Genomic DNA, 231,739 nt, shown 5'->3' on the forward strand with positions numbered 1-231,739 from the left:
CTCCTTGTCCATACTTAGGGAAAATAGTTTAGATTAAGCAGATTGGGTGGTATAGAAATACTCAGTAAGGAGTAAAAATATGTTTACTTCTTTATGTGTGTGTACATATATATATTTTTTTAGAACTGCAAGTCTATATTCTAACCTAAGCACGATGTATTCCAGGACTAGGCAACTCATTCAACTAATGAGGTTAAGGAATGCCACCATCACATCCAGACACCTTTGGTTCCTGTTACAACCAGCTACATACCAAGTTTAGTCAACCTTTGCCTACATATGGGTTGAGGGTCTGGATAGTAATGAAATGCCGAACTTGCTCCATATTTTTGTCCCAGAAAATTGCATCATTGTTATATAATTGTAGTCTGCAGGCCTGATTCACATGAACTGTCCCAGCAGCAGTCACTGAATTTTAGAACAGATTGCATAGCAAGGACAGAAATGTATTTAAAAGAGTTAATTTCCTCTATTCCCTGAAGGCTTCACAGCTTCACCTCTATGAAGGTTACTACTTAGTAGGACAAGTTACAAATCCATGTGTAGTCTGGGAAGTGCCAGTATTTTGATTATTCTCAGTATGACTGTGGCCCCAGGAGTCAGAGCACACTGATATGAGCAACTATAAAAAGGAGCTCTAAAGCTTGCTGCATACCACTGCAGCTGCCTGGAGAATCAACATTACTCATAGAAATCTTTGCAGAAGGCTTTTTGCACTCAGCTGCCATCCCCCAGCTGCATCAGAAAAGAAGGCTCAAGGCTGTAAGTGGCAATGCTGGAAACAGCAGGGAAAGAAATTATATGTTAGTGCCCTCAGTGTGAAAAACAGGACAAAATTATATGTCAAAATTATATGGAAATATTACTTGAACATTATCAGGAAGGGTTCCTAAGACAGGGACAAAGATGTCCTTAGGAAAAAAAATAAGTAACTATCACAGACCCACAGACCAGTAACCCAATGATGTAGAACTGAGTAAATCAAAAAAACAGGTTCATAGTGGCTAGTTACTTGATGAAATCTAACTTAAGTCAGGCTGCAAATCTGTAAAAAGTGTTTATTATTTCAACTGACAAAATTAAGTATTTCTAGATAACTTCGTTCTGTTTGTTTTGTTTTTTTTTTTTATCTTCTTGAATGATCATGAGGGAGATGCTGAAAGCACTTTAAATTCATACTGATGATTACTTTCCTGGCTGCGTGATTACAAGGCTTATAACCAAACTTTGAAATCTCTCAGGGAGAGATGGTAGACAAAATTGGAGATTATTAACTCCTTCTTACTTCTCTCATCTGCTTTCTTGTCCCTATTTGTGAAGGTATTGTGCCTAGCAAATCCTCCGCTCCAAGATCTACTGACTAGGGATGGGGTTAAACTTAGATGCTCTCTCTCTGTCTACTATAATTGTACATTTAGTCCTAGTTGGGAAATCTGAAGGCAAACCTTCTGCTGGTCTTCAGTTGCCTCTGCATAAGGACTCTTGCAAGGACACTCATTTCAGTTGTCTCAAGCATTATTCTATTCCATAAGGAGCTGGCAGAGCTATCATTACAGGTATTTAAATTAAATCCTTGCATATAAATATGAAGTGTTGGCTGTGAAGAACGTTATCTATTTCTCTTAATTATCTCCATGCAGTTGAGCATTTCTATAAAAGTAATGCATTAAGGAAACAAAATCCTTAAACTAATGACAGTTGTGTAAAAAGAAGAGAGTATAGCTACTCATTCAGGAAGAGACATCCATTTCTCACATAGAATAAGGCAGGATTTTTCCAGGAGCACAGATAATCTTAAACTTCTGCAACTAAATACTATTTCATAATGCATGGATACAAGTGTACTGAATTTAGGTCAGACAACAAAATCCCTTTCTGTAAGTTTCCAGCTTTAGAGCACTGAACTCTGCAAAGGTTATACATTCCCAGGGAGGTTGTTCTTCACCGTAGCTTTCTGCATGTTTGTGTCCTATGCATTTTTCAAACTCACAGGTTGAAAGGAACATAAAAAGTTTTGTGGAAGCTGAAACTTGGGTTTGACAGCACAAGCATCTTGAAGCTTCTTTGAATTGCAAGGTTATAGCAACAACCATCTGTACAGATATGCCTCAGTGTTTACATGAGAACAAGATATCAGCTGAAGTATCATGTTTTTAAGTTCTTTGAAAAGGTAAGAAGTTTTGACTGCAACATCTAGGATCAAATTATGACTTCTCTCTGGTTTACTTTGTCAGATTACAGATTATATCACATGGCTAATACTGGAGGAAAAATTCAGTTCTCATTTTGTGTTAATTTGCAGATAAATGTTATCATTACCAAATACATTGTCAAAATTGTAATAATTTAATTTAAATTTACCTTTCTTTTTTTGTTTGTTTGTTTATTTCAGGTATTGTTTTTTGTTTGTTTGTTTCAGGTGTTCTTTTTTGTCTTAAAGTAATCAAATTTAGGAGGAATGCATAGCATTGAAAACTATAAGCAACATTTTGGTATTTCTGTGGTTTGCTGCATAAGTGGCTACAAAAGTAATATGTTCTCAGCCAGCTGTTTGATTGTTTTCCATTGAAAGTGTATCTCTTATGTCAACAATACACTAGGTTGTTTTTTTTCAATGGAGAAATTGTGGTTTAGCTATGTTCAAACTTAGAAAGTAATAGAATTTAGGTTGCTGTTATTATCTAGTGAACTGTAGCAATCACTCTGTATGACAGTGTTGCACATGTGCATCGCTTCTGAAACAGGTACCTTCTATTTCTGTATTTTCATATTTCCCCACAACATATTTTTTCAATAATTTTCTTCTCAGAAAATCTGATAGTATGATTTTTTGGAACCACAGAATCACAGAATGCCAGGAGCTGGCAGGGGACCTCCAGAGATCATCGAGTCCAGCTCCCCTGCAAAGCAGTACCATTTAGGGTAGGTCACACAGGAATGCTTTCATTCATCCTTTTACATGATGTGTCGTCACTACCAGTCCTCCAAGAGCAACTGATGAACTTCTGACCATAGTCAAGTAAGCTTTATAATAATTGTTATCTTTCCTGATCTATGTGAAGTCATTTCTTCATATGGTTGCAAAAGCCCTAGTGTCTTCTTATTAGATATCGATGGAAAATTGTTGATGGAAAATTGACCATAGTCATAATGTACAAATCAACTCACCACAGTAATACTTTGAACAGACATTAGACCATTGCAGTTTTGCTTACCATAGATGTGCCTTCTAGGAGCCCTGATGCTCTGCCTCACTCAGTTGCAATTTAGCCCATGATATCTACATTTTATGAAACCCCTTAGCATTCCAAAGAGTCGGTATCTAATCCCATCTGTGATTCTCTCAACTATGCTGTTCTGGAAATATCTCTCAGACACAGGTTTTTGCATTTTGATGGCTGCGTAAGTGCCCTGTATACAGTTTGCTGAGAATTACGGACTTAGAGTATTTAAAGGTTCTTTATACAGATTAGTTAGTGTGAATTAAACAACTTTCAACAAAGGAAGTGTGGATTCAAACCCACAAAAGACACTGGGGTGAAGGGAGGAAGGGGCTAAGTGTTTGCCACATTTCTCGTAAAAATTTTCAGTTCTTTGTTTCAGACTGACCCAGCCTCTATGGTTCTAACAGCCACATCTGTGTAGGCCCAGAGCATACCAATCATTCAAGGAGAGGACATGATTCTCCTCCAGTTTTAAAAGCTCTCACTCCAAGGCTTGGAACATCAGAGGGTTGCTGTGCTGGGAGAAATGATGCTGGGAAGCTCTAGTACTACTTCTAGCCAGAAATATCCAGTCTCTACCTGAAGGCACCAGCTGGCTTTCACAAAATATGTTACACATGGCTGTTGTGTCTCTCATGTGGTATTTCTTTGACTGTGTTCTAAAAAAATCCAGAGACTAGGATTGATATGTTAAAGCAGGACAGGTTTTAAACGTGAAGGTATAGCCACAGTTTTACTTCACGTTTGAGTAGTCAGGGAAAGCAAACAGGAAAGAGCGCCAAGTAGAGAGAAAGCAAGTTCAGCCTTCCATCAAGTAGACAAAACACTGGTGCACTGAATATTGTGCAGCACAGCACAAAGTTTTCCCTCCGCACATCACAGGATCAAATGAAGTTCACAGCAAATTTGCAAGTCTAGCACATGTATGCAAGCTGAAAAACCAATGGTCTACTGTGAAGAAGTTGGATGACTTTCTAAGAACTTCGTTAGTCCCACCCTGTGCTTCAGAAAAGAAAAAAGTGTTTCCACAAAGCAGACTCTTCTAGTGAGGACTTATGCTTTCGAAGTGCATTGCCAGTATTCATCAGCATGATTGGGACTTACTCTGTGTGGCTCTTTTTATAGCAGTGGTGACATTTTAGACTTACTTCTAGATGTGGTTACTGTTCACAGTGTAGTTTCTAGTATGAAACAAATGCCAGATTATCAAGGTGTTGTATTTCCCATAGCAATGATAGTGTGTCATCACCATTCGTATTCCCAATGGAGAAAGCTAGCACTGATCTTTGCAGTCAAACTTTCATGGTGATAATAAATGGTACTTAAAAACCTCAGAGTTGCTGTCAAGGGTCTCACAAAGAAGAAACCCGAATGAAGGAAGAGACAGCTCTGATGGACTGTTTTGTGGTAAGAAGTAACAAATTAAGTAACACTGACATAAGAATCAATGGCTGGTTTTAGCTTTTCAGTGGTCTGATTTTCCACAAGAGCACCCTTCAGTATCTTTTATAAATTCATCCTCCTGTGCATAACTGGCTTTTGCAACTTGCACTTTGCTGACCCACACAACTATCTTCAGATGTTGGCCTTTAGTGTTTCTCACTAACAACTTTTGAAAACCAGTGCGGTAACATCAAATAATATTTGAGAAATTTGATGATTGCTAAGAGCAGAGCTGTGGATGGTGAAATGTTGGTGACATGCGATATGCATACCTTGCCACTTCTGGTTTTGAACTTGCCTTTAATTCAACTAGAAACCAAGTTTGAGCAACATCTGAGATCTCCTCCCTGAACATACATATTTTAATACAGTAATTAAGAGGACCATCTGTACTAACTAACAAATATGGGTAAAAATAATTTAGAAGAAAATGAGGAAAAATCCATATCTGATGAGTGTGAGAAGAGGTGAAGCAGGACACCACAGAGAATCACTGCATCAGAGTTTTTGCAGCTTTGATTTGAACATGGCCATTTTTAGAGGAACCCTTTGTGCATACCAACAACACTAATGACTGCCAGCAGAGACAGCCACCTGCCGAGAGCCAGTAGCATCGTGTGCAGCTCTGAGAATTTAGCTAAAACACATTTTTGCCAAGGAGGCAATAAGAAATAATTACATATATAATTATAAAGGAGGCAGTAATTAAATAATTATTGTTTCTGTCAAATTGAATTATGCTTCTTTTTAACCTCTCTTTTCCTTTGGGTTTCTACTTTTTTAAATAAAACTGTGTGGAACAAAGGCCTAACAGAGTAGGGTCTGAGATGTTTTCATGGACAGAATTAGCCTGAGATAAATAAAAGATGTGAAGCCAACCCAAGAGCAATAGTGGTTCAGAGAAGAGAATAGTAGTTCAGGGAAAATTAGGCTGCATATGAGATCTGGCTGCCTAGGGAGGATGAGAAATTACAACTATTAACATTTAAATTTGATACAGGAGTCTAAGAAGAGGAGGGTCAGAGCACCACTTCTCCAGGTATATCCCCTACTGGAAAAGTCAAAGGCAGTCCTGGGAGGTGAGCTTGTGCTGCAAAGTGTGAAGTGGAAGCAGTTTAATTGCTTGATTTCTGATCAGTCACCTCTTACCCTTGTAGAATAATTTTACAGCCTTTAGTTCTCACTATTTAATGGAGTGACTGTCTTTTCTACAAAACTGATTTGTGTGTGTGTGCTATAGATGGTAGCTGTGATTCCCCATTGCCTTCTTTTTACTGTTATTCTGTGGTGCTTCTAATATTTTGGCAAGCAAGGCAATCCCTACCAAGAGACTTGTCTCCCTCGTTACTTAATCCTGAGAACAGCAGAGAGCAAACCTTTGTAAGCTCTAGTAGGGGATATGCAAGTACATTTGACATATAAACCTGCATTCAGCTGTCAGAGGGGTATCCTGAACTGACCCAAAATAAGGAAGCTATTGCAGGGCAATATTCTTTTTGCCTTTACCAAGGGTGGGGTTCTTATTGATGTTTACTATCAGTAAGCTGTTCCCTCACAGACCAACCCATGATGCTGAAAGATAATATTCATAGGTGATAAAGCAGCCACTTTTAAAAAGCTTCAGACTAGCTGCAGGGGCTGGGGAATGCAAGCTGAATGGCAAGCAGTGTGTGTAGGAGTGGGGGGCAGAGAGAGCACTTTGATCTATGCCTGCAGCAGAAAAACAGCTGAAGAAATCGCTGTGCAGATACTATCAGGGAATGTCAAAAGGGCCTTGAAGCAAATCATGGAGGATTTCATTGCTGATCCCAGCAAAACACCCTACTAGACCTTTACAACTCTATAAAATGCACAGAGTGAACCAGATCCTCACAATAAGCTGGGGCTCTGGATAGGCAGAGCCACTTTGCTCTTGAGTTGTGCTCAAGGCAGCTACTGAGCCCATTACTGCTGACACACCATCCAAACCCTTTGCTCTGAAGTGGCAGAACTGCAGAAATTTTGGGGGGTCCTTTAAAATGAATTCTGTGAGGTGGAAGGAACCAGTGCTCTTGCTGGAGAGAGATTGCCAAGGGTGCAGTCTTCACAGAATCACAGAATTATTGAGGCTGAAACAGACCTCTGGGATCATCAGCTCCAGCCTATGACCTAACACCACCACACTGACTAGACCATGTCACTAAGTGGCACATCCAGTCCTTCCTTAAACACCTCCAGGGACAGTGACTCCACCACCTCCTTGGGCAGTCCATTCTAGTGTCTAATTACCCTTTCCATGAGGAAGATCCTCTCAGACCCTCACAACCACATTATTTAAGTGACAGCAGTAATCTGGGAGAGCAGTTGAATAATTTCTATCCTGTAAGACACAAAAGTATGCTCTGTGCCAAGTGGTAATGGGCCTTTAAGGCACCAGTGCTCTTGTACACCTAAGACACTGTGGCAGCTTCACTCTCAGCTGAGCCTGGGAAAGGCAGAGGTAATGGCACAGAACATTTTGCAGTAAGGTGAGGAGGTTTAGTCAGCCAAAAATGCTGGTGTTTTTCAGCCAAAAAAATGTTGTGCATGTAAAGGGAATGTCCTCAGGCTAGTGAAATATGCTAGTGAGGTATTGCCTCTTCTCCCTACATGGACCACAAACTGTTATGAAGTCAAAGACAAGCAAGTAAGACCTAGAAATAAAGTCTCTGGGTTGTTGGAGGGATGAGGTACTAAGTGCTGCTCTTTGCCAGCAACATGTTCTTCTGAGCATAAACCATCAGGTTTTCTTCTTTATTACCATTCGGCCTTTGCTGTGAATTTCTCTTTTCCTGGTACTGCAGGAGACTTCCACCCTTTTCTGTACTCCACAGCTGCTTGCCAGCTCAGAGAGCATCCCTGCAGCAGCACCCAAGAAGCTCCAGTCATGGTAGCAGCCCTGCTGCACTGGGTGCTGGGGGTGTGGAGGAAAAGCCCTAGGCAAAGAGCCTTGTGTATGTGTCCAGGCTCTCGCAGACCATACCTGTTCCCTGTGGGTGAGTGGAGCACAGCGGTGGCAGTGGGAAGGGAAGCTGGTATTTACAGGAGGTTTTGAATCTGTGCTGCACTACAACATGCAGCTCATCTGCTCTTGAAACTTGCAGAGGCAAAGACAATGGCAGAGTTTGGGCCTGCTGTAAATATAACAGGCCTGGCCTGTTTGCTGTGCATTTATGGCCTGATAGCTGAGACAGCACCCTTCTGCAATGCCGGAAATGTCAGAGGGGATGCTGCTACCTGCTTGGCAGCAATACTAGAAGCAGTAGAGCCTGCAGAGGACTATACCTTCCTCCAAGCCCTCCTGCACCTCGCCTGCCCCCTCCAGCCTCCTCTTGCAGCTGGGATGGTAGCAGATGGAAAACCCGCAAGCTATCCAAGGAGAAGTGGGTAGGTCGGTGGAGAACATTGCCCCCGCCAATGTTTTAGTTATCGGGGTGTGAAATTGTCTCCAAAGTAGGTATTTGCAGACAGAATGCAGTACGGGTGTGCATTTGTGTAACTGATCACCACATTGAAAAAGTGTTTTTTGAATGGCTGTGAGTGTTTTCTTTAACAAAATAACACTAAAGCTCCAGAGTGTTACTATGTTACTGAAAAACTTTATTTTAGGGGTTTCCCCAGGAATTAATGAGCAGCTGCATGTTGGAGAAACATTCCTACTCATGCGTCTCCCAGTATGGCTCAGAAATTTTTATTGAAAAATAGATGGAAATTTTGACCCACAGAGCAGGTTTGCTGTTTCTTGGAAACACGTGATTCACATTCCTACTTTGTTCTGTAGCCCTTGGACAGAACACAAATGTGAGGGGAAAGGTAGGAAAGTGGAAAGGAAGAGAGGAAAGCCAGCAATAGGAAACACATGTATCACAGGATAAACTTAGAGGAGTTTCCATGTGGCCAGTCAGGGAAAAACATGTGTTCCTGTGTCTTTTTTAAAAAGTACTCTTTTCAATGTCCTAGTTTTTGCTTTTCTGAAGTATTTGGTTTTTTGTTTTGTTTTTGTCAATTGCTGAAGGAGTTTAAAACACATATAAATTTTGAAAAACAGATATGGAAACCTTGTTTTTTCTAGAAGTATGTGATGATTTAGTGGGGCCTAAACTCAAAATTTTTTAGTTCTTTGGAGAATTTGACTCATGGTGAGAAGCAGAGGGATCAGTAATGCTGCAAGTTACTGCTTGCGACCCAGTCTTAGATGTTGCTGTGGGTCTTTTGGAGTCGATATGAGTGTCTCTTAATTCGTGTCCAAGTATTACTAAAGACTGTAAGAGGAACACAAAAATGATAGAGGGATCATGACCTTAATTTTACATCCTGGAAGAGCAGCCTTGATGTTGTGTGTGGACTGCAGCTGCTGCTGAAATGGGTGATGAAGTTCCCTATTTCCATTGCAAATAATAATGTTTAATGGTAAGCCATTTTCTCATGCCTAGTGAACAGCTGGTCATAAAAACAGAATGAAGCTGTTAGGGAGGGTGAAGAGTTAAATCTTAGCTGTCACCTTCAGAAGGTGTTTCTTTTTCAGATTCCCATAACCACCGAGGGCTTTTCCCTATCTTGTCAGCAAACGGCCACATCTCAACATGGCAAAATCGCCATCTGCAGGCCAGGAAGATAACTTACAACAACCGAGGAGCAAAACAACCTCAAAAGCTCAGGGATACCTTGCTTATGGCGTTCTTAGGGATTTCACAGGATCACAGGATGTTAGGGGCTGGAAGGGACCTATGGAGATCATCGAGTCCAACCCCCCTGCCAGAGCAGGACCATAGAATCTAGTGCAGGTCACACAGGAACGCATCCACATGGGTCTTGAAAGTCTCCACAGAAGGAGACTCCTCAGCCTCTCTGGGGAGCCTGTTCCAGTGCTCTGTGACCCTTACAGTGAAGAAGTTGTTCCTCATGTTGAGGTGGAACTTACTGTGCTGTAGTTTACATCCATTGCCCCTTGTCCTATCACGGGGCACAAGTGAGAGGAGGCTGTCCCCTCCCTCTTGACACCCAGCCCTCATGCTTGCATTCATTTAAGTACCAGTTAGCAAAAGAATATCACCCTTTGAGTATTACCCCAAAGAAGTCTGTGTCTGGAGCTTAATCCTATCTCAGCAGATTGTTAAAAAAAAAAAAAAAAGAAAAAAAAGAAAAAGAGGAGAGGAGGAGGAGGAAAGGAGGAGGAGAGAAAAAAATAGGGGGAAAATATTTAAAAGGAAAAACAGAAAAAAAAAGAAAATAAAAAAGAGAAAGAAAAGAAAAAAGATTTAAATAAAAAGAAAAAATATTTTGTTTTCTCTTGCAGTGGGCTTATTCAGCCCTTGCTAGCAGTCCTCTCATGCCTAGTCTCAGTTGCAAGGAGGCAGCATGCTACAGGGCTTCTGCATTCTTTGGCTTCCCAGTCCTTTCCTTAATACCCTCCACCTGCTACTAGAAATAGGCACCAATTTCCTCATGAAATATAGTTTTGATAGAAACATACTATTTCTCAAGCATATCTTTTCCATGGGAATGTTTAATTGCAAAAGATACTAAACCACCACATTTCTTTGTCATGCTGGATGAACATTACTGCAGTGCATCTTTTGATTTGAAATAAATTTTATGGAGAAAATTTACCCTATTTCAGTGTCTGTCTTGTTGTGCTCATGAATCACAGCTGTATCCAACTGACAGTAAAAAGTCGAAACCTAAAGAAATGTTTGGGATTTATAGTATTGTTTCCGTTCAGCCATTAAGAAAACCAAGAGGAAACCGAGGCAACATTAGTTTCACCCCATTTTGAACACAAGCTGTCTCAAAGCTACTAAAAGGAAAGCACATAACAGCCCTACCTTTACTAGCCCTGTAAGCCATGCCCTAAACACCATTGTGAGGCATGCAAATGAGAAACAGCAGAGCCTTGTTACTGCTACGCTTCCTGCCCATAATTTGGCCACGCTGGTCCCAGCAACTATGAGCAAGACGCAAGCCTGTTTGATATGACCCCCTCTAGCTCTTATCAGAGGTTTGAATATGGTCTTTTATCACCTGGAGCTTCTGCTGAATGGAGCTGCTCTACTGAGACAAGGTTACAAGGAGGGTAGCCACTAGGCAACGGGCTGCCCAGTGAACCTGTCACTGCTGGCTGACTTAATGTGCTCTTACAACCTTTTCTCAGTCACAGAACACTCAGAGGGGAATGTCAACAATCTTCATGGAGGCTGTCATGGTCTCATGGCCTTCAGAAGTGAAGCTGAACTGTTCACCAGCCCTTGGGAAATGGATACTTACCATAGGGTTGCACCTGCAATTGACAGCTGAGTTTTCACTCAAACAGAGATTTCTAAAGGAGAAAGCGTAAAGACCTCATTTTGCATTTCTGTTTGCCTAAAGCTGGGTGCCAGTAGTGTATGCTGGAGAGCACTAGCCACCTATTTAGAAAAGACATTAAAAAAATTAGTTTAATGTGAACCAACTTGTTAATATAAGGCTAAGCCTCAGTGTTAGCTTGTTTGAAAGGGTGCACCCGAAGACTGTGCCTGTGCTGCATGTCTGCTTCCAGGCAAATTCTGAAAATGAGGGATGGAAGTTAATAAAAAAAAATAATAAATATAATCATTAGTCTGAATTTTCACACTTCACATTCAGGTGAGCTCTTGTTTGCAGTCAGATGGGTGGTGCATGCATACACTTTTGCAAACTATCATGACCCAAATAACTTACTTATCATGTGCACAAAGACATGCACCATGGTGAGAGGAAAAGTTGTTCAATCCCTTCTTTCTGTGCAAATGGAAAAACAAGGCATAGAAAGAAGCTGATTCTTTTGATATCAGACTTACTGTACGGGGAGCAGAAATAAAGACTTGCACTTTCATTGTATTTTCTTAGGAATAGCTTGTGCTTAAAGTGCTTGCTTCCATGCAGTACTTCTACAGGCCCATTTCTTCTAATTCTCAGTGACATTCAGCTTCATACTGGCTCCTGCAGTGAATTGCACTTTGCATGCACCCTTTGTGGGTTTTTCAAACATGAGTTGTACAAGCCAGTGAAGAGAAATGCCAGAGGAACATCAGAAGGCCCCAAGCAGCTGCTATCATTGGTTTGGGCAATAACAGAGGAGTTGCAACTCAGCAAAATACACAGCTGAAAAAAACATTGCCGGTGCATGAGATAGCTCTGATGACCTGTGTGCTCACAGGGGTTGTCTTCCACAGTAACTCTACCCACTCTCCACCATACTTCTGCCCAGTTCATCTCACCTACACATGTCCTCTGGAGAATTAGTGCTGAAAGAGTCGAAGGGAAGGAGCAATGGCACTGATTTTGGAAGGGGAATGAGGTGCACAGGACAACAGATAATGTGAGTGGGCAGCCTCTGTCCTGGCTTCCCTGTGCTACTTGTGTTCAGGTGGTGGGTCCAGGCTGTGTACTTGCCAGACCGACCTCAGCCACAGCTGTAATTGGAACTCCTTGCTGCCTGTAGAGCATGTCCTCTGTTTTACAGGTGAGATACATGGACAGATTAAGTGCTGACAATTTTACAGACAGTTTGTGACAAAAAGAAACAGAAATGAACTTGACTCCCCATTCGAATGGGGTAGGAGTAAACCCTGAAGATCCTTTTCTTCTCTTTACCAGTGTTTGAGGGAGAAAAGAAAGGCCCAGATGAGAGAAAAGGGCTGAGCTGCTCCCGAGGGTTTGCTCCTCACAGGCTAGCCCCAGTTTTGCCTGGCTGCTCCAGCCAAGCAGCAGGCAGATCTGGGGTGCTCCTTGTGGGTCATCTTGGACCACTCTGTGGGTAGCTGTATTTCCACATTCAAAGGTTCAATTTCACTCGAGTTTCATGTTCATCAGGCAATCTCAACATTAATGCTGGTTTGCTTAAAGGCTGTATATGAATAGTAGCAGTCCAAGGCCTTTCTGCAGCTGTAACAATAATGTGGTCAGCAAGTTACTGGTTTCTTCTGCCAGCCTCAGATCACAAATAGCCAAACCTGATCAAGCCCTATGGTGGCACCAGGTTTGTTTCAAGTGTGCATTTAATCACTCCCATCACTGAGCAATAACAAGACAGGAGGTTGGAACAGGCTACCCAAGGTGGTGGTGGAGTTGCCATCCCTGGAGGTGTTCAAGAAGCACATACGTGTGGCACTTCAGGGTATAGATTAGTGATCATGGTGGTTAGCCTAGGATTGGGCTTGATTTTAAAGGCCTTTTCCAACCTTAATAATTCTATAATTCTAAATTGTGTCATCATCCCTTGCTGGGCACCCCTGCTTTGGACAATGTGGGAGGAGAAGTCAGGTCCCACCAACCTGCTTCTTGGCCCATCACTGCTCCTATTTTGGTGTCTGAAATCACCTCCCTGGCATGCTGCCTGCTCTTTGCCTGTGCCCGAGGAGCCAGTGGGAACATGGCAGCTGGGACCGCACTGCAAGAAATGGAGCTTGTTGTACTCTTTTTAAAACCACGACGTTTGCATAATTAATGCTCCATGTTTTCTACCTATTCCCAGCTGTCCCAAGAAACACATCATGTGTCAGCTCTCTTAGGCATAGGGAAAACAGTTTGCATGCTGATGAGATACTTACAGGTGCTGTTTGTCTTTGTTTCTCATGCTCCTTCCTTGATAATGACAGAATGATTACAAGATTGGTATTTTGTATGTTTTTATTATTTTCATCTTCTTGACACAGAAGTAGGACTCAGTGGTACAAATAAGTAATTCATCTAAGAAGGAAAACAGTTTTATTAAGAAATCTGTATGGTAGGACAATGGTACAGTCTTTCTTGTTACATGATGTGTGTAACATAAATGGGTTAATAATGAAGATGTCTTTGGGCCATTTCTGTTTGTCTGCAATAGGTTTCCCAAAGCCTGCAGAAAGTTAGAGATACATTAGAGATACATTTGGTGGGATCTTGTTTGGATGCTTGGATCACTGCTGCCCACACTCTTCCTATTCTTCAGAAGAATGAAAGATCTCAGTAACTGGGGCTAGCAACTCAGAGCTGCCTTTGCGTAGTCCATTGTATTGTTATGAATCCTGTGGAGCACAAGCATGTAACTCTGATGAGTGGAACTTGCTAAACACGCTTGTTTCTTGGTAAGAACAGGTGTGTTTGCAGTTTTCAAGAGTTTTCTTCCTCTGATTCCTTCTAGAAGCCTCAAGAAGCATGGTGATGGGGAGGACTTATTTTTAGGCTGCATCTCAATCATATCAAAACTCTCTCACCTCACTGCAAGGGTCAGAGTGGCTTGCTCAGTGTCTGCTGTGGTGCAGGCCAAAAAGGTGTGCAGTCTTCAGAAAGTGGTTGCAATTCCTCAGGGTAAGAACAACCTGCACTGACTACATTCAGCTACGGGGCTGCAGCCATCTGGCTGATCCCTGCACACTAATTGTTTTTTTCACAGGTGCTTTTTTTGTAGATGCAGGGGCAAGTAGGTGCCCATGAAATTCTTCTCTGCTTCAGAAATCTATGTGAATTTTTTAAGAAGGGGCTTTGGTTGCCTAACATGAGGCATCTTATGAAGCAGCTTGATTTTCAGACAGCACTTCTTCAGAAAATCGGATCCTTTGATAAGGTATCTCATGTTGGCTATTTGGAGTCACTAGCCATTTTCAAAAACACAGGCCTCAGCAGCTGTTTGGTGACCTTTTGAGGTACTTCAGTGCATTATAGGTTTTTATGGCTTTATTATCTCAGGAGATTTTCCCTCTGGCAGTACATTTCTGCTGTTGCATGACACACATCATTGTAAGCCTGCTGCAGTGCTTGCTTGCTTGCCAAGTGAAAATCCCACCATCTTACAAAGTTGTTCTTGCACCTGCAGCTCAGTGACATACAAGCAACTGAAGAGAGGTTAAAGACAAACCAAATACAGTACCAGGAGGTGTGTAGCAGTTCCCAAACCTGTTTCAGGTCCTTCAGGTTGTAAGAGGTAAAATACTGACCTGCTGCTTCTGTGGATATTCAGTATACAAAAAGTCTTGGCAGGAAAGTGGATACCCAGCAAGATGAGAAAAATATCTCATTCTGTAAAAAAGAGATGCTCATGGAAAAGAAAAAGAGAAAAAAAAGCTTGGAGGATGTGATGCATTTTCAAATCACATAGTGAGTAAAGTAGTTAAAATTGTTTCTGCTAGTAGCTGATAATATCCCAGTGGTTATTCCTCAAGTAACAGAGATTTCCTTTAGTGTTCCAGAGCAACCTCCCACCCCAACAGCTATAAAAATCCCCAGTTATTACTTGCCAGGGTTCCCTGATCACACAGACAAACTCCTTTTGGATGGTGTGCAGTCCTTACTGGCACAGGAATAAGAGAAGAAATGGTTCCCTAGATTTCCCCACTCTTCCTACCACTATTCCCACTTTCTCCTCTGTGCTAGTCATTGCTCGCATGCAATTTGCTTTACAAATTCAACCATTAGGTGGAGCGGTTCTACCGCCAGCAGCCGGGCGATGTCGGGGCCGAGAGGGATGCTGAATAATCCCTGTACGCCGGGATCTGCTGGCCGCAGGGGGACATGAAAAACCTAAAATACGTGTGTGTGTGTGAAAGCTGCTGTTTTGCTCTTTAGTGCTTTCTTCTATTACCAGCTCCATCGACATCCAAAAAAGTACAATGGCAAAAACCAGAGACAAATCATACAATTTAAGGTCTTGGTCTCTGGTTTTTGGTGGTGGGTTTTTTTGGTTGGTTGGTTGGTTTTGGTTTTGTTGTTGCTTTGTTCTGTTTTTTTTGGCTTGATTTTTGTCATGTGTGATGTATTAAAGATTGCCAGAGGAACAACTTTATACAATGATGATAAATTACTAAGTTACTTCATAGTTCAAAGCCAGAAGTGTGCATTCATTAATTTTTTGTTTGTTTGTTTCATTCAAATATTTTGGAATCAAACACCTCTGTTTCTTCCTGATTTCGATATCTGGAGTAAAACAGTGACACATTTCCTAACTTTGATTTGGAGTCATTCCTCATGGTACAGCACTGGCCTGAGTTCTTCCACTGGCTAAACCTTCTCAGGGCTTGGGCTCTACTTGCTGAGCACATCTAGCTATGGTTTACTTGCTTGCTTTCAACTTAAAACAAATACAACCCCCCCCAAACAAGTCAGCAAGCAGGACCTCTTAATTACAGTTCCAGAGAAACCATGCTCATCCATCATGGCTTAGCAGCCCTTTTTGAGATGGGGACAGAGGAAGCTCTCAGCCCTTCCACTGGGCCCTTTGAGCTCTTTCAGAGCCTGAAGCCCCAGAAACACAGGAATCCCATTTGCTTCATGAATCTTTTGGGAAAAGTGGTGGTCTCTTTACCAAGCTGGCACTCTAGGGCCTGAGGTTGTCCCACTCAGCCCAAATCATCTCATTTGAGGGCTGCATCAATGTAGGAGACAGGGAAGGTGAGGCATATTCCAAGAGTAGTTAGCCTAGAGCTGAGTTTGAGGACCAAAGGTAGAGGTTTGCAGTCAAAAATGCAGGAGGATGAATGGAGCTGTTAGAGATGATCTGGTGTTTGACAGTGGGAAGGAGACTGTACTGTCACTCCAGTGTGCAGAGGTTTTCAGGTCTGTACTTGGTTACCTAAATTGCACCAAACCAATACTTTTGTGAAGCTCATCTGAGAGGTGTCCTGGTGAAAGTGAAGTGCTAGGGATGATTTTTACTGTGGCCTAATTAGACAGGACACAAAAATTCTTAAAGACTGCTGCTGGAAGCCTGTCTGTCTTCACTGCTTACCCTGACCTCTACCCCATCACTTAACACTGAACCCCTCCTAGATATGCTTCTTCAGATAGGACTCTTCAGGTGCCCCAGGTGACACCTCCTCTATTCAGGCTTTCAAAAACTTCTGGAATGCTACACCATGGAGAATCCAAAGCAATGGACTATGCCCAGGGAAATTATATTGTCATTCATTTTGCCCAGTCCTCTTTAAAAAATCTTTATGACATGCTAATTCCATAAGAATTTCAAATTTCAAACTACGTTGCCACTGAGGGGTAACTGCTAAAAAGCCTTTCTATCTAAGCTTTGTTTTATCTTTATTTTCAATGTGCCTGGCCTGATTTTAATTGTCTGTCTATCTATAGCTAAGGCTTTAAGGAAGCATCACTAAAACTGGTAAAATACAATCTTGCTATATTTAGTGAGGGCCAAGGACCTTGATTACTGTTTGCCTTGAAAGATGTGTTATAGTAAAGCAGAGGACCATACTATGGTGGAGGTACATAAGTATACAGAATTGTACCCACCATGCAAAACTATAAAAGCCAAGAGATGTGCCAGTAGATACATAAAAAATGCCTGTTACCTAGTCAAAGTAAAATAGCAGTCTGGCAGGGCTCCCTTCACTGCCTCTCCTGTGACAGGTCGGGAGATGTGCTTAAAGGAGAGCAGAGGCACAAGACCTCTCCTCCTGGGGTAAAGGAGGCCAGGAAGGACTCCTGGGCACTGGGAACAAAATTTTATTTTTTATCGTGTATCTCCCTTGGGCAAGGATGTCATCAAAGTTCAAGCCTCACCATTTGCACGCCCTCTGGCACAACTGATGTAGATCTGTGTATTTCTTTCTGAAATATCCATTTCTGGCATTTCTTTGCTTATCACTAGTACTAAATTTCCTGCCAGCATTGTCTAAACTTCCTGCCAGCATTGTCTGGAATGGCTTGGTTTGGTCTGTTGACTGCAAAACACGCTGGTCTTCTACTGCTCTTCTAGCCATTGTCACTGTAATTTGTATGGCCTTGCTCTCTTCTTTCCTGAAATAAAACTTGGTGGTTTGCTTAAATAAGGCATTAGCCTTAAGGATGCACTCAGTGCAAATCTATGTCATATTTTAAATGCACTTCAGGAAGGAATGTTCAATGGACTTGGATGGATGATTTGTGTTTTACCAGCAGAGATTAAGGCATGCAGCAACCTAAAAGTTAACCCACAAGATAACTCTGCCTGACTTGTCCTCAAAATAGGGTGGTGCATCTGAGTCTTCGAGTGCTGTATCTTTGTTGAGAAAAGCAGACATTGAAAGTATGAACGAGAAGAGTTGGAAGCCTCCTGTTATGCACTGACTAGCTCTCTTGGGGAGTACTTTCTTAATATCTGACAGACTTCTCCTGTACTGGCAGGAGAAGTCAGCTGAAAGAGAATTTGCTGTTCAAGTCTGGTGCAACAGCTTTATGTCATAGAACTTTTCTCAAATGGGAAATGAAATCATGGACAATCAGAAGTAAATTAGGGTTTAGATTTAGTACAAAGTGGCCTTCATGGCTGCAGCTCATAACAGCTCAGTGGGTGAAACACACTGCACAGAAGGGCAGTCTCGTACCTTTAACAGATGCTATTTAGCCTCTGTTTTGAGTACCAGTGTGATATACATATGTGATTTTAATTTTATGAGCCTCCAGAAGCCAGAAACCCTAATTCTCGGCATGTTGTGAAGGGATAGAAATCAAACTCTAAACTTCTTCATCAGTCAGGGGACACGATGTCCAAGTCCCCGATTCCTCCCAGCAGTGCCCCCAGCCAGTCCACCCAATTGTCACTAATGTAACTCATGCACATTGTGCTGGCAAATGGGTTTGATCTCAGCTTACTGCCTGCCTGGTCTTGTCCTCATTCCCTTGCTGGCAGTGGGGCAAGGCTAACTGCCAGCTTGTGCTGGAGGAAGGGCCAGCCTTCAGCTGCACAGAAGGTGGTTGTGGAAAGTGTCTTAAAACTTGAAGGGAAGCCACTGCCATGGGGAAGCAGGACCTCACTTGTGCAAACTCTTTCTCTTTCTGGATAGCTCTACAACTTCCTGAAGGAGGGTCCTTAGGATGTGCCTTTAGGGTTCCTCCACAGTAAATTTATCCTGAATGCATGGTTACACCACCAAGATAAACTGGTGTCAGGGAGAGGGGTTCTGTAATGTTTGTCACAGCTTTGTTATGATACCCAAGGCAGCAACCCTACCCTCACTTCTCCAAAGCAATGTTTGTCTCATTAAACTTTTCACAGAAGCTGCTGTTACTGTAAACATGAAAATTCATATTCCATTCACAGGATTCAGTGACTCAAACTGCTTATTATTGCTCTGTTTCACATTACATTGTACAATAAACACTTCCTAAGACTTCTTCTGTGAACTGGGCTGTGATGGTTTAAAACTGTCTTTTTAATTTTCCTTTGCAAAGTTCAAGTAGAGAAAGAGAAGCAATGTAAATAAGTCACTCTTGTGTGTAAGAAAGCAAAATAATGATTGTTCTAAACACTTCATTGGATAGATAGAAATGTTTAAGAACCACTACTCAAAACACAGTTGGGGCAGTCGGAGTCTGAGCTCTTGGCTTCCTTGCTGGGCTGTCTGGCTGCTGCTGCTTCTTCTCTTCTGGCTGAAGATAACACACTGACCTTGGCAAGCTAAGTTAACAGCCTCTCTGCTTCTTAACTTCTCTGCTTTCTGCCGGGGGGGGCCTGGGGGAGGGAGGCCCCTGGGAGAGAGGCCCCTTGGGAAAGTCCCATTTGGGGGGAAGCAAAGGGAGCTTGGTTGTGCTTTTCTGTTGATTGTACATATTTCTAAATGTTGTGAATTTTGTATATTTGTACATATCCATTGTACTTCATCATAGATTGTAGATTTGCTTTTAAATACAGCTCTCATTTGCTTCCAGACTGAGATAGCCTGGTTATTGTTGGGGGGGGGGGGCGGGATTTCACCTCCCAAACTGATACATGGGCACCTGCCTCATTTCTGTGTGCTGTAGGATTCTAAGTGGGACAGATGTCCCAGGAATACTTGAATCACCCTGGCAAGCTGTTGAGTCTCTCTGGCTTACATTGTCCTCCAGAGAGGTCCTGAAGGCCTTTCAGTATGCAGCTTTTCTGAGCTCTGACATTTATTGCACACTCATCTGCAGTGATTAAGAAGCCCTTGAAATGGTGTGTCCTTACAACAATAATGTATACAGTGTATGGCCAAAGTGCAAATAGTTGCAGAGATGAAATCACTGTTTCTCCAGTATTAATATTTATGAGGCTGGACATTTGCATTTGCAGTAAATCCTCTTCTAGCATCAATGTCTTTATGTTTTTTCTGCAGATAAATGAAACATTCCCCTCCTTCCCTTACTAATGCTGCTAACAGCATCACTCAGGGCAGCAATAGAGCAACAGTTCCTGTTAATCTGTGAAAAGACAGAGTCTAGAACAAAAGGGTCTTTTTTTTTTTAACTTAATTAAAGCTGACACTGCCTTACCCACCATTCCTGCAAGAAGTACTAGTAGAGTTTCATTAGATTAAGTAAATACAAATAGAGTTCACCCTGAACAGTCGCCTTTGTTACAAACAAAACCAATTAGTTATCAAGGAGAGTCTGGAGCAGGACTGAATTCACACCCATCTCAAAGCCCTTCTCATATTTAATTTATAAACTGGTGATTAATTCAGTGATTAGCTAATTCACTTGCAGTGATTAATTTAATTCATGTCTTTAGGCTAATGTTTAAGAAAGGAAAAAGGCCCAGCTCAGATAGATGCACATCAATGTCCTTGTGATTAAAAAATGATAATATTAATGCTCTGAAGAGTAAAGGGGGGGGGAAAAAAAGATTGAAAAAGTCAGTGGCATGATCAGTTGTAAGTTCTTGCTTAAGCTGTAGCCATATTTTTCAGCTGTGATGTTTAAATGTGTCAGTTACCCTAATGATCAAAGGTTTGAAAGGTGAATCTAAGGGTCTTTCACTGTAGCTTTCCACTGTGTATTTTGAGATTGATGCTGCTTTAGAGCAGTCCTCCAGTTCTGCTTTTTTCACACTTGTTTTGCCAGCTGCCTGCCACGTCCCCTCCCCTTCAGCAGCATCATTTTTACACCTCACCAAATTCTTTGATGAGAGGGCTTGGTACTTCTTAAATCCAGGCTGCTTTTTTCTATTTCTAGCAGGTTTTTCCTCATCTTTTGATGCAACATGAAGTGGAGACGACCTGGGGGATTTCTCTGCATTAGACAAACTGGTCTCTTTTGGGATAACATTGCTTTCACAATTTACACCATCACCTGGCAATAGTGGCTGATAGTTCTTTAAACTGCCTGCAGAGCCTTTCTTTCCTGAGCCATCATTTCTGTGCTTCTCTGATTGAGCTGAAGAGCGTAGCTGATGTTTCTCTGTTCTCTCAGGTCCGTTCTTCTTTTCTGGACTGTCAGTTTTAGACATATTTTTTTCATCAAGTGGTGGTGATTGCTTCTTTTTGGCTGTGGTGTTTTTGTCTTGAGATTTCATCAGCGAAACTGAAGGTGGGGACTGGTACATACCCAAACCTGGATCTTTGCTTTTATCTTTTGCATCACTTGCATCAGGCTTTGTAAAACTTCCAGACAGAGTTTGGGTTTTATCTCCTTCTGGAGTACTTTTCTCAGGCTTTGGTGATTTATTTGAAGCAGGTAACTGAGGGTACCCAGAACACTGGTGTTTATCATCCTCTTTTACAGCCTTTGCTTCAGGTGACCTGATGTTCTCCGCTGCTGGTGTCTTTTGCTTTCTATCTCCTGATGTATTTTTTTCTTGAAAGTTCTCCACTTTTTTTGAAGAGGGTAACATCTTGGGATTTGAATCTCCATCTTTTTCTTTCACATTATCAGTATCATGCTTCTTAAAACCTGGAGAGGCTGATATTTCTTGCTTTTGTTCTGGAGTATTTTTTTCTTGAGGCTTAACTAATGTTTCTGACGATACTGATCGGTACTTCTTGAAACTTGGAAATTTGTTCCTCCCTTTTGCAGCATTCATATCAGGCATCACAAAATCTTCATGTCTTGTTTCCTGCTTGTCTCCTCCTTGAGTGTTTTCCTCACACTTTGCTGATTTTCTTGAAGAAGGTAGTTGGTACTTCCCAGAATGTTGGTGCTCATTATGCTCTTTTACAGACTTTGTTTCAGGTGATCTGGTGTCCTTTTCTGCTGGTGTCTTTTGCTTCCTTCCTCCTAAAAGACTTCTTTCTTGAGACTTCATGTTTGAAGAAAGTGATTGGAGCTTCTCAGAGGTATGTTGAGTCTTCTTTTTGGCCAGCTTAGTTTCAGGCTTTACAAAGTCACCCGGTGACATCTTGTTTTCCATCACCAATAGATCTGATAATGTTGTTTGATTTTCATGATTACACAAAGTATTCTCCTCTGCTTCACAACCCTTTTTATGTTGCACTGGCTCATTTTTCAAATTCTGAGAGATACTTTCCTCATCAGTAGACCTGTTCTCCTGCCTTAATGTATTTCTTGGTGGCACTGAATAATCCTTGAGGTTTGACTTGATGTTTTTTACCTCTGCACTGTCATGTGCATGTTTCATTGGTTCATTTAACAAAGACAGCTGGTGCTTCTCATTACTGCAACAGATGGTTTCATCTACTGTCATGTCGTGTTCATGTTTCACAAAATCTCTTGAAGATGTTAGATGATTCAAACTCTGCTCAGAATTTTTCGCTCCTTGAAAGCTGGTATCATCCTCTGATAAAAGCAGCTGGGGTGTTTGAGGTCTGTGAGCATTAGTCTCATTCAAAGGATTGTTTTCACCATCCACTTTATCACTTGGTGTGAATAACTGTTCTTCTTCAGATTTATGCAGGACTTTTCTCTCTTCTCTCTCTCCTGTCTCCACCCTATCACTCTCATGAGTCATGTCATCACCTGATGACAATTCCTTATCATTTTTATGTTTGGAGACATTATTTCTATCTTCCACATGCTGCTTCTGGTCTGACACCAATTTGGTTGGTGATGGAAACAGGTTCTCTTCCAGCATATCACTGGTATCATCTGAAGTTGGTGTTTGGTTCTTCTCCAAGGGTAATAAGGGCATTCTTACTAGACTGGTTTTATTTTCATGATTTCCAGGCTCCTTGGTTGAAAGTGAAAGACAATTGTCAAAACCCTGACATGCATTTGTCTCTTCAGCTGAAGAGCTTTCATTTTCTGTTGCATGATTTAAAGATAGAACTTGGTTCTCAAAATCACATACAGTTTTCTTCTCCATCATTGTGTCATTTCCACAGTTTGTCAGCTCATCTGAAGAGAGTGGTGAATGCTTCTCACAGCCATGCCTGGCATGCTCATCTCCCATACCATCATCTCCTTGTCTTATCAGATCCATAGGTGGAAGGTCTGGGGGATTTTCAAGAGTGTGATGGATTCTTTGTTCTGCAATCCCACTCATTGGTGTTGGTAAAAGGGTTGATGAGAGTGACTGCCATGCCTCAGCATCAGGCAAGGATATTTCATCTGCGGTAGCCTCTTCATGGTCAATGAAAGATTTGGATGTCTTGTGACAGGTGTCTGGGTCAGTTAAGGTACTTCTGTGTGGGTCATGATTGTTTGCATGATGCATGTTTTCATCTGATGAAAATAATTTGTCCTCCCCAAAGTCTTCTGCAATGTAGGAACTGTGCTTCACAAGGTCATCTGGCAAAGGGCTTTGTGTCTTTTCCAAATGAGAAGAGCTATTCTCTTCTGCAGCATCAGACTTCTGCTTCTGGCTTAAATTTAAGGACACCATGGGTTTGGTCTGATTTCCATCTGGATTTGACATGTCTGCATCGGAATTACCAAAGTTACTTTGTAGGCTGGGCATTTGGGGAGGCTGTGGCTGCTTGGTTTTAGATTCGTTTTGCATTTGGTTGTTGGGTGTTTTATTCTCCTCTTCCTTTTTAATTGGGACATCACTATCATTTTTGCTAGAAGGAGAAAATATTTTGGCTTCACTGTGATATTTTTCTCCTTCTTTGAATTCCTCAGAATATCTGCCTCTTAAACCTGCTGCCTCTTTTTGGGCTGTTGGAGGCCTTTTGTCAGAAGCTGGTGTTAGGTGAGATAGCTGTTGATCCCCTATCGGAGGCTTGGCTTCACGAGATGTTTGAACTCCTGGAGAGTGAAATGGAAGAATGTTTTCCAGTGCTTTCTGCTCTGGAAAACATTTTTGGCCTGCAAAGAAAGGATCCTCTTCTGGCTCCATGAGCTCTGTGTCAGCTTCCTCTGAACTGCAGAAGTACATAGTTATTTCAGGAATCTCACCTGCTTCAGTGTGCTGAGGTCTTTGTTGATGGGATCCTTCAATTGTGCTAGAGTAAGGCAAGTTAGAAGGTGGGCTGTCCTCCTTAACATGTTGCACACCATTGGTAATCTCCAACAGTGAAGATGTGTCAGGCCCAGTTGGTATGTTATTGTGGTCATGGTATAGACTACACTCAGATGAGGGAGGACTGCAGTCTGAAAGAGCTTTGTTTTTAGGGCTAGTTCCTTGCTTTGTGGGATCTATATTAGCCTCAGTGCAGTTCTTTGCATCAGACATGGTCTTGGGTGCCACTGATGACTTTTCTTTGTCCTCCCTGTCCTGTGCTGCATCTGCTGTTGTTTTGTTCTCACCAAGCTCTATGTTGGACCACTCCTTTTCCTTCAGTGGTGTGTCATGACCAAAAGGCTGCTTTGTGGCATTATTTTTCGACCAGCTCCAAGGATGGTTAATTTTGGTAGCGATGCTGAGTCTGGGCATTGGTACTGTGGAGCACACTAAATACTGTGACTCTGGACTGTTTATACCAGTGGCTGTCACTGCTGCCGTGCGCAGCACTCTGACCTCTGGCTTGCGAATAGTTCTTCTGTTTGGGAGGTTTTTAGTCTTTTTCTCTCCTTTGCTCAAGAGCGATGCTTTCACCTCTGCAGCTGAGCAGAGAGTGCTTTGTTCAAATTTCTCCTTCAGTTTGGACAGGACCGAACTCTTGTTGACTATTTTTGGCAAACCACTGCTTGGTCCCTTTGTTTTCCAACTTGGAGTCTTCTCCTTGGCTTCCTTTTCTTCAGCAGCTAAAAATTTCTTCAGGATGTTCTTCACTGTGTTCTTCCCACTAGTGCAGATCCACCTGGCCCTCTCATTGGCTGTTGTGTCTGCATCCTCCTCTGCTGCTTTCCCATCTCCTTTCCTGTCTCTGCTTCTGTCCAGTTTGCTCAGCCACAGCTTATCTTTAATGACCAGTTTGCCAACTTCTCTTCTTTTCTTGGTGTATGGCTCACGATTGTTGTTTAGGAATCTGGACCGCAGGAGCTGAAATCTGGTTGGATACTGGCCCCTGTTTGGAACTGGACATGGCTGGGTATAACTCACCTTGTTTTCTTTACCTTCTGCCCATTTTGTCCTCTTTCTGCTGAGCTGTGGATCACCATCTGCAAGCTCGGTGACATAGAGCAGCAGGCTGCTGAGGACAGCAAAAGCCCCTTGCTCTGTTGCCATCCTATTGAGCTTCTTCTTCAGCACCAAAGGGTCTACCAGCATCTTATCATCTCCACAAAAGTGTGTGCTTTTTGTGCTGTATAAAAGAAAACACGAATGTTCTTTTCAAGTTATCAACATTGCCGCTACCTCCTTATTTTGCTTTAATGGCATGCTGCCACACATAAAACAGGGAGGAAAAAATATTTTGACTTAGAACTTCTCAGGAGAGTTTTTGTTAGTGGCCTGTTAAAAAACATGCAAAGTGCTTTACAAGCTTTGTGAGCTGTGGTCTAGCAGAAGCACATGGGGCTTCACACAGTCCCACACGGCATTGTTGTCTCTTTCTTCTGTGTTTTTCAGCCAGCAGAAGCACTTAGAGAAGCAGGCAATGCTAGTGGGGGTGACTGCATCTCCTCTGTGGCACTCCTCACTCACTTACTATTAACATATCCTAACACAAGGGCAAGATCAAAGGTGTGTCCTTCTCCTGATAGGTAAAGTGTAGGCAATGACAAATATGATGAGAACGCAAGTATCAGGAAAACATGGTTCTGCCTCTGGGATATAAAACCAGACTCAAACCATTAAAACAAAATATTACAGTTGAGGAACACAGATCTGCCACTGATAGTTTTTGTTGTTGGTACAGGTAAGAAGTCAGTAGGTACTTTCCCAAAATTGAAGAAACACCATAGGATTTGCATTATTAGCTTTTGATAGCATTCAAATCCTGCATCAGGACTATACTCTCAAATCTGTCTTGTGAAGGGTTGTACCAGAGTAGCAAGCCTGGCAATGTTCCTTGGTTATGACCCACTTTAATCTGAAGAAGATTGGTATGTTGGACATCCACTTGAGTTTGAAGAATCAGGCCTTTGGACAGCTGGGGATTTAGACAATGCTTTAATTGGTGTGGATCAGTTACTAAATAAAATACTGAACTCAATGCAAAAGCTGGAATGTGAAGCCCATAACAATACTTGGGGCTGGGAGGGAAAACAAGAGGTATCGTCTTTCTGATACCATGAGAAGCTGGAAGGATACTTCACTGTGCAGTGAAATAACTACACGCAGAGAATGTAGCCTGCATACAGTGAGGGAATTAAATTTTCATGAGAAGTGGAATAAAAATTTATTTAAATCAAGCCCACATGGAAAATTAAGAGACTGCAAGGAGGCTCATCCTTTAGGGAGCCTCAGCCTGGAAAGTTTGGGTAAACCCAGCTGTGCCCTAACAGCTGGTACCCCACAGACTCTGAAAGAAATTGGACCCAGGCCCTCACTGCAGTATTATGGAGACTGTTTGCAGAGTGGGGGTCTGGTCCTTATTCAGTCAGGTCGTGACATTTGGATTCTACTTGGCTGCATTTCAAGTGCACATATTGAAAATTATATCCCTCAGCAGTGGGACGAAATTGTCATGTTAAATGGAAGAAGGTCTATTTATAATGACTTGTAGATATTTTTAAAGGACAATAAAAGAAAAAAGTGTGACAACTGGCCCGTGCCTAATGTGACAAACAATGCTTTGTAGGGTTTGATTGGGAATAACCACATTTCAGCACAGCACAAGTGCACACTCCCACGTATATTGTGCAGTAACCTCTGCTCTCTCCCTACTAAACTGACCACAGACTAGGAGGCAAGGCTCCCATGTTACAGCAAGATTCGCTTTTGTCACAACTATGGGAATTTTCAGAATAAAGACAAAAAAGAGAATTCAGTATATAACAGGCTAAAAATATCCTAGTTCATTCTCCTTCCTGTAGCTAATCTGTTGACATTTTGACTGAAAATTTGTTGTGGCAGAAGACCTGACTACTCCTCGCTAAGAAGTACCTAAGGTATTCAGAAACACATGTGGAGCCACCAACCACCATGATTTAGGTTCATCTTTGCTCTCTCACAAACAGCAGTGGAAACAGGTGCCCTGCTTACCTCTCCCTTCTGGACCACAGTAAAATAGGGACCTGTCTGGCTTTCAGTGAGGTGGTCATAGCCAAACTACTACTGCTTGTGAAGCAAAGAAGATCAGGCCCTTTCTTAAGGAATATTCACAGTAGTTAATCACTCACGACCTATAGAGTTCAGACAGCTTCTTTAACTGATATTACTGGTGAGCCCCACTCAGGGCTTTTGTTTGTTTGTTTGTTTTTTGCATTGGAGCATAGCATACTTAGAGGATGCCATCTGAAATGCAGCAGTTGTGGGAATACTGCATTGCCTTAAGTACCAAGACATGTTGTATGGATTGAGTGTTTGATCCATATTCACCAGCAAGCAGAAGAAAATGAACAAACTGCTATGGTACCTATTTAGAGTATCTTTAGTTCTTCCAAGATGACCTCACCTGCAAACCAGCATCATGACCATGTAAATCAGAAATGCATTCTGTGCAAGAGGTGTGGTGTAATTAAACTAATTACTGAGAACACCATGGAAACGTGGGTAGTGATATGTCTGTGTTGTCTCCCTGTTTGGAAGACATGCTTTCTGCTTGGTCAAAGTCAGAGGGTGTCTGAGGTTTAGGAGCATGACCGTAATTTTCAATAGGCAAATTATCCCCAATATTTCTTCACCAAATTTCATCCTGCTGTTCTTAAACTGTGTACACATTCAAAGTAGTGATAGTCACCTCTACATCAGCTACAGACAGTGAACTCTAGCTCCACCTGTGGTTGGGAGGAACGGGCAGGAACCCCACATGCACCCAGGAACCCTACACCAGCAGAAGTCACTTCCCAGGGATGTGAGGTATGCCAGATGATAAAGCAAATCCTTGGGCTTCTCCCTGATGCTGTGAAGTGATCTAACATGGACTTTAGCCTCTATGCCTCTCTCTTCCCATGGAGACACTTTAATGTGCATGATGTTTCCTCAATGTGCTGCTAGTTTCTGGAAGTGCTACTGCATGGTTTAAAGTGTCTAGAGCAGAAAGCACTTGCATCTCTGAAGGAGACAAGACCACCTTCAAAATTCCTGTCTTCTTGGCCCATGAATAAGTAAAGATACACAGGACAGGCAGCTTAGTTATTTATTTATGGGTTCTTTGGCGACACTTATCATGGCAGCATTGGAGTGGCAACAGCCTGATATGCTAACGGGCAGCAGTGCAACCCTATCCCACCGGCTGACCATTCCAGAAAGACCTCTGCAGCAGATAGACACTGCTGTGTTGCAGAGGAAAGGAGAGCTGATGTGCCACTGTGGAGGGAGAGGAGCCTACGCTTTCCCCCAGTCCTGTCTGCACCCTCCTGCACCAATGCCCTCCTGCCTTTCTACTCTTTTAGGGGCTTGGAGCCTGCTGAGTAGTGGGGGGGGGAGGGGGATGGAGGGGTGGCATCCCATGGTATTTGCTAAAAGCATGCATCTGGAGGTGTTTCTGGTGTACTCTTTCTGATGTGGAGATAAGTAAGCCCTGTCTTTTGACCTTGAATTACATGTTAAATATCCAACCACCGTTTTGCACACTCTGGCAGCCTGAAGGACTGGCTGCTCTGGGGGCAACGCTCAGAACAGGAGCAAGGGCAGGAGGGTCCCAAGCACTACAGAGACTTCATCAAAAGATGGGAAAAAAATGGGAAATGCTATCCAAGAAGCTGACAGAGATTGACATACTGCTGTGACTTACTTTTGGCTGGCTTTGGGGAAATGACCACGAGATAGAACATGTGAGGTGCTGCATCCTGTAGGCCCTCTCATCCCTGGACACCTTGTCACTGCCCAGCTCTGTGTGGTACTTGGCCCCACAATCTGCCTCTAGATAAAGAAGGCAACTGGGAGCAGCTCAGTCTGCCCAGGGTGATGCATGGGCCTTTATAGTGTGTTCAGTGAAGTGATGGCCATCATTCATCTTGACGGGTACAGAAATTGTGCTTTCTAGGTTTAGTCTTTGAGAATCACCTTTAAATGAGATTCTCTTATTTGTCTCTGAAACAAAATGTGTTTATTGCCAGGCTGGGTAGAAGGTAAAGTGGGTTACAAATGCTCCTCATTCTTTTGTGTGATTATTTTTCTAAAGGAAGAGGAAAAGCCAAAGTACTAGAGAAAATCCTACCTTATGTAGGATATGTTCTTTCCTCTTCTCTATTGCTGAATTTATTACAGGTATGCTAGAGGCATCCTAAACTAGAAGGAATGTTTTTTAAAAGTCTTGGTGTTCTCTTAAATCAAAAGCTACTGACACAAATACTCCTTTGGTTTAACATACCTCCAAAGCAAACATGAAAGCACCTTGCCAAGCTGCCAAGAGAAAACATGCTAAAACAACAGCGTGTGAAGTAGCCCATAGTATGGAAAACCTTTTCATAAGGGTATTGTCATGCAGGCTGCTACTCATAACAACAGGGATCACCTGCTCCTTCTTCTGCCACATAACATCCCAGTGACGATTCCAGCAATTGCTTGCATGGAAAAAGGAGTAGGAAAGTACTTATGTATTTTTAGCTATCTTTTTAAAACGCAGATCAGCAGCTGGAGAAAGACAGGAGAAACCAACACCATGTAGGCAATCAGTCACAGTGGAGTTTAGGATATAGACCTGTCTCTGAACTTCTGAGGTAAAACACAAGGTTAAACACTGGGGACAAATTCTGCACTTGCTTCTTCCATGTCATTTCATTGAAGATTCCAGACTTGTGCCTGTGCTGCTGAGGAGGCATCAGAATCTCCTTCACTGGGCTTTAGTTTGTCTAATGTATGCAACTTTTAACTGAATCATAATTTGTTGGTGTTGAAAAAATATAGAAAAAGAAAGAATTTAAAAGAAAAAACAGAGATAGAAAAAGGAAATTAAAAAGAAAGAAAAAAATGAAGGGAGAGGAGAGGAGAGGAGAGGAGAGGAGAGGAGAGGAGAGGAGAGGAGAGGAGAGGAGAGGAGAGGAGAGGAGAGGAGAGGAGAGGAGAGGAGAGGAGAGGAGAGGAGAGGAGAGGAGAGGAGAGGAGAGGAGAGGAGAGGAGAGGAGAGGAGAGGAGAGGAGAGGAGAGGAGAGGAGAGGAGAGGGAAAAAGGGGAAAGAGGGGAAAAAGGAATAAAGGGAAAAAAAAGAAAAAGGACAAGGAAAAGGAAAAAAAAGTAAAGCAGTTGTGACTGTTTTCCTCTTGAAGTTTTTGTGGTGCTCAGACTTGTGAAATGTATCACAGCCTGACTGCTGACCTACTACAACTGCTTGAAGACCTCGGCCAAAAATTCTGATATCGATACAGCAACATATAATCTGCTAGATCTAAAAATAAAGAATGATGCTTAGAAAGCAGTGTAAGATCAATTTATTTACAAATATTTCAGCCAGTTATTTTTTTTAAAAAAAGCTTTTGTTCTGAAAACTGAAGAAGAATTAAAACATAATTCAGAAAATTTAGACACTGACGCTGTGCTGTTATTTGAGAGTATTTTTAGTGTTGGCTTTTCCTTTTCTGGAAGCTTCTAATGTAACAATACCTTGCACCACAGCGCTGATGCGGGGATCAGTGGTTCATTAAAAGCTAATCTGTATGACATTACGTTTACAAGTGTCACAGACACATTAGTTTTGAGAATAAGGAGGAGCACAGTGGTGAAAGGATTGTAAAATACACAGAGCATATCCCCATAAGTGGCTACTACCATTAGTTCTGCAGAAAAGCATTAGTTCTGAAAATTAATTTCATATATAATTGCTGGTCACAGATGTTTAGAAAGTGGTATTATAGCAAGTTAGACTGAAATCAGTCAAAAGAGGTTTTATTTGTTCTTTTTGATTTGAGATTATCTCACTGGTTTAAGCAGCAGTCTTTATACTCAGAAATCCTTACATCTGTAAAAAATCCCACAAAGACCATAAATATCTAAACAATCTTGAATAATTCAGCTATCTTTGCTTGCACACAATCTACATACAACCTTTTTAGACTAACTCTTGGCTAGTTCCTTTGCTACAGACATCAGTGAGTTATCTACAGGGTTCAATATAGTCTTTATAGAAAGAGAAAATGGCAGAAACTGCTTTACTTTTCCTCCATGGATAGTCGATAAAGATTCTCGCCCAAGTACTCGAGCCTCTCCCGTTGTTCCAGGTCCTGGTACAAGCCTTTGGGGACCTTGCTCAGGCCATAAACCAAGCCATACAGGCAACCAGCGATAGACCCAGTAGCTGCGCTTTCACCTGCAAGTTTAAGCACAGTTGCAATGGCCTCTCAGCGTCACCTTTGCATACACCAAACCAAAACCTTTGCATACAACCAAAAACTTCGCTGTGCAGAGGAGGAAACATTAATGGTATGGGCATGTTGGGTCAGTCCCAATACATTGTCCTGCCTCTAGCAGTGTGGGTGAGGATGAATGTCCCAGGAAGAGAATGATGGACACCAAGGCATGCACATAGTGATGCCTCTGGGCTAGGTGTTTATTTGGTTTGTTGAAAATCCACTCCAACACAACAGTGCTTGCAAGCAGCTAGCTATTGCCAGGGAAAAAGAAGGAAGATTAATTGCAGGGATCCTTGATAGTGTCCCTTCCTTCCTCAAAGCACAGCATGGCACTTCATATGCTTTAAAATATCTAGCCATGGTGATTAGCATCAATGCCCCATGCAGCGCACACAGGTGCATGCCTGCTGGGCTTGCCACTGTGTTGGGGCAGCTGAGCAGCCCAGAGCCTCAGTGAAGGGCTCAAACCAGGTAGGGCGGGAGCAGGTGACTCAGGGCTGGGGGCTTTCTCCCTGCAGCTATACTGTGCCTCTCAAAAACCCAGCAGGATGCCAATGCTAACAAGAGAGTTGTCTCTTGCAAGCCTGTAAAAGTAATTAATTGTGTGCCTGTAAGAGCTAGATTTATCTGCCTGCTACTTGATTAGGTGCTGTATTATTTTTTTACCCCTTACTTGGTTTCAGTAGGTGCAGCTAAAAGGTTGCTTTGCCAAAGGCACTAGTGTTTCAGCAAGAACATATATCAGCCCTTTACAAATCATATAGAATCATAGAATGTTTGGGGTTGGAAGAGAACTTTAAAGATCATCTAGTCCAACCTCCCTGAAATAACCAGTGACATCTTTAACTGGAGCAGGATGCTCAGAGCCCTGTCCAACCTGTCATTGAATATTTCCAGCAATGGGACAACTATCACCTATCTGGGCAACGTATGCCAGTGTTTTCCCACCTTCACTGCAAAAAATAGTTCTTCCTTATATCTAGTCTACATCTACCCTCCTTTATTTCAAAGCTGTTATGCCTTGTCCTGTCACAACAGACCCTGCTAAAAATCCTGTCTCCATCTTCCTTATAGCCCTCCTTTAAGTACCAAAAGGCCACAATAAAGTCTCCCTGGAGCCCATGGTTCTCCAGGCAGAGCAACTCCAACTCTCTCAGCCTTTCATCATAGGAAAGGTGTTCCACCCCCCAAATATCTTTGTGACCGTCCTCTGAACCCGCACCAATAGGTCCATGTCTGCTGCGGAGGACTCCAGTACAAAGCTGCACTGGATTTTCTTCTCCTGCACCTCCAGTGAAACCGTAGACTGGCCAAAAGTGGCAGCCAACAGCTGGCGTTTCTCTCTCCTATCCTAAGTGATGGAGCAGAGGGTGGGAGGCACAGGGGATCCTCACCTCCATGGAACATGGAGCGATTGCAGAGCTCTGTCCAGTCCCCACCGCAGCCCAGCAAGGCATCGTAGGCAATCATGGGTGCATCATGGCCCCGTCTCCCACCTCTGCCTTCGGAGCTCCACCTCCTGTATGTCTGCAGAAGAGACGTGGTGTCAGAGTAGGGTATTGGAAATGGGGACATGGGGTACACAGCTTCACCAGGGTGGCTTCTCCCCTGCTAGGTGGGAGTAGCTCATCTTGCAGGGCAGGGGTGGTAGGCAGCTGCACTGCCTGCACTGCTGCCTGTGGCGTGGGATGATCCAGCACAACGGCAGCCACTGCAGCCTAGGTGATGCCCGAGGTGCAGATAGAAACCTGTACCCCAACTTAAAGGGTGCAAGTTGATTTATGCAAGCCAAGAATGCCAAAAAGTAGGGTAAGACAGATTTGAAACCTAGAAATCTATTATTATTTTAAAAATTAGGGTTGGTAAGGACTTACTTTGTCAGTCCTTTTGTCAAACACATTCTCAACTTCCCTTGTTGTGATAAATTTTGCAAATGTTTTTGCATGGGATGTGAAAAAGTTCTGACTCAGTAATTTCTTCAGGGGCTCAGTTTGAAACTGTGTTAATTTAAGACCCCTTCTCTGACTTTTTCTTGCCAAGGCTTTTCTTTCCTCTTCTTGTTGAACAAAAGGGAAAAAAATTTGCAAATGTAAGAAACATTTCTCCCGCAGGAGAAGAAGGAGAGAAAAAAACAAACCCAAAACTACAGTGAGGTTTGCAAATTAGTTTTTCTCTAGAAGAAGGACCTCCAAAACTCATTTTTTCCTATCCCAAATCCCCAAATTAGTACTGATAAATTTATAGGGAAAAAAATAAATAATCTCCCTTTAGGGAAAATTGGCAGCTTTATTTCCTAAAGTTTAAGTTACATGATGGTAAGTTCAGTTGTTGCTGGCTCTTGGCTCCTGCAACATGTATGAAAGGTTTGCATTTCTGTCTACTCACTTTCACTTCAGTTGTTACGTACTTGGTTGTGGTTTATCTGCATACACATCAAAAGAGACAGTGTTGGACTACAGCTTCACTTTGCTGCTTTCTGGGTTTTGTGGCTTTTTTTTTTTTTTTTCCCTCCCAATGTAGAGAGCATATTTATCTCTTCATGCTTTCCTTCGCCACATGCAAACTTTCCAGCCTTACTGCTGCAGTTTGGGTCCTGGTTAGGTGGTGCTGACACATGTAATAATACCAAAGGCAAGAGAACCAAGCGTGGAGTTGCTGTTCTGAGTGCACAGGCTAGTAGCTCCGTGTCACTCCACTTAGTCCTTAAGATAAGGAATGTTCTTCAGACATCTTATATCATCTCACCTTGCTGAAATAACTTTATATTAGGGATAGCTGTCCTCAGGACTGAGCCTGTGGGGAGTTAACTGCACCAAAGCAGCACTTCTCAAGCTTTTCAAAAGTGCAACTTCATTTTGACTCCTGCCCCTTGTGCAGCCCTGCCATGTGGCACCAGCCCAGCTTCCCTAGGGCAGGCGGGCAGGCAGGCAGGCATGGAGTGCATGGACAGGGCTGTCACATGCACTCCTTCCTACTGAAGGCACTGAGCTGCTGTCAAACCCTGGAGGTAATTCACACATCCCCTCCTTGCTGTAAACCCCTGTAGTCAGTAATTATAACTGCCTCTGACTTCCTCACCCTCCAGGAGCTGAACTGCTGCTGGCTACGATTCTCTTTCCATCCATTTTATTTCTCTTTCTGTGTCCTTTCACACTGCTGGTTTAAGCAGCTCCATCTTAGGGGCATGAGATCCTCAGAGCCTAATTGACCTGGATGATTTTCCTCTCTCATTTTGTTGCACACCATGTCCATCATGGGAAAGTGAGCAGGACAAGTGATTTGTTTGCAGAAGGAAGATTGATCCCATGTGCAGTGCAATTTCTGCCTATTTGTTGTGTATCTAACATGTTCTAAACATGAAACACTGAAAAATATACATTCAAGAGGGGTTAATTTGTCTTTTATTCCCACATTTCTCTGCTCTACAAGTTCGAGCTGTATAACTGCTTTACAAAAGCAGTCTTTGCTGCTTAGCATTTTGAGGTGCTTTTTTTTTTTTTATCCTGAGAGGGAAATTGCCCTTGCAACATACTCAGATCAATCTAAGCCATGTTTGAGGGCTCCACTTTCATATCTCGGGGGTGACCTCATTGCTGCCTACAACTACCTGAAGGAAGGTTGTAGCCAGAAGGGGGTTGGTCTCTTCTCCCAGGCAACCAGCACCAGAACAAGAGGACACAGTCTCAAGCTGCGCCAGGGGAGGTTTAGGCTGGAGGTGAGGAGAAAGTTCTTCACAGAGAGAGTTGTTAGACGTTGGAATGTGCTGCCCAGGGAGGTGGTGGAGTCACCATCCCTGGAGGTGTTCAAGAGGGGACTGGACGTGGCACTTGGTGACATGGTTTAGTGGTCATGAGGTCTTGGGTGCCAGGTTGGACTTTGATGATCCTTGAGGTCTTTTCCAACCTTATCGATTCTGTGACTCTGTGCTCTCCTGCAGCTGGTATGTGCCCACAGAAAGGTGTGCCTGCTTGAATGGGAACATGCGTGCAGTGACCACTTGGCAAGAGTGGTGCCGCATATTGGTGCTTTAATTGCCCGTGGAAAGACAATCAGCTATACCTCCAGATAACTGGCCAGTTAGTTTGGAGGGAGTGCAAAGGGAAGCATTGCTGGGAAAAAGGCAAGCAAGATGTTTGCCTTCCCCTCATTTATTCTTTCTGTGACTCATATGCATGCTCAGCTTATCAGCAAATGAAGCCTTAACTTCTGTCAGGCTGTAATCTCTGGCTGGCAGTGGAGTCTGAGGGTCAATCAACATTTTCCTTTCTTGTGCATGAAAATGAATAGCTCAACAGGCCTCACCAGTTAGGCTTGGGCAATGCAGGCAAATTTTGTTTCTGCATTAGGAATCCATGTGGGTCTTTCTTGAAATGCTCATGGGAAAATACTGTTGGGTTTAATGTCTCCTAAAGCTCTGTTAAGACACTGGTGGAACTGGAAGGAACACAAAACTAGTAACAAATTCATGGCACTAAATTAATAAAATAAAACTGGAAGCACATCTATTCTTTATGTTTAGAGTGAGCAATTTCTTATTATCAACAGTCAATCTATCTTTTGGCACCTTTTGCTGCATAGATGAGCACCTAAAAATACAGAAAGTGAATTCTCAGAATAGAACTGTGCTTTAATAGTCTGGAAAAAAAGGTTTGATTTATGGGGAAAGGTGTTAAGAACCACATACTTATTGCTTAGCTGCTAAGTGGAGACCTTTGAAAGGTGCCAGCACATAATGGAAAGCTGTACACGCCAGGGAAGAAGATACATTATTTCTCTCGAGTTAAACAGATATAACCAGAAGTCATAAGGCAAAGGAAAGATCATGCATGCTGTAAAATAGTATCCTGTGGGACGTGGTGAAACACCATCTCTTGAGACACTTAAAACTAGCTTAGGCACAGCCTGTGTTGGCAAAGAATTGCTTAGGACAGCTGTCTTCTGTTCAAAGGACCATAACCAAGTCCAGACCCTGGCACCCAGTGAGATTTCTGTGGGACCCAGGCCACAGCTCCATACAGCTTTAACGAGAACCCTCGATGGGACGCTTGCATTTTCCACTCTTTAATATCTTTGTCTTATGTTTTCTACCTGCTTAGGCATCAACATATCTGACCATTAAGATCACCTCTCTGCCCTGTTCCCTCCCATTGCAGCAATCCCAGGACCAGTGACAACTGCTTTTTCACTCTAACACATAACCAAGCCAAGGATGGGATGTGTTTTTTTTCTTTCTTGAAATTTTAGGGAAAAAAGACTTCCTGACTCCTCTGGGACTGGAAACAGTTGAAAAGTATTGGCGTGCCCCATTGAAAACACCTCTTTGTTCAGAGCCTTTCAAGTACTCTCTGAAGCTCCAGTTACCTTTTCTCTCTCTTCTGCATCATAGTTGTCCGGAAAAACAGGTTTATTCTGATTTTCCTCATTGATTTCTCTCTCCTCCAAATAAAACTGCCACTTGGCTTCGAAGTAAAACCAGTGCTCTTGGTATTCTGAATGCAAAAAGAAGTTACTGATATAATATTTCATCTTGGCAACATTTTCAACTCTACTTTAATAGATTTTAAGGAAAACTGCAGTAGTGACTGATCTGAAAAGGTAGGTATTTTACAATACATGTACATTATACAGACCTATGTACTACATAGGCATTTTAATATGGAATGGAATATCTAATTGGAAACATAAGATGTGAAAGAAGAAAATATTTTCAGAATATCGTGCTATTTTTATGGTATGTTAAAATTAAATTAGGAACAATCAAGATGAGATTTTTAAAGAACTTACAGAGAACACTCCAAGGAAAACGTAAGAGCCAACAAAAAGAGAGAGAAAAAAATGCAATCCTATGCCAATTTTTATATTGCTTTACTATGATTAAAGAATGTCTAAAAATGCTTACAGGTTCTAAAAACAAATTGCTTCCCACCTTGGTTATCAGTTTTTAATCATATAATTTCTCCAATATTTCTGTTCTGTTTTCACAGTATTTCTGTGTGATCTTTCAGGAAAAAGCAGATAAGAAATGACAAAATTTCCAACTTTATATAATGTATTACAGATCAAATGTAACAAAAGGGATAAATAGCACACACACCTGCTATCCATGCCCATAGATATAAGCCTTTTTTTATAACCATGTCTTTCTCCTTTTTCTGTCACTTTGGAAAGATCATCTCTAATCATGCTTGGCATAGTGTATGCAAATAATCTTATTAGATTCAGTTCATTTCAAGCTAGCACTCTGGTTCAACCCTTTTGGCATCCTGTGATTCTGTGATTTTTTTAAAGAAAGCCTTAAAAAGGTGCATAGAGATCCTGCTTGGTGACAGAGCACGTACACAACCAAACTGTTTCTCTGAAGCATCCTTCAGAGAACCTGATTTTGTTTCTTTTCCTAAAATGTCATACAGGTGACCCTCTTGGACAAGCCATATATTTAAAACAGGTCAACACTGTGTAAAAACATCCAAGCTGCCTTGTAGGACCTTATACTTCACTAGGTTGCCAGTTCCCCAGCCCCAGACAAGGATGAGATTTCAACCAAGTGGCACTATACCCCTGGGAATGCCCAGCTGCCCTTTCACTGTATTTATGACCCAGTTTTGCCTGATTATATGGAAACCACTCACCAGAACCCTACCAAAAAAAAAAAAAAAGGAACATTCAGAAAAACAGAGTAAAACAGCACTCACAGCCATCAGACCAAGGCGAGTGTCTTGAAGGGAAAAAAATGTCACAGAAAATGTAGTTGGCTGAAATAAACTACTGAAACTCACACCAGCAGCTAGTTAAAAGACTGCTTTTAGGCCCTGATAGATTTATTTCTTTGTGGATTTTGTATTTTTTTCCTATTTATTTCCCCCATGACCATAAAAGCCTCAAAAACTAACGTTTACTACGTAGCTCCTCAAAAAAACAAGGAGATGTGTTTATTCCAATGCACAGATTCAGAATTGAAGGGATCAAGCAGTTGCAGGAGATTCCACACTGCCAGCTCTGGAGAGGCTCTGCCCTGTCCCTTGAGCCCAGTGTGAGACGATGATCACATTCAGGTCGATGGGACTCTGGCAAGTAATTGCCACTGAATGTCAGAGCTGGGAGCGCAATCAAGCCCTCTGCAACTGAACACTGTGTTTGTTATCCACGGGGGATAATACAGCTAAAAAACATTTTTCTAAAACTGGAGGTCTCTCTTTGGCAGGATTTCTTTGCAGTGCATCTCACCAGCCAAGGAGCTTAGTGTTAATGCAGGAGACTTTTCCCGCTACCAAAATAGGATGAGGCTCAACAATACGGGCACTAGCCAGAGAGCGTGCCTCTAGAGCCCAACATGCATAGCTCCACGTTGAGGGGTTCTGCTAGGGTGGAGTGACAAGGACCTGCTGCAAAGTCACTCGAAGAGAAGCTCTCTCACACTAATCCTGCACCTGCTCCTCATAGATCTCAGCTAAAAAAATCCTGGTGTACAATGAGGTGCAAACGAAAATGTGGGGTCTCTCAGAAAGGCCCCCTGGTTTTCCTTTCAGATTTACAGCTTTCCTTCCCAGTTAAATCTTAATTTCTGTGTGCTCTTGGATAAAATTTTCCATTTAATTCAATCTTTTCCAACAGCTGTCCCTTGAGTTTGACAGAAAAATCTCTCTCCTTGATTTTTTAGTGTAATGATATTCAGCTGTCTGTGGCAGGTCTCACCATTACAAACACATCACTCCCTGGCAGGAGAGGACTAAAATACCTTTCCCTCAAGGATCACTTATATTAGTAAAGTAGCAATATCGAGTTCAGCACTGGCATTAAGCTCGTTTGTTTCAAAACAAGCTACAACGGGTTGTATCTTAAATATTTGTTCAAAAAAGCAACAATTCAAAGCTGAATGTGTGGTCAGAAGCTAAGTCTTCGTCAAGAGGCACCTTCAGGTGAGCTTTTCCTGGCAAAATAAAGAATGCCAGCGGGTTTTCTTATGACTGTTCTACTTGATGGAAGAGACCTGAATAATTCATATCACAGCAGTCAGTTTGCCTAATAACCTGCTAAATACAAGTTCTTCCCTGCCCCCTGCCCAACAAGCTGAAAATAAAACTATGCATTAGGGCATTATTATTGGTATTTCTCTTTGTATTTTTGCTACCAATATACCATGAACAGAGGGCTGAAGAGGGTGGCACTACCTGCGAAGAGTTTGCAGTCTGAGTAGAGAAAACAAGAGGACAGCCTGTGGGGAGGGCAGAGGGGTGAAAGACGTAAAATGGAGAGCTTGGGGAATGATGTTTCTTCAGTGCCTTTCTAGCTGAGCAGTTTTAAGAAAGTAACTCTTGATTCAGACATGTTACCTGCCATGTGGCGAATGGTCTTCTTGCAGTATTCTTCAGCCATTGGCACAACCTTCATCATCTCTCTTCCCCACTGAACAAGGGGTTTCCCTTGTATTGCATACGCCACAAAGAGAGCTGTGCATAGGGAGCCTAGAAAACCTGGAATTCATAGATAGCAATGATTACCAACGCCCACCGTGCTTGTACCATCCTTGTCACGTCCCTTGTAGGATTGAGTGGAATGGGTCATGGCTGCAGGGTAGGTTAACACATAACCCATCTCTGCCTCTTTGCAGGCTGCATTGTGACTTGTTGAGATTCTTGGCTAAAGTATGGTGCCCATTGGTTTACAACTTGTTTTACATAGAAGGGAGCTTCTTGTCTTAGTGGTGTAACATGACAGAAACTGAGGTAAGTGTCAAAAATAAACATAATCCACTAATGTCACACTGAAAATCTTCTAATTGAAGTCACATGAAATAATTGACTTGCACAAAGTGATTCAATTACAAGCCATGTCACCTTGTTTACAGAGTCATCCAGCCCAAGGGCTGTGTTCATTAGATCTAACACTATTTCTGGCTCGTTTTATTCTAAGGAGACAACAAGTCCATGTCTTGGACAATTCCTTCTTTCCTCTAATGGGACAAGCCCATGTCCCTTTACTGGAAACAGGCAATTGTCCAAGCAAGGTATGCTCTCTGACTGTCTTCCACTTCACATACAAATATACTTAAGATGAACTTTCCATTAACAAGAGGTCAAAGCTTCCATGATACCAGAATCAGAGGTGCTTGTTTCTCATATTTGATTGTGCTCTTGGCATTCTGTGAAAGGCAGCAAGACCAATCCACTACAACATGCAAAAGAAGGTTAAGAAAACCACTCAGCCCCAGGTGATCAAAATATTGACGTGATTGCTTCTCTCAGTGCATGGGTCCAAAAGCGTTCACTCATGCATAGAGGCAAGCACGAACTTCATGTTTTGCTGAAGGTAAAACCAAGTTTTTTAGGAGTTTACAAGTCCAGATGAGAAAATCACTCATTCTTTCTTCTGTAAGATGTGCAATACTGAGTCAGACCACAGGCACATGCAACCCAGGATCCAATAGATGCTTTCAGAAAGAATAAACCATCAGGTAGAGCCAGCTCAAAGGGTCCCACTCAGATAGACAGCATCTAACCCAGCTGCTGTAAAGATCCTTTAATGTCACATTCAGCATGAGCCTAATAGTTCTGTCTCCTCTGCTCCCTAGAGCCTCTGGACTAACTTAGAGGAAATTTTAATTACTTAACTTGATTACTTTTAACAGCAACAGCCCTTCTTGTCCACTTGCCTGATCGTTTTTGAGTTCAGGTGTATCTGTGAACTCTACAGCTGCCCAAAGGAGAGAGGTCTGCGGCTTAGCTATGCACAGCACAGTGAAGTATTTCCTTTGTCTGCTTGTTTTAGTCCTGATTGATGTGTCAGTTGGATTTTCCTTGTCTTTCAGTTAAGGCAATGTCAACCAACACCTCCCTTTCACCTTTCAGGTGGCCCTTTCACTCCTCTCTTCTTTTCTACCTTGCCACCTTTCCTCTTTTCCTAGCTGAAAACTCCTTCTGGATAGAATTCATCCTTGTATGGAAGGTGTTTGATGATTTGAATACTCCTTGCTGCCATTTTCTGACTCTGGGAAGTAACTTCTGAGGGGGGGAGATCCAGAACTGCAGTCAGTCTTATTGCTATTAATGGACCATAGACTTCATATATTAGCTTAATAATGTTTTCTGCTTTGCTTTGAATTCTTTCCCTCTAATTTTGTGCCATTGTGATGGCTTTTCTGATTGCTTCAGAGGCACTGAGTGTGTTTAACATCTCACCATTAATTATGGCTTTATTCATTGCTATTTAAAAGAGACAGAGTGCATATACACTTACAAAGCATAACATTATCAGAGTGACAGACCATTCAGAACAACATTAAATCTACTTGTTTATTACTTGTTTAGGAAATGTTTCAGATTGTGTCCAGATACTTGAAGGTAGATTTTATAGCTTTCTGCCTTGACTTACGGTGCCTGGATATGACAAAATCGTTCAAGAGAAAAATGTTTTATCCTCTGAACCATAACCTTGCATGATGAAAGTGAGTCATCTGGATGTATATGAATCCTAAGATTTAAGCAGGGCATGTGACACAAATGTGCTTTGGACAAGACAGATTGTGATTAGTTCTTGGGATTTTAGGAGAGAAACCTCCCAGTCTCAGACTGCCTTCTTCACAATATATAAGAAAATACACAAGCCTCTGCAAGCAATATGTAGAGGTATATACTTTCTAAGCAAAATTCAAACCAAGGCTGTGGAGTTTGAAGAGCAGAAGCATAATTCCCAAGAGAGTCTCTGCAGAAACGAGAAGCAGCCTTAGAGATTTCAGCAGGCTGATACGTCAGCAGACATTACCTGTAGGATGATTGTGAGTCATTCGTCCACATTCAATGCTCACTTCAATAAGTGACTCCAGCCTCTCTGGCTTCCAGTATCGCATCCCTAAACACATGGCTTTTGTAGATGCTCCAAATCCAGAACCTAAAATAGAAAGACAACACCAGGCATTTAAAAGGAGACTAAAGACACAGAAATATGTTGATAAAAAGTGAAACAAGCACATTTTATCAATTCAACTCATGTGTGGGAATTCCTCAGTTAATGGGAAATGAGCATGCAAGGTGAGATACAACTTTTGAGAGTTTCATGTGAGGAATTTGGCTTCCACGCAGTCATTCTAGTTTTGCAGGCATATTCCAATATTTTCAAGTGCTATGAAGAACACAGTGGGTTCAGAGAGCTGTGTGCTCTCTTGTTCACAACACTTGTTCAATCCAAACTCTCAGGCTATCCTTACTCATTCTGGGCTGACACAGCTGTTTTGCTTGCTCCAGCTGTCAGCACTAGAAACAGAAGTTTGAGAAACAGATACTCTTTTGCTATGTCCTTACTTTAGTAGTCTCAGTGCTCAAAGCACACCATTAAAACACTTCCTATGAGCATCTTTCATCCTAGAGAGTCCTGCTACTAGCTGTAGTTCACAACATAGTTTCTGCTACATAGAGAAATAATGTATCCAAAAAGGAACTAAAGAACGGTGGAGCAAAATCCTCCAAAGTTAGGCAGTGTCAGAACGGAGGTTTCTTGTGCTTGTGAGTGTGCTCATTATGGTGAAGCCTGGATTTACTGAGCTGGATCTTGGGAATTTCTGCTTCACACAGCACAGAGCTTATTTATTGAACAGCTAATTTAGCACTTTTAATCCTCGGTATCGAGTGCATGATCCCAGGTTTTCAACTTTTTAAAATGTAATTGAATGGAGAGTTAAATTTACTAATGAGTTTTTCTGCAGTACTTATCCACAATAATATCAGAATCCCACAGAAGGTTTAATGAGCTTATCTTCACAAGGCACCAGTGAGGTGATTATCTCCTCTTAGCAGTGGGTGAGCCAATGCCCAAAAAAGCATTAACTCATTGCAGGCACCCACCCTGAGATAGATAGGTATTGATTTCTCAAAGTACTTGGCATTTTCCAGCACTGTCTTTGCTCAATCACACTTCTTGGTGACCTTGGGTAAAGCTAAGAGCAGTCAGCATTTCTCCACTATGTCCCTGGAAGATAAGGGGCATATTTATGCCACCTAATTTTAGCCTCTGTGGAACCTGCATTAGGAGCACAGTCTCCCTGTCTTTCCCAGTCTAGCAGCATGGGGGAAGGTTATATCTCTGTACAATAGTGCAGTAGAAACAATTCATGGGCCAGAGTGAATTGAAGCAGCAGATGCCAAGGTGCCAGAGTCAGGGGTTTTATTATGTATCTTGAGAAGATCCCTCAGTTGCTCCCCTGAGCTGTGCCTAATGTGGGCCCAGAGCATCAGAGGCTCCCTTGGAGCCATCTGTTGTCATCCCAAGTGGCTGCAGCTCAGGTGTCTTAAGATCATGAATTAGATCAAAGCATTCTATGGAAGGTGGCAGGAATATTTACTTCAAACTAAACTGAAGCCTGAGTCAGTGTCTCTAGATGCAACACAGATCAACTAGTATCTGAATTTCTCTCTTGAGAGAAGACCTCTTCTCCCTGGACAACAGTTATCATCCTGGTTAGGGCATTTAATCAAGTTAGCTGAAGATATTTCTCTCCTTCCTCATTGGAATCTAATGTGCAAAATTTTTGTGCAATAACTCTTCCAGAAAAGGCCAAGTACCTGATAAACGTGACAAGAAAGGCTTTTGCAAAATAACATTTTATTCCCTGCAAGCTTAGAGCCTTCCTGATAACAGTGAAAAGGGCCTTTCCCAGAACACTTACGACCCCTGCTCCTGAGGAAAAGGCTGGATACATATCTTGCAAGCCATGTGTTTGCTCCTTGTCTCACACATGCTGTAGTTGTAGTGCTTGGTTACTAAGGAGTCAGGAGCAGATAAAACTGACTACCCCACAAGTCACATAGAAACCACAAGGAAGGGTCAGAAAATAAACCCAGCCTTCCAGAGAAACAGTCAAATTAACTGGGAGAAAATATCTCCTCCGGCTCACAAGACCAGACTCTTCATTAAACCATCTGCTGCCATAAACCAAAATCTTCTTCATTCTGCAGTCTTGGTTCCTCCAAAGGACACAAAGGGTATTGCATTACACAAAGCTACTCTATTAGTATAACCAGACCAGAGGATGCACTGCAGTAATCTGACTGCTGGTCTGAAGGAGCTTGTCTGCAGCTTCGTTGTATTCCTCCAGTCTAGGAAATTATATTAAAAACTTCTGCAGCATCGGACAAGCAAACCCGATAACAAGAATTTCCATCACATGGATAACGTTACGCCTGGGCAAGGCTTCAACAGATTAGCAGCTGTTAGCTCCCCTGTCTTAGTGTCTACCATTTGAATCAATGAGGTAAGAGATGAGACTAGTCCATGCAACGTGTAGGAACGTAAGTACTGTCATCCACTCTCAGAGCAAAGGCTGACCTAACTTATCATGTCAGACAGTGGTCAATGGGGAAGATACTTAAGGTGATGCTGCCCCTTTGTGTTAACAAAGCTGCTGAGAATTTGTCTCCTTGATCCAGGAGGCAATTGGCTAATCATCTTTCTGCTTAATAACCCTTGAAGGAATTCCCTTTGGTGAATTTGCCTAGCTCTTTTGCGAACTCACATGAATTGTAGCATTTGCAAGTGGGCATTGGAAAGTAGTTGTGCAGTTTAATTAGGTGTTGCATGAAGAAGTCCTTCCTTTTGCTTGCTTTGAACTCACGATTTGCCAATTTCATTTGAAGTCCCAATTTCTCGTGCTGCTGAAGGAGACTGTTTTCTCTGCTCCTACTCATATTCTCCAAACTATCTATCACTCTACAGCTCTCTATCAGACTGTCTCAGACATCATAACCAATGGAAGTGGTTTTTTACTAATCCAACCATCCTTTCTTTCTAGCCCTCTTACATTCTTCTGGGGATAGGGAGACTCCAGATTATGTACAGTAATCAAGAAACAGCAGCTACAGATTTATACAGCACTGTAAATACGTTTTGTTGTCTGTTCTCTTCTCAGTCATTTCTAATAGTCTGTTTGCTTTCTGGCTCTTACTGAGCACCAAACCAACATTCTTGTGGAACTGCTGTAGTTTCCCAATCCCTTTTCTGAATGATAAGTGAACCAGCAGCAGCTACTATGCATATAAAATTATGTATGCATATGACTTTTCACTTACCTGCTGGTTCTGCTACTGTGCCACACAATTATTCATCATTGTGAGCATCTTCCACAATTATGCACAATACTATCTTTGACTTGGCTGACCCACTATGCCTTTGCATTTCCAGGTAGTTTGTGGGTGTGTTGAATAATAGAGGCCCAACATGGGCACTTCCTTCTCTATGGAGAAGACAGACTGCAATCTCCTGCTCTTCATTTACTGTCTTTTAACCTGTTCCCTGTGCTCAGGTGAACCTTTTTGCCATCGTGTAGCACCATTACTTAGTGCCTTTGGTGAGGGACCTTGTTGAGAGCCTTTTGGCTCTCATCTTCCCAGTGTGTTCTTTTCCCTCTTGTTTCTTGGCTACTTCATGAGTCTTCTAATAGAATACTGAGGTGTGACTTCTTGTCACAAAAGCTGTGTTGACACTTTCCTATTACACCATTTTCATTCATGCATTCTCTTTTACCATGTAATACCTCAGTGTGCTCTTCTTCACTCTACCTCTCTAGAATAGTAAAGATCAGCTTACTGGCTCCTAAGCCCTGATGAGGATGTCTGTTTTGTAACTGCAGACTGTTCTGCATGCGAACTTGTAGCCTGGCACCTTTATTTCCCATCTGGCCATGGCTTATCCTTGTCTTAATTTTTGTTCTCCAAATTTATGCATTTAACTCATACTTTTTCCTCATGCTCCTCTGCCAGTGCCACTGTTCTCAAGTGCTACTAGGAAGCTCAGCAGCTGCTCCACTAGCTACAGATAAAAATCTGCTTTGGTGGTGTAGCCTCAGTCTGAAATAAACAAACAATACAGGTAGAACCAAGCTGCCATTTGACTGGCTTTTCCTAGTGGCTCTGAAGGCTCATCTCTAGTTCAAGGGGTACCACCTTTTTCAGATGTTGGCTCCAGCTCTTAAACAGTAGCAATCTTTTTCTGAACAATTTGTGGTTTTGGCAACGGGACAAAATATTTCTGTCATGTCTCAGAAACAGCAGACACATCTGCAGCAAAACTTTAAGCAAATGCTTACAGACAAACAGAGGCAAACACTCAATGGTGAAAATTTTAGCCTTGAGCTTATTAATGTCATAAACTGGAAAAAAAGCTCTTAAAATGGAAGGCATTAGACAGCCTTGGGCAGGTCTTCTGGTGGTCACGGGAATCTCACCATCCTTTAAAATAATCTGGGTACCCCTGCAATGAGTGTGGCAACGAACATGACATGAGGTAGCAGAGAGACACAAGGGACAGTCTGACTTAAGAACCCAGTGTGCTAGCTACTTCCACAAGAACTTGAATAGAGGATCATCACGTAAGCAATGCAAAATTACCTAAGCTAAGATTTCACTGGTCCATGACAGGTGGCACACAAATTCTTCCTGGAAGTAAAATAAGAGGAAACGACCACTGGAAACCAGCATTTTGGTTCCAGCTCATCCAACTGTTAGGAATTCAGTGTTCATGGAATGTTTTTGCTTCAAGAAGAAATTTGTGAAAATGCAATTTTAAAATGTATTGTGTCCATAGCAGTGTCAGGACTCATTCTAGGCTGAACATCTCCACCTCAGGTCACTCGCTGATTTGCTCTCAGGGTGAAAAAAAAAAAAAAGGTTTCTTGAGATGTTCAGGATGTTATTTGTCAGACCAGATGGAGAAGGTGGGCTTTAGCTGCAGTCTCAAGGCAGGAACTCGTTTTAGCTCCTTATAGCCCAGAGTATACCAAATCCAGATGGTTCATCATGGAAAGCTTGGGAGGAGGAAGGTTAAAAGAAGAGATGTAGTTCCAACATAGCAACAAGCCAGGGAGCAGCTGGAGGTGTTGATTGCTGCTCAGGGACTGCAGCAGTTTCCACAATTATTTTGATCAAATTTTACTCCCTGTCAGTCAGAAAACATATGACAGGTGCCAAAGGGGCACTTTCTCAGATCTGCCTGGCTACTAGCAGGATGAACAGAATACACCAGGAAGGGAACCTTTTCCCTCCCAGCAGCTGTTATGAGGGGTGGAGGCATGCTTTTTGTGTCAGAGCAAACTGACTGCAGAAGCCCAGAAATAGCCATGGCATTGTGCCACTGGGTCTTTGCCATGTTGTTGCATCAATATGCAGTGCAGTTGAGCAGCACAGATATGTACTGCAGTGGTGGAGCATCACATCAACACAGTGCAACACCTGTGTGAGTTGCCATCATCCTGTGGTTGTCTACATCTACCTCCTCTGATGATGCGGTGTCTCTACAGGCTTTCAATGTTAATGCTCTGTATGGGTATGCGTGTATAGGTGTGCACATATCTGCCTGCATGTTATTTATCTTGAAGTAGAAATTTAATCATAAAATGAAAGGACCATAAAAAGAAAGAGAGGATCATGGACAGGGAAAAAGGGCTAGAAATATTAGGGATTATCAGCAAAAATCATAGCTGTTAGCAGGGCATCCATTTGGAGAAAAGTGATCGCTTTCCCTACAGTCAATGTATTGGTGCTTAGAGCAATTTTCAGACTTTTTTTTTAATGGTTCTGCCATTGCTGAAAAGATCCAAGGCTACAAATATTTAAATGAAAAATGGCAGAAAAATATGTCTTAAAATAACCATTAAACTCAAGGACAAAGGTCTGGACCCCAAGGCACAGAGCCAAGGACAAAGTCTCTTTAAATAGATGTTAAAGAGGGAGGGGTTCATTTATGAGAGGACATAGTGCCCTACAGAATAAATTCCTGGCAGATCTCTCACCACCCCCAGGCAAATATGGAAACATTTCAGGGGTAGTAGCCTTTGATGTCAGGGGGAAAAAGGAAACAACTTCCATATAGCCACCAACACTGAGAGCATGCAGTCTATAACTGGGAAGTGGTACCATACCCTTTTCATTGAATGGTGTGTGCCAAGCAAGAAGGTAGTTGTCTGGTTTTAATTCCCTGCAGCCTTCGATGGTAGCAGGGTCTGGACGCCTCCCCGAGAGCTTGTCAATAGCATCCACGTAGCGTTTTACCAGCTCCCGATACAGGTCTTCTAAACACCAGTAATCTGCTCAGAGGAGGGAAGAGAAGGTTGCTAGTTGAAGCAGAAGAGTGAAAGAGCGCTGAAAATAAACAAGCTCACTGTGCCTTTAAAGAATTATTCTATTTCCACTTCCAACACATTGAGTCATGTTTCTGGTGTCACTGTCAACACGTTTTTTAACACAATGAGAGCAGGATGGAGGGTGGGTGAACAGTCTCATCCCTTGGTTCCCATATTTTCCTGCTTTCTTTTCCATTTACAGTTCTCTTAATTGGAAAGATAGAGACATTCTGTTCATCACCAGTAGCTGCTCAGGGACCTTATTTAGACTCCGATGTGAAGTATTTACAGACATTTCTAACTGCAAAGCAAATGTGTTGCTGCTGCAGGGACTGGGTGTGAACATAAAGCCAGCTGTGCTTGGCTCAGCCAGTGCCTTTGTGGTCATCTGCAGACACTAATCTAATTAAAAAATTAAAGCCCATTTGAAAAAATTACTACTGGACCATCAAAATGAGATATGTAGGATTAAATGTAAAGGCAATTAAGTGACCTTGTCTTTTGATCTATACTTATTTTGTCTAAAATCCGTAGTTCTTTCGCACAGAGATCCCCAATATCTTATGTCAGTGCAGTAACCAGAACATCAAGCTTTTATAAAAATTATTATAAAGATCAATAAGAGTAACAAATCCCTACAGTCTGTAGCATTTCCAGCAGATGAGTTTATTTCTGGAATAAGTTCACTACCAGTGTTTATTGTTTACTTTTACCAAGGCCTGCAGTCTTGCCTAAGGAGGAACTTCCTCCTGTTAAACACACACTGTTTCTTCAGCATTGCTGGTTCTCTTCACTACTGTTGCTTGTTGTTGAGCTTGAAGAACCTGTCCTTGGTTCTTCCACTGGTTTCTGTGGTAGTTGTGGAATCAGTAGGAATTCAGTCTCATTATTTTTCTGTTTATATCTTTTATGTGTACTTAGAGAAACCCTGTTTAACACTTCCTTTGGTGTACAGATTGAATGACACAGCAAGAGAAGTTCTTTTAAATTATACTCATTTCATCAAAGATGGGTGATTTCTTGAAATCTACAGGAGAGGTTTAAGTTAAGAGAAAGTTTGGAACTCTATAAACCAGAGACACTCTAAAGTACCAGTTATGCAGATAGGTGAATAAAGACGACGCAGGGTAAAACTAAGATTCCCCTTCTTCACATAAAAAAGCACCCTATCTGTTACACTGGCCATCCCACATAAAGTCCTAAAGGAACAAGATACTTTCAAGCTGCCAACTCTTTCCAGATTTAGGAATCAGGTGTCAGTTTATTTGGATGGGAGCCAGGTGCAGCATTTGTACCCAGCAGCTTCTGCAGAAACCTTGTTTGTAGAGCCAGAGCGAGTCCCTGTGGTCCAGCATCTCTGGGCTACCCAAGCTCACCGTGGTTCCCTCACTTGCAGCCAGGCTGCTCTCTCAGCCATCAAGTCAATAGGACAGGTTCTTTATTTAGAAGTAAACCCTTACATTTTCTAACACCTCTGTTTAAGTCAGAGAGGAAAAATCTTTCCTTGTTGCAAGGACCGTTCCCCTGTTTTTGATGATGCTGTTCTCATTCCTCCTTTATGGGTCAGATTCCTGCTGGAAGTAGGCAGTTTGTTTATTTTTCATTGTCAGATCAACCTTTAAGTCTGTTCACACGGTGGATTTAGGGCACACCGGCTCAGTCTGCAAAGTGCCTGCAGTTCCCTCTGCTTCTGGTCATTGAGCAGCTGACATCATCTACCTGGACTTATGCAAAAAAACACATGAGGCTGTCCCACATGACATTCTTGATTCTTAATTGCAGAGACATGGATTTGTTGGATGAACCACTTGGTGGATAGGGAATTGGCTGGACATTCACCCTCAAAGAGCTGTGGCCAATGCTCAACGTCTGAGTAGAGAGAAGTTCCTCAAGGATCAACACTGGGACCGATGCAGTTTAACATCTTTATCAGCAACTTGTATAGTGGGATTGACTGCACCTTCAGCAAGTTTGCCAGCGACACCAAGCTGTGTGGTGCAACTGACACACTGCAGGGAAGGGACGCCATTCAGAGGGACCTTGACACGTTTGAGAGGAAGGCAAATGCCAAGTACAAAGTCCTATACCTGGGTTGAGGCAATCCCAAGCACAAGTATAGGCTGGGCAATGAGTGGATTGAGAGTGGCCCTGCAGAAAAGGACTTGAGGGTATCATCAGTCCAGAAAGCCAATTGCATCCTGGGCTGCATCAGAAGAATTGTAGCCAGCAGGACAAGTGAGGTGATTCTCTTCCTCTACTCTGTTCTCATGAGAGCCCACCTGGAGTATTCAGCTGTGGGGCCCCCAACATAAAGAAGACACAGACCTGCTCTAGCAGGTCCAGAGGAAGGCCACAAATATGACCAAGGGGCTGGAGCACCTCCCTTTTGAGGACAGGCTGAGAGCTGGGGTTCTTCAGCCTGGAGAAGAGGAGGTCCCAGAAAGACCTTACAGCAGCCTTTCAGTACTTAAGGCCAAAGAAATGAGAGTGTAGGATAAACACAGCCAATGAGAATGATATCTGAGATTTTTTCTCTTTAGAGCCACAGTGCTCCTGCTATATTTAAGAAATAAGATTTATTATTTTACTGTTAGTCTGACTGGCTTGAGTACCCAGGAGTTATGGTTTTACAGACTTCAATAAGTGAGCAAACATATGATATATATTTAATCATAGCCTATACTCAGAAATATGTTAGTCATCTTTTTTCTTAATAGAGTGACATCTTGCCTTTATCTTTAGTGTATTAGCTACCCCTTAAACCTTTGGTTAGCTAATAGCCAAGTATGAAGTGTCCAACACACTCTTCAACTGATCTCCACACACTAAATTTAGAGCAGACTGAAAGCAGGCAGATAAAGCAGTGAAACAGGAGCACAAGGGAAATTTCATTGACGTGATGAATACTCAGCTACATCATGAACTTCTGCTACTGTTATTTATCCAGCATTAAACACTTACAGAAAAAAATCAGGAATGTTTTTACAGAAAGAAAAAAAAAAAGGATTCATTTTAAAGAAGCAAAATACTGCTGAATGGTCACTGTGTTCTGGGGTGCTTTGTTGGTGATTTTGACAGTGCCAAACAGCTATAGTTCGATGGGGAAGGTATCAATACAAATATCATTTCATCTTAAAAAGAACTCATTCCTATTCTAAGAAAAAACAAATGTTCTCTCTCAAATTATTGTGATTTTAGAGAACGTATGTTAATAACTTCCACTATTCTGATAGACTTTTAAATAAAAATAGTATGCTAGAATATTTTTTTGGACAGAAGGCTCCTTAAAAAGCAAATCGTTCCTTTTCTGGTCTTTCAGGTGCAATCCTTTGTCTGAGGCACTGGAAAGAGCACTAGTGATTTTAGTCTGAAAGCTGACTTTACTCCAGCCTGGACTTGTGGACACAAATATGTTAAAAATGCACTTAGAAGAGCTCTTACCTTTTAGAGAAGAATCTCTAGTGGCTATATTATTCCCTAACATATGCCAGCATGCAGATAATTCACTTATCAATTATTTTTGTTATGCTGGACATGCAGCATTTTAGTCTTTAACTTTGACCGAGTGTATAAACCTAGCGAAAAAAATAGGGAGAGTCCCTCCACACTCAGGAAATCAAAACTCCCCACAGTGGTCACAGAATTATGCTCATGGAGGAGACAGACCAATGCATATTATCATTCACATAAGCAGCATTTCTGACACCCTTTCTCATGACTTCTCCAGAACTAAGAAATGCAGCAGCTCATCAGTTTTGTTCCTTTCCAGACTGCATTTGCTAGTCTGATCGTACCTACCTGTGATGACAGCCTCTGCCGTAGCCATGTGCATGAAGGTGTTGTCACTTACTGGCCACTTGTCAGAAGAGAGTACCAGGTTCTCCAGGCCTCCAATTTCTTTCAGCTCCTGTTGGATTTTTGCACCTAAGGCATTGTTTTCTTTGGAGAAATTGCGATAACCGAGAGCATCCCCTACTGCAGCCAGCACAAGTGCAGCCTTAAATTTATCCATCCCTGAGATACTTTCCACTCTCTTTTTGTCCAAGACAGCCACCAAATCTCAGTCTTCCTTTGTTCCTTTGCCTCCAGCTCAGCTCCTCTGACACTTTATATCAGCCATTGTGTCACACCAAGAGCACTCTCTATAAGGCAAGGACTTCCTTTTCTGGCTCTGCAGATGCCATCTCTTGTCCGGGACCCAAAGGACAGGAAATATTTCATAACCCAGGGACTTTGCAAGGGCTTTGTTCAATGAATTTACAAGAGTGGACCCACAAAGCAAAGCGCAAAAGCCTTGTTTCTGTAACCCAGTGTAAAGCAAGCCAGGAAATCGTTAGTCCTCTCCAGCTTAAGTAACTCTACACCTAGAAAAAACAGATGTCTCCACAGGGATGTTTATTTATTTAATGACTTGTAAATTAATATATTTTCTTAACCCTTTATGCTATGTTGGATTCAGTCTTCCTTTTAGAGAAAGCCTCTGATACAGCAAGTTTCCAAACTCTGTAAGCACTAGAATGGAGGGTTAGGCAGTAAGAAATCTAGTCAAATGCAGATGACCTCTCCCATTTCTAATTTTGCTTCATGATGATATTTTGTTGACAGCTTTCTTGCTCTGTTCCACCTATTACAAGAATGTTTTGCTAATTCTCTGCACCCTTGAATAAACACTGAGCAGAACAACAACTTCAGTCCTATGCCTCTTACTCCCTGGCAAAGAGTGACTTTTTCCTAAGGCTGAGCTCAGGTGCAGTCCACATTTGGACTCTGAAAGGAAACTATTTTGAAAGATGCATTTAAATGGCATCCTGTGAGCCTAGAAAAGTTTATGTATGAAGAAAATTCAGTATGAACTGAGTTTTATTGATACTTGTGCAATTATTTACTTTATTCTGTTGTTGCAGTTTTATTCTGTGCTTCTGCCATGCAATGCAAGAAGGGGCTTTGTAGTGCAGCAGCCTTTTAAACATATTTTATCCATAAACACATCTATGTGTAGGCTCAACAATTTCCTTCTTGGTTTGCCGAGACTGTCTCGAATCATGGTTTTGAGTCACCATCCAGGCAGTCCTAAAGACTCATGAATTACTACTACTTTGCAGACAGAAATTCAAATGTAACTATAAACATAGGTAGATAAACAGAAAGCTTTGATGGGCTTGACTGTAATCTTGATAAATTGATAAGCAGAATCCAGAGTGATAAGCAGACAGAGTTATTTTTATGTGCAGAATTATCACTGTATTTCACAAGAAACCTTACTTTTAGAACTCAGGCAGGCATTGCCAACCCTGTCTACATTACAAGATGCAAAAGTAGTGAAAGTAGCCTCTTTGAGTACTCTCTTGTTTTACAGATTAGGACTTGAGTAACAGAAGTGCTTAGTATTAAGAAGAGGACACTGAGAGTGTCTTCAGTACTAGGAAGGAACAACTCTGCACTGAAAAAATAAAGGCAAAGAAAAAAATAGGGCAGTTATACCTCAGGATACCAGGAACATTACATGGTATCTGGAGGAGATGCAGGACCAAGCATTCTACAGCAGGGCCATGGCCAGCCTGCTGTAGGGATGGCTTGCCATGACCAGTGAAGAAATCAGCCCCTCTGCCCTGTGAGGCTATGGGAAGGGGCATTACCTCCCACAACAAGGCATTGAAGCAACACAGAGATAATCTTAGAGTCACGCCTGCACTTTCAGAGTTACTTCAAGTTCTGAATGTCTGAAAGTGAACACTTAAAATGGAAAACCAAAGCCAAACAGCTTACAAAAAACACATCTGAAAAAAAAGCACTGATGTTGATGTCTTCATTACAGGTCCATGCACCTTTTTGTGGCACTTCTTCTCTACTCCGAAAGAGCAATTATGATTTGGAAGCAAGTGGCAATTTGAACTCTCAAGGCAAGGACAGAAAGAAAGCACCTGCTGAAGCGTCGCCAAGAGCTTGTAAGGGCCTCATCGGATGGAAGGCTCCTTCGTCAAAATGCTTAAAGCTATTCTTAGTTTTCCATTTATCTCACCCTTTCTGAATATGGCTGCCAGTTGCACTGCCCTTTTGCCTCCTGTGAACTTTACCCTGTTGCATGCACACTTGGCTGCCTATAACACAGGCCAAATTAGGAAATTTCAGAGAGGTTCTGGTTTTAAACTCTGCAAATCAGAACTTAATTTTTGTCTAATTTGTCAGTTGTACCTGATCTTCTTCTCGTGTGGAACTCCCAGACAGTATGAACATTTTTGGCAGAGCCAGGCTAGGCATACAGATATTTACCCCTAATCCCCTGAAAGGAGACAATTATTTGTAAAACATCTTTGAACCACAGCCAAAATACAGCAACTCCATTAAGAGGGACAAGTATTCACTTACTCACAACTGACAACAACAACAAAAACCCAACAAATAAAGCTGGCAGAAAATGTTTGGTAAATGTTAAATCAGATAGATGAAGCTTTGGTGTCCTCTCACTAGTGTACATGACTGCTCTAGATGGGGAGAATTCAGGAAAACAGGAATGGGAAGGCAGGACAGGGAAAAGACTTGACTGTGGTGGTGGCAACATAATATTGCTTTAGCCCAACTGTGTTTGAAACCCTATGTGAGAACATGAAAGCATGCCTTCAGCACACGTGGCTCCACCTGCCACCTCCCTCCAAGGGGAAGCCAATCAATGATCTCCAATGCCCAGGAGAAGGCTCTTGAACTACACCTGCACTTCTGTCTTTTATCAATAAATGAACTGGCCACAGGAACATAGGCTGAGACTGCTGTCACCACAGGCCCTCCAGCATTTTAAAGAGAAGCCCTGATGCCATGTACTTCACCCATGAGTGAATGAATGATGCTTCTGCCATTCAAAGAGACTGAACGGAGAAACGCTCTTGATTCCGAGTTCACCCACCCAAAGCATGCAGAGCCAGACTGTGTAAAAATAGTGTTGATACTAAGCGGGTATCAGACCCACTCAAAGCTGCACTTTTGCCACTACTGAAGGGTTTGGCTTTGGCAATGGCATCATTCCTTTAACAATACCGATTACAAAACATATTCACTGAGCATCAGGAAATAGACTATTTTTAATCAATTCTTTAATAGTGGAAATTACTCATTTTCATAAAGCTTTACACTACTGCCTTAAAAGAAAACCATGCCTTTAACACCACATCATGGACTTCTTGCTGCTTCATCCTCCTGACAGAAAGCATGTGTCAGGATATGAAGCCTGCTGGGTTTGCGTAACAGCAAACAGGTGTTTCACTGCTTATAGAAGACACAACAAAAATCACAGGGGAACTTAGCAAGTTTATGTACTAACAAGTATCCTGCTATTACACTGAATAAAAATTTGAATGCCTTTAAGCTTCCCCAGGCCTCTCTCATTAAGAGGTAAAAGTTGCACCTACTTGTTTGAAACACAGAATTTTCTGCACATGGATGCAGAGGTAACTGCAGTTGCAGACTTCTGTCAACAGTTTATGACCAAGAAGCCTCTTTTAGAGGTGTGCCATCCTCAACTCGTTCTACCCAGCACACTGTACATAGTGCAAAGATCAGAAAACATGTTTTGTTGAATATTAAAAAAATAAATAAAAATTCACATGGTTGTAAACATGTACACATTTTTCCTTTCAGAAGGGCTGTGCCTTTTGGCATGCCAAATGCTGGCTGACAGCAGCTGAGTGAAGCTGCTGGTGCTGACACTTGAAAGGAAAATAGCTTGCCATGGTTCAAGTATCAGCATCAGCAGTTTTGCTCTTGTTGAAGACAGACTCCTGTGATACTGAAGCAGCCAGTGGCTGGTGAAACCACTGGAGAGTGATGCTAGCTGGGAGAGTAGAGAGGACAACTTACTTATTTTGATTTAGACTTTCAGAAATGAACTGAAGGCAGTTGAATACATACCTCTGAAGGTCTCTGCACAGGCCTCTGAACATATTGCTTCTTCTACAGAGCTCAGAGCCTAGTACTGAGCCAGACTAGCCCCTGCAGTTATACCGCTTGTTGCCAGTACAAACTCATGGTACAAACGGCAAGGTTTGGGTGCTAGCAGGTGCTTGTAGTGGATGCCTCACTGCAGCTGAACACAGCAAGCTTTTAAAAAGCTTAAAGTGAGCAGAGATGAGCAAAACAGACATTTATTACAACTGCTCAGAAATTAATGAGTTACATCCTTGTCCTCTTCTGATTGATGCAATGACATAACGCAGTCATGAATTAACAAGAAAAGGAAAGAAAACCCATCAGCCTCTGCAAGGCTTCCAAAGGAAAGAGCTGACAAAAACCATGGAGACATTTTGCATGACCGACTTCAATACTTTATGTCAACAGTCCATTTATTCTTTTTTTCATTGCCACAAAATTTACACACATTCAGCTTACTCAGCAGCAAATCTCTCAGGTGCACCAAACGAGCAGATTCCTGCAGGTTTGCTCTCCTTGACATGACATACATGACAAATTACATTTAAATTTAGAATTGGCCAGTACAAATCCTATGGCTCAGTTTCAAACACTGTAGGATGTAAAATCAAACAACCTGGCACTGAGTTTAAAAATACATACAGCATATTTAAGACATAATACTGTATGCACTGAACAACTTGAAGACATCTGTACCATTTATGATTATAAATTTATCAGCCTAGGTGTTACCACTGCATCAGCTTACCTAAAAAGTGAGTCTCAGAGTGCCCTGTAATGTGGAACTGTGGACAGCAGCAAATAATTAAAATACACAAGGAACCTCAGGAACTCATAATTTGAAAGCAGTTTATTTGCATTTAACCTTATGATTGTTCAAGTGTGAAGGTGCTACTTCATGCTATTATTTACGGGAATGTAAAATGCATATGTGGTTTCAAATGGATAGAAAACTTAGGAAGAGCAAAAGGGAAAAGTGTACTATGCCTATGATGCTGGCTGATAAAGAGCAACTCACATCTTGAGAGTAATTTGCCCAGTCTTCCTCTGTTGGAAGATGTCTTCCATGAAGGATCCTCACTAGGAATGAGACTTAAGATAAACTGAGTAAGTGCATACACATAAGGAAACTGAACACTGTGGTAAGCATCTTCCTTCTTCCTTAGATTAACAAGGCAAGAAACCTCAACTCATGGGCATTTTTTATGCTCTATTTATTTTAAAAGGTAGAAGGTTCATCAGGTTGATTTGAAGGAGTCCTCAGCATGAATAGATGTTTCACAAGCTCTAGAGCTATAAAACTATTCAGTTACATCACAGATTAAATTACTTTTCGCCAGTTATATTAGAGCTACATATTTTAAGTGGCAATTGTGGGGGAAAGAAAAAAAAAAGGCATTCCACTGCTTTTGACTGGATAAACACAGCTGATGTTATGAGATGTTAAATTCTCCCAACTCCACATGAAAGATACAGAAATGGCTCATTTTGGGAAGGAAAAGCAGGCAAATCAAATGCATTAAAAAGAGGACAATGCTGTTTTTAAATCTCTGTTGAATTCTGCAGAATACATGGATGTATGCACACAAACACTCTTCTAAAAAGCCAGAAATTACTAATTTGTTTTATTACTCCTTAACTCTACAGATCAGAGAGGGGCAGCTGGGGACCAGGACAGTGACACCTAGTGGCGGCCATGGAAGACCCCGCAGCTCTAGAGACTGCTGCGGGTAAAAAGACTACCAATAAATCACTCCTAGGGCGTTTGTACCTTGCCTGCTACGTTCTTAACTGAACATGTGCTGATTTGTTCACATATGTCCTAACCCTGCTTGTTAAAAGTCACACAAAACTGAAATTCTCTCAGGCAGAAGAATGAAGGTGATCCTTCTGTACATAGCACCTGCATTTGCTCTTCTCAGCCACATTGAGACAAATGAAAGTTGACTGCTTATATTGAACTCTAAATATTAGAGTTTAAGAGAATATTGTAAGCTTTCATACCCTCACATCTATGAAATTAAATAGTATGCTGTCATGTAATACTTGACTGATCTGATGTGATCCAGATACAAATTTTATCTAAAATAGTGCATTAAGCTCTTCCATCTATTCAGCTCTGACTACAGAAAATATATTAATCATAGCTGTACATACTCTTTCAAAAATCTTCAACAATCCTTTACAGTGGCTATGACAAACTCATTCTGATGAGGTAGCATTTAAAAGAGCCCTGTGTGAAGACAGGTTTAGTAATTTCTGATAAAAATATTTTTTGTGCTTAACCATGTGAAGACTGTTGAGAAAGGAGACTGACCTCTGTACACTTCATAATCAATGGCTGGTGAAAGGGGGGAAGAAATGACAGCAGAAGTTTAGATTTGGTGAAAAGCAGTCCAATTCTATTAGCCTTAAGATCAATAATACTACACTAACTTATTATTTTTCCCTTAAATAAAAACTGAATGCATGGTACACCCAGAGGCATGAATGGCAATTATGATCAATATAAAGTCTCCTTACTATTTTTCCAAAGTAAAAGCCAGCTGGTTAAGTCTTTAGCTTATTTGCACTTCCTTTCTGTTGGACATGTCAGGAATTGCATTCACAACCATGCTGCATTTAGCTAGAATTTATGATATGTTCCAGGCTACAGATAAAACTAAATGTTATATTCCATTCCACCAGACCATTATTTTAAATAAATAAAACACTTAACTGAATTATGATAAATCAAACACAAATTACAAAAGCATCTTTGGTTGTCTACTTAAAAACGATTAAAAAAAAAAACAACCCAAAACCAAAACCAATCTGTAGTTGCAGCACAGCACAGAGCAGGAGCCCTTCCTCAGTAATGCTACTGTTACAAGTCCAAGTACTCCAAGAATAATGAGGAAGTTCAACTCACTGAAAGAAAACAAAAGGCTGGATGTAATAAATCTATACATCCAGGACTTCAACATAAAAATTTAAAATTCTGACAAGTGAAAAAAGCCAAAATTACGTTTTTTTTGTTCTGTTACAATTCTGTATCAGGACAGATCCATGGAACCAACTTTCATAAAAATACAACATACTGCATAAGTTTAATTTAGGGATTTAATTTATATACCACAAATACTGCTTTTATTTTAAGTACAATATAATACAGCTTTATTTATGTAACTGCTGGTGTTCACTTTGGATCATGAACTGAATGGCATGCTGTGCTGTCAAAACTTTGATAACATGGCCTCTAGTTACACTTCTCCAAAGTATAAAATCATGCAAAATCTACAGCCTATACGATACAACCAGTATAATAATTGCAGCCAGTAGCCTACAAACAGCCTGGACTATCTTCTGAGTTTGTTCTTGAGGTGTCCACAAGCCAGCCATGATTTTCTTTAGGCAAAAAAGGAAGAATTTCAGTATTCTCTCCACAGTCTCATCACGACCGCTGAAACCAGCAATGCTGTACAAAGTTATCAGTCAAGAAATCTTCGTTACCTAATGCAGTTCAGAGTGCACGTTTAGTCCACACTGACAAGTCGAGGGTTAGGAAGATTTACGTTTTCCTCCTGTGACTACTGGTCGTGCATATTCCACAAAATCATCTATAAGAACAGGCCACGCTCCTAAAGAGAAGTCAAGCAATTCAGAAATTGATGTGCTGTTATCAGCAATAAGCTGGTGTAGTCTCTGAATACAAAAGATCTGAAGGTCCCTTTGACATTTCTGCCTTAGTCTAGCTTAAACATACATGGCATGATAAACACTTGAAAAACCTACCTAACTAATAAATAAAACATTTTAATCTCTTGTAGCAACAGTTCTTAGTACAAATAAAATATATTTAAAGCATAAAAATCCATACTACAAAGTTTATAAACATTAGGTGATAGCAAACCCCTGGCTTTCCCATTAGAGCCATTCACAACTTGGGAATTTTTCTCTACTCCATCACTTCAAAACAGAGTTTGCAGGATTAGTAACAAAGTGTAAATTGCTTTTAGGTTAGTAAAAACAATGACATGTAGGCATTCTTGCAAGTAGAAAAACAATGTACTTCTTTGCAGTTAACAACACTTGTTACAAAAAAAAAACAAACCCACAAACAAGTTTAACTGATGCTCTTGCAGTACAGTGGGTTCAAATAGTACCTGCCATATCATGGCCTACCAGAATCTTTACCTCTCTTTACACATTACAGCAAACTAGTTAACCCTCTTACTATTACTGTTTTGTATAACACTATATATGCAGCTACATCTCTGTGGGTACACATATTAAGACAGAAAGTAGCAGCACATTTTGTTTGCTTATAGCAATGATTTAATTCTGCTTTCTCACTACCTTAAGGTGTTCAAGTACTACTTACCTTCTTCATCATAGTTGGACATATCATCCGCAATCATATTTCCGAAGTCTAACAAAAGATTCCAAGTATCTTTTGGAATCGATCTTTTATGATGTTCCTACAAAGCAGGAAAAATGGTACAAATGGTTCAAACCAAACTGTTTTCAAATTTCACAGTATATATATTGACATAGACAAACCCAGACATTTTACAAATATTTCTCCCTTTATTTGTTTTTTTTTTTTTTTAAGAATAAAGTTCTAGGCTTTCAAAAAGAAAGCTACAAAATAAATTTCAACTAAAGAAGACAAAAAAAGTGCAAGAAGCTTTTGCTAGTTGCTTTATTTCTTCCATTCTGCATTTAGGGTGGGTGTTCCTAACTTGTTATGAAAAAGAATAAAACAAACATACTTTATAATTTTGCTTTATGTCATCCATTCCAGGCTCTGAAACTGTATGCACATGGATTATCGTTCTGTCATATTAACTTGGGCTCTTTTTCCCCCTCACACCTTTTTACTGATGCTTACCCAGTCTCTCTTTCAACTTGTTGGCTATAGGTGCCACTCCCAGACTGCCCTTCCAGATCCCTCACATCTCAGCCTCTCTTCCACTATTCTCTCCTTCACTATCACACACTACCTGCATTTGCTTCACTTGTGCAGAGTCTCAGTTTTCCCAGCCTGTCCTATTCTCTGTTACCAACCTCCCCTGTCTGATTTCAAATACACTCTTTCCGCATCACCCCACTCACAAGTACTAGCTGCAGCCCTGGCCAGTTAGAACAGCTCCCAAAAAAACCTTCCTTCCTAGTCAGCATTCTCTCAGCTGTTAAAGTTAGCACTCTCAAGGAGACAGAATGTATGGTGAAGTACAACTGCTAAGTAGTTGTGAGCTGTGGCAATCAAGTCAGACCATCCACACTTCCCTTTATCTGTTGGTATTTCTGTAGTAACTGAGGATAGCAAGTGATTAACAGGGAATTAAATTTAAACGCCTGGCTTTGGTTTGCTGGAAAAAGTTGCCAATGCGTAAAATAAACCTTGCTTGGTGAAGGACTGAGGGTTTTTGTGGGGTGGGTTTGGTTGGTAGGGATTTTTAAGCAGGAATACTCTTAAGCGTGTCTCTCCAAACTGCATTTCAAAAATCTGGATCGAAATGAGGTTGACATCCAAAACGACAGCAAACATGCCCTCTCACTCAAGCTAAAGACAGTATATTGACTGCAAAAAATATGGCGAGCAAATATAACTTCTGGAAAAGTTTCATTTAAGCAAACGAAACACCAACAAAATAGCCCCCTCTATAGAGTCCTGAATTACTTCTTTCTTGGTAGATTTTTAAAATGTTCAGCCTATTTCTTCTGAAATAAATATTCAGTTAAATATTTGTAACAAAGAAAGACACTTGATACCAGATCATCTGGATTATTCTTAAAGTAGAACTGTCTGTTGTAACAGACTTGGTCACATTTCCAAATGGGAGGAAAAAAAAAAAACCCCGAACAAAAAAGACTTCTCTTCAGTTACATCTACAGTTCTGAATGTGAATGCACTGAAGTATATTAATGCAGGTAAAACATGAAATGCTTTCACAAGTTCATTTGATGAAAGTGGTATGCTATTCAGCAAGTAAAATTAATGTATTGTCCTAAAGTTTAGAAAGAATTTCAGAAGATATTTCAAAAAGTATATCTACTTCCCCTCTTAAGCACTGGAGACTGTGGGACAAAAATGCAGAAATACCTTTTAAGACTACTAAACTACAGATAAAAAGATAAATTCAGAAAAAATGAATCAAGATAAATTATGTATTGTATAGCATTATATAAGGGTGGGGTTTTCTTCCAAGTAGGTAGAAATGCAAATGTAGAAACATGAATGAATGAATTAGGATTTAATATTTTGAAGTTTCTACAGTTTAATTTATCCATCTTTACTGCACTGCCCAAAGAATTGCACAGGTAATAGAAAACTGTCAAGATCAGCTCACAACTATTATCTCAAAATGATTACTCAGACAAGAAGTTTCACTAAGAAAATAAAAGCCTCTCGGGTTAAGTCAGTCATAACAGAATTGACATTTAAAAAAGACTGAGTTTGTGCATTAATAGCACAAAAGGCAGAGTATGGTAAAATACATGGTTGACAACAATCACAGCTGTCTTGAGAATAAAGACAACACAGGTTCAATCTACAATCATGTCTTCCTTTTGTACAGAAGCTTTCATAAGTAGGAGGATACAGGATCAAGCAACCAGAATGCTCTGATGGTTTGCTACATCTTTTTTGCTTTGTTCTCAATTAGAAAATTATACAGAGAAGATTTAGTTTGACTTGATGTAAGATTATTTCATATCAGTTTTCAAAAAGGAAAAATAATTGTAAAGGAAGTAGTCAGGCACTCTGTTTTTTGCTATATGGTAAGCACACAGCATACAAACCAGACTACTGTGGACTAATAGTCAAGAAGGAACACAGTATGCACTTACCAACAAAAATTTATTCCAAAGATCTAGAAATTTAAATCTTCCTGACAAGACTAAATTCCAGTATGCAATTGCCATTTCTAGATCTGCAAGAGACAAAGCAACACAAATATTACAGCACATTGTAGGCAATAAAACTCTTATAGTTAAACAATTAATGAGTAACATTCATCATCTGTGAACATTCGTAACCATCACTACAAAAACAACAAACTATTTTCTACTCTAACCCAAAAGGCAGAAGACAAGCCATAACAGTATGAAGTGCATATTGAACATTGCAGTCCTAAACACCAGACTGCTAACTTTGATCTACAGAAACAGAACAAAATAGTTATCAAATACTGTCTACAAAAAAAACCTTCAACACAACAACAACAAAAAACCCCAACAATGCACAAACACAGCAAATATTGATAGAAATCCATACATACAAATCTGCAGGTGCCAATTCCTATATATTTATCACATTTTAGACACTTGGATTTAAAGCGAATTTAAGGACACAGTTTAAGAAAATAGTAAGAAAGATTTGTTTCAGGTATAATAATTCTGGAATCGTTCAACAGACCAACACCTACACCCAAAACTGAAAACAGAAGTCCAAGGAAGCAACCCTTTATTCTGCACAATGTCCTGCGAGCTCAGGTTGTGCATGCCAACAGGAGGATGCAGCACTGCAATGCATTCAAGTACAAAAGTAGGAGCAGCATTAGAGGCAGCTTGGGGGCAGAAAGGATGTTTTCTTGAAGACCTCTTTTCATTCTCAGTAACTATCTAATTGCTTCTGTGCTTGGTCCCACAGGTAATGACACTAAATGTACAGATACTGCTGTACAACCACAAAATAAAGCATAGTATTCTTAAACCACAAAAATATTTCAGTTTTCAGTGTAAAGTAAGAATAAAAAAAAAAAATCTGAAACTTGATGGAAGGTGTTGTCATAGTGGATAAGATGGAAGCTTGACCTCCACCTACAAGACGGGAGCAGGATGTTTGAAATTGCCCATATCACACCACAGACCAAAGAACACTGCCACCTGAAAACATGATTCAAATCTGAAAGAGATGTCCTGGATTTTAACATAGCCAGTTCCCTAGAGTCTTTGTCACAGAAGGCTGAGGTGCAGACAAAGAGCAATAATTAAGACATGATTAAGACATATTGCACATTAAGTGCTATACACCTATGTCTAGGTATACAGAGACAGTGCTGTCAGTGTTTGTTATACTATGATCAGAGTGCTTTTCAGTACAAACTTGCTTTATGCCCTAACAAACTTCTATCAGTCCTTCCTGTCTTTGCCATCATGCTCACTTTTCAAAGAAAATAAGTAGAAGAGAGTAGTTAATAGAATTTATTTGCTGTTTAAATCGAAAGGTTAGTTACTTATATCTTATCTCAAATGAAAACCAAAAGAAATGGAAAAGGAGAAATCTGAAAAATCTTAAGGATTCCTAAGCTTCAAAGTGGAATGATGGGCTTTGCTCCCATTCACTCAGGCTGCTTTAAGGAAACTCAACCTTTTCAAGCCAGTCTTGCAAATTTATCATGTGACAATCTTAAGCAAACTGCAATTTGAAGAAAAAAATCCCCACTTTAACAACAGAAGAGTTTTTATACTTTTGATGGAAATCCTTCTTCGAAAAAGAAAGAACATACAGGCAAGGAAACTAAGATGGCTAAAGGTACCACAAAAAAGTTAAAAAGGAAAGAAGAGGTCATGCTTCCTTCATTTACTTGGGTATGTGTCAAATGTAGTATTATGGTAAGGTGAGCTTGATTATTGCAAAATTGTATTTAACATAATGTGTGGGAACTACTGTCTTAGTTAAGATGATACTTGAGAGACAACACGTGGGCAAATCAATTCTCCTGCACAAAGATACAAGAATTATTTGCTATGATGTACAACAAAAGCACAGCCTGCTGAGGACACGGCGCGGAAGCATCTGAAACCTTGGTCCACATTGGAACTGCTTTCCCCATGGAACACATGGAGAGAGGTCTTAATCTTGGTTAAAATTACGTCAAGTGGGGGGAAAAAAAAAAATCTTCCTCATCTGGATCTTTACAAACACACAAATTCGTGAACTAACAGAAGAGATTAGAACAAAAAGGACTAGATGGGACTATCACTTTTGGTAATGGTGTCACTTTATGCAATCTTGAAGTATTTGAGAAAACCAGGCCTTCAGGTGTGCTACACTCTTTTGTTTGAAGATAATTCCTGGAAGGTAGATAATAAAAAGATTTTTCTGCTTTGAAGACCTCATTGCACAGTTCCATTCTACATTAGGATGCTGAGAGCAGTATCAGTGAACAGTAATGCTGTGGAGTACAATCAGTGCGGCACTTAAAGTTATTAAAAAAAAAAAAGTCTGATGCCATGGAAGTTCTGCATCCCCACAGGAAGATATTTTTGCAAGGCATGGATTTTTAAGGCAGTTTTAGGAATACCTGTTTCAATGCTGCATAGATATGAAGTCATCACTACAAATGAAAATCAAATACAAAAATACTGGCTTTGTAACACAAGTACACTTCACACATTATAGACTAATAAGGCAAGTTTTAGAAACAGAAAGCAAAAGACAGATGCACGAATCTCTGGAAACTAAAGCCTAAGCAAGGATCAGTTTAGAAAAGACTTAACTGCAACCATCTATGTTCGTATCCAAACCATATCCCAAAACTGCTGAAGAGTTAATATTTAAAGAGCATCATAAAAATATCACATCATATACTGTACATTATACAGCATCTCTTCACCCTAAAATATTTTCAGTGTCACAATCTCACAGCTCCTTCAGTAGAATGGCTTCACAGTCTCAAGTTTCTGCATACACTGAAACAAAACTTCAGTATCTAGATATTCAACTTTCTGGATAGCTAATCTAGTTGTGGCTACATACAGCATCCTAAATGCTTTCTGTAGTAAAACCCTAACAATTCAGTCACCTAAAAAATGACCCAAATTACTACTACAAAATTATTAAAACTGGAATTACTAAGAACATTTTAAAAACAAGTTCAAGAAAGACAGAAAGGTTAGTACAAAAAGAGTCTTAATTTTGCTAAATAGTGTTTATTATAGCAAACATGTTTTAGTATATTTTAAAAGTTTTTACACTTTGAATTATTTAAACAATCAGCTTCATCAAAATCAGAAATAAAGCATTTTGTATGCAGAATGATGTGTTCTGAAACATCAAATCCCTAACTCTATCTTTGAAAGAACTTCAGTCTCTTCTACCCTGATTGAACAGAAAGCTTGAAGTGACAACGAATTAGCACAATTAATGCAGAAGGAGAGATACACTATCAGTTATACAGCTTGTGTCTACTTTACAGATTTGATCAAATGATTATCTTGCTAACAACAACAAAAAATTAATCATTGTTAGATTCTAGCATGTATAATAAAAAAATCAAATTAGTTTTCTCATCCCTTTGCTATGATTTTGGTCAAGGGCAATGAAGTCACTGCACACAAGTAATCAAGGAAGTGAGAAAACAAAGATAAATCAACAGATAGCAAGAAATTGGCTGGAGAGTAGGATTTATGAGCAATAAGAAATGAAGCTCATTTAGATCTGCTGTGGCAAACCAGCACTCTGGAGCTGCAGCACTCATTTCTCTGTCAGAGTTTTGGCGGGTGGGAGTAGGTGAGGAGAAGTATTACATTGGCTTCCTAATTATATTTTAATGTCTTTACAATATTTATATTTAGTATTAGACACTTGATTTAAACCTCCCTAGTTAGCATAGTAACTAAGTTCTGTACATGATAATGTTAGAGTCTACCATGCTTTAGAGCTTGGAAACAAATAATTTAATCTTTTGAGATTAACTGATTGTCCCAGTATTGCTACCTTCTTTCTTTGCTGATGCTTAATGTTCTTATAAAGTAGCAAAGCTTTATAGTATTTATATGTTATTTCTATGAGAGAGTTTGGGCAGCTTCTTTTGTCAACACTCAATGAGTTTCATTCAGAGTGCTCTCTGAAACTCCATGGGCAGCATTTTTATTTTTTTTCCCCCAAAAATACTATGATGCATCAGCCTTAGCCAGTCCACGTACAAACACAAACCAACAAACTAGTAAAGAATGTAACAAAGCTTGCAGGAGGAAAAGTTACTGTCATTAGAGCAGTTAATAAGGATGGGGGAAAAAAACCAAGAAGAGTAATGTTTTAGAAATAAAAATTTTAGAGCCAAAAGTCCCTTATTTGAGGGTCTCTCTCCCCAGTGCTTTAACCAGAACTTAGCTATGAAAACAAATGAGTAGCCAAACTCAGCAGTTCCCAACACAGCATTAAAAAACAACCAACCAAACACACACTCCTCCATAGAAAAACAACAAACCAAAACCAAACTGAAATCCCCACAACAATCTGGACAGTGTAAGACAGAAATCTATTTTATCATTTTATTGTCTTGTAAAAATATATGTAGCCTCTGTAAGGCTGAGCTTTAGATGTTTTATCTATCCAGTCCTATCTTTATCCAATCTACCTCAACAATCGGACTATCACACTACCTGATCAACAAACATCAAATGAATATTTGCAAGATTCAGTGAGTTACTCGATTCCTTATATCCTTCCCAGCCTTCTTTGGCCTCCAAATTACTATGAACATGAACACAAGCATCAGCTTCTTCCCCAATATCTTTTTTCTTCTACGAACAAATAAAATTCACATAAAATAAGAAAATACCATCACCATTAGGATTCAGCCTGAAAACCCTTCACCAAATTTCCAAATGTTCAGAGCAAAATAACCCTTATCTGCAATTAGGAGCTTCCTCAAAGTTGAAAAAGAAGGAAAAAAAAGAAAAAAGAAAAAAAAAGATAAGGGTTATGACACAGATACTGAAGTGGCTAGACTCAGAATCCAGTTTAGCTGGATCCATTCATCCCTGCAATGCCATAAGCAAAGAGTTTTTCAGAGGAAGTACAATGCACGATGTCAGTTTGGTGCCTGGTGGACAGGGAAGAGTGAAGTGAAGCACAGCATCAGGATTTCAGAACAGCTCTGCAGGAATCAGGCAGGGTCTGACTGTGCTTATTAACTCGATCTCAGCATCTGCCATGCTGAAGAAGGCCGATTTCATGCAGAGCCCTTCATGTTTACTATTGTGAGTATCAACAGCACAAACATAGATTTGTGAATCTATTTGCCTTCTGAACATGAGCTAGGCTTAGAAGAAGATAGCTATCCAAACACCAACTTGAGTGCAGCCTAATGAACCTGATTGTAGCCAGTTTCAAAATCCTTTCATCTCTTCAAATCTCTCCACATACTATTTAGATACTCTAAATCAGATGACTGAAAGTTGACTGGATATACTTTTCCTAAATAGAACCTAACATGAGGAAAAGAATCAATGAGGCGTTACCGAAACTGACAGCCATGCCACGCTTCAGCTGCCACTATTGACCTTTTTTGAGCAGAGCACCCTGTTCTGCACTAAGCTTCTCTTAAAATTGCTGGCATTTTCAGAAAGAAAAACATAAACAAAAATTAAGCAAGGACCATACACACAGATCAAGGACACTGGAACACCTGAAATACAGCACTGACAGACTTCTTCCAAAGTAAACATGGAATTAATTTACTGAACTCCCTCAACTTTTTCCATCCACTCACTCCTACAAGCACTCTGCAAATAGATCAATCCAGTTCTTCATTAAAAATTCAGGAAATCTTGGTAACTAGTTAAGATGGGAAGGGGAGGGGAAAGAGGGGAAAAGAGAGATATCCTTCCCTAATGTTTAAGTGTCTCTTCAAAGAATCTTGAGATACTTCAATGGTGAAAGTCAAAGTTGATGTTGCTTCAATTAGAAAGAGCAAATTATACTCATCTGCTCATAGAAGATGTAACCTCCTTGAAGTCCACATACCGGATGCAAAGATACTCATTCTTCTGGTCTTGAGGTAATATTTGATTCAAGTCTGAATGCCCTCCTCATGTACCATCTGTTGCTTGATCCCAGGAAGCTGGCAGAGAGAAGGAAGCACAACCTTTTGAGCCAGCAAGCAGGCGAAGGGACCACAAAGGAGTGATGAAGGACCAAATCTGCTTTTTGTTTCCATGTGGAAAGTTGAAGACCATGAAAGAATGCATTAAGTTCCTCTATGGTGCAGAAAAAGTGTAGTAAACTCCCAAGCATGAGGAATCTCTTGAACACGTCTTGTTGAGACTTAAAGGGAGACTCATTAAGAGACTCAAACTAAGTATCAGTTAAAAAAAAAAAAAAGAAAGAAAAAAAAAAGATGGAGCTAAGGTCTTGCTCTGAGCTTGAACAGTAGCTACAGACCTGAACTACTCTGTATACAACACGACAAAGGATCTATCTGTAATCCTTATATAGGCTTATTAACCACAGCTAGAATCCAAATTCTCATTCATACTGCAAATTCTCAATCATACTGCAGTAAAAAGCTAAACCTTGGGAGCAGAAGGCAAGTTAAACCTCTCCAAATCTGCACCATGCAAAACTTAAAGATTGACTGTTCTAAATGTAGTAGTGAGAACATGAGAGAGCAGATTAAACAGGCAGAATCAGAGTTATCCACAATAAATCTTTAGAAAAAGCCTCCTGGTAAAGCAGACCTTAAATTGTACCTTTTATCTCAAAATATATACAAAGCACTCAGACAATATTTAATATACCTAAATATTTTGCCTGCCAGGTAAAATATGCAGCCACTGAGATGGCACTGCTGTTTTGAAACCTTGCTGTCTTTTTTCCTGAATTCTGCCCACCACTTAAAGAACAATAGTCTTAACTATAAGCATCCATGTTTTTCTCAGATAATAATCAAATCTATTAAAGGTATTTAAACACTTGACAGTTGGGTCTCAAGTAACATTAATCAAACCATCATTTTCTGCTTAAAGAAAATCATGGTGGATCTTACATAATATGCTTTTGCTTCGTGCATCTCCCTACTTACCTGAACTATCACTGGTATTACTCTTACTTCTTTAAATAGCATTTGTCCAGAATGAAGCATGCCACTTGACAATATTAAGTGAATAATAAAAGTAGAAACATTCAAGATGGAGCAAACTAGAGACACATAAACCTTGCAGATATAAAAACAAATTAAAAAATCCTTGGTATTACCACATGAACTGTGGAAAAGTGACTCCTATAAAAGGCAGTCCTATTTCTAGGAAAGGGCATTGGTGTATGGAACTCTGTGCCTACTTTGGGGAATGACAGAATAAATGTAACTTAATTTATTGAAGAGGATTCTTCCCATCTAATTATGCGAAGAAAGAACTTCTTGCAATGAAGGGAACTGCAGAATAAAAAGAAAAAGCAACAAAAGACAGGCTGTTCTAAAAATAAATAAAACACAGAATCATACACAGACACACACACATCTCCCTAGACCACTGTCCTAGAGCAAAAACCACTTCATTGTGAAGACAAATGGTGTTGGGCATCACCAAAGTTCTTCTATCACAAAAAAACCCAAACCAAATCAAACCAACCCAAACAAACAAACCAACCCAAACAAACACCAAAACATTACATGTAAGAAGGACTTCTGTGCCTTCCCACTGCTTCCCTATGAACAGCAGATGGTGTAATAAAAGACACTACATGTTCTGCTGACACCTCTGCAAAGAGAAATGTTTGGGATAAGCACAAGCAGGATTTTTTTTTCAAGATATGGTCCAGGCAAAAAACAATCTCAGAAAAAAAACCACTTGTAAGAGATTCAGTCTGGGGACACTGATGCCCAAGGCAAAGTCAAACATGATGAAATTCATCTCAGTATGCTGAAGTAACTGCAAACTCTTGCCTGCTGTCTTTGAGGATTCACAGAGGTCAAAGAAGATTCTAGAAAAGCCTCATAGTTCTCTGCCAAATTTGAAGTAACTTGTCCAAGAGTGTCAGTCCTGTATCTAATACTGTCCAACACTAAAGTAATGCAGTTGATACAACAAAGAAAAATGTATTATATCTGCATCTTATATAAGGCCTGAAAAAAGCATAGCATGTAAGAGGACAGGATTAGAACTGAAAATTATTTGGATAAATTTGAAAACCTCTTGGAAGTCAGCAAGAAATATTTCAAAGTCATACAGCTAGTGAGAATAACTGACAACAAAAACACGAGATCAGAATCAACTGGGCACACTGCAATTCTGCAGAAACCCAACAGATCACAAACTGCAGACACTCTTACAAACACAAGCAAACTTAATGATGGGATGTAAACCAAGAACATCTAAAGCACATATTTGGGTACTACAAGACAAGAGAAAGTTAGATCAATTGGATTGCAAAGGAAAAGAGATCTGGAAGATACCATTTATCAGGTTAGTCAATTTTACTCAGTCTAGAGACTAAGGGAACATGCATAGTTGCCAATTATGTAAAAGGTTGTTACTAGCTCTAAGGAAACGTATCCTGCATGTTTACTCTCAGTGGGTTAAGTATTGAGCTGAAGAATTCAGGAACAGAGATTTAAGTTACATGCTAGGGAAAAAAAAAAAAGTTTGAGCAAAGGACATATGAGACCTGCCACTGGAAATTTGAGATTATACTATGTGAAGGCTGTGCCTCCTAAAACTTCTCATCCAGAAGATTATTGAAAATCAGATCTAAAATCTTGCTTGTAACTACTGAAATTGAAAAGACACGTTAGTAGATATTGCTAGCATACCACTGAACAATTGGTTAGAAAAACATCCATGAGGAATGGTTTTTGGTAGACATTGATTCCGTCTGGTAAAAGGGAATACACTGTATACCTGTTTCCTGTCTTTTAAAGACCACCTGGCGTATTAAAAAGGAACTCATGAATTGCTGTATTTCCTGGCGTTCTTAGGGAAGACGGGCCAAAAGAAAAAAAGGAATAATTGTTCCTTATCATTCCATGAAACAGCAGAAACACTTAAAAAAAAAAGTAGTCTGAAACATGTTAAGATACCAAACATGACTAATAACCAAAGCATCACTGCTTGTACACTTTAGAGCTATTTCAGTAATTTCTTATAGTTTCAAAATGTTAGGATAAGAAACACAAAAAACCCAATTGCATAAATGAGTCGTCTTTGCCTATTACAGACATTTCTCTGATGAGCTCTCTTCTTGAGAGTTAATTCTATTAATAAAAAAAAAAAAGCAGCTGTGCTAGCACTAGCCTGAAGGATCCAAAAGAAAAATTATTTTAATTATGCCTTTTTTTTCATAAAAAGGTTTTGTTAACAATTTACCATTTGCCACTGGCACTATGTCAAATTACAAGAGGAAAATTTTACACAACAAGAATAATCAGCCACTGGAATAATGCCCCCAGAGAAGAGAATTGGTGGATTTCCCAACACTGGACACTTAAAATTCATCAGGACAGGATGCTGGGCCATTTTGTTTACACTGTGCTTTCGCCAAGAAAGGTTGGACCAGATGATCCTTGAGGTCCTTTCCAATTCTATGATACAATGAAATGTGCTTAGTTTTCAACTAGGTGCATTCATAGGTCATGCTTATATCTGAGAAACAATATTCCTTTAGCTGACAGATCTCTCCCCTGAACAGTGAGTGCAACATATACCAGACTTCATGATCCAAGCTCCGAGTGTAGTAAGAGGAAAAACTGGCTACTTCACACTCCAGAAAAGTCACATTAGACTATTTTGTAATTGAAAGTTAAGAAAGCACTGCTTTGATTATTTTCATTTCATTAATTAAAAGCATTCACTTTTATCACTACTTGACAGAAACTTACTAATCACTTGACTCCAAGTCATAATTCAAATGCAAATGTATGGGAATGAGTAGGCAAGCAATATCCTGGGAGCATGTCACCAGAAACATTAAGGAAAGCAGGTAGGGCAGTAGCTTAGCAGCATTCTGTAAATAGGTAGCACTGCAAGTCATCTAACATGCATGTAGGAAAGAAGGGGAGGTCAATACCTTGAGATGACCAAAGCTTGGTAGAGATTTATACCAGCTCATTTGGTAATGAATCTCATTATATGTTCTGTTTAACTGTCTCAACTGAATTCATAAAACCATCCTGAGCCAATGCTCCCAACATAGTGAGAGACACTTTGTACATGGATGACAAATTCCTACATCTCCTTGACAATAAGGCACAGTCATTGGGATACAAGTACCAAACACCTCTACATTACTAGAAGAAAGAGAGAAGACTGACAGTTTCTCATTCTAGGAGGAAAGACATGGTGTATCACAGTACATTAGAGGTTGGAAGGGACCTCAAGAGATCATTGGGTCCAACCCCCCTGCCAAAGTAGGATCACTTAGGGTGGTCCCCACAGGAATGCATCCAGATGGGTTTTGAAAGTACACAAAGAAGAGGAAATAAAACAAAACAAAAAAAAGCCCCTACACCTATATTAAATTTAGCTGAAGCAAATAGAATTCTCAGCTCATACAAACACTTCTGTAACATCACTGACAATTATTTTACCTGCTGAACACCTTTTTTTTTTTCCTTCTGAAAAAGAACAAATATAACTCTTAGAATAATCGCAGCAGGAAGCGATACATTGTAAATGCTAACTTCTAAACTTATTTTTTCATCCTCCACTTCTGTGCTCATATATAACAACATTCTCTGAACTCCAACTCCAAACCTGTACAGTGTCAGTTTTTATTTGGACAAGCTATCACTGATCTTGCATCAGTTGTCATATTAGCCAATACTCTTGCTCAGTATTCTCTTTCTACTCAACCTGTAGTGATCCCAGTTCTCCCCAGACAAATATTGTGTATGTCTACTAAAACAACAGCAGTGGCACCTGCTTTTATTTAATACCCAGAATTCTCAACAAAACCAGAAAAAGTATGATGAAAAATGTCACCAAAATACTGCCATGTATGAACTAAGCACTACTTGAGATTAAGAAACAATATTACCAGAGTTATTACAATTTCTGAAAACTGAAATCAGCAATGGTTACAGTCAACTCTTGCCATAATTTCATCTTAACTCCAATTCTTGCACTTACTTTCTCCCAGTAACACTTCAACTCTTGGCGCAAGAAGGTACATAGATGTTTTATTGCCAAAAAAGTACTATTCTTACAAAACAGAAAAGACAGACTTGCAAATGAAAGGGCCTCCATACCAAACAGAAGTAACGGAAAACAAGTAACTTTCCTTTTTCCTATTTATGTAAAAAACAGTACATTCAGTTCCATAGTCTGGGCTGGGCTGCCTTCCCTCCCTCTTCTCTTTGTATAGGGTTAGGTGAAAAGCTTTTGAGACTTATTTCCCAAGTACATGAGTTTCATGTAGGAGCTGGTACAATTAAAACAGGAAGCTATTTGTAATGTCTTTAGGTATCTCATACATTCCAGCTTCAGCTGTGACTGACTTATCTTTTCCACAATTTGAAAGTACTGGACTTTTTAATGAAGAGAAGCAAGAAAACAAAGAACTACTAGGAGAACTGAATTCCAATCAGCCTCACAGAAGTACTATAAAACTATTTAATTTTTGTGTCTGGAAAGGTAGGCACTGTGGCCCATAAAAAAGGGAGATGTAATTAAAAATGAAATTGCTAACAAAAAAAAAAAGTGGCAACTGGCTAAAGGTTGCCCACAATTTAAAAAGAATGAGATGACACTGGAAGAGGTATTATTCAAAGTAATTCCCAAGACAGAATGTGGAACTGATGTTCTAGCTACGAAGGTCTAAATCAATGTTACGCTCCTTCATTTCACTGCTCTTCCAATAGTTTTTGAGAAAAAAGTATCTATTATCTATGTTACTCATCAAGCATGTTAAAGAGTTAAATTTGCTATACTAAAAAACCCCAAAACAACAAAATACATTTCTTTTACCCAGCACAAAGAGAACAGTGAAGATGGTATGGTGCTATCCTACATACAAAACAGTTTACTCCAGTAATACAAGGCATGGATTGGGACAAATATCAAACTTTATAAAGGGTAGCAATGTAATAATTTAAGATATATATATTCCATTCACTAGCTTTGAACCAAGTCCATAATACTAGTTTTCTAAACTTTACATTAAAATTGCGAGCTAAAACTGAAAATGCTTACAGGATTCTTACAGGAAAATTCTTACAACAACTTCTGCCCAGAGTTTTCTCCCTCTTTTTAAGCCAAAATGGACATCCTGTTTCAGTTGTTCTAAACAACATGAAACAAGGAGCCAACTGGCTCAAGTCTTCCAAAAAAATCCAAAACCAACAACCCCCAAATATCAACAACATTCTGACAGGTCTCTAGGAACTGCAGGAACTTCTTTTGACAAGAGGAAAGAGAATGCCAACAGTAGCAGAAAAAAAAAACATTAAATTATCTGTACCAAGGGGACATTAAGGAAGAAATTAATTGAAAGAAGATGGGAAAAAGGAGAAGTCAGCAAAAGAAATCAATAATGAATTTACTACACAATACCACAGAGAAAACTGTCTTATTGGAAGTATTATTGACTTCACAGCCTGTAGATTGTCCTTTTTTTAAAATTTATCTTTTTTTTTTTTCCCCTCCTACTTACCTAGACCTTTTTGTCCAGGGTTTTTAGCAAAGTTAAAAGTAAACTGATAAAAATCTTTAAACTTTGTTGGATCCTTTAGCTCCTGTTCCAGTCTTGGCAACAGTGCTTTTAGTTTTTCTGTGGTGTCACACCTGTTGAAAAGAGGTTAGATAATTTGTAAATATTTAAGACTTCTTTTTACTTTTAAAAATTTAAGGTATAGTTTCAGACCAAAATGAAACAGTAGTTAAGACAAAACCAGATTATATTTTTTAAGAATGCTGCCCAGGAAGATAAATACTCATATGTCCTTACTAAGTAATTTTAAGTGGAACATTATATACAGGCATCTATTAAGTACACAACCCAAACAGGACTCAGTGGTTTAACTTCTTTTCTCAGTCTCTCCATGAATTTATGAACTGAACCAACAGATGTTATTCTGTTCTTAAAGAACATACAAAACCTCACCGAGATCTGCTATCTTGTCCCATTTTATAGCTGTTCTAACACAAGGGCATGAGTTTTCACTTTAATCTAGATGGACATTACTTATTTCTTGCTCCAAGTCATGAGCTGCATACTGTGTTTACACTTAAATCTTAACAGTAGAGGTCTTTCCAATGAAATAAACTATAATTTGCAATCATCCCCACCACAGAACCCTTGTGGATAAAAACTAGGTTAAAAAAAACCAGCCTTTGACCATAGCTTGAAGGCTGACAAACCATTTAACAGCTTGGCACAGGTAAGCTAAGACAGAACCAAGTTACTAAGTTTCTAAGAGAAATACATCCCTGAACACAAGACTGGAGCATTTACAGCAAAAGCATGTGAGCTGACAAGATACAGTTTTGAAAGAAAAAGGGTTTCCCTTACACCAAAGAATCAAATGAATATTTCATGGTTTATACGATATAAATATTTTGAATTGTACTTAGAAACTCAAAGAGATGCAGCCATCATAACCAACATCTTGCATTTGAAAGTTCTTGGTAGCTAAATGTTTGCATTTATTCTCAAGATTCAAGGGATAATTTTCTTAAAGCATGGATAACTAACAAAATCCATATGATGCAGATGCAGTTTTAACTGTTCAGCATGGTACAGATAAAAAGAAGTTTCTTTCCAGCCTCCAGCAGTACCTGGTAGAGAAAAGAATTCTGCCAAGTCTTCAACTGAGAACTTTAGTTTTATGGAGACTTGATCTAGTTAACAACAGGGACAAATATGACACCTTCCCATATATATCTTGAAGGTGTTATACCAACTAAGCTTCAGGGAAATTCTTTACTTTCAAATCCTTACCTATGTGTTCAATGCTAAGAATCAGACACTGCACTTCCAGTAGGTAACAAAATTATTCCAAATTCTCAATAAGCACTACACCAGTGGCAAGCAGGCACGCTCAGGTTATGCTCCCAAGAGCACAATAACGTGTGCTGGGCAGGAAAGAGATAAAAATCACAGATCTCTGTGGAACTGCATCAGAGACAGTCATGAGGACACAGGAGCAATGGGACAATAAATTAACCAAACAAAATCTAAGCCAGAAGCCACAAGTAGTTTAGCAAAATCTGTTTCATCAGTTATATCAAATAATGCTTGCAGCCTTCAATATAGCAGCACTGAGCACTTGATTGTTGTCCGTAGGTAGAAAAACCATAATTATTCTTACAGCCTCTACCTAAAAGGACGAAATAAGCAGTGCACTTCAGATGATACTGAAAGTTATTCCATCAGTTTCTGAATACTCTTACCAAAACCCAAAAGCTTAGAAAGAAGTCAGTAAGTGATGAGGTCAGTAAAAACTGGCTCACAACTAGACTGCTAGGACCTCTGAGCAAGAAAAAAAAACCCACCACATTTGTAGAAAGGCATTGAAAATCTGCACAACTGATCAACTGTAATTCTCTATTTATCTAATGCAATCTGTTCAAATTAAAAAAAATTAATTTTGACAACTCCAGCTGTTAAAAGTCTCTTCAAAGGAAACGTTATACAAAGTATTATTTTATGGTGTTAAGCACTTTATTGTTAGAGGCAACATGGTCCAGAACCCATGAAGAAAACCACTTTTTGTCAGTTATATCACAGTCAGACTAAATTATCTTTTCTACCCTCAGTACTCTCATGTTTATTTCAATTTCTTAGAGATATTCTGTATCTCTATATACACACAAATATCTAGATACAAGGCAATAAGAGAAAACTGTGTTGTAAAACTGGTAAAAAAAAAAAGTTGCATCTGGTGTGATAGAGAATAAATTGAAGGTTCTTTCCAAGTTTCCTATTTCTTTCCTGCTTAATCATGCATGTTTGTATGAAAAGATCAGCATATCTGTTTTCTTTACTGCACATGTAGAAACTACTTTGCTTCACCCTTACTGTGGTCATTGCTAAGACTCTGCAGTAAAGCACCAATTTAAGGAGGACCAGACAGTATAAGCATTTGGCACCTGTTAATCTTGGCACCAGTCTTTTGAAACATCACACTTATTTCAATTAAAAATGTTTCAAATGTAAACTGAGCATTTTGAACTATGCAGAAATGGACACTTACCCCAACTCTGTCATGCCATCAATAAATTCCTTTTTACTGAATTCACATTGAGTAGCTGCCCTGAACTTCCATGCTACAACCAGAACACTGATACTGGCTGGGTCCAGGCTTAAATCATCACAGAACTGTTGAATCCCATCAATTCCAATTTTGTTTTCATCTTGTGGGTCTGCAGTTCAAAATACAAAGAAGAGAATTTTAATTATCTACCAAAAAAAAAAAGCACACAACTTTGACATGCTGCATACTACAGGTCTTTGTTTTTTTCGTAAGCTTCACTTGAAATGTAGTTAATTTTAGAAGTACCTTGAAGAGTATCTGTAAATAGATTAAGTATTCTGCAAAACTGAAATGGAAATTGGTTTGCAGCTTTTTCTTAAATTGAAGTCAATGAAATAGTTCTGTCTTCTCTCCCCAAAGCTCTATGAAAGACCTGATTAACTGAGGAGATGCCTGGCTACATCTAAAAACAGTAAGACTGATAAATGCATAAAAATGGACAATATATTCATTGGTTAGCATGATAAAACTTTTTTTAAAATGGCCCCAAACCAACAAAAATACACCTACCAAATAAGTCCACAGGTTTTTTTTTTCCTAGGGATATATGAGAATATATAGGGATATATGAGAATCCATTCTAACTTCAATAAAAACATAAGGAACTCAAACATTTTTGGGTTTTAATTGCAAGTCAGAAAAATCACCAAAACATTGCTCCAACAATTCTTAGTGTAACAGGGGCTTAAGCTAAAATAATACCACTTAGGAGATACTGTTTCAATAATACTAAATTTGCCAGAACCACACTTTGTACCTACCTACATCAGGGCAGAAGTCATTGGAACAATTCTGTAACTATAACTAAATTGTCTCTCAAAACAACCCCAAACAAAACCTCCTGCATGTAAGCTTAAGCAACTGGAGGGGCCGGGGGGGAAGAAAATCAATCAACAGCAATTAAACAGGGAAAAAACCCCAAACAAAGCAACACCTTTAGATTTCAAAATCTGATAGTTTACAAACTACAAAACTGTTTTCCCCACCTTTTGATAGGAAGACATTTCCGTATTGTAAGTTTAGCTATGTAGAAAAGCATCCCTTGAGTAAATGTGAGACTAATTCCTTAAACTAGTAAGATTTTTAACCATGACATTAAATTCTCAACCAATGAGCTGAGTAATAAATAAATAAAACTAATTCTAAAGAAAACCTTCTTTTAAAAAAAAAATGGGGTGTTAAGCGAAGATCTCTGCTTTTACGGGAGTAAAGTAAAAGTAGCTTCCACTGCTACTACAGTGGAAGAAATGCTAAATTCAGGAGAGGAAGTTAATTTAGCAAACAGACTTACACCCATTAAACAAAGAATCACACCCATGGTATAATTCAGGGACCTTTGAGCAGGAGTAACAAGTAAACATATCGACTCTCTGTCAGATCCAGTTCTAAGACTAGTAAAATGCATTTCTTACGTACTTGTGGAGTAATTGAAGCATCAAAGTCAAAAAGTGTACTAGTGTTGAAAATAGTGAAAAAACTATGAGGGATTTCAACAAGGAGTGTTTCATCCCTATGTTTCATGTTATCCAGGTAAGTAGGAACCAAAAGGAAACTGTTGACAGTTGCTGGATAAACAGATAAAAGAGCAAACGAAAAAAGAGCACAGAAAATGAAAGACTTCGCATGTCACATTTCAAATACAGTACAACGTATGTAGTATTCTATAGGCCCTACAGGCCAAAAGAGTTTCTTCTCCTCCTGGCAAGGCCAATGACTCCAATTTAAGCTACATATGAAAAAGAAGGAAAGGTGTTTAGCTTAATCTCTTGTTTTCTCTCAATCTAGTGCAGGTTTTTATTTAAGTGTTAAGGTGTTAGAACTGCAAAGGTTTGCTGCTAACACAGCAAACAATAAAACTGAGTAGGTTTTCTTTTGTGAAAGTCAAGTGATGCAGTTGGCCACTGCTAGAAAATGATGAATAGTAACATTTGTGATTTTTTTTTTTTAATTTTAGATATTCTTAGTAGCATTTAAAAATTTGTGTGTATTTTTGACCCAGCAGCCTCCAAGGCTGACATGAACGAAACAAGCAAAAGATTTAGATGTATATGTGTGTGTTATATAGATACATATTTATACATAGTTACACATATATATATCAAATGAGCATTTAAAAACTGGTTCACTAGTGTTCAGGTTTTTGTGTTGTTTTTTTTTTTTTCCCCCATAAAGGAAATGCTACAGTATTGCTCCTTCTTTGTCCCTACAAAACTCATTACCACATAATAATGAAATATTGAAGAATGTCTATACTTAAAATAGAACAGATCAGGTAAAGAGTAATAAAAAAAAGGTGGAAACAATATCATAAGGACAGGATAAAGCATATACAAAGCAAGTAATAAACTACTATTAGAAAAATACGTGAAATCATAGGTGACTAATTAAGAGCTCATTTTTTTCAAACATGAGATGTATGGATCTCATCAGGGGCTGACCTGCTCTGCTCTAACCTGTAATGAACGATGCACACATTCAGGTCAGATGGCCACATTTCAGAAAGCACTGTTACCTGGATCATGTACATTCTTACATTTACATTACTATCTTTACCTTCTATTTTTTCTGTTCTTTTTAACAATGCTGTAAAACAAAAATAAATGGAAAAGAAACAACTCTGCCCTTTAATTCACTTCCCTATAGTTTTTCCTCCAGGCCTCTCTGAAGAGGCATATCACTTTTGCTGACATATGTCAACATAAAAAATGAAATAATGATGGAGTTTCTATGACTTTTGAGCTTTCTTTCTTATTTGACTGTTTTGCCAGATTCCTAGCTGTAGTATTCTGTGAAATATTTTTTATTTTAATGTATGTAAGTATTATCATCTCTGGACAAATCCCTCTAATATTAGTACAAGAATAATATATATTATTTTGCCACACAATGTACGTTGTGCATGTATTTAAGAGCAGCCATTGGCAATAAATCAAGTAGGCTGCATGATAAGCTTTACTCTGCTTTCTACCACATGCAGCTGACATGACTTTCTCATGATACATCTTATTTTCTGCTGTGAATTTACTTTAAACTTTACAGGAATATCTACAGAAGTTGTGTACTAAACATTAAACACATTTAAAAACTTTTTTCATTCTTATTTCACTACCACAAATACAGAGTGAAAAGCAGAAGTGAAAAACTTCCTTAGAAGTCTTTAAAAACGGCAGAGGGAAAAGCAGAAAATACCACCCAAACAAACTAATTTGAAAAAATTACCGCAAAACCCATAACAAAAAACCAAAACAAACAAACAAAACCCCCACAACAAGCCTTACCTTTGTATCGATTATACAATTGTTCTAATTTCTTCTTGTCTACTGAATTTTTCATGGATTCTTTGTAGTACAAGTCTGGATTCTGGAAGTAGTTGTCTGTTGCCACTTCTAGTTTCCACTCATTCTGCATTAAGCAGTATATAGCAGTCCTTTCACCAGCCTGGGTAAATGCCATAAACTGGCGGACCTTATCCTTCTGGGACGATTTAAGCTTATGCTTTGGGATGCAAAAGAAGCAGGAAAGCCAATGAAGCTAATCCAGAAGTTTGTTTCAGCATTCTACTACTAATGCCTATCTTTAAAAGATTTTAGTTTTCTTGTTGATGACAACTTTCACTTCAGAATTACAGGAAGACAAAGCCTTGTTCTTCGCAGTTAAAAAGACAGCATTTTCTTCTGAAAATTGAAATGACAGAATCTATATATATATACGTTTTTAGCAGCACATATTCTGGCAGTCATATATTTATATTTCTGCTTTATTGTCCACATATGTACAAGTTTTTCTACTCTGTAACAGCATTAAACACAGCTTTCATCATATAACAACATAGTGATCTTCTGAAAATAGGCCTACTGGTTATAAACCCAAGATATTACAAAGACACAATTTAGATTCTCAGGTGCTATGCAAGTCCTTCATCCACAGAGAAGAACTGTTCAACAGTTTTCCTCACATTTTCCAAGCAACAATGAACAATGCAAAGTTTAACTATTTTAAGCAATCAGCTGAAAAATGGAAGTATTTCTCAAATTTTGAGGTTAGAAATTGTTATTAACAGAAGACACAAGACAAAAAGAGAATAGATAGGGAACAGACATATCAGAGATTTGCTGAATGTTGCAATAAGACTATAAAGTTGCAGTAGATATCATCTAAAACGTTATATCTGAAAAATGTTTATACTATTAACACATTACATGAGAAACTGTCTATTTTTGTGGTACACAGGAAGAAGTAAGATGTTTCTCTTAATGGCAGCTAATTGCAGGAACCATATTAACACAACATGTCTAAACGTCTGGAAAATCCAAGAGGTGGGAACAAGAAACTTACAGGGGACAAACCTGCTACTTACATAGCTCAACATTATTCTTTACATTAAGCTAGAAGGAGGAAATACCTTGAATCAAACTCTGTTTCTATATTCTGACAATTTCCAATTTTGCTAAACCACACTGAAGACATGTTCTGGGACAACAGAAAGCTGAGAAATATGTCTAAGCTCTTCACTACTGCTTTAAATCATTGGGTGTAACAGAAAATTCACTGTTCTCTTAAATATTAGGGAGAAAAAAACCTGAATCCTGATTCAGTGAGCAGTAAGAAGTAAACATAGGACCATCTTTCAGTTTACTTGTTATCTTTTACACACACATGGATGGTGACATCTTGACTACAGCTGGTCACGAGACAAGAAATGCATCACGTAAACAAGATAAGGACTTGGAAAAAATTGTAGGAAAGACCAATTCTATATAAGAAAAAAACCACACAGTTTCTTTATAGAGAAGAAGAAACATGAGAAACATGCAAAGTGGGGAAAAAAAGCTGCAAAAATAACCACAATGTATTTTGTTCAGGAAATACTGAAGCAATCCTCTGGCTGCAAGCTCTGTGTAACCTTCCTCAGTGCCCTGCTCCCCAGTTTTCTTTACAGTCTGAGAATCTCTCTGCATCAAGGTTTTCCTCAGTTACATAAGCTTCTTTTATGCCACAAACTTCAGTGATGAACACTTCAAAACAGTGGTCCATGACAACTACTCCAAAGTAAAACCCATGTCCTCTTCTAAGTCTAGTGCCAGGCATTTAGGGATGTCACTTAAGTTCAAAATAAAACATTGGTTTAGTTTAAGAAATCAGAGAAACACATTCGACTATGCAATCTACCACTCTCGCCACGTAGTATAGTTTCTATGGTCCATGTAGGTTGAATGCCCTGCACAACAGAGCGCGGTACCTATGCACTCTCTACAAGGGCAGAGGGGAAGGTCTGGAAGACGTGTTTTACCATGCCCTCTCACCAACATAACCCAAACTCAGAGCTGTACTTCGCTTCAAGACCTCAAGCCAAGTTTTAGAAGCTCTCTCAAAACGCTAACTACACCGTATCGTAAATCCCAGGGAAGCGCTGAAAGCCGACACCGCGCAGCCTGTGGCGGAGATAACGTGCGGACCCTTTCCGGGACAGCTCCGAACGCTGGCCCTGCAGCGGCGCCACAAGAGCCGACCCTATTGCTTCCTTCCTTCCCCCTGCCCAGGTATAGGGATTTGTACCGCACCTTTCCCGCCTTCTCCGGCACCCACCACTGCACCTGCCACGTCCCGGGGCTTGGGGAGAAAGGGGGCAGCCAGCGGAGGAGCCTCACTCGGTGGGAGTGAGGCACACTGGGCTCAGGCGACCTGCCCCGCCAGCCCGAAGCCCAAAAAAGGGCAAGGTACGCGCCGCGCCAGGGGCCGGCGCTCGAAATACCCGCGGCGGCGACACCGCCCGGCCCCCTCCCCCCCTGCCCCCGATGACCTTCCCCGCTCTTGTTCCCGGTGGAGAGTGCGACGAGACGGCAACTCCATAGGCTGTGTGTTCTCTCCTCCGCGTCTCCCGTCCCCCCTCGACCCTAGTCCGCGCAAAGTCCCCACATGCCGCCGTGCCGCCTTGGCAGGAGAGTGGGATGTGGCACTAAAAGAGGGCAGCGGCAGGGTATAAGGGATCTCGGTTCACTGCTCCAGGTCTTCAGGGGTCTGCCTTCTCCCCAATTTCTCTGTCTCCTTCCCCTCCCCCCCCAGCTCTGACAACCTACCATTTTATCACCGGCGCTTTGACCAACTTCACCGCCCGGCACCGCCTCCCGCGCAGGCGCGCACCAGCCCACCTTCGCCGCCCGCGCTGGAGGGCACCAGGCACAAAGGCAGAGCACCGGGATCGAAGTGCGTGCCTTTCGCAGCCTCCGGCCCTTCCTGTGCTACCACCCGAGGGGAGAGACGGTGTCCACCGGCTGGGGCACGCCTGAGAGGGACGGCGCTGCCTCGGGCCCAGCAGTGACTACGCCTCCCAGCGTGCATCGCGCGGCGGGAACGCGGGGGGCAGTGAGAGTGGAGAGTGCGCTTTTGTGCTTCTCGTAACGGGCCGCCAGGGGGTGCTCGGACTACAGATCCCGCTTGACTCTGCGCTTAAAGGTGCCGCGCCGGCATTCGGTCACCGGCGCGCGGTGAGAAGGGGTGGCCGTAGCAGGGGTGGGAGAGGCCTTTGGCACGGAGGGGCTTTTTGGTACTTTCTATTACAGGCTACCGCTCCCCTTTACCTCCTCACCCGTCGCGTTGCTCTCCCATTCTTCCCGCGCTCCCCTGGCCGCTGCTGGCCTCTCTCCCTCTCTCAGGTGAGTGGGAGGTTGGAGGTAGGAAGCAGCGGCCGGGGCCGGTGGCAGTCTCCTTCCCCTCGGCGGCTCGGTTAGCCGTCGCCCTCAGCTAGGCGCGGTGCGGGTAGGGGCCGCGAGGAGGCGGCGGCGGGTATGGTCCATATTGCTCTGAGGCCGGAAAGTTGAATGCTGCTGCCGGAATCGCAGGGCGGGCGAGCGGACTGTGGGGCGGCCGTCTCCTGCCCTCCTTCCGCCGCCAAGAGGGGGCGGGAAAGGGGCTGGTTGCTCCGGCTCTCCTGAGCTTTCTGTGTGCTCCCCCTTCTTCTTGCCCCAGTCCGGCCTTCCCCGGGGAGAGGTACCGGCGAGCGCTGCCCGGAAGGCGGCCCGTGGAGAGACGCGGCGGCGCAGGGAGCTGCCCTCCGGCGGCCATCGCTTTCAGGTGAGTGCGCGCTGGGGCAGAGGCGTCCGCCCGGGAGTCACGGCAGCGGCCGGTGCCCTCATCTCGCTTACCCAGTGGGCCCTGAGGAGGACCTTGGATTGAGAAAACCGAGGGGGGGGGGGGGGGGGGGGAGGAGGGGGGCGGCGGCGGCAAACTGGCAGGTGTGGAAGAACCGGCAAGCGTCTTGGAAGAGAGCATCAGGGCTTATGTTGGAGGCAGGGTCTAGCGTCAGCTTACTGAAATCCAGTAGTACAGTACCGTGTTCAGGAAGGAAAAATCAGGAAGGTAGGTGAGTTGCAGTCTATGAGAATATAAATTGTGCTTAAAAGGGACTCTAAATGACAGGAGTTCCTTCTAACGTGATGCTTATCGGTTCCTGGAGAGGAGTGCTGAGATTTTTTTTTTCCTTCTCTTTACTTGCACTCTGAGGCACATGAAACGTTTCTATATTTCTTCATTATTCCATGAAGAGCTTTTGAGCACTGCCTCAGGTGTCACTTTTCTGAATAATTTTTTGATAGCGAAGTAAAAAACACTTGACTGAAACAAAACTGTACTGTCTGAACCACAGTGGTAATTTAATCTAGTGCAACAATGGGTAAACTTCCTACTATAAATCTCTCCTCAGAATTTAAATACATGGTTTGACATACCATGTAAGACATGCAGTAGTCGTTAACTTTCCAGTCTGCAAATGGAAGCTGGAGTACACACTGGGTGCTTTCTTTTCCCTTTCTTGCAGGAATAGGTTGTAATATAGTCAGTCAAATCTCTCCCCCAGATATATTAAGCAGAAAGGGTATTTATATGTGTGAAGAGATCACAGGATGTTAGAGGTTGGAAGGGACCTCTAGAGATCATCAAGTCCAACCCCCCCTGCCAGAGCAGGACCATAGAATCTAGTGCAGGTCACACAGGAATGCATCCAGATGGGTCTTGAAAGTCTCCAGAGAAAGAGACTCCACAACCCCCCTGCAGAGCCTATTCCAGTACTCTGTGACACTCACAGCGAAGAAATTCCTCTTTGTGTTGAGTTGGAACCTCCTGTGGTGTAGTTTATATCCGTTTCTTCTTGTCCTGTCGCAGGGTGTGACTGAGAAGAGCCCATCCCCTCCCTCTTGACACCCAGTCCTCAGATACTTATAAACATTTACTAAATCCCCTCTCAGTCTTCTCTTCTCCAGACTAAAAAGGACTCTCAGCTTCTCATAGGGCATGTGCTCCACTCCCTTAATCATCCTGGTAGCTCTCTGTTGGACTCTCTTGAGTAGATCCCTGTCCCTCTTGAACTGGGGAACCCAAAGCTAAAGGTAATATTCCAGGTGTGGCGTCACCAGGGCGGAGTAGAGGGGGAGGAGAACCTCCCTCGATCTGCTGTACACATTCCTCTTAATGCACCCCAGGATGCCATTGGCCTTCTTAGCCCCAAGGTAACATTGCTGACTCATGGGTAACTTGTTATCCACCAGGACTCTGTGGTCCTTCTCCACAGGGCTGCTTTTTAGCAGATCACCTCCTAACCTGTACTGGTGTAGTTTATTATTCCTTCCCAGATGAAGGACTCTGCAGTTCTCCTTGTTGGACCTCATCAGGTTCCTCTTTGCCCAGTTCTCCAGTCTGTCCAGGTCTCGCTGATCCTGCAATGATGACTGGCTTCTGTACTTGTGATTATGACTGCTACTGCATTACAGGGAGGCAGGATCCTTAGGCAGGCTGCTTCCAGTGTTTAAGACTATTGGCTCAGAGATCAAGGCTGCAGCTAAAGTTATATGCAAATACCTGCTCTATTGATGATCTACTGACATGGAGCCTTTGTTGTGCATTTTTTTGAATGCCATGCTTCTGTGAGAAATGTATGTTTTATACATATATTTATACTCTCTTTTGTATAGCTTTGTTCTGTAGTGGTTTGGCTGGGGTTCTTTTGGTTTTGATGGGCTTTTGTTCTTTTGTGTTTGTTTTTTATTTAAAGCAAATGCAACTTTGTCATTTTACAATAATGTTGGTACTTCCCTGTAGGGTTTGGGGGAAAGAAATTTGTTCTTAGTTCTGAAACTATGTCCTGCTTAAAAGCAAATACCACAGTTTAAATATAGATCTTCAAGTAGGTTCTGGGAAGTGAACTTATGAATGACTTGATTTTACTCTTCAGGGTTTTTATAATTTTATTTTAAAATCATGAGCAAGTAGCTTTGAAGTAAAATGCCTCAAGGCCCTGCAGCCTTTCAGGTGAAGGTCTTTGATCCAAACTACTGTGCAGAAGTCTAGAAAGTTTTGCTGTCGTTTTTTAACTGCAGAATTGTTTCTTTCACGAGTACGATTTATAATGCAATTTGTTTCAGTTGAACTTTTTCTTCGTTCTATTTCATACAGTTGAGTGTGGTAGTGCTTCTGAGGCTCTATAAATAATACATTATTATGGTACCATTTTAAAGGACAGGTTTGAAAAAATACAAGAAGTTTACTGATAGATAAGAATAATGAGTTCTGGTGCTAGGTTGAAGTACAGGCCATGGCACTGTGCCTTAGTATTTTTTATGGCTTTTTTCTCATCTAAGAAGTGCAGATGACTACCATGTGAAGTGACTAAGCTTTCGATTCAGTGTTTTTAAAACAAGACGACATCAAGAAAATAGTTGGAGTGTGGGGAGGAAAATCTATCAATAGCCTGAGGCTGTTTCTTGGTTTTGATAAGTGTTGACTGGAGACCATATACATACTGTTAAAAATCATAGCATAGGATGCAGCCTTAGGTTTGTTTTCTACATTTGTTTGACCTAATGGCCCAACATTATCATGTTTGATAACTGATTCGTATTATGTTGCAGCATGGTGTACGTACTGGAAATGCAGAAGCCACGTAGCAGAAAGCTTTGAGCGGTTACGGATTGTCTGTTTCCAACAGCAGTAAGTGAAGAATGAAGGCAACTGGATTTATTTCCTTATGGACGTTGGTTTCACTGCCTTGTGGCCAAGTAGCAAATCCTGCAGAACATGAAGATGTAGTAAAGCACGCAATAAAGCTGCACCGTGGGAAAGGAGCTGTTGCCACTCAGAGAAAGCAGTGGGTATTGGAGAGCTGCAGAAAACTATCTGGTCTTCTTCGCCAGAAGAACGTTGTTCTCAACAAACTAAAAAATGCTATAAGAGCAGTTGAGAAGGATGCGGGTCTGTCTGATGAAGAGAAACTTTTTCAGGTGCATACCTTTGAAATTTTCCAAAAGGAGCTAAATGAAAGCGAAAACTCGGTCTTTCAAGCAATCCATGGCCTCCAGAGAGCTCTACAGGGTGATTACAAAGATGTTGTAAATATGAAAGAGAGCAGCAGACAGAGACTGGAGGCCTTGAGAGAAGCTGCAATTAAGGTTAGTTCTGTCATGCTTATTACTAGAGTATTAATATTCTGCTTGTGATTTTAATTTTATTATGATATGGTTTCAATCTGTTTTAATACATGAAACTTGCATTATTTTGCTGTTTAAAATAGATTTTGAATGAAATATTTTTTAGTAAAACTAGAAGTAATTCTGGCGTAGAGGTTGAAACAATAGCAGTAGATAGTTCTTATTTCAAAACAATGCTAAACGTAATCATAAGAACTCTGGCAAATATTATGTTAAAAGGAAAAGAGCACAAGCAGTGAGTCAGTGCACATAGAGTTGCACTAGAGAAGCCAGTAGGATTTTCAAAGTGGAAATAACACCATAAATTTTAAAAATACTTAGTGTTTTTCTCCTCTTCAAATGAGAATTGCTGAACCGAAATCTAAAATTTGAACAGAAAAACTTCTTACTGTTTTATTTTTATATTTGCATAGATGTGGGTGAAATAGACATGCAAAACATGAGATTACTTGATTTTTATTTCAGTATAGCATTCCTAGCCTAAAGAGTCCAGGCTTGAAAAAGAGTTGGCTGAGATAACCAGGAAAAGCACAGATGAGTAAGTAACAGATGGTCACAAGCACTTAATGGAAAATTTGAGTTCCCATGTCAGTTTAGACCTGTTAGGGTGCGCACAGTCTGCTGCTGTCTACTGGGCTTGCTAGTACTCAAACTGTGTACTGGAAGTCTCCCATTGAGAGAGAAAATAGTTTAATTTATTTGATATTTAAATTGCTCTTTTTATTGCTCTACCCCACAATCACTGGAGAAATATATTAAGGATTTTCTCTAGGTTTTGTCCTCTAAAAGGAGAGACTGATGTTGCACAAGTGAGCAAGAGAAGAAAAGAAATACATATTTGGGATATAGCATTTGATCTGGGAGAATCTCTAAAGGGAATTTAAGAGATGTACAGATTTGTAACAGGTGAAAATGGCAAGAGATTGTGTACAAGAAAGCGTGGGGTGAATGTGGCAAGAAAAGCTGGTGGAAATTAGGATGCAGACTTGGGAGACCAGAGTGGTCTGTGCAATAAAACAAAGATTGAATTACAACAAACTTGGATAGGAAGTAGCATGAGTCTAGGGTTTTTCCAACAAAATGCTCAATATGACTGATACTGGCTTTTAATGGTATTGTAAAATACTAATCTATCCTTGAAGTTGAGAATGGTGCTTCCTCATTTTTTCACATAAAAGGAGTCCTGTGTGTGTAACAGTGTGTTTTAGATGTGTGTTCTGTCAAAACTTCTGCAGAGATGGATTGTGTAGGCTTTGGTGTTATGATATCACGGTATTTACTTGAATGAGCAATCTTTTACGCTCTTCTCAAGTCATATGCATGATTATTTAAACAATATTTGATGTTCTAACTTTAAAAAAAAAAGTCATATAGAGTAAAACAAAGGATAATGGGAAAATGCATGCCAAAAAGATTAAAATTACATGGTGGGTTTTTTTTTTTTTTTTTACTTTTTGTACTTCAAAAGACACATGTTAGGTCCATTTATTTATTTCCCCAGCTTTATTTTACTGTAATGATGGCTACTTTGGTGTATTTTCCATTTTTTTTAAACAGTGATCAAATGGAAATTATAAATGGATACAGAGGGTGCTAGACTCTTATTTCTGTTGAAGTATTTGAAAGTCTGGTGTTGGGATAGATACGTGTGTCTGATGTAGTTCTTCTGCTGCTGGGAAAAAGGTACAACGGAATCATTCACTGGGCTGGTGGGAGAAACAAAGAAGCGTTGGAGATAGTGTCTTTGGAGATAGTGTCTACCTTCCTTTGCTCCAGGATCTGTGCAGAGTCTCAGGAAAAAGCAAAAAAACCTCACCTACTTTTTATCAACTTCTAATTTCTTGGGTGCTTGCTATCCAGCCGTTGATGGGGAAAAATAAAGTAGTGCAAAGAAGCATCCTCTTCTGAATGTTCTTCTCTTAATCCCTTATTAAACAGTAGAGAGCAACAGCAACATGGTGTTCTTAACCAGTATTGACCAAGTTTTACTTAATGTTGCATCACTTTGCTCATGTGTTTTTAAGTGTTCCCGTCTTCCATTTAATGCACAATCTTTATCTGTAATGCCTTGCTTAAAAGATTGTTTGGTATGTACCTTAGATAATGTCTCCAATCCCAGCAGGAGTTGGGGAACAGTGCTGTAATGCGCTTGTACTTAATACATGGCAGGCTATTTGAGAGCTTGTCCTTTTCATGAACACCATTCTCTGTGATTGTCCCTCTCTACTGCTGTGGCACTGCTCTGTAGGTGAAAACAGAGATGTGACTTTAATAGACAACAAAACCATTGTGTTTGTTAATTAAAGGAACTTAAGCTCAGATTTTTCAAAGCTCTTCTAACTTCCTATTCAGTTAGCTTCTTGCAAATTAGAACATTACTTACTTTTCTGCACTTTACCTCTTAGTCTATTCAGCCTGTTTCTCTATTCTGATAGACAGATCCTTTCAGCCAAAACCTGTTCCATTTTTGAGGAGAAAGAATCTAACCCTTATCAACTCCATTGAATCATAGAACAGTTTGAGCTGGAAAGGACCTCCAAAGGTCATCTAGTCCAACCCCTCTGCAGTAAGCAGGGACATTCTCCATTAGATCAGAGCCCCATCAAGCCTGACCTTGCATATATCCAAGGATGGGGCCTCAACTACCTCCCTGGGCAACCTGTTCCAGTGTTCCACTACCCTCATGGTGAAGAATTTCCAGCCTTCTCGTAGGCTCCTTTCAGGTACTGGGAGGTTGCTATTAGATCTCCCCAGAGTCTTCTGTTCCCCAGCTCCTTCAGCTTGTCCTTGTAGCAAAGGTGTTCCAGCCCCATGATCATTTTCGTGGCTCTCCTCGGGAGCCGTTCTATCAGGTCCATGTCCTTCTTGTGTTGAGGGCACCAGACCTGGACGCAGTACTCCAGCTGAGGTCTCACCAGAGCAGAGGAAAGTGGTAGATTCACCTCTCTCGATCTGCTGGCCACACTTATTTTGATGCAGCACAGAATGTGATTTGCCTTCTGGGGTGCAAGCTCACACTGCTCATATCCAGTTTATCATCCACCAGACCTTGCAAGTGTTCCACAGGGCTGCTTTCTAGCACCTCAACCCCAGCTGGCATTGATAATGAGGATCGTTCTGACCCAGATGCAGGACCCTCTATTTGGTCTTGTTGAAGTGGTTCTAAATTACTGCTGACTGGGAAGAGAATCTGTGGTTCATACAGGAGCTGTTTTTTACATCTTTCAAGCAATGTCTGCTAGCAGAGAACAACGGGTAGGAAATGTTTTTTCCCTGAGGCTGTTTAAGAGTGACTGTTTCTCTTGCTTATGTGTTGCATAAGAACTAAAGTAGTTGACATTAGTCCAAACACATTAATAGTTACGTTTTTTCCAACTCCAGTTATTTTGGGAACCTGGTAATTTTCATCCTGCTGGTGTAACTATGGTAATTCTAAACACCAACAGACAGCAATTCTGTTATTACATCACAATCAGAAGCATTCATCTGACTGTCAGGATTTAAAAAGGGTTAGGCTACTATTATAGGCTGTATTGACTATACTTTTGTCTTGGCATCAAGCAATTGATTAAATTACATGCATGTTCCTGCAGGTTTCTAGGGTGGAAAAAAAACATCCTTCTATAAATGTTTTTGGAGGAGGGAACATTCCAGCTATTTAAATATATGCATTTAGGACCATTTTAGCTGCCCAGGTTATCTAAGATATCTGTGTGAGGTAGGTGGATAAAACATACAACCTAAGGGAGACCTATGTTCTGTCTAGTTTCTAACTGGGTATGGCAGGGCATCTAAAACAGAGACAGAAACTTGTGTTTTCTGGGAATTCAATGTCTAGGTCAGACTGATTGCATTTTTTTTGCCCAGGCTGTGTTTTCCCTTGGTAATAATATTTGCTGTCTTAAAGAAAAAAATGTAAGATCTCTCCTGTCTGAATATTCTCAGTATCTTGAATCTAACTGAAAGGAAGAAAGTTGTCATTGTGTTTCCTTATTCATACTTGTTCTCTCTCTCAATCAGTGCAACTTTAAGAGAATGTTGGCATATGAAGTGAAGCATATTAAAAACAAAAAACAAAACAAAACCAAACCCACTCAAATTATATTTGGTTCTTGTCTTGGTAACTTTGTAGAAGGCATAGTGTTAAGTCCAGTCTTGATCAATAAATGAAACTTTTCTTTTGTTCTTTTTTTGAACCTGAAACATCTGAATAGAAACAGCTTTCAGAAGCTTCTGTGATATTTTTACATCATACCGAACCACATTGGAATTTTTTCTTTTCTACCTTCTGAAGTCTAGAAATGTGTTTAGGAAGTCCTTAGTGCAAGTTCGTAAGAGGCCCAAACTGAAAAGGTGGACAGAGTCAAGTTTTTTGACTTCTGATAGGGAAAATGCTTCTTGGGAAACATAAACAGGAACCTCAATTAGACTGCTTGAAAGCTTGTCTGTACCTAACTGCCTTTTTGTTTTGTTTTCTTTTAGCTGTTTGCACTGTTACTTACTGTAATTTTTTTAAAACCATAAATAGACCTCTTCTCATGTTCATATAAAGAATTATGAAATTAAGGTTCATTGTTTTTACTTCTTAGTTTGTTTGTTGTATTTGGTAAAGCCATGCTTTCAAGGTTATGATTTCCTGCATACTGAGCTTTAAACTTTACATGGCTTTGAGATGTTTTCTAGAGTTCCTCAAAGCAGTTTCTCTCTTGTGTTTTATGTATTGTAACCTTGGGGCAACTCTGCTGTTTAGTGGAATAGAAAAGGTGATTGGTGACCATTTTGTTTGGTAGTGGCTTTTCTTGTCTGCTTCCCCCAATGAAAACTGGCACAAGTGAAAGCAGTCTTCAAATGCCATTATGAAGTCTATCTTGTTTTCACAATTCCATTTGTAAGATATGTTGTGTCAAAAGAAGCATGCATTTGTCAAATGTTTTTCTACTTGATGGCCTGGTCAGCACTTTACCTGTGTGTCATAAAATTGAACAGGAAGAAATGGAATACGTGGAACTCTTAGCAGCTGAAAAACATCAGGTTGAAGCCCTGAAGAACATGCAGCATCAAAACAAAAGCCTGTCAATGCTTGATGAAATTCTAGAAGATGTCAGGAAGGCAGCTGATAGATTGGAAGAGGAAATAGAAGAGCATGCCTTTGATGACAACAAGTCTGTAAGTGATGTTTTAGACTTAGTCTTTTCATTGGTATTAATTTATTTTTAACTGATACTTGCATTGTAAGGGCTCTTGTGTTAAATGGATGTTAGGATTTAGTAGCTATTTAAAAAAAAAAAACCCAAATGTTTGGCTCTGCAATTGTTTTTGCTTCCCTTTCAACTGAAGAAAGTAGTAGTAGATTGCTTGTTAGGAGTGAACAAACATGAATAATTACTCGTTTTTGCTAGTAAATTCTGTGTTTTGGTTTTTTAAATTTTATTTTATTTGAAAGTCCTTTCTGCAGCTGCTACTTTAACAGTGACAAGTGTAGTGTAGTCTTGTAGTCTATCTCAGTGATACAGACTATGAGACTTAAGCCACCTCGATGGATGGGGACTGTGATATTGAAGCTTTGCAGGATTAAAGAGTTACCATGTTAAGCATCGACTCCACTTTTTTTTTTTTTTTTTTGCTTTGTTGAGAAAGTTATGGGAGAACAAGAATCTTTACAGTTAGTTTTCACAGTCTGGGAAAAGATAGTGTTCAGGGTAAGGACCTGAAATATGCTTATGATACTGATTTCCTCTGCTTTTTGTACCTTGGACTATTTGAAATGTTTATTTTCTGATTTATGTGATGGACAGTGTCCCTCAGGTAAGGCTGTATCTATTTGGAGCTAGTAGTACTTATTCTAGTGCCCCATTGTACCATCTTTGGAGACTGACTCTAAATTGGTCCTGTTTACAATTTTATTTTGGCTTTTGCTCTTGGAAACATTTTGTTGATTTACAATTTGAGCGAATCATCAGAGGTCAGCACAGCTCCTGAATTCTGCTGAGGAGATAAAACAGTTGGTCTGTAGGAGAGAGCCAGGGCGTTTTTCAGTAGTAGTACTTAAAAAGCTGCTTTGACTTTCTCTCACTTTGTTTTGTATACACCAGCTCACACAGGTTGTCCCCAGTGACCTAGCAGGACCAACAGTGGGGAAGGGACAAGGTAGCTGGAGTGCCCTCTTCTGTTATGCTGGGTTATAATGGCACTTTTTGAAGAGACCAGGAATAAAGTTACCTCTCTACACGTGTTAATTGGCAAAATGCCCATGCATCCTTTTGGGGAATATATAAATAAACCTGAGCTAAATCACTTAATGTAAGACAAGAGTATTTGTGCACTTTATTATGTTATGTACCACCTGATTTCAGAAATTGCTGTTTTGGGAAATAAAACCCTGGAAAAAAACCTGTGGGTTTTTGGTTTGTTGTGGTTTTTTTAAAATATCCTCAAATTTATTAGTATTTAAAAATTAATCTGAACCTGTGCCATCTACTCTTGGTCTTCTAGTATAGTCTGTCTTCTGTCAGTTTCCTTTTCTTTTACAAAAGTAAAAATGCACTGCAATATTCTCAAAATATATTATTTTTATATATATTATGCAGAAAAAAACCCCACTTTCATGATTGTTTTAATCTTATAAGCATCTTCCCATTTCTTCCTAATATTGTTTCTGACCTATTCTGTGAACTGCACTAGATGAGGAATGTATGAATTCAATTACATTGCTTTTATATGATGCTTGATACTTTTTAAATTTTGGTGCAGAAAAGTTTGGTTAGATTCCAGGCATACAAGCTATCTACAAATGAACATATAACAAACTCTATATGTGCTTGGAGTTCCAGAGGTTCAAAGTAAATGTTTCACTGCTGATGTGTTTTATAAGATAGCAAAACTGTCACTGAGGTCATAACATTAAATTCCCAAGAAGATGTTAGAACAGATGTTGGTTTATTAGCATTTTATGTTTTAGGCGAAGTAATAGTTGTCTACAAGATGGGGACACTGCAGTAAACAGTGAAATCACTCTAATGTGAAAGTCAGCATAAAGTATGTTTTGCCTTGCAGAGCCAACATTTAACTGTAAGCTCTAAGCTATGTTTCAGTATCCCTGGAGTAGCAATGAGGGTATGGGAGAGGGAATTGGGAGCAGAGATGACAGACAGAAGAACAGTAGGATTTGGCATGTACTGTGTATTCTGATTTAGAAACAGTTCTTTGTTTGCTGACTGTATGGAAGCCTTTCTTCTTTGCTCCAGTATTGTGAGAATAATTCACAGGCACATGGTATGCAGTTGCTCCTGCTCTCTCCCATCAGCTGAAAACATAGAAGCATGGGTTGGTCTCTTAGCCTTGGCAGTGGGCACCTCCTCCTGGAACGAAAAATAGCCTTGTAAGCAAGGAGCTTAGCTGAATAGGGGTCAAATGCCTAGAAAAAGACAGGATTTGAGGGAGAAAAAGAGAGTGAAAAGATAAATTCCATAATTGAGAAAAAGAAAATAGCTGCTGGAGTGAGAGTTTGACAATCAAAAATGCTGATGTTTGAAGCAGCTATTCTTTTGTTTGTAAACAATTCTGCAACCATCACAGTTTGTTTAAAATGCCTTGTTTCCCTCTCTGATTTCTGGTGCCTACCAATTCTTTTGAGGCTCATCGTATTACACGTTGTACAAAAACAGGGGCAGAGGTCGTTCCCATAATGAAGCTTTTTATTTAATTACATGAAAATGTAAGGAGTGAAAGAAAATAATAAAAAAAAGTAGGTTAAATATTAAAAAACATAATCCTTATGGAACAGTTTGAGGAAGGTGCCGGAGAAACAGCAAAGGAAAATAGGAGGCTATTTTATAGATGGCTTAGGTGAGCAGTTTTCTTCACTAAATGTGAGAGTTGCTTAGGCAAAATGTGTTAGTCCAGAAAAGTTGAATATTTCAGTCAGTCAATTAATGATAGCAGCCTGTTCTCTATACACAGAATATAGGTGGTTGGAAGAGACCTTCAATGTCACACCGTCCAATCTTCAGCCCAACATCAAAGGGTCAACAATAAACCATATTCCTAAGCACCAAGTCCACATACCTTTGAACATCCTCAGGGACGGTGATTCTACCACTGCCCTGGGCAGACCATTCCAGTATTTGATAACCCTTTCACTAAAGAAGTATTTCCTCCTATCTAGCCTAAACCTTCCCTGACACAGCTTGTAACCATCTGCTCTAGTCCTGGTGCTTCTCCTCAAGGACAAGAGGGTGGCCTCTTCCTTGCTTCAACCTCCCTTCAGTTAGTTTTAGCGAGCTGTAAGGTTTCCCCTCAGGCTCCTTTTCTGCAGACTGAACAACCCCAGTTCCCTCAGACTCCTCGCAGGTCGTGTGCTCCAGGCACTTCATGAGCCTCATTGCCCTTCTCTGGATGTGCTCCAGCACCTGAGTGTCCTTCTTCTAGTGAGGGTCCCAGAACTGAACACAATATTTGAGGTGTGGCCTCGCCAGTGCTGAGTACAGGGAGTGATCACCTCCCTGTTCCTGTTTGCCACAGTGTTGCTAATACAAGCCAGGATACTATTGGCTTTCTTGGCCACCTGGGCACACTACTGACTGGTATTCAGTTGACTATCAACCAATATTCCCAGGTCCCTCTCCAAGTTGCAGCTTTCCAACAACACATCTCCAAGTCTGTAACTTACCATGGGGTCACCATGGTGTGACCCAAGGGCAGGGCCTGGCACTTGACCTTGTTGAACTTCATACGATTAACCTTGGTCTATCAGTCTAACCTGTCTGGATCCCACTGTAAAAATTCCCTGCCCTCTAGCAGGTTAACACAGCCACCCAGCTTGGTGTTGTCTGCAAACTTATTGAGGGTGCACTCATCCAAATCATTAATAAAGATATTAAAGAGAACAGGCCCCAGTACTGAACTCTGGGGGACACCACTAGTGACTGGGCACCAGCCAGATTTAACTCCATTCACCACCACTCTTTGGGCCTGGCCATCCAGCCAGTTTTTTATCCAGTGCAGACTACACTTATCCAAGCCTTGTGCCACGAGTTTCTGAAGAAGAATGACACTTGGCTTTCCTGAAGTCCAAGTAGACAACGTCCACAGCCCTTCCCTCATCCACTAGGCAGGTCATCTTGTTGTAGGAGGAGATGAGATTAGTCAGACAGAACCTGCCTTTCATAAAGCCAGGCTGTCTTGTGTGTGTTGTGTGATGACACTCAGGATGACCTACTTCATAACCAAGGTCAGACTGACAGGCCTGTAGTTCCCTGGATCGTCCTTCTGGCCCTTTCTGTAGATGGGCGTCACATTCGCCAGCCTCCAGTCAACATGGACCTCCCCAGTTAGCCAGGACTGTTGACAAATAATGGTGAGCAGCTTGGTGAGCACATCTGCCAGCTCCTTAAGTATCCTTGGGTGGGTCCCACCTGGTCCCATAGACTTGTGCACATCTAAGTGGCACAATAGGCCATTGATCATTTTCTCCTGGATTATGGGCGCTGCATTCTGCTGTTCATCCCTGTCTCCCAGTGCTGTGAGCTGGGGTCTCAGGGAGCAGCTGGTGTTGCTGACAAAGACTAAGGCAAGGTAGTCATTCAGCAGTTCAGCCTTTTCCTTGTCCTTGGTCACCGGGTTCCCTCCCACATCCAGTAGTGGGTAGAGATTCTCCTTAGCTCTTCTTTTGCTGTTAAAATATTTACAGAAACATTATAATCTATATTATCCCTAATAACTCTAGTCAGATTAAGTTCTAATTGAACTTTGGCCTTTCTAATATTCTCCCTACATATCCTTGCAAGAGTCTTGTACTCTTCCTTAATTGCCTGCCCCTTCTTCCATAGCCAGGAGCTTTCCCTTTTCTTCCTGAGTTCTACCTAAAGCTCTCTACCTAGCCAGGCCGCTCTTCTGCCCTGCTGGCTCGTTTTATGGTCCTCAGGGACAGCTTGTTCCTGTGCCTTGAAGATTGGACTTTCTTGAAGAGTGTCCAGCCTTCCTGGCCTTCTTTGTCTTTCAGGACTACCTCCCAGGGCATGTCATCAACCAATCTCCTAAACATGTCAAAGTCTGCCCTCCAGAAATCCAAGGATGTAGTTCTATTGGCTCCCCTCCTAGCTTCACTAAGAATTGAAAACTCCACCATTTCGTGGTTACGTTGTCCAAGATGGCCCTCAGCCTTTACATCTCTCACTAGCCCTTCTATGTTTACAAACAGGTCTAGTAGAGGCATACCTTGCTGGCTCACTCACCAGCTGTGTTAGGAAGTTATCTTCTACATATTCAAAGAACCTCTGTGACTGTTTCCTGTCTGTTGTGTTGTATCTCCAGCACATATTTGGTAAATTGAAGTCCCCCACAAGAGCGAGAGCTAGAAATTCTGAGCCTTTATCCAGCCACCTGTAAAACACTTCTTCAAGCTCCTCATCCTGATTGGGTGGTCTATAACAGTATTGGACCACGATATCTGCCTTGTTGACTGTCCCCTTGATTCTTACCCACAAGCATTCAACCCTATCACGGAGACCTTCCCTAACACACGGGGCCACCCCAACGCCTCTCTGTCTGGGCCTATTAATTCTAAAGAGCTATGGCTGTCCAATACAGTGCTGCAGTTATGGGATTTCTCCCACCATGTTTCCATCAGGGCAATAATATTATTGTTTTCTTGCTGGACAGTTGCTTCAAGCTCTTCCTGCTTATTGTCCATACTGCATGCGTTGGCACAGATGCACTTTAGTTTGTGTGTCACCTTCAAAAGAAGCAACAACCTCAACTGTTTCTGAATATTGTTAAAATCTACATTATTTAAAATGCAGTGAATAATTAAATCATTCTACTGTTCTCCCCTTTGTAATTACAGGCACTGAAGACAGAGCTAGGTAGAAACAGTTCTTATCCTCTTTCCTTCAAATTTATAGGATAGTGACTTTTTCTTGACTTGGAATGCTGTCATTATTTCTTTTTTGTGTGTGTGGGGGGGGACGACTGAATATATTTGCTTTATTTAAGGGAATAAAAATGTTACATTTTGTTCTAACCTTTTGTGTTTTAAATGTTATAAAGGTTTTCTTTAAAAAATATCAGATTAAATGCAATTGAGAACACTGAATTGGAATTTTGCAGCTTCGAAATGCTGTCTGTTTTTTGGTTTGACAACTTGGCTGAAGAGGTCTGGAAACCCCCTCCATTTTTAAATGTAGAACAAGTTATAGTCTTTTCAGTTGTGGATCCCAAGTTTTGATAGAGACTGTAAGACTTCTCTAAGAAGAAACATCAGTACTTTTGGTCAGTGTCAATAAATTCTGGAGCAACTTCAAGCACAGCTAATAGTTTTTCCCTTTTTACTGTATGCTTCATTGACTCTCTTTTCTTACAGGTAAGAGGTGTAAACTTTGAAGCAGTTTTAAGGGTGGAAGAAGATGAAGCCAACTCCAAAAGAAATGCTTCAAAGAGAGAAGTAGAGGATGACTTGGGTCTTAGTATGCTTATTGATTCCCAGAACAATCAGTATATCCTTACCAAGCCTAGAGATTCAACCATTCCTCGTGCTGATCATCATTTCATAAAGGTAATAATTTTAGAGACATTCTTGTCACTTGTTTTGGTAAGATTTCATCCCTTTAATTTGCATGCCAGTACTGATTGGCTGAATTGAACATAGTTTCAAAATTCATCCCTCTAAAGTTAGCCTGGCATTTGTGATTCTCTCATTTACTGGCCAGTGTGTTTCCTACTCTTAATATAATCTTCATGAGACTGATCATGATGCCACAGGTATCCTCTCTTTTTTTATACGATTTAACTTGTTGCACCTCTGGCACACTGTCCCTTCTTTTGGACTGCACAGCAGGCTGCTGCTGTGCCTGATGAGCAACTTGCATGTTGTCACTTGAGAGAATTGATCTGTTTATGTCTTGTGATGAAAAAACGGGTATTGGAAGATACATAAACAGGGGTTTTATTCTGTTTGTGCTTTATGAAGATTAACTGCATAGGGATTTAAAAAAACAATACGAAACCCCAAACCAAGCAAACATACAAAACAAAAGACCACAAACAAAACAAAATCAAAATGGATCTGTTTCACCATTTTCTCTTTGTACAAAGTATCGCCACCCCCACAATTCCCCAGGAAACTGTCTGCCTCATAAAATATATTTAAAATATTCAATAAATTGTTCAGAAGTCCCCGAAGGTACCAATTACTTACACCTGCCACAAAGTGTTCAGGTTAGGTTCCTGAAGTTGTCTTTTCATTTCGCAGGCTGTGTTCTACATTTAAATTTATGGTGCCATTTATCTTTTGAAAGATAATAGTCTGTGATTTCATCCCAAATTTGTGAGTCTGTAATATTAATAAATTTGTAAATCTTACATGTTTAGGATATTGTGACAATAGGAATGCTGTCTTTGCCATGTGGCTGGCTGTGCACAACAATAGGATTGCCAACTATGTTTGGGTATATCATCTGTGGAGTGCTTTTAGGGCCATCGGGACTAAATAGTATCAAGGTAAGTGTACGAGTTTCTTCTTGACTGGTTTAATTTGTCATTGAAATCTTTAAAAGTAGTTTTAAAAGAATAGGGTATTGCCAACTTAAAATGTATCAAAACAAGAAAAATCCTTAAACCTGGACTTCTGTAAAATGGGGCCTTAAAATTTTATATCTTTGTGGTTTTTTCTTCATATATATTCATAACATGCAATTGTTGAAAGTGAAAGCTGAAGGTTGTAAGGTTTTTTTGGTTTGGTTTGGTTTTCTTTAATCACAAAGCATCACATTTGAGAGCCAGATTATTTAAATGACATCAAATATTCAGAAATTTGCCAAAAGTCAGTGTTGGCAGTCAAGGAAGTGTTTGAAAACAAGTAATACCCTGAGTAGCGTAGCTTGGCTTCCCAGAGTTGTTTTGCATCTCTGTAGCTCTTTCATCCATCCCAGTCACCCTAGCTCTTTTCCAGTCCCCTGCCTACATTCCTGAAGTCTCTTGAACCTTTTTAGCTCCATCACGTGTACCCTGATTACTAGCTGATGCCAAACTGTGGGCTGTGGTTGGCCAGACACTGCACATGTTTTGATTAGTGGTCTGGTGTGCATTTATGGGTTGTTTAGCCAGCAGGCAAAACAAGAACACTTGTCAAGCTTACATTGAAGTGTCCAGTTAAGTTACATATATGTCTGTTACACTGATATCCCTGTAACTGCTTGGAGTTTATTGTTGTTGTAACCTCTTCTTTTACGTGCATTTTTGTTGAAAATGACTGCTGGGCTCAAAAGTAGGGCTGAGTAGAAATGGTAGGATTTCTGTCAAGCTTGTATTGGGTGAGGAGGCTGCAAATACTACACTGTCAAATTTTCATATTCTAAAACCAAGATTAAATAACAACCTTTGAGTTGTACACACACACAGCTTCTGGGTTGAGAAGGTCTGGAAAGCTTGACCATGTAGACTGAGAAATGAGATTGTAAGCTTGGCATTAGAAAGAGATTCAACAATGAATTTTCAGAGACGTAAAATCAGGAAGATGCTGTGGTCAGAACAAATAGGAGAGATTTCTTTTAGTGAGCTGCCTGTTTCCTGTGGAGCTGTGATTAAACGTTATTTATCTGCATAATGTTCATGTTGACTGGAGTCTCTCATGCATGCTGTCTTGTTTTGTCACTTCAGTATTTCATGAAGAGTTAAATGTTGGAGAAACTGAGGAGTCTGGCAGATTTTAATCTGGCAGGGAGAGGAGGCAGGCAGATTCTAATCAGGCAGGAAAGATGGTTTCCATCTTCATTTCACTGATGATAGACCGTCTTCTTCTGGTCTGGACTTTAAATACATAAAGAAATGTTATATTTTTCTGTTGTGACAAGGAAGAACACCACTTGTCCTGCTGTTGCACCCTTCTCTCTTGCAAGTGGAAAGGCTCCTAGTTGTATTATGGGCCACTGATGCATGGACTCTGTAGGATGGAGAGCAGAATACCAACTACAGTCTAGCAGAATGATTATACCAATACAGTAACTAGCTAGGAGTAACTTCTGGAAAGCAGCCCTTCTGGGGTTTACTAGCATATGCATAAAACACAACCTATTTAGTTTCAACAAGCAAGCAAGCTTACCTAGATCAACACACATTTGCATTTTGGGTGACCAGTGCTATCCAACCAAATTATCTAGTTGCAGCCAGGTGATGGGGAAAAATGTTTTAACCATAAAGATGCTGAAGGAGCTCCAGGTGTCATATGGCCAGCAAGTGAACTACCTATGGAAACTGTGAGAAACAATTTGTTTTGTAAGTGGACTTGTAACTTGTATTATAAGTAGACTGCTGTGCACTGATTTTTATTTTTTCTTTAATTTTTTTTTAAGTCTATTGTACAGGTGGAGACCTTAGGAGAGTTTGGGGTATTCTTCACTCTCTTTCTAGTTGGTCTGGAATTTTCTCCTGAAAGATTAAGAAAGGTATGTATATTTTTTTTAATAATACCCCATATTATAGTATTTAATTGCTAATGTTCCAGTTATCAGTTATACTTCAGATTTTTACGTCTCTCACAATTTATGGAAATTCACTTCTGCCTTATTTTAACGTGCAGTTGCTGTTATGGAGTGTCCAGAGATGGTTGCCAGTCCTCTTTTTAAAAAATTAAAAAATTAGTTGTTAAGTGCTGCAGAAAGAATGGATGATACACAGGGTACTGACTAATAAACTGATTCTGCGTGTATGTTAGCACAATCTGAAACATTACATGATGTAGCCATTAAAATTCAGAAAAAAGTTGCAAGTTGATCTTAATTAAAAACAAAAGTTATCTCATAAATTAGGTTGGACTTGGTGATCTCTGTTCTGGTTGATTCTGTGAAATCAGCTAGAATTTGAATAGTGGAAAATAACTGCTGCAAAATGTAAAGACTGTATGTATCTATGTAATGAGTTGTAAGGTTTTTTATTTGTTCCTAAACTGATGGGTTTGAGTTCATGAGACTCTAAAAGCTTTAACTGAAATGTGCTAAAATTTATGAGCATTCTGCTTAATCTGCTATTTCTAGTCTATTTAAGGTCAAAGATAAAACCCAGTAATTTAGGGGTGTAAATTGTTACTTCAATATTGTGTGCTCATTAGTGTGATGTGGGATGGTGGACTTGATGATGGTCTTTGCTACTTCCATTTTCTTTTACTCCACCCTGGAATCACATCAAATAACTGGCATTCCATTCTATGATTTTAATATATTTCAACCCATACTGGACCTTTGGTGCTTAGTTTGTCTGTGAGCTCTGAGAAGTTTGCCTGATTTCTGGTAATGAGCCTTCTGGCCCAGACTATTATCTATTAAGCATAATAACTTCAGAGTTTTAGGGTGTATAGGATGACAGTGTGTTGTTTCTGTGGCCCAGCGCTGCAGCCCCAGATCGTGCATCTTTAACTGCTTATTTGTGCTGAGAATCACTGCAGCTTATCAGTAAGAAAAGTGTCATCAGCCTTTTTCATAAGAACTTGTTTTCTTCCCAAGGTGTGGAAAATATCTTTGCAAGGACCCTGCTACATGACAATTCTGATGATCGCCTTTGGTTTACTATGGGGACACTTGCTCCAAATTCGACCAACACAAAGTGTCTTCATTTCCACTTGTTTGTCTTTATCAAGCACACCATTAGTGTCAAGATTTCTTGCTGGTAGTGTTCGAGGCGACAAAGAAGGTAAAAATGATTTTAAATATGGACTACTGTAGTACCTACAATAAGATCTGGAAGAAGTTTACATTGTAATATTGCAAGAGAAACCTTTTAAAAATGAAACTAAACAAAATCCACTGTTAAGTTTGGTTTACAAGTGATCATCCTCCTTTACACTGGCCAGTGTTATGTTTATTCTTGTCATGAGGTGTACCTTCTATTTACATAGTCAGTCCTCTTTGGAGAAAGAGAATATAGCCCAATCAGTACTCTCCATGTTAAGAATTTACTTCACTGAGAGCCTGGAGTCCTTTTAAGATGTTACCAGGTTAGACCATTACTACTAGTCTGTCATCAGGGCAGAAAGGCTAACTTAAATAATTCACATCCTTCTTTAGCAAACTCAGACCAGCTCAGGTAATCTTTCATAGCTAACAGCTCTTCAAGTACCTACATTCAAATGCCATATCACTACCTTCTTAGAGCCTTCTAAAATGTTTCCTTTCAAAAGCTTTGCCATCCTGCCTTCTTCCACTTAAACCTCCCTCATATGTACCACATTAAATTTCTCCCCACTCCCTAAAATACTCATATTCTAGTGCCTAAACTCAAAGTGTATATTTTACACTGGTTCTCCCTTGTGTCTGTTATTCTAAAGACTGTATGCTTTCAGTGAAGGAGTTCCAGCAAATGCATAAGTACTGCTTAACTGCTAAGCAAAGTCTGTTTTATTGCATAACACAAGCTTCATAGCAGTATTTTCTTTATATTTTTAACATACCTTGATTCATATATGTTTTAATTTAGTTACTGATGGGGTAAAACCAAACAACAACAAATAAACAGAAGGCTTTGAATGACCTCACCCCACTGAGTTGTAACTTAGCCTCTATTTGATTAAGGCATTGCTAGTTTTCTGAGTGGTGCAGGCATTCATAGATGATGAATGTTTCCACAACTGCTTTGTTGATGTACAGGGGATATTGACTACAGCAGCGTACTACTTGGCATGTTGGTGATGCAGGATGTGCAGCTTGGTTTATTTATAGCTGTCATGCCTACACTTATTCAAGCAGGAGTGAGCACACATTCCAGGTAAAAACAATATTGTATGTATCGTTCCTCCACCCACTTCCAATCAGTATGTAGATTGCAAATATGAGTATTAGAACACTACAGTTAATGCCAGTCCTGTGATAGATATGCACTCTGTTCTCTGAGTCCCCTTTACTATTTGCATTTGTCATGTTGCATGAGGATATTCTTTCTGCTCTAGCTGCCTTAGTTCTGTTCAGCATTTAAAATTTGTAGTGAAAACTTTATTATTGTGAAAAAAAAAAAAAGAAAAAGTGAATTTCATCAATTACCTCAATTACTTTGTTCTCTCGAGTCATATTTTTGTCAAAGAATGTATGGTAGTATTATTGAGCCTAGTGGGTCACCTTGAAGGTCAGTCAAAAAAAAATCTTTTCTGAATCAACATGAAAGTAAAGTCTAGGCTGTAAAAGAGAATGCTGGGCACTCAGCTGATCTATAATTGATCTTGTCTATTAATATACCTTACCGTAGCTACTCAGTTTTGAATATCTGTGGAATTAGATCTTTTTACTTACGGGGAACTGGTTGGAAGGCATGAGAGCACTTTAAAGAAATGTTTTGTTCTTCTCTTCCAGCATTTTCAAGGAAATACTGAGAATACTGATACTGATTGGCCAAATTCTCTTTTCTCTGGCTGCCGTTTTTCTCCTATGTCTTGTTATAAAGACTTACCTCATAGGACCCTATTATCGCAAGCTGCATACAGAAAGCAAAGGGAATAAAGAAATCCTCATTCTAGGAATAACTGCATTCATCTTCCTTATGTTAACGGTAATCTTGTAAATTAATAAACCAGTTTTAATCATGTGGTAGTTCACTGCATCAGTATCACAAAAGCCATCGCACTTTTACTGCATATCCATGCACCTCTGTAATTAATTATTTGGGTTTAAAATGTTTTATAACAAACCCCAAATGCGCTGACGACTCATGCGTTACAGCATAGATGAATAAGGAGAGATAAAATTTGAATGACAATCAGATGAACTTCTGCCGGTAACTCTTAATACAGCCGGTTAAATAATCATGATTGCAGTTTTAATTTTCAACTGCTTCATATGTTTGAAAACAATTTAGGATGGGTTTTGAGCTACTGGTAGTGGCTGATTGTGACATTTGCTCATAAGTTTATTTTCACTAGCAACATGGTTTTTATTATTAAATAATTTTATTTTTCTGTGGGACGTAAATAGTTTGGGATGGAGTTGAGAAAGCAGAGAAATGCCTTAAGATTCATAGATTTTTATATCCCTTTTGGGTTTGGTTAATTTTCCTCTGAATCTTCTTTCTATTTGTTTCTATCTCATGTTTCAGCCCTCTGAAAAACTATTCTGCTGTGGAACAGAATGTGATAGTCACTGGTAATGTTGTAGGCTAGAAACTTCATTATTCTGTATGTGGAGATCATTGTGTCCTCTGAGAATTTATGAGAAACATTATCCCCAAAAGTTCTTACACCTTTTTTTCTGGGAGTATTTGCTGAATTATTACAGGTCCAACAGAGAAAAACCGGTATCTTTCAGGAAGAAGGTGAATAAAGAAAGAAATCAGTGAGAGAGCATAACTACAAAATTTGTTGATGTCTATCGAATAAAAATGCCATCCCTCTAATCAGCCATTCATGTTTCAAACATGTTATTTAAAGAACAAAGAACAAAATTAGTTTCTCCTTTTTGCTTTCTAACTAGCAGACATAACATTTGTAGAACAACTTCATTAAAAACAAGCAAACCACAAAAGTTACGTAAAATATTATGGTATCATGGTACCTAGTAGCAATCTTTCTTCCATTAAAAATACATCCCATGTAGATTAATCTCATTTAATTGGTCATGTTGTGCCCAAGTCATGTATCAAATGTACAAGGAATTTGTCTACATGACTTTACATAATATATGTATCTATACAAACCTGAGTATGTTGGTTCTGCAAAACTAGAATCCTTCTTCAGCATGGGAAGCATTTCTGAAGGAGCAAATATTTTGTGTACTTTAAGTGAAAGTGATTTTTAAAGCTGATAAATAATGTTTCAAAGGTAACAGTACAGGGGATACTGCATGTAACATCAGCTAAACCAGTTGACACCAATTCATTCATTATAGTAATGCTGCAAGTTGTGATTTGAGCACAAAGACTTAATAAAAAAAAAACAAACCCGAAACCAGAACACCCCCCCACACACACACAAAACAAACCAAAGTATTTCGTTATCCAGTTAAACAGCTCAGAAAACATATCTTCTAAAAAAGCAATCCTAATCGGAATAGATACCCTGCTATATCAGGAATAGAAACATAGATTACCATCCCCCATCCTAATTTGAAAAAAATGTTGCATGTATTTGGAAAGGCTAAATTAAGGGTTTTGGGTGCCTGGTAGGAAAACAATTAGACTGTCATGACCTGGTGTGATGGCAGCAAATGGAGGCAAATTGCCAGCTTGCTGTATGTACCAAAAAGATTAAGTGAAAATGTAGTTATGTTACCGCAGTACTTGATATATGAAAATGTACATACTTTTCCCTGCATTGTATTAGGAATATCATTCCTTGTTTACCTGGAGTACTTCTAAAAGACTCATAACCTACTTGTGAACTCTTTTCTGTCAATTAAAATGAGAAGATTAAGGAAGACCTCAAATGTTCTACTTAATTATTTAATAAAGTTGAGATGGAGGTTTTTTCAAAGGCTCACTAAAAATTATTTCCATTTCCATCAAGACTTTACTTTCCTTAAAATGCAAGCTTAGAATTCATCTCTGTACTCCTGGGCAGATTTAAGTTCTTAAATCCTGAAGTTCTAATGTATGTATTTGTATCAGAGATGTCTTTAGTTTTACTGTCTTACCACATTCATTAAGCTTCTATGATAATTAAAGAGTTAGCAATAAGATACACATTATTAGTGAATATAGACGAAACAACTGCTGAGCAAATGGTTGAAATTCAGCTGGAACATGTTATAGCAGTAATGTTGTTTTTCTTTATTTATTACTATGGTAGAACATTTGAACATAAAAATCCAATATTCTAGTGAAAACAAAGCAATATTTTCTGCATTAGAGTAAAATAGGACAATGAAAGTGACTAAAATCTAAATTGTACTGGGAAAAACATGTAAATTTGCAACAATTTTCATTTAATTTTGACTGAAAAAGCTTTCTGTAATGTAGGAATTCAGAAAAGAACAGTGCAGAGCCCAGGAACTAGTAATTGTTAGACCCTGTTTGGTAAACGCAAAACACTAAAAATTATGCAAGCAGAAAGGAAATACTTAGATGCAAAATACTTTTCAAGTTTTGCTTATATAAGAAATTTTGCTGAGAATACCTTCCTGCTAGTAAAACAAATCCTTTCCAGTGTGTATGTGTGTGTGTGTGTCTACATGTGCACCCACACACTATATATAATAAGCCCTGAGGCTACAGATTTAGTTGAGAAAAAGTGTTCACTTACTGGTAATATTATTGGACAACCAGATACCAGGATTGGAATAGTAAAAGGCATCTCTTTATAGATCTAGATATAAATGTGAAGAACAGACTGTAGTGGAGGGAACGAGATAAAGAAAATAATGTAATTTTTGCTTCTTTTCTTGCCCTCTCATCCACTTCACAATTTCTGTGCATAGAGTGACCTCTAGATTTTGTAGGCTTGATGTTGTGTAGCATCTAGACTAGACAAGAAATAGCAAAATTTGACTTTCTATCTACCAGGTCTTTGAGCTCAGACTTAGCTTGCCATGGAGTGAAGGAATAGAATTCAGTTTTCATGCTGTGGAGCAAACCCAGACAGATGTACCATTTGCTCCAGTTATGTCTGATGCTTTCTGGGCAAGCAAGTTTCTTTCATTGCTCCTTGCCTGAGTAGTCATTCTTATAGCAGGCCAGTATCATCCAATTCTGATACAAGAGATTGTTCATCCCTTCTTAGATGGTAACCTAACCATGTACATGGGAATACTTTTTAAGTATAGCTATAATACTTTTTAAGTATTAGCTATGGAAGTTTTGACCTGGAGCTCTATCATACCTGGTAACACTTAAGAATAGTAAAAATGACCCTGACTTTATTCAAAGAGGCTATATTGGATCTTATTAATAGAGAACGACTTAGAGGTTTCCTATTCATAACCATTTCCTTTATGTTATTCAACTTCTCATAATTTAAAAACCTTTATATACATTTCCTTCTTCCCACTTTAAATTTTAAAATGGTGGTGAAAAGCCGTGAAACTCCTTTTATTTTAAAAGGAGTGAGTTGTAATGAGTGAGTGTTGTAATGAGTGTAACATTACAACAGTTATTTTGTTGGTTTTGCCTAAAAAGCATCTATTTGCATTAGTTGACAGAACAATTCATTTTCTGAAATGTCTTGCAACAAATGACAGACTGCAAGCACAAAGTTAATGATGAGCATTTGGTCATTAAAACTTGAATGCACAGAAGTCTAGGGTTTACTTTAGGTGGCATTTTATGCATTGCTTGGAGACTTGTTTATATTATTATTATTGTTGTTGTTGTTGTTATTCTCCATTAATTTCAAGTCACTTGAGCTTTAGCTTGATACTTAGCAGTGTAACACTGTTCATGATATGATGACTCTGTCCATAAATGTACTATTGTGTATTGTTGCTTAATTCTAAATTATTATGGAAATAAGTCTTCAAGTTTAAAAATTCCATTAATATTAATAGCTTTGCTGTTTCTCAGTAAGGTGACTGTCTGCAGCAGAATTGTTTTAAAGTAATTATTCTAAAATGTACTTTATACTAACTAAAAGTGCTGCTTGCTTTTTTTAATGTCCTGAGCATTGCCCTAAGCAGTTGTTTTTATCTTAGTTCAGTCTCTTTACATGTGTTTCATCTATTCCTTCTAGTACCATATTCAAATAATGAAAAGCAATGAAGCAGTCTGAATTCTTTCAAATGGATGTTGTGCTTCATTTCAGCAGTTTGCATTACATGCTTGAATGCTTGCCTGTTCATAAAAGCACACAGGCACATTTAAGTTCAGTTTACAATAATAAAACATAATTTATGCCTGGGACTTCTGCTAAATTGAGACTATTCTCCCAAATTATAAGATTTGATTCTTATATTTCCCCCTAGTTTAACAGCTGTAAAAGAAGCTGTTCTTACTGCTTTATTTCACAGCCTCAGCCTTTCATGTGCTCCTGACTCGGAAGCTGTTACAGTCTTTCTCAGTTTTGTGAAATCAGATGCTGTCTTTTAAAGTGACACAAAGCCTTACAATGTCAATTAAGAAATTTAGTTTTGTTTTTGTAGGGACAGAGCTAACATGGAGGGGAAACTAGTTTTGTGAGTCTTTTGTATAAATGCAGTATTGCAGAACACTGAAATAAATACACTGAATTGTATTTGTTGTTAAACCTGCATAAAGATTTAGTTATTTCCTACATTTGGTATAATGTGCGGTTTTATGATTTCACTGTGAAATGGTATATAAAGTCCCTTCAGTGCTAGAGAACAACGATAGATTCTCTGTTATTCCTTGACAGATCACAGAGCTGTTGGATGTTTCAATGGAGCTGGGATGCTTCTTAGCTGGAGCTCTGATCTCTTCTCAGGGTCACATGGTTACTGAGGAGATTATGTCCTGTATTGAACCAATACGTGACTTTCTTGCCATCATTTTCTTTGCATCCATAGGTAACTCCTAAGAAATATTACTTTAGAAATAGTGTTAACTTGCAAATGTGGGGGAGGAGAAAAACTCATGCCTGTAGATTGGAGGATGGAGATAAATTTTGTTTTGCTAAAATACTAAACTGTTAATTGACTACAATATTGTTTTTTTAATTTAACACTCATTTTCATAAGCAATTTCCATGTTGTATTCTCAATTATGGTTTTAGTGTCAGTTTTCATTGTTCATTGTTAAGTCTGAATTAATGTTATTTAAAACATGTAACTAAAAATTTTAAGGAAAAAATGGCTTTGTTTGGGTATTGGTTTTGGGTTTTTTAGAAAAATGCTCTTCTATCTTTACAGTGGCTATATTTGTAATATATACTAAAATAGTATTATTATTTTGAGTCAGTTGATAGATTTTAGATTCTTGTGGCCTGGTTTTCTTTAGAAGCAGGATATTATAATGAAAACAGATTTTATTTTATGTTTTATAGAATGTTGTTTCTTTAGTTAGGAAAATGTGATCTGTGTTCTCAACCCAGGGGGGGGAAAAAATTGAATAACATGCACCTAAAAGACTACCTGAATGCCAATTGTAATGCAACACTGATACCTAAGACCAGGAGAGAAACTCATCATTGTTTTAAAAATAAGTTAACTTTGAAAACATTTACAGTCAATCAGTAGCTTCGTTTTGAACTGCCACATTCTTTAGCTGTCCATGCAGGTCCCAATACATTTTCTCTAAAGGAAACAGAAACACTTTACTGAAGTGCTCAGGTATGTTTAATGAAGGGACAGGCCCAATGAAAGCACTTGCCTCTCACTGTGGATAGTATAGAAGATGCATGTCCTATTTTGGGGGCACTGCAGGGCCTAAAATAAAAGAGTTTGAATGTGGCCCTTTTGCACAAAGCCAATCTATTTCAACCCATGCTTACTCAGAAATTCTTGGGGTTTGTTTCTTTGATTTTGGAGGTTTTGTTTGGGACCACTTTTAGTTTTTCTTCTGGTTTTATTTCAAGTTTTTTTATTGTTCTTCTTATTTTCATAAATTTATTCAGATAATAGTGAAGTCTCATCAACATAATTTTAATGCCTTTCCTCATATACCTGTTTGATACCCATTGTTTCAAAACAGAAACTAAAGCTGTTTCTGGTGGTTGAAAAAATAAAAATAGTAATGCTTTCCAATCTTTATTTTTGTTTTACCCGGCCCATGATAATAGCTTGTGCTAATCAGTCAGATTGCTCAGTAATAGATATGTTTATTTGAGTAACTTAGATTTCAATAAAGGGAGGAAAGTGGTGAGCTGTGGTGAAACTCTTGGGCCCATAAAACTTGACAGGTTTGAATGAATAATTGCTAAATGCTCACAGGTAAGTTGTTCATGTATTTTAGTAGAGATGGTGATGGAGCGGTTAGTGTTACTGGGGATAAAAAGCAGGACAAGTAATTATAAGCCCAAAGTTAATTTTACAACACTCTGAACAAAAATATTGTTCTATACACTTGTAGCTGCATAAATTAAGAGCAGAGATCAGACTTTGGTAGAGTACAAGAAAAACAGCAAGAATGCAGTTGGCATGCTGGCAGCACTCCATATAGCCTACGTTATGCTGTAAGGAAATTATTTTAGTAGTTCTGTTACAGAACTTAAAACACCCAATCTTTTAATCTGTTAGCATTATAATTGCAAGAAGGGGAAAAAAAGAAAATTGCCTAATAAATTTGTATTTACAGAAAGTGAATGTTCCTGCATCAGAAGAAAGTTAGCTGAGAATCAGAAAAATGAGCATTTGGCTCAGGTCTCTGACAAAACATGACAATACTTGCTTGAAAAAAGCAAGCCTTTAAAACCAAACAGACACAAAAACCCCTACCCAAATAAACATTATCCCACCCTTCCCTCCTAACATTTGAAAGTTACTGAGAGTGGTGGTTAACAGGAAATTCTATGAGATTGGTAGGTGGTGGGTTTTCAGAAAGGAGTGATGTGATACTGCAAAGAAAACCTGAGCAGGATAGAAAATGTTCCTTAATCTTCTTTAAAAATGTAGTAAGAAAAGAATTCTTGCTTGCTCTCCATTTAAATAATTTGCATGTGTACATCTATGCAGAGATATACTAGGTGAAATTATATAAATGACACTGGGAAAGATTTTCCCCCACTACAAGGAGCAAGCAACCTTTTATAGATAGCAGAAACACTTGAGACCTTGAGGTGGGCTGGTGCACCAGTGCAGTAATACAATGTGTGTTCCTTTTAGAGTAAAGGAATAAATAGGAAAAAAAAATTACTTAATTCAGAAGAGACTGTAAATATGTCATTTGCAAAAGTTAGTTCCTATTTTGCTTGTCATAAATGCTGGCTTTTCTGTCCTCACTAAAGAAATCCTTCTGGTCCCTAAAGCTGAGCTGAGTAGTAGTTGTTTGTGTAATACCTATAACAGTGGTCTTGCCCTTAGCTTGACCTGCGTAATGCTACTGCCTTCAGATTCGTGCATGGGTGCATTCGTGGGAATAATACACCTTTGCAGTTAGGCATTAACAGCTGCACTTTGAATTACTCTCCATCTGTACACTCATTTAGGCCTGTGTGTACTCCTCAAGGTTTCTATCTGTGCTGTCTGTTGAGGTTAGAAAGTTGCTGATAGTCTCTGTCTTTGCTAATTTGGGGGTTTTCTTGAGAGTACATCTGGACCAATCCCTTCAAGCAGCGTCTTTCTCATTTTTGTTTTGGTACCTAGTACTCAGATCCTTCTCTTTCCACTTGTGTGTCATTTGATTTTATTTTGATTGCTTTTTAGAAAGATGGAAAGCATCTTTGCAAAGACTGACTTTTTTTAAAAGGCTCCAGTGGTGGTTTGGTGTTGTCTGGGGACCAGATGCCCACCAAAGCCACTCTATCACTCCCCTTCTTAGATGGACAGGGCAGAGGGAAAATATAACAAGTGGCCCGTCAGTCAAGATAGAAACAGTTTAATAAGGCAAAAGGGAAAGCAAAGGCTGAATGCTGAAGCAAGAACAAAGAAAGATACTTTTCTCTCCTTCCCATTAGCAGATGGTGTTCAGCCACTTCCTGGGAATTGGGGCTTCAACATGCATAGCAGTTGCTCCAGAGGTCAAATGTCATTAATGAATGCTTCCCACTTCCTTCTTTCTCTTTAGCTTTTATATCTGAGCTGATGTCATATGGTATGGAATATCTCTGTGGTCAGTTTCAATAAGCTGGCCTGGCTATGTCCCCTTCCAAGATCTTGCCTACCCCTCAGCCTACTGTTGGGGGATGGAATGTTGGAAAAGTACAGCCTTGGTGCTGTGTGTGAACTGCTCAGCAGTAGCCAAAACACTGGTGTGTTATCAACACCCTTCCAGCTACCACTGCAAAACACAACACTAAGAAAGATGCTGTGGGGAAAGCCAAACCCAGTACAGCTCCAATATCCCATTTGTATACCAGTCTAAAATGCCTATGGAGTTTGAAATTGGGCATTAGGACCCTATCTGCCACTGGTGAGGAGTCATGGTTCCACTGACTGACAAAAGTTGTGTGTCCTCAATGTGCCATTACAGATGTACTCACTTGACAGCCTCCATGTTTCTCTCTGGGTAAATCTTGCAGTCATTTAGTTGAAGATGCTGAAAACTCTTTAATAGTTGTTTTTTTTTCCTTCAGGAGGTGGGTGATGCTGACACTGTCACCATTACCACTGTCCAGAATGAACACGCACACAATGTTTCTCTGATGAGCCCCTTAAAATTTCTGTTCAATTTGAGAGAAATTAAAGGAAGATCCCAAATGGAATTCAATAGGTGACATATAATTGCTTTCTCCTTATCCGTTCATCTTTACTGCTCTGTTGTCTTGCATGGAATGCAATGAAACTTGGACGTTTCAAGCTCTTGGAACTCGCGTTACAATCAAAGAATTTTGCTTTTGCAGAAAGTGATGAATGTCAATTTCCCCCTCTGCTACACAGTGATCTGGAAAGGTTTCTAACATTTATGGCATTTTACGATCTTAGCTTCTTTAAGATTTAGTAGATACAGCATCCCAATGCATTGCTAAAAGGATTTTTCTGAGTGATGTCCTGTCTTGAGGATGTATCAGAATTAATTCTACTGGCTCCGGTTTGATTAACAGAATTCTGGTTTCTGTAATCTTGTTTGCTGTCGAGGATCTCTTAAGATTCCTTTTTTCGGTGCTGGGTCTTCCAGGATGTGGTCATGATGTTTGAATCTTCATGTGCTGTTCAGCAGCCATTCAGCAGATTAGTGCAATCTATCTGATCAAGAGGTATACAGTGTTTACTTATTAAGAGAAAAATACTTATAAAAAGAATGCAAAATCTTGCCTGTCATCGTCCACAGAACACATGCCAACTTACACAAGTGAACTGTGCTTTTTGGCTTGACATTGATGCAAAGTCACCTTCGCCCCAAGATCTCCATTCTGACTGTTCCATATTACAGAACACTGCTTGGAATTCAAGGCCAGTAGATTATGCTCATCTCTGTAAAAATGTACTTAAGTGGTATCTTTGCTATTGGTGACAGGCCAGCATGCCACAGGCTACCTGATGACAGTGCTGCAATTCTTGGATTATTTGACTGAAGTGTTTCTTCCATTTTCAAGAACAAGCCCATAGTGACTCTTGAGCTTAGTCACAAAGTCTGATTAAAGCCATTTAAAGAAATGCTTGTATTCCTGTACCTTCTGTCTATGAAGTTAACCTTTCTGATAATGTTCATGTTGTCAGGAAGGCTTCGTGTGCTTGCAGTGCAGTCTGATGTGCCTCCTGGCCTTATCCTAAGTTTTCATCTTGGTCTGGGGCAAAGGTCTGTAATGACCATAGAATTCACTGTGATGGAATTTATTGCCCCCAAAACATGTCTGTGTGCTGGGATGTTTGTTTGTTTGCTCAGAATAGTGTATGCAACAGGTTTAGGCTTGTTGCACCTTGCAGACACTTACCTCCATGGGATTGCTATCGAAATCTGCAGTAGTTTGTGCCTCAGATCTTTGGAATATGGTAATAATCTCCATGTCAGGCAGCAGTTCAAATGGACTTCAAACTGCTGTCTGCACTGGAACCGAAAAGGTAGCTCCACCGGTAGCGATGAGAACACTACACTATTTATAACCTCCCTCTGAAATCTTCAATTCCAGATGTGGCAGAGCTGGCCCTCTCTCTTATCAAACGTAACATTGTTATGGGCTGTATGCTTTTTTCTAGTTGCTTCTCATGTTTCTGAAACTGGCCTAAAGGTGAATCAGCAATGTGCCTGATACACAGTACAAAAAGAGACACCACTTGCCCTCCTCGTGCATGCGTGCACACATTTGGACGATTTCTTTTGGTGTGGGGTTTGTCTCTCGTATTCTGCCATCTCTCCTCTTATTCTAATAGTCTTTTGCATTTGTACTTCAGTAGTTAGGAGATGAAGAATTAAAGCAAGGTGTGTACACCCTGACTGCTGGTATTGAGATCTCTGATGTACTTGAAGCACATTTCCATCCACAATGGAATGTGCCTATTGACAAAAGATTGTGAAGTAACTGTAAGTGACTTCTTTTGTGCACTCAGGAAGAGAAGATGACTCTTAGTTGTTCTCTACAGTTCTTCTGGCTCTGCAGCACAATGGGGCAGGGGAAAATCATGAAAACTTGTCTTGCTAATACAAGTTAGAAGTTACAGCATCAATATACATGCTTTGTGCTTTAGAAAACTAAACTCTTGGCCTTCACCGGAAGTAATTGGGTTGGAGAACTGCCAGCTATTGTGGATTTATCAAGAACACCACCACTACTTTTGAGCTTCCAAAGATACAGAGTTATGTTTGCCTGTACAAGTTCATCATACTCTATGAGTGAAAAAATGGACTTGGCTGTAAGTGAGTTTCTTCCTCAGTAACTGCAGGATTTCTCCAATGAATATATTTTTTTCTTATATTTAATATTAGCAGGATTTAGTTTTAAATTCTTTTGCTCTTTGTGGTTCTTTTTATCTTCCTTCATATAATTAATGAATTAAAATGACCACAAAAATGGCCAAAAAAGAGACAGACTTCTCTTTCACCACCACCCCCTCCAAAAAAAATCAAAAAACAATGAAAAAACCCTAACCACCACCAGCATCATAGCAATGAGATTGTATGTGATTCCTTAATTGTTAGACCATCCTCAGGGATTTAAGAATTTACCCTGATTCCAGTCTAAGTGACTTTTCCAGCTCAAGTGACTTTAACTGTTGGCAAGTGAGGATCGTGGGATCAAAACAGTTACATTTTCTATTGTAGCTAAAGTCTATGCAAATACTGAATATCGTGTTCCTTCTACAGTGATAGTCCATTACCATATCATACAGAAATGTTAAATGGCTAGCAAAGTGTCTGTTACAATCACTGTGCAGACCAGTTGAATTGTTTTTCTGTGGTATTTTTATAACTTTCATTAGTGGCATGTTTCAGTTCCGATTCTGGATTCTTAACTGGTGTGGAAGAGACTTTATATATGAAAGGGCTCATGCATCAACCATATACAGTTAAACACAACTGGGAATATTGTTTGTACTAAATCCCTCCAGAGAATGGTAGGATAATGCAGGATACGGTTTAGTGATCAAGTAGGTAGTGTTGGTGGGAATGTCAGGGCTTTTTGTTTGCTGGTATTGAGAATTCAGTCTTCCAGTTAAATCTATTATCTCAAAAAATTATCATAGTAAGGTACTGGTCTTTTAAATGTTGTTTTCTTTCCTCCTAGGGCTTCATGTTTTCCCCACATTTGTAATATATGAACTGACAGTCTTACTATTCCTTACATTGTCTGTGGTCATAATGAAGGTATTTTCTTTTTCTCTTTATTTATGTTTTAATAGTCTAATACTCTTTGTGCTGTATGCCCTACTGAAAATTCTGTGCCTGAACTGAACATATGATATTAAAAAGAGGATTGTATCTAATGTTAGAAGTAAGTTACACATGGGGAAACATCTATTTATCTAGCCTAGGCTTTGTGACAAAGTTATCAAATGTTCATTAGAGTAAACAAGATACTATGTTTTATTGGGCAATGTACATTTGTCACTTTTGACATAGAGAAGACACATTTACAACTCCACTAGTTTATTTTATGTCCAGAATTTGTATTTGTATTTAATGCTCTACATCTTGCAAAAAACCTGCACAAACCCACAACAACCCCCCAAAATGTTTTTAAAGTTTGTCTTGGCAGTGTTTGTCCTCTCCCTGATTCTTCCAAAGACCAGCCAGTATATCAAGTGGATTGTCTCAGCAGGACTGGCACAAGTCAGTGAATTCTCCTTTGTTCTGGGAAGTAGAGCACGCAGAGCAGGGATCATATCTCGAGAGGTAAGCTGTTCTGTAGTTACTAACTTCGGGGTTTGCACCTGAACATGTTAGAATCATAGAATCATACAATGGTCTGGGTTGGAAGTGACCTCCAAAGGTCATCTAGTGCAGCCCCCCTCTGCAGTAAGCAGGGGCATCCTCAACTAGATGAGGTTGCCCAGAGCCCTGTTGAACTTTACTGTGAATTTCTCCAGGGATGGGGCCCCAACCACCTTCTTGGGCAACCTGTTCCAGTGTTCTACTACCATCATGGTAAAGGACTTGTTCCTGGGATTTTCACAGTATCACAGTATATCAGAGGTTGGAAGGGACCTCAAGAGATCATCAGGTCCAACCACCCTGCCAGAGCAGGATCACTTAGGATAGTCCATACAGGAATGCATCCAGGTGGGTTTTGCAACTCTCCAGAGAAGGAGACTCCACAACCCCCTGGGAAGCCTGTTCCAGTGCTCTGTCACCCTCACTGTAAAGAAGTTTCTCCTCATGTTGAGGTGAAATCTTCTATGTTCAAGTTTGAACCCATCATTCCTTGTCTTGTCACTGTGAACCACCAAAAAGAGCCTGGCCCCCTCCACTTGACAACCACCCCTCAGATATTTATAGACATTGATCAGATCCCCTCTCAGTCTTCTCTTCTCAAGACTAAACAGCCCCAGGGATCTCAGTCTCTCTTCATAGGGGAGATGCTCAAGTCCCCTAATCATCCTTGTGGCTCTCTGTTGGATTCTCTCCAGCAGGTCTCTGTCTCTCTTGTACTGGGGAGCCCAAAGCTAGACGCAGTATTCCAGGTGTGGTCTCACCAGGGCAGAGTAGAGAGGTAGAAGAACTTCCCTAGACCTGCTGGACATACCTTTCTTGATGCATCCCAGGATCCCATTGGCTCTCCTGGCCCCAAGAGCACATTGTTGTTCCATGGAGAATTTGCTGTCCACCATCACTCCAAGGTCTTTCTCTGTGGAGCTGCTTTCCAGCAGGGCAGCCCCTAACCTGTCCTGGTGCCTGTTGTTATTCCTCCCCAGATGCAGGACCCTGCACTTGTCCTTATTGTCCTTCATGAGGTTTGCCTGCACCCAGCTCTGCAGCCTGTCCAGGTCACGTTGGATGGCTGCACAGCCTGACAGGTGTCAGCCAACCCCCCCAGTTTTGTATCATCAGCAAACTTGCTGAGGGTACTCTCAATGCCCTCAACCAGGTCCTTGATAAAGATATTGAACAAAACTGGACCCAGTACTGATCCCTGGGGACCACCACTGGCCACAGGCCTCCAAGTTGACTCTGTGCCATTGATGACGACCCTCTGAACTCTGTTGTGGAGCGAGTTTGCAATCCACCTCACTGACCAACCATCTATGCCACATCTCCTGAGGTTTTCTATGAGGATGTTATGGGAGACGCTATCAAAAGCTTTACTAAAGTCAAGATATCTGACATCCACTGCTCTGCCCTCATCTACCCACTTGGTCATAACTTCATAGAAGGCTATCAGATTAGTTAGACAAGATTTCCCCTTGGTAAATCCATGTTGGCTACTCCTGATAACCTTCTTGTCTTCCATGTGGTTAGAGATGACCTCCAGGATGAGCTGCTCCATCATCTTTCCAGGGATGGAGGTGAGGCTGACTGGTCTGTAGTTGCCTGGGTCCTCCTTCTTGCCTTTTTTGAAGACTGGTTGACATTTGCTTTCTTCCAGTCGTCAGGCACCTCTCCTGTTCTCCAGGACTTTTCAAAGATGATGGAGAGAGGTTCAGCAACACTATCACCCAGCTTTCTCAGCACTCGTGGATGCACCCCATCAGGGTGTATTGGATATACCAGTACACTCCAATTTTGTGACATTTCTTAACGAGTAGAATCCACCCATACAGATGAAGACATGCCTATCCCTGACAGGGTTCTTAGTTCTATCGTTTGACTTGTTTCTTACTGTCCTGTAATATTTTAAATAGCAAGTTTTAATATCCAATAGTTAGTTATAAATGTTCAACCTTAGGCGCTCTCTCTTACAACTTCTTTATTAACTGAGCAGTGAGTTGTAAGAGAGCACCCAAGGCACTGAGATGCCTTTGCTTTTGAAAACTCAATGTACTTATGAGAGGTAAATCAAAGTATAGGATTTGAATAAGGAAATATCAGTAAATAACTATAGAGCAGATATGATGAACTGGAAATTGTTTTAACATTTAAACAAGCAAACAAACTTGTAATCTTTATCTGCAAAGCTTGTTCGTTTAAAATCCTCTGCAGAAGAAACAACCAGCTTTTTTTCTGTAGTCATGAAAAAAATTCCCTAGGAAAGAAACCTTAAAAATAGTTTCACATTGAGGTTGTGAGAACTTTTTTTTTTTTCAAGATGAAGTCTGCTTTGTGAAATTAAGTAAATTATGAATATAGAGACAAAACAACTGACCTCACTTTCCAGTGCTAGTTGCTTTCTTCTCTTTATCTCTGCTCACAAAAATACTTTGCTGGCACTCTGAGCTCTTCATTGTGTGAGCAAGTGGGCTGGATAATGCTGGAACCAATTCCAAATAAAGCATGTGTGAAAAGCTTACACAATGCTGTTCACTTCTGTAGGTGAAGGTGATTCATTTTCATGTCCACTCCTGCAAATAGTTAGGAGTTACAAATACTGTGTATTTGTACAGAGTTGCAAGATACTCATACATGATCACAAAACCAGTTTAGAGGCATGTCCATTGTGCTTTGAGGCGTTTAGGCTTTCTTTATTTTTTATTTTTTTTCCTGTGGAAGCTCTCACATCACTGCCTACTGTATAGCTCTGAAAAGTTATGCTTATGTTTGAGACCACAAAACTACTTCCTGCTGTTTTGTAAGACTCACTCAGACTATCTAATTAAGATCTTTTTTTCAGAAGATAAGCAGTTACATCTTGGATTTTTTTTGGTGTATAAAAAGAACAATGAACATTGCCATTGCATTATTAAAAGCCAGAACAGCTTGGGATGGTTTGGTTTGGTTTGCAGTGTTTTTAAATGAAGTGGTATTTGGCTTTTGACCCTTGGCAGTCATCAAGCTTTCAAAACTGACCCCTTAAAAATGCATGTAAATAATTGGTTTTCTATAAGCTCCTAATGTTGTTTTTTTAATTGTGTCTTCAAACTAGGTAAACAGGTAATTAGATGACTTGCACTTGTATATGTTTTCTTTTGTAGCAATATGCACAGTTGGTTGGTAACATGGGTGAAGTCTGAAAATACTGTCCAGAAGCGTATTGATTTTCTCAAACATATGTTAGTGTACTATGTAACTAAGAAAAATAATGGCTTTTATTTCCAATTTTCAGGTCTATCTTCTTATTCTGAGTGTGACAACTCTAAGCCTTTTACTTGCTCCTGCCCTGTGGAGAGCTGCAATTATGAAATGTGTTCCCAGACCTGAAAGACGTTCAAGTACTTGATTAAGATTTGCATATATACAAGAATACATCTTCTTGCAAGGAGTATCTTTGTTGCATATTGTATTTCTATGCACTCAGAAAACAAGAGGTTTTGAGTAATCAGTCCTCTTAACGTGCACTTGGTTATAAGCCTTATACTGACCTTAAAACAAAACAAAATTCAACATAAAAAAACAATTATATCATTTGAATTGCACACCTTTTACAAAATTTAGTTTCTTACTGACAGATTAGAATATGCCAGAATATTTTTTCCTGTTCTAATCAATTCAGAGCATATTCTTTTTTTTTTTTTCAATATAGCATCATGCAATCTGTGTTGATTATTTCTTTGCCTGAATGTGCCTTTTAATTTTCATCCTATTTTGTTAATGCTGGTAGATCACCAGATTTTGTTTTAAAAGAAGAAAAAAAATATATATTATGGTGCCTATGGTATCTTCTTACGCTAAATGACTTGAGTCATTTTTACATTTAGGAGTATGGTAGTATAAAATAAATCACAAAACACATTTCCAAAAGTGAGTGACAGTGTAGTCCTCCACACAAAGGTTTAACCGTTTAGCATCAAACTGATTTAAGCAGTCAAATAAATACTCCAAAGGATACAGCCAATATTGTATGATATTGTATTCCAAATTGCAGCATATAATGTATTTTCTTACAGTGATAACTTTTGTTTGTGTTAGTCTTTGTATTTATTTACATATGTGACTAAAAGTTGACAGTGAGAAAGGACATAAGTTATATTTGAAGACTGACAGTTGTCACCCATTCATGTTGCTAATGCTGATACAGATACTTGTTTACAGGTTTTTTTCTTTGTTTAAAATAAATATTTTTTAAAGCTGGGAAGTCTAATTTCAAGTAGATGTGAAAAACATCAGTTTTGTAACTTTGGAAGTTACTTTACACTATGTTAAAGTTGAAATTATTTCAAGTAAATTAATTTGCACAAAACTAGAAATGAAAGACTGGATGGGTATTCCGTGACTTTATATGTTGCATTAACATTGTTAGTCTTTTTGAAATATCATGATATTTAAAAAAACCAACAGAGTGTTTTGAATGTGACCCTAAATGTAAGTATGTTATTCTTTAAAACAATATATGCAGTGGGATAAGCCTTGTAAAAGCCCATTCTTTGTGTCATAGAGAAAGCTTACTCAAACTGACGAACAATGTAAAAATCATTTTGAGGTTTATCTGCTAAAAACATACTATTAAAGATCTATTAACACTTTTAGGTCGATATTGTACTGTCATCTGAAATAGCTTTGATACCCACAAAATGGTTAGAAAAATGCATGTTACCTAGATTTAAATTGCCAGTTAAAATGAAAGATGTCCTCCGATTAGCAAAACAAATCTTTGATGGATTTGTATCCTTTACACCTCTTTTGTTTACCATAGTAGTCTCAGTTTCCTCCTGTGTTTTCTCTGACATCTGCTGTGCTTGTCAAAATGCAGCTTGGACTAGTCTAGAGTGCATATGCACTTTTAGGACAGGGTGGAATTTATTGTACTTGAGTTCTTGCTCACTGGATTTGGGGTTTTCTCCAAGCACTGATGCTTCATAAAGGTTGCAGGAATATATGGCACCTCTTCTTCAGTGGTTTCAAAAGTTACTGAGGAACAGTGACAAATAGTGAGGAAAAAAGCTGTGCTATAAATAAAATACATTTTTAATAAAATGGATCTGTTACAGTGAATAAACTTGAAACTCATTTATTGGTTTATTTGACTATTTTGTATTTAAAATATAGAAGTAATTAAAAAGTTTTATGGTACCATTTAAGAATTTTACTCTTTCTAGGTGCCTCATTTAAGTAATTTGTTAATTTGCTTCATAACTGTACTATGGAGAGAAATCTTACTTTGTCCACTGATGTAGCTCATAGTTTCTGCTTGAAATGCAAATTTCACTCCTGAAAGCCTCATTTTGGTTTGGAAAGATAATTATTTCACATGTAGTTCACAGCCTACATTTTGGGGGAAAAGATGCATCTATGACAGACCATGTTTCCATTATGGTCTCTCAGTCCTTGAAACTGGTATACAAAGTATTACAGCTGTGATGAGTAAACCTTTTGTTGAATTACATAGCTGTGGCTAGTTGTACTTCGCTGGAAAATTCCTGCTGGCAGAGTAGGAAATACTGATGTTTGGGTCCCTTAAAAGATAGAAAATATTTTCCTGATTATCTTTTAAAGGAAGTGGGTGAAGAGTGGTTTTGGTACCATGTCTGAGAAGGAAAGCAATACCTTAATGCTTGCCTCATCTCTGTCACTTCTTTCCCAAATAAATTTTGATTCAGTCAGGACTTGGCTAGTTTTTAGGAAAACTGGAGAAAGAGAAATAGGAGCCTCATCCAAGTATTGATGCTTTGTGCCTTGTTGTTGACACAGATTGCCTGATTGGATATTACATGCAAATTCAAATTACTAATCTTACTGGACATATGATAAGTTTGTTTATTATCAAATGTTTGAGACTGTCTCACAGAAATCTGCATGTGTATTGAGATACTATAAATGTTTCATGAAACGCAGATAATGGCTCCATGCATGTCAAATGGAGTCATCTCTTGATACAATCTTAGGACAGAAATATCAGGCATTATTCCTGAATGATTGGTCATCTCTCTATGAAAAATGGGAAGAATATTTCACAACTGGCCCACTTAGATATAATTGTAGCTTTTCAGGAACCTTATGCTTGTACTCTGGAATAGTCTTTCTGTGTCAAGTAGATAAAATTACAGCAGAGATCTGGAAGCCCTGAAAGGAGTATCTACTAACTTCTTGAATGTTTGTTGAAGAACAAGTAGCCTTTTTTGGATTGAATTTTTTTTTTATGGGTCACTTTGTCAGACAGTGATTCTCTCTCATTCATTTATGTAACGATCAGCACCATTTAAATACAGAAAAGCTGATACAGGGCAGAAACTTCTTGATGTGAAGATGTTTCTGTGGTGAAGCTGAGCTTCAGGGAGTGGAAAGGGAGGATCTGCTCTGCACTTGAGTAGAAACTGATTCAGCATACCTGTTTGGGGTTGGTTGGTTTTTCTTGGTTGGTTTGTTTTGTAGGTGGGGAGGTGGGTGTAACTGGTTGCTTATTTTGTGTGGCTTTCTCTTTGAGAATTTGAGTTCTTTCATATTACCCCTTAATTACTACCTTTGGTCATTGTTCCCTATAAGGGTGAAGGAACCAAAACAGTTTAAAAGCTGGTGGTGTGGGTTGTGCTTTTACTTCGTGAATCATTACCCTGTTCCCAGGCTCAGATTAGCATATATGGACCCACAACCACCCTACTCATGGCTCATCCTATATAGAGCAGGCTGATTCAGTTCCTCAGTAGGAAGATCTCTAGTGGGAGCTGTGAGGTAGGTTCTTGCAATTGTGGCTGACGTGACAACTCAAGAAATGTCATGATGATGGCCTGGTACATAGCTTTTTAAAAACTGTAAGAATTCATATATGTTTTAATCCTCAAAAAGAAGGAGAAAGCAGCCTCAGAGTACCTTGTAGTTTACTTGGTTTAAGAAAAACTGCTTTGTAGGCAGAGAGGTGTGTGGGGGTGCCTAGCATAACAGAATAGTGCTGTATGATGATGCTTGATGGAGGGTGTGAGAAACCTAGCATAGTCTTGCTGCCTGTTGGAGCGAACCCAGGAACAATCTAACCACAAAAGCACTCCTGGGGTTTTTCTAGGGAAGGAATCTGTAGTTCTGCTCTGCAAGCAATCCTGGCAGTGCTCCAGCATGTGGGCAGTGCCAGCGGTGGAAGAAACTGGACCCCTGAGTGACAGGAGGCAAGCCATGCTAACAGCCTTAACAGCTCTGTGGGAAACAGCAATGTCTGGTAAGGAGCAGCAAGGACCAGACATCCACATCTTAAGAGATGACAACAAGAAAGCCAACTAGTGAAATGAGAAGGAAGAGCAGCAAGATGTCCTAAGGGCTGGGAGATGTGTGGACCATCCCATCCTAAAATAAACAAGGCAGAAGGGAATGCTTTTACCAGATTCATTTAGAAGCCCAAGAGGAGCACTGCTTTGGTTCCCCACTACCACTGTTGGGTAATTGCCTCTGCTGGGTGGGAGAAGCTTACTAAGGACAGTGAAGCCAAGGAAAACGTGACTGCTGGAGACAAAAAAAGAGACTGGAGAATGGTCTGACCAGACTGGCTCAGAGACAACTGATCCTGTCTTGGCGGACAAAAATCTAAATCAGGAACAGCAACACTTTTGAGGTTATGATACAAGCTGTATTAGTAATTTCTAAAATAGAGCAGAAATATGAGAATTGGAAGATGCTACCTCCCAGTGAAGTCAGATGCTGGCAAGTTTGTCAGCTGCTATTAAGTCTTTATCTAAGCCAGGATCTTACACAGGTCATTCTCTTAAGATGGCATGGCTTCCAGTTCTGAAGCATGTAGGTGAAAATATGTCCATACACGTCCCCTGGCATCTTTCATAGGTTTCTATGACTAGGTGACTTCTTGAACTGTTGCACAGTTCTGCCACACTGATGCTGTTCGAATTTGTGACCTGTTCTTCTTTAGAAGCACACTTGAAAGGGGGAGGCAGCCCACAGAAGAGTTATGAACTGAAATAGCCTTTCACTGCTACAAACACAAAGTCCTAAAGCCCTAAAATACCTGAGAAAGGCAAGCTCAGAGACAAAACCCTGAAGATTTTTCCATTATTACAAATTGTTTGTGAAACGCCCTTTCCTAAAGGAAAAAAAAAAAAAACCCAACCAAACATGACACCTGGGTATGATTGGGCAGTTAGTAATGCGTCAGAATAAATGTTAGCAAACCAGGACATCCCCTTGTTTGTGCTTGTTCAGTTGTCTCTCAAGCAGCTCAGGGCAAAAACAGGCTTACCAGGAAGCTCCAGCAGCATAACATTACCTGAGAAGTCCAAATAGAAGAATCTGAGTAACTAAAGGAAGTGGGCTTCAGTCACTTGTACTGTCTAGATTGAAGAAAGTATCAATTCTGATGTTTGCAGCGAAGCTATGTAGTTTTCAAAAGCAAGTAATGGCATGAGGTTCATACTCTGTCCTTTCCCACTGCTCCTCCCTTCTAAAGCCCAGTAGAGTATCCTGGACCCCACAAATCGCAGTTGGTAATGAATTATATATATATTTATCTTTTAAAATCTGTAAGCTGTGTGAAAATTTTACTTTGTACTAGAGAAGGCAGGTTTCTATTTGACCTAAGATTTTTCAAAATGGCTTTAGTCTCTTGTGGTAAAACTTAGCAGAGGAAATCACAGAATCAACCATGTTGGAAAAGACCTCAGAGATCATCAAGTCCAACCTATTACCTGACACCTCATGACAACTAAGCCATGGCTCCAAGTGCCACATCCAACCTTAGCACAGTCATTTAATTCTACATTTTTAGAAGCATGTTCACTTTTTTTATAGTCCTTTCTTCACCCTGGGACAGACGTACCCTGTTGAGGGTACATCTCTGAAGACTGCAAGAGCTCATGATACTTGGGATAGTGAAACAATTTTTTTCTACAAGATGTAATGTAAAAAGCGTGTGTGTGTGTGTGTGGCCAGGGACTTGAGAGGTATAGACAGTTTAAATCCACAGAGAGAGTATATGTGACCCAGAAAGCGTGAAGAGCAGCACCATCAACTGGAGATGTTTTTTTAGGAAGCTTTTTTTTCTGCAGCTGGCTTGGGGTGCTTCATGTTGTTTGTGTGTAACAGTTCCTGCCTCTTTCTGAGAGGTTATCGAGTTATATGTTCATTATTTTTTTTATGTCCATCAAGCTTACTCAAGAAGAACAAGAGTGGGATAGTAACAGCCATTATCAGAGCAGGCTACTGCATGAACAGCCATGGAACCCCAGAGCAGCAAGCATGGGGCAACCAGGAATGAAAAAAGACTGGTATTTATCAAGAAAATCAAGTTAGCTAGTGTTTCATCATTATTAGAAACCACAACTCCGTAACACGTTGAAAAAAATATAAAATTGAGTAAGGTATAGAAGTAACTAAATATAAATCTCATCAACTGATGAGATACTTCTTTTTCATATGTGCTAGATTGTCATACTATCTCTATATTGGTGCTCTGCTGCTTGTCTTCTATTCCCAGGTATGATGATGAAGCAGCATCATTCTGGAGAAAGAACTTCCTGCTCCCACCTGGATCATGGTGTTATGAACAGCCTTGTACCACATAAGTCTGGTATCATCACATGCAGATATGTATGTAGCCTTCCTCCCTCAAACCGCTTTCTGTACACTCCTGTAGACACACCTTGAATTTTCTCACTTTGCTACAGTTTCCACCATTACAGCTATGCATGCTTAAAGCTCTTCACCAACAGTTACACCATTCTCGTCTAATTACATCACACAGCCCTAAACAGCATGAAGTGTTTCAGTTAGCACATGGGACATGTAGATGTTTCAGTCTGGAGATGTCTGAAAGCTCCAGCGCCAATTTTTTTGGTGTAGGTCTGGTCTAACTCGTCACCCGACGGAAGACTTTCACTTGGATTACCATAAACCCCTAATTCCAGCAAAGATGAATGTGAAGTACGTGAACTTGCTCAAGTAGCGGCCGGACTAAACGTAATGAGGAAGTACCCGCAGGATGTTGTAGCAACTAACCGCAGCGCCCTGCCACACCGGCTGCCGGCACCCGCACCCCCCGCCCCATCCCCCCCCAAAAAAAAACCAAACAAACGCTCAGCAGCACGGCCGGCCCGGGCTCGCTCCTCGGCTAGCCGGCAGAGGTCGAGCGAAGCGACCCAGCGCGGCTTTCCCCTCACTTTCCCGCGGCGGCGGGGGCCTGCCCTGCAGCGATAAGAACGCGAAGGAGGCGGCTGCCGCGGCGCAGAGCTGGGAACAGCTCGCACCTGCCCGACCGCTCGCGCGCACCGACGACCACGTGCTCCGGTAGCGGCCGGGTCCGAAGAGCAATCTCGCTCCGATGCTTCCCGCGCGCTCGCCGCCGGCGCCGCAGGGCGGGGAGTCGGAAGGCGCGAAAATGCCGCGCATGCTCCTCCCCGCCCGTGGAGCGGCGGGCGGTTGGCTTAGCCGCTCCGCGTGTGCCCGTGCAAGGCACGCTACACCCCCGTGACGTCAGCGCGCAGCGTCACGCCGGTGGGACGCACAAAAGTGTAAGTTTCAATTTTTTTTTTTCCCCCCTGCCAACGAGGGGTGGGGGGAAAATAAAAAATAAAGCAAGCGAGGACAGAGTGGCGGGGTCGCGCGCGGGACTCGGAGAGGGACTACCTTGCGCTGACGCCTGCCCGACCCCCGCCGACCCCTCATCTCGCACCCCGCCACAGGCAGCTCCTTGGCGGTTAGGGTGCGGGCCGGGGCAGCGGCCGTAGGCAGGTGTGCGGAACCGCGGGCGGGCGAGACGGGCAGGCCTGTGCGGGGCGGCTGGCCGGGAGCCCGCCAGGCTGGCGACCGGTGGGGGCAGAGGCGGGCTGGGAAGTGACAGCCCGCCAAGGGAGACCCTTCCTCACCCACACCCCCTTCCCCGGAGCAGCGGAGATGGGGGCGGTCCCTGCCGGCCCCCCACCCATCCAGAACTGCCGTTGAGGCCGTTGGACTCCCGCCGTCTCCCCCCCACGCCCGGCTCCCTCCTCCCCTGCCCCCTCCCGCCGGGCTCGCCAGGCCCGCGCGCGCCGCCGCCGCACATGTGCAGTTGGGCGCCTCCGCAGCAGCGCGGCGGCGGCGGCAGGCGGGGGGTGCTCCCGCTCCGCGCTCCAGGTCCCTGTCTGGGGGCGGCGGGGGATGGAGCGGGCTCTTTCTGCCTTCGTCCGCTCAGGTGCGGGTAGCCCCGGGCCGGGTTGCACCGGCAGGAGGATGGGGAGCAATGGAGCGGCGGTAGAGGGTGAAGGTGGGATGGGAGGAGGGGGCGCCGCGGGGTGCTGCCGGCGGCGGGCCGAGGATGAGTGTGGGGATGAGGTGGACCCCCTCCACCACACCCGCCGCCCCCTCCCCCTACCGCCGTCGCTACCGCCTGGCGCGTCCCCCCCTTCCTCGTGCCCCCGCCGCCTCTGAGGCGATTAGCGCGGCCCCTCGCTGCTGAGGGGAGGCGGCGTGGGGCTTAGGGCTTTGCCCGGGCGGTGAGGCCCTGGTTGGGGGGCGCGGTGGGGGTGGCGGTCGGGCACTGGGTGGCAAGGCGGGGTGGCGACTGCCTGTCTCTGCCTTTTGGTGCAACGCGGCCCGTCCGCCTGCGAGGACGAGGAGGAGGAGACGGGGGTTGCAAGGCCCCGGGGGGAGCTGGCCCCTGGGGCCTACTTGTGCCTGCTACTGGAAATGGGGGTGGGGAGGAGGAGGCCAAGGGAGTGATCTCTTTCCCCACCGCTTCTGCCCGCGCCCAGCTCTCTGGTGTTGCAAGGGGCGCAGCTGGACAGGGACCGGCCCAGCTTGGGCTGCCTGCTGCCCCGCCGGGATCGGGTACGTGCTGGGGGAAGGGCGCTCCTGCCAGGGGAGGACTCACTCTCCTGTCGGAAAAGGGAGTGTTTCCCACATGGGAGCGCTGGGGTGGGGGCTTAAGACATGAGTGGGTGATGACAGTGAACTTTTTTAAAGACGGTGTTTAAAACACTAAATTGTATTTGTTGGTACTCAATAATTTCAATTGTAAGAACTTTCCCTCACGTTTTGATCGCTGATGTTGTCTTTACTTGCTTTCTAGAAAATAGCATCATTGTCTCTGTGCCCTGCAGCCATCAAGATTTTAAGAGGAGTGATTTTTAGCTTGGGTAACATGGCAAAAGATGTAAGTATATTTGTAGTGCATAATATGTAGAATCATAGGTGATAGGATATTTTTGGTTTTGTTAACCAAACAAGGTCATACTTTATTATAGTTTTCATTAATGAATATATGAAACTTAACTTTATCTACATTGTGCATCAAGCCTAGGCTGTGTTTTCCTGTAGAACTAACAGCATAAACCACCTTTGGATCTGTAGCCATTTTTTCTGAGTAATTACTCTTAAGAATTCACTATGCTCATGAAAACACTTGGGCCATTGACATTAGGTGCATTCATATTGAGTACTATATGTGTATTCATATTGAATACCAAAATAACTTGGTTTTGAATTGTATTAAAAACACAAACAGCAAGTACTGTCCAGATAACTGGGTTTTCATTGACTGCTGTTGTTGACTGTCATTGCCTCGGTTGTGTTCAAGGGCACATCATATATTCAAGCAAGTGAGGAGGGTTCAGTCTACTTACATGATCATTATTTGCCTCTGTCTACCAAAAGATGCTATATAGTATCAGTAAAAACAGACTTTGGGGACTTTCATCATAGACTTCCATTATCACTGATGTTAAGGTTAGTGGCTTTGATTTGGTAATCTATGTCTTGAACCATACTTGTGCTTTACCCATCCAATACTCTTAAAAAAGTAACCATGTTCTGCCATTAAGATGTAATTGATTGGGATTTCACATTTTTTTACTAAAAATTACAGAAGCTAATACTCTATATACACATTAGAACCTATTTCCCCTTAAAAAAACTGAACAGCATACAAGCTGAGAAAAAGTGGTACAATGCAAATTCTTCAACAGTAGGTTACAATGTAATGGAGCCTGGTTAGCTTTCAAATTGCAGGAGTCAGCATGAAGTAGGACTTGATTTAACAAACTGATCTTTTAGAGAATTTTAGTAGCTCAGAAGCAACTGAAAAATATCTTAATGTGCAGAGAAACAACCAAAAATACGTAGTCACTCAAAACTTGCCTGGAAGAGATAAGGGTGGCCAAGTACATTACAGATAGCAGAGTTCAGGGAATGAAAGGCTGTATAAGCGGGAAGAAAATGAAAGAGTAATGTTAGACTTGGAGGTGAAATTGAAACAGTTTAAAGTAATTGAGATACTAAAGTACATTTGTTTAATAGTAGTTTTCTTGTGAGAGATCAACTAAGTAAAGAAGTTCTAGCACCTGGAAACACAGATTAATAGCCTGGAAGGTCTAGGGGAACAGAGTAAGAATAAGGCATCTAATAAAGAACCTAATTATTTAAAATTCTAGCTTATTCTAGAAAAAAGAGTAGTTAAAGGAGGAATACATAACAATAAACTTAAATAAGAAGATACTAAATATAGGGAACCAAGTTGCTTTCACTATCTTTATTACAAGAATTAATAATTGAATTTGGAAAACCAAAAATCTAGTTCAGGTTTTAGGTAAAATTTTAAGTGTACTTGAACACTGGAGCAGGGTAGCTAGAAAGTGTATGAAATCTTAAGTGAAGGATTGTCTAACCTGTTCTTAAAAACCTCTACACATACTTAATCCTGCCTCAGGGAAGAAAGATGAACTACTTACCTTTTTGCAGACTGTTACATACCCACCATTACATGATGTCTAAAATAAGTAATGAATGCTGGGAAATCATAAATTTCGAGTTATAGTTACAGGCCCTGTTAGGTTTGATTTAATATTAAAAAATGGTGAGGCTAATTGTTACAAGGCTTTTTAGCTTTTCAGAAGGGAGGAGATTTATTCCCATGTATTTTGTCCAAAATCCAGGATTTCTTCATAGTCAGTAGTAGAATTGATCATGATAGAGACAGTATCACTGCATTTCTGGGTGCTGAGTCTTTGAAGACCTGCACTGCTATAAATTTAAACATTCTGACATGGAAATATTCCTATGATTAACGGCTTGTGGTTCTGCCATGTCACCTATCAAGTGTACTATGAGATGTAGTGGTGAAGAAGATGGCATAATTGATGAATGCTCCTGCCCCTTCCTTCCCTTTTTCTCAGCAGAGTTGAGATGGATAAACTGTGGTAAGGGTTGTGCTGCTAAGATGCCGAGTCTGGGCTTCAGGAGGCATTTATGTGGCCAAGCATGCTTCAATGTGCTCTAGCCTGGGAATGCAAGCTCAGTGTGCATCCCACTCTTACCCTGCACTGCTGGGGCCAGTGCTTGCTCTGGTGGTGGTGAAGCAAGCAGCCCTGCAGAAGAGGAAGGTGTGGAGCCAAGGTGGCACAAGAGAACATGCTCCTACTGAGCCCTTCCCACCTGTCACAGGGGAGTGCTTCTCTTCTTTAGTTACTTGCTTCCAGCTCTTCTGATACTTTCTTATAAAAACTGATTTGTGCAAAAAGTGAAATATTTAAAAAGTTTGCAAAATGAGACTTTACTGAAGAACTGAACACATGAAAGAATTGAGCCCAATGAAATGTTTTTATAAAGGATTAAATAATTACAAAAGTACTGATAAGCTGGCAAGATGCTGCTTATTATGCATTTGACCCAAGTCTGAATTCTGTTAAATATTACTTTAAAATGTATGCATCACATATTTTCCAAATGTACAATGAAAAGAAAATAAGCAACAAAGCGTTGATTTTAAAAATTTTATTTATTTTTCAAAAATAGTTTGCTTTCCTTGGCAGTGGTCAGGAAGCTATAAGGAGAGGAAAACCCCAAAAACATTCATATGTAGCAGCTTAATTAAGAGCCTGCAGGTGGAGTTTAAGAGCATAATCACAAGCAGTGTTATAGCTGGATAAGTTGAAAAATAATAATGGAAAAAGAAATACTAGCTTGTGAAGGTTAAAGTATAAGCGTATATCAGTTTGTTTTTTTTAAACTGTTACATAAAAGGTAAATGTAAAGGGGAAAAAAGGAACAAACTAATTTTTCAGTATAATGGTAATGAGTGTAGCCATTTTTGGGTTTATGTAAATGGGCATTGTGTGAAGCTGAGAAGCAATTCTAACAGTCAGGCAAATTGGCCATGGAATATCACATTCAATTCAGAAGGTCTTGGTTACTAGAAAGGCTATTTTTTGGTGTGATTTAAAGAAACAGTGAAAAAAAACCAGTTGCATGGATGAGGGAGCACCAACTACAGCATCCTAAGGTCTTGTATACCTTGGGAATGGAATCATTGTATTGCTTGGAAGAGGCAAAGTGACAAATTGAGATCTGTAGAGTTTGGTACGGTTTGACATGCACATTTTTTTCTGTATGGGAAATTTCTTGGTCTGAAGCACAGGTAATCATTGCATGCAGACAATCTCTGGAAACTCCAGTTTAGCCAGTATTCCTGTTTCTGGTTAATCTGTCAGTCTCTAAGTCTTTGGTGAGTCTACTGTAAACTCTTCCACTGTTTACAAATGTGGCACCTTCCAGGCAGGAGCTGAAGGAGCCAAATGTACACATGGAGGTCCTAGCTGACTTGTGCTGCTTGCTGGTTTCATGGGATTAATAGTTTGGTGGGTTGTACAGTTCCCTAAGTGAAATAGTGACCTGTCTATCCTTGGTGTTCTTAAAACTTAGGCAGAATGCAGCATCCGAAGAAGAAGCAGGAATTAGAGTAGGAAGAAAGTAAATTTGGTAACTTAATCTTTTGTTTTCCAACTCCCAGCGTCAGACTGAGGACTACTTGCTGGCTGCTTCTATATTTAGCTATATATTGAGAATTACCTGTGAACTAAAAAGATAAATACTGTTTTACTATTGCTAGTTAACATACCTTCCAGCACTAAGAGTTTCTGAACTGTAGCTGAAGATCCAACTTGTGGTGTGACCCTCTTTCTTCTCTTAGTTGCTCTTGTTGCAAATAAGCTGTGGAAGCCTCTTAACCAGTCATTGTGACTCTTAAGACCCACTGTTAAACAGAGGAGATGCAGGAGTCAATTGCAGGAACTGGTTTTTATTTGACAGGATAGTCAAATGTATAGTCTTACAGCAAGTACTGAGGAGACGGGATAGAAAAAGGAGTGAGTAAGATTCCTTCTGATCTCAAAAAAGACATACATCTGAATAGTTAGTTACATGAATTACATACTTTATATAATAGCAGTTGCCGCAGTGTTAACGAATGTTTCAGTTGTTTGGCATGGACTGTTCACAGTTAAATAAAAATTGTTCATAAAGAACATACAGTTGAAAGTGAATTTGGTGTGTCACAAACTTTTAAAACTGACACTGTTAGTCTTCAGAATTTCTCAGTCTAAAATTTCTTTCTTGAACCATTTCATAGGTTGCCAACAGTGGTATTGACTTTGGAACCACTTGTTCTAAAATTAGATTTTAAAATATTGTTTACATGATATTTTATTATACTGTCATCTTTTGCTTGAGTTTACTTTGGGGGGTTTTCTCTTAATCCCCACTTTGCATAAAACTTACTGTATCTTTAGTATTTCATGGTACTTTGATTAATCTCACCAAGTAGTAGTTGTGGCCTATGTTTATTTTACAGGGAAGCCATGTGCACATCTGAGGTCACTGTAACAAGTTCTGCCTGCACAAAGTTCAGCACCTGATCTCACATTACTGTTTAAGAGATCGAGGGATGTAGAGATGAACATTGATGGTTTATTTTAATTGAGTATTCAGAACACATTTGGGTATCTAATCCGATGAATTTATTGGACAGTATGAATGAATAATTTGCTCAAATAATATTTAAGACCCCCTGCAGCAAACTAATTTCTTTCTGTAACTTTACTGGATAGGTCAGCATTTCTGCTAAATTTGGGGAAAAGTAGATCTGTGCTTCTGTATATTTTACCAGAGCAGCACAAAGGTTGTACTTTTTAATAGCTTCCATATAATGCTTCTACATCAATCTTGAGCAAGTCTTTGTCATCTGAAAAAGTTATGTTTGGGGTGGATTAAAAAATGTCTAATGGAGATAGGAAATGATGCATTTTTGATCTTTTTTACATGATGCACTTTCAATGCCTAGAAAATACTGAGAAGTCTTCAAAACCACTTCTGATACTTTTCTTAAAGTATTGGTGTGTGCTGCTTCTTTTATGTTTATTTTTGGTTACATGCTGGGAATTTCAGTGAGGCAGACTAGAGAAGTTAAGTCTTTAGTGGCTCTCAGGTGGTTCATGCACCTTTTTTGATACCATTTTAGTTCAGTGACTTCTTGGTAGCTTGATCTATTTCTGCTTGCCTTTAATGAGTTCTTACATGTTCAGATGATTACTAACTGAAGACCAAATAATTATGAAATTAGGTCTTCTATAAAGGCATTTTGGTCTGGGATTTTGAATGTTAATTTTTAAAAATGGGCTTTCTAGAAGAAAGCAGAAGGAAAGTGATCTTTAAGCTCTCCTTTTTGTATTCCAAATACACAGTAAGAGTTTCCTTTTATATATTTATATATATTTACACACACACACGTTTATTTGTGTTTATATCAGAAAATAGCAACTCAGAAGTTTGTGTAAAACGTTTTCTTGTAGCCTTTAAATGTTTAACTCAGTGTCATTCAATAGCAGTGGCTCTCTTATTTTTAGTGCTACTTAGTAAATAACCTGCTCTGACAACATGCTAAACAAAAATACAGCTTTTAAAAGTTAGGTTACACTAGGGATCACTTATTTCAGTGTTTGTATTTTCTTGCCTGGATATCATTTCATTGAGATTTTTTGTGGCTAATTAGAAGTGGGAGGAAAAATGGGCCAGTATTTGCTAAACATTCTCTATGTTGAAGTGGTTCTCAGACTGATAGCAGACAACTTGATTTTAAAGGTTAACGGTGGTCCATATCCCAAACCCGCAGATGGCTACTTGTCTTGTGTTGCATTACATTACATTTTCTAAATGTCCCAGTATTGCATTAGTGGTTACACAGAATTGCTTGAAAATTATGTTGAGGGCCACTGTAGCTTCATAGTACACTGATAAGAAGGTTGATGAGGCAAATGGTTTCAGAATGAGTCCTGTTTAACATTACTTGTCGATTTCAGCTCTGGCTCAGATGCTGTTGAACAAACAGCTGTGAAGATTTGATTTGGCTGTAAAAACAGAAGTCTGTTAAGGTCAAAGCTAGAATAGCACCAGGAGATAGTTGTGGAAGTGGCTGTTGTTGGTCTCTCTCTGTATATAAGTATTTAGTCTAGGAGGACACAAAACAATGATTTTATTTTCTAATTGGTTTATGTAGTAAAGTGGCAAAGCAGCGGTTTGGTGATATTCACACTAAGAATCTCATGCTAAATTTTGCTTCATTCTTACAGCTTTGCAATTAGTTTTGGAAGTGTCAGCTTTTAAGTTTTGCAGGGATTGTTTTGCTTGGGTGATTGAATGACTATAAGAAACAATAGAGTATAGTGATTTTTTAACTCCTGTGGTGTTTTTGATCTGCACAGTTGCTTAAACTGGACCACAATTTGACTCATCTTCAAAATTAATTTTTCATTTAATTTTTGCTGCTCTCCAGATTCTGTGCTCTGTTCAGAAAACGAATGGTCTTGACATAGTCTGCAATAAGGAGCCATCAGGTGTCATTCTGTGTGTACTCGTTATCCAACTTAGGTGCAGTGTCAGTGCAGCCTGTGTCCAGACCAAAGATTGACAATGCTTAACCAACCTGCATTTAATTTTTACCATCATAATTTTGTGTGATCCAGATCTTTAATATCTAGTGCTTTGATGATACCTTGCTAATTAAGGTGCTAGTAATTGAAGTATACTTTTTGGAAAACTCATAAAATAAGATCAAAGAATTGTTTCAGTTGGAAAAGACCTCTAAGATTGAGTCTTTTCCATCAACCTAAGACCACCATGGCCATTAAACCTGAAGTGTCATGTCCACATGTTTCTTGAGCACCTATTTTTACCACTTCTGTGGTATAGCTCATTCTAGAGTAATTGACAAACGCATTCAAGTTGAAGATGATGCCATGAACTGAGGATGTGATACGATCTTTTGTTCTAGAAGGTGGCTACTGAGTAAAAGGACACATCTGAGAATTTTGCAAGATCAGACTCTGTAGCCTGACTTCAAAAGTTCTTTTATATTAATGTTTTACGGCAAAGAATAGTTCTCACTGATTTCATGTGCAAAACAAAAAGCAGATGTTTTAAATTTAAAAACTTTCTTTACTTACCTGCAATACTCAGCTTCATATTTTAATTGCTTTTAATTCTTACTAAAAATTAAGTTGGATGTCCCATAAAAATCTTATCCTTCAGTTATATTGTGATTGATTCCTGCAGCATGTTTGCTCTGATACCTCAATGAGATGAGAATCCAATAGCAAGAATAATGTATTGTCATCTTGTTACAAATGGCATTTGCATATGGGTAGAGATGGAAGAAGATTCAAGGTTGCTTAAACAGCAGTATTTCTGAGTATAAGCTTTTCTCTGCTTAATAGGCTTGCTATTTTGCCAGTGTGCATTTGTTGCTTCTTGATACTAAAATATGGCAAAGAAGCCTCTACATTGTTAGTGAAGTGGCACATAGTAAAATTGCGTGGCATTCACACATTTATTGCCTTTACATCTATTGCCTACTCTTAAACAGTAAAATCGCCAGGGATCATCTTTCTGTATGGATCAAGGTAGATGCAGTTTGCACCAAGATGTGTGGTTGGTTGTTAGTAGGCTTTGCAAATGCCTATCAACAGGAGAGGCATTCTCCTGATAATCTTTGACAAACTCTGGAAGGAAATGTACTCTAATGGGAATACTTTTTTCCATTTTCTGGTTCTGCCTTTACTACTTCTTTCCTTATTTATTTTGAACTTTCAGTCTGAGTTCCATTTTTATCTACAACTGAAAGTGTAATTTAAAATAGATTGTCTTCTGAATTCCCACATTCTTTCCTTCTCACAGGATCTGATCTTGTTCCATTAAAGCTCTTTTAGGTTCTCACCAGGTCTGTTGCCTGTGATTTCTCAATGACTCTGTTTCTCTACCTCATCTGCCATCTTCCATCTAATTTTCTGGTTCACTTTGTCTCTTTCTCAGCTAGTTCCAAAATTGTCTGTTTTTCTATCTGTCCCATTCCAACTTTCATTCTTTAACCATTATATATTTGGTGCCTACGTCTCTGTGTTGTTGTCAAATGCAGTCCTGTGCCTCAATCTTGGGGGTTTAATTTGCTGTTTGCAACTTAAAAGTTCTATTCTAAGAAATACCTTCTGGCAAATATTTCAGTTTCTGTTTATCTCTATCCTGTATGCCCTTCTTTCAGTTGTTTTTCAGGAAGTATACTTAAAATGGGAAAGACAGAAGATATATTTCTTTGGCCCAAAAGCACCCTTCTGTTTCCCACGTTTACTCATCTGACAGTGATGAGGGGGACCTTTCCTCTCTGTTTAACCTTTTGTTTTAAAACTTGGTTCAGTTTCACTGTAGTCAAGCTTCTTGGTTATGACTTTATAGGATCTTTGTCTTTCAGTCCAAATTCATCCTGTGTCTTTTCTATTTAGTTTAAAGGTTTAGTGAGTAATTTTATGCAAGTTTTTATTAAGAAATTGAGTTGTTGGTCTGGAAAGCTGTGGAAGAAATGAAACTTTTGTTGTTAGGCTTTTGAGTTTCTAGTGCATTACTCCAGAGACCACAAATAGTAGTTTGTAAGATATTAAATTATTCTGTAATTGTCTGCAGTAAGGGATTTTTTTTTTTTTTAGTAGTAGTAAGTGGAATTCTCTGCATTTTTAGCAAGTTTTGTATCAGATTAACTTTAATCCCAACAAAAATATATTTTCCAATTTACTATCTTTCAGGCTGAGGGCACTTGTAATGCTTCTCAGCTTTTACTTGTAAACAAAACAAAAATAGACTTCCTGATCCGTATGACTGCTGATGATCTCATAGCAGTCCAAAATTGAATTTTTGATGTGTTTAGCCCATCCGTTGATTTTTATTCCTTAGGAGTTCTGAATAATATGATGAGATAAAGCCTGGGTGATGGCTGGGGTCTCAGCTCCAACACAGCTTCTACAGTTAAAATTAGTGTATTTACTAATTTGTACAATGGTCTTTAAAAACTTATTCCTTTGATCTGTGGAAAGCTCTTAAGTTAATATCTACAGTTTAGATATTTTGAGTGTCAAAAGCTATTTTTAAAAATTAATGTTGTTTTTATGTAATGTAAAAAGAATAAAGGATATATTCCCTGTTAAGGAGTTTCTTTGTGTAGCCATAGAGAGTATACATCGCCAGTCTGTCTCTCTGAAGAGGACAATGCTACACTGTGAAGCTGCATGCACTTAATAAGCTTTCAGAATCAGATATTGAGCATGATACTATTTCTAGGAGCTCTGGTGTTATCTTCAGAGGAAGTAAATGAATTAGAGAACCATGAGAAGAACATGATGTGGAACATGGAAAAAATTATATTATCAGGTGAAAAAAATAATTTGTTGCAACTAGCTTGATAAGGCCTGAAAAATCCATGTATTTTCCTATCAGAAAATAGAATTTCCTTGATGTCTAAACCTTTCTTGGCAGAAAATTGCTTTTCCTTAGGAGAAAATCAAATATTTCCTGCAGATTTGTGTGTTTGGTTTTTTTTATTTACTTGGGGCTTTGGTTGGTTGGTTGGGGGGTGTTTGCTTTATTTGCTTATTTTGTGAATCTGTGCCTATGATATACCTAATTGGCACTATTGGTCACATTTTCCTCTATTTTCTTTTTTTTTGGGTGCTGCACTATGCTCTGTAGGTTATGGAGGAGTAATCCTGTTCTCTCCTTGAAAAATAGTGGGAATTTCTTCAAAATACACACAGATTTTTTTTTTTAAATAGTATTTCCATTTTAGAATAAATATTAAAGTTTTTCTTTTAAATTTTCTCTCATCAGGAGCTTGTAACTGACTAAGGAGACTTGAAAGTTGCAATAAATATTTATAACTGTAGAATTAAGTAGTGCATCCAGAAGTGTGAAGGGTATGCTGAAGGTGGGATAACAGATTTTTTGCTAGAAATCAGTTTTCCTGCCCTGAATAAGGGCAGCTGGGGTTGCTGTTTGCTGTGGGATTTGGTAGTATTCTTTCCAAGTAGTTTTCTTGGAGTTTTTCCTAGGCATACTCTTATGAATGAGTTGAGTATTTGCCAGCCATTTTAACTGCTAGAGTGGAACCTTTAGTTAGACACTGATGTCTAAAGGTGGTGGAAATTAAACTGCTGGTACTCTTCATAAGTGTGGTGATTCTGGAGAGAGTGGTTCTTGTTCTGTTTTTTCTCAAATTCTCTTTTCTTACTGATTAAATGCAGTGTTTTTCCCAGATGTTCTCCAATTTGTCAGTGGCTTAGGTAATTTAAGTCACACAAAAGCATGGGTAAGGGCATATAGCACTAACTTAACTCTGCTAGATTAGATCGTGGGTTTTGGAGTTACATATTGGTTTGGGTAATACTTTTCACTGTAAATTTTAATTATGTAGAATGAGACTTGAAGTTTGAGAGTGTTACTGTGGTAGTTGGTTGACTATGTAAGGATGAAATTAATTAATAGAAATTATTTGAGACAGAAGAATAGTGAAGAGGTGATTTGGTACAGTCAGCATGGCTTCACCAAGGGCAAATCCTGCCTGACAAACCTGGTGGCCTTCTATGAACAGGTGACAACATTAATAGATGAGGGGAGAGCAACTGATGTCATTTACCTGGACCTGAGCAAAGCCTTTGACACTGTCCCACACCACATCCTGGTCTCCAAACTGGTGACACATGGGTTTGATGGGTGGACCACGAGATGGATACAGAACTGGCTTGATGGTTGCTCCCAAAGAGCGGCTGTCAATGGCTCCATGTCCCAGTGGAGGCCAGTGACAAGTGGAGTCCCTCAGGGATCAGTCCTGGGACCAGTCTTGTTCAGCATCTTTGTCAGTGACATGGACAGAGGCATTGAGTGCACCCTCAGCAGGTTTGCTGATGACACCAAGCTGTGTGGTGCAGCTGGAGGGAAGGGATGGCATCCAGAGGGAGCTTGACAGGCTGGAGAGGTGGGCACAAGCCAACCTCATGAGGTTCAACAAGACCAAGTGCAGAGTCCTGCATCTGGGTCGAGGCAATCCCAAGCACAAATACAGGCTGGGCAGTGACTGGCTGGAAAGCAGCCCTGAGGAGAGGGACTTGGGGGTGCTGGTGGACGAGAAACTCAACATGAGCTGTCAGTGTGCACTTGCAGCCCAGAAAGCCAACCAGATCCTGGGCTGCATCAGGAGAACTGTGGCCAGCAGGTCAAGGGAGGTGATTCTCCCCCTCTACTCAGCTCTGGTGAGACCCCACCTGGAGTACTGCATCCAGTTCTGGAGCCCCTATTACAAGAGGGATATGGACATGCTGGAATGTGTCCAGAGGAGGGTCACGAGGATGATCAGAGGGCTGGAGCACCTCTCCTATGAGGACAGACTGAAAGAGTTGGGGCTGTTCAGTCTGGAGAAGAGAAGGCTCCGAGGTGACCTTATTATGGCTTTTCAATATCTGAAGGGGGCCTACAAGAAAGCTGGGGAGGGACTTTTTAGGCTATCAGGTAGTGACAGGACTAGGGGGAATGGAACAAAGCTGGAAATGGGGAGATTCAGAGTGGATGTGAGGAAGAAGTTCTTCACCATGAGAGTGGTGAGAGCCTGGAATGGGTTGTCCAGGGAGGTGGTTGGAGCCCCATCCCTGGAGGTGTTTAAGGCCAGGCTGGATGAGGCTCTGGCCAGCCTGATGTAGTGTGAGGTGTCCCTGCCCATGGCAGGGGGGTTGGAACTAGATGATCCTTGTGGTCCCTTCCAACCCTGACTCATTCTATAATTCTGTGATTTATTGGAGAAGAAAATGGAAAAGGACCAATAAGTAATTGATTACTGAATTGCCTAAATTGCTCATTACTAAGATGATGATTTGCATCTAATACTTGGATTTGAGCTACTTAAATATTTGGTTTTGGCTTACCACTATAACTGACATGTGAACTTGATACAAATTTGCTTTTATGTATTTAACTGATGAATGGATTTAATTCAAAATTATTAAATGAAAGGCATAGATTCAAACAGACATTTTCTTGGTCGTTCACTGTTCACAAACTCCATGTATTAAATGCTTTTCCAGTCTCATTGGTATGTTTCTATTTATCATGGAAGAAAGAATTGGCAGGAATCCTTGATTACAAACCTCTTTTTTCTGCTGTTAAAGAGAAACTGACCATTTAGAGAAATAACGAGCTTGCACTTCCTGTGGTTTAACACTCTTGTGAAATTGAGGTAGAATAGGAGTATAATGTAACACTTACCAAAAATTCATCTTCGTATGGTACATTAGGTTCCACTGCGCTGGATTGTCGTATTACTGTAGAGTGCTGCTCTGGTAATGCCTTCATGTATGATACTGATTCCATGTTGATGAGTATGCCTTCTTTCTTTGATAATGTCTGATAAGTCTGCTGCCCTTCTGACTTATGTAGTAAGCATGGTGAAGAGGTAGACCTGTAACAAGCACTGGTGCCTGTTGATAGGGCAGTAAAACTCATTTGTTCAAATCAACCTTTGAATATCATACTAATGTTTATAAATATCTTAAGGGTGAGTGTCAAGAAGAGACCAGTCTCTCTTCAGTGGTGCCCCATGACAGGAAACTAGAACACAGCAGGAGTTCCACCTTAACAGGAGGAAAGATTTATTTACTGTGAGGTTGGCAGAGCACTGCAACAGGCTGCCAGGAGAGGTCGTGGAGTCTCCTCTGGAAACTTTCAGAACCCGCCTGGATGAGTTCCTTAGGTGATCTGCTTTGGTAAGGGTGTTGGACTAGATGATCTCCAAAGGTCCCTTGCAATCCCTACCAGTGTATGATTCTGTGAATCCCTGTTGGTACGCAAGATGGAGAACAGGCAGTGTTTGTGTACTGGTGAGTTGTTAGAGTCTCTTTAAAACAATGTCATTTTGGAATTTAGGAGAACAGAAGACAGAACTGCTGCAGGCTCTTCATTCTACCCATCACTTCTGCTGACTCCTCACTTAGGTTTTCTTTGTGCCACCAGGTCCTCATTGCTACCATTACAGGCCACTGCTCTGTGCTTCCCTTAGGAAAATTTCTCTCCTGTTTACTTCCCAGCCTATCCTCAATGCTCGATCATCTTCTTTCCCCACTCCCCTTTAATTTTTGTAAAGTTCTCCATCTTTCCTGAGAAGAGGAAACTATTGCTGTCATACACCTGGAATAATAACAGCACCACAGCATCCTCTAGTGGTGCACTTGGTTTGTTTAACTTCTGACAAAAGTAGGGCTTTTCAGGTAGACTTTAAAGGAAAGGTCTTGCTGCTGACTGACAGCAAAACACTTAAATGTCCCTTGTAGATTGGCAGTAGCCTGCAAATACCACCTATGCACTAAATGCAACTAGGGACTTTGCAGCCTCTGTAACACCATATGCTAAATTATGGTTAATAAAAGGGTTGGCTTTCCTGCTGTTCTTTCTGAATGTATACAGTCTGTGTCCTGTGTTTATTATTTTTTTTCAGAACTGTTTTGTCTGGAAATATCAAGGAATTACTATATCAAGAATTTTCTATCCAAAAATTAATAGTATTTTTTAATAACTTCTACTGTGAGCTTTCTTAAAGGAAACTTGCATGTCATCCTATAGCTCTTTCACTTAAGCGCTCTATATTATGATCTTTAAAAGTATAGTGAAAATCTCAAGGTGTTTCTTCACAATGCCTTTTTTTCTAATTAGAATGGCTTAACATGCTCTCTGCCACCTCTGCTGCATTTTGCTATAATGTTGTTAATTTCTGTAGTAGTGTACACAGAAAATGGGGTAGTGACAGGTGTCTGGTTTTAATTAGAAGGATGTTCAGCTAGATGTTAAAATTGTGCATTTATGCTGTAAGACCTTAGTTGGGACACAAAATAGAAAAGTCTAAACTTATTTCTTGCTTGCTTTTTAAGAACGCAGTATTTATAGAATGAAGTTATTAACATTTAGCAAATACAATGCCACAAATAGATCTGTGACAAAAGAGCAATAGAGACTCCTTTGTGTGTCTTACATCTTTAACAACAAAAAGGCTATCTGTGTGTTTGAATCTAATAAAAGTCAATTTATTTAACAGGCTGGACTGATTGAAGCAAATGGAGAGCTTAAGGTGTTCATAGACCAAAACCTAAGTCCTGGAAAAGGTAAGAACCCAGTTTTGAATAACACTAAATTGCTTGTTTGTTGTTTTGGTTTTTTGGTTTGTGGGGAGGTTTTTTGTTATGGTTATTATTGACTTTAAACATCTTTCTTAACTTTTTTTTAAAGCTTTTCTTAAGCAATCTCTTACATAATCAGCAAGCAAATTATTGGTTTTCTATGGTTTATAACGGTATTTGAACTGTGTGAAGTTCAGTGGTGGTTTGTCATCTATATGTGATATTCTCATTAGTGTAGCTTGTGTTTAAGTATTAAAGATGGTCTAAAATGTATTTTGGTGGACTATGTTTTTTCAAATGGGAAAAATGTAGAGTATGAAAGTTTAAAGTGGGTTTTGACAGTTTTTGTGATGGCAAATCCATACAAGTGCAAAGCTGTCTGAAAGATTACTTTGAACAGAACTATTTTGGATTTGTAGATAATAACTATGTGTCTATGGTAGTATAGTGTAATCAAGCAATTTAATAAAACACAGGTTCTACAGTCAGACTAAGCAATTTAATAAAACACAGGTTCTACAGTCAGACTAACTCAAACTAAGATTGTCTAGACATTTGAGGAGTTAAGAACTAGACTTTGCAATTAGCATTGTTCAGGGGGAAGAAAGAGATGCACCACTGAGTTCCAGTTGCCTGCAGTTCCAGACAGCTATGTCATATAACTTCTTTTATATGATTATGCTACATATGAAACTTAGTTTTTTGTCTCCTGTGTTCTTATGGGAAGTCTTTTTCCATAGTGAGACAGTAGAACTATTCTCTGGTTTCCAGTTAAGGATATTTTTGCCACTTTATACATTTTGCTGGTGTCATTTTTCAGCTTGTTTCCTCCAGTGTGCTTATTCAACATTTATAAAGAGTAGGTATCTTAGTAGTCTTTAGTTTAGCCATTTGTTTTCTAGAATCCTCATCAGATGAGCAGTCCTCTGTGTGTTCCTTATCACTGTTGGATTGCTTTCATCAAATGGAATGTGAGACACTTTGTTTGGAGGCATATACACTACTTTGGTATCAGCCATATATGTACAGAGTTGTCAGTAATTTCTCTGTGTGTCATGTTTGATTCACAGGCATCTTACAGTAGACTTTGGTGAAATGGCAATTTTGCTTTGTTGTTGCTTCTGAGTGATGGTAATTTAATTTATTGTGTTGTGTGACAGATGGTGTGCTTTGATAGACTGTGTACTAAGTAGGGTGAAATTTATTAGGACGCAGTCACCTACTTCTTGTCTCATAAACCTCACTGCTGGCAAAGCTATTGACTTTATGCCATACAGTAGTACTCTCAGATTAACCTGTAGTCCAGTTCAGGTGAACTCCATTAGGCTCTAGCCTTTCGTGTAACGTTTCAGGAAACTCATTCAAGCATTTATTTTCACAGACTGCACAACTTCTAATTTCTGTCACCACCAGTTTTTCTAGGTACATCATATATTTTATTGGGAAATTTGCTAGGCTTTTACATTCACTTGTCTAATATAGAGATTGTTTTACAAAAAGAGGCTGTAATCCACCTATGATCTGTTTTTTGCTGGAGAAGGCACTAAGAGAGGAGTAACTCTTTAACTGGTCCAGGTGTATAATTGTAAGCACAATCACATACCTCTGAACAAAAAAAGTGTGCAGGTAGATACCTGATCCTTAACAGCTATGCCATTTTCCCTAACCCTGTGGGCAGTAAAACTGATGTTTTTGTCAGGGGTAGATACCAGGGATGTTGTATATCCATGAGGGCATATGTGTCTAGGCTCCCTTACAGTCAGTGGAGTGCTAGTCAACACAGGCTGTGCAGTCTAGACAGCAAGAATTTGAAATGTGAATCTTCCATTATTACATAGTTCTGGAAGTAGAACAGGGCAAAACAGAGGATATGTCATTGCTTGTAGAATTTCTAAAATAAACTCAGGTGATCAAAGACTTTATTATAAGCTTACAGCTCCTCCAGTTTGGGAGTCCAGCTCCATGCTCAGTGTATGCCATCATTAATAACACAAGCAAACTAAGCTAACCTCAGTTAATTTCCTCACCTCATTTCTTTTAGGGGAGTTTTGTGAAGTTATGGACAGCAACTAATTCTGAATATTGAGAAGAAACAACTTTCTTTTGGCTTGGTGGTTATATATTTCTTATCTCTAACTGGCCTGTGTTTTGTATGCAGGCTCTGTAATCACAATCAGAGCTTAAAATATTTTGCTAAAGTATCAGATATGTTTCAGAATTTATTCACTGAAGTAGTACTCAGTTTCCCTTGCCACTTTTAAAAAAATTTCTAGGGCATTTGTATAGTCTTCGAATGTTAGAATTTTAAATGTAACTGCTATGCACAAAAGTACTATATGCTTTCTAAAAGTAGTTGCATTACATGCCATTATATCAAAAATTACAGTCCTGCTGTCTTGCTAAGTTTGCACAAAATTTCTTTTAATTTCACAGTGCAGAGGATTCAGTCCACAGCAATAGATAAAAAACAGAGTATTATTTCTGCTGCCTTGTGGAAAGCTATCTGCTGTAGTTCTTAGGATGAATTGAAGAGGCTCAGGAAGGAATCTTCCCATTCTCTGATGGACATAATTTAAAAATCTGCATCATCATATGGGGTTATTTTTTGATTCCTGTTTGGGGTAATTTTTTTTTTTTTACCTGCTGGGTTATAAGGCCATGCTTGCAAAAAGTTATCAGTGGAGTGATAACATCAGTTGTATCAGACGGTTTGATCTAAGACCATATTGATTCCCAAATGGTATAAAGATTTTTGAAAATGCACCATCTAATTGTTTTTTTTTCCTTGATGAAAGTGTATGTTTTTGATAAATACCTTTGCTATTTGAGTATTTGCCATTCCTTGGATAAGGAAACTTAAGTGAATAGGGTTTTCAGTATGTTTCACTCTAGGATGGTGCTGTTGGAAGGACGTGAGATATGACATTCACATCCTAGAGCAGCTTTGTGTTGTTTGTGGTCTGGTAAGGTTTAAGTGGCACAGATACCCAGATTTGCTCTATAGTGATTTGATTTGGTACAAGTGCAGCCATAAAAGGGTTGTTATACTTGGTAATCAGGAAGGTGTTTTTCTGCTAATAACTCTGTTCAAGTGAGGAGTGACGTGTAATGTGCAGAGTGTCTGAGAAGGGAGATTGTTGTTACAGGAAGTCCTGAGCAGTGCCAGATGAAATAACTTTGCTAGTGACAGCTACTGAGTTAACATGTGCAGCAAATGGTAATTCAGGAGTCTTCTCACAGATGAAGTCTAATCAAGACACGTGGGTTTATATGTGCTACTTGCCCTGTGCTGTTTTATTTACTGTCAGTTTCAATTGTGACATTGTGGAGGAACGCAAAATCCCATTTAAAGTAGTCACAAGTTACCTTGTCTCATTCTAAAACATCACATTGCTTTTGTTTTTTTTGTTGTTGTTTTTTTTTTTTCTCTAAAGCCTCAGTTGCTGGGAACATCATCACATAGGGCCCTTCGCTTTGCTTACTCCTCTGTGTTCAGGAATGGGTTTTGTAGAAGTTGTGTCTAAATTAATCCTAGTAAACCCTGAAATTTTTAATTAGAAGCAACATTGATGAATGCTGCAACGGTCAAGTGGAAAAAAAAAAAGGTAAAAAAGTAATAGCACCCAAATTGTGATTTGCATCTCTATCCTTTTTCTGTCAATAATTACAAGTATTCTGGGGTTGGTGGTTGACAGCAGCATGCCCTGACAGCCAAGAGGGCAAACTGCACTCTGAGGTACATCAAACACCGCATAACCAGCTGGCTGAAAGAGGTGATTGTCATGTTGGTATTCAGCATTGGTGTGGCCTCAACCTTGAGTACCGTGTGCAGTTCAGGGCCCTACAGTTGAAGAAGGAAGTGAAGGCCCTTGAATGCTTCCAGAGGAGAGTAACAAAGCTGGTGAAAGGGCTGTAAGGCATATCCTCTGAGGAGTGGCTGTGAGGACTCTGGCCTTGTCTACTTTGGAGGAAAGAGACTGATGGACAACCTCATTGCTCTCTACGTAGGACTTCTGAAGGAAGGGAAATGGAAAGGAGATGCTGATCTCTTCTCCTTGGAATCCGGTGATAGGACTTATGGGAATGGTTCAAAGCTGCACCGGGGTGATTTAGACTGGACATGGGAAAACATTTCTTACTGAGAAGGTAGTCAAACCCTGTTAACAGGCTTCCTGGAGAGGTGCTCAGTGCCCCAAGCCTGTCGGTGTTTAAGAGGTGTTTGGACAATGCTCTTAAAAATGTGTTTTAACTTTTGGTGAGCCTTAAAGTGGTTAGGCATTTGGGCTAGATTATCACTGTAGGTCCCTACCTACTGAAAATACTCTCTTCTAGGTTGCTTTATCAAAGACAGAATAATAGGGCAGTATAATTGTGGACTAAAATTCCAAAGCAGCTCTTTGCTTCATTTGCATACCTTGGTTACAAGGGAATAATAATCTCATTTGGATAGTCTAGTTATTATTTTAGTTTGTTTCCATTCTGGGATTTAAAAAAAATTTGTTAATTCCTGATTTCATTTTGATATCCACCTGGCTAATTGCTTAAACCTGAAATTGCTAATTTTCAAATAGATTGTCTTTGAGTGGTAATTATAATCAGAATTCATTTTGAGCATTAGGAAATACATATATAGGTTAGAAGGTGGAAAGAATTTTTAATAGATGTTGAACCAGTAAAACTTTCTCACAAGTTTGTGCATTCTAAAAGTTAGGAATTTTGCAGTTCTGGGAGGCTGTATCCTGAAGAAAATGCCTACATTCTGGTCTTTGCTATATACAGATTAGTGTTGTTGTTTAAGTCTTGAATAGAACTGTTCTAATCCTGCCATTTGCTTGTGAAGAGATCTGGGTCAAAGAAATTATCTGCTTCAGATGAATTAAAGAGAAAAGATAACTAATGGTATTAAATTAGAGCTCTTAAATCAATTTCTAAATTACTCCTGAAATTTGGATCTCCTGTGGTGCCAGTAGGTGGCATTATTGGTACAGAATCAGAAAATACTTGTAAAAGATGTCTTCAGTTCCTTTCACCTCTTACACTTTAAATTTTCATTTTTTATGAGCATAAAGAAGTTCGTCATTCTAGATCTGAAGAAAAAGGTAACATATATGAATTTTAAAATTTATTTAGGCTACTGCAATTCAATACTGCCTAACTGTAAGATTGTCTTGTTTGTTTTATTTATATGGAAAGAAACTTGCAGTGTAATATTATTGTTAATTTTATTTGCAAGGTCACACTCCCTGGTTGTTGGTAGTGACTGGAATTGTTCCTCTGGAACAGAAGCAGAGCTCTGTTTCAGTGCCCATGATTCATTCTTTAGGAAACATCATATGTGTGTGTGTGTGTGTATATATATATATATATATGTATATAAACATTGATTTGAAAATGCCTTTGTATTATTGCAGCTGAGGTAAATCCAAACAATTATTATTATTATTATCTGAAGTTAAGGTCAAGAATTAAGGCCAGGAAATAAAACTGTTGCTGCAAATAGAAATGCTAAAAAGGCTCTAAAGGTAGACCACACGGTTCATTTCAACACAGACTTGGGAAGATGGGTTTGTAATACCTAAAGTATTATTAATCATATCTAAGGATGTTAAGAATCACCTCAAAGTCTTGACTTAAGAAATTACTTAAGAACTTAGTAGTACTGAACACCTTTATAAAACTGTTCAGAATTGCTCTGTAAGCATCTTTGCTGTCTTAACAGGATGGTGTGACTTGTTCAATAAGCAGAGGTATTTTTACTTGTCTTGGCACCCAAGTAGAGACAAATCTTCTGTAGAGACATCTTATAGTATGTTTATACCCTCCAAAAGAGTTCAGTGTTTTCTGAAAATGTAACTACTAATCATAAAATATCTGAGGTGTTTGCAGGAGAGATGTTAAAAACTGCAAAACTACAACTTCACATATCTGAGCAATCAGCTCTCAGGATATAATTGTCACCTGTCTTTTGCAGATCTAAGTATGCTCTTTATACAAATATGTATACTCTTTGTATAGGTGATCTAATAATCTAAAACTAGTCAAGTTAATGCTTTTGTGGTAAGGAATGGTTTTCTTTGAAAGTGATGTGGACTTGATAAAAGGCACTTTAAATTGCACCTTTAAATTAATGTTTTAATTCTAGCTGTGTCTTCAACATTCTCTTGCATGTGGAAGAAAGCAAGAGTTCAGGTTCAGTGATTTAGGACGTAGATTTGGGGAAGCAAAATTCATAGAAAGTACTATAAAAAACAATTCTTGAGAACTGCATGACATTTGATTTCTATTTCACCTCTGTCTAGTGTTAATGACACTATATGAGACAGTTGTCAAGCATTGCTGTGGTCACTATGTTAAAACAGGTTAATTTGTTTGAGACTTTAGGACACAGTTTCCTCCTGTCACGATGCTTTGAGGTAAAAAGAGTTGGAAGCTTGCCCTGTGCATTCATACAGAAAAAAAAGTCTTATTAAGATGTTGATACAATACTTAGTTGTTCTAGGATGATTTTTGTTTTTTTTAGATATTTCTTTCATTACCTCTTGTTCAGTGATAGTTGTGTAGACAAATTGAGGACTTTTTCTTAGCTGGTTGTGTCCTGACTGCCATGCTAGCATTCTATAGCTTTGAAATTCTTACTTTTCTGTTTATTGTTTCCAATTTTTACTATAGATGACATTCTTAGCTCTGCTTCACTGATGTCTGAAACAGGATTCATGTCTGCCCCAACTTCAGAGGTTGTGCTTCTGTGTTTGAATAGCATGAAGATTTTGGAGCCTTCTAGAGAACCTTCCACCTTAGTGAGCTTTCTGGATTTCATTATTTGGAATCTTCAAAGGCACATCTTTGTCATTTCTATGTACTAGAACGTCAAATTCCCTCTCCTCCTCTTCCTATCTCTTTTCTTACCAAAAAGAAGAAAAAAATCCACATGTAGAAGAATGCCAAAACTGAACCTATAGTATTTTTCCAAATAATTCTTAGTTTTCATCTAATCTTGTAGCAGCCATTTGCATCTTAAGTAGTACAGGTATTCTGTCTTCATATATGTTCTGTTCCCATTCACTTGTTAAAAAATTCCCAAAATAAGGAATGTAATGTTCCAGTTGGTACTTGGCCTTCTCAGACATGACAGTTGCAATAATGTCTCTGTTAGTTCCTTAAATCTTTCTGTTCATCGCAATCTTACTGGTCTGTTTTGGTCTCCTGCAAGAGACCTGCTGAGCTTTTGAGCTGATATTCTCTTATGTACAAGTTTTATCAGGTTATGAATGTAATCTTTTTGAGAGCATGTCATGTTTGACATTTATTGAGTCTGGCTTAATAGTGTTACTGCCTTTGAGTTCTGTAGCTTTCATTAAGTTAAATTCCATCTGCTTTGTTAAAACCATAAATTTTGGAGCTTATTAGGTAATGAGGACAAAAGTTTGTTGAGTTCATAAGAATGATTATGAGAAGCTGTACTGATACGTTAATGTTCTTTAGACTTTTCTTAAAATAACCTTTTGCTTACCTCGTGATCTATCTTTATAAATTGGTCTGTTGGACAGAGTTTGCTTGAGATTGTTACAGGAGATGGAAGGAATTACTTTGCATTCTGTCAGACCACTCCTTTATTGTCTATATTCTTTTTTTGTGGTTGTAACAATGCAGAAAGTGCTTGTAAAATTCTAACCAAATCCAGTTCTCCCATACAGAATATTGCTTTTATGCTAGAAGACAAAGTGACAAGACTTAGTTTGTTAGACAATGCATTATCAGGAGTCTCACTAGTTTTTCTGTTGACTTCTGTTGTTGCATCACTCCTGTTGTTCTCTTCTGCAAGTAAAAAAAAAAAAAAAATCAGAAAATGGTAGGGCACCTAGAATGAATGGGATTTCTGCTCCTGAAGGCAAGGATTACCTGAATCCACTACTGTGTCATGAACTTCAGTCATTCGTGTAGCAGAGAGGTCTACTGCTTTTGCCTGCAGAGGGCACTCCTTTCTCTAATTTTGCATGTACTGCAGCTTTTTCTGTGGCATTTCAACTCATTTAAAATGTTCTTAATTGGACTGATCCTTTTTACAGCTAAAACTCTACAAAGCATTCTTTCTTTTTGGCAAAATTCTTGGATTTGTTTTTATATACAAATAAAGGTCCAGTTCACAAGCAGTCAGTAACCAAAGGCAGTTATTTACTGCATACTTTATATGAAGAGATTACTTACCTGGTACAGTTTGTAGGCAAATAAATAACAGGTTTTGTTAAAGGGTGCTGCTGCCTTTGCCATGCAAGTTTTATGCAACACTATTCCTTAATCCCACCTGTATCATTATCTTTTGTTTGGAGGCATTTGGGAACTTTATATTGATGAAGTGCTATTTCCCTTTAATGATTGCTTGTAAGTTACTAAAAGTAACTTAAGTAACTAAAACTGACAATGTTTGGAAGACTAAGAATTTAATTAGCAATTATATCATTCTATGTAAAGGTTTTTTTCATGCCTTTTCCCATGTTTTTTGAAGTCTTTGTAAGAAAGAAATAAAAAGACATGCCAGAACTGGCAGTATTAATAATGTGTTTGTTTTGAAAAGGAAGAAGAGTTGGTGTCATCAAAACTGTTTGCAGAGTGTGGGGTGGATAATTTTTACATGCTATTGTGCACACTGTATGTTGACCACAAAGTATGGGATTATATGGATTGCAGTGATGGCTGTAAGAGTAGCAGTAATTAATAAGTTATTAGTAAGATTCCTTGAGAAACTGAGCTGTTGGTCACTTGTAAAGCTAAGTTCATGTAATTGTTTCTGCTTGCATACCTAAACAAACCAACCTTCCTTGCCCCTCCCCTTTGCTCCTAGCACCTCACCATGGAGCCTTTGAAAATGCAGGTGGGTATGAGAAAAATGTTTGCACTTAATGTAAATTTAAGTCTTGAGAAGACTGAGAGGGGATCTGATCAATGTCTGTGTAAATATCTGAGGGGTGGGTGTCAAGTGGAGGGGGCCAGGCTCTTTTCAGTGGTTTACAGTGGTAAGACAAGGAACAGTGGGTTCAAACTAGAACACAGAAGATTTCACCTCAACGTGAGGAGCAACTTCTTTACAGTGAGGGTGACAGAGCACTGGAACAGGCTGTCCAGGGGAGTTGTGGAGTCTCCTTCTCTGGAGACTTTCCAAACCCACCTGGATGCATTCCTGTGTGGACTACCCTAAGTGATCCTGCTCTGGCAAGGGGGGGTTGGACCTGATGATCTCTTGAGGTCCCTTCCAACCTCTGATATACTGTGATACTGTGATAAATGAGAAAATAGTAGGATGCACTTAAGCAGAGGCAAATTGAAAATATCATTAAAAAAAAATAAAACGCAAACCACACAAAAACCCCAACAGTCTTATTTTTTCCTTCTTTCCCCCTCTCCCCCCCATGGTTGCTCTTTCCTACTTAGTATATCTTTTATGCTTTTATGCTTTAAACTGTGAAGTGTGTGTTACTGTTCTTGCAGTTACACTTGTGTTTCCTTGCCCATAAGTTTATGCTGTTGTGACTTAAATGCAGTTTCTGTACAGAACCTGGTTGCTTCAGTTGCATGAATTAACTCTGGCACCGCACCACAGGAAATGTGAATGTAATTAAAAACTTTACAGAAGCATAGTGTGTAATCTCATGCAGATGTTTTAGGTGCAAGATAGATGTTTATATTCATAGGATTAAATGAAAATACAAGGAAGCTGGAGGCCATCTGACCTATCCTTATAATCAAGTCAGACCCCACTTCAAAGCACAGAGCCTTCAGAAGTTGAGTTTTTATGCATATCCCCAGGGAACTTCATAGGCAACCTGTTGCTGTGCTTTACTTGTGAATTTTTTTACTCATTTCTGTTTGGAATTTGCTGTGAAGCAACTTGTGATTGTTCCCTCTTTTCTATTTGTTGTGTACTCTTCTTATCTCTGTAACTCCATTTAATAGTTGAAGGTAATTATTAGATTCCCACAAATAACATCCGTCATTCTGCCTTAATCTTCTCTTTCATAGGCTGCATGCATCCAAGTTCCCTCAGCTTCTCCTTGTACATCGTGTGGTCCAGTACTCTAGCCATATTTGTGTCTTTCTACTGGACGCTTTCCCTTTCATTAATGCCTGTCTTGCACTGTGGGGCCCCAAAACTGAACAGAGTAATCTATGTAGAGCTTAGAGTGCTAGAATAAAACGGAATATTCACATATTGCTGTACTCTGCCAAATGCAGCCCAGGGTGCAGTTAAGTCTTAATTAACATAGGAGTGTATTTTTGGGTCACATTCAGCTTGGTGTCTGCCCAAGATCTCCAGGTCATTTTCTGCACATCAGCTTCCTAAGTACTCAACCTTTGATTTCTGCTGTTGTGTGGTGTTACATTGTAACAAGTGCAAGAATTTTGCATTTGAACAACATGATAGCATGAGAAATTACTTTATTTTAAACATACCAGAAGAACAAAATCTCTTGAGTACATCTGAAGAGCAGACGTGATCATTAGGGACAGTCTCATGGCAATACTGTTCTTTTATGAAGTTGTCCTACTGAAGTGTTGCTAGAAGTTGTTGTATTCAGAAAAAATCAGTAACATGAATGGTTAGAAATCATGCTGGTGAGAATTATCTACCTGTAAATTCTGAAAGGATCTGGAAATGGTACTTCTGTCCTGCTAATTCATGTATAATTCCTACAGTACCAGAAGGATAGAAAGCACATACTGTGCACCAGTTTCTGCAGGGTTCAGATAACTGCAGATGAGTAAGTCAGACTTTGTTAGACAAGTCAATTGAGCACATAACAAAGTGGTAGACATAGAGATAAATGTGATAAAGGTGTTAATAAGGCTTTTCGAGGGAAAGGAAAAGGGAAGTTACGAAGTTACGTCTTTTCAAAGTCATACCTGGAAAGAGTCAACAACCATGTGGATAGGGCTTATCTAATCAGTGTGATGTCCTTGGATTTCTTAAAAATAACAAAAAACCCTTTGATTATCAAGGTCCTTAATCAGCCTGTTAAAGAGACTCAAGTGTCATACAATGGGAGGGTCCTCCGATGGGTTAATAATTGGTGAAAACCAAACTAGATACAATGCGTACCCTAAGACAGCTGTTAGCACTCAAAGACACTGAAGTTGTGCTAAGTTTTTGTGTTTTGGAAACATGGTATTGATGCTTGGTGGGGAGCAAGCACATTCAATTTGGAGAATTATTTGGAAAAGAACAGGGAATCAAATAGAAAATGTGCCATGGAATTATACGATAACATGGCACTCTGTTGTTATGAATACTGTGTCTATCCCTGCCCTCTGCAAAAATAAAGTGTAGGGGCAGCAAGAACCATCAAAGGTGATGAAATAGACTGCATGTCTTAACTTTCAAAAGCAATTATGACTCTTTATGCTGGAAATACGATCTTCAGGTGGCTTTGCTCTTTCTAAAACAATGAGGAAGAGGAGGAGGTTAAAAAGAGATGTGTTGACCTCCAGGAGGCTTAGAAAGAGATACACAGGCACTAATAGCCAGGGTAGCTAATTTTGCTTTACTGCATTTTGCAGAGGGGAACATCACACACAAACCAGGCCATGATAGAGAAATAGGTGTACTTGAAGGGACAGGAAGGCATAACAGACTTTTTTAAAAACTAGGTAGCTACTTACTTTCTGGAAGAGCACTGTGAAGTTGGTTAATGGTGAAAGAATAAGAGGCTGCTGCATCCCATTCAAATTCGAAGGACTGAGAATAGGTTCTTGGATGAAGCAATCTGTTTGACATGGTGTATGAGGGATGGTTAGCATCAAGGACTCATTAGGACCCTTCTTGGTACAACTCTTGTACAAATGCGTAAGTATTACTCCTGTATTAGATAATGAGTAAAAAGGAAGAGGAATGGAAGTTGTGCCAAGCCCTTCTGGCCCCACTGGCCCCTTTAAAAGTGATCTGTGGGAAAGAACTGCTAAACCTCTCACCTGATAACCAAACAACATATGTTTCAGTAAAAAAAAAAGTCTCCAGTATTTTAAGATTTGTTTGTTTCCTTATTCTTTTTCTGTAGTCAGACTTTTTTGTTTCTTTTGTTTTGTTGGTTTTTTTTTTTAAGCTATGGCATGGAGCATGAAATTCCTAGAGAATAAGTGGCTTGGAATTTTTGTAGTTAAATTTTTTTTACTTGGCTTAAGACTTGCTTACCTACCAGTGCTCTCATTGTGGATGGCTTATAAACAGGACCAGCTTTCTCTGAAGGGTTGGTCTACTGTTTTGCACATATTTTGCACATGTACTCGGCACTGGTGAGGCTGCATCTCAAATACTGTGTTAAGGTTCAGGCCTCTCACTGCAAGAAGGACATAGCGTTGCTGAAGCATGTCCAGAGAAGGGCGGCAAAGCTGGTGAAGGGCCTGGAGAACAAGTCTTTTGAGGAATGGTGGAGGGAACTGGTACTGTTTAGTCTGGAGAAGAGGAGGCTGAGAGGGAGACCTGATTGCTCTCCATAACTCTCTGAAATGAGGTTGTAGTGAGGTAGCTATCAGTCTCTCTCCCTAGTATCAAGTGATAAAATTAGAGGAAATGGCCTCAAGTTGTGCCAGGGGAAGCTTATATTGGATATTAGGAAAAATTTCTTTACTGAAAAGGTGCCCTGGGAGGTGCATCTGTGGTACGGTCACCATCCCTGGAGGTGTTCAAAAATTGTGTAGATATGGCATTTTGGGACAGCTGGACTCGATTTTAGAGGTCTTTTCCAAATGAAACAATTCCATGATCCTATTTTCCTCAAATACAGGATTCTTGGTAGACAGACTTTCATTCTTTGATTCCTTGCCTTCAGCTAGAAGGGGACACTTGGAGGAAAGTTGGGAATATTCCCTTAGAAAGGAATGTGGTAGCCAAATACTACTTCCTGTAGACCAGCATGCCTTAGGAAGGTATAGGGCATGTTTTTCAGATGGTGTGGAAAAAGATTTCAATAGCCACAAATGGTAGAGGTAGAACAGGAGGGGATTATGCTTTCTGTTAGATGCCCATTGCCTCTATTACTCTGCTTTGAGAGAAAAATGTGAATACAAGGAATTAAAGATGTTCATGTTTGATCACTGACCTGTAAGATTACATGGGAGAAAGTTTGAGAGCATATCTTGACTCTTGATTTATTTTATTTTTTCCTTCAAATGTGTAAATGCTACATTTGTGTTGACTATATACAGTTCAGAGCTAGTTTCTATTAATAACACATTAGAATTGCTAAAATAATACAGCATGGTTTACCTGAAGCTATCTACTTGGTTTTTGTTTTAGGAGTTGTTTCTCTATTGGCTGTTCATCCTTCTACAGTAAATACGCTTGGAAAACAGCTCCTGCCAAAAACATTTGGACAGTCTAATGTCAACATTGCACAACAAGTGGTAAGGAGACATTGCTTTTTTAAAAATTATTATTATTTCTTGTACTATTGTTTACACGTACTGCAAATCTGACTTGTAGTTTGATAGTCAACATAACTTGTCATGGACAGAGAGTCTAAGCTCGGTTTCAATTATAATATGTTTCATACAAAGAAATGCAAAGATGACTCAAGTCAATATGGAGATACCTGAATATTCAGGTGGGTTTGTCTTTTGCAAGTCTTGCCACTTAAAATCAATGACTCTTTCAGATTCTGCTTTGAAATCTGTCATAGGGAAATATAAATGCAGTCCATGAGCACATTTTTATTGAGATCAAAATTAGGTGAAACAAAATTGAAAAGAGAGCAACATATCTTCATGTTTAATTTAAGTATTTAAGCAAAACAATATTTATTGTGAGCTTTGTGTGACATACACAAAATAAGAGGTTTCAAATAATCTAATAATGCAATAGGCAATATGTAAATTATGGTAAGTTACTTTTATTGTGATCTGAAAAGAACTGATCTCAATCTTATGGAAAGCAGCTGTAACATACAGACTAAGGGGATGAATGAAGAGAGAGCAGTGGCTGTTGTCTTATCTTGACTTTAGCAAGGATTTTGATACCATCTCTCATAACATAAATTCAAGGTAAATTAGATGATTGCACCATGGAGGTGGATTAGTACTGGCTTATCAACAGAGTTCAGAGAGTTGTGATCAGCATCGCAGAGTCCAGTTGGAAGCCTGTGGCCAGTTATGTTCCCCAGGGATCAGTACTGGGTTCAGTTTTGTTCAGTATCTTCATCAGCGACGTAGATGAGACGATTGAGTGTATCCTCGGCAAGTTTGCTGATGATATGAAACTGGGGAGTGGGGTGGCTGGTGCTGACACACTGGAAGGGTGTGCTGCTATCCAACAAGATCTGGACAGGCTGGAGAGCTGGGTGAAGCCAAGCCTCATGAGGTTCAATAAGGACAATGCAGAGTCCTGCATCTGGGGAGGAATAGCACGAGGCACCAGAACAGACTAGGAGTCATCCTTCTGGAAAGCAGCTCCATGAAGAAAGGCCTGCCCTAATGGACTTCAAGATACCCATGGGACAGTAATGTGTCCTTGTGGCCAAGAAGACCAACAGCATCCTGGGGTACCTTAAGAAAAGTGTGTCCAACAGGCCTAGGAAGGTTTTCCTCCCCCTCTACTTCAGCTGTTTAGCTTTGAGAAGATTGAGCAGGGATCTTATCGATATCTCTAAATATCTCAGGGGCAGGTGTCAGATGAAAGTGATAGTCTCTTTTTGGTGATGCCCAGTGATAGGACAGGGAACAACAGATACAAGCTAGAACACAGGAGATTCCAGCTCAACACAAAGAGACACTTCTTTAAGTGAGGGTGATGGAGCACTGAAACAGGCTTCCCAGAGAGGTTGTGGAGTCTGCTTCTCTTGAGACTTTCAAACCCCTCATGAATGCATTCCTGTGTGACCTGCCCTAAGTGATCGTACTTTGGCAGAGGGGTTGGACTCGATCTCTGGAGTCTCTCCGTAACATTCTGTGGTTCTGTGATCTGAAATTAAATGTCTTATATTTTAGTTTCTTCTTGACAGGATGGTAGTTTCCCATCTTTCTTTCCCAACTCTAAGCTCCAAGGAATGTTTTGCTGTTGAGGCTGACTCAGTATTCAAATTGTACTCCTTCATCTGTACAGATGTTGTGCAGATCATTCACTGTGCTGCACTTCCTGCGGTGGTGGTATTTCCCACAGCCACTTGGAAGTTTGCAGAGAGCAAAATGAGTTTGAGTTTTACTGAAGGAAATTGCTCCTTCAGTAGGAAGCACCTTACTAATAATTTTGTAGACAAGGAAATTCAAAGTAGCTAGGCATTCTTTTAGTAACCAGCAGTACAAGAAAAATATTTTAACTATAGATCATAGGCCATAACAGCATAGAGGGAGTCCCTTCTGGGCATTATTGTGAGACTGTGTACATACTTGTGTTTAATGTTGAAAATGAAATGTTCTTTCAGTTAACTTAGAAAATCTTCTTAAAAGTAGCAAACCCAGCAGATAATAATGAAATTTCAGATAATATGATGCTTTTTATAAACTTTTCATCAGTGAGTAAATTAAGATTTACAGTGTTTATATGTTTATATACATAAAAAATTCTTGTATCTTCCACCACAAGAATTTAAATCAACAACTCCTCATCTATATTATCTGTGACTAATTTTGTATAGTAACATTATTTTTATAATATTATTCTGACATAATAATTAATAGTGGTTTTGTTTTTATAATTACTGTAGGAAATTCACATTTGCAGTAATAATTTTTCCAATACTTAAGTGTTAGTCTGAAGATACTAGCTTTTTGGGGGGAAAGAAGGGAGCCCATAACAGCATCATTGTATTGTGTGTTATCATTACAAAATCAGGATGTTGAAGGGGATTTTGGTTTGTGCCTATATAGAGAGAAATTTTGGGCAAATGTCTGTTGACTTTACATTACTGAAGAAGATAGTGAGAATTATAAAAAAAATTACCTCTAGAACCCTGAAGATTAGGAGGAGATAAATTGGCTGTTAGTGTGCGAAATATTCTTGGGAAGCACAGTTGAGGAGATGACTTCTGACCCTGCTCAACTTTCTAATCTTTGGGTGGTAAAAACAGTTTTTTAATACTTAAGTACTTAATTTTCTGAGCTTATGTTCTTTGTTCAAGTAGTCTGATTTCTTTTTCTTAGTGATGTTTCCATACAAGCTCTTCTGTTGAGTACAGTGAACTGGAATGTGGGGGCCATCTCACCGTTTTCCCCCATTGTCCTAATCTTGATCATTATCAAGGAGCATAACCGTAACCTTGTTCCCTTTTGAAATCAGAGTATTTAAAGAGAGACAGCAGGCACTTCTTTTTCTACTAGTGTTTGTCCCCTCCATTTAAGTGCCTCTGTCATATCTAAAACCATCCTCTCTAATTCTGTCTATAAGCTTCTATTTTAGGGTATTCGCAGTGGCTCAATACTGCTTAACTCTTTTCGGTCATGCTCTTTGTGTTCAAGTCATGATTGTTTATGAACTTCTGAGTAAAAGGGTATTAACAGTTCTATCAAGGAGCCAATAATACTATGTAATTCCTTAGAAGGTTCTGAAACTCTAGATTGTAGGGTTTTCCTTAATAATGATGCATTAAAACATATAATTCTGGCTACTTTGCAGAATTCTGTGAGTTAGAATTGGAACACAGCAGTTTTGAAAGTGTTAAACAGAATTCATTTTTCTGCTTTGGAAATGAACTTGTGAAATTGAACACACTTCCATTTATTCCTTTGTAGTTTTGTGTAGTTCAAGACACTAATGATGAGCACAGTAGATGTCCAGAGTTCGCTGCTGCCAAATATTTTGGTTTTCCCCCAACTGTAGTACTACTCCCTCCCTTGGACTGGCTTGTCTCTTATCTTTAATGTACAGGCATATAAGTTCTAGATGTGGTACCAGGATAGTCGTGAGGCTGCTTGTGGAGTTAGGAAGCTTGGGAATAGAATAGGGCCATCTAATTTCAGCCTTCCAAGAGCAAGATGTTGAATCATCTCTTCCTATCCTTTCTAACTGCATCCTAGAGAATGAAAACTGGCTGATTTCCTCTGTTCTCTGTATTGTTTGCATTATGTGATTAATATATGGGTGATTTTCACAGTCTTTGGCACATTTAGGGAACCAGACCAGTGAATAGCAGATTTGACAGTATTTTTTTCATGGGGCTAAAGTGAGCTGTTTCAAGTGTTTGGTATTCTCCATCCTCATTCTGTTTTGGTAATGAAAAGTAGTAGAGGAGATTAATTGACTTTCCATAACAATTACAACATTTTAACTGTGGAACAAAGTTAGTGGAAAGGTGAGGAGGACCTAAGATTTTCCAGCTTTCAGAAGTGGATGTAAAAAACTTGTACCTTACCTACTCATGGAGGTGGCATAATACAACAAGACAGTATTTGGGAAAAAAGCTGCCGTTTGTCCTTCAAGGCAGCTGAGATATCTAACAGTCACTAGAATTCCTTTTGCATTCTGCATTTAAATACTGGTTCATTTTAACTTACACACATAAAATGTTTCAGTTTGGGTTTTCTGTTTTTCTATTTTACTCTTTTTAAGGATAAATTATTTAAGGTAGCCTGAGGAAGAAACTTAATCTTATTGATTCTATGATGAGGCAGGATCTGGCAGGGTTTGGGATTTTTCCTTCTATTTCCTTTTTTCTGTTGGTGAGGAGAGGGCATGTTTGTTTTCATATTGTCTGAGTTAGTGTTGAACAGTGTTAAGAAATCTAACAAGTATGAAAAGCTCATTTAAGAGGAATAAATCGTAAATGCTCATTACTTAGGGAGTGCTCTAGCTATATAATCTGTAGTCTGAAAGTTTTTGTGCTAGTGTGCATCTAATAGAAGTAGGTAGAAAAGAGTGTTAGTATTTAGACCATGCGTCATTCAAATTGTGCAGCGTTTGACTGCTTGAAATACTTACGATAATTTTCTAAATTATTCTATCTTTCCTGTAGGTTATTGGTACACCTCAGAGACCTTCAGCGCCAAATACTATCCTGGTAGGAAGCCCACATACCCCTAACACACATTTTGTATCACAGAACCAGACTGCTGATTCTTCACCATGGTCTGCTGGGTAAGTAAAATAAAATTTAAAGGATTAGTAAATGGTTTTGCACTTTTGTTCTAAATGTTCACTGTGATAGTGTATGTACTCCTCAAGTTAGCAGTGTGGGAGAGACAGTCTGTTTATCTTTCCATGAAGAGCACTCAAACACTAATGTATTTTGTACTAAAACTTGGAATAGTCACACAAAGTGAAGATCCCCTGATTTGTCGTAAAAGGCTTACTTTGGGGAAACTCAGCTAATCTCACATTTACTTACATTTAGAGAGTTTAGCTTCTAAAAAGATCACAGGAATTAATCTAACTTAATTCAGTTTTTAATTTGTCATTTCTGTTTTGCTGATTTATTTCTACAAAAGTACAGTACATTTCAGATTGGATATATGTGTCCCAACATATAACTTGAAATAAGAGTGTGGTCTTCTTTAGGAGAAAATATTAGATTCAATTAATGCATTCTTTTGGTGTCTTTTCTCTTGCAAACTTGTTTTTAAGAATCATATTAAATGTAACTACTTTAAGACTAAATTTACAATCAGTATCTTACTATGCATAAATGGATTTCTACTTTGGAATTATACAGTGAAATGAGAGAGAACTGAGAGATGCCATTGCTGCTACTATTTTTATCGATACCTTCATTATTCAAGTTACAAAGAATTTTTAAATAAAAAGATAGACATAAAGCTTATTAAACTTCTTGTATCTTGTAACTTTGAAGATTTCATAGCAACTTCATATACTGTAGAAGTTCAAATCTGTTGTATTAATAGTTTAGTGAGTTAAACCAGTATCAGACTTTGTTCAGTCGGTATTGGACTTGATATTTAAATATAAAATAAAACAAAACAAAAGCCAACGCAGAAAAAATTGACACCAAAGAAAACCCAAAAGACGAAGTTGCTTCCTGAAACTAAATGTTCATATTTTAAAATTTATCCCCCTATCTTTTTTGTCTTAAAGAATGTTTTCTTTATTGATTTCTTCAAGAAATATCCCTATTGTTAACTTAGTGGATAATGGAGCTAGCAGAGTTGCCAAAAGAATGAATTTGTATGATTTCAGCATCCATATGTTAGAATTGTTTACTGTAAATGGTAAGGGCGGGGGGAAAATGTTGGAAAAGTGTGAGAAGCAGAACAAAAGGGCAGGCCTGTTTGTTTTTTTTTTTTTTTTTTACAGCAATGTGCCTGTATTTGAAAAAAAAAAAAAACAAAAAACAAAAACGCAACATTAAATATTCCAAAGTTCAAATCTTCTTAAAATATATTATACGTATATTTAGGAAGCGGAACAAAAAAGGAGAGAAGAATGGCAAGGGTTTACGTCATTTCTCTATGAAGGTTTGTGAGAAGGTACAAAGAAAAGGAACCACTTCATACAATGAGGTGGCAGACGAGTTGGTTGCAGAATTCAGTACCACTGATAATCACATTTCACCAAATGAATCAGTAAGTATATGGGAGGTTAATTACATGTGAACTGAATGGGGGAAGAGAAATTTCTCTTCAGACTTTCGTAGTTCTTTTCCTACTTCTAAATGAAACAGTTCAGACATCACCCGATTTTACCCATTTACTGTAATATATTTATTTTCAAATATCTTTGTCATAGGTATGTTTTTTTTTATTAATGCACTATGTCTACAGCAGGCTTATGACCAGAAGAATATTAGACGACGTGTCTATGATGCCTTAAATGTCCTTATGGCCATGAACATTATCTCTAAGGAGAAGAAGGAAATCAAATGGATTGGTCTACCTACTAACTCGGCTCAGGAATGTCAAAATTTAGAGGTATGTGTAAGAAGCTCATGATGTCTTCATGCTTGAGTAAATGGTTACAGGTTTAGTATGTTTTGCTACAACATGTGATCTTCTAAGATAGCAAGGTGGAACACTGTGGTCTCTTGGCTGGTTTGGAAAATTTGATTTATATTTACTGAACACACAGTTAAACCTCTGCATTGCTTAAATACATATTTTTTCAATTCTTCCATGTCAAAAATACCACTTTGTCACAGCTTTTACATTATATGTGAGAGAGTTCTGAGTGCAAGTTCATCAAGCTGAAATATTAATGTCTATTTCCAACACTGCAGTAGTGGTGCTCTAGAGTTAGGAAGGTCTTTTTCTCCAGGTAGCTATCATCATGGACCTATTATTTTTCTACTGTTGCATGTAGAACAGTATATATGTGTGTGTGTGTGTGTATATATATATGCATTGCCCCTTTGTTATTGCAGATCCTTCTGCATTTCTGACATCATTAATCTTAAATGAACATGCCAGACTTTGCATGTCTTGGGTAGGAAGTAACATGGTTTATACCGAAAGGCATTCATAAGTTCTGGCAGGATTTTTGGGGATCTTTTGTATCCTTGGAATTGGAAGGTAATAGTTACCGAGGTCTACTAAAGACAATTTACTTTATCAGAATAGAGTGAGACTTTGTATTTATGTATTTATTATTAAGTCTAAATTTCGTTCAGCGGGACTTAAAAATGAGTATAGAAGCTGACAAATTGAAAAAAAAAAAAGAGTGTTTTGGAACCTATCTACAATGGGCTAATTCTATGGATATTCTTGTTTGATACTGATAATTGATTTTTCAGTTAATGCTGTAATTACTATCTAGATGAAGAAAATACAGGATATCTAACCAATCTGAGTTTTATTTAATGTTTATCATCCCAAGTCTAAATTAACTGGGTGCTAAATAGTACGATGAGTTTGGAAGGTGAACTGGTTTGAAGATGACAGTGTGTGCTGAATAGGGAACCGCCTAGTTGGAGGGATTTTAAAAATGGATCTCTTTGAATCATTCTCACAAAGTATGACATTGCCACTAGTGTTGGAGCAAAAGAGAAAGAAGTGTGGCTCATTTGGGTGAGTTTGATGTCATGACTGAGAATGTTCTAAAGAAGAGTAGGATAATATTAATACTGAAACAAAAAGAGCAACTTAGAATATAATAACGCACAGTGAAGGTTCATTTGTTTAAGATGGGAGCAATGGTAACTTCGCCACCGAAGTGAAAACTTATTAATTGAATGTCATAAGAGAAGGAAAGAGTTCTGTTAACCATTGAATAATTGATCCAAAAGTGTAATGCAGTCTTGAAAATAGCAAAAGTCCTAGGATGTGTTGGGCTTGCTTGAGAAAATTACAGGATTTCCTCCCTTCTCTGTTTATTACTTCATGAGTATTCTAGCTTCTGTTTCTGCAAGATCTGATGGCTTTTACATTATTAGTCACATTACCTGACAAGCTTTGCAATGAGGTTATTTTTAATGAGTTTGTGGAGGCTAATGTTTAATTTGTGAAATTTGTCAAGCTTAAAAAAACCTCTGTTACTATCCCATCTGTTGAAAAGGCAAGCCAAACAGTTTATAAGGGAACACAGAAGTTTTAAGACTTCCCCATCAAGTGTTTAGTATTTTAAGTCTTTTTAAACTTGTATTTATCTGTAAATTAGAATATTTTATTAGTTAATTTATGTCCTGAAAATGCAAAAAGAGAGTGTGGAACAATTAATAAGGCTTGTATCTTGAAGTAATATGTAAGGCAGTATAGTTTACATGTATGTGATAGTTAAAATACCTTGGGTGAATTGTGGTAAGTTTTTTGGGGGAAAGCGGTTTTCACTTAGAAAGTAAGTTGTAAGACTTGACCCTACTTTTTTTTTAAAGAAAAAACATGTCTTTTTGCAGTTCTTTTTCAGTTGCATATTGCTGGGATTTTTTAAATTAAAAATCAAACAAAACCACATTCGTGCAAATTTTTAACTCCAGTGATTTTCTTGTTAGAAATTTAATGAAATTCAACAAGGGCAAGTGTAAAGTCTTGCACTTGGGAAGGAGAAACCCCATGTACCAGTATAGGTTGGGGACTGACCTGCTGGAAAGCAGTGAAAGGGAAAAGGACCTGGGAGTCCTAGTGGATGGAAGGTTGACCATGAGCCAGCAATGTGCTCTTGTGGCCAAAGAGGCCAACGCCATTCTGGGCACTATTAGAAGGGGTGTGGTTAGTAGGTCAAGAGAGGTTCTCCTCCCCCTCTACTATGCCCTGGTGAGGCCACATCTGGAATCTTTTGTCCAGTTCTAGGCCCCTCAGTTCAAGAGGGACAGGGAACTGCTTGAAAGAGTCAGCACAGAGACATGAAAGATTAAGGGAGTGGAACATCTTCCTTATGAGGAGAGACTGAGGGAGCTGGGGCTCTTTAGCTTGGAGAGGAGGAGACTGAGGGGTGACCTCATTCCTGTTTATAAATATATAAATGGTGAGAGCCTTGAGGATGGAGTCAGGCTTTGCTTGGTGATGCCCAATGACAGGACAAGGAGCAATGGGTGGAAGTTGAGGCATAGGAAGTTCCATGTGAACATGAGGAAAACTTCTTTCAATGTGAGGGTGACAGAACACTGGGGGTTGTGGAATCTCCCTCTCTGGAGATACTCAAGACCTATCTGGACATGTTCCTGTGTGATCTGGCAGGGGCACTGGACTAGATGATCTTCTGAGGTCCCTTCCAGCCCTTAACATTCTGTGATTCAGTGAATATTGAGTCATTTGTAGCAGTGAGTTTCAGGTGCATTACCTTTTGTTGGGTTTTGAACATACCATTTCAGTTGATATCCTCTGGGGTTTTTTTTATTTGTTTGTTTGGGAGGACCTGATCACTCCTTATTCACTTTCTTCATCCTGTTTGTGATTTTACGGGTATCTCCAATGTTCTCACCCATTATTTAATTCTCTTTTCTGTAGAGTCCTAGTTTATTCATTATTCTCTTGTATGGTATCTGTTCTGTATCTTTGAATATCATGATTGCTCTTTTGTATGATCTCTTCGAAATAAAAACACTAGGCCGACAGAAGTCAAGATGTAAATGTTTCAGTTCATACACTGATGTAGTGTTAATTTTCATTTGGTTCTCTCTTCCTTGCTTGATAATTCAAATTTCTTGGCTGCTGTAATGTACTGAGCTGATGGTTTTTGTAGATACTGTAATTTAAGATCTCTACTGAATGTCATTTCTAAATATGCATGGATGCAATTAGGTTTTCTCACACATGCCACAGTACGTTTTCCAAAAATGATTTTGATGGTGTAATCACCAATACCACAAGACTCTGTGACTCTGTGTGTGCTTCGTAATGAGCTCTCTTTACTATGCCAGGTAACTCAGCATTGTCAGCGGATTCTGTCACCTTGCTGTTCATCCTCTTTTTCTGATTCTATAATTTGAATAACAGCCTGTAAATTAAGTCCTTTTGGGACTCTGCTGGTAAACTTCCTCCACTGAGGAAGCTGTTTATTTATTACCATTTTGTCTCCTGTCTTTTATGTTATTATATGTTATTCAATACTGTGAGGACTTAACCTTGGGCCCCATAGCAGGTTCTTTTCTTTAAGCACCTCTGATGAGTCTTCTCCAATACCTCCAGTATAGGTACACTGCATCAAGTGGGCTACATGCTCTTTGCCTCCTTGAGAAAACTTGCATAATTCTTTGAGACGTAATGTCTATTTGCAAAAATGTTTTTACCCTCTCCCTGATACACCATGCTTTATTTCCTAGTTTTCTAATACTGCTCTTTGTTACAGTTTCCATCAGTAGTATTGATGTGAGTCCTAAAGTTAAAAGCTAGCTATAATTTATCAGGAGAACCTTAATGATTGGCATAATATGTCCTACATGTAGTTCTGTGGTACTGAAATTTTTTTAAGGGAAGAAAATACTGATATAAAATGTTACTTAAGAACAACAAATTAACAAATACTTTTTCTGTCTTAAGGTGGAGAAACAGAGAAGACTTGAAAGAATAAAACAAAAACAGTCTCAACTACAAGAACTCATTCTACAGGTACAGTCAAGGTACTCTTGTCTATAGGGCAAGGTAACATATCTGCATCCCTTTTGTTTAACCCAGTGATGGATGGGAAACTTTTAAGAATGCTAGAGGTTAATTTTAGGGTAAGGCATATACTGTTTTAATTTGACACAGCTGATGGCTTTTGCTGTTAGGTAAGCTAGTAAACTTCCATGGGTTGTTAAAAATTATTTTGTGGTTTCAATTATATTTAAACAGGATTTATGCTGACAGGAGCTATAATTCATACTGTGCCCTCTGAATTTCCCTATTCACTTTTTGTATCCTGAATGTTTTTACCTGTCCGTAGATAAAATTATGTGACTGTAGAAGTCTTCTCTCATAATGCTCTGTCTTGTCTTTCTGGGATATTGCTGTCTCTGCTTAAATCACTGTCAAGCAGTGGCTGAACTCCTTCCCAGATTTTTCCTAGTATGCTAGGGGAAGCAGTAGTTTATGCCCTTAAGTCACTGTGTAACTGGTTGACTGGAATGCATTCCTTAGTAGTTGCATTACCTATGTAGTAGGAATGAGGATCTTGGGGAGGGTATGAAGGAACATACATACAGACAGCTTTGGGATAAGTCTCAACAGCTGTCTGTTTTTTACCAGCCTCTGAGTTGGCTTTGATTTTGGTTTTAATTTTTTTATCTTACTTGATTCCATGACCAGACAAAGTTTTTGTAGGATTTGTATTTTGAGTTTTTAGTTTTCACAATTGCTTCTCTTCAGAATGTGAACATTCTATTCTAAAAAGCACTTTTGTTAAGATCATAGAATCATAGAATGAGTCAGGGTTGGAAGGGACCACAAGGATCATCTTGTTCCAACCCCCCTGCCATGGGCAGGGACACCTCACACTACATCAGGCTGGCCAGAGCCTCATCCAGCCTGGCCTTAAACACCTCCAGGGATGGGGCCTCAACCACCTCCCTGGACAACCCATTCCAGGCTCTCACCACTCTCATGGTGAAGAACTTCTTCCTCACATCCACTCTGAATCTCCCCACTTCCAGCTTTGTTCCATTCCCCCTAGTCCTGTCACTACCTGATAGCCTAAAAAGTCCCTCCCCAGCTTTCTTGTAGGCCCCCTTCAGATACTGGAAGGCCACAATAAGGTCACCTCGGAGCCTTCTCTTCTCCAGACTGAACAGCTCCAACTCTTTCAGCACCTCATAGGAGAGGTGCTCCAGCCCTCTGATCATCCTCGTGGCCCTAGATGTGAGTGAAGTCACTACTCTGAACTGAGTAATTCAGAATCCTAATGTCAGACACTCAAATCCCAAACATATCATTTTAACATATCATTTCAGCAAAAATACAGTATTAATCATTCAACTGTTCTTTGCAGTAGCTGGCAGGGAGTAGTAAGCAGAGAGGAAGTAGAATGCAATGTGAAAATTCCTTTTTTCCAGCCATTGTTAGCCGTTCCTTCTCTCAAGGATCTGTCCAAGAAACTGTCCCAATGTAGTTCTTGAAAGGTGCAGGTTTTTTTCCTCAGTTAAGTTTTGCTGTATTGTATTTTTTCAATATTATCATTTGTCTCTCTTGCATCTTAACGTACAGGAATACAATGAATGCTTTGTCTTTTTCACCATTTACTTGCTGCAGCCATTGCTGATGTTCTTTTATCTGAGGGATTTTTTTTTTAACAGGATCATAGAGGTTTAATTCATGCTTTCATATCACTATTGCTTTTTCTAGCAAATCGCCTTTAAGAACCTTGTTCAGCGAAACCGTCAGGCAGAACAACAGGCAAATCGACCGCCACCTTCCAATTCTGTCATCCATTTGCCATTTATCATTGTGAACACCAGCAAGAAGACAGTGATTGACTGCAGTATTTCAAATGACAAGTGAGTAAACAAAGTTTTCTATGTAACGAAGTTCTTGTCCATACTAAAGTATTCATCTAGATTTGTTAAAAATTACATACGAATAAATTTATTTGTGCCACTTGTGGTTTGAGAACATGCACTACAGGCAGGTAAAAATTAGTCATGTTGAATAGAAACAATTTTGTAGAGCTTTCTAATAAATAGTATGATGTGTTCACATTTAATAACTTCACTTCTAACATCTCTAGATATTAAGATAAAAGTGAGGTAGCTCTCATGACATTTCATATCAGAGTTTTCCAAATACTGTTTTGTTTTGGCTTTAATGTGATGAAAACCAGGTAGCAGAATTGAAAATGGATTTTTGCTTTCAAAATTGCTGTTCTCTACTTGTTTATTTTCATCTGCTAAATAAAAGCTGAATGTACCAGTGATTTGTCATTGCACTATTAGCTTACTAGAAAAGCTTAAAAACATGAAAATAAATAAATAAATTACAGAGTAGGCAGAGAAATGGGAGTAAAGAAAAAAATACCAAACATGGAAAATGTTTAATTAAAACCCTATCTGTTGGACCTGTTAATGATTTATGTAGCATGTGTAATTATAGTTGGTTAGCTATCCATAAATCTTGACAAAGTGTGTTTGCTTAATGTGATATGTTGCTAGGGTTGTGTGCCAAGCTTTTGAAATGCTGCAATTCTTGAAACTGGTACAGCAGTTAAAGCAATTTAATCTAATTGAGACTTTTTTCCTGTCTAGGTTTGAATATCTATTTAATTTTGACAATACTTTTGAAATTCATGATGACATAGAAGTACTAAAACGAATGGGAATGGCTTGCGGGCTAGAATCTGGAAGCTGTTCGGCAGAGGACCTAAAAATTGCAAGGAGTTTGGTTCCTAAAGCTCTGGAACCATATGTGACAGGTTAGTTACTCCAAGAATAGTTGTTTCCCTGCTTAATATCAGACTCAAGGTAAAAAGTGGAAATTAACTTATACTGGATATTTTCACTGGTTTGTGGTAAAGATTTCTAACAACCACTCGAATAGATGTTTTTTAGTGTACCTTAGGAAACAAATAACAGATTCATAGAGAACAGACTGTTCTTTGCAGACCCATGTTTTGCATTATACTACACAAGTAGATCTTTGTAGTGTGCAATTCTGTATTTATACTTGATTCACCACCTGCAAAGCAAAAAGGCAGTTAAGTGCAAATGTGATGATGCCTTCATTTTGTATTGTTTTATCATTTTCATTAGATAAGAATACTGAAGATGTCTGACTTGCCTACTTCAAAATAAAATGTCTTTTTTGACGTATTTTGAAATTTTGCTGTTGCACTAGCTTCTTGGGTTTTATTTGCACTATTTTTGATACAGTGAGTTGTCAAGGTTTAAGGCCACCCAGCTGACAATAGAGCACCTCAAAGTTGCTTGCTGACCTCTACCACTCTTCAGCAGGATGGGGAGGAGAAAAATAAAATGAAAAGGCTTGAGGGTGGAAGCATACATAAGACAGGGAGGGTTCACTCAGCAGTTATGGTCAAGGGCAAAGAACATACCCTACTTGGAGAAACAACAATATTTGTTTAAATTAAGCACTATCAATTTACTGGTTGAATTGGAGCAGGATAATGAGGAATACAATGAAATCCTAAAAACACCTTCTCCCACCCCTCCCTTCCTTCCAGGTTCAGCTCTTGCTCTTGAGAATATTTTTTTTTTCTACCTCCTTTCTCTTAGTAGAGCAGGGGGCAGGTCATGAGGGTTGCAGTCAGTTCATCATGTCTTTGCTGCTTCCTTCCTCCTCACAGGAAGCACTCCACAGTCATCCTCTGCTCTGTCATGGACCCCTTTTGCATCATGCAGTCCTTCTAGCAATATCACAGCCTTCTTCAGGCACAGTCACTTTCTCCAGCACCGGGGTCCTGCGTGAATTGCATGTTGACATCTGCTTCACCATTAATCTCCATTAATGGGGCTGCCAGGGGTCAGCTCATCTCACCCTGTTCTTCACCATGGGCTGCAGAGAAATCTCTGCTCCAACACACCTCCCTGTCCCCTTTCTCACTGACTTTGGTATCTATGTCGTTATTCCTCTCGCATCCCCCTCCTCGCCAAAATGACGAAGTTGCCCAGCAGGATTTTCTCCTCCTAAGTATGTGATCGTAGAGGTTCTTCCACTGTCACTGATTGGCTCAGCCCTGGCCAGAGGGAGGCCCAACTTAGAGATGGGGCATTTCAGAGGAGCCACACCTGTAGCCCCCTTGGCTACCAAAACCCCAACAGATGCAAATGTCAGTATGTTTTGGTTTGGTTGCAAAGTCCTTTCCTTAAAGCTTTTCAAAAGGTTTAAGCATTTCCATGGAATTAGATGAGTGTGTTTTGAAGTATTCTTGAAATATGTATTGTATTGTTTGTTTTTGCAGAAATGGCTCAGGGATCAATCAGTAGTGTATATGTCACATCTTCATCAGGTTCTGCATCAAATGGCACAAGATTTTCAGCCAGGTGAGATTAAATTATCAATTAGATTTGTAAGTCTGTTTTTATCAAAGAAATTTAATTAGAGAATAAATACTTACTGAAATAAGTTCTGGTTTGATTCAGTATCGTGTGGATATGTGTTTAAATTTATTTTCTGACATAGCTTTTACTTGAGTAGTGGTAGGTTTACCAGTACCATTAAAGAAATCTTTTCCTGTGTAGTGGAAAAGAAATTGGTTAGACTGATGTTAATCTTGAGTGTGTTATTTTACTTTAGTTTTCAGTTTGTCACAGGAAAACAGATAATTCCTTAAATATATAACATTGGTGAGGCTCTCCCTTAGTGTCTAACTTAAAAAAAAAAAAAAAGGTTTTGGTCTTTGATTTTGAAGCAGCATCAGAAGTTGTTAGAGGGATAAACCATAAGTTACATTTAACTTTGTGTGGACATATGTCACGTCTGAACTTAACCACTGTTTTCCTCATGCCGTGGAAGACACTTTTCCTTATGTGGTCACAACTTGCTAGGTTCTCACTGTTGCATTAATTAAAAAGATGTCCCGTGAACTCTAAGTTGTAACATGAGCCAAATATCATTAAAGTGTTTTAACATTGTTAACAAATATTCAAACTGAGCAAGCTGATAAACTGAACAAATTATCTGCAAAAATGTTAAATTTTCAACCAGTTTCTGTTGTGGGCAGAAACTTAGCCTTATCTGTAAAGTTAGTTAAATTTGTATTGTACATACAACAGCTTATTCAATCTGGGCATGGTTTGTGTTGGAAAGGATCTTTAGTCCATCCTCCCTGCTACGGACAAGTTCATCTTTCGCTAAATCAGGGTGATCAAAACTCCATTCAGCCTGACCTTGGAATACTCACAGTGATAGGGTTTCCACAGCTTCTCTGTTCAGTGTCTTGCCACCCTCGTTGTAAAAAAAACAAACAAACAAACAAAAAAACCCTAAACTTCCTTATGTCCCACCTAAACCTATCCTCTTTCTATTTAAAACTGTTTTCCCTGGTCTGTCACTGCAGGCCCTCATGAAACCTCCTCCTCAAGATTTATTATAAGCTCCCTTGAAGTACTGAAAACCTGCAGTAAGGTCTCCCCATATCCTTCTCATCTGCAAAGTGAACAATCATAGAACAGAATCATAGAATTGTTTTGGTTGGGAAAAAACCTTTAAGATCAAGTCCAACCGTCAACCTAACACCACCATGGCCATTAAACCATGTCCCAAAATGCTTTGTCTGCATGTTTCTTTGAACACCTCCAAGGATGGTGTGTGTGTATCACTTCCCTGGGCAGCCTGTTTCCAATGCTTGACCATCCTTTCATTAACAAATGTTTTCCTAATATAAAATCTAAACCTTCCCTGGCACATTTTGAGGCCATTTCCTCTTGTTCTGTCACTTGATACTAAGGAGAAGAGGCCAACCCTCACCTCATTACTAAGGAGAAAAGATTGACCTCACTACAGCTTCCTTTCAGGCAGTTGTAGAGAGCAGCTTCCTCTTCTCCAGACTAAACAATCCCACTTCCCTCTGCTACTCCCCATAAGACTTGCTCAGCCTTTCTTTGTAGGAGAGGTATTCCAGCCCTTTGACCATTTTCATGACCCTCTTCTGGTCCTGTTCTACCAAGTCAATATATGTCTTGTACTGGGGACCGAAGAGCTGGATATAGTATTCTGGGTGAGGTCATGCAAAAAGTGAAGTAGAGGGGGTGGTAGAATTAATTCTCTTGATCTGCTGGCCACACTTCTTTTATGCCCAGGATACAGTTGGTTTTCTGGGCTGCAAGAGCACATTGCTGGTTCATGTCCAATTTTTTTGTCCACCAGTATTCGCAAGTCCTTTTCAAGAGGGTTGCTCTCACTCCATTCATCCCCCAATTGGTACTGATAACTGCTGCAACCCAGGTGCGGGACCTTACATTTAGTCTTGATCTTCATGGGGTTCACATTGGCCCACTCTTCAAGCCTGTTAGGGTCCCTCAAGTGTATCAACTGCACCACTTGGCAAACCAACTGAGTGTGCACTCGATTGCACTGTTTGCTATTAATGAAGGTATTAAGTAATATTGGTCTGGACCCTTGAGTACCACTTGTTACTGGTTTCCATTTGGACATTGCGTTGTTGGCTATAACTCATTGGTCATGGCCATCCAGCCAACATCTTATCTATCAAATATTCTGTCCATCAAACTTTTATCTCTCTGGTTTAAAGGTAAGAATGTTGTGAGGGACTGTATCAAAGGTCTTCCAGAAGCTCAGTTGGATGACTTCTGTAGCTCTTCCATGGTTCATTGATACATTCACTCCATTATAGAAGGCCACTAGATTAATCAAGTATAATTTGCCATTGCTGAACATATGCTGATGGTCCCTGATCACCTCCCTGTCATCCGTATGCTTCAGCAGAATTTCAAGGAGGGTCTGACCTATGATTTTAGTGGCCGTATGAGGTGGGGCTGAAGAGTAGAGGACAAGTTGGAGAGATAGGGATTTAATGGATGGACTGTTCAGTGGGTAAGGAATTGGCTAGATGGTCACACCCAGAGGGTAGTGCTCAATGGTTTGAAGTCCAGATGGAGAGCAGTGACAAGTGGTGTCCCTCAGGGGTCTGTACTGGTACCTGTGCTGTTTAATATTTTCATCAATGATATAGACAGTGGGATCGAGTGCACCATCAGCAGGTTTGCAGATGACATCAAGCTGAGTGGTGCTGTTGATATGCCAGAGGGACAGGATGTCATCCAGAGGGACCTGGACAAGCTGGAGAGGTGGTCCCAGGTGAACCTCATGAGGCTCAACAAGAGCAAGTGTAGGGTTTTGCACCTGGGCCGGAACAATCCTTGCTATCAATACAGACTGGGAGACGAGGTGATAGAAAGCAGCCCTGTGGCAAAGGACTTGGATGTGCTGATGGACAAGAAGCTGAACATGAGCAGGCAGTGTGTGCTTGCAGCCCAGAAGGCCAGTCGCATCCTGGGCTGCATCAAAAAGATGTATGGCCAGCAGATTGAGTGAGGTGATTCTGCCACTTTACTCTGCTCTGGTGAGACCTTACCTGGAGTACTGCATCCAGGTATGGAGTCCTCAGTATAGGAAGGACATGGACCTGGTGGGAGCAGGTCCAGAGGAGGGCCATGAAAGTTATCGGGGGTTGGAGCATCTCTGCTATGAAGACAGGCTGAGGGAGCTGGGATTGTTCAGCTTGGAGAAGAGAAGGCTCTGGGGACACCTAATAGCAACTTGGCAGTACCTGAAGAGGGCCTACAAGAAGAATGGAGAGAGACTGTTTACAAAGGCCTGTAGTGGTAAGACAAGGGGCAATGGCTTCAAACTAGAGAAGAGCAGACTTAGATTAGATGTTAGGAACAAGTTCTTTACCATGAGGGTAGTGGAACACTGGAACAGATTGCCCAGGGTGGTGGTTGGGGCCCAATCCCTGGAGATATTCAAAATGAGGCTTGACAGGGCTCTGGGCAGCCTGATCTAGTTGAGGATGCCCCTGCTGACTGCAGGGGGTTTGGACTACATGACCTTTGGAGGTCCCTTCCGGCCCAGACCATTCTATGATTCTGTGATTACTTTGGCTCTTTCTAGAATAGCAATTGTTTCATGTCAGAATATCCGGCAGGCTCTGTCTTTGAAATTATTCAAATAAGAAAGTAGATACTCTATAAATCTACTTGCTGATCCAGGATCTGGGTTTTCATTATAGAGATACTCTCACACAGGGAAAAATCTGACATGCTGAAGTTTGTTGGTGAGTTGGGTTTTTTTAATTAGAAAAGCATAATGAGAAGAAAACAGTGTCAAGTTAAAACTATGGCCCTTGGAGTAATGACAATTTGCCATGTAATTACAAGGAATTAAGGAGAAACTATTAATTTCTCAATTTTCCAAGACGAGTGCTTCAGAAAAATGTGATGCAAGTATCCAGGGCTACACAAAAATATATTAAAGACTGTTTGTAAAGGAGCAGTGGCAGATTCATGAAAGGAGCAGAATAGATGCATGGTTATATTTAAAAGGACAGCAAAGAGAGAACAATCATTGAACAATGCCAAATGGCTTCTTTGTTTTTTGTTTTTGTTTTTGTTTTTGTGATTTTTTTCCAGTGACTTTTCCAATGGTGGAGATGGGATGTTGGCTACAAGTTCCAACGGATCTCAGTACAGTGGCTCCAGAGTTGAAACACCAGTTTCTTATGTTGGGGATGACGATGATGACGATGATGACTTTAATGAAAATGATGATGACGACTGATGCCCTTTGCTTGTAGACTATTTTCTGTTAAAATTCAGCAAGCTTCAGGAATAAGTTGTTCTAGGGAGAAGTGTCTCAAATTACTTTGCCCCATCCCTCAAGGAGAATATTGGTAAGCAGTTCTGAGTTTAGAAATTGCACCTCTGATAAGCAAACAAGGATTGTTTTATGTAGGATATTTTTAAATGTGGTGTGGATGTGTGTTTTTGATACCAGTGTGTTAATGCAGAGCCTTTATTTACTCTTGTTTTAGGGGGGTTTGGTTTGTTGGTTGTTTTCTGTTTGAGATAGTTTTGTTTTTTTTTTTCTTTTTTTACTTGAAGGAAAATGGATTTTGCCCCAAATGTTCTTGCAAAGTTTGCTAAAGAAAATGTAGACACATCTTTGAGAAATAAAATGCTATCCTTCTGTGGAAAATGAATACACTGAATGGCAATTTATTTGGAGTGTATTTTGATTATGCCACTTTTGGAGGGATAGTGAGCTGATGTAGTAGTGTTTTTTGTTAATCACGCCGTGTCCAAAGAACCAGACAAGAAAGATACGTCCTACTTTTTTTACATGTTAAATTCCAGAAATGTTTTGTGAACTTATTTTCCTTAAATTATATCTAACATTGATTCCATCAAGTTTATATACTTTTCACTGTATGTTGGGACATTGAATTGCAAAGATTTTGGCAAATGTTTACTGCCAGTTGGTGCAGCTATATAAAATGTCTTGAAGGTTTGGAATGATTTATTGCTTATGGTAAAATTTGCCTGATTTCTTACAGGCAGACTTTGGAAACTTTTTATTATATAGTTGTTTACATACTTATAAGTCTATCATATAAAGACATGTACTGAAACAAATATTTGTATTTGTTTCATAAGCATCTTCCTGTAATCTATTATAAAGTTGAAATTAAATATAGAGAATGTTTTAAGTTTTTTAACTCAAAATTTGTCAATCATTTTTAATAGTTCATTTTTATAAAAGGAATTTCAGGGCAGGTGGTAGTCTTTTTAAATTTATTCACAAACAATTAACTGCACAAATACTGTCAGCTGCCTATTCTGAGACAGTAGTCTTTTTATTGAAACACAAATAAACTTTTCTGTAATATTTTATGGATTATAAAGAGACTATAATTGTTTGACTTGTTTAACCTTGGCACTGTTAGTTTTTATTAATAAAACGCGCATGGGCATTTTTAACAAGCTCTGTGGTTTTTCTAATTTTAGGGTAATTTTAGAGCATTTCACTTACTCTCGTCACAAGACCTAGAATTAAATGGATACTGCATCTACACTACAGAGGGCCCAGATTTTTTAATTTGATTTAGTAATTTGTCCTTTTATGGCTTTTGGTGATACAATATGAAAAGAGCAGTATCTTACCCTGTACACTCTATTTTTCATGTCTCCTTATTCCAGTCACTTTGCTCCTCAGCCCATATTAGTACTCCAGGTTAGCATCTCTGTTTAAAATCCCAAGCTTGCTGTCCTAATTTTTTATCCCCTGTTCCTCAGTCCTGGCTTTGTCATACATTCCCATGTCCTCAAAACAGGTCTTCATCTGTTTTTCATGTACTTGTACCTTGTACCTTTTTGTTATATCACATCCTCTCTTCTCACCTGAAAGCACAGATTACAGTCACTGCAGGTTCAGAGTCAGGATTTGTTGCTTCCACAAACTCCAGGGAGTTGCTGCAAAGACAACTTAGTCTGGTAACTGCTCTGTGTGATAAGGGCTCCTGGATGCACGTCAGTGGTAAATGTGTTACATGGTTGGTTTTGGTTTTCTTCTGAGGGATTGTGGCTTGACAAATCTGTGGCAAGGCGATGTGGATGCTTGCCTCGGAGCAGTTGATACGCGGTGAATGTTTTCTAACTGTATCAAACCTTGTAATATGAGTGAAGCAAGTGAAGTGCTTAATTTTGTAGGCCTGGGAAAACTATTTGGGGTGGGCTAATCAAATACTTTGCTTCTCAACAAAGATGTCATTCTTTGTAGTGCTAATGCTAGAAGCAAGGTTCTTCCTGTGGTTGTGTCAGATGGTTCAAATTGTCTTTACTGTTAAATGTCAGTTTTACCTGCAGAGTCCAACAATAGTTATCCAGAAACTTTTGACAGTCCAAGCGGATTATTCCAGTTTTACCTTGTGTTCTAAATCTCCACTCTATGATCCAAGATTTACCTTCAAAGAGAGAGTTAAAAGGATGTTAAGGAAGGCTTGAAAGCATCTGACAAAAAGTTTCATTTTGTTTCTTAACAGTGGAATTAGACCTCAGATGAAACAAGGCCAAGGTGAAAGTCTGTTGATGTTTTTAATTACTTAGATTTCAGGCAATTACCTGGTCATAGTGTTTAGGTGAAGGGGGGTGGGGTGGGGAGAGATAAGTTAGACCAATGGTGAGGGAAGAGGTGGAAACAGGGAAAGGAGACTTCAAGTAGTGGTAGGAGGGAACCGGAAAAGAAAGAAGAGATAAGGTCTTTACAGAGGGACATAAAAAGCAAGGAATGTGTAAGTCGGGAAGAAGTAATGAGAAAACAAGAGAAGACTTGTCAAGTATTTCATAAAAAAGACTAGTAGTAAAAACTTTATTTAGAAAAGAAGGCAGAGAAATGCGTAGGACAGATATAATCATTTCCAGCCAGGCATGAAAGGACCTGGAAATTGAGAGGTAACTTTAAACAGTATGGTTCTGATTTCTGGGAAATAGGGAAATTGGATTCTTCTTTAATATAAAGAAAATAAAGACTGATATTGATCGAAAATCAGTCACGTAGTATCTTCACAAATGTGGGGTTTTTTTATTCTTCTATGACCTCCTGTTTGTTAAATTTTTGAATGTTTTGAACAGGTTGAAATCCAAATTTAGCCTCAAAATTTTCATCTCGTTGTAACACATCAATGTATGCAACATGGCATGTAACTGTAAACAGTGCAGTGATACCAGCCCTAACCTATGGGGAGGGCTAGGCAGAGCAGAACAGAACATTTTCACATCCGTACCTTAAAAGATAGGAAAATTGCAGACTTTGGGCAAGGTTCATGTTCTTTTATCATGTAAACTTGAGGGATTTCATTAAAAATGAAGCAGAAGGTTAAGCAAATACTTAACTCTTAAAACAGGCAACCCTGGTAGTTTATGCTATATAGAGTGGATCTTTATATTTTCGGATGCTGATTTTTAAAGAACCTTGAAATAATGAGTAACTTCTTACAGCCTAAGGTAATTGCTAGAGTGCCAGCTGTCCCAAGTACTGTGAAGAAGTCCTGTCCAAATATAGTCTGGGCAGCCCCAGCAGCCCTGAGCCTCATATTAGAGAACTGTTGAAAGAAAGTGCTGAAAGAAAATAAAAGCCTAGGTGGTTAATTGTTAGTGATGAAGTACAGAATGGGTCTTACGAAATTAATATAGGAAAAAATTACAACTTTTTTAGGTGATAAAGGAAACAAATATTTCAGAATCTTTAACAGTTTTCTGTTTCATTGTGTTCTGACTTAAAATACATGTTTTGCAATATCACCAGGTTGTACATTAAAGGGTTATGGTTTTAATCCTGAATCAAAATATTTTTTGTGGCATTATCTCTGACTGAAGAGCTACATCAAGTGAAGCTGTGCTTCTGTTTAGTATTTTCTTCAATAATCCAGAGGAAAATTAAAATATGGTTTAAAGTGATACTGGTTAGGAAAGAAGGAAATAATGAAAAGGAGAGATTAATATGGATTGCTTGGCAGGTGTAGCGTGTCTAAAGAATGTTATGGTTAAAACTAAACATCTTCTAAACAAAGAATTCAAGATACACATGTAGGAGCTAAGACTATATGTTGAACATGTAGATCCTAAAAATTATCTGTCTGTCAAGGTGGGCAAGAACTGCCCATGTTTGCTACACAGTGTTTTAAAGAACTAGCTAGGATTTTGGAGGTATTGGTAAAGCTAATAGCGAATTGGGAAATTATATTACATCCAAATCCATGCATTGAGACCAGTAGTCAGCAGTTACGTACTTGTTAGCATTAGCATTTAAAAAGCACAGTGGAAAAATGGGGACATGAAAAAAGGTCCTTCCCATGGTTATTTGATTCCAAAAGTTCAAGATCTTGTAGTAAGAGATTTAAGGGAGCTCTATTTTGGTTTTGGGTGGGTTGTTTGTTTGTGTTGGTTTTGGTTGTTTTTTTTTTTTTTTTTTTTTTGTTTGTTTGTTTGTTTGTTTTTAAGAGAAGAAATTATTAGATTGATGTCAGGTTGTACTTAAAATACCGTTTTAATAGACATCATAATTGGAGAGAAAAGTGACACGAGATTTAAGGACTGGGACTTAAAATCAGAATAATATTAAAATTAGTTATCTGGTTGATAAAGAGCGTAGTAAACCACTAGAATGTATTTTGACTGGAATGACAGAATTCCCACATTGGCAACAGGACTACACATAAATATATGCATTAACAGGGCATTATCCTGAGGGACTCTAAGCTTAGAGTTCTGTTCTTTCTCATTTTAGACCAAGTGAGAGAAATGTAGTGGCATCCTAAAAATGGATTTTCAGCCCAATTTCTGCTCTTAACATAATGAGAAGTGCCATGCTTCATTTGTTACTGCTCTGGTATCAAGAAAAAGAAAGAGAATGGAACAGTCTGTGTCCCCAGTGACAGTTTTTCAGATTAAATTATATAAACAAGTAAGGACACCTCTTCTTTCATGGACATTTCTATTTTATGTTAAACAAGATAATCTTCTTTGAGCTCGAACTTTTGTATCTGAAACAAATTGAAGCTTGTGAAGGGAATATATGTGCAAAGCATAAAATATTTTCTCAAGCATTATTGATGCAGCTGTTATTCTATAGCCAATTACTGAAAGCAGCATGAAGTTAGACAGTTTTATTTGCTGCAGAATCAATCTCTGCCTGACTTATATTACAAGTAAGAGATTAAAACTAGTTATATGAAATCATGAGAGGAATTCCCAAGTGCAATAACAATGACATCATGTGAGACCATTAAGCAAAAAATTTAATATATACTGCTTAGCAATTCTGAAAGGTGGAGGGCAAACATTTTGAACTTGCTGTAGTGTCACAGCACAAAAAAATGCTTTAAGCATAGAATTGTTTAAGTTGGAAAAGACATTTAAGATCATCAAATCATTCCAACTGTTAGCATTACCAAGTCCACCACTAAACCATGTCACTAAGTGCTACATCTACGGGTTTTGTCAATAACCTCCAGATACGGTGACTACTGCTTCCCATGGGCAGCCTGTTCCAGTGCCTGAAAAACCTTTCAGTGACAAAATTTTTTCTGACATCCAATCTAAACCTTCCCTGGTGTACGTTTAGGCCATTAGGGTCTTGTCCTATCTTATCCCGTTGTACCTAATAATAAACATTAGGATTTTGCACTTCAATTATTGGCTTTGCCAGTATATGAATATTCATAACAATAAAAGGCAGTGTGGAGAAGAAGATATATCTCAAAGCAAGTACCCAGTTTCTGTTCTTTCTGCCCTGATTGTCAGGAGTTTTATTTAGCACCTTTAAGGGATAAGTCTAGAAAATTAAATTTATTGGAGATAAAAAAATCATGGTGTCAATTATGCTAGTTTCATGGCATATGATTATCTCCCATTTGCCTCCTGTCTGCTGCACAGCTGATGGGAAAGAGGGCAGACAGTCTGGCACTGGCAGCCACCCAGTTGTCTCCTCTGGTAATGCCTGCATCACCCCTCTGCTGCTCCAGAAATGCGGTCTGAGTGCTTTTTCTGTCAGGCATCCTAATCAACATCTAACTAAACTCGGGAATTTATTTTTTCACTCATGTTTCATTCTTAAATGTGCTGTTTCAGTTTCCTAACAAAAATCTACATAGCCTGACAGATTTTCCCATTTGTATTGTTTGGTCTAATAAAGTATTTCTGATGTTGTGATTGAATTTATTTATAACTCTGTATACATATATATCTGTATATATCTATGTTCTTGCATGTGTCTGTGTATCTTTGTGTCTATCAAGGAACTGGAGACTTGCAATAAGAATGCTTAAAAGACTGATAAATGAGGCCAGTTTTAAAGTTGAAAAACAAAACTGATTTAATTTCTTAACAACACACTTTCTGCTAATGGTTAGGCCTTGCATATTATTAATCATTTTTGCTATGTATATAAAGCTGTTAGGCTATAACACTTGTACACTAAATTAGTTGTGACTGTGCAGTAGCATGGATCTGCTGCTGTACAGCTGGCACTGATGGCCCAGGTCTCCAAAACAAAGGTGATGGGGCTGAAGAGCTTTTCCACCAGTCTTCATTTCTCCCATCATTGTTAGTATTTTATGATTCTAGTCCCCCAACCCCCAAAGAAGGGATTCAGCAGCTCCTTAACTTGTTTTTGCTTTTGCCAGTCGTTCCCTTGTGCCTCGGGCAGGGTGTCCTGCCTGTTTTCCTTCCTCTGTGCTTAGTTTGGTTTTTATCTTGTAACTTCTGTTGCTTGGTTGTCTCCAAAGTGGAACTGTGCAAGCCTGTCTTTGCTGCTCTGAAGGTTACATTTACTCACTGTGTGAAATGCTTCTCTGTAGTGTTGGGCTGTGCCACTGCAGTATTGCAAAGTACTTGCATGCTGGTCAGTCTGGTGTTTTAAGTGTGTTTGTATTTGAGTTCCAAGCAAGCTGATACTAATGTACCCAGATTAATACACTTGGAGCTTTCACAGAGCTTTTCTACTTCAGCTACATTAGCCACAAACCTTGCTCTGTGTTATTATTTGTAATTCCAGTAAAGCAAGAGAATCATCTCAGGTGGCTAAAAGTTGAAGACAAATCCAAGTGCGAAGCAGATGTGATAGACCTGTGTATCATAGGAGTTTTGGAGGGTTTGTTTTGTTTTATTGTTTTTGACCTCAGAATGCATCATCATTTGTCAAAACAGGGGCACTTCAGTCTTTCCTGTCAGTGTGTTTCTCCCATAAAAAGTCTTTTTGTAAAATCAGACTCAGCTGTCACTCTGAAACTGTGGCTATGCAGACAGTGGTCTGTGGGAAATTTGTTCAGCAAGTACCTGTGTAGTGGTAACTGAAATGTGAGCTTGTAACTGTATCACCTGATTCAACTCTGCGAATTCTTGACGCTACATCAAATGCAGCCAAGCAGAGAATCTGCCTGTGTTAGAGACACCCAGGGAGAGGTTCTCGGTTTTCTTGGAAATATTTAATTGTTCTTTTAATAGATGTCCTTGAATTACCTTTGAGTATGAATCACTATTTTATTACCAAAAGTATTTTATTGTTTTCCTTGTTATTTTGGAAAGATGCATAGGGAACCTGTGTTCTAACAAGGATATAAAATTGATTTTAATTCAGTCTCAGAAAAAAAAGTCCCACTGTAACACTGGAAACATGAAAGGCTGGGGGGAAAAAAAGATGCCTTTCCTTACTGCTTCTGAAATGTCGAACAACAATTTTTTCTAAGAAAGGCTCAAATACAATATGGGGGTTTGAAAGGAAAATATTTTTCTGGATTCTTTTTGCAAGCAACAGTCCTGGCTCACTGGTCCCAGGTGACTGGAAGCTGGCCAGTGTGATGCCTGTCCACAAGAAGGGCCGGAAGGAGAAGCCATGGAGTTACAGACCTGTCAGCCTGACCTCAGTGCCAGGCAAGAATATGGAACAGGTCATCTTGAGTGCAATCACACAGCACCTACAGGATGGCCAAGGGATCAGGCCCAGCCAGCATGGATTTAGGAAGGGCAGGTCCTGCCTCACCAACCTGATCTCCTTCTATGACCAGGTGACTGCCTGGTGGGTGTGGGGCAGGCTGTGGATGTAGTCTACCTGGACTTCAGCAAGGCCTTTGACACCGTCCTCCGTAGCAAACTCCTGGCCAAGCTGTCAGCTCATGGCCTGGACAGGAGCACTCTGTGCTGGGTTAAGAACTGGCTGGAGGGCTGAGCCCAGAGAGTGGTGGTGAATGGTGCCACTGCCAGCTGCCAGCCTGTCACTAGTGGTGTCCCCCAGGGATCAGTGCTGGGCCCCATCCTGTTCAATATCTTTATTGATGATCTGGATGAGGGGATTGAGTCCATCATCAGTAAGTTTGCAGATGACACCAAGTTGGGGGCAGGTGTTGATCTGTTGGAGGGTAGGAGGGCTCTGCAGAGGGACCTTGACAGGCTGGCTGGATGGGCAGAGGCCAATGGGATGAGATTTACCACATCTAAGTGCTGGGTTCTACACATTGGCCACAACAACCCCATGCAGTGCTACAGGCTGGGGACAGAGTGGCTGGAGAGCAGCCAGGCAGAAAGGGACCTGGGGGTGCTGGTTGACAGTAGGCTGAACATGAGCCAGCAGTGTGCCCATCAGGAATAGTGTGGCCAGCAGGAGCAAGGAAGTCATTCTGCCCTGTACTCAGCACTGGTTAGGCCACACCTTGAGTACTGTGTCCAGTTCTGGGCCCCTCAGTTTAAGACAGATGTTGAGATGCTGGAATGTGTCCAGAGAAGGGCAGCAAAGCTGGTGAGGGGTCTGGAGCACAAGCCCTGTGACGAGTGGCTGACGGAGCTGGGGTTGATTAGCGTGGAGAAGAGGAGGCTCTGGGGAGATCTTACTGCTCTCTACAACTACCCAAAAGGTGGTCATATCCAGGTAGGACTTGGTCTCTTCTCCCAGGCAGCCAGCAACAGAACAAGAGAAGAGAGTCTAAAGCTGTGTAGGGGAAGTTTAGACTTGATCTTAAAAAGAAGTTCTTCACAGAACGAGAGATTGCCCATTGGAATGGGCTGCCCAGGGAGGTGGTGGGGTTGATGTCCCAGAGAGAGATTGGATGAGCTGCTTAGTGCCATTGAATAGTTGATTAGATAGGGTTGAGTGATTGTTTGGACTTGATGATCTTGGAGGTCTCTTCCAACCTGGCTGATTCTGTGATTCTGTCCATCTGAATGCCACTGTAGTAAAGAAGTTGGTTTACCTGTTACATCTTCCTGTTTCCTAGGGTGTCCAGGCAATAAAGGTGTAAAATTATTTCTTCACTTGAATATCTTTCTGTATTTGTGCTCTGTCTGAAGCCTTATGGACTCCATCCAACATGAGCATACTGTATGGACACAGCAATCTTCTGTCTTTGTATCATATGTTGTTATGATACAAATTCTCAAAGTTTAGATTCACTTAAAAATTTACTGTTTCTTCAGTGTCTTTCAGGTTATTCCAAGTAACCCAAAACTCATCACTGCAATACAAGGCTGTTCTACTGGGAGAAAAACAAAACAAAACAAAAAAATAACAGCCTTTAATAGTTAAATAAACACGGTTCTCCTGAGTGTAACTGGATGTTACAGTCTTACTGCCTATTTCCATTAAGTTCTATATATATATTTACAGAAGTTGTAAGTGGTATAATAAAATCCACCAGCTAGAAGACGGATTTCAGGTTCACTTCTTTTGCTGTCCTTGATTTGTTCATTTCAAAAATCTGACTTGGTGTGATGGGTTATATCTAAATCTGCTGCTGTTATTCAAAACCATCCTGCTTCATGCCAGCTTCAAAATGACAGTACTGGTTGGAGCCAAGTTATTATGGCGCTTGAAGTTCAGATTGTAAAACTTTCTGTTCTGGTTTCTACTTTTGGGTACCAGGTTTTTGGGTGCTGTTTTTTTTTCCTGCAGGAATGGTGGCAAGATGTGTTGAAGTTGGTTCATTTGCTCTATGCTTTTCTGCCTTATGCTGTGCTTTTTCTGCTAAGGCTAAGCTAAGCATTATATTATTAGCCAAAGTAGTGTGCATTGCATTACTGTTAGCCCGTTTACTTGGTAAACTTTGTATCCAACTCGTTTTATCTCTGCTCAGAGTTTTTGTGTGTTACTTTTCCCTCACTTCTGTGTTGAGGGGAAACAGGTTAAGTATTGCAGTGCGTTCATTAACTTGTTACACTTGGCTGTCTGGTACAAAAAAACAATGCACTGGGATAGAGATAATTTTAATATATTTCTCTAATTTATACATCCTTTACAAGAGAGATTGAGAATTACATTTCATGATAGTATTTCAAAGTATTGATTTCATTTTTCTAGCTACCTAATTATTTCTCCATATCCAAGATTTAGTATCATACAGATTTTTTTTTTTTATTGTGGCTTGAAAAGTGACTGAAAATGATGCTTTGATCTTACTTCTTTTCTTTGAAGGAAGAGCTGCTCAGTTTAGAGGCAAATTGTTTTGTACAAATATTTGCATGAAGACAGCAGCATACCGTAGCCATAGAATATTAAGTTATGTACAAGAGTATCCTCATCTTCTTCACACGCGGAGAGCGCTATCTTGATTTTCAGCTAGATGGGTCATCTTTCAGTAGAAAATGTCTCTTTTCACTGTCATTTGCATGAATTTATATGGAAATCATAGAAAATAAATACAGATGAATGGGACAGTAGGTGAGTTTACTCATCATATGTTTTCCAGAAGTGTCTCTGTTTCTGTTCAGTCTTCTATTTTCAATTTAAATTCCACTTTTCCCTCATACGGATCATGAACATCATAGGTAATTCCGGCTCCGATGATTTTGCACACTATCTTAAGTTCTACATTCCTTGTAATGTTGAGAAATTTCACAGCTACCAAAGGATTGCTGTAGCTGGGCTAGAAAGGAAAAAAAAAAAAAAAAAAGACAAAGGCAATTTTACGCTACCAGTTTAAAAACGAGGTCCTAAAATTAGCCACCTCTCCAGATCTTCTAAGATTGCAGAGATGCTCTGTACATTTCATCTTGTACAAAAATAAAGAAGAAAAGTGCTATTGAAATACATGAGCACTCACCTGTGCCTTTTTTCCATAGTAGGGGAAGTAGTGCAGGTTGAAGGTGCCATTCACGGGGTAGTAATCCACCTCCAGTGGGTGAGGCTCGTCACCCTGTTTGTAAAGTAAGGTAAAGAAAGTTTGTTGACTTGGCAGTCATAAGCCAGCCCTGGACAAATGTTTTACTGCTGCTAAAAGCTGCACAGTCTGTATTAAGACTCAAGATCAGCAGGCTGTTTAGCAGTCTTGTGGAAATCTCCTACTGTTGCTACTGCCAAGAAAAACAGCCACAAGTGTTCATTGTCATTGTGAATTCAGTGAATGAGGACCTGCTGAAACGCGCAGAGAGCCTGAAGGAGCTTCTCTAAGGCATGGACTTCACTACTGGGAGCTAAAAGCAAACAGCATGTGTTCATCTCTGCAGCAAGTAAAAAACAAAAATAATTCTGGTGATTTAAAATAAAGCATTTTTTTTTCTCCTTTCTTAGGATGTGTGCTGGTGCAAGAAATTGCATGGAACTGAGAATATTCCCGGTATTTAGCCAAAAAGATTTGATTTCAAGAGCTGCAGGATGATCTTTCTGGTCACAATTGCACTTACTATCAGAGCTGGAGCACTCAAAAGTGTTGAGACTCAGACCCCATGCACTTACCCCATATGTGCAGTCCACCCTTGGTGCAGTGCCATTGCCAGGGAAAAACTTGATAATCTGAAATAGAACATATATCTTGGGCTATCTTGGAAATTGGTTTGAGATGAAAACTGAGCTTCAAAGGCTGCTTCGTGTGTTTCTGTGTAAGGCACTGTCAAACAGATTATCTCACCTGAGGTACCTAGGTGTAAGACCACATTGTGGTTGGCAGTTAAGGAAGCAGGACTCTGCTGCCTAGAATGGGCACTGCAGGTGAGCTCTGGCTTGACCAGGGCAGGTTGTGCTGCATCTCTTGGCATGTCCAGCTCATTTACCCATGTGCACCACTTGCTCTTTTCATTGCCCATGCAGCCAAGGTTCTGGTAAAAGAGCTGATTGTGTGGCAAGAAAGGAAAGGCTGAATCTCTGTGCTTTTCAGTGTTATAAAACTTTGGCTTTGGCAGAAACCCTTGGGCCCATTTGATCCCAGAAAAATAGTGCATCCTGTAGCAGCAAAGGCAAAAGGAGGTAAAGCACCTTGGGCGCTCTCCCTGTGCGTTTCACTGCTGGGGCTGGCATGCAGCCTTGCTGAAGGAGGCAAAGACATTTTGAGGAAAAGCCTGCATTTCACCTGCCAAACTAAGAGGCACAGTTTGAGCTTGCACAGATTCTTGAAAATATCTAAGGTGGAATCCAAACAAAAAAAAAAAAACAAAACAATTGGCTTTATCAGGAATGGAGGAGAATTTGAGACCTTCACTTTCTACTGAAATGGAACTAGAAGAATCAGTATTTTACCTGAAAACAAAAACTAAATGCTTATACCTGTGTCTCTGTCCTAAAAAAATCATTAAAGGATGCATAAAAATGTCCCTTTTTTCCTCTTAAAAAAAAAAGCGTTGGTGGTTTTCAACAAAAAACTCCATTGGGTTTAAATTTTGTTTTAAAAGATTCTGCTTAGGGTTTTCTTTGTTGCCTGGAGAAATAAGGTGTGAAAATATCATCTCTCTGAAATCACTTCAGTTACTGTCATATCATAGAACCTTAGCTGAAGACATGAGATCACAGTACTGCAGAATGAAACTTGTTTTCCATACTGGCTCGTTGGATGAGAACACTGTGTAGATGCTACCAAAGCTAAACAAAACCAAAAGCTTTCAAAAGTTGTTTTACAGATCACTTTTACCTATGTTGCTTTCCCAGAGGTGTGACCAGGTCTCACTGTTTCTCTAATAACTACCAGAGGTCTCTGGAAAAGCATGTCAGTTTGTCTTCCCAGTACAAATCAGTGATTAGATCCCATGGCACCAGATGATACGGCAGCTCCCCAGTGGACACTCTATCAGCTATCAGGTTTCTTGGTCATTTTTTTTTCCGATTCACCACCCTGGGCTTTTACTTACCCTATTCATCTTTATAATAAAACAGGGTTTTCCTTCTGGAAATCCAAAAGTCGGATCTGTGAGGCCAGAGCAGTTTTGAAGCATATCTGAGGTAAATTTACAGGATAGTTTTGTTTTATTTGGGCCATCAAATGTGTCCTGGATGAAGTATGTGTCACTGGTGCAGTTGATGTTCAGATGCTGAGCAGCTGGTGTATATGCTAGATGTGTGAAGGAAGAAAGAAAAATTCCCCTCTGAAGTTTTTAATATGCAAGTTATACATTCCAATATCACATTGGAGGCTATGTCATGGAAGACTGAAGTGGGGATTAGATGAACGCTGGAACAGGTTGGCCAGGGAGGTTGTGAATGCCCAGTGCCCCCTCTCTGGAGGTGTTCGAAGCCAGGTTCGATGAGGTCCTGAGCGACCTGGTCTAGTGGAAGGTGTCCCTGCCCATGGCAGAGGGTTTGGAACTAGATGATCTTTAAGGTCTCTTCCTGTGCAAATCTATGAATTTATGAAATGAGTAAAGTTTGAATTGGGTTTTGGTATTTGTTTTTCAGAATACTCAAACAAAGCAAAAAAAAAAAATTTATTTGAGTTAAGAATGGCAGTTTGTGTCAATAGCTCTCTATAAGTAAATTTTAAACTTTTTTCTCAAAATGTGTTACAAAAAAAATTATATTGAGGCTCCAGAGGAATGTAAATGTTAAGATATGAACAGGCAAATGGAGCACCTAAACTACTTAGATATACCTCCCCCTTGTGCCAGGGGAGATTCAAGTTGGATATTAGGAGAAATTTCTTCATAGAAAGGGTAATCAATCATTAGAACAGGCTGCACAGGGAGGTGGTGGAGTCACCACCCCTGGAAGTATTTGAGAGATGCATGGATGTAGTGCTTAGGGACATGGTTTAGTGCTTGTGGTTTAGCAGTAGTGGTGGGGCTGCACGCTCCAGACAAGTGGTTGGACATGATGATCTCAGAGGTCTCTTCAAACCTTGACTGTTCTATGATTCTATAACATTATGCAACAACTTCACAAATATTATTATAGCACTTTGTAGTCATGGACAGTATTAAATTAATTTAAATGAGACCAGTTTTGAAGACTGTTTTTCCTCCCTCTTCCAACTTTCTATTAGCCTATTTTTATTAAGGCTGTTCAGGATTAAACCCTGAAGCAGGGTTCTGCTTTTAATAGACATGTTTTCATATGTTTGATTCATAGATTCATGAGGTGATTTGCTTGTCTCTTTCAGAAGATGCATTTTTCACTCTAAATGTGTGATTTCAAAAGGACAAATAGAAAAAGGAAACACTGACATAAGGCACTCAGACCTAGTAGGTAAGATACGACAGCACAGTTCTTCAAAAGAATGAAACTTCGTTTTTACCTGTCAGGAAAGTTTCAAGAGTTGTCACTAAACCTTCCCAGGTTTTGTTGTCAGATACATTGTAATAAATTTGTAGTCCTCTATCCCCATAAACGTCCGGTCGTAAGGTTACACCTTCAGGGGGTAGGGGGGAAGAAAAGGCAATTCAGAGGAGAGATGCCAGGCACAGCTTAATTCAAAGTTATAACAGGAATTGTACTGCATCAAGATTCATTATGGTGAGGGCAGAGGATCCCCAGACTTTGCTGGGGAGGACTTAACTGTGTGCAGAAACCATCTCAGCTGTGAGTTGTTCAAGCAAAACCCTAAAGTCTCTGCTACTGCTTAACTCTTTTCCTTTCATGTACATCCTTGCTGTTACTAGAATGGTTTGCAAAATCATTCCAGCAATTGCCCTGGATTTCCCCAAGACTTGTTAATAATAACAGTTATAGTAGTCACATCAGGTTAAAAAGAAAGATCATATTGCAGTGTGAAAAACAGCTTTGGAAAAAGCCACGCTTACTATTTTACAGGAATTATTTTGCCAGCAAACACTAAACTTACTGAATATTGGGAGAGGAAACTTCAAAATACAACAGCAGACAATAACTGTCAGGGCTAAGCTTCAAAAAAGTCACATTTTCTCTTCCACTTTAAAAATAAGCCATCATAGGGATAAGTTTTAGTGGTGTGCAGTGCTTATCTCTCACTTGTGATCTCTCCAGTCTCACTTCATGCCTAAAAATCTTTATTCGTAATCCAACGTGCCTTTGTTTTTACTTGCTCGCCTGCTGGCATAGCACATCCCAACAAGGAGGCATCCCTGCTCCCCTAGGGACTTCCTGTGCTGCTGGTAAGCATGGAAATACCCACCCCAAGCTGCTTGCCCCAGTGTCTCTTCATATTGCTGGGCACCCCAAAAGCCTCTGGGATGCCTGGGGTGCTGGAGAAGAAATCAGGATTCCCCCAGGGGCTGATTCCTGTGCATAGGTACAGGACATGCTCCATAGCCTGAGAAGAGATTCTCCACTTGCAAGTGACTGCTACAGGCAGGCAATGATCAACTCAATAGCTTGATGAAATAAATCAATATCTATTCTATCCTATTCATTATATATCTTTGTTAAAATATTCAAATATATTATATATAAATGTAAAAATATATACATGAATAAATGAAATAAATATGTCCTTTAAAAAAATAAAATAAAAGCCCTAAAGTGTTTTCAAGTGGAGGTTAAACTTTTCAGGGATCCTTTGGGCAGAATCAATCTAATTTATTTCGTGTTTTTCTCCCTGCCACACCTGGGCTCCACCAATGCCTCTCAGCCCAGCCCCAGGGAGCTGCTGTGGGAGGCTGCTGTGGGGGTTTAATTCTCCTCCCCAGGCATCAGTAGCCCAGACTGTAGCAGTACCTGGGGATTTCAGCTGGTCTTGGTAATCCGGCTCGTATGGATTAATTGTCCTCATTAAAGAATAGATGGAGAGTGCAAACAGCCCTGACATCACCACGTAGAAAGCCAGATAGTACAAGCTGATCCACACTGTGGAAAAAAAGGAGGGCAAAAATATCATTTTTTGAGCAAGGTGACACCATGATGCTTCCATGGCCAGGGCTGTCCCGGCAGTGGTAACCATCTCCTTTCTGCCCTTGACCCCAGACACATTTTCCCCGTGAAGGGACAGGACTTTTAAATCTACACTCAAAAGAATAGTCTTCTACAAAAATTTTGCTTACATTTGTTTAGTCTTACAAGGATTTTTGAAGTACTTGGTGCTTACTTCAGATGATTTAAAGCTGAAAAGATTGTGTGGCTTCTTGAAGTAACTCCAGGTATTAAGATCATTTATCTACTTATTACACATGGACTAAGCAACATGGCCAAGATATTTCTTTGACAAAACCAAGTTGCTCCTTGTGTTATTTGAATGACAGATGTCAGTATTTCAGATGTGTTGGTTTTAGACCCATGTCACTTCACTTGCCTGTTACAGCTAAAATCACCTTCAGCGAAATGTGTCACCTTGCTGTTTGGTGTGAGATGCAGAATAACATTGTGTTTCTGTCTGTATGTTTCTAATGTGTGTTACATGTGGCTGCTGCCCTACAGGCAGCTAGTGGGAATTTGGCAGGGGGGCACCAGAAACTGTTCCTTGTAATCATCAGCACCTTGTAGTGCCACCTTCTCTCTGAACTGGAAAGGCTCACATTTCAATTTAATTTTCTGTAAAATTCTGGGTTTCAAAGTGACCAATAATCTACACTAATGGGGTTCAGAGCAGAACCAAAATAATCTGGAAACTTGCAGTTACTGTTACGATCTTAGGAAGAGCAGGGATCTTCCTTGCAATCATCAGGGCTGCCTTTCTCAGAATGTAGATCAGATCTACAAATTTACATTATTGTTGTCAAGACAAGTTTGGCTATGGACAGAAAAACTCAGATGAAATGTGAACGAGTACATGGTGGTAAGAGAGAAAATCTACTGAGCAGACAGTAATGTAGAAAGGAGTTTCAGAAAAGCAAAATGTGTTTCCACAGATTGGGACAACCCCAACCAATTAAGCAAAGTTTTCCGTCTACCAGATCCCCCTTTAGTCAGCAGTGTCCAAACCACACTGTTATCATTGCCTTTAGCTATTAATAAGTTAACTGTTAATGTGTTAAATTTTGTCCTTTTGGAGAATTTGGTCCCAAACCAGTTTAAAGTCTTCTTACATTTGCAGGAACAACTTGGATCAATTGTTTGATCTGATTCAGCTTACAGGGCCACCCTAAAAGTGGCTCAGAAGCATACATGAGAACTGATGCTTTCAACAAGCACAAAACACCTGCCACCATATTGTGTCCCATTCACTAGGATTAATTCCTTCTCCCCCCACCGCCCCCCCAAGGTTTTAAGCATACCAGAAGGAAGAGAAGACTCTTGTGTGTGAAAACCTACCCCAGTTAATTAAGCTTCTTCCCATGAAGAGCTTTGTTTCTGGATTCCAGACAAAACGACGGAAATTTTCCATCCTCTCGCTGCAGGTCTTTTTTTCATTTAAAGTTGCCATTTTCTCACAAAATTTCCCCAAAAGACGTCCTCTTCAGAAACTAGGAAATTTAACTGGTGCCCAAACAGTTGTCAAAGAGAAATACTTTGGGTTTTATACCTTCTTCTCCGCTGAAGGTCACCGAGATTATTTCCTATGCCAATGAAAGCCCCTGCTCACCATTATCAACCTGCAGCAGATACAATTCTTTATAAAAAGCGTTGATAATGCTGGTGTTGTGGCTGGCAAGGAGAAGGTAGCTCCTATCAAATGCCCTTCTCCTTTCTCTTGCCTGCCTTAGCTGGTTGGCAGAGTTACCCATTTTACTGAGTGCCCTAGGGCTTGCGATTGACTCGGTGTGATAACTGTTATCAGAGCCGATAAAGCGAAGGAGAACTTGTTTCTTTCTGGGTTTTCTTTTCTTTGCCCAATTAACCTGCAAATAGTGGATATAATTCTCCCACTACAACCTGTAGCCATCTTTTGGGTTACAGGGGGTGGTAGCAGGAGCTAGTCAGGGAAAAGCAACACTTCCCAGAGTGTTCGCCATGTTGTGCAGCTGGGGAAATTACAATCAGTGTTTCCCTGGCTTCTCTGAGGAATGTTTTCAGGTGATCTATGATGATGCTAACTCAGCTTCAGAGTATTTGTAATACAAGTTTTGCTATGCAGGTACAAGATGAGGCAGAACAGAGAACATACAGGTGTCATTTAATGACCTTTTCTATCTCCTGTAAACCAAAGACTCTAGTCTGTTTCAGAGGCACCCAACCCTGAGCTCGCTCTGTGCTCAGAGAAGGGGTAAAAAGTGTCCCCAGCAGCTCCCTGCGGACAGAAAAGTGAAGGTCACACAGCTGACAGGCTCTTTAAGTGGCCCTGCTGCAAGGGAATTTTAGATATTAGAAAGCCCTTCCAGGCTTGCTGGTGTCCCTGCATCTTGTCAAAGCTGTTCGTTAATGCTCTTACTCTCTTACTGAACCCCAGTAATGTCAACCCCCAGAACTGCCTGGTGAATTCAGCAGGACTAAGAATTCATCCCTTTGAAGTAGGTATATTGGTGTTCCCTGCCATTCATTCACTCCACAGGACACATGGGGACACATTTATCATGTTAACTAAGAGACTTTGGATTATTTGCACACTGAGACAGCTGTAACTGAGCCGGTCAAGAGCAGTAAAATTGCAGGATTATTCTGTCAGCTAAATATTGCTGAGTTTCATATATCATAGAACTCTTTTGCTTGGAAGAGACCTTTAAGATCATAAAATCCAACCCCTTATACCAACACTGCCAGGTCACCACTAAACCATGTCCTGAAGCCCCACAGTACTTCCAGGGATGGTGACTCAACCACTACTCTGGGAAGGCTGTTGCTGTGCTTCGTATCAGTGAAGATGTTTTTCCTAATATCCACCCTAAACCTCCTTTGCTACCACTTCAGGCTGTTTCCTATTGTCCTCTCTCTTGTTACTTGGAAAAGAGTCTGACACCCACCTTGCTGCAACCTCCTTTCAGGCAGTTGTAGAGAGCGATGAGGTCTCCCCTGAGCCTCCTCTTCTCCAGACTAAACAACCTCAGTTTTCTCAGCCACTCTTCTTAAGACTTGTGCTATAGACCCTTCAACCAGCTCTGTTGCCTTTCCTTGGACATGCTCCAGCACCTTGATGCATTTCTTGTGGTGAGGTTTCTGAATACAGAAAGAGATTTTTTGTGCTTGTCTGCCTCAGATCAGGTAGTGTAATAGTTTAGTGTAATGGCCACCAATCTGGGGTGATTTAACTTGTTTTCAGGTGATTTAACTTGTTTTCAGGAAAAGTCAAATTAAAAATAAAGATTTACAGACAGAAAGTAGAGGAAAGTGACCAAAAAGGTATCTTCTTTCATTACAACATGAGCTGACTGACATGCAGGACAAAAGTGAGGGTTCTTTTTAAAGCTAAAGAAAGACAAGAAGATTGGGCAGTGTCCTGAAAATTATGAAAATTAAACAGCTGTGCAGAGGTTAAAAGGCCTGTGGATGTTCCCATGTATCAGTTTCAGAAATGAGAGCAGAGGCATGAAGAGATTAGTGGAAAAAACAGAGAGGGAAGTAGCAGGTCTTCAGCAGGATTTAACCTTTTCTGTATTAAGTAGGAGCTCTTAAGGTGAATGTGATGGAGGAGAGCAACTGGATTTGGTGAGATTTGCAATTAGAAGCTTTCTGAAGAAAGAACATTTTCTCACTGCTTGCAAGAAAGGTACAAGGTCTTCAGTGGGTACCTAAATCTAAAATACAAATTAATGATTAATAATGAAATTAAATCCGAAATTATGTTCAAAAGGAAAATGTTGTTACTTCTGTTTTCACATGGCAAAGATGATGTAGAAATCAGCAGAGTGCAAGTGTCTGTAATGGAAGTGAAGCCTCTCAAGACCTAGGACTTTGTACTCTGATGAAACTGAGGTCAAGGATTTCATGTGCTCTTCTCTCTTAAATTATATCTTGTCTATTCCCATCTATAGCTGGCTGGAGAACCTAAAACTCTGCTGAGTTCAGCACTGCTTGCCTGGTGTATCCACGCACCGTGAAGGAGATTGTAGAACCAGGAGGGCAGAGCCATGTGCAGGAGGGCAGGAAAGGCACAGAGCAGCTCCATGGGCCACGTGGCCAAAGACAAGAAGGACCCTCAGCTGCTTCCATCCCAGTGGGGTCAAAGAAATTTGTCAGGTTTTGCATATTACAAACCAGACAGGAAAATATTGGTTGAAGGAAAGGAAAGCCAAGTTTCCTCCCCCCAAGAGGGGGAGAGCCTGGCTGCTTTTAATGCTGCCTGTAACCTGTACCTAGTCTACTAACCTAGATTCAACAGTGCCACTGTTTCAGGCAAGAATAAAGAAGCTAGTGATTTAAGCGGATGATTTAAATTATTTTTCCTTATTTCCAAACTGGGGTTACTGAAGTTCAGTGGAAGATGAAAATGCACCAAGTTAACAGCATTATCTACAATAAAATATAAGAATAAAGCAGAACAATATTACAGCTGAAAATCTGTTCTGACTAGAAACTCAAAAACCACAAATGACATAAGTGCATTATACACATTAATATAAAAGTGTAAATAGAATTAGTATAATTTTATGATGTCCTTATTGCATAATAAGCTATCTACAACATTTCAACTGATGCACAATTTGAATACATAAATATATTAGACCAAATAAATTACAGAAATGCATTTACATAAAAAACAGAAGAAAAACAAAGTCATATAACAGTGGGAGGTTGTATTAAGATGGTTTATCTCTTAGTTTGCTCCTCCAGTATTGGAAATCACTAATAAAAATGTCAGATATTTCTCAGTGTAGATGAAATATGTCAGTATTTGAGGAAAGAGTGGTGCTAGCATGGCTGCCCACCCCAAGAGGAGAAGTTGGGCCATGCTCTCCCCTCCAGCCTTGTGCCACCCCCACACTCCCATATGACCTCGCCCTTCAGCCGTCCTTCCGTTCAGTGACCAGCCCAAAGTCAGCAATGCAGCCATTAAATACAGGCTGGTGAAAGCAAACATCAGTTCTTCTTCTGGCAGTGCTGGGTACATTAAACAGAACAAAAGGCTCCATACCAAGGGGTTCCCACAGCAAAGGGACTAGGGCTGCCTGCAGTGGCCACCACAGCAAGGCATTGTAGGAGTGTGCTGGATGCTAATAGGCAGCCTGACACAGTCAGATGAGTAAGGTGAGCACTAGTTGAATCCTTATGGACTATACAGCAAAACAGTCCTTCTGTAGGGACATGAGATGTCCACTGTCAGTAGCAAGTGTCCTTACAAATTACTGTGGTGGTCAGGAGCCCTTCAGCAGAGCCCATAGAGTAGCCCTTGCTCTGCGCTACCTTGACAGGCAAAGCTTGCTTTCACTGGCAGGTACAAATTTTCCCCGAGAGGCTCATATTTGTCACAGCTACACAAGGGTCATGCTTCCCTCTCCTGCTCTCCCAGCAGGTTTCTCTACCTGACTTGCCCTCCCACACTTGGTAATAGCCCCAGATGTAGGCATCAGTGCTCCCTGCTCACAGCTTTCCATCTCCGTTATTTTGCTCGCCTAACATGGCAGGAGACAAGGAGAGGTTCCTCTGGCCTCCTGTGCAATTCAGTGGGTAAAAAAAGGTATCAAGGCTCATGCAGCCAGATTTCGTTCATTGTTCAGAAAAATCTTCAAAGGAAGATTCTGTCATTACAAATCTTTGCTCCTTTCATCCTGAAATTTTCCTTCAGCCTTTAAAGGAGACACCAGGTTCTGAGTCAGTTTGCAGAGAGGTGGAAAATCCCCAGGTTCCCAATGGGAAATTTCTACACTCAGTACTGTAAGAAGATGTGGCTCTTGGTGGCCTTTCTCTTATCATGGTCTCTGCAGCTGTTAAGCAGAAGAGGGACAGGGACGAGACCATGAAGACAATGTGGCTGCCCCTGGATCAGGAGCAGGCTTCCAGCATCCATGGCAGGCCATGGTTCCCCTCTGAGCCCTTCATGGTGCCCCACCAAAGCCATAATCAGTACTTTCGCATACTTTTCCAGGTCTAGGACTTGGAAGAAGGGAAGGCTGTTCAGCAGAAAGCACATTGTGGGACTTCTTGTGACCTGAAGCAGAGGGGACCTGTTGTGTGCCCAGGTATGGAGCTGAGCCACGTGAGTTATTGGACTTTTTTCTCCTTTTCTTTATCAGTAGTTACACTCCTGGAGTCCTGCTTAAATCTACTTTTATTATGTGAATTACATATGCTATTGATTGTTTGTGGTTTTTTTTTTTAACTGTGAACTATTTAATAAACATAAAATCGGAAAATTTCAGTTTTGAAGTGAAGCTGCCACAGAACAAAGGGATGATCCCCCCCCACTGAAGTCCCTTCTGTACAGCTACAGGCCTCATGACCTCACCTGCCCCTTCATGAGCTGTTGGCAGCTGGAGGCAGTCTCTACATATGAAACCATGGCTATATAATGTGAAAACAAAATACAAGCAAATGTACCAAGGACACCTGTCCACTAGAAAAAACTGCTACTGCAACTGGACAAAGTAACTCTCAAGTGCCTGTAGGTCAAGAGGAGCCCAGACTCTACGTGCTCCTGAGACTCATTGCCAAGACCGTGTTCAGATGATGGCAGCTCTGTACCATCTCTCCTGGGCAGTCCAGGCATCTTTTGGGGACCAGAGCACATGGCTGGAGGCTGGAAGGTGGCTGGCTGTGACTCCTTAGCTGGAGGTATATTTAAGTTATGGTGGGCTTAGCCTTCAAATCTCTCCAGGTGCATTGAGCTGGGCTTCTCCCCAGCTCTGGGTTCACCATGGCTGTAGTGGAACTACCACCTTGCAAGGTATTGCTTCCCATCACCTTTCTCCCTTTATGCCTCTCTACTTCGAAGACTGTTAGGATATTTCTTAGATATGCTATTAATAACTTAATAACTCTTCAATCTTACTTCCTAAGCCATTTGTCCTTACTCTGTTACTGACATTTTCTTTTGAACTTCTCCCAGCTTATCAGTGTCTTGGGGGTAGTAAGGTGCCAAAAATTGAATGGTGTTCAAGATGTAGCTTCACCAACCACAAACACACTAAAATCAATGGCAACATGCCCGTTGGCTTTAATTTACTTTGGGATTTGGCCCAAAGAGAATAATTCTGCTTTTCAGCTTGGTAACATGATGTCTTGGAGTGAGCCACTCGAAATGATTTAGAGCTCATTTTATACGGCCCTATCAATTTGCAAATTTGCATGTACTTACTATTCAGCAAATTCTCCAAACTGCTCTGAGCGCTGCTTCTTCTCACAGTCTTTCCTCCCATCAACTTTTAATCATTCCCATACTTGTCTGCTGGCTTAGTATCTTGTGCTTTGACACATTGAAATCATGTTAGTTTCTGCTTAAGATTCTGATTCTGCCAGACTTCCTTGTGTGCTTGCTTCATTTTTGTTGACAAAGTCCCCTGCAGACAGGTTGACAGTCCTGGCTCCTTACTCTGGTAAGGAGTTAATGAAGTACCAGTTCCTCACTAAATCTACAGTGTATTTTTAGGGAGAAAGATTCCTTCATTCAGGAATACCCTCTGAGTTTAGAGGAAAGAATGGCTACATACAGGTAACTGTTGAAACTTCTCTTTGGAATAGACTTTGAAATGCTTGTGAATCCAGCTAATGTTTATTTCACCTAGCTCCCATTATCAAAGTTTGCTTAGAGAAATGATAAGTGAAATTATTTGAAACCTTACCTAAACCAAGCTATGCCAAGTTTACCAGCTGCCTTCCTAGGCAAAGCAAGAAATAAGACTGATCTGGCATTTTCAGCATGACTTAAAGCACCCTATGAACATCTAGGTGCTTATAAACTGCTTGTGTAATCCTTTTTCTAGTCTCTTCATCTGCATTGAAGTGGGACTGACTTCTTTCCACAGGTCCTGCCTTTCTCTCTGTTTTTAAACAAAGGTGGTGTATTTACCTGTCTTTGAGTTTCTGAGAAAGAGGCTGGTTTTCAGCAAGAGACTCAAGAGATTGCTTTGGCTCATTTCTGAATTGCTTTGCTCTTGGCCAGCTGGAAAAAAAGCTTGCTTATCTACACATTCTTTAACCTGATCTTGCTTTTTTTCTGGCCTTCACCCAGTCTTGGCTTTGTCTGATACTGGTCTTCTGCTGCCAGCCAACTGCTACCAGGTAATGGGTGAATTAAGATGTGGTATCCTCTTCCCTCCCAGACAAAACAGATGAAGGATGAAATCTGGTGTCAGCCAAAGCAGACAACCCTCAACCATAGCGGGGTCCTGCCAGACTCACGTGACGAGATGATCATTTGTCACATCTTCAGAGCTGGGTCCTCAGCAGGCACTGAAATCTCCTGCCCTGCCCAACACCACAAACAGCCTAACTCAGGTAAAGATGAGCCAGTTGTAATTGCCTGGAGGCATCAGGGTTTGTCTGCACACAAAGCTTTTACAAAGCTTTTGGATGTGCTGTTATGGATGTTAACTCTGCCTCAGAGGGGGTGCGGAAAGGCCAGATTCAACCAGGTAAGAAGTCAATACCTGGTGGAAAGTGGCATCTCAAGCTGTGGGTGTTAAAATACCATTGGAAAACCTGCTTCTATGGGTCTTCCTCATACTCCTAGAAAATGTCTCTCAAGTACACATGGCTGATTTCTCCTTTGTTGTCAGTCTGAGTAATGCCACACTTGTTAAAAGCTAAATCCCTATGAGCCTTATTTCTCTACTGATGCCAGTTATACACATATATATATACACACATACACATATGTGTGTGTGTATACATACATATACATATATGAACGGGCAGTTTTTCCAGGCTGAGACAAGGAGTTATGGCAGCTAGACAGTGTGGACTTATTTTGTAGTATAACCAGAACAGTTCTTCAGTGGTTAATGAGATCATTTTAGCATGCAGATGTGCTTTTATACTCCTTGTCCCTCTGGAGCTGCTCATCTGTCCTTCTGGCTTTGGTATAACCAAGACTGATGGTCTTTTAAGTGATGTGGCTCCTGTCACTGCATAAAGAGACACTTGTTTTTGTTGAAATAAAGTGTTCTGAACTGTCACAGAATCATAACAACATAGAATGGTTTGGATTGGAAGGAACCTTTAAAGGCCACCTAGCCAAACCTTCCTGCAGTGAGCAGGGAAACCTTTAATTAGATCAGCTTGCTCAGAGCCCTGTGCAACCTGATCTTGAATGTTTCCAGGGATGGGGCATTTACTACCTCTCTGGGTAACCTCTTTCAGTATTTCACCACACTCATTTAAAAAATGTTTTCCTTGTATCTAGCCTAAATCTACCCTCTTCTAGTTTAAAACCATTACCCCTTGTCCTGCTGCAACAGGCCCTGCTATAAAGACTGTCCCCATCTTCTGTCTTTATCATCTATCTTCTATATTTAGCTATTGAAAAGCATGGTATAATGGTGCTATGCTATAAGGGGCCCCAAACTCAGGCCAAGTTGTTTCTCAAAGAGTCACATCTCACCTCCTCTTGCAGCAGTAGGAGTGATAATGGAGCTGTGTCGCTGGGGTCCTGCACCCATGCACACAGCAGCAGCAAGGATTCTGGCATGGACAGCCACCACAGCATCCCTCTAGGGCTGCCCAAGATGATTCAATGTTGGAGGAACACCCTTCAGGGTCCTCCATGGTGAGCTGCACATTTGCACTGCTCTGGAAACCGCTACAAATCTCCCTTCACACATCTCTGGAACTGTGCACACTGAGCAGTACCTAAATGATTGCAAGAATGGAAAAAATGATACATGCAATCTTATTCCAGAGGCAGAAATATTTCTCTTGTTCCAGTAAATATTGGTAACTGGGAAAAGACAATGAGACTTTACCTTGTAGGTGCTAACGAGGTATCCTCAAAACAAGAGGAGGTGAGAGAAATGTGAGTTCAAGGGCTGAACATGCACAGGTTTTAGCATCACATGATCTCTGTCTACCTACTTGTGCACCTATAAAACTACCAGTCTAAGCTACACTGTCCTCTGATGCATCTCACGTGTAGTGACCTGGCATTAAGGGGGTGGCTTCAGATGAAACCGTTCCACTTTTGGCTATTTGGCTCTAAGACTCATCAAAATGTGTCTTCAGAGGTAAAAAGTTTTAAGGAAGATGCCACTAATACAAATGCTGGCTGAATCAACATTTCAAGGGAAGGACAGATTGAGAAAAAAGTGTTTTAAATCTGAGTGATTCACTAAAATGAGCTAGAAGCATTTATGGCACTTTTATGTTCAGCTGTAATCCTGCTAAGATGGGAACGTTTCAGAATATGGCTATGCATCAGAATTTAAGTATCAGGATGTCTTTTTACTGATTTGAGTGCCTGGGACCAGCATCCATAATGGATAAAGAACTTGTGGAGATGCTTGTGAATACCAGGCCTAGTTCTAAAAACATATTTCATATGCTATAAAGAACAAGTTCTTTCTATTCTTAAACTGTAAGACTAACACAAAGATATATTTGTTATATTTATAAGTTGCTTCATACCTACAGTTAGATTTATTCCTTCCTAGAAATAAGATTAGCAGTCTTGACAGGATTTGTGGCAGATTGCTGGCCACCCCATGAGACAGTGAGCCTGCTTCTCATCTGACTTTACAGCATTGACAGAAAGTCAAACTTGTAAACCTGAACTGTCAACTGGAGAGAAAGAAAGCAACATATCTGATTTAGCCTTCAGTTTACCCCAGTGATTTGAAAAACCCTGTTTAAGATTTGTGATACAGATTTCAATAAAAATTCTGCCCCTCCACCCCCCGGTCCCTTGAGCTGGACAGGGATGCTCTTGCAGAGGGTCTTCAGTGAAGTGAGCCATGGTGAGCCTGTGGCAAGTCCAGCTTCTCAGCTACCAGAGTCACATTTCAGTGAATTTCTGTTACTGAAGGAACAACAAGAGTACAAGTAAAGAGCTTTTGATGCCATTTTTTATGATATTCATAAGGAAATATTCAACAGGTTGAGTAAAGCTCTTCAGAGGCTAGTGCTGGGCAGTTTAATATGCAGAAGAATATCTACAGCCAGATCACTAGGGCTGTACTTACGAAGCATTAACCAGTGAGAGATTCCTGAATAATGATAGCCCTCAGAAAACTGCTGCTACCAGGGGAAAAAATATAATGATGAAATACAGACAGGAAAGTAAGAGATCACAGATTTTTTTATTGGCATCTGCTTTTTAAATAAAGCAGATAAAAATATCTTTTTTAGTTGTTTATACACACTATGGATCAACCAGAGACACATGATGATGTGGTCCACACCAGGGTCACACAGCTTCTTTCTGCAAGCCCGGTGCGCTGTGTGCTGTGCAATGCCCCTCCCCTGCCCAGGTCCCTCCAGTTGGGCATCACAGGCTGCACTCCTACTCATGGTAATGCCCAGCAGGTACCATGGCATGGCACCACCATGGCATAGAAAGGAACCTGCACCAGGGTTCCCTGCAAATCAGACATTTTGGTGGCCTGTGGAGGGCAGCCTGGGAGTATGGTACTCCTAACCTGTACTGCTTCAGCGATAGAGATCCACCTACCCAGAACCCTAAAGCATTCTCAAAATGAGGGCCAGCACCCCTACAGTACAGAGGGGGACGTAGAGACAGAGTGCATTCATAAGACTTGTCAAAGATCTGTTTTGGGCATGACCAAGTGTAGTAATTTCAGGCAGACTTTTTTCCCAGCCCTGAAGTGCATATGTACATGCACAGATTTTATTCAGCATTTTTATTTACCTTCCTGGCCAGATTTTCATCTGAGCATGAAAATGAATCATGATTTTCTCTTTCAAGTTCAGAATGATAATTTCAAGGCTTTTGATGAAATTGTAAGAGTATATCTATTTTCTCAGGGAGTCAGTTTAGGGCACATAGCCATAACATTTTTTTCAGGTTATTCTGTTTACATGGATATGTGCATTTTATATTTCAGGACACACCCAGAATGAGAGAATATCTTGCAGATTTAAAACTGTGATGAAGACCTCAGGCTGTAATGTGACAGTGAACCAGATGTTAAAGATGGGGTGATAATTTCTCACAGTCTGTACTGAATACTATTTCCACATGAAGAAAAGTGAGTAGAAAATGTCTTCTAAATAACTGATTTCAGCAGTGCCTTAGGTTGTTGTGCAGAGCTGTAATGGCAGAGATTCTTCAGTCTGATTGCCCCAAATCACTGACATATCTACAGATGGTGTCAGGGGTTTTTGTTGGTTTTCCCACTTGTGTTTAACAAAATTCTTCATTTTCCTCCTGCCCCTTAAACTCCAGTTTGCAATCCATTGCTGTGAAATTGTTACAAGCAAAGTCTGACTTCCCACTTAAAATGCAGCTCAGTAATAATAGATCATTTGGAAAGTGTCTCATGTTCAGCTGAAAACAGGAGCAGAATGATGCAAAGCAGAACCAAGGGGAAACAGGCACAATAAGAGAGGACATAATGACTAATATCTATGACAGGCAACAAGAAAGCCAGGGAATTGGCCAAAGATTTTCAGTTTAAAAAAGACATTAAGACTTGACCTTAGGGTAACCACATATATACACAGAAATCAAATAAAACTTGTCTTTACTTCAAATGTCTTAATAAGGACATGGAAGGGATGCTTTTTATAAACTTGCAGTAGGAGAGGTAGAGCTGAGAGGATTATGCCCCATTGCAGACTGGTGGAGAAGAAAGACCAGGGGATGTATCATGGGGAAATCAGGCTGGTGTGTAGTTAGTAGTCTTTCTTGACTGAGATATGTGTGTTATGCCCTTGGCTCTTCTTTCTCATGCAGTAGATAAGCAGGTGTTCAAATGGTCCAGCATAGCTGGTGTTTTGTCATATTTTTGTTTCTTTGTTTTCTGTCTGTTTGTTTTGGTTTTGGTTTTATTTTTTTCATCTGCTCCTGATCTTAGCTGTGAATATACTCCACAGTGCTTCAGTGAAACTTATGTGCTTAGATATCTTGGGGGATCTGGATCTTGGCCATGTATGTGCCAGAGCCTTGATTCAAGTGGGCAAAAGGTGTTTAAGAGATGTGTAGAAGCAGTGCTTAGAAATATGGCATCTTACCACCTTGCAATACTCCTGTGAACATGAGGATGAAGTTTATCATCACTGTTTTCAGGTTGGGAAGGGAGGCAAAGAGAGACTCAGTGATGTGCCCAAGATCACACAGGTAATCAGTTGCAGAGGAAGAACTGACAAGTCTGTCCCTGAGATGCAGCTGCATTAACGCCTGCTCCAATTGGTCATATGGGCAGTTACCACCTCAGTTACACGTGGAGCACCAAAAATCCAAGCCCAGTTTCCCTTCTTCAGCAGTCAGCAATAGCATCATTCACTGCACAAGGGCAACAGAACTGAGCAGGCTATTTCTTCCTCTGGTCCTAGGACAGCAGCACCCCCTTAGGTGGGGGAGTACAGGGCGGAAGGGCTCTCTGGGGAGTTTTGCTTTCTGCCTGCTTTGTGACTGTGTCCCTATAAATAGCTTCTTTTTCTTGACTCAGTAAAATCACTTCAAGTGCCAGTACTGCAAAGCCATTATCATTAACTGAATTAGCAGTGGGCAGCTCTAAGGATGGGTAACAGGGTACAGAGACTTTCAAGGAGAGATCATGAGACCTGAGCTGAGACCAGGGTGCTCTTGGGAACACTTAACACTTTGTGGCCTGTTTGATGCCTGCTGGGCTCTGAAGCTGGGTGTGAGGTGCATCTGGGTTGGTAGGTAGGAAAGCTGCTGACTGTTGCTGGAGAGGACTCCGGGACCACAGTCTGTGCTGAGCTGGGGTCCAAACTTCCCCAATGTTTTGCTGCCCCCCCTAGTCAGCCAGCACAACTGCATGTGGGACTGTTCTAAGCTCTTTTATGGCCCAGTGACCCAGCTTATCTCAATGCCCTTAATTATCAAATTTTTATAAACTTGGCTCATTTCCACAGATATGTTTCTGCTGGCAGACTGGGGAGGTGGCAGTATCTGACTGTTGCTGAATAGGTGGAGACCATGTTCATCCAGCTGTTGGGGCAGCCATCTGGCCTGCAGCCTTGACTGCAGCTTTGGGGGCAGTGGTGGGGACTGCATCTGCCCAGGCGCTCAGTGCTTTGATTCTGCCAACGTTTGGTCACATTCTCTCATTTCTCCCACCTTGTTCAAGAGCTACAGGGGCACTTTTCCAGGGCTTCTCACAGCAAGAGCCACCCTCGTTACAACGAAGACCTACACCTACATGGACAAAAAATGGAGGAAACGTGGGCCATTTTCAAATCCACCACATCCCATCACCAGAACACACACATCCTCAGGGACCCAGAGCTCTGGCACTGCAACCTGGGGGAAGCTGATGAATTTTGGGACAGAAAGAGAAGTTAAAGATAGCAAAGAACGCAGTTTTGCTCCCTCTTGAGGGTGCTCATGCTTTCTCCCTCCTCTGTCTGCTGTTCTACTTATCTCCCGTATTTCACCAGCTACTTCCTTGCCTCTTCCCTCTGCTTTTCCAGTTGCTCTGAGATCCTGCTGCTCACCTAGTTTCCCACTATATACCATACTGCTGTTTGCCTCCCTCCAGCTCTGCCTCTCTTCTGCTGCTGCCAAATGGGAGGGGCAGGCATCTGACCTTGTTCCTGGACATGGCAGCTGTCTTCTCATCACAGGTTGTACTAAAGCTGCTGATTTTGGAGATTTCCATCTCAATCATATTAACTGCTCGAGGGGCTGTCAGGGTCTGGACCACCGGGCAAAATGCAGTTCAGTAGGCAGTATTCCCCATAAAATGCCAGCCAAAAGCCCTACAAAGAGGATGTGCTTGTGCTCAGCCAGTGAGCGCATGCTTGCTGCCAATGCATATGCTGAAAAGTGTTTGCTGTCTACTATGTGTCTGAAAAGTGTGGGCTTGCTAAAACTCTTTAGGAAGAGTTTTCTATTTAGGAAGGAATATTCAAAAAATTTTGTAAATGTCCAGAGTGTTCCTGGCTGAATTCCTATTTATATCTCCACCAGTTCATTGCAGAACTCACTAATGTATCCCGACACTCACCCAGAGCTGCCATGCCCTCAAGACATACTGGGAAGAAACTGGGTAGCTGTGTGTATAGAAATAGCCCCACTGTTGGTTCGTGCGTGGACTCATTCCATCGAAACATCTAAAGGCTGATTGTCTGGATCCTGTGCTCAGGAGGGGGAGTGTGGGTATAGGCTGACAGCACTTCTCTCTTTATTTATGTCCCTGAGGCATGCATGCACATGTTCTTGCTCCTTCCTAAGCATTTCTGCAGATATATTTATAAATTGATGCCATTTCAACCAGCCAATCGAGCAGATCGAAAATCACTAGCACTCTGCGTACCATCCAGCACTGATCTCCCTCTCTTACCTGCACAACATGGAGTAGAAGTTGAGCGTGTTTGGTAGCTGTTAGAAGCTGCCTTTCAAGCTGTACCTTTGAAGGATGATCATCTGTAATTGCACTGATCTGCAGGATCAAGAGCTGACTTGGTGAATCCTCCTAGACAGCGAGAATGGACGAGACGGCAAGTTACAATCTGCTGACCACATGTTGTCCAGTACTGTATTTCCAGAACAGTATCGTGGGTACAAAGGTTAAGTGTGAAAAGCAGCAGCAGAAGAAGCCTGTCAGGTCTTTTTTTTTTTTTTTTTGAACATGAGAGTAATAGTTGCTGTAGGAGTGTCCACCAGCAAGATCAAACGTGCTTCTGAGGGTGAGAACTCAACTGTGCAGGTAGAATGTTTCTTATTAAGATAACTTTTTTTTCCTAGTGTTTCAAAGCTTGTGGACCAACATGTAAAGAAAGATAGAAAAGTTATTTGCATTTCACCCTGAATACATTCAAGGCTTCTCAAGATCATTTCTGCACATTAAGAAGTTAACAAGTACAGGTTAAACTGATGTTGCACAGATAAGGTGGCAATTTATGTTATTGATTGACTGCAATGATATTTAAGGCTTGAGTCTGACAGGCTATGGAGGGTGCAGAATAATTATGCAGATTTTTCACTGCTGGTTCAATATCTGAAACTCTACTAAATTTGGTATTTGCTGTGTTGTGACTGACTTGTGTTCAGTGTACTGGATGGAAAGGATCTGGGGCCAGTGCTATTTCTAGAGGAGGAGTGCTGTGGCTGCTCGTGTGCTGTCAGGAGCAGCTGTGGCTGAAGTTAAAATGGAGACCAAAGCATAGATTCTGTAAGTGAGAGAAGGAAAGGAAGGTAGCAGTGAAAAATGCTTCAGTGAGCTTTGTTCTGAAGATGGGAAAAGATGCTTGTGTTTGGAGCTTCCAGCCTGGCATTGAGTTATCCATACCTTTTTCTTTTAAGTAGTAATTAACTCACCTGTGTGAGTAGAAGTCAGTGTGACACAGAGGTAAATTCACAGGAGTGAAACCATTAACCAGATCTGCTCAGAGCCTCTGATGTCAGGAAGCAGACTTTCTAGCTCTTTTGTCCTCTTTCAGAATTAGTGCATTTGGAAAAAATGTTCTCTAATCTCTCTCATGAGAATCAATAGTGTTTTCTTGTCTTCTCATTGAGGTGATTATCTTCTGGTCAAAGTACCAAATGCTCTTACATGAGTATGTTATGTAAGTGCTGGATGTCTTGGCTTTGCAGTTTTCCCAAAAATGCTTTTGAAAACTTTTCACTGCACTGAATTGCTCTTCAGACTGGTTGTTGGTGGATTTTGTGTGACTTTTTCCTTTTTTCCTTTTTAATCTTGGTTAAATGTTGGTGAGGTTGTTTGTTTGTTTGTTTGTTTTTTAATAAATTTCTATTTCTGAAGTTACTGGATTTAGGCAGATCTCAGTATTAGCTTCTCTTCCTGTGTTCTTGAGTCTCTGTTCTGCCCAATGCTGTTCTTCATGTTTCACAGGTTGCTTTGTGATTCTCTTCTCATAGTTGCAGTCCAAGGCATCATGATATGTTAACCCAAATAAGTAGCTTGCTTGCTGTTGTTACTTGCTTTTCTCCTTCCCTACTCATCCTGCCCTCAATTATGAAACATTCTTCACCCCCCAAACACACCAGTTGTTGACTGACATACCTCCACTAACAAAAGTCCATTCAGTTCAGTTTGCAAAGCAGGCCCAAAGACTGCAACTTCCTTTTCATGTCAGGTTTTATTTTCTTCTGTTTTAGTGACCTGAGTATGTGCATGTAAGTCTCTGGACAAGTATCAGGAGCTAGACTGGGAGTGTGCATCTGTGGGAAATCAGATGGAGAGGGTGGCAGGTACATCCCCTGCTTTCATTCTCTGATTACTGGCAGCATCAAGATGCTGCTTGAATCTTTCTACATTTCTCAGTCACTCTCCTTCCCTAGTACATGTTTTCTTGATGATACTGTATTTGTTAGCCTCTGATACAGAGTGGCTTGGTTATATACTTGGGAGAACAGATGTCAAAACTCCAGTGAGACCACCAATTTAGCTGTGTTGAATCTCATGTCAGTGACCTCACCCCATCAATCCAGCCTGTACATATCCCTCTGCAGAGCCTTCCTACCTATGAGCTGATAAATGCTCCTACCCAATTTGGTATCATCTGGTGTATCCAGTGAACAACTGCCTTGTTGGCCTTCCCCCTTATTCTTACCCATAAACACTCAACCTTATCATCACCATCATTAATCTTAAGACAATCAAAACACTCCTTGACATACAAATGTAGAGTTCTTTTTCCATTGAAGCTGCTTTTACTGTTACTTAGAGGACTTTACTGGCTGAAAGCTCTGGAGATACTGGGTGAATTACTGGGCATCAACAAAGGTTTGCAGGACATTGTAGAACAGCTGCCGTGTAGGTTTTTCCCTAGCTCAGGTGGGTGAACCCTGTGGGGGCTCTTGGTCCAACATCCACCAGACAGGAAACTGCTCCACATCCTGAGGTTGCTCTTCCAGCAAGAAACGCAAGAGGCTACTTCTGGCCTCATCCAACCTCATCATGTGCCATGGGGCAGGAAGCTCCAGAGTATTTCTGCTCAAGTGGCCACTGCAGTCTGGTCTGGGTGTGGGAGGTAGCTGTGGGGCTTCTCGTAGCATTTGTCCAGCTGCCTGTCTGTGCCTAAGACATAGATGTAAATACCCTCAAGGGATAACAGACAGAGGGTCACTTCAACCATCTGAACCAGTGGTGATGATTCTGTTTTCAACAGATCTGGGTGCTTTCTGAGCCCAGGTGACCTTTTAGCCTAACAAAGATCTCTGACAAAGCAGTACACTGGTTAACTGTATGCTGTGTATACAGGTATGTTTTTGCCCTTTAAAACCGCTGCCTGGCAGACTCCCTTGCTGCCCTATGCTTCTCAGTTTGGCAGAGACATCTGGCAGCTGTCCCCTGCTGGCTTTCTTCCTGCCATTCGTGGTTTTACTGATCTCCCTCATGCCATCCTCACTCATCTCCTTTTCAAACAAAAGAGCCCTCTTTGATTTAGTGGTTTCTGGTGTAGAGGCCGCTTGGTACCTTTGGTCATCCTCACTGCTGATGCACAGATGCATCCTGATATATTTCTGCATCTTTTCCAGTTCTGCTGTAGCTTTCTGGATGCAGGGAGAAGAACAAAGTATTCAACTTAAGAAATACCTCCCTCTAAAATCAATGTATTTGTCCACTGCAATATTAACAGTGCCTATCTGTCACTTACAGAGCAGAAAGCAGGATGCATCCAGGAGGGACTGACAGCTATTCAATCCCATTAAAGCCCAATAAATAAATGATAGATTGCCTAGTAGAGCAATCCAGGCTATTAGATGTCCTTTCATAATACCAAAGCGTAAAGCTTTGTTGCCTGCTGGGAGAAGGTCCCCCTGCAAGCAGCACTGACCTGCCTGTGGAGGTATTAACCAGATACTGTGTTTCACTTTGCTGGAAAACTTTGCCTCTCTCTGCCTGTGCCTGAAATCCATTAGAATTTCTTTCAGTGGGTTTCACAATTCTATTAGGAAACCACCTGTTATGCCACCTCTTGTGCTCAACATGGCTGTGCTTCATGGACTGCATGGAGAGAGAGTTGCTGTCCTCTTCTAATGGCATATACTGTTTGAGAAGCACAATCCATGGCAAGGGAGAAAGGAAGCTGGCTTACTTTTTACTAGATATCCCTTTTCTGTAAGTGCTTGGCTATAAGCACTCAGTGATTGATTCTTGAAGGGAACAGTGCCAGAGATGTCTCCTGAGCACTCTATTAGTTGTTTGCAAAAGAAGAACAAATCTGATTCTGCAGATGAAACAAAGCTGGACTGAGCTAGTCCACCACACCTCATCTGCTTGTGAAGCTAGAGAGGAAATTCATCTGTGTGAAGACATGTACCTAATGTTGTCAGAGTGAACGGCTGATCCATTTGGGTTTTTGAAGCCTACACTCCTCTGACAATCTGCTCCATGATGAGCAGAGTAAGCAGAGGCTGTTTTCTGTGTTTCTCTCCCAAGTAACTTCTCTGTGGCTGAACTCTCCTTGAAACCCTTCTGCAGTAAATGCACTAACTACCACTCCCTCTTCCTTCATCATCTGCTTTCCTCTTTGTGTTAACCTGGAGAGGTCCAGAGCTCCGACAAGCATGATGATGTTTAGCCAGTGAGCTCTGATGCTATTAGAGGGGACTGATAAGCAGCACAATTGCACAAGTCTCAGCTCCAGGGGCAGCAAGAATAAAAATCTCCTGGAGAGAAATAACCTGATTAAAGAAACCTCCAAACATTCGTTGGTTAAAATATGGATGTAGCAGAGCCTTCCCAGCAACACTCCTCTTCTTAAACAAGTGGAAGAACATCCCTGTGTTGCAGGCACAGTTATCACACAAGGCTGGACCTACAGATGTTGCATGAGCAGGTGTGTAACCTGCATATCAGATAACAAAAACCTCCAAAAGGGTCTCACAATCATTCATAACATACAGACTGTAAAAAACCCATGAGTTTGGTGTTTCTGATGTCTGCTTTGGAGTGCAAAAGAAGGGTAGACATTTCACTTAAAGGGCTCTCAGTTGTGAAGGGGCTAAACCTGTCCCAGGTTTCAACAGGAAAATCACCTGCTTGGAGGATTTTCATTTGTGTCTGGACATGCAAACCCCTGTACATTATTTGCCTCATCTAATCCAAGATCAACAGTGAATGTGACTATGGAAGGAGGGTCCAAAACACCAGAGCTAAAATTCCTGGTGACTGACTATTTGAGAGATATATATGTCTGTTTTGACCCAGGAAAAAGGACAGAAGATCTCAGATTCCTCCTGATATGCAATGAAAACTAATTTTTTTCCATGCAACTGACTCTTGCTTTGTGGCTTTATTGCCACTTTCTGCTGTGATGCCCTTTAGGGTGTATGGTGTATTAAGCCAATTCTTTCTAAAGTAATGAGATACCACCCTGGGTAGTCTTAGAGCTCTTAACTGGCAATCTAAACAACCCACCATTATTTATAAATGAAAGCAAGGTAATCGATAGTAGCAATGCAGACTTGGTATTCAGTTTCCCTGTCTGAAATTTCCAGCATTGCTGTACTCAGCATGGCAGCTTAGAGCTGGCTACTGCTGGGTATTTAGCAAGGTAATAACTCAGTCAATAAGAATTTTATTTTCCTTCAGTATTTCCTATCTAACTGGATAAGATACTTGCAGTACTTAGAGATTTTGGGTCTTTCTGTTTCTCCAGAGGTCTGTTTCCAGTCAAGCTCTTTTTGCTTGTTTCCCAACTTCCAGACCAGCTTTTTACATGCCAGGTGCTTGCCAGTTTTTCTTTTTTCATGATCTGTAATTTGAATGGATGGATTAATTATCTCTTTCATATATTCCTTTCCTGTGCTTCAGCTGCCATATGATGGGCTAATCACTCTCCTGGCAAGGAGGGGCTGGCTATCTCCTGGGATTTTAAAAAAAGAAATGTATTTACTTTGATGACTTTGAGGCCATTCCTATCTGGCTGCATGAAGGGTTGATGTGAGGATGTTTAGAAGGCAATGGCTGCATATATGAAGTATTTCTTATGAGAGTGTTTTACAACCTGTGTCATGCACTGCTTATACTATGCCAGTGTCCCTAGACCACTATGCAAGATCATTGCTTCAGCTAACATCTGTGGGCTGGTAGCCTCCAGTAAGTTTTATATTTGCCCTCTTGAAGACAGGCAGGGCAGTGTGGTATCAAAACTGGTCCCCATTTTATAACTGTCGGTACCTTCACTGTTGGGCCTGCTGAACTGTTTGAAGACTGCCATCTCATGCAGGTTGTGCTGGTTCAGGGTTTCCATCCCCTGAGTGTGAATGAAGTAGAGTTTCAACCACCAGCACCTTTAGGAACTGCATCTGTTCTCGGCCAATACAAAACCCAAAAAGACAGAGCTTCAGGTGAGAGGCAAACAGCACAAAGAGAAGTGTAGCCATCAAAATCCTCAAAGCAATCTGCTGCACCTGAAGATGACAGAAAATAATTTGAGGCCTTGAACCAGGACTGTTGCAATTGTAGAGAGGCAATGCAAAAGATGAAAAGCAGATGAGGGAAGAGATGGAGCATGATCAGAAGCAATGGCTAATTATCAGATAGGATGCACAATTAAGAGCAACTGTTCTGTGATACCAAGTGGAGGAGGGGAAATAATCCAATTCCAGAAGCCCTGCCAGAGCACCACAACACTGCCTGCCATATTTTTAGGCAGCAGAAGAGCACGATCAAATGCACATCATCATTATGGAAAAGAAGCATTCATTTCTCTCTTGCTCACTGTGCAAAAAGTTGTATTTTATTTGTAAAGTCACCATAAGCTTGGAGTCAGTTTATATGTTGCTGAAAGCACAGTCACTATTTGAGGTGTTAAAATGCTGCAGCATTTATTACCTGTCTCCCTCTTGGCTCTCCCTAAAGCCTTCCTCTTGCATTTTCCCCCCTTTGCTAACATCTTGCCTTGGCTTCTGGGTCCTGTATGACCCAGGCTCTTTTCAGTGGTTCGGAGTGATAAGACAAGGAACAATGGGTTAAAACCTGAACATAGAAGATTTCACCTCAACATGAGGAGAAACTTCTTTACAGTGAGGGTGACAGAGCACTGGAACAGACTGCCCAGGGGGGTTATGGAGTTCTCCTTCTCTGGAGACTTTCAAAACCCACCTGGATGTGTTCCTGTGCGGACTACCCTAAGTGATCCTGCTCAGGCAGGGGGGTTGGACCCGATGATCTCTTGAGGTCCCTCACAGCCTCTGATATACTGTGATACTGTGACCCTCTGTCCCTCACAATTTGTCCCTCTGTACCTTCACCCCTGTTTATATACCCAGCCACTTGTGTTACGTGCGTTGAGCTTAAGTCCAGGGGTGCTCCTTTGGCCAGGGTTCAAAAGCTGTTAGTGAAACACCTCCCAAAATCCACTTGTAGGCAGCACGACAGCTTCAGACACATTTCTGGAGGAGAAAAGCAACCCAAAACCCTCTTGAGTAAACAGGACGTGGATAACCTTCAACCCAGCTAAGGTGTTCACATCCCATTTCCTTTCTCATTAGGTTTAGGCTTTCCAGAGCAGGCACCAGTCCTTCTTTTATCCTCTTATGAGAGGCCAGAACATGCTGGGTGATGCATGAACAGCACACACACAGCAGACTATCCGTGCACATTCTCCTACAGGTGTCCTTCATCAAAGTGGAAAGGATAGAAGTTTCCACAAACAACTGTCATATATAAATAGATGAAGAGGTAATACTGAGATTAAAGACCTGACATCCTCCGCTTGGTCAGGGGAATGTAGGATGCTGTATGGCAGGAAATTTTTAACACAATAAGAAAATTGCTGCTTATAAATCAGCAACTAGCTTCCAGTTAAAAACCGAATGCCTAAGGAAGAAGTAAAAAAATGGAACAAAGTGCTCTAGGAAGGAAATGCTTTGTGTTTATTTGTGTTGCACTATAGTTAAAAGGGCAAAATAAATGGTATGCATTTATAACCAAACCAGAGCTGAACTCAGACATGCATGTGAATCGTTTGCTGATAATTAAGTCTATGAAAGCTTTGTTAGAATCATAGAATCATAGAATCAGTCAGGGTTGGAAGGGACCACAAGGATCATCTAGTTCCAACCCCCCTGCCATGGGCAGGGACACCTCACACCAGATCAGGCTGGCCAGAGCCTCATCCAGCCTGGCCTTGAACACCTCCAGGGATGGGGCTCCAACCACCTCCCTGGACAACCCATTCCAGGCTCTCACCGCTCTCATGGTGAAGAACTTCTTCCTCATGTCCAGCCTGAGTCTCCCCAGTTCCAACTTTATTGCATTCCCCCTAGTCCTGTCACTACCTCATAGTCTAAAAAGTCCCTCCCCAGCTTTCTTGTAGGCCCCCTTCAGATGCTGGAAGGCCGCAAGAAGGTCACCTCGGAGCCTTCTCTTCTCCAGACTGAACAGCCCCAACTCTTTCAGTCTGTCCTCATAGGAGAGCTGCTCCAGCCCTCTGATCATCCTCATGGCCCTTCTCTGGACACCTTCCAGCATGTCCATATCCCTCTTGTAATAGGGGCTCCAGAACTGGACACAGTACTCCAGGTGGGGTCTCACCAGAGCTGAGTAGAGGGGGAGAATCACCTCCCTTGTTGTTAACAGGTGGCCATAATCTTCTAGACTGATGAAGACAGTTTTGTTCAATTGTGTGGAAGTCCTACAGATTTTTGAGGATTCTGTAGTAATTAAAGTTATTAGATGTTTGTGTTCAGAAAGAACAACCTAAATACACCAGAAATTAGAATGATGTGTATTTTTCTTCAGTGGCTTTGGAGGGGCTTTGTGTTTTATTGTGGATGAAAACCACGCACATGGGTATGGCAGGAAGCTTGTATATGTAAAGTCTGAACTCTAGTTAAACCCATAGTAAAATGCTTGTTTGCCCATAAGCTGAAGATGCTACAAGTTCTGTTCAAACTGAATTCAGACCTCTGAAACAGCAGCAGCCTAGGGACTGTTATGCAGAGTGTATGGAGTTAAGCCTTGTCTATGGCTTCTCAAATGTTGGGCATGCTGAGGAGGGACAGTGAAGAGTGATTTCATAGCAATCCTATACTCCAACTTTTATATACATCCCTTGGATGTATATAAAAAATACCCTTCATTTTCTTCCAAAGCATCAATGGAGATAACACTTTTCTAGACTTCATTAAACACGTGAAGACTGTGGAGGAGATGGAATATGATGTAGCAGATCACTGCATTTTATTGAATACTTGCTTGACATTGAGCAGTTGTGGCCCATCTGCCAGGAGATATTTCTGCATTTTTCATTAATGCTGGCAGGATAAGAAACAAAATCAGTGCCTTCTTGCTGGGCAAGGCAGTGATGATGGTCCACCTTCACCAGCAAAGTTAAGTAGCACCAAATGTACTCGTCCCAAAGTTCTCTTGGCTGAGTGAACACAGGCTGTCCTCAGACAGAGGCTTCCACTACATGAGTCAACATGGTTGCTATGAAACTATTAAATAAAATGTGATTGCCATCATATTTTTAAAAGGGCTTAGGAGAAGTGCTGATCTTCTGTCATGGGTTAAGTTGAATATGTGCTGCTGTTATTCATACCATGCTGCTGTCATGCCAGCTCCAAAATGAAAGTGCTGGCTGGAGCAAAGTATTGTGGGGCTTGAAGTTCAGGTTGCAACATGGGAGGCTTCCTGTTCCAATTGCTGCTTTTGGGTCCCAGGTGTTTGGGTGTTGGCTCTTTCCCACAGGAATGGCGGTGGTATGGGTGGGAGTTGGTTAGGTGCTGGTTTTCTGCTTTATGCTTTTTTTCATGCATTTCAGTATGCTTTTTCTGCAAGCAGGCTAAACTAAGGTAATTGTGCATATTATTATTATTATCTCAGTTATTCCATGAACTGTTATCTTACCTCAACTTCTTATCTCAACCCAGAGTTTTTTTTTGTGCGTTACTTTCCCCTCATTTCTGCACTGGGGAGGGGGCAGAAGCAGGGGTAACAGACGTGTTAACTCATTCTCAGGGTTTAACCTATTATAGCTGCTTAGACTGGGAATGGTTCCACTAGTGTGCAGAGGTGGCTTGCTGCTGCTGCAGTCAAGCAGGGAGGCTAGCTGATGACCAAAGCTGTGACCCAAAAAGCCCCTAAGCAGCTGTCATCAGCTAGCCTCAATGTAGTTTCAGTTCCAGCTCTTAGGCTGTTTCTTCTCACCCTAAAAGACTATGGCATGTTGTAACTGAGTATAAACATTCAATACCAACCTAAAATGGCCAGAAGAACAGAAAGATTTTGGCTTTGTAGATCGGGTTTTGCAGTCATAATCTCAAGAGATAGCACTTAACAACCCCAGGCTGCTTCATGGATAATTCTTCTGAGTTTCAGAACCTCCAGAATTTTCCCAGAACTTAATGAAACTCTCCTCATTTTTCCCCAGGGACAATGAATTTCCAAAACATCCCATGACTTCAGCTTCAACAAAACAATTCTCTGCCAGCACCTGAGGCAGTCTGGGAAACAAAATAAACAAGCAAAACCCAAACCACACACTGCTTCAGCTTAATGCAAATAAACCACAGAAGTATTAAGTTCAGTTCTAAATCTCTCTCTCCATCTTCCTGTCTTTCATGTTGTCTGTTTCTTGCCTAAGAATATTTTATCAATCTGCCAAGCTGGGTTTGTATACAGTTTAGCTTTTTCTATGGCAGTTTTCTCTGTCTTCTTCCCTGCTTATACTTCTCAGTTTACCTTTATACTGATAGCACTTTGTTGGCATACACAGACATGCCACCAAAAGCAACTGCAGAAGATATTTTTCCAGGCCCACTTCCCAAGTGGCACTTTTCTCCCTTTTGAAAGTCCAGGGATTCTTCTGCAGTGATGGTTCTAGTTCTCAACTGCAGCTTTCTCTGGAGGTCACCACTGCCACACAGGAGGCAGCAGAGCTGGATCTGTCCCCACACTGCCATGGCTACACTTCACAGCCTTCCATACAGATGCAAACCTCCTGACAGTGGTATGAAGGGCTCTGGTGAATGACATGGAGGATGACATGGAACCACCACAACAGGAGAGCTAGCTTGTCAGAGCCCAAAGTCACCCACTTTGGCAAAAGGCAATCCTCATCTGTCTCCCTGGGCTGCAATGCTCTTTTCATGTTCTCTCTCAGATGGAACCAAACCAGCTGTTGGCTTCATCTCCCATGGGTTATAGCAGCCTTCCTTCCCCACCAGCAGCTGAAGAAAGCTGATGTTCAGATGGAAATTGTAGAATCATAGAGTGGTTTGTGTTAAGAGAGACCTTAAAGGGTCATCTAGTCCAACCCCATGCAGTCAGCAGGGACATCTCCTACCATGGCTCAGAGCCACAGACAACCTGACCTGGAATGGTTATGGGGATGGGGCATCTACCACCTCTCTGGTCCAGTGCTTCACCACCCTCAGTGTAAAAAATTATTCCTTAAATGTCTACACTGAGAATAGGTGGAGGGTTTTGCTGGTGCTCCATGTTTGCCTGGGATAAGGAAGCAGTACAAGCTTTAAATCTGTTTCATCATCTAAGACAGGATGCTTTCCTTGTCTAAGTGGAAAGACCCAGAGATAAAAGAAACATTTAGCTGCTTAGCTTCCCAATATATAAATAGATGCTGCTGTGATAACTTTCTATGTAGAGGGGGGACAAAAGATTTATTTGCCAAGTGGATATCACATAGAATTCCCTTCTACTGGGTGTTTGAATAGACAGGCAATTGTCTTATGCTCCATTGCTAGGAATTGTCCAACATTTTTGAGGTCAAAACGGAGCAGGATTGATTTGTAGTGGCTATGAATTTGGTCCATGTTTTCCCTCCACACTTCATTCTTTTCCACAGTGGTAATATTAGCAGGAAAAATAGCTAGTATCAATGCATGGCATTTGAATGGCATATTCTTCTGAATTAATTATTGGGCTAGAATGTCCCCTGCCTTTGTTACATGCATGCCAGAACCTGCCCCACATACTGTTCACAGTGATTTATACCAGGAGAGGAAAGTTTGATTTTGAGGAATCTGCTTGCTAGGAATTTCTGACCTTGTACCTTCCTAGGAATGTTCTGGTTTATAGGAATTTTTTGGCTTCCTGATAATTTTCTGACCCATAGTCACTTCTGCAGTCTGGTTCTCCAGTAGCTGAAGATATGAGTAACAATTCCTGGTGTTTACAAAGTGGTAGTGTGTATCTTGTTCCACTGTGAATGAGTGAGTTTGTTTTATTGTCTTCCTCCTTTTCTTTTTTCTGATTCCTATTCTGGAAATAAATTATGAAATACTGGTAAAAGTTGCCCAGATAAGTGGTGGAGGCCACATCCCTGGAGGCATTCAAGGTCAAACTTGATGAGACCCTGAGCAACCTGATCTAGTCAGAGATATCCCTGCTCACTGCAGGAAGATTGGACAAGATGACCTTTGAGGGTCCCTTCCAACCTGATTGATTCTATGATCAATGAAATTCACCACAATGGGACTGAGTTTCTGCCTGGGGATGTTTGTGCAGGTGACATTTTCCAGAGGCATTCTGAAGAGAGACACTCTTGTGTTTCTACCTCCCACTGTAGTCAAGGGCTACTGAGGACCTTGATTAATGATGTGCCCATCATTAACAGTGAATACAAACCATAGCCCTGTGGCACTCCAGGAGCTATTGCTTCTAACAAGACAAGGACAAGATCTGAGGAAATAACTGTCAGCAGCTTGCAGGGAGAATTTATGTAGACATATGAGAGGATGCCTGGCAAAATGAGCTTTTCCAAACCCAGGTCTTTAAACACTCTGTCCTGCATATTGATATTCAAGAACTCTCATGTTCATATTGCAGTTTGCAAGCAACCTCCTTTGGTGTTCCAGCTGAGTTCTGTCTGAGTGCATTCAGGAATCCTCTGTTCAGTTTGAACCCTGAATGCCATCAATACCTCCCCTGTTTTTTTCTGAACTGTGTGAAGTTCTAGTTTCCAAAGGTTGTGACTTCAGGTTCATTTGACTTTGCTACTGTGCCAAATTCTGACATCAGCTATAAAATCTTCAGAATAGATGTAGGAGGAGCCAGACTCAAAATCCTAAATTATCCTAAGTGTACTGTCAGGGGAGAAACCCCTTGTGTCTGGTGCCACTTCCCTCGTGCACGCCAGGCTGGCATCACACTTGGCAAGAATTTGGATGCAAAGGAAAGGCAAAATCAAAGTCTGTAAATCAGACTCTCAAGTGTCTAAAGAGTGACATTGGAAATGTGCATCTTTAATCTCTGCTCAGAAAGCTCTTCAGGGACAATTGCTAAATGGATCAGTAAGCTTAGTTATTACTAGAGGAGTTGAGAGAAGAATGCCTTTACTTGAAAGAATCTAAGTCAAAATTTAACAGTCAAATTAAAGCCCTTTTGAAAGTTTTATTAAAGGAGAAAGCAGTAAGTACTTGTAGCACTACAAACTGCTATATATCAGTAGCTCTGGTTGTGTCTACTGACTTGTTTGGAGTATTACTTTGAATGAAAGACATATGTAATATGTGGAGACCTTAGAATCATAGAATCATAGAATCAAGAAGGCTGGAAGAGACCTCAAAGATCATCGAGTCCAACCTGTCACCCTAAACCTCATGACTATCTAAACCATGGCACCAAGTGCCACGTCCAATCCCCTCTTGAACACCTCCAGGGATGGTGACTCCACCACCTCCCTGGGCAGCACATTCCAATGGCCAACCACTCTCTCTGTGAAGAACTTTCTCCTCACCTCCAGCCTAAACCTCCCCTGGCGCAGCTTGAGACTGTGTCCTCTTGTTCTGCTGCTGGTTGCCTGGGAGAAGAGACCAAACCCCTCCTGGCTACAACCTCCCTTCAGGTAGTTGTAGACAGCAATGAGGTCACCCCTGAGCCTCCTCTTCTCCAGGCTAAACAGTCCCAGCTAAATGCCAAACAGTCCCAGCTAAATGCCAAAAGTAGCTATTTTAAATAGGTCCTCTCTATCCTTTCTGTCTTGTGCAGCCCAACAAAACTGTGCCCTTCCCCAAAGCCAGAGCTCTCTTTTGTGAATGTTGATGCAATTCAGGTTTATCTCAAAGCCCTGGTTTCAAGGTCTGTTGGTTTCTTTTTCTAGAATGAGCTTAATGCTAAACTAGATTCGCAAATATTTCTTCTTTATAACTGCTAGATGTGTAAAGTTTGTTACAGGTTGTTCACAATCTGTGTGAGTGAGTTTTTTTGTTTGCATAAGTGTTCAAGAAATGGCTATCTTCCATATAAATGCATACCCTGATGAACAAACAATAGTATAGGGGGTATATCAAATTCTTGTTCAAGCTCATCTTAAAAGGTTTATTTTCTTAGGCAAGGTGCAGAGTCCCTGGGACAAGAGCAAGTATATTTGTTCAGTGAGGGCTGAAACCTTGGGTTTGGGAGCCATCAGGCCTCCCTCCAGTATGGTGCAAAAGTCTCATGTCTCCTTGCACCTTGGTGTGCATCACGTGAAGCTGAGGGTGTACAACACCACTAAGGGAGTATTCTAAAAGGAAATCCTTAATTCCTGCCTTCTAGGGTAATCCCATGCCATAAGAGAGAAACTATGACTAGATCAAGTGTATGGTGTGTTTCTCATATTAAACTGCATCCTTACGATCAATTATGGTAACAATTATATGTACAGAGCTTAGAATCAATTAAGAAAGAAAGAATCAAAGTAAATTCAAAGATTGACCACCACCACCACCACCACCCCCCCCCCCGAGAAAGAAAATCCTACTGACTCTTGAGCCCCACTTAGGACTTACAGTATGGCTCATGTTTTTATGAATTCAACAAAATGTGTTAATGGGACACATGAGCATGTCTGCCTATGTATTTAAATAGAAATAGCTATGCCTATATAAGCGAGCTAAGGCTTCGTGGCAGCTTTAGCTACATTTAATTCATCAGGCATTTTTTCAAGTCTCACTCTGTCTCACTAATGTGTCTCTTTTGGGCCCAGTTTGTGCCCTATAAATCCCTGACACTTTCAATCCACTGCTGCCCTGGAAGATGAACAAGTGATAGTGTCCCATTAGCATGAGCGCTTTCCCAAGATGGATTTTTTTGCCAGCTCCCTCTTCAGTGTTTTCTGCCTGTCCTCATGACCTTCCCCATCCCTCCCAGTGACCCAGGCAGTGAGAAAATGTAGCATTCTTTCTTACAACACTCAGGTTTAAGACCTGAAATTTCAACATGCCACCGAAGGCTTTGTGCAAATGGCCATAAAGATTTCCACCTTTATAGCTGATCTCCTGACGGATGGCCCAGATCATGTAACTGAGGTATTACTGTACATGGAAAGGAAGTTTTAAATAACTGTCAGAGAATTCAGAAGCTCACCAGCCAGCTTCTCACTTTCATTTGAGTTAGGTACCTCTGTAGTAAGGCTGCAGAGTCACATGAAAACTGTCAGCAGCATAGTTTTTTAAGTACCTTTGCAAAGAACTACCTACAGGAGCTTTCCTAATACAGATACGTATGCTATACCATTTAGGTACTGCTGGGAGGTGGTACATGTTTAGGATAGCCTGTTCAAATTCTTCAGGCCTTTGCCCTATATCAGTTGCTCAGCAGTTTGCCCAGTCATGCTAATAAATCTTTACTACTGCACTTGTAATTATTCTTTCTCCATATTTGGGGAAAATAGAAGCTTCTAAGCTTATGGGACCTGAGCTTGAACTGACTCGTTTGCAAAGTACATTTCTGTGTTTCAGAGATCATCTGAAGCCCGTGGGCCAGGACGAAGGCAGAAGAATTTGCCTGCAGGTTTGCAGGATCTGCCTTCTTCATAGTAGGACCACAGCAGAGGTGTTGGAGGGTGCTCAGAGGAGCCCAATGGATGAATTGTAGGGTGGGATGTTAAGCAGATGCCTACCAGGTTGCTGGACCAAAGTTTTCAGTATCTGTTTCGGTGGCTTCACTGGTAACAGCAATCAGTTTAAAAATAAAACTTTCAGGCTTGATATGAAAAAATATACATGCTCTTTCATGGCATTTGTGACTTATTTACAACTGATGTTCTCCCAGTCTCAAGGCTGGGAGAGCCAAAGAAGAAGGACTATTAACATAAATAAATATTCAATAGTGTACTCTTGTTCAAGTGGCCACCATGACTTTCTAAAAGTTCCTTGCATTCTTTGCACACCAGATTCACTGAAAAAAAAGGACAATTTATGAAAATGTTGGTTTCTTATATCTTCATTTATGATATCAACAAAAACAAAAGCTCAATTTTCAGATAAGTGATTGGGAGACAGAAATCTGTGAATCATCTGTTGCTGTTTCATTGTGATGAAACCAAGCAGAGGCTGTGGCTAGTGGGAGAAACCTGAGAAATGTCTTGATCAGACTCTGAGAAGGAAATGAGAATTGTAAGGGACCCTGTAAGGACAGACCTGTAATGGCTGCTTACCACCTTAAGTTAACATCTGTTCAAATGAAGTCATGTGAGTGGACAAAGGTAATGTCAGATGTCAGCCTTCCTTCTCAGTCTGTGAGGCAAAATGATGGCCTCATTTATCGATGAACAGTCAGCACAGCTCCAGACATAACCTATTTTTTCCTTTAAAAGCCTATAAAATCAAGAATGATGCCGGGCTACATTTGCACATTTATCTCCACAGGTGTTTCAGTGCATCCAGCCCACACAAGCTGTCTGATTTCATGTCTTACTCTATTTTTTCCACACCCATATTTCAGTGACCATCTTTTTACTGGCACTGAAAAAGTGCATGATAGGGAGATTGGTTTCTTACTCTCATTCTAGTTCTCTTATCAATTTACTTTAATCTGTGCACAGGCAAATAACATGTCTTCTGTTTTGCTAGCCGATGATGTAGCTTGTTTGCCGAGAAGGAAAGCAACAGCTAAGTAAAAAGTGGCTGTCTTCAGTGGCTGTACTCAGAGAGTCTGAAACTCCTTCTGAGCAACTGCACTTTGTCACCTTCTGAGCTGCCTCTCTGGGCTATCACCCTTCAACTCCTCTGTACCACTGCCAAGACTGGCAGGACTTTCTTCCAGGGTAGCAGACTGTTCTGCATGAAGGATACCAAGCAAGAAAGGAAGGGCTTTGATTTTGTCCTATTTCTTTCAGGAGCACCCTCTTCATCTTTGCACAAACTCTAGCATATGATGACATATTGGCTCTCTGTGTGGGGGTCCACAGATGGGAAAGAAGGAGATACAGGCTTTGCAAATATCAGTCTAACTCGCGGTCATTTTAATCCAGTCTCCACATTTATTCATGCCTTAAATCTTTTCAGCCTAGAGAGGTTTTTCTTTGGTTCTTGTGGGTGCTGTACTGCACTGTGGAAAATACTGTTCTTGTGGTCTAACCACATTAATCACAGGGACTTTGTTGATTAAGTGACAGCATTGAGGTCAGAAGAAATGTTATGACTGACAACTAAAAGAGAAAAAATTAAGGACAGGAGAAACCTAGGAGTGTTTTGTTTTTACTGGAGTTTAATGCTGTCATTAGCATCAGAATATATTGACTTCACAGAACAATTTCTTTGGACAATGAGGTTGGAGGGAAAAGAAGAAGACATATCATATGCTCCCCTTAACCATTATGAATATGAGGGCTTCAAAGCTGAGAAAAAAGTGGGGGGTGAGGGGGAAACACTTTCAATATTCTCCAAATATAGTTTTCTTCCATGCATTTTTCTCTTTTGTGAAATGCTTTGGACTGCCTCTGCCTCTTTTCCCCTCTACTTTGATGTCTAAACCTCCAAGGCAGCAAGCCACAGTCCATCTCCTGGATGGTTAAAATTTCCGAGCAGCAAGCCATGGTCCACCAGGTAGTTTTAACTCTTTTTGCTGTATTGACAATTTAGTGTTTTACAAAACAAAGTGCCTGGAAGACTCTAAACTGCTGCTGAAAGTGTCTTGGCCCTGAGAGAAGAGAATGCAGTTTAAAACCTGTCACCTTATTTTATTTCAACCCTACATCTCCTCTTTATCTCCACAAGCAGTCCATGTCAACACATGCACCATTAATTCTGTTTCTTTCAAATCAAGCAGAAGAAATAAACCAGGCTGTAGCCTTTCCTTTGTGCTGCCATAATAAACGATACCAAGAATATGGAAGATAAAGTGCTGACATTTTAACTTTTAATTGAAGAATTTCTTCCCCACAGGGTTATCAACAGGGAATGGAGCATCACCCTCCCTTTTAAAGTCAGAGGCCAAGCTCCTCAGCTGGTTTTGAGCCAGCATGGGTATAGCTGTAAATGAGATGTTGTGAAGGCAACCCTTCCAGGGCTGAAGGGTGGAGCTGAGCTAAAGCAATGGCCACAGTGATTGCCTTAGCTAGTGAAACTGGCGTAGAGTCACCTCAACTTCACTCTCCAGAACCCAGTTGCTATTTGTGTATCCTCAACTGTCTCCACCCTGTTCACTGCCTTATGCTGCAAAATAGTTCTCAAAAAAAACTTTCTACTTTAGGTTTCAGAGATTCATACCAATAAAAAGCCTTTCTGTTGTGCAGTCTTCACTTCTTCCTAACAATAAGACTTTCCCAATAAAGGTTGGGTATGTAATTTCTGTAGCTCTCAGTCATTGACCTGCAGCTACCCAGTAAAAGTCACTTTAATCTTTCAGAGGAAGATTTTCAGAGATTTTATTTCTGTATTGCACCAGTCCTTTGGAGGGCACTAGAAAGAGAAAATACTCATGTCTTACTAAATCCATGTTGACTCTTCCATGAAGTAAGATTAGGATATAGTGATTTCATTTAATTGTTACAGGTTTACATTTTTGTAGTAGCATATTTGTATCATGTGTTGTATGTCCTCTAATATTTCATGTCTTCATAGTCTGTGTTAATGGGGACATATAATCATTATTACTTTGAATATGTTATATCTGACATCTTTGCATTTTGTTATGCCTGTCTCTGAACTACTGCAAAGGACCTTCATGCCTGCCTTTTGGTTAGCTCTTGCATTTTGTTTTGTCCCCCTTTCTTAAATACTTTGGATGAGATGGATTCCCTTTTTTCACTGAGCAACAAGATTTTCCTGAAGAAAGTAGTGTCATCAGCCTTGCTAAAAAACAGTTGTCAGTTTTCAGCAAAATCAAGTCCATTTCTCACAACACTGTTGTCTTGATATGGTTATGAAATGTATCACAAGAATGGTCTCCAGTACATCATCCATATGGCTTCTCATTATATGGTTTTATTAACAGATAGGTAACATAATGACTTTTAGTATTGTGTATGTAGCATTTGGGTTTTTTGTATAGGCAATGTGCATTATCCTATGACTCTAAACATACCTGACATGTGATTTGACTTATCTTGCTCTTTTCAGTTTACTTCTTGCTCTCACTGGGATATTCCTTTTCTTCATACAGCACACAGGTATCGATGGAGCTCCTTGTCACAACACGCTGTTGTGAATGCTAAAAGTTTATAGAGTTCTAAAAGTGACTGCACAAATTAATGGGTGAAAAGTTTACTGAAGGCAATTAAAGACTTTAAACCTGCTTTTGATAAACATGTACCATGTATACCTCAGATGCCTCTGTACAATGTTATGAATAGCTATACCTTCTCAAATCCTTTTTTTAAGCTAGGAAACAGAGTCTTTCAAATATGGTAATAAAACCATACCTTGGAAACTGGCTGACTCCAGGAGGCAGAATTTTTAAAGTGAATTGTCCAGCAATTTTCTTTTAATAGCCATCGACTATTTTAGTCAAATAGTCAGTGGCCATTAGCCTCATGCCTGCTTCTCTTGTTCCTTTCACTTCCTGCACAATTTCTTCGTACTGCCCAGGCAGTATTCCTAGAGGGATTGTACCAGTAACCAATAAATACCATTTATAAATTATGAACAAAGGAAATCTACTTACCTCATTGTCATGACCCTGTGTGACTGGGCAAGTTGTTTATTAAGAAATTAAGAAACCTGAGTTTATCCTCAGCTTTTGGTTGGAAGCTCAAATAAAGGGAGGAGGAGACAGGCCCAAAGCTTTATGAGGAATATAAAAGCAGTCCAAGTACTATGGTGAAGAGTTAAGAGCACTGGGGTCATTTAAGCTGCTTCATGCTGGCAGTCTTTGTGACTGGATCTCTGAGCCAAGGCCTGGAAAAGAAACCCCTGCTGACAGCAGGAATCACAGAGGAGAGTTGTAAGAAATGTGTGTGTGTGGGTTGTTTGTTTGGGTTTTTTTCTTTGAAAACAAACAAATAATATTCCCTCAAAGACAAAACCACCACCACCAAAAGACCACAATGGATTGCCAAAAGCAGTTACTGAGAAAATAACTTGCAAGAGAATGGAGTCAACAACAGCACTTAGTACCAGATCAGACTCTCCTACACAGAAATAGTGTAAATTACAATACTACAGAAGAGATGAAAAAAGTAGCTGGAGAGTCCCAACTATCAATGGTCCTGAAAGTTGGAAAGTGCTGAGGTGCTTTCATTGTCAGATACTACTCAGTAGTGGCACTGGTGGCCTTGGGATACAAAGTATATTAAATTTGAGGAGGACACAAATAAGGGAAAAACCGTTGAGTATCTTTCAGGAAGTGTGCTAGCAGATAGAATTAAAAAATATTTTGCCTATTGCCCAGCTGCTGGGCATTGCACTTTAAGAAAGATGTGGCTCACACAGAGCATGATGACACAGAGACTGGAGGGAACCAATGGGAATGCCCACTAGACAAGAAAACATGACTTGAAGGAAAGATCAGACAGATTGATCTTGTTTAAAATAAAGAGGAGAAGACTTCAGAAACACAAAGGATACAAACTTCACATGTGACCAACCTCAGCTCCAAAGCATTCACCAGCATAATGATGACCTATAGGACAAAAGACAAAACCTTCAAAGACGCAGTGTGCCACAGGAAAGGAGCAGGAGAGATCAGTTGGTGGCCTTCAGGATCAGTTCTGACAAGGTACTTTTTAGGTGAGAATGCAAAGATTGTTCTGACAGACGGGCCATATTCCATGCAACACTCTCATTAGAAGAACTCTAAACAGCCTTGCCAGCCTAACCTTGGAGCGCGGGGACTCCTTCTGGACACAGATCAAGCAAATGATTTGATTTTGACATATGAGCAAGATACATGAACCAGGCATCTGAGAATAAAGAAATTAAAATTATTAATTAAGAAAATTCAGGTCCAAGTTACACGTCGAAATGGTGGGAAAAAAAATCCTTTTGGCTTTAAAGACAATCAGCAACATAAATATAGAATTAAGTTCCACCGCACTTACAATGCATTGAATGAATTAACAAGTTTTAAATAATGCATCCTAGAAGTCATCTCTTTATCAGTCTTTGCACTGGCGAACACTCTTGGCCATACAGAAATCCCTCCTCAATTTCACTGAACTGAGAAGACTCCTAAGTGACGATACAAGCTCTCCTTAAAGTGTGTAAGCTCCACCTCAACCCATTTCTAATATTGTGCTAGTGTATTCCTGGCCCCATAGTCCTCAGTAATAACAATGGCTGCCAGCTTTGTGACACACACCCATTGGATAATCACACATGCACTCCTTAAGCCTGACAAAACCTTGCCACTTCTTGTCACAAGAAGGAGCCTAAGTTATGCTTCCACTTCACACCTGCCAATGATGGCATTGACATTATCCTCACTTGCTTCAGATTCTCTGCCAATACCCTCACACAAATATTTTTTTTTGATTGAAAACCAAAGCAATGTATTCATTCAAGATTTGGAGCAGCCTCAGTCTTCATCCCATTTAGGGACCACACATCTCCCTTCTTTGAATCATTTCTATAGTTGAAGAATTCTTTGTTATCTGCTCTTCATTTCTTCGCAACATCTGGCTCAGATAGATTTTTATCCCTGCTTTCCCTGTAGTTCTGCAGTTTCTAACCCTGTAAATGGTAGCTCTCCCGTTTTCTTTCCTGTAGGTTCACTCACTACTTTAATATCCTCTTTCAAGTAGGTATCCACTAGGGTCTACAGTTGTTTTTGACCTATTCCAATCTATTTTGCAGGATGAAAGTGCTATACAGAATTTTAACTTTGGGATTTAAATTAAGTCCACATTCAAATCACTTGAATTTTTAGGTTCTGAAAGCCTTGCCAACCATTTTTCCATAGTTTCTTCATATTTGCCCTCTGATATCCAGGACTGTAGGACTAGATCTATTTTTAACTCTCCTGAAATTTGCAGTAAAAAATGAGTCATTCATCAAAGGTTATTTTTTATAATAAAATTATTTTTTAAAGGACTTTTAATATCCTTTTTATTTACTGAAAAGAATTCTAGGGCAGTTTCCCTTTGAGCTCTTTTGTCTGTTTCAGTAGAAAAACATGTATCGCCCATCACACACAAGAATACCTGCTACATATGGTAGTTGTTTTCCAAATTGTCTGATGAATTAAAGTCTTCTCAAACCCTTCCTGTTATTTGATGTTGATGGAAATCTCTCTCCATAGCCATCCATGAATGTGAAGGTCTATACCAGATTTTGGGGCTTTGTTTATCACTCTTATCCAGTCACTTTCAAAGAAATGTTTTGCTTGTACCATCACCTTTTCTGTCTTCTCAATCTACTACTTCATTCATTTCTATGAATAATTAATAATTAGTGGTTAGTACAAGTACTACTCCTACCTTCATTTTTCTCTTCAATCCCTCTAGGTTAGAGGACACAAAGAGGAAAAAATGGCTTTGTGGCTGGCCTTAGCTCCTGGCTTACTTGTCTTCATAGACTAGGTGTGGTACCTGGGAAATGTGTCTCTTTCCATCTAACCACTTTCTGGAGAAATCAGCCAGAAACTGAAGAAGTTAAATGCATATACACGTACACATTTAGAGTTCTGAGCAAACAAAACCCAAGAATGTTAAATAGATTTGCATTTGTTGCAAGTGGGAGAACACACCTTAGAGTACATAAAATACTTGGCAGCCTATCAGACACATTGTCCTCCAAAAGACATTTGTATGTTCTCTGCGATGGGGAAATCCTGCAAAAGGATCAACAGGTACAAAACCAGCACAATGATTGTTGGCTGTTCCCAGACTCATCCAGAGAGAAGTAACCCAACCCTGCAGTCAGTAGCACTAGAAGGAACAGCTAACAGTTCCTGAGTTGCAGCAGGTTCTAGCAGGATCTGCAGTGGGAATGATGTCTGGCAGCAGGACAGAGCCAGTGAGGTTGAGAAATTGATAGGCACTATGTCGAAAACAAAAGCCCTACAAGTATCTCTTGAATATTGCTGTTGCCTATGCCTACTTTAATGTATGTCTGTGAGATACATGGTTCTGTAATTAAATTTATTTACATTTCTGGTATTTAATTTCTGGTTTATATTTACTTTAAAAAAAAAACAAACAAAAAAGAAGAGCAAAGCTGAAAGAAGAGCTTAATTCTGATCTCCACCAAGTAACAACATAGTCTCCTGCTATAGGCTAAGAATAAACCAAGTGAAGCCAAGTGTGGAACACAGGTGGAACATATAATGAATTAAGTTACTGACCCAGTCAGTCCTCCTTTCTTCCTCCTGTATCTTCAAGGGTGAACCTGGAAATGAGCTGCTCATGGCGGGTACCAGTAGTCAGGAGAAGGGTGCCAAACCACAACACAAGAAGAGCTGTGCCTCATTAAGTAGAAACCAGAAGGCAGTGAGGAAATAGACTCAGAGCCAGCTTGTGGGACTTTTTGCCACATCTTAGTTTTTTGGCCATGGTGGGTAAGGTTTTTGCCCGTTGAAGGTTGAATGTGTGGCAGCTGAGGGACCCTGGGCCAAGGCATCCAGTGCATCCATCCTACCCACGGGGGCCACAGGGAAGCCCACCCATTTTCAGGTCCTGGGTCAAAAGGTGCAGGCCTGGTACACTCTAT

General features: G+C 40.2%; 5 protein-coding genes across 10 annotated transcripts; 2 read left to right on the forward strand and 3 right to left on the reverse strand.

Moving 5' to 3' along the window:
• Nucleotides 1–30,881: 30,881 nt before the first annotated feature.
• Nucleotides 30,882–52,195, reverse strand: ADPRHL1 (ADP-ribosylhydrolase like 1). The gene is made up of 7 exons (XM_054385544.1): nucleotides 51,982–52,195; nucleotides 47,983–48,147; nucleotides 41,841–41,966; nucleotides 39,413–39,553; nucleotides 36,444–36,571; nucleotides 32,477–32,609; nucleotides 30,882–31,039 (listed from the first exon to the last, which is right to left on the reverse strand). Exons 1-7 carry the CDS (start codon nucleotides 52,193–52,195, stop codon nucleotides 30,882–30,884), a joined length of 1,065 nt encoding a protein of 354 aa, XP_054241519.1.
• Nucleotides 52,196–56,492: 4,297 nt separating this feature from the next.
• On the reverse strand, nucleotides 56,493–84,263 carry DCUN1D2 (defective in cullin neddylation 1 domain containing 2). Of its 4 annotated transcripts, XM_054384243.1 has the most exons (8): nucleotides 84,143–84,185; nucleotides 81,344–81,560; nucleotides 78,006–78,174; nucleotides 75,464–75,594; nucleotides 62,935–63,017; nucleotides 60,464–60,560; nucleotides 59,593–59,720; nucleotides 56,493–59,010 (listed from the first exon to the last, which is right to left on the reverse strand). In XM_054384243.1, the coding sequence occupies exons 1-7, from the start codon at nucleotides 84,143–84,145 to the stop codon at nucleotides 59,641–59,643; spliced, it is 780 nt and encodes a 259-aa protein (XP_054240218.1). In that variant the 5' UTR covers nucleotides 84,146–84,185; the 3' UTR covers nucleotides 56,493–59,010; nucleotides 59,593–59,640. The 4 variants fall into 4 exon arrangements, with proteins under 4 accessions (XP_054240218.1, XP_054240241.1, XP_054240233.1 ...); XM_054384266.1 differs by having other exon boundaries at nucleotides 56,493–59,720; nucleotides 84,143–84,263; XM_054384258.1 differs by lacking the exon at nucleotides 84,143–84,185 and adding an exon at nucleotides 83,627–83,752 and having other exon boundaries at nucleotides 56,493–59,720.
• Nucleotides 84,264–85,102: 839 nt separating this feature from the next.
• TMCO3 (transmembrane and coiled-coil domains 3) lies at nucleotides 85,103–123,396 on the forward strand. Its single transcript, XM_054383452.1, has 13 exons — nucleotides 85,103–85,136; nucleotides 87,965–88,501; nucleotides 93,527–93,706; nucleotides 99,900–100,091; nucleotides 100,907–101,035; nucleotides 102,886–102,978; nucleotides 104,032–104,218; nucleotides 105,172–105,289; nucleotides 105,868–106,063; nucleotides 110,811–110,961; nucleotides 117,711–117,790; nucleotides 118,169–118,318; nucleotides 121,623–123,396. The coding sequence occupies exons 2-13, from the start codon at nucleotides 88,055–88,057 to the stop codon at nucleotides 121,734–121,736; spliced, it is 2,037 nt and encodes a 678-aa protein (XP_054239427.1). The 5' UTR covers nucleotides 85,103–85,136; nucleotides 87,965–88,054; the 3' UTR covers nucleotides 121,737–123,396.
• A 7,041-nt stretch (nucleotides 123,397–130,437) lies between these two features.
• TFDP1 (transcription factor Dp-1) lies at nucleotides 130,438–177,920 on the forward strand. 3 transcript variants are annotated; one of them, XR_008489319.1, is made up of 12 exons: nucleotides 130,438–130,514; nucleotides 144,579–144,645; nucleotides 157,946–158,052; nucleotides 162,591–162,712; nucleotides 163,989–164,154; nucleotides 164,353–164,499; nucleotides 168,499–168,567; nucleotides 170,278–170,429; nucleotides 171,174–171,340; nucleotides 172,847–172,928; nucleotides 177,039–177,298; nucleotides 177,510–177,920. XR_008489319.1 is itself a non-coding variant. In XM_054391544.1 (11 exons), the coding sequence occupies exons 1-11, from the start codon at nucleotides 130,503–130,505 to the stop codon at nucleotides 177,184–177,186; spliced, it is 1,239 nt and encodes a 412-aa protein (XP_054247519.1). In that variant the 5' UTR covers nucleotides 130,438–130,502; the 3' UTR covers nucleotides 177,187–177,920. The 3 variants fall into 3 exon arrangements, 2 of the variants coding, with proteins under 2 accessions (XP_054247519.1, XP_054247532.1); XM_054391544.1 differs by having other exon boundaries at nucleotides 177,039–177,920; XM_054391557.1 differs by having other exon boundaries at nucleotides 164,356–164,499; nucleotides 177,039–177,920.
• A 9,734-nt stretch (nucleotides 177,921–187,654) lies between these two features.
• ATP4B (ATPase H+/K+ transporting subunit beta) lies at nucleotides 187,655–194,422 on the reverse strand. The gene is made up of 7 exons (XM_054389249.1): nucleotides 194,311–194,422; nucleotides 192,781–192,909; nucleotides 191,384–191,497; nucleotides 190,005–190,204; nucleotides 188,623–188,679; nucleotides 187,991–188,083; nucleotides 187,655–187,813 (listed from the first exon to the last, which is right to left on the reverse strand). Exons 1-7 carry the CDS (start codon nucleotides 194,420–194,422, stop codon nucleotides 187,655–187,657), a joined length of 864 nt encoding a protein of 287 aa, XP_054245224.1.
• Nucleotides 194,423–231,739: the final 37,317 nt, after the last annotated feature.

The sequence above is a fragment of the Indicator indicator genome, chromosome 1, assembly GCF_027791375.1.
Source record: "Indicator indicator isolate 239-I01 chromosome 1, UM_Iind_1.1, whole genome shotgun sequence".
NCBI lineage: Eukaryota > Metazoa > Chordata > Aves > Piciformes > Indicatoridae > Indicator > Indicator indicator.

What these genes read in the sequence shown, in the direction of transcription:
- ATP4B (XM_054389249.1), bottom strand. Translation starts at nt 194,422, where the DNA reads ATGGCAACTTTAAATGAAAAAAAGACCTGCAGCGAGAGGATGGAAAAT. An exon ending in AGACCAGCTGAAATCCCCAG is followed by an intron (nt 191,498 to 192,780) that starts GTACTGCTACAG and finishes TACCCCCTGAAG; the next exon opens with GTGTAACCTTACGACCGGAC. An exon ending in TTATTATAAAGATGAATAGG is followed by an intron (nt 188,680 to 190,004) that starts GTAAGTAAAAGC and finishes GTTCTATTTCAG; the next exon opens with ATTATCAAGTTTTTCCCTGG.
- TMCO3 (XM_054383452.1), top strand. Translation starts at nt 88,055, where the DNA reads ATGAAGGCAACTGGATTTATTTCCTTATGGACGTTGGTTTCACTGCCT. An exon ending in GGAGTGAGCACACATTCCAG is followed by an intron (nt 105,290 to 105,867) that starts GTAAAAACAATA and finishes CTTCTCTTCCAG; the next exon opens with CATTTTCAAGGAAATACTGA. An exon ending in CATTTTCTTTGCATCCATAG is followed by an intron (nt 110,962 to 117,710) that starts GTAACTCCTAAG and finishes CTTTCCTCCTAG; the next exon opens with GGCTTCATGTTTTCCCCACA.
- TFDP1 (XM_054391544.1), top strand. An exon ending in TGCAGTATTTCAAATGACAA is followed by an intron (nt 170,430 to 171,173) that starts GTGAGTAAACAA and finishes TTTCCTGTCTAG; the next exon opens with GTTTGAATATCTATTTAATT. An exon ending in TCTGGAACCATATGTGACAG is followed by an intron (nt 171,341 to 172,846) that starts GTTAGTTACTCC and finishes TTGTTTTTGCAG; the next exon opens with AAATGGCTCAGGGATCAATC.
- DCUN1D2 (XM_054384266.1), bottom strand. An exon ending in CCCTGGACAAAAAGGTCTAG is followed by an intron (nt 63,018 to 75,463) that starts GTAAGTAGGAGG and finishes TGTCTCTTGCAG; the next exon opens with ATCTAGAAATGGCAATTGCA. An exon ending in GTCCAACTATGATGAAGAAG is followed by an intron (nt 59,721 to 60,463) that starts GTAAGTAGTACT and finishes ACTTCTCTTTAG; the next exon opens with GAGCGTGGCCTGTTCTTATA.
- ADPRHL1 (XM_054385544.1), bottom strand. Translation starts at nt 52,195, where the DNA reads ATGGATAAATTTAAGGCTGCACTTGTGCTGGCTGCAGTAGGGGATGCT. An exon ending in GACTCACAATCATCCTACAG is followed by an intron (nt 39,554 to 41,840) that starts GTAATGTCTGCT and finishes TATGAATTCCAG; the next exon opens with GTTTTCTAGGCTCCCTATGC. An exon ending in ATGCAGAAGAGAGAGAAAAG is followed by an intron (nt 32,610 to 36,443) that starts GTAACTGGAGCT and finishes TCTCTTCTGCAG; the next exon opens with ACATACAGGAGGTGGAGCTC.